The sequence below is a fragment of the Entelurus aequoreus genome, linkage group LG02 (assembly GCF_033978785.1).
Source record: "Entelurus aequoreus isolate RoL-2023_Sb linkage group LG02, RoL_Eaeq_v1.1, whole genome shotgun sequence".
NCBI classification, from domain to species: Eukaryota; Metazoa; Chordata; class Actinopteri; order Syngnathiformes; family Syngnathidae; genus Entelurus; species Entelurus aequoreus.
In genome coordinates this window covers 54,274,362-54,562,719 of record NC_084732.1, presented here as the reverse complement: position 1 = coordinate 54,562,719, position 288,358 = coordinate 54,274,362, and the positions used below count along the sequence as shown (strand labels likewise).

The 288,358-nt window shown below is 40.4% G+C and overlaps 8 protein-coding genes across 13 annotated transcripts in view; 5 read left to right on the top strand and 3 right to left on the bottom strand.

Annotated features, from left to right (window-relative positions):
- The window catches only part of cops2 (COP9 signalosome subunit 2), a 32,441-nt gene extending 31,325 nt beyond the window's left edge, over positions 1-1,116 (bottom strand). Inside the window, exons 1-3 of the mRNA XM_062068166.1 lie at positions 927-1,116; positions 353-466; positions 197-274 (exon numbers count right to left, since the gene is read on the bottom strand). Of these exons, the coding sequence (XP_061924150.1) occupies positions 197-274; positions 353-466; positions 927-980 (246 nt within the window). The 5' untranslated portion in view covers positions 981-1,116. The remainder of the gene's footprint in view (positions 1-196; positions 275-352; positions 467-926) is intronic.
- A 92,864-nt stretch (positions 1,117-93,980) lies between these two features.
- On the top strand, positions 93,981-103,053 carry fgf7 (fibroblast growth factor 7). The gene is made up of 3 exons (XM_062068153.1): positions 93,981-94,266; positions 101,666-101,772; positions 101,860-103,053. Exons 1-3 carry the CDS (start codon positions 93,981-93,983, stop codon positions 102,073-102,075), a joined length of 609 nt encoding a protein of 202 aa, XP_061924137.1. The 3' UTR covers positions 102,076-103,053.
- Positions 103,054-124,194: 21,141 nt separating this feature from the next.
- Positions 124,195-136,173, top strand: dtwd1 (DTW domain containing 1). 3 transcript variants are annotated; one of them, XM_062029245.1, is made up of 5 exons: positions 124,195-124,228; positions 129,345-129,579; positions 129,732-129,869; positions 133,658-133,934; positions 134,012-136,173. In XM_062029245.1, exons 2-5 carry the CDS (start codon positions 129,379-129,381, stop codon positions 134,260-134,262), a joined length of 867 nt encoding a protein of 288 aa, XP_061885229.1. In that variant the 5' UTR covers positions 124,195-124,228; positions 129,345-129,378; the 3' UTR covers positions 134,263-136,173. The 3 variants fall into 3 exon arrangements, with proteins under 3 accessions (XP_061885229.1, XP_061885220.1, XP_061885237.1); XM_062029236.1 differs by lacking the exon at positions 124,195-124,228 and adding an exon at positions 125,975-126,041; XM_062029253.1 differs by lacking the exon at positions 124,195-124,228 and adding an exon at positions 127,777-127,928 and having other exon boundaries at positions 134,012-136,171.
- On the bottom strand, positions 135,065-191,470 carry LOC133635846 (NAD(P) transhydrogenase, mitochondrial). Its single transcript, XM_062029224.1, has 22 exons — positions 191,319-191,470; positions 190,682-190,838; positions 178,169-178,398; positions 170,631-170,830; positions 170,245-170,332; positions 170,070-170,158; positions 169,812-169,999; positions 168,419-168,552; positions 168,153-168,344; positions 167,588-167,738; positions 157,771-157,932; positions 156,296-156,406; positions 156,041-156,186; positions 155,623-155,818; positions 151,568-151,801; positions 150,810-150,970; positions 146,705-146,884; positions 146,455-146,614; positions 138,080-138,161; positions 137,871-137,989; positions 136,940-137,055; positions 135,065-136,842 (listed from the first exon to the last, which is right to left on the bottom strand). Exons 2-22 carry the CDS (start codon positions 190,809-190,811, stop codon positions 136,696-136,698), a joined length of 3,216 nt encoding a protein of 1,071 aa, XP_061885208.1. The 5' UTR covers positions 190,812-190,838; positions 191,319-191,470; the 3' UTR covers positions 135,065-136,695.
- A 1,013-nt stretch (positions 191,471-192,483) lies between these two features.
- LOC133635828 (ATPase family gene 2 protein homolog B-like) lies at positions 192,484-205,407 on the top strand. The gene is made up of 10 exons (XM_062029166.1): positions 192,484-193,386; positions 193,851-194,036; positions 194,125-194,409; positions 194,472-194,657; positions 194,761-194,919; positions 198,200-198,409; positions 198,485-198,712; positions 198,790-198,924; positions 201,558-201,683; positions 205,215-205,407. Exons 1-10 carry the CDS (start codon positions 192,793-192,795, stop codon positions 205,350-205,352), a joined length of 2,247 nt encoding a protein of 748 aa, XP_061885150.1. The 5' UTR covers positions 192,484-192,792; the 3' UTR covers positions 205,353-205,407.
- Positions 199,126-255,636, bottom strand: LOC133635834 (probable proton-coupled zinc antiporter SLC30A4). 2 transcript variants are annotated; one of them, XM_062029187.1, is made up of 8 exons: positions 255,321-255,636; positions 254,577-255,082; positions 249,398-249,544; positions 230,986-231,139; positions 230,655-230,865; positions 230,012-230,117; positions 229,788-229,922; positions 199,126-200,172 (listed from the first exon to the last, which is right to left on the bottom strand). In XM_062029187.1, the coding sequence occupies exons 2-8, from the start codon at positions 254,983-254,985 to the stop codon at positions 200,120-200,122; spliced, it is 1,215 nt and encodes a 404-aa protein (XP_061885171.1). In that variant the 5' UTR covers positions 254,986-255,082; positions 255,321-255,636; the 3' UTR covers positions 199,126-200,119. The 2 variants fall into 2 exon arrangements, with proteins under 2 accessions (XP_061885171.1, XP_061885163.1); XM_062029179.1 differs by lacking the exon at positions 199,126-200,172 and adding an exon at positions 216,350-217,376 and having other exon boundaries at positions 255,321-255,629.
- Positions 205,548-210,357, top strand: LOC133663569 (normal mucosa of esophagus-specific gene 1 protein-like). Of its 2 annotated transcripts, XM_062068141.1 has the most exons (6): positions 205,548-205,670; positions 205,744-205,803; positions 205,880-205,968; positions 206,050-206,110; positions 206,307-206,379; positions 208,261-210,357. In XM_062068141.1, exons 2-5 carry the CDS (start codon positions 205,765-205,767, stop codon positions 206,373-206,375), a joined length of 258 nt encoding a protein of 85 aa, XP_061924125.1. In that variant the 5' UTR covers positions 205,548-205,670; positions 205,744-205,764; the 3' UTR covers positions 206,376-206,379; positions 208,261-210,357. The 2 variants fall into 2 exon arrangements, with proteins under 2 accessions (XP_061924125.1, XP_061924118.1); XM_062068134.1 differs by lacking the exon at positions 208,261-210,357 and having other exon boundaries at positions 205,562-205,670; positions 206,307-208,241.
- LOC133635840 (biogenesis of lysosome-related organelles complex 1 subunit 6-like) lies at positions 255,439-272,294 on the top strand. 2 transcript variants are annotated; one of them, XM_062029201.1, is made up of 6 exons: positions 255,439-255,597; positions 255,823-255,900; positions 263,472-263,631; positions 270,491-270,578; positions 270,641-270,727; positions 270,936-272,282. In XM_062029201.1, exons 2-6 carry the CDS (start codon positions 255,843-255,845, stop codon positions 271,053-271,055), a joined length of 513 nt encoding a protein of 170 aa, XP_061885185.1. In that variant the 5' UTR covers positions 255,439-255,597; positions 255,823-255,842; the 3' UTR covers positions 271,056-272,282. The 2 variants fall into 2 exon arrangements, with proteins under 2 accessions (XP_061885185.1, XP_061885196.1); XM_062029212.1 differs by lacking the exons at positions 255,439-255,597; positions 255,823-255,900 and adding an exon at positions 265,465-265,595 and having other exon boundaries at positions 263,484-263,631; positions 270,936-272,294.
- The last annotated feature ends 16,064 nt before the right edge of the window (positions 272,295-288,358 follow it).

Sequence of the window (288,358 nt, the reverse complement as noted above, 5' to 3'; positions counted from 1 at the left end):
GTTATTTTTTTATCCATACATAGTGCAACTGTTAGTGCGCAATATGTATTATTACTAATTTTCAGTATTTCATTACATTTAAACTTCTGTTACTGTATGTAAAAACCTGCACTGCAACCATACCATTTTCCTACTATGGGATGAATACATGTCGATCTAGAATCAGTTACATTCTAGTTGGTGAGATGTTGCTTACCAGCTTAAAGTTGATCTTAATCATCTGTTTCAGTGCCTTGAACCCCCATTCACCTTTCTCTCCTTCCAAATCCAGTACCTAAGAAACATAATACGACAATAAAAACATTCTTATTTGAAAAGTGAGTGAGGCTAACTTGATTGAGGAGGACTGCACCTTCTGGAAACTGCTGAGCGCTCCTTTGGGATCATCCTCCTTCAGTGCTTTGGAGTTGTAGTACTGGTTCTCCAGGTCGACATTTGGCTCTGAATTGCTGTCTTCTGAGTATTCCTGGATTTTAGCACATGTGCACCTCAAAACTTTGAAGTCTTATAGTTCAATTTGAAAACTATACACACCTCAATTTCAGGAAAGCACTATACAATGCCCCCGTCTGATATTCTGCTATTACGAGCGCCTGCTAAAGTTAGCAAACGTCTATGCTTGCTAACTAGCCGGCTGCAATGCTTCCTACTGCCGGGTTTCAGACACAGTAGCTGCAGAATGAATAAAGTTTCAATAAACTACCACACACTCTTAATGTTTATAAGTGTTAGTCGGCTGTATGGTCGCAACAACTAGCGTGGAGAGTGTGTAGTCAGCTAGCAAGCTAACGTGAGACTTGTGCTTTCGTATTAGCCCCACAAGCTAACTCCGTGGCTAACGCTAGCTAGCATGCTCTGTCGGCACTTTCCAGTTAGCGCTCAATTGAAAATAAAAGGCACAGTTTGGTAGCTTTGGAAATAAATACCAGGTCGTAGTCTTCTTCGTCGTCACACATGAAATCGTCTTCCATGTCAGACATTGTGACAGTCCTTGTTGTCCTTGTTGAGAGAAAAATAGTTGCCCGGCCTGTGCTGTGTTTTGCGGCGATGGGGAGGTGGTGTGTCGGGCTGGCAAGAGGCGCGAGGAACTAGTGTTCGTCCATAGATGGCGCTGTTGCATCACCTCTCAGTGTTATAATGGGACAGCAACTTATTTATCATTGTTGTGTTGTTCATTTGTTTTGTTTTTTGCAATTTCTTTGTTCGATATCACTATGAAAAAAATATTTGATGATACATATGCATACGTACATATATATGTAATATGATTGGATGGGGATGCCCCAAATCCTATTAAGATCATTGGAGAAGCCAAATGCTCTAGACCAGGGGTTGGGAACCTTTTTGGCTGAGTGAGCCATGAAAGCCAAATATTTTAAAAAGTATTTTCATGAGAACCACAACTACTGAATACAACTAAATGCGTGCATTTTTAAGTAAGACCAACATTTTTACAGTATAATGAGTCTCTTCGGCGTGGCGAAGTTGGTAGAGTGGCCGTGCCAGCAATCGGAGTGTTGCTGGTTACTGGGGTTCAATCCCCACCTTCTACCATCCTAGTCACGTCCGTTGTGTCCTTGGGCAAGACACTTCACCCTTGCTCCTGATGGCTGCTGGTTAGCGCCTTGCATGGCAGCTCCCGCCATCAGTGTGTGAATGTGTGTGTGAATGGATGAATGTGGAAATACTGTCAAAGTGCTTTGAGTACCTTGAAGGTAGAAAAGCGCTATACAAGTATAACCCATTTATCATTATCATTTATTTATTCTTTTTAATAACATTGTTATTCTGAAGCTAACCAATAATAAATAAAATACGGTAGAAAACGGATGGATTGATTAAAATGCATGAAAATGTTTAATGTTTTGAACGTTATTTTTTAACACTGTGATACCAGCGGAATTATTCATTACTTATCGTGTTAAGCAATGTCAGCTAAGATTTATCTGAGAGACAGATGCAGTCATCGAAAGAGACACATCTGGCTCGAGAGCCATAGGTTCCTTACCCCTGCTCTAGATTTAGACTTAGACTTAGACTTAAACAAACTTTAATGATCCACAAGGGAAATTACTACACACAGTAGCTCAGTTACAAAGGATGAAAAGGATAAGGATGGAAAGGGTAATGCACACAAGGGCACACAAAGAGGGCGAAAACAAAAAGTAGACTAAAAATGTACCATAATAGTAGGGGTGTGGGAAAAAATCGATTCAAATTCGAATTGCGATTCTCACGTTGTGCGATTCAGAATCGATTCTCATTTTTTTTAAATCGATTTATTTATTTATTTTTTTATTTAAAAAAATAAATTAAAAAATTTGTTGAATTTTTTAATTTTTTTATTTTTATTAATCAATCCAACAAAACAATACACAGCAATACCATAACAATGCAATCCAATTCCAAAACCAAACCTGACCCAGCAACACTCAGAACTGCAATAAACAGAGCAATTGAGAGGAGACACAAACACGACACAGAACAAACCAAAAGTAGTGAAACAAAAATGAACATTATCAACAACAGTATCAATATTAGTTACAATTTCAACATAGCAGTGATTAAAAATCACTCATTGACATTATCATTAGACATTTATAAAAATAAAAATAAAGAACAATAGTGTCACAGTGGCTTACACTTGCATCGCATCTCATAAGCTTGACAACACACTGTGTCCAATATTTTCACAAAGATGAAATAAGTCATATTTTTGGTTCATTTAATAGTTAAAACAAATTTACATTATTGCAATCAGTTGATAAAACATTGTCCTTTACAATTATAAAAGCTTTTTACAAAAATCTACTACTCTGCTTGCATGTCAGCAGACTGGGGTAGATCCTGCTGAAATCCTATGTATTGAATGAATAGAGAATTGTTTTGAATCGGGAAAAAAATCGTTTTTGAATCGAGAATCGTGTTGAATTGAAAACAAATCATGACCCCAAGAATCGATATTGAATCGAATCGTGAGACACCCAAAGATTCACAGCCCTACATAATAGCAATATAAAATATAACATACATGTAATATTTACCAGTGGTGGGCCTTGCTGGGCCTGACGGCCCACCACTGGTAAATATTACTTTTTGCTGCAAGGCCTTCTCTGCTGGCCTAACATAACCAGAAATCATGGTCATAATTAAAGATAAAAGTGATTTTTAATTGATTTCCCCTAAATATCTAAAAATATTCATGTTCTTTTCATGTCATATGCGCTGTTGTTTTTAGGTTATATAGTTTTTATCCAATCAGAATTCAGCTAGCTTATGTTGCTGTTGCAGGTCGGCTTGGGTACCTGGTTACAGCTTATAGTTATCCTGCAATATGGACACAAGGATCACAGATTGAAACGTGTTGTCGTTTTCACAAAGTCCACAGGATTGTGTTATTTTTATTAAACCACAAAAAAATATATTCTGTCTCTTTCTTTCTTTTGTTTTTTTTCCATTGTCTTTTCAATGTTCATATTTTTGTATCATCACAATAATAAACAATATAACAATAATTCCGTCATTATTCAAATTCACACTACATAACACCATTCTCATTATACATAATCTGTTCTCTTCATTAATATCTCTCCTTTTCAGCATAATACTGTTTCTACAGTGTCCATGTCATTGTAATGTCACTACATTGCTTTGGCAAAGCCCACGTGTGAGTAGCTGCACCACTACAGTGCCCCCAGAAAGTAGACAGTGGCTAATGCAGAACTGGACCATTAAACAAGATAGAAGGTTGTAATACAAAAACGAACTCATATTGTACACATTTAGACTCATTGCACTTGTCACTTTTGCAGAAGTGGTTAGGAAAATAATAATAGAAAAATAAACTGCAGCAGCCCACTTTGCATTACATTACAATGTCCCAAAATGAACACTAAACATCATCATCCTTACATCAAACTGAAGCTCAGTGACTGCACTTTATCACAAAATTATTTGTGTTTCAAATACAGCTGCTTTAAGGTCATTACTAACCTTCAATATGGACACAGGGATCACAGATTGAAACGTGTTGTCGTTTTCACAAAGTCCACAGGATTGTGTTATTTTTATTAAACCACAATAAAATATAACACAATCCTGTGGACACAAGGATCACAGATTGAAACGTGTTGTCGTTTTCACAAAGTCCACAGGATTGTGTTATTTTTATTAAACCACAATAAAATATAACACAATCCTGTGGACTTTGTGAAAACAACAACATGTTTCAATCTGTGATCCTTGTGTCACCATTACCTCTCAGTCACATGAATATCATCAAAAACAAATTATAAAAATACACAATGACAACTTTTTGTGGATGTCACATTGCCATGCTGTGCCAAATTTGCCAGAGGCCTTCAGAATCAACAATGTGGGTGTCCGTGCACTGCCAGTGAACACCCCAAACATTTGACAGACAGTTGGGATAGCCAATCAGATCACGAGTTGTTGTGAGTAAGGCCTTCTAGCTGGCCTAAGGCAAATATATAGTGATATTATGAGCTGGGTAAAATAAGAACTCCATTACCCAGCATGCTACAGTAGTGAAGAGCATGGCAGTAGCCCCGTTTAGGTTGGGGTTTTTTTGTAGACATGCCAGCAGCAGGATATCATTGACGAGCACGCTGTGGAGTAAACTTTAAGAACTCAGCCAACACGCCTCGTCTGCATCTTTTATGATTAGACAAGACAACACATATATTTGCAAGGCCATTTCCAAGAAGGATATTTAAAAATAAACTACATCTTGTGAGACAATGTCGGCCAACCCCGGAAGCTAGCTCAGCTGTCCCGCCGATGAAATGTGAGTTCAGATATTTTATTTCTTTATTTTTTTCACATTTAATGTTTTTTGCCATTTTAATTTTGACAGTACCACATAAGATATGTTTTAATTGCTAAAGCGGGTTTATTGATTTTTAAATGTGCCAGAAAATAACCCATTTTGTACAATGCCCAGTAGTGCGTAAATGTGGTTCTGTATAGTATTTCTCCAGCAATGGTCATGTGGTGACATAAATGATGGTATTTTGAGAGGTGATCATTGAAGTTGGACATCACTGAAGGCCTAGGTGGGAAACGCACGGCCCGCCACTCATATTTACATACAGTATTATATATACAGTATATAATATATAATTATATATTATATTATTATATTATATTAAATTATTATATAATATATACAATATGTAACAAATCCCAATTACCATGTACAATATTCAAGTATATGTACAGCTGCAGCTAAAGACTAGATCCAGCTATAGATCTACCCGCTCTTTTCAACTGTACCAGTCAAAGTTTGGAAACATTTTTGCATTCTAATAGATGACATACTGTGTCTTCAGATTTTTACAAAATTAGAAATGTGTTTGTTTACATGTAAAATCTTCCACTCCTTCTTTGTCTCATTTTGTCCACCAAAAGTTTTATACTGTGCGTGAATGCACAAAGATGAGCTTTATTGATGGAGTGCTAATCAGGCACATTTGGTCAGTGCATGACTGCAAGCTAATCAATGCTAACATGCTATTTAGGCCAGCTGTATGTACTTGTTGCATCATTATGCCTCATTTGTAGCTATATTTGAGCTCATTTAATATCCTTTACCTTTTTCCTCTTTGTATCTAAGTTATATTTGCATGTCTCATGACACATTATCTGTATGTAATATGGGCTGCATTTCTGATAGTTGTTTGTATGCCATGTTGTTCCAGACCACAGCAAACATTACCTAGCTTGCCAACAATTTTAATAAATCTATTAAAAGAAGACAGCCTGCCATTTCCTTTAACTTGGATATACACATCTATACATTTACAGGAGTTATCTCACCTTCTGAGTAGCCTCTGATTTACTTATGGTTTCTAATGTTGTAAAAATGTGTAGAATAAATATTACATTTCAAAATTTCTGTCAACAAAGATTTGTTTCAGCCTGCGACACATAGTAATTTTGATAGTATGCTAATATAGCTAATATAGACACTTACATCATGTGTTGTTTTCATTATAACACTTATATAAGACTTAATAATTTTAATAGTAGGCTATTATAGCTTATGTAGACATTTACATCATGTGTTGTCTTCATTATAACACATATATAAGTCTTTTTAAGTATTATCGATAGTAGGCTAATATAGCTAATATAGACACTTACATCATGTGTTGTCTTCATTATAACACTTATATAAGGCTTTTTAAGTATTATCGATAGTAGGCTAATATAGCTAATATAGACACTTACATCATGTGTTGTCTTCATTACAACACTTATATAAGGCCTTTTAAGTCATTTTGATAGTAGGCTAATACAGCCAATATAGACACTTACATCATGTGTTGTCTTCATTACAACACTTATATAAGGCTTTTTAAGTCATTTTGATAGTAGGCTAATATAGCCAATATAGACACTTACATCATGTGTTGCCTTCATTATATCACCTATATACGGCTTTTTCATTTTTTGCGGCTCCAGACAGATTTTTATTTTTTATTTTTGGTCCAATATGGCTCTTTCAACGTTTTGAGTTGCCGACCCCTGCACCAGACATAGAACACAATTACAGTATGGTTACTCTTCCGAATGGTGAAGTTTCTAAATTACAGATGTATCAACCATGTCTTTGGTTGAATCTACAAACTGCATGTTTTAATTCCAAGTGCTTCTAATTTTGTCAAAGAGCTTTTTTATACGTGTTTACATTTACTAAAGAAAAGCAAAATGCATGCAAACGACTACATTATTGTCGACAAGACGGAAGTAAACAATAAACATACTGTGTATAACAATAAAATATTAGCCTACATACTGTTTAGTTGGCCTGCACTGATTCTTCCCACATTGTTTTATACGGATCAACCTAAGCAACTTTAAATTGAACAAAAATAAATACAAGTCCACACTTTGAATTTAAACTCCTAAAATCTGTTGACTGTGACCTGATTAAATGTCAAACGACAATACGATGTGTACTGCATTTTTAATTCTTCTTTTCTTTATTACACTTTGGCAACATGTCCAAAATATTCATATTTATGCAGCATGGTATACAGCAGAACCTCGATTTTCATATGACTAATTTTTTTAGTTTTTGTAAAATGTTCACAAATGTTAATCCCAGTGTCTGTACACAATCTCATGAATTGAGGTATGAAACACAAACCTGTAGCTACAGGTATATTTTTAGGAATGTTCATTTAAAAGTACAATATTGCGCTTCAAGAGGCCAGAAATATACGTTTATACTACCAAGAAGGGTAGAAGATGATATAATTTACACATTTGTACCATTTCAACCCTAAGGGTACTCGCTGCATTAAAAATGTATTTAGCTAATACACAGTACCTATTAGTAGTAGTATTTTACAGTATATAGGGCATACTAATAGAAGTATAATTATAGTTTATGTATTTATAGCCATTATTACTAATAATATTGAGGATTTTTTTCTTCTTCTATTATTAGCATTTTTTTAATATTACCATCGTACAACCAAGTTTTGTACTGGGTATTGAGTTGACAGTCCAGGCTTTTAGCTCAATAGCTAGCATGCTTGCCTCTCAAGCCAGCAACTCTTGTTCGAGTCCCGGGCGGAACAGAAAAACACAATACAGCTGAGATAAAAAGAGGACCCAACCGCTACACAAGCACACATTTACATCATGTCTTAGTTATTACACTCAGTCTTTTCTTTTCAGTACTGTATGCAAAAATAAGCCACAATAGGGCCAAAGAAAGTTGTGAGTGCCAGCAGTTTGTTAAATAAACTGAAAAACAGTATTCAATTCAGAAAAAAAACTACAATATTTTATTCTGTGAGGGGAGGCTCACTGTGAAAACCTGTAAATTATGCTAGAAGTTACCAAGATATTTTACAACTGTGCAACCGTTTTTCCTCAACACTGTCAGGGAAATGAAATTACGCTTCATCATAATATTTTCAACATATTGCCACTTTCTTGTGTCACCCAACTTAAAAACCGTACACGTACACACGTTCATCAAATAACAATTGACTTTCACTCAAAAGTTGGCCATGCAGGGTTTGAATAGTTTTAGGTATAACTGAGCAAGTCTTACTTACAAAATCAGTCTTTTTTGTTTGTTGCACCTGTCAGAAATGAATTGGTGCTGTTTATTGACCAGCCTTGACTCCCATACAAAACGGGCTTTGATCGAATCACACCTTAATTCCAATTTCTCTGCCACTGCAAAACTCAAGAAATATTTTGAAGATTATGTTGCCATTCTGAAAAATCCAATTTATATAGCATACACTGTATGTTTATTTATTAAGAATGAACGAGTGTGGGTGAAAAATTCAAGTGCATGAAGTGAACTGGGCCATAATATTTACAATATCCAGTCATGAATTATAAACACTTGTGCAAGCGGGAGGAGTGCATCCTCTGATTCTTGTCTGACTTACAACCAAAAAAGCTCTCAAAATGTCCACAGTAATGTAACTTGTACTATGAAAGGGCGCTTAAAATGAAAACCTGTCTCATACTCTGGAAAAATACAGTACAATGTAATATCTCTAAATAATTACCTAAATGATAATTAAATATATCATTAAATATATAATTAAATCATGAAATGTTTAAAGCAGTAATTAACGAAATTATGAAATAAATGACTCAATAGTTCATTAAATCATAAAATAGTTAAATATTATTTTACAATAAATACATTCAAAATACATCATGTATTTAATTCCAATTATGTTAGAAATTAATGACACATTTAAGTAATTATTTAAAATTAATTAATTGAATCATTAAATATATCATTAAACATAAAATAAATCATTAACTTATGAAATAATTAAATCAAAAACTGATTAACTCATGAAATAATTGAATACAATTTCACATTAAATAAATCAATGACACTCATGCTTTGTTTAGTTTGATATTTCTTTAGTTGGTGATTAGTTCTGGTTCAGCACCCTTGTTTGCTTTCTTTGTTGCCATCGGTGCTTATTTTTGTCACCTGCCTCTGATCAGTGGTCGGGATGCTCACCTGCTCCTGGTCACTAGTCAGAGAGCTACTGTATTTATTCATGCCTCGCGCCACACTCTGCCTGGCAGTCTTATTTGCAACACGCGACAGTTACGTTGGTGTTTAATCAGCGGGTCCTTCCACGACGCCGCCATCTTCGTCTTCAGTGGGTCCTTTCACGACACCGCCAGCCATATTCGTCTTCAGCGGGTCTTTCCACGACGCCGCCATCTTCGTCTTCAGCGGGTCCTCCCACGACGCGGCCATCATTGTCTCCAGCAGGTTCTTCCACGACGCCTCCATCATCAGCTCCAGCATCATCGTCGCTCCCGCGACCTCCAGCTTGCCTGCCGCACAAGCGGGCATCAGGCGCCCACACGCGGCCCCCTCGTTGGCCAAGAATGTGGCCAAGAATGTAGCCATTTCATGGACACTCTCCGCTCTATCAGCAACTAGGCCCAGGACCCAGGCATGAACGGTGGCTGCTGCTGGTGCGCTGTGGCCACTCGTGTCCGCCTCCTTGTAGGCCAGCGGTCTACTTGTCGCCGCAATCTGACTCTTCCCCCCTGGTTACGAGGACATAGTCAGGCGGCCCACCGCCTAGTCCTCCCTCCGCCCTCCCGTGACGTTGGACGTTTTTGTTTTTTCTGGGACGTCTGGAATCCGTACCTTGAGGGAGGAGTACTGTCATGATCCATTACCCGGATCATGTTTTGTTTAGTTTGATATTTCTTTAGTTGGTGATTAGTTCTGTTTCAGCACCCTTGTTTGTTTTCTTTGTTGCCATGGGTGCTGATTTTGGTCACCTGCCTCTGATTAGTGGTCGGGACGCTCACCTGCTCCTGGTCACTAATCAGAGAGATTGTTATTCCTGCTTCGCGCCATACTCCGCCTGGCAGTCTTGTTTGCAACACGTGACAGTTACGTTGGTGTTTACTTTTGATCTGAGTTTAGAATGACTAGCTTCGTGCTCCATTTTTGGCTAGTCTTTTTGCTAAGCTTTGCCATAGCTTCTCGTGCCATATGCACGTGTTCCTTTGTTCGTATTCTTGTCCTGCTTATTTTGAATAAATCATCCTTCTTACCTTTACACTGCTTCCGGACGTTTTTCTGCATCTTGGGGAAACGACTACCACAAAATCATGCAACCCCAACGTGACAATTTAATACCACATGAATGTGTAATTAAATGCATCATTAATTTATTTAATGTAAAAAAATGTTTTCAAGAAATACAAAATATATCCAAACATATATTATTTATTTATTAAAGTTAAAAACTAATTCATTTATTTGATGATTAAATATATCATAAAATAGTTATATCAAGAATGAATTAAATCATGATGTAACTAAATGTAATTTTACATTAAATAAATTAATGTCACATTTAATAACACTCATGTATTTCATTGCATTTACAATTAATAAATGACACATTTAAGTAATTATTTAAAATGTAATCATAAATAGATCATGAAATAATTAAATACATATTTGATTAAATCGTGAAATAATTAAATACAATTTTACATGAATAGAACATGGATGGAAGAATGGATAAATGAACGACACATTAAATAACACATTCATCTGTTATTAAATGTATTATAAACTCATTTAGTTAATGATAGTTTGTGCATAATGTTAAATATATCCAAACATTTAATAAAGTTAAACACAAATTAACTATCTATCCACTTTTTACCGCTTGTCCTTCTCGGGGTCATTGGAGCCTATCCCGGCTGCATTTGGGCGGAAGGCGGGGTACACCCTGGACAAGTCGCAGGGCCAACACAGATAGACAGACAACATTCACACTCACATTCACACACGAGGGACAATTTAGTGTTGCCAATCAACCTATCCCCAGGTGCATGTCTTTGGAGGTGGGAGGAAGCCGGAGTACCGGGCCGGTGGGTCTCCACGCAGTTTCTGGGAGAAAATGCAAACGCCACACAGAAAGATTCCAAGCCAGGGGATTGAACCCAGGACCTTCTTATTGTGAGGCACACGCACTAATTCCTGTATCATTCTGCCCCACAAAATGTATTTTTGGCGAAGTTGGTAGAGTGGCCGTGCCAGCAATCGGAGGGTTGCTGGTTACTGGGGTTCAATCCCCACCTTCTACCATCCTAGTCACGTCCGTTGTGTCCTTGGGCAAGACACTTCACCCTTGCTCCTGATGGGTGCTGGTTAGCGCCTTGCATGGCAGCTCCCGCCATCAGTGTGTGAATGTGTGTGTGAATGGGTGAATGTGGAAATACTGTCAAAGCGCTTTGAGTACCTTGAAGGTAGAAAAGCGCTATACAAGTATAACCCATTTATCATTTATTTATTCATTTATTAATTATTATTAATTTGACATCAAATAAGTTAACGACACATTTATTAACACATTCATGTATTTAATTGAAATTACAAATAATTAATGACACATTTAACTAATTATTTAAAATTAAATCATTAAAGGAATTATTAGATCATGAAATAGATACATCAATAATTGATGAAATCATGAAATATTTAAATACAATTTTACAGTAAATCAGGAAATAATTAAATACAATTTTACATGAAATAAATTAATGACACATTTAATAACCCATTCGTTTGTAATTAAATGTATCATTAGTTTATTTCATGTTAAGGTAGGTTTTCGGCAAATACTAAATATATCCAAACATTTAATAAAGTTAAATATAAATGTATCCATTTAATAATTAAATAAATCATGAAATAATTATATAAATAATTAATTAAAACATCATTAAATAATTAAATGTAATTTGATATTAGGTAAATAAATGACACATTTAAATTATTGATTAAATAAATCATTAAATCATGGGATAATAAAATAAATAATTGATTATTTCATTAAATAATTCAATGTAATCTTACAATAAATAAACCAATGCCACGTTTTTATCAGTCTACCCCGGGGCAGCTGTGGCTACAAACATAGCTTACCACCCCCAAAGTGTCAATGTGAGTGCTTTGAGCATCTAGTTGATAGAAAAGCGCTATATAAATCTAATTCATTATTATTATTATTATTATTAATGACACATTTTTAACGAATCCATCTATTTAATTGCACTTGCATTTAATTGATGACACGTTAAAGTGATTTTTATGTATTCATTATGGTGTATTTATTTATTTAATTGTGTCCCATTTGACCCTCCATAGTTCAGACATTATGGTGCACAGTAATGTTGTCATTGCCAGCATTTTACAACTTGCCTAGGCACTACATTTGAAAATAAGCTTTGGAGCTAAACCTGGCTCATGTACAGAAGTATTTATTATTGTGTACTGACCGTCCCTGTTTAAATAAGCAAATAAATGAATTATGTATTGTCAGTGTCTGTATACTGACGCTGTGCAAATGTCTTCTGGTTTACACCACAATGTGTCTCCACATTCTACAGGCGTGCTCTAGTATGTTCACACCCTTTTGTTGCATGTGTGAGATGAGTCATTGCAGCAACAGTACGTGCTTCATGTCTGTCCACAATTCATTATTTGCAATGGTTTTACATCAACAGAAAATAACTAATGAATGGACAGCTCGTTCCCCGTTGACATCAACAATTCCAAAGAAAACTGTGACTTTGAGACAAAAGCTCCATAGCTCCTATACTACACTCTGATTTGTCTGTCACCATAATGCTCACACAAATGCCTGAAAAGAAATGACATTAGGCCGCTCCACATACCTGAAATCTCTTGGTCATACTGATCACACTATAAAGCTCTGAAGAGAGTGGGGTAGAGAGAATATTGTATATCACTTTTGCTTATTTACATAGTCCAATTGTGTCATGATGGTCCTCCTTACAGATGATTTCTGATGATTCATTTCATTGTCGATGCACCAATATTTTTCCGCCGGTAAAAATGTTTACACGGTTTTGTTCGCTGTTTAAATTTGGTCTGCCAAAATTCTGCACCTCTTGACTGCGATGTGAAGATAGTGAAGATGGGATGCTGCGATATTTCATATTTTAACGACCACTTTATTTTATCTTGTGAAGAAATAATTACATAGTGTAGTAGCTTGTAAGTAAAGACTAACTCTCCTCTGAAAACTATGTTATGCCATCGTTGGGTAAATAACAAAAGCTCACAGTGAACATGTCAAAATTGTCAATATTTAGTGTGAGTGTCATTGTTACCTAGCACTTCCTCAGTCTTTTGGGGCATGGAATAGAACCAGAGCTGCACTGGTTGTTACTAGAATCCTCTTCCATGTCTCAATGATGACATCACACAACAATTCAAAGTTGGGGGGTAAATTAGGGCCCTCCTCCCTTACCACTGCTAAAAAAAATCACACTTTTTTATTCATGTAAAGAGATGTTTTTATACATACTGTACAGTACAGGCCAAAAGTTTGGACACACCTTCTCATTTCAATGCGTTTTCTTTAATTTCATGACTATTTACATTGTAGATTATCACTGAAGGCATCAAAACTATGACACCTGTGAAGTGAAAACCATTTCAAGTGACTACCTCTTGAAGCTCATCAAGAGAATGCCAAGAGTGTTCAAAACAGTATTCAGAGCAAAGTGTGGCTATTTTGAAGAATCTAGAATATAAAACATGTTTTCAGTTATTTCACCTTTTATTTGTTAAATACATAACTCCACATGTGTTTTGATGCCTTTTGATCCCTACAATGTAAATAGTCATGAAAATAAAGAAAACGCATTAAATGAGAAGGTGTGTCCAAACTTTTGGCCTGTAGTATATTTATATATATATATATATATATATATATATATATATATATATATATATATATATATATATATATATATATATATATATATATATATATATATATATATATATAATTTACTTCTTTTTTTTCTTCTTTCTATCCTGCTCTGGTCCGGCTGCACCAAACACCAAATACATCCAAACATTTAATAAAGTTAGATACAAATAAGGTAACAAGCGAAGTATCCCACACTTCTCTTTTGTAAAGTAAATCTGTGCAGCATCTACATCGACAACAGCACACATTAGACACATGAGATGACACAAAGTTTAGTGGTAAACAAGTAGTTTATCCATGGCTCAGTATGATGCACTGGAGTTCTATACCAGTGCAAACTACAACCACAGCTGGAACTTGGCATAGACTGTAAACCATTGATTGCACCCAATTGTACACATTTGACCTCGTACATGTTTTTAAGATTCAAGAATAAACTAAGAAAATGTATACAGAATGTTACAAAATTAAATGTGTATTTATGGCCAATGGCTCACACTTTCACAGTTTAACATAGAGTAAAAAACATACAGAGCACTAGCAGAGGTGATAATAAGCATTCTGTTATCTGATGGCATCAATCAATCAAAATTCAATTATATTATCATGTGTGTAAAAGCAGCTCTTATGTTGCTCAACATGAGATTGTTCAGTTTAGTGCGTGATGTTGTGGTGTGAGCCTGACGGTTTAAAGAAACAAAACGACAAGATAACACTCATCAGTGGGTGCAGCTCCACATCTCTCACCAATTAAAAAAGATTGCAGATGTGAAGTCAGGCACATCTGTGTTTTCTGACAACTAAATACCAGAACAATTAGACATAATTATATCACACAGTCATAGAAAGGGGATTCATTGTGGGACTTCATTGTTGCTTCAGAACTCCAACCAGACAAGTCAAAGCAGCACAGAACTTCAGAATGTTTCATACCTGCTGATGCTGTGGGATGGTAGGCCCTGCTGATGCTATGGGATGATAGGCTAACAGCTGTTGTTTTCTTATTGCTGTACTTTTTAAAAGTGATTGTCAGAAACGGTATGCCTCACCTCTTACCTATTTTAATACGACCTGCCAAAACAAGCGTAAATGCACCATTGAATTACTTTTTCCCTCCAGCTATGATCTGCTCACCGTTTATCTGTCTGTTTTATTGTTGTCTTGCCTTTGTTGTGTCATCTGCCCTTAATGCAGCCATCAATAGTGTCATGATACCTCATGAGGCTGTTGGCGAACCCCAGGATGTAGAGACAGGAGGCAATGTGCTGGTAACAGTGTTTGGTTGTCTTCGAAGACGTGATTTCTGTTTTCTACTTGGTTCAAAGTCTTTTCAGTTTTTCATGTTTGCTAAACCAGAAATAAAGGTTAAAAGGTGCAGGAAGAGTTGGAATTTAGTTGAGACTATGTGGAAAGTGTATGACCATAAGGTCATGCACCGCCATAAGGTACAGTAAATGCTATTCCCCATAAAAACAATGTACATTCCCTGACCACGTATTCAAACAGCCAACAGGCCAGTGTGTATTGTGTTTGAAAATTCGCAAAAATGTCTTAGGACTGGGCTTCAGAAGTATGATTACATTTCACTTTTTAGTGCTTTGTTTTTTGGGGGTTGCGATGACCTGCAGAGAGGTCCCAATAACTTTAATAAAGTAATTGAATAAACAAATCCTGAGGTTTACAATCTGTTAAGAGTTAAGAGGCGACGGAGAAGAGAGCTTACAAATGGCTTTGAGCACTTAACCTTCAAGGACGGGAATTCCACTTAGCCTCATCAATCTGGAGATGTTTACCTACAAAATGTGGTCGTATGATGCAGTGTGTATGTGTTAATGTCACTACATCTGTGTTCAAAAGACTTTTAGGTACTGCATTTGGTGTAGGACCCCCTTTATTTGTCGGGTCACGTGATATCTCGGGAATATCCGACAGTAGAAACACATGCTCAAGCATCTGATCTGCTCTGAGCCGCTGCCACCAGTAGTGTATTGCGTACAATCAAGCAAACACACAAACACATTTACCAGGCTTTGAAAATTACATCTTAGCATGCAAGCATTGAACAGATGGGTTTCCTAATGACTGTTGTGTACAGTGCAAGGGGAGTGTGCTGCTTTCCCGTTACACGTCCCCCTTGCAACTCGCTAAACCTCAAAGTGCAAGTCTGGCTTTCATTTGCTTTATGTCTGAACGGGCACCAGCATGCACGAAGCAGGTGGTCAGACGATGAAAAAAAGCTGTATAGTGGTGGTCCGCACTTGCTTTTCATGTCATCAGAATCAGAATCAGAATCAGAATAGTTTTATTGCCATTGTTTGAGAACGGGTTCACAAACTAGGAATTTTTCTTGGTGCAAACGTGCGACATAAAACACATATAACACATATTTGGTATAAAAAGAGCTGTGACTGAGCTATCAGATAGACTTAGAAGGGATTCAAGGAATTCAAGGAGCTGCTGTTAGGAGTTCTTGTTCATTTGCCTGATGGCCGAGGGGAAAAAACTGTTCAGGTGGCGGGAGGTGTGGGTCTGGATGGAGCGTAGTCTCCTGCCTGATGGAGAGGGGAGAATAGTGTGTGTCCAGGGTGAGAAGAGTCAGCTGTGATCCGACCCGCACGCCTCCTGGTCCTGGAGGAGAACAAGTCCTGGAGGGATGGGAGCTTGCAGCCAATCACCTTCTCAGCAGCACGTACGATGCGTTGCAGTCTATTCTTATCCTGGACTGTGGCGCCGGGGAACCACACTGTGATGGAGGAGGTCAGGATGGACTCTATGATGGCTGAGTAAAACTGCACCAGCATCTCGGTCGGCACCTTAAGTTTCCTCAGCTGCCGCAGGAAGTACATCCTCTGCTGGGCCTTCTTGATGAGGGAGCTGATGGTCAGCTCCCACTTGAGGTCCTGGGTGATGGTGGTGCCCAAGAAACGGAAGGAGTCCACAATGGGGACGGGGGTGGGAGAGTCAATCAGGGTGAGGGGGGGATGGTGGGGCTGTGACTTTCCTGAAGTCCATGATCATCTCCACTGTTTTCTGGGCGTTCAGCTCCAGGTTATTGAGGCTGCACCAGGACGTCAGCCGGTCTACCTCTCTCCTGTAGGCGGACTCATCGCCATTCGAGATGAGCCCGATAAGGGTGGTGTCATCCGCAAACTTGAGCAGTTTTACGGATTGGTGACTGGAGGTGCAGCAGTTTGTATACAGGGAGAAGAGCCAGGGGGAGAGTACACAGCCCTGAGGAGTACCAGTGTTTGTGGTTCGACTGTCCGAGACAATCTTCCCCAGCCTTACGTGCTGTCTTCGGTCTGTCAGGAAGTCATTAATCCAACTGCAGAGGGAGTCGGGCACGCTGAGCTGGTAGAGCTTGTCTCGTAGCAGTCCAGGGAGGATGGTGTTGAAGGCAGAGCTGAAGTCCACAAACAGGATCCTAGCGTAGGTCCCCGGGGAGTCCAGATGCTCCAGGATGAAGTGGAGGGCCAGGTTCACTGCATCATCCACAGACCTGTTGGCTCTGTAGGCGAACTGCAGTGGGTCCAGGAGGGGGGCGGTGATGTCCTTGAGGTGGGGCAGGACCAAGCGCTCAAAGGACTTCATGACCACAGACGTCAGCGCGACCGGCCTGTAGTCATTTAGTCCTGTGATCCGTGCTTTCTTGGGGACAGGGACAATGGTAGAGGTCTTAAAGCAGGACGGCACGCGGCGTAGCTCCAGAGAGGTGTTAAAAATGTCAGTGAAGACAGGAGCCAGCTGGTCCGCACAGTGTCTGAGAGTGGAGGGGGAGACACCATCCGGCCCAGGGGCCTTCCGCGTATTCAGCTTCAAGAACTGCCGGCGTACATCCTCTTCTTTAATGGAGAGGGTCTTTACAGTCTTATGGGCTCATCACTTGTCAAGAGAGATCCAGGGATGGTTATTTCGTCAGTTAACTATCATTATCTGCTTGTTTCCCATGTTTGCATACCTGTTTGTTCTCTCCAGCAGAGCATAACATGATGAAAGTATTTTATTGTCAGTGTTGAACTAATAATAATCTCCTTAGAAGATCTTAGATGACATCAGTGAGATAGCGTGAGAGTTAGAGGTAGACTGCCGAGGATCTGTCATGACTGGTGTCAGGGGATGATTACTTTACAACAATCTCATAAAACATATTGCCTTAGTCTCCTGTCATTACATGGCACTAATATGCCTCCTCCTTTTGTAATAATCTTAACACAGCTAATTCACTGAGACAAGACTAAACTGAACATTACAAGAGAGCGGTAGCATCTTCCCATAGTTATGTTCCTGATTCAGAGGAAGACGTTTCATTCTTTATAAACCGCTTAACAGATCGAACTCAACGCCAAGCCACACTGAGGAGGAAACTCCTTCCTACTAGTTGTATCTACAACCTAGTCTTTTCAATCACTACTCAGAGCTTGTGACTATAAGAATGAGTGCGAATGGACCGGTAAATTGTAGGGATGTAACGGCATTGTAGATACCGCAGTGTTGTGGTTTCAAAATCTTCACAATAATGCTGTGACGCGTGATGGTATCAAAAGAAAACTTGATGAGTGTAGTTTTTTTTGGCACTTTTGCTTTGGCGCGTATATAAATAAACTACATCTCCTAAAATCCTCTGCGCAGGGCGGGACGAGTAACGTGTGTGTGGGCGGACGCCGTAAAGGCTAGAAAAAGGAAGCATTCGTAGTAGATAAGAGGATTTTTTTTTTTTTGACATTTAATGAAAATCGGTTCATAACTATTTTAACCAGTGACGTGCGGTCACTAGAGGCAGGTGAGGCCCCGCCTCACCTGCCATCATGGAAAGAAAAAAAATGTAAAAAGAAAAAAAATTAATTAAATTGTTATATGTATTCAGTGATTATACTATAAAGTTATTTTCCATTTAACTTCACCAGTTTTAGATTATTTTTATTCAAAATCGCTGAATTTTCACATTTGCCGTTCAAATACTGAGAAGAGACGGTGCGCCAGTTGAGGCACGTCACTGCATTGTGCCTCAACATGGATTGCGGACTCGGCTAACTGCTGGCCTGCTGTGCAGTGAGACCGTATTGCTATATGAATTATATAATACATTTCCATAGTTTAGTTAGCTGAGGTATATAATGTACAGTGTATTTTGTCAACAACTGTATGTGTGTAAAGTATTTATTGTGCTGAGCAATCATAAAACTGCTGCGAAGACGCACTGTGAGAGGCTCGCAGTAACCCCGCCTCCTTGTGCCGGTTAAAGCACTCCCGCCGTAGAATGCACCCTTGACGGGAGCGCCACACCAAACAAAGCCCACACCCAAACCCTCCACATACAAGATAGAATCCACCCAAAAAAAGTCACTTAACAAGAAGCCAAAAAGTGCAAAAACATCAGGAGCCGTGAACAGGGACACAACATTAGGTACACCTGCAGACTGCAGCATGGATTTCATATTTCATTCATTCACAACTCCTCCAACACGAACACCACTGTTCCCGCACTTATAAGTAAAGGTAAGACCATAATAACGTTTTTTTTTATTAAATGTGTTTTTTTGTGTGCTACAGTTTGTATGTGTAAAGTCAAAGTTAAGTTAAAGTACCAATGATTGTCACACACACACTAGGTGTGGTGAAATTTGTCCTCAGCATTTGACCCATCCCTTGATCACCCCCTGGGAGGTGAGGGGAGCAGTGGGCAGCAGCGGCGCCGCACCCGGGAATAAGTTTTGGTGATTTAACCCCCAATTCCAACCCTTGATGCTGAGTGCCAAGCAGGGAAGAATGCTGGTATGAGCTTTTAAACATAACCCGTTAACTGCTGCCAATCAAATGGTGAATAAGATACTCTTTAGGGTTCATATGTTTGTAAATCTGACTGTGATGAAGTCAGTGCCTCACCAGTCATGAACTTCACCGCACGTCACTGATTTGAACTATGTTGCTAACAAACAGACCAATAAACCCTGGCGAAAACATAACCTCTTTGGCCGAGCCACGTTTGTCTCAAGCATTCCAAACCAAAACAGACTCGCTCACGGCGCACCGCAGCGAGGGAAAGCACCTGCACACTGCACACCAAAGCTACTTGAAGTACCATCACCCTGTCAATATATTTGAAGCCAACAAAGCTAAACATCAATTTGTGAGGTATTTACATGATTAAAAGTTAAAATGTGAGTTAACTTTTCTGAGAAACTGCATTTTCCAAACTGATATAAAAATGTCACACTGCTTCTCATAAAGTAAACGTGTACATTATTGTTTTACACTGGATGTTCACTTTGTCACTTTAAAGACACTCAACTGTATTTGTTTAGTATTGGCTAGAAACAGTGGATGTTCCCACACAATTATTTGCATTGCACTTAAAATATGTGTTTGTAGTAATAAATATGATTAGAACATTTTGGCATTATGTTTGTGCTCAATTACTGTTCATACAGTAAGTGTGTTTATCCTACACATTTTTGACACTTAATTTTACACACTACTATGGCATTTTTGGGGAGGCATACACTGCAGTAATATCATACTGTGGCCTTAATACTGTGATAATATTGTACAGTGACATTTTGATACCGTTATATCCTTAGTAAACCATTTTTCATCTTTTTCTCAACTCCGTCTTCACCATGTAAGTAAAGTAAAGCGACTGCATCGGTAAGGAAACTGCACCAATCCATCATTTACCCATTCATTAACAAAAATCAAAATGTTTTAAGTCCTCCACCTGAGGGAGGAGTTCACCCTACCTGAGATTTGATGTGCACATTCTCATCACGGCAGCTGCACTATCAGGATCTAAGATCCTTTGGCTACTACACTGGACACCACCTTATGAAAGGAACCTATGACAGAGGGCAAATTTAGCAGAGCCTAACTTTCACAGTGAACCTATTTCATTCTCTCCCAGCAATGTGAACCATCAAAAGGCAGATATTTTTTACACCGAATATTTAAACACTGAATTTTTTACACTGAATTTTTACACACTGAATTTTAAAACACAATTTTTTTTTCAATTAAATTGTCAGCCTAATTCGATGTAAAAAAAAATTAAGTCCACAAAATGTTTCAGTTACATAAATTCAGTGTCAAAAAAGCTTTTGTAATAGACACAAATTAACCTCCATAACAAACATAATAAAACACTTACTGTACAAGGTCTGCTGCCATTAGGATGCCGACTGATAGAATCTTGTTATATTTCAGTTTATATGAAGAATGATTTAATATCCTTGCAAAGAAAAGGGAGTTGCAACCAAGTCTCTTTTTGACTGTCAAAGTGTACCAACATGTCAGATTACATTCTACTTTCCAGGTGAGAGGCATGATTTATGATCTAGAATAAAGTTTGACAAGCAATAGAAACACCTTACCACTCGATGATGTGGCACACATGCTCGTGATAAATAGTTTGTTTGCGTTAGTGCTTATAATAACAATATCACAAATACTTGGTTAACATTCAAGTTGCAAAATGTAAATGAAGTATTGTTGGCACTTTTTGGATGGTTTTAATTAGATTTTATGGCTGCTGTAAGCTGACTTTTATTTACGAGTTAGAATGCATTAAAAAAAAATACCCCCGTCGTCATGTCTTTCACAGTGATTGTGAACGATTGGGAACATTCCAAAAACTTACTCAGCGTGAGGGGGCGTGGTGAGAAGTGGTTCATTTGTACCTAACAACTCTGTCGCTCAAAATGAGCTGTTTTGAAAGGGAGAAAAAAAGTGATATGAAAATTGGTCTGTAAAACAACATCTATTCTGATTTTTCACCAAAGAACCACCATTACATGTTATGTAGACCACAAGGAGAATTTTTTAAATGTAGTAAAAAAAAATCATCATATGACCTCTTTAAGCTGTAGGAACTTCTTAAAGATGATCTGTTGAAGCAGGATGTGCCTGAGCCTACTTTTGAGGTTCATGGCAAATGCTGTGAATACTTTGTACATGTGATTTCTTAGTTTTTTATTTTTAATACATTTGCCAAAATTTCTATAAAAAATATTTTTTACATTTTCATAATGGAGTATTGTGTGTAGAATTTTGAGGACAAAAATTAATGTATTCCATTTTGGAATAAGACTGTAACAACATGTTGAAAAAATGAATACTTTCTGGATGCATTGTATAGCCCATATGGCACAGTTCTGTGTGACTTTGAGAGGTGTATTCTTACTCTGTCATGTGTGTTGTCCATATGTAGTGAACATAGTTACGTTGAAATTTGTGCTATAAGTGCACTTTCACAACCATTTATCTTTCAATTTGAATGTATACTATGCAGAATGTTGCAGCCTATGCATCAGCGTTCAGATATATTCGTGGAGACATGTGGTTGTATTGTACTGCTGTGAAACAATTCTACTAATAAAATAGGCCTAGGAACAGAATGGCTTCAAAAACAATGACTTGGTCACAACGACGCCATCTGACTTGTTTCCAACTTTCAGTCTAACAAGCCCATTATTTAGAGCCGAACCATCACTACAAATTAAATAAACCTCTACCAAGTCAAACTCAGATTTACACATCTATTTTTAGTGCTGGCTTCTTTCGGGAGACATCAGTCAGCAGTTTTCTCAATTGTCTAAGTGTGCGAGACCATTCTTTTAGAAGGTTGGATGGGCGTGTATGAAGGAAACAAAGGCAGGAAGTATGTATACAGGACCTTCTATACCTTAATCCTGTGTTGCATGCAGACAAGCATGAGGGTAACTTCAGATGGATAGACGGCCTCTCTGAAGTACATCACATTGTTGAGAAGTCTTTGTTTCTGTGAAACTAAAGACGTCCATGTGAATGGCACATGGGAAGCTGGCTGTAATTGAGATGTCTGCTTGGGAAGGCCTGTTGAACCTCTGTTAGTCTCAATTCTCACCCTCTCGCACGATATCTCTATGTTGACACCTCCCTACCCCTGCACTCCTCTTCAGCATCATCGCTTCGTTGAGTCTTCCTTTGTCAGATTCTTACAATGTGGCTTTAATCTGTGCCAGAGCTGAAAATGGAAATCAAACACAAGTGCACCACCCACTGTTCCTACTTTAGGCTAATTATTGATGTTTTTGCAAGTCATTGTGAGACATTCACACACATCAGTGGCTTCACCAGTGGGGCATCAGTCTGGTTTATCTTTGTAATTGTGTAATATTGTCAATTTGTTGTGACTTCACAATACTCTATAGCCTTAAAAATACAAACCCCGTTTCCATATGAGTTGGGAAATTATGTTAGATGTAAATATAAACGGAATACAATGATTTGCAAATCATTTTCAACCCATATTCAGTTGAATATGCTACAAAAACAACATATTTGATGTTCAAACTGATAAACATATTTTTTTTGCAAATAATCATTAACTTTAGAATTTGATGCCAGCAACACGTGACAAAGAAGTTGGGAAAGGTGGCAATAAATACTGATAAAGTTGAGGAATGCTCATCAAACACTTATTTGGAACATCCTACAGGTGAACAGGCAAATTGGGAACGGGTGGGTGCCATGATTGGGTATAAAAGTAGATTCCATGAAATGCTTAGTCATTCACAAACAAGGATGGGGCGAGGGTCACCAATTTGTCAACAAATGCGTGAGCAAATTGTTGAACAGTTTAAGAAAAACCTTTCTCAACCACCTATTGCAAGGAATTTAGGGATTTCACCATCTACGGTCCGTAATATCATCAAAGGGTTCAGAGAATCTGGAGAAATTACTGCACGTAAGCAGCTAAGCCCGTGACCTTCGATCCCTCAGGCTGTACTGCATCAACAAGCGACATCAGTGTGTAAAGGATATCACCACATGGGCTCAGGAACACTTCAGAAACCCACTGTCAGTAACTACAGTTGGTCGCTACATCTGTAAGTGCAAGTTAAAACTCTCCTATGCAAGGCGAAAACCGTTTATCAACAACACCCAGAAACGCCGTCGGCTTCGCTGGGCCTGAGCTCATCTAAGATGGACTGATACAAAGTGGAAAAGTGTTCTGTGGTCTGAGGAGTCCACATTTCAAATTGTTTTTGGAAACTGGATGTCGTGTCCTCCGGATCAAAGAGGAAAAGAAACATCCGGATTGTTATAGGTGCAAAGTTGAAAAGCCAGCATCTGTGATGGTATGGGGGTGTATCAGTGCCCAAGACATGGGTAACTTACACATCTGTGAAGGCGCCATTAATGCTGAAAGGTACATACAGGTTTTGGAGCAACATATGTTGCCATCCAAGCAACGTTACCATGCTTATTTCAGCAAGAAAATGCCAAGCCACGTGTTACATCAACGTGGCTTCATAGTAAAAGAGTGCGGGTACTAGACTGGCCTGCCTGTAGTCCAGACCTGTCTCCCATTGAAAATGTGTGCCACATTATGAAGCCTAAAATACCACAACGAAGACCCCCGGACTGTTGAACAACTTAAGCTGTACATCAAGCAAGAATGGGAAAGAATTCCACCTGAGAAGCTTAAAAAATGTGTCTCCTCAGTTCCAAAAGGTTTACTGAGTGTTGTTAAAAGGAAAGGCCATGTAACATGCCCTTTCCCAACTACTTTGGCACATGTTGCAGCCATGAAATTCTAAGTTAATTATTATTTCCAAAACAAAAATAAAGTTTATGAGTTTGAACATCAAATATCTTGTCTTTGTAGTGCATTCAATTGAATATGGTTGAAAAGGATTTGCAAATCATTGTATTCCGTTTATATTTACATCTAACACAATTTCCCAACTCATATGGAAACGGGGTTTGTATTATGCGGCTTTAATGTGTAGTTTCTTCTTCCACAGTTAACTTTATTAGACATGTCTTGGATATATTTCTATAAATGCTGTCTGTCTGTGTTGGATGAACAAAATAAATACAGTTTCTCTCTACATCTACAAGTTCTTCATGGATGGTCTTGGTATCAAAGTAAGGGGAAGTTTGAGTGTTACTGTACGGTGAAAATGTACCTATCTATTTCTATCTATCAAAATTGTCTCAGGGTTAAAAAGGTGACCGTGTCCTATGGTTGGTTGCGTGGTTGTTAAAGTTATGTAGTTTGATTATCGTTGACCATACATCACTGTAAATAGAAAATTAATATATAGAGCCCCTGACTCAAGGTCCTGTGAGGTCTTGGTTGTTTGCTTGCTTACGGTCACCAAACATGCACATGTACAGTATTTCTCTCAATTCTAGTGGAATTTTACTGTGTACAAATGGAATTGCTCCAACTGGACTAGCTAGACCAGGGGTGGGCAATTAATTTTTACCGGGGGCCGCATGAGCAACCCGAGCACTACTGGAGGGCCACATCGACAATATTTCACTTAAATTTTGCTCAATATTATTTTTGATATATACCGTAAGATAAATAATAATACTTTCATTTAACCTAACTTAACTTTATACCAAAAGCACTGCTTTGGAAATCATTTGTACCCCTTTCAGAGATCACATTTAGTTCCCCTTAAACATCCTCATGTTGCACAATGAAATGTAAGCATAAGATGAAGTGTGCATTCCTGTAACTTTCTCTAGTAACAGCATTCCATGATTAATATCAATAAATTAACATTAATAATAAATGACAGTAAAATAAGCCCACGTATGACTGATGAGTCATAGTGTAACTTTGTGTGGTGTTTGAGTTGTCCGACTTTTTGTGTGGCAATAAACGCACCAGTGGTTTAGTGGTATGCGTGTTGGTGACAGATGACAAGTTGGTTTTTGGCCTGGTTTGTACGGCAGAAAATTACTAGTTTTTCGAGATAGGAGTGTTTTACTCATGTTTTTGGTGTGGTTATGGCCGAATATAAACAGTTTTGCTCAATAAAGTGATCGATATAATTCCTGGCCTCGAAGCATCTCGATAGACGTTACAATAATTGAATGGTGTTCAATTGAACGGTGTTGACGAACACCGTTAGGGCCGCTTGTTGTCACTGTCACTCAAAGTTGCATTGCAAAATTACACAGAATAAATGTGTTTATTTTGTTTAGAATTCAGATGGGATTTGATTTGGTGCTCAGCATACATTTGCTGTGCGCAGAGGACGCTTGAGCAGTGCGCAATTGTGCAGGCGCGCACCTTAGAGGGAACGTTGCTTGGCAGTCCATGTCTTGTTGAAAACACACCATTCGTCATCAACTTTTCTCTTTTTAGCGTCTCGGGTGTTAACCGTGCATCACTTGTCGCTGTGCACCTTCACTCACAGGTTACACACGGACATACGCCCATAAATAACACTTTTCAAATTAAAAGCAGCACAGTTGTATTGCGCGCACGACATAGATGTTTTTTCAACTTTATTTTGTAATTTGTGATTGCAGCTGTTCACATTCACTCACAAGCGCATACGTCCACACGGAAGTAATACAAATAACTGTGATGGTACCGGGTAGAAGGAGACGGCACTGAGGCTGGGAGAGCGTTTAGCCTGGGGCGTATTTATTCAAAAGGAAAATTCTATATAAATATATATATATTATTATATATATATATAATTTACATAATATATTATATTGTATAATATATTATGATATTATATTACATATTATATATTATATTATATATATCAATATATGTATATATCACATGTGTATGTAACCAAACAGGAAATGGGTGTCAGACTATGTGTAGAATTTAACTGGGGGTTTTACCGTATGTGTTGGAGGTGCGTGTTGAGAGGAGCGGTGCTGTCAGACAAGGGCAAGGCAGGCAGGGTTTGTCCAGGGGCGGAAGCGTGGTCGGGAGGCAGGAGAGAGTCGTCGTAGTCCGGGGGCAAGCGAGGAGTCGAGAACCAGGAAGCACGAGGAAGACAGGGAAGATCCAGGAGCGCAAGACACACAGCGTGACTCTGGGACGCACACAGGGAGCTGCGGGGTGAGGGAGGACACGACAATTAGCGCAGGGAAAAAAACACAGATCAGGATCAAAAAGGCAACTAGGAAGCTGGAGACGAGCTTACGGTACGATGTACAGATTGCTACGTTCTGGCAAAGGATCTCTGGTGGCGGTTGTTTAAGTAGTCGTCCCTCTCATCAGTGCCGGGTGTGTTGATTGAAGATGGAACGCAGCTGCCTGCAGCAGCTTGAGTGACGCGCGCTAGCGCGCTTGGAGGTGCGCTCAGCGCGGCTCCCAAATGATTGCGCACTAGTGTGCGTCTGGGCCGTGACAGTACTCCCCACCTTATGCGAGACTCCAGACGAGCTACGGGGTGCATCCGGGTTGGCATGGTAAAAATCTTCTAGAAGAGAGGGGTCCGCGAGGTAGGAGGCCGGCAGCCAGGATCGGTCCTCCGGTCCATAGCCTTCCCAGTCGACCAGGTAGACCAACCCTCTACCCTGCCGACGAACCCTGAGGATCTCCTTAACTGTCCAAACCCGATCACCGCTATTGAGGACCCTGGGAGGAGGGGGGGCAGAGGTGGGGGGTGAGAGAGGGCTGATAGACACAGGCTTGATTTGGGACACATGAAAACTTGGGTGGATCTTCATGGAAGATGGGAGAGAGAGACGAACGGCAGCAGGGTTGACAATGGCGTTGATGGGGAAAGGTCCCACGTAGCGGGGTCCCAATTTAGAGGACTGTACCTTGAGGTGGAGGTCCTTGGCCCGTAACATCACCTGCTGCCCGGGCTGATAGGAGGGTGCCGGGATGCGGTGCGGCGCATCCTGTCCGATGTCTTCACTAAGGCAGCCCGAGCAGTCCTCCAAATGGTCTGGCAGCGTTTAAGGTGGGCCCGGGTGGAAGGTACCGCTGCCTCGACCTCTTGCTGAAAAAACATGGGTGGTTGGTAGCCTAGAGAGCACTCGACAGGGGACATACCTGTGGCGGAACTGGTCATGGAGTTAAAGGCATACTCCACCCAGGGTATGTATTTGCTCCAGTGAGAGGGTTGGCGAGCGGCGACGCAGCGGAGCATTGTCTCTAACCCCTGGTTGGCTCTCTCTGCTTGTCCGTTACTCTGTGGGTGATATCCAGAGGTGAGGCTGACCGTTGCCCCAATTCCCTTGCAGAATGACTGCCACACACGGGAGGTGAACTGGGGGCCACGGTCAGAAAGGATGTCCTGGGGGATGCCGTGGAGTCTGACCACATGTCGGATGAGTAAATCGGCAGTCTCAGCTGCGGAGGGAAGCTTGGGGAGGGGGACAAAATGTGCAGCCTTGGAGAATCTATCAATTATGGTAAGGATAGTGGTATTACCTTGGGAGGCGGGGAATCCGGTCACAAAATCCAGAGCAATGTGAGACCAGGGTCGACCAGGAATAGGTAGGGAGTGTAAGAGTCCCGCCGGAGGGCTGTGGGAAGCCTTGTTGCGGGCACACGTGGAACAAGCGGCGATGAACTCTCTGGTGTCTGTCTCCATAGATGGCCACTAGAATGAGCGCCGGATAAATGATAGCGAGCGGTGGACCCCCGGGTGGCAAGCGAAGATACTGGAGTGACCCCAGTCCAGTACCTTGGATCGAAGGTCAGGTGGAACAAACAGTCTTTTGGGGGGTCCACCACCCGGTCCCGGGTTCACGAGGAGTGCCGCTTTTACCAGTGCCTCGATCTCCCAGGTGACCATCCCCACCACCCGGGCAGGGGGAAGAATGGGTTCCGCTGAGTGTGTGTTGATGGTCTCTACCGAGAACTGTCTGGAGAGGGCATCAGCCTTTGTATTGCGGGAGCCTGGTCTGAATGAGAGCGTGTAGTCAAATCTACTAAAAAATTGTGTCCATCGTGCCTGACGGTCATTAAGTCTCTTGGCAGAGCGAATATGGATGAGGTTGCGATGATCGGTGAGTACCAGGAACGGATGTTTTGCCCCCTCCAGCCAGTGTCTCCACTCAGTTTGGGCGTCGTGTACTGCCAGCAGTTCCCGATTTCCTGCGTCGTAGTTGCGCTCCGATGGTGTGAGTCTTCTGGAAAAAAATGCACATGGATGCAAGACATTCTCTTGGGCACGCTGGGAGAGTACTGCCCCGATACCCGAATCTGATGCGTCCACCTCGACGATAAATGGACAATAGGATCGGGGTGGACGAGCACAGGTGCGGAGGTGAAGCTCCTCTTCAGCCCCTGGAAGGAGACACTGGCTTCCTTGGTCCATTGAAATGGGATGAGGGTGGAAGTGAGATTATGGAGAGGAGCGGCCACCTTACTGAAGTCCTTTATGAAGCAGCGGTAGAATCCTGCGAAGCCCAGAAAGCGTCTCAACTCCATCCGTGTGGAGGGCTGTGGCCACTCCATTACTGCCTCGACCTTCTTGGGGTCCGCCTTGATGTGTCCCTTTTGTATAATGTGACCAAGAAAGTTAACTGAAGAATTGTGGAACTCACATTTCTCGGCCTTGACGAACAGGCGGTTCTCCAGTAGACGGTGCAGGACCAGTCGGACATGGTGTTCCTGTAGGGTTTTAGAAAATATAAGAATGTCATCAAGGTACACCACCACAAACTGGTCCAACATGTCCCGCAGTACGTCGTTGACCAGGGCCTGGAAAACCGCCGGGGCGTTTGTCAGGCCGAAGGGCATTACCCTGTACTCGAAGTGGCCCAGGTGCGTATTGAAGGCTGTCTTCCATTCGTCCCCCTTCCTGATGCGTACCAGGTGGTACGCGTTGCGGAGATCTAATTTACTGAAAACTGTGGAGAGCGAGGTCAATTAAGGCCCGGTAGGACGTTGGTCGGTCCCGAAGAAGTCCGTCCTTCACTGAGTCACTGAGCCCGCGTCGGTACGCGCTCTGGAGTGCCTTGTCCCCCCACCCGCTGTCAGCTGCGAGGGTGCGAAACTCCAGGGTGTAATCAGTAACGGAGCGGGATCCCTGCTGAATGGAGTGGAGGTGGGAGGCGGCATCCCCCCCGTCCACTGGGTGGTCAAAAACAGCCCGGAACTCGGCGCGGAAGGCTGAGTAGTCAGTACCAAGTCCGTTGCTCTGGTCGATTGCCGCTGTGGCCCATCGCAGCGCTCTGCCTGACAGGAGGGAAAACAGGAAGGCAATCTTGGCCCCATCAGACGAGTAGCGAGAGGGCTGGTACTGAAATATGAGCTCGCACTGGACCAAAAATCCCCGGCAGAGTTCAAAATCTCCCTCAAATGTCTTGGGTGTGACAATCTTGGGTTCCCTGGGGAGGGAGGTGTTCCATGTTGTGGCAGCCGCTGAGGCAGCCGCGGAGGCACCCGTATCCAGCGCAGGTGTAGGGGAGGTTCTTGGCTCAATGGTGTCCAGCCTTGACAGCAGGTTGGCAAAGGCAGCTATAAGCTGGGTCTCCAAGTGATCGAAGCGAGACTGTTGCTGCCGGACAATAGTGTACACGGTGGGAAGATCGGGGTTCGTGGGGGATCGGGGAGAGGAAGTGGAGCGAGCTCTTCCTGTGCCGTCTGGTTCCGACATGGCCAGAACGTACTGTGATGGTACCGGTTAGAAGGAGACGGCACTGAGGCTGGGAGAGCGTTTAGCCTGGGGCGTATTTATTCAAAAGGAAAATTCTATATTTCTATATAAATATATATATATTATTATATATATATAATTTACATAATAATATATTATATTGTATAATATATTATGATATTATATTACATATTATATATTATATTATATATATCAATATATGTATATATCACATGTGTATGTAACCAAACGGGAAATGAGTGTCAGACTATATGTAGAATTTAACTGGGGGTTTTACCGTATGTGTTGGAGGTGCGTGTTGAGAGGAGCGGTGCTGTCAGACAAGGGCAAGGCAGGCAGGGTTTGTCCAGGGGCGGAAGCGTGGTCGGGAGGCAGGAGAGAGTCGTCGTAGTCCGGGGGCAAGCGAGGAGTCGAGAACCAGGAAGCACGAGGAAGACAGGGAAGATCCAGGAGCGCACGACACACAGCATGACTTGGGGACGCACACAGGGAGCTGCGGGGTGAGGGAGGACACGACAATTAGCGCAGGGAAAAAAACACAGAGATCAGGATCAAAAAGGCAACTAGGAAGCTGGAGACGAGCTTACGGTACGATGTACAGATTGCTACGTTCTGGCAAAGGATCTCTGGTGGCGGTTGTTTAAGTAGTCGTCCCTCTCATCAGTGCCGGGTGTGTTGATTGAAGATGGAACGCAGCTGCCTGCAGCAGCTTGAGTGACGCGCGCGCTAGCGCGCTTGGAGGTGCGCTCAGCGCAGCTCCCAGATGATTGCGCACTAGTGTGCGTCTGGGCCGTGACAATAACGCTTTTCAAAACAAAAGCAGCACCGTTGTATTGCACACTCGACATAGATACTTTTTAAAATGTATTTTGTAATTTATGATTGGTCTCATGCGGGCCGGACATGGACGCACAAAGGCCTGCGGGCCGCAGAATGCCCAGGTCTGAGCTAGACTATCGCAGTGGTCCGGTACTGTCCTAGCCCTGTACAAACCTTGATGTCTTGGTTCAAGACATCTGGCTGTGCACCAAATTAAAAACGGAGCTACATTTGCTCAAATGGATTGACTTGAGCTCAGACTCAGCATATACGAAAAACCTTACTTGGTATGAATATGATCAGATAAATATATGTTACAGAATGACACTAGAAAACTAACTAACTTTGCTACAAGTTCATTCATTTTCTACCAGTTATCCTGTGATGAGGTGGCAACTTGTTCAGGGTCAGAGGGTGTGCAGGTCTCTGTATCCCAGGTGACTGTCGGTGATTTCATTTAAAAGTCATTTTATGATGTACATTAACATCATCAATGTTAATGTAACATTACCGGATTGATAAACTGATCCGGAAAGCCGGCCAAACTATTGGCACGCAGTTGGAGGCGTTTGTGTCAGTGAGGGATAGGAGGACACTGGACAAACTGCTCGCCATCATGGACAATCCTGCCCACCCACTCCACCTGACAATTAAGGGACAGCGGAGCTTATACTCCAACAGGCTCCTTCAACTTCCTTCCCGCACTGTGCGATTCAAGAACTCCTTCATTCTGCACTCCATCCAGCTGTATAATCACTCGCCATACAGCAATAGATGACATCTGCCTATTACTTGACACCTGACATGTTAGCTACTTCTCTTTGTTTTTAATGTCTATTTTCTATTTCCTGCTGGATCTACTCTCTATTTTATGCTGCTGCTGTCACATATACTGTATATACTGTAATATTGTACATGGTCATTGGTATATATTGTATATATGTTATAAACATAATATAATATATCTGTATATATATTTTGTACACATATTATGTATATATTCGTATATATGTTAGATTTATACCTGCATTGTCCTTTCCATCCTTACACTTTCCATCATTGTAACTGAGCAACTGTGTTGAACAATTTCCCTTGTGGATCATTAAAGTTAGTCTAAGTCTAATTCTAAGTCTAAGTCTAATAAAGCTGTGGAAAAATCAATATTACGGTTGTTTAAATGTAATTAAGAATGTCTAAGACCGTATACCCACTATCAAAAATGCAAAACGGTTTGTTCTGTTTTTTTTTGTTTGTTTTTTTAACTTATCCTCCCCCAGCGTCTACCTTTTTCATATCTTTTACGGGGCGCCTTGTGGAAACCCATCAGCGTTCTTGTTCTGTAAACCTGTACACTGTTTGTTCGTCTAATCTTGAACGAGTTTGTGCTGAAAAGAACATTTTGTTGTATTTGTGCAATGACAATAAAGATCCATCTATGATAGCATGGAACACTTTACGTCATATAACCTCATCAAAGCTCACATTTAAGCATTCACACACAGCAACAACATTTGAGGTGATAAACGAAAGGTAAATATATAATAAATATACCTTATTTATTTTTTAAACTGGATCATATTAGTACATTCACTTCTTTGCTTAACCGAGGCTATAATTTATTTCCACAAACTGATAAACTGTAGGTTGTAAGTGTTTGTGTAAGCATACAAATGTTTTAAGTTTAGAAATAGAGGCATCACTAGGTTTTAAAGATAGAGGGAGATTTAAACCCCAGAGATGTAGTAAATTAATAATGACATAACCATAATAACAATTATGTATTATTATGATATTGTATTCTTATCAAGTTAGGATTGGGGGGCCCATTAGAAATCTTGCTGTGTGTGCGTGTGTGTGTGTGTGTGTGTGTGTGTGTGTGTGTGTGTGTGCGTGCGTGCGTGTGCGTGTGTGTGAGCGTGTGTGTGTGTGTGTGTGTGTGTGCATGCGTCTCCTTTTAATCTGGTGCAAAACACTTTGTGTTGCCTGTGTGTGAAAAATGCTTTATAAAGTAAAAAGTTTATATTTGATTTGACTGGTAACTAGTCAATTACAGGACACATATAGAAAAACAACCATTCACACTCACATTCACACCGATGAAAAATTTATAGTCACCAAATAACCTAACGTGGATGTTTTGGAGGAAACGGGTGCACAGCACAGGGAAAACATGTAACCTTTACCCAGATATACTGTACATATATTATATTTGATCCCTTTGTATGTGTTCCGTGAGGTTTGGAAACCTAATGGCAGAAGATAGAAACTGCAGTAACTTTTACACTGTATGACAGTGCTATCCAACAGATTGCTCGGGGGCCAAGTCTGCCCCAGGAATGACACTATACTGGCCCCCGAGTATACCGGCCCCCGAGTTCAGTTCAAAACTTTGGAGACCAACATTTTTGCAGCAAATTCTTAAAAACACGAGAGTCCTCCTGTTGTATAAAGTAACTTGAACCACTGTAAACACATGAGCAGATCCTTGCATAGACATTTTATCCTTGTTAGCAAACATAACACACTGGGGTCCAAACTTGTTTTTTACATAAGTGAGGCGTACCCCAAGGCACCCCTTTAAGTCTGCTCTTTTTTGGCAGTTACATAATTTTTTCGTAATGTGATTTATGTAAGAAAGGTGTTGCTGTGGCATGTTTACTTCAGTCATTTGTCTTTATCATTTGTTTAACTGTTTAGTTATACTATTTGTGTTCTTAAAGGCCTACTGAAACCCACTACTACTGACCACGCAGTCTGATAGTTTATATATCAATGATGAAATCTTAACATTGCAACACATGCCAATACGGCCGGGTTAACTTATGAAGTGCAATTTTTAATTTCCCGCTAAACTTCCGTTTGAAAACTTGTATGTATGATGACGTATGCGCGTGATGTCAAACGTTGAAACGGAAGTATGCGGACGCATTGAATCCTATACAAAAAGCTCTGTTTTCATCTCAAAATTCTACAGTATTCTGGACATCTGTGTTGGTGAATCTTTTTCAATTTGTGTAATGAACAATGAAGACTGCAAAGAAGAAAGTTGTAGGTGGGATCGGTGTATTAGCGGCGGACTACAGCAACACAACCAGAAGGACTTTGAGATGGATAGCAGACGCGCTAGCCGCCGAACTCACCTTAACTTCCTCCGTCTCCGGGCCGCCGACCGCATCTGTGATCGGGTGAAGTCCTTCGTCGCACCGTCGATCGCTGGAACGCAGGTGAGCACGGGTGTTGATGAGCAGATGAGGGCTGGCTGGCATAGGTGGATAGCTAATGTTTTTAGCATAGCTCTGTGAGGTCCGGTTGCTAAGTTAGCTTCAATGGCGTCGTTAGCAACAGCATTGTTAAGCTTTGCCAGGCTGGAAAGCATTAACCGTGTATTTACAGGTCCATGGTTTAATAGTATTGTTGTTTTTCTGTCTATCCTTCCAGTCAGGAGTTTATTTAGTCTGTTTCTATATGCAGTTAAGCACGATGCTATCACGTAAGCTCCGTAGCTAAAGAGCTTCGCCGATGTATTGTAGTAGAGATAAAAGTCACTGTGAATGTCCATTTCGCGTTCTCGACTCTCATTTTCAAGAGGATGTAGTATCCGAGGTGGTTTAAAATACAAATACGTGATCCACAATAGAAAAAGGAGAGAGTGTGGAATCCAATGAGCCAGCTTGTACCTAAGTTACGGTCAGAGCGAAAAAAGATATGTCCTGCACTGCACTCTAGTCCTTCACTAACGTTCCTCATCCACAAATCTTTCATCCTGGCTCAAATTAATGGGGTAATCGTCGCTTTCTCGGTCCGAATCGCTCTCGCTGCATTGAAAACAATGGGGAAATGTGAGGAGCCCTTCAACCTTTGACGTCACGCTACTTCCGGTACAGGCAAGGCTTTTTTTATCAGCGACCAAAAGTTGCAACTTTATCATCGATGTTCTCTACTAAATCCTTTCAGCAAAAATATGGCAATATCGCGAAATGATCAAGTATGACACATAGAATGGATCTGCTATCCCCGTTTAAATAAAAACAAATAATTTCAGTAGGCCTTTAAAGGTTCCATTTCAGGTCCTGTCTTTTTCATTATTTGGGCTATTCAACTGGTGGCCTGCGAAGTCAGTTAAAAAAACCCTTTAGAGATTAACATTTAGAGCAGATTCTTAAAAAACAATAGACTGCTGTCATAGAGATGATTTTTGATTGGCTTTTTTGCAGAAGGTCCTTAAAAACAGCAGAGCGCTCCTGCAGATCTGACAAAATGAATAGACCAAAATCTAAGGTCTACTACAGACGATGCTGGTTCAATACAAAATACTGTAAGACTAGTAATGAAGGAGTCCGGCTCCCTGGTCCTGAGCTTTCTGGAAAATTGCCCCCCAAAACAAATGAGTTAAAGATCCTGCTGTACGACTACATTGCTGGTCACTACATGTACAGTATCTGTAGGTCCATTAAGACACACAAGCACAATTCAGTATCAGATGCAACATACCTTGAGGACCTTATAGTGTCCAAAAACAGTATTCCCCATGATTTGACAGGTGTGTCCAATGGTTGAGTTATGGATTGAAGAGAAAGCATAGCCATAATTCTCCTTATCTCACAAAATGTGTTTCAAATATGAATCGACCACAATCCTAAGCATACGAGTACACATTATGCAGAGACATGACTTCATTAGAAAATTAGAAACATTGCCATTCATAATTTTTGTGTAAGACGTTTCTTTTCCTGCTTTGTGAGTGGGCATCACTGTGTGGTATTTAACATTTTTCTACATGAACTCGCTAATCTACCTCAGACAAACAGACTTCTCAAGATTACATTCACTCTTAGCTGCGTAGGTGTGAGTTGTGTATCCCAGTGTGTTGTACAGGTGTTTCTGTGGCCCGTAAATCTGCACAAAGGGGTGGTCTCGTAGCCTGATGCTGCCTTGGCACGACTTGTGTGCCTGAATTGGAAGCAGATGTGTTTGATGTTCATTCCCCGAGTTACTACTGTTCAGTTGTGATTTACTAGAGTGTGTGAGATATGAAAAACTCTCACGCAACTCAAGATATGGGTTGAGTAAAAGCACATTGTGAAACAAGACCCTCGACCCATTTTGGTAAGGGCTAATCGAACTTGGGTACCTCCTCCATCATTTGACAAGACTGTTTATTTCATGTTTCGTCCCTTCAGTCTGCCATCAATTCACAAGAATGTCTGCGAGATAATCAGGCTATCTCTAAAATGACATGACTTGGGATATTGTAATAAATTCATACACTTGATCATTTATTTCTTTTGCAAAATAAGCACCGGACTACAGGCCCTATTTTATTATGATTATCAGACTACACTCCTAATGACCTGTTTATCTAAGATCCAAACACCACACGCTAAACAGCGTGTGCAATCCATGGCCCTGTTTACACTGCACACCAAATCAGATTTTTTTGCCCTCAGGGGACACAGATCAGAATTTTTTTTGCCTGTATAAACGCTCCAAAATGCTTCAAAACTGATCTTTTCGCATCAGATTCAGGCCGCATTATGAGGTAGTCCAAATCTAATTGGAATCTGTCTGATTTTTTCAAATGTGGCTCCAGTCTAAATGGCAATGCAAACTAAATGCATCAGCTTTGGGCAAGCTACGTCATTCGTGTGTGCTGGGCGGGGTAAGCAATCCATTTATGTCGAAATAGCTTGGCTCCAAGTTCCATATTTATAGCGTCAAAATCGCTTTCATCCCCTTCTCTCAGCTTCCGTCTGCTCCAACGTCTCACTCTTCCTTCGTGCTCGCTTCTATAAGCATCAGTATATTTAGCGTCAGAAGTAAAGGGTTGTAAATCCTAATTTGTCCGAAAATAGTCGTCTTTGTTGTCCGTTACAAAGTCTGCCATGATTAGAACCGCATTCGTGTTTGATTCCAGAAGTAGGAACAAATATGTTGCCAGAAGTCAGATGTACGCTGACATGGAAACAGAAATCAATGGGCGAAAAAAATCAGTCCAGGAAATTATTAAAATGACCAAAATACGGTAAATATTGTACATATTACATATTGTTATGAACGTGTCTGTTACTACATTATATATATACTTGCAGTGTGTACTGGTATATAAAACATTGCTGGAGGGTTTTGAAGGCACCAACAGTGACTCTCATTAGCCGCATCTTTCAAGTGTTTTTATCATATTTAAAATTGTAAAATAAAAGACATGTGTTCTTGTCTCTCATAATGATTGTGAACGATAGGCACAATTAAAAAAAAAAGTGCAGTGCCCCTTAAACACATGCACGCGTCTAGCAAATCAGCTCTACATGTGCCATCAAGTTTGCACATGTTTTAGTACATGCAAATCTTTAGTAAATCAGGCCCTGAGAGAATTAATTGTTATGCTCTCCCCCTTTCCTCCTTCAGAAAATAATAAAATATTACATAAAGTGAAGGCCACAGCCAGATGAAAACCAGGAAATTGTGGTTCATGGCCACACATTAGACCCTCATGGTTTTCCTCCTTGGCAGTACATTTAAAAGACTTAAAGGTGCCATGTGCAATAATGTGGCCATAAATGGTACTGCAATCACAGTCAAAACTGTGTAGTCCCCTCCCACTCTCCATGACTGAGGTTGCCAGATACGCAGCCGAATCAGAATCCTACTCTTAGAAACTTCAAATGGCAATCGATGAGTCCTACGCTGTAGGTTCCTCTTGTTTATGCTTCTTGCAAGATGGTTTACTAAGTAATTATGCCACATTTTACTGATGTCGATTAGCCAAATGTATTTGTAAAGTTTTTCATCGGGAGTCGGGAAAGATTGTTGGCATTGCCCTGCTAAAATGTCTAGTTTGACCGCACGTACCACCATTGAAATAATTATATATAATATTATATATCGCCTAGGCCTATTTTGATGGCAAGCCAAGGCCAACAGTAAAATTACCGCCACATTTCGTTCAGCATAACTCCAAGTTGCATCCAACCTGATGCTCTGCATTCTCTTCCATGTACGCACATCACCATCTTTCAGTGCAGAGTGCAATTCTATGAGCCAACCCACGTTACGCAAAAACCACGTTACGCATAAATCATATAGCCTAGCTACCATGTCAATACACAAAGTAGAAAATCATTACATGTAATGCATTATATTGTGCCAAGCAAATACCACCCCATATGTGCCTGATGCACATACTGTACCAGGAACCGCAATTAGCCGTGCTAATGTTGGAACGCTTTTCCTCAGCGTATCTGCATATTGAGAACGAAATAGGCACTGACACTACCCATATCCACGTAGGTTTTATTTGTCGAAAATATATTTTGCCCTGTCAGTTGGATGACACATCGACATATAGGCTAACGGGCATATATTTCCCCCGTTAGCCTATATGTCAATGTGTCATTGACCGGGCTAGCATGCTAAACTACACTAGTGTGATGGTGCTTTGCTGCTAAGCATTCGTTGCACGAACATATTAGTTTTGTTAGACAAGGTCATAGACTGTCTTGGACAATATAGTTTACATACGAAATGTCCATTTCCATTTATTAAAAGTAATAAGAAAATGTAAATGCCTTACTTACCTATCAAAGAGGAAATTAGCAAGTTTGGCGTCAGATGAAAAAGTCTTCTCCGCCTTCAATCGTCTCCATCTTTCAAAGGCATCCCGATACAAATCCTCCTTTAATTTCTGGCTTTGTCGTGAATACATTGAGAATCATAATGACGCCTTTTAGATTTATTAAGGTCTGACATGTTTAGTAACTTTACCAGTGGCAGTAGCTCGACGAAGGTGGTGGTGCGTAACTGGCAACCTGGATGTGACACACTCACAGACTTTCTAATTGGTCAAACGGTGGAGGGCGGGGCATCGAAATTAGAACAATAACAAGATTTCGGGGTTGTAAATTAAATAAAAAATGTTGAAATGAGCCTTTCCCGGCTGAACTACTGTTATCAGTTACAAAGGTATTCAAAAAGAACATGATTTATTAATGCCTTTTGACAAATCAGGGCCATTTAATGATGACTTGACATGAAATTATTACAAAAGGCTCCTTTAAAGAATGTCTAAAAAACGATCATAATTATCTAAATTTGAAATGAAGCAGATAACATCACGCATGGTGAAAGGGCCTTTTGGTTTGTTTTTAATTTTCCCTTCTGTTAATATTGTCATTGTAACAATATAAATATTTATTAAAACAGTCAAAAGCAAATATATGAAGTATTAGTGGTCATGTCTACTAACATTTTTGCGGTCCAATTTTAAATTTTAATGTAATAACTGGAAATTAAAAATATTTATCATCATACGAATCTGTGTGGAGTTTGCATGTTCTCCCCGTGACTGCGTGGGTTCCCTCCGGGTACTCCGGCTTCCTCCCACCTCCAAAGACATGCACCTGGGGATAGGTTGATTGGCAACACTAAAAAAAAAAATTGGCCCTAGTGTGTGAATGTTGTCTGTCTATCTGTGTTGGCCTTGCGATGAGGTGGCGACTTGTCCAGGGTGTACACCGCCTTCCGCCCGAATGCAGCTGAGATAGGCTCCAGCACCCCCCGCTACCCCAAAAGGGACAAGAGGTAGAAAATTGGATGGATGGATCATACGAAAGACAGAATATAATTTTTATGTGATGTAAATTAAGCTCTCACAGTTTATGTGATGTTCAAATTACTTCCACCACACAGGTCGTATTTCTCTTTTTCTTCTGTTTGGCTCTTTCTTTATGGTACACAAAAAGTATGAAAACTTTTTTGTTGTTGTTTTTTTTACATTGCTTGAGTTGTTATAAAACCACTCTAAAATGCAAACTATTGTTTTCATTTGTGCCAAAATACAGAAAGGCAGTCAGGTAAATGTCAAAAATGTTATACATGACTATAATAGCCAGCCACAGATGTCACAGTTAAAGTCCTACTGAAATGAAATTTCAGCAGATCCATTCTATGTGTCATACTTGATCATTTCGCGATATTGCCATATTTTTTCTGAAAGGATTTAGTAGAGAACATCGACGATAAAGTTCGCAACTTTTGGTCGCTGATAAAAAAAGCCTTGCCTGTACCGGAAGTAGCGTGACGTCACAGGTTGAAAGGCTCCTCACATTTCCCCATTGTTTACACCAGCAGCGAGAGCGATTCGGACCGAGAAAGCGACGATTACCCCATTAATTTGAGCCAGGATGAAAGATTCGTGGATGAGGAATGTGAGAGTGAAGGACTAGAGTGCAGTGCAGGACGCATCTTTTTTCGCTCTGACCGTAACTTAGGTACAAGCTGGCTCATTGGATTCCACACTCTCTCCTTTTTCTATTGTGGATCACGGATTTGTATTTTAAACCACGTCGGATACTATATCCTCTTGAAAATGAGAGTCGAGAACGCGAAATGGACCTTCACAGTGACTTTTATCTCCACGACAATACATCGGTGAAGCTCTTTAGCTACGTAGCTAACGTGATAGCATTGTGCTTAAATGCATATAGAAACAGACGAAATAAACCCCTGACTGGAAGGATAGACAGAAAATCACCAATACTATTAAACCATGGACATGTAACTACATGGTTAATGCTTTCCAGCTTGGCGAAGCTTAACAATGCTGTTGCTAACAACACCATTAAAGCTAACTTAGCAACGGGACCTCACTGAGCTATGATAAAAACATTAGCGCTCCACCTACGCCAGCCAGCCCTCATCTGCTCATCAACACCCGTGCTCACCTACGTTCCAGCGATCGACGGAAGGGCGAAGGACTTCACCCGATCATCCGTGCGGTTGGCGGCAAACGTCGGATAGCGCGTCTGCTATCCAAGTCAAAGTCCTCCTGGTTGTGTTGCTACAGCCAGCCGCTAATACACCGATCCCACCTACAACTTTCTTCTTTGCAGTCTTCATTGTTCATTAAACAAATTGCAAAAGATTCACCAACACAGATGTCCAGAATACTGTGGAATTTTGAGATGAAAACAGAGCTTTTTTGTATTGGATTCAATGGTGTCCGAATACTTCCGTTTAACTATTGACGTCACGCGCATACGTCATCATACATAGACGTTTTCAACCGGAAGTTTAGCGGGAAATGTAAAATTGCACTTTATAAGTTAACCCGGCCGTATTGGCATGTGTTGCAATGTTAAGATTTCATCATTGATATATAAACTATCAGACTGCGTGGTCGGTAGAAGTGGGTTTCAGTAGGCCTTTAAACAGAAACAGATGTCTCCTTCAGTCCTGGTGTCATTAACTGGCCTGAAGCTGTTTATTTTATTTTATTTATTTATTTTTACATCAGAGCAGGTAAAAATAAGATGATTAGTAATCAAAACAAAGGCACGTTGACTAAGACGATAAAACAAATAACTGGCATGTTCGTAAAAGTATAAATATGAGACAAGGAAGATGATAGAAACCAAATCCAATCATATTTATTTTCGTCTTGTCGATGGGTGGGACAAATTTAGAATATATCCAATCAAAGCTCTTAAATGGCGTCATTGAAAGAGGGGTCGGGGTTAGGTGTGAGCGAGAGCCAATCAGAGGCTTTTCCTTGATGTATAAGGAAGTCACCGACAAAATCAATATGTGTGGCTTTAACATGTAATATTTGTACACCAGGGAGATAGCGAACAGGACATTTTTCCTCCTATGATGTCATCATTAGGCGAGTCATCGATTCTGACATTGACACAACTTTAAGTCAAATCTATTTTTTGCTGCTGTCAGTGTTGCGCCAAAAACCGATTACCGCTTTCGGGCTTCTTCCGTCCACAAATTAGTAACTACATGTTGGACAAAAACCTAGAGTTGTGGTTATCGTAAGGACATGTGTTTGAAATTATTTAAGCCTTTATTGTGTCCGTAAAATGACAGAGTTGGCCATTTCTATGGTAATAATGAGATTGTAAAGGACTGTATTGATCTGATGTTAATGTGCTAAAACCTCTTTTTTGTTTAGAAGCTACATGCAATATTAACTGATCTTTGTTTATGCACATAGTAAATATTAACCTAGTGTTTATGTATTCATTCAAGAGAGTTAAATATATGATAATGAAGTAAATACTGTACTGTTTACGTGTTGAAATTTAAAAAGCTAAAATCAACCCCAAACGACATCTTCGTGATTCAAAATAATATTTTGATATTGACACACATCACTAAATTGGCCCTAGTGTGTGAATGTGAGTGTGAATGTTGTCTGTCTATCTGTGATGGCCCTGCGATGAGGAGATAGGCTCCAGCGCCCCCCGCGACCCCGAAGGGACAAGCGGTAGAAAATGGATGGATGGATCATCTGTACATTTCCTAAGAGTAGTCAAATAATATGTATATATGAACAGATGAGATGTGTCAATATCAAAATGTTACTTTGCATCACTTTTTGGCAACCAAGAAAACATTGATTTAGTGAATACATCCAAACACTTTATTAATATTTATCATGTGCATGAACAAATAACAGTTAACACTTTATGTAGATTGTAAACAAGAAAGAGGTTTTAGCACATTAACATTGGATCTACAACCGTCCTTTACAATTAATACCATACATATGGCCAACTCTTTATTTTTTGGACAGGATAAAGGCCTAAATAATTTTAAACACATATATAACACAAACAACCATTTGTGGACGGACAAAGGCCAGCACTAAAGTTTTAACAAGTGTGTGCGCTACCGAGGGGCCCCCCTCGAAAAAATGTGATGCCCCCCCTTAAACAGCCAGGTCTGGTCTCTTTTTGGTTCAACTATTTATTTTGTTCAAGCAGACAACTGCAGCTCACTCATCCATCCATCCATTTTCTACCGCTTGGAGCCTACTCGGGATGGCTCGGGAGGAAGGCGGGGTACAAGTCGCCAACTCATCGCAGACAGCACACTCACTTCAATTTAATTTATTTAGGATAGCCCTTTGAGATGCAGCATCTTATTTTCAAGGTGTCCCTCGTATTGACTAAAAACTGTAAAGGAGCATTAGACACGGTGAAAGCTGAAAAAAAAAAGTTGTAACATTACAGACTAAGGTGTAAAGAAATAAGCTCTAATTTGAAATGGAAGTCGCAAGGTTGCAAATTATAATAAATTGTAATTTGAAATTAATAAAGTTGTATCAATTTAGCAGCAAATTAAATGACCTGTTTTTGATTAAAAGTCCAAAAATAGTTGTCATTTAACCACTGAAAAATATTTTAATGAAACGATTTCTGGTTAGTTAAATGAACAAACTCCCCAAAAGTCTTAGTAATACTTTCTCTGGAACATTATGATGTGCCAAAAGACGAGTCAAATTACAACCTGGATTGATTGCTAGTAAATTTCTGGGAATACATATAGCCAGACCTCCACTTACACAGCATCTTACTACAGTATTGCATCACCTATTGACCCGAATATTAGACAATTCTGAATTTAAAACAACAATTTTTTTTCTGTACCATTATAGACAAAAAATGATTCTGACAAAATCCAAGACAAAATAATTCCAAAATATCCATCCATCCATCCATCTTCTTCCGCTTATCCGAGGTCGGGTCGCAGTGGCCTAAGCAGGGAAGCCCAGACTATCCTCTCCCCAGCCACTTCGTCCAGCTCTTCCAGGGGGATCCCGCGGCGATCCCAGGCCAGCCGGGAGACATAGTCTTCCCAACGTGTCCTGGGTCTTCCCCGTGGCCTCCTACCGGTTGGACGTGCCCTAACCAGATGCCCGAACCACCTCATCTGGCTCCTTTCGATGTGGAGGAGCAGCGGCTTTACTTTGAGCTCCCCCCGGATGGCAGAGCTTCTCACCTTATCTCTAAGGGAGAGCCCCGCCACCCGGCGGAGGAAACTCATTTCGGACGCTTGTACCCGTGATCTTGTCCTTTCAGTCATAACCCAAAGCTCATGACCATAGGTGAGGATGGGAACGTAGATCGACCGGTAAATTGAGAGCATTGCCTTCCGGCTCAGCTCCTTCTTCATCACAACGGATCGATACAGTGTCCGCATTACTGAAGACGCCGCACCGATCCGCCTGTCTATCTCCCGATCCACTCTTCTCTCACTCGTGAACAAGACTCCTAGGTACTTGAACTCCTCCACTTGGGGCAGGGTCTCCTCCCCAACCCGAATATGGCACTCCACCCTTTTCCGGGCGAGAACCATTCCAAAATAATCTTTTTTAAAATACCATTCTCAATATCAATGAAATATTAACTGTTAGATTGTAAGTACTATGTCTTATTAGCTGCTTAATAGTTGTTTGAAAACGTTGCTTATTTGATCACCGTTATATTTAAATCATAAATCCTCTGCTGTTTGTTAACTTGCTCATCCTTCGAAACACTTCCCTGTGTCGCAGTTGCATCATTCCAGGCAACTCTTCTTTGTGAGTGACAGGAAGAAAAACTCTGACTTGGAAAGAAGTTGTTTGCCGCCACTAGTTGGTTTGTCTTTAGACCACGAACATAAGACAACTTGACAATTTTTTAAAACATTTTTCTAGGAAGAAAATAATTACTCTCTTATGTTTGGGTTAATACAGCATTTGTCAGAACATACTGTAGATAGATTACCACAAGTGTAACCTGGGAAGATCAAATACAACCCCAATCTTCAAAATGATCCTCTAGCATAATTTTTTACATGGATAATTTATGTAACAGTTTTTTTGTATTTGAAATACATTATTTATTTTCAGAATCATCTATTAACAGTTATCCTTTCCACACAGGCCAACTGGTAAAATCATGGCATTAAAACTTAAAAATAAAGACAAATTCAGATTGTTTTCATTGTCTTACTTTGGCCAAAAATAGAACGAGCACAATCCGAAAATACACATGACACATAATCCTGTGGGCAAAACACATTAAGTTAGTTGAAAATTCTAAAGAAAAAATTGGTGCAGTTTCAAAAACACCATGAAGAACACATAAACTTAGACTTTGTCTCAGTGTATTTACAAAGTATTTTAACTTCAAGCACTTCTTGTTTAGCATTCTCATTTTGGCAGTTCACCATTAAAACATTTGGAAAAGCAATAGAGTTTTTCCTCAAGCTGCCACATTGGTGACCTCCACAACTGCCACAACACATTGATTTATCATCATTCAAATATGACAATTATAATATAAACAAAACCATTATCAAAATTACACCGTAGCCGAAATCCAGGTAGCAGAACTACAAACTTAACCAATGTGAACATGCTAGATTGAAGCATAAAATAAAATGGAACAAACAATGTAGAAACACACATTTTTACAATAGATTTCAGGGTGTGCATCGTGCATTCAACCAATTGCGAGCGCTGCATGGAATTCTAACTAAAAAGATGATGGTCATGCTGGCTTAAGTCTTTGCATCTAACTGTTTTGTTATTTTATCCCTTTAACTAACAATGAAAGAAGGTATTGTGCATCCATACAGCATCAGTCTGCCGCCATCTGCTGCCAGCCACAACAGGAGCCGCTGATTGTTTGCACCTGCGCTGATTGGAATAGTGGCAGCCAATCCAGGGGGCGGTCAAAGCCAGCTTACACGTCATCATTAAACGGTGTCATGTGTGACGTGGGATACACTCAAATTGCTATTGCGACATCCAGTGGACGCATTTAGAACAGCGGTTTCTTTCATAAAAAAATGCAGCTCATTTTTATATTTAGCAAACTGATCTTGCGGGCCGTGGGCCGAATTAAACATGTTCACGTTTAACACCTTTGCTTTACACCCTTTAGGAGGGCTTGGAAATTAAACTAAAAAAATAATTATAACTGATATTTAGAGCTTCTAACCGACGTAAAGCTGCCTCCTGTAGTTATCTTTCGACTAATACACCATCCCCTTAAATCACTACTGGTTGTGTAGTTACACAGAAGCAGCCAGGTGTCGGAAAGCGTGAAGGCTGTCAGAAAACCAGCAGAAGATGAAGAAGTAGTGATGTCACACTGTCCTATATCCACTTTGCTACACAGAAGCATCATGGAGGAAAACTCACTGAGCCAACAGTACGAGAGCAGTTTGTGCCTTCAAAAAAAATTATGTCTCTGTTTTTGGACACACTTTGGCTACAATTAGGATCACGTTGACAAAAAGTACAGTGATACTTTTGAGTGGTATAATCATGCATTAACCAACATCGAGGAGGAAGGTTCATTTAAACTACAGTTTGTAGATTTAAATTTTTGCCATAATCGCATGCACTACTCTTTAATGTACTAAACTAAACCAGGTTACAAAAGTAACCTTCTCTGACCAATGGATCTGTGTACGCCCTAACTAACACATGTACACAATGGACAACAGCCTTTTTCTCCTACTTAACACCTGCTATCCGCACGAACTCATCCATTTGTTTGTCTCCCTTCCACGTCTGGCTTCTTTGTTGGTGGAGGAGTTCCATAACAACGACTGGGGAGAGATGAAAGTGGAGAGAGAAAAACATGGTTAAGATTACATGCAAGACAACTCATAGGGGTGGTATAGAACGCAACAAGACCCATAAGCCAAACAAAAGAAAAAGCTGTTGATAAGTTCGTAACTGATGGGAGTTCATTGGAAGAATGTCAGTTCTTCCTCTTCGGCCCAGCTAGGCTACTCCCCACCATTAAAAAGCCATCCATCCTTAAAAGACTAAGAAGGAGGCACGACAGTGATTAATGTTATCTATACTCCACACACAGCAATGCCTTACTTCTAAAGATAAAACCAAATAAAAAACATCCCCTGGACACAAACATACGTTTATGCATTCATAAAGTTAAAAAGTTATGCTGGTGTGCCCGTGCATTTGCAGTTGAGTGAATCCAGGAACAGTGCTGGTTAATTAGCTTTTAGAATATGGTAGCTCAACTTATGAGCACATTGCATTCCATGACCGAGCTTGCAACTAAAAACCTCTAAAATCAGCCCCGCTCATTGACATGAATTAAAATACATTTTAACATTGACCATGCCTTTCAACATGAAAAAAAAAAGCTTTTAAATAAGAAATATTATTGAAAAAAACCTTACATAAGCATGTGCTACGAACAACTACAGTAGTTTTATGAAATAATGTACTAATATTGATTAGCATTGTTTTTGGGGAGCATACTTTTTTAGGTGTCTCCTAAGGGGCTGATTCTGCGTCATGTAACAATAAGAACTAGGAAATCGTAGTTTATGTTGCACACTGACGTATTTGAGTGTCGGACCAGAAAGGCCAGAGTTTTTCGGACTATAGGGCGCACAGGTATATAAGCCGCACGGTTCAAGGCACAAAACTGATGGAAATACTGTGGACGTTCAACCCACAGCGCCTACAGTGAGTAAACTCGTCCAAAAGATGGCGCCATAGCACAAACATATTTTCAGTGTCTCTCTGTGTTTTATGAAAACTATTTGTTGAACACAAAACATTATGGTTGTTAGCGAAGAAAAATAAAGCATAGGAAAAAAGTTACGGCTTTTGGTCGGAAAAAAAAACTTATGTCTGTGTACCAAAGGTAAGATCAGGACTAGACCGAACAAACTGAAACACATCAAACACTGCAGCTTCACAATATTTTTATGGATACACTTTAGTGTGTGAGGCTGGCTGCAGCTTGTGTGATGTGGACTGGCAATGTTGCATTGGGGCTGATTCGCAAGGTAGGCTGCTAACAGGTGGTTTTAATGATTTGTTTCTCTGATTTGATCTCTTGAACTTTCTCAATTGGAGGGCAGGATTGTGTCGATCTCTGGATATGTTCACACTGAGGGTCAATTCAGATTTGTTTACCCAAATATAAATGTGTCTGATTTTGTCATGTCATTGTGTACTTAGACTTAGACTTCCTTTTATTGTCATTCAAATTTGAACTTTACAGTACAATTAAGAACAACATTGTGTTGCATTAGCTTGTTGTAGTGCAGGATAAAAGAGAAATTGTCACATCGTGGTGAGGGATGTCCTGTTTTGGGGTTGTCTGGCAAACTTCCTGTTTTATTTTGAAAATTCTAATCCTCCTCTCGTTTCAGGCCACTTGCCCTTCCTCCTGTGTCACTGGTCTGATGTCTCTCCTGATTGCCTGATTGTGCCCACCTGTGTCACCCTCCCTCATGTGTATATAGTCCTTGTCTTCCCCTGTCTTGTTGCCAGAGTATATCGTCTCGCTACGTACCTCCAGCCTTGTCCACAGCCTTGTCCACAGCCATGAACCAAGTTTGATAAGTATTGTCTCGCTTTATTTATTGATTCCTTTGTTCCCTCTGAGAGAGTGATTTTCTTTTGCTAAAGTTTTTTGGTCAAGTCTTTTTGTATCAATTTTCATAGTGCCTTGTCTTCCTTTTTTTCCTCCTTCTGGAGCGCTTTTAGTTTTCAGGCTTCTCAACACTTTATACATACTTTCTGTTTATAGCGTCTCGATTTCTTAGCATGAGTGAATTACCTTTTTGTAGATTATTATAGATTGTTGTTTTTTTTTGTATTCGACTCATATAGAACTTTTTGGCTATTGCCTTTTCCTCCTTATGGAGTGATTTTCTGTTTGCCTTATGTCCTATGCTAATATCCTATAGTTGCTCGAATATATCATAGATAGATTTTGTAGCCACTTTCTTTAATCACTCTGTCCTAGAGATAGCAAGGAATTATCTAAATAAAAGTCTGAGTCAATTGTCACTCTTCTGCATCTGAGTCCTCATTTACGCCTAGACATAACAGTATACTCTGACCAGTATGGACTCAGCAGAGGCTAAACAACTGACGGAAATCCTGCACACCCAGGAATCACGGCTCGCCCGACAGGAGGAGTTTCAGACGGTGATGGCAGCAAACATGGGTCACCTTTCCTCCCAGCTACAAGGACTACTTGAGCAGCTTGCTCGACCGATTCCGGGGACCCAGCCCCCCACGCCACCCGCTGCTCCCACTGTGTCTTCACCTCCTCCCGGAGCCGGCTGCAAGCTGGCCCCTCCGGCGCCATATGCTGGCGCTCCTGGTTTGTGCAAAACGTTTTTGATAGACTGTGCTATTCATTTTGAACTGATGCCCCATGCATTCCCCACTGAACGTTCCAAGATTGCTTTCATGATTTCTCATCTTACGGATAGAGCTAAGGCGTGGGCTTCTGCCGAATGGGGGCGGAACTCGTCACTCTGCCACTATTTCACAGACTTTCAAGCTGCGCTAACCAGGACTTTTGACCCGGTGACCTTTAACAGAGAAAAGGCACAAGAACTAAGCAGTTTAAAGCAGGGCACCGGGTCCGTGTGACTACGCCATTCGCTTCCGCACGCTGGCAGCAGAAAGCGGGTGGGACGACACGGCTCTTTACGATGTCTTTTTGAAATGGCTCAGTGCTTACATACAGGACCTCCTCGTTCCTCTGGACCTACCCGACAATCTAGATGCCCTCATCGCGCTCGCCATCAGGACGGACAATCGACGGGCCCAGCTCAAACGACAGCGAGGTGGAGGATCGGAAGCTGCAGAAAGAACCACCCATCCTTTAGCACCTAACTGGTCGACGACTCGGCGCTCACCCCTGGAGCTACATCCTCACTTACGCACCAACCAGGAGGAGGAGCCCATGCAGCTGGGGAGAGCCCGACTGACGCCAGAGGAGCGACGCAAGCGGCTGATGGAGGGGAGATGTTTTTACTGTGGAGAGGGTGGCCATCTTGTTGTTTCATGTCCAACCAAGAGATCCCAGGCGGTGAGTCACATTCCGGCTGTTCCTCAGAGGCCACGCACTCATACCAAGATCACGTTAACTAATCACACAGTCACAATGCTAGAGGCGTTAATAGACTCTGGGGCAGATGAGAGTCTGATGGACTGGGGTTTAGCTAGGAGACTAGGACTCAAGTCAGAACCACTAGTTAAACCCATTAGGGCCAGGTATCTGAATGGTAAGGAGCTTTTCACCATCACACACATCTGTGAACCTGTCCAAATGAACATTGACGGCCATCAGGAACAAATTTGTCCATATTTGATTAATTCTCCTTCTCATCCGTTGATCTTGGGGTATCCATGGCTGTACCAGCATAACCCTCGTGTGGACTGGAAGACAGGGAAGATCAGTGAATGGGGAAGGGAATGTACCCAGAACTGTATTTTTTCTACTATCCAGAAAGAAAGTGTCAAAGAAATTTATCTTTTTTCTGCTAAACCTGTCACAGACTCAGAATTTCCGGACCTGAATTCTGTCCCCCCCTGTTATCACCATCTACGACAAGTCTTCAGCAAGACCAAGGCCCTGTCACTGCCACCCCACCGTTCCTACGATTGTGCCATTGATCTACTCCCCGGGGCCACAATTCCCAAGGAGCGTCTGTACTCCGTCTCTGGTCCAGAAAAAGCTGCTATGAACGACTACATCTCGGCATCACTGGAAACCGGCTTGATTCGCCCGTCATCATCGCCAGCAGGAGCAGGGTTCTTCTTTGTGAAGAAGAAAGACGGGTCGTTAAGGCCCTGCATCGATTACAGCCCCCTGAATGACATTACCATCAAGAACAGTTACCCTCTTCCCCTCATGTCTTCTGTCTTCGACCAACTCCAACATGCTAAAATATTCACCAAGCTGGACCTACGCAACGCTTACCATCTGGTCCGAATAAGAGAGGGAGACGAGTGGAAGACCGGATTCAACACACCCAATGGTCACTATGAATACAGGGTCATGCCTTTTGGTCTCACCAATGCCCCGGCCGTGTTCCAAGCCATGATCAACGAAGTACTAAGAGACTTTCTGGACCATTTTGTCTATGTTTATCTTGATGATATATTGATTTATTCACCTGACAGTGACACTCACCAAGACCATGTAAATCAGGTTTTAAAGAGACTCCTAGACAATGATCTATATGTTAAAGCTGAAAAGAGTGTTTTTCATGCCGACACTGTTTCCTTCCTGGGCTTCATTGTAGCCCCTGGAAGAGTGCAGATGGATCCGGCTAAAGTTAGCGCTTTGGCCGACACCTGACAGCCGCAAGAAAGTTCAGCAATTCTTGGGATTTGCTAACTTTTACAGGCGGTTTGTCAAACTTCAGCGCAATAGCTGCTCCTCTCCATGCTCTTACCTCCACCCAGGTGCGGTTCCACTGGTCTCCAGAGGCAGAGAGGGCATTCCAGACGCTCAAGCACCGCTTCACCTCAGCACCCATCCTCACCATTCCGGACCCACAGCGCCAGTTCGTCGTGGAGGTGGACGCTTCTAATGAAGGAGTTGGAGCAGTGCTGTCTCAACGCTCTCAGCAGGACGGGAAGATGCATCCCTGTGCCTTTCTGTCGCGGCGGCTGTCCAAAGCTGAAAGAAACTATGATGTCGGCAATCGGGAGTTGCTGGCGGTGAAGCTCGCCATGGAGGCATTGGCTCGAAGGGGCCGAACACCCATTCATCGTCTGGACAGATCACAAGAACCTGGAATACATAAAGAAGGCTAAGAGACTCAACTCTCGCCAGGCCAGGTAGGTGCTTTTTTTTAATCACTTTTCTTTCTCGCTCTCCTACAGGCCGGGGTCCCGCAACGTCAAGCCAGACGCCTTGTCACGATTATTCGACCCCGAGCTTGAGGCCAAGCAACCTGAGACCATCCTTCCACTGAACTGTGTGGTAGGAGCGGTAACTTGGCCAATAGAAACTGAGGTAAAGCAAGCTAACGGTGTGGCCCCGCCACCTAGGGTTGTCCTGTTAATCGATTGTTTGTCCCCACTGAGTGGGGACAAACCACACCTCGCTGCTTTCGTGTCATCCGGGAGTTAAAAGAACCATGTTTGTGATCTCCCGGCGGTTCTGGTGGCCAGCCATGGAGACGGAGGTCCGGGAGTATGTAGAGGCCTGTTCGGTCTGTGCCAGGAACAAGACGTCTTCCAGGTCTCGCATGGGACTTCTCCAGCCGCTCCCCATCCCCTCCAGACCGTGGTCAGACGTCTCGATGGACTTCGTTACAGGCCTCCCGGTCTCACAAGGTAACACCACCGTCCTCACTGTGGTCGACAGATTCTCCAAAATGGTCAGATTCATCGCTATGCCTAAATTACCATCCGCCAAGGAGACGGCAGAGACTATGATGACTAATGTATTCCGAGTTCATGGATTTCCCAAAGACATTGTTACAGACCGGGGACCTCAGGTTGCATCACGGTTCTGGAGGGAGTTCTGCCGACTCATTGGAGCCAAGGCCAGCCTGACATCAGGATATCATCCGGAAGCCAACGGCCAGACCGAACGACTTAACCAGCAGCTGGAAACCGGCCTCCGGTGCTTGGTCTGCCAGAACCCCTCCACATGGAGCAAACACCTGGTCTGGGTAGAGTATGCGCACAATTCGCTGCCTACATCAGCCACCGGCCTCTCTCCCTTTCACAGTGCCTTAGGGTACCAGCCCCCTCTTTCCAGAGAATGAGTCAGAAGTGTCGGTCCCCTCCGCCAATGCCATGGTCCGACGTTGTCACCGCATTTGGGCAGCCGCCCGTCAAGTATTGACCAGACAACAAGATCGGATGAAGAGAGCGGCAGATCGCAAGAGACGACCTGCGCCTGCGTACCAACCCGGTCAGAGAGTCTGGCTTTCAGCCAAGGACCTACATCTCAAGGTCACATCAAAGAAACTGGCACCACGCTTTGTAGGTCCATTCCCAATTACCAAGCTCGTCGGACCTGCAGCAGTTCGGCTTCGTCTGCCCCGATCCCTCCGCGTCTATCCCACCTTCCACGTCAGTCAGGTCAAACCAGTCAAAGAAAGCACCATGGTCCCAGCCACCACGTCCCCTCCACCACCCGAAGTAATTGAAGGTGGACCAGTATACAAAGTTAAACGTTTGTTGGCAGTGCGCAACCGGGGCCGGGACAGACAATTCCTGGTGGATTGGGAAGGATACGGACCTGAAGAGAGACAGTGGGTTCCTTCCCGCCACATTGTCGACCCCACTCTCATCAGGGACTTCTACAGAGACCACCCTAAACAGTCTGGGCCGTCGGGAGTCGGCCATAGAGGGGGGGGGGGGGGGGATGTACTGTCACATCGTGGTGAGGGATGTCCTGTTTTGGGGTTGTCTGGCAAACTTCCTGTTTTATTTTGAAAATTCTAATCCTCTCGTTTCAGGCCACTTGCCCTTCCTCCTGTGTCACTGGTCTGATGTCTCTCCTGATTGCCTGATTGTGCCCAACTGTGTCACCCTCCCTCATGTGTATAGTCCTTGTCTTCCCCTGTCTTGTTGCCAGAGTATATCGTCTCGCTACGTACCTCCAGCCTTGTTTCTCAACACTTTATACATACTTTCTGTTTATAGCGCCTCGACTTCTTAGCATGAGTGAATTACCTTTTTGTAGATTATTATAGATTGTTGTTTTTTTTTGTATTCGACTCATATATAACTTTTTGGCTATTGCCTTTTCCTCCTTATGGAGTGATTTTCTGTTTGCCTTATGTCCTATGCTAATATCCTATAGTTGCTCGAATATATCATAGATTTTGTAGCCACTTTCTTTAATCACTCTGTCCTAGAGATAGCAAGGAATTATCTAAATAAAAGTCTGAGTCAATTGTCACTCTTCTGCATCTGAGTCCTCATTTACACCTAGACATAACAGAAATAAAGTGCAGATATAAATAGATTCCTGTACAGATAAATATATTGTACATTTGCATATGCATCCACGTTTATGGATATAAGTTATATAGTCTATATATTCCAGCGAGTTAATACGTTTTTGGGGGGAATTGAGGGGACTTCCAGTCTGAGGCACTGCAGGCTCAGGGAGATGGCACTGGAGGTGTTGTCACCCACTCTCAGACTGGGGTCTGTCTGTGAGGAAGTCAAGCAGTACACTACGAATACCATTTTTTCAAATCCAACCCCAGCCTCTTTCTTGTAAAGATATTATTCAGCAGACTGAAAATAGACAGTTGCAAAAAGAAATAGTGGATAAATGAGCAGAAAGCAGGCGAAAAGATGTTTTTGAACTCACGTCAATGTCCCATTACTCCTGGCTCGGACTGCTCGCCAACACATTGCCCTCTTCCCTCTTAACTTTCTAGCCAAATAATTCAGTAAAAAAATGTTGACTCCGGTTGAACAAAATCCCAATTTTGACGGCGGAGTGCAATGATTGGTGTTCTTAGCTGTAAATCAGACATCTCAGCTTTGTGTAGCGATTGGGTACTCTCACTCTCAACTGTTTTTCCCAACTGCTCTGAGGAGGGCGCAAACCCAGGTCGTGTTCTGACTAAAAGCACAGGCAATCTCCTACATCGTCAGCACTATTTTTAAAAAAGTTGACTGACTTCTGTTACACTCGCACAGACGTGCGCAAAGGAGAAGTATTCATGAACAAAATTATTTTTAAAATGGATATTTTTTTAATTGTTGCTGTTCTGTTGAGTAAAATCCTGATAATGCGGTTTAGGGGAGGGGTGGCCCTGGACCCATTCGCACATTCTGTTCACATGAATCATACAAAGAAGTCGCACATTTTTTATGTAATGAGAACAATTACACAAAAAGATCGGATTTAACAAAAAATCTGAAAATGGGCATAAACGCGCACGTCAATTGTCTAATCAAAACATGTTTTTATCTTGTGTAAACGAAGCAAGAATCACGTGGGACAATACACTTACCATTTATTGCTCCAACAGTTTTGTTTCTTGTGTAAATAATGCAGCAACACTAATGTGTGACAATATATTAACTCTTAATTGCTCAAACAGCTGTTAAAAATATTACTTAAACTGGGACAAAAAGGCGTTTAACTCAAATTATGCATTACAAAAAGGCAACTGTTTCAACTTCAATGGCTTTAATTGAAATTACAGAAGAAATTACCAATGCAATAGATAGTAAAAAATGTGCGGCAGCGGTTTTTATGGATCTAACTAAAGCATTTGACACAATTAATCACAATATTTTAATCAAAAAACTAGAACGATATGGCATCAGAGGGTTAGTCTTAAACTGGATAAGAAGTTTTCTAACGAACAGGAAACAATACGTGAAGCTAGGCGAACACACGTCTACAACGCTAAATATATCCTGTGGTGTACCTCAGGGATCAATACTAGGACCTAAATTATTCAATCTCTATATAAATGACATTTGTAAAGTTACAAAAGATTTAAAGTTAGTATTATTTGCGGATGATAGAACAGCGTTTTGTTCAGGAGAGAACACACAGGAGATAATACAAATAATAACAGAAGAAATTAACAAATTAAAAAGATGGTTTGACAAAAACAGACTATCGTTGAATCTTAGTAAAACTAAAATAATGCTATTTGGTAACAGTAGAAGAGAAAGTCAAACACAAATACAAATAGACGGAATAGAAATTGAAAGAGTAAATGAAACCAAATTTCTAGGTATAATGATTGATGATAAATTGAACTGGAAATCTCACGTAAAAAATATACAACATAAAGTAGCAAGAAACACGTCAATAATGAATAAAGCAAAGCATGTTCTAGACCAAAAATTCCTTCATATTCTCTACTGCTCACTAGTGTTACCATATCTGAGCTACAAAAGTACACTTCATTCATTAACGGTGTTACAAAAAAGATCAGTTAGAATAATACATAATGTTGGATATAGAGAACATACAAACCCTTTATTTATTGAATCAAAAATACTGAAATTCCACGACATAGTGAATTTGCAAACAGCTAAAATTATGCACAAAGCAAACTATAACCTGCTACCCAAGAATATACAACAATTCTTCTCAAAAAAAGAGGAGAAATATAATCTTAGAGAAAAACGTAATTTAAAACATTTGTTTGCACGTACAACACTTAAGACCTTCAGTATATCAGTATGTGGAATTAAATTATGGAATGGATTAAGCAAAGCAATCAAACAATGTACTAATATGATCCACTTCAAGAAACACTTCAAACTTAAAGTGTTTACAAAGTACAAAGAAGAAGAACCATGACAAACATTCTCAATTTATTTCATCCATCCATTCATTCATTCTTAAAGTAATCTTACTTATCTCATCCTATGAAATATGACTTACTTCAGCAATTATTATTATTAAATTCTTACTATTTATTTATTTATTTTTATTGTGATTACTTATGGAGTTTATTGTGAAAAAATTGTGAACAGGAAGTGAACAAAAAGTTTTGCAACTGTTATGTAAAGAAAAGGGGTAGGATTAAATAAGCTCTGCTTCTTCCTACTCCTTTTCGGACATGTTGAAAAGAGAAACTGGAAATTGTGATGTATCATGTTGTATGCTTGCATGTTCGAAATAAACTCAAACTCAAACTCTGCTACCTGTAAGTTTATTGTAGATCATAATTCATGCCTCTCACCTGAAAAATAGATGGCTGACAATATAATCCGATAAATTGGGAAACTTTGATAGTCGTTTTGGACCTAGAACTGGCGAGGACGACACGAAATGAATGTTTTATTGTGTCGTGTAATGTATGGGCAGTGAGCGATGCCCGTGCGCATGCGCGGGATGTGTTTGTCATAAAAAAATACAATCATGTGTGCTAACGGACTGTATCCCTGCAGACTGTATTGATCTATATTGATATATAATGTAGGAACCAGAAATATTAATAACAGAAAGAAACAACCCTTTTGTGCGAATGAGTGTGAATGAGTGTGAATGGGGGAGGGAGGTTTTTTGGGTTGGTGCACTAATTGTAAGTGTGTCTTGTGTATTTTATGTTGATTTAATAAAAAAATTTAAAAAATAAAAAATTATTACCATATTTTTTGGAGTATAAATTGCTCCGGAGTATAAGTCGCACCGGCCGAAAATGCATAATAAAGAAGGAAAAAACCATATACTGTATAAGTCCCACTGGAGTATAAGTCGCATTTTTGGGGGAAATTTATTTGATAAAACCCAACACCAAGAATAGACATTTGAAAGGCAATTTTAAATAAATAAAGAATAGTGAACAACAGGCTGAATAAGTGTATGTTATATGACGCATAAATAACCAACTGAGAACGTGCCTGGTATGTTAACGTAACATATTATGGTAAGAGTCATTCAAATAACTATAACATATAGAACATGCTATACGTTTACCAAGCAATCTGTCACTCCTAATCGCTAAATCCAATGAAATCTTATACGTCTAGTCTCTTACGTGAATGAGCTAAATAATATTATTTGATATTTTATGGTAATGTGTTAATAATTTCACACATAAGTCACTCCTGAGTATAAGTCCCTAACTATGAGAAAAAACTGTGACTTATAGTCCAAAAAATACGGTATTATTAGTATTATATATTTTTTTAAATTCTTGTGCGGCCCGGTACCAATCGATCCACGGACCGGTACCGCAGCCTGGTGGTTGGGGACCACTGTTCTAGGACATAGTGTACTTCGATTAGGCTACATAAAGTACAAGCGTACACAACATGCTGTCAGAATTCGCTGACCTCTTCTCCGGGATGTATACACATACTGAAAACAATTAAATGGAGATTTTCTTGAAGGTTTGAGCAAAGTTTTTGAAGAAACCGACAGGACAGGTCATGTGAAAGAGGTAACAAACAAGGATTCCTTGTTTTCGATAAATCCACCAGACTCAATCTTAAAAGTCCAGAATACCAAGTTAACTCGCTTGTCTATACCATGGGAGATATGGCAGACGATGGGCTGAACACGCTAGCTTTATCAGAGGAGGACAGAAAAACGTACTCTAAGGTAACAGAAGTTTTTGAAGGACATTTAAGCACAACATGATATATGAGCGAGCTAAGTTCAACAAACGCTGTCAGGAGGCAGGAGAAACAGTTGAATCGTTCATTACAGCGGTGCAGAAGCTTGCCGAGCAATGTCAGTATGGGGTGCTGAAAAACGAGATGGTACGAGATTGCCTGGTAGTGGGCATTAGGGATCACGGTCTCTCCGAGAAGCTACAGCCAAACTCAGAGCTAACTCTCAGCAAAGAAATGACAGAAATTTGACAAAGCGAGGAAGTAAAAAAACAGCATTCCACCCTATGGCAAACGAGCACTGAAAACTGTGACGCAAACATGGATGCACTAAATTTCAAAGGAAACACAAATATGTGCCAAACGAGCCTGCAAGAAAGGGGAATGCATCGTTTGGCAGTATGGAAAGCAATGGGTGTTGTAGGTGCGGAAAAACTCACGCGGACACTTCCGGGGCTTGTTCTGCGCGTAACTCTCAGTTTGTAAATCTAAGCTAAGGGTGGAGGAAATTCAACAAAACAAACTTGTTGACAGTGTAGAAACATTGTTCCTGGGCTCAGTAAATTCCTCAAATACAAGCCCATGATGGCAAAAGTCAATTTCTGTCAATGGGCAACCAATCTAATTTAAGCTTGATACAGGAGCTGCCGTCACTGCTGTCCCAGTCAGCATGTACTCTCAAAAACTACACAGAGAGTTGTCACCTGCTTTCAAAATGCTGTGCGGGCCAAGTAATTTTCCACTAGTGGTAAATGGATTCTTCACAGCAGAGATGACTCACAAGGGGAGAAGTGTGAAACAGCAAGTGTATGTACAGCAGTGCCAGGTCTTGTAACTCCACTGCTGGGTTTACCTGCAATCCAGAACCTCAAGTTGCTTTCCCAAATTGAAGCCATCAACACAGCAGAGACAAACTACACAACACAGTACCCCAAAGCCTTCACAGGGTTGGGCAAGCTAGAGGGGGATTACAAAATTAAGCTAAAAGAACATGGCATGCCCTTCACTTTGGCTGTACCACGTAGGGTGCCAATGCCATTAATGGGTAAAGTGCGAGACAAGTTTAACAGGATGGAACAGATGGGGGTTATCTCATTCCATTCAAGAGGCAACTGAATCGTGCACAGGAATGGTCGTGATACCCAAGCCCAATGAAAAAATTTGGATATGTGTAGATCTGACTATTCTAAATGAAAATGTTTGTAGGGAAATACACATCCTTCCAGCTGACGATGAGACATTCGCAAAATTAACAGGAGCTACAATTTTTACAAAGCTAGATGCCACTGCATGTTTTTTGAAAAATCAACTCAATGCAGAGTCAGCCACCCTCACCACCTTCATCACCCCATTCGGCCATTACTGCTTCAATCGACTTCCCTTTGGGACATCTTCAGCTCCCGAGCACTTTCAGAAGAGGTTGACGGAGATGCTCGACGGCCTTGAGGGCACAGTCTGTCATGCTGACGACATACTTGTATTTGGGGCCACAATGAAAGAACATGACCAACGGTTGCACAAGGTGCTGCATCGGCTGGAAAAATGTGGCCTGACTTAACGAAAAGTGTCAATTTGCAGTGAGTGAGGTCAAGTTCCTTAGGATAGGATAGGATAGGACTTTATTGTCATTGCACAAGTACAACGAAACTATGTTTTCAGCACAAACCCATTCAAGATTAGACAAACAAACGGTGTACAGGGTTACAGAACAGGAACGCTGATGGGTCGCCAAAGGCGCCCCGTAAAAGATAAGAAAAGGATAAAACGCTGGGAAAGAAGATGAGTAAAAAAATACAATCTAGACTGGGCTCCTAAGGGGGCCTAGTCTGAAGTGGGAAAAAACCGCCATGCAATGCACACATAAACACGTTACATTTAATCACGACAACTCGCAACAGAGGGGCGGGGAGTTGGGGCCCTGGAGGGAGACTGCTGCTATGAAGCGCTGCCAGCCGACCATCACCCCGAGGGGAAAAAAGCGGTGGTGAAGGCGTGGGGTGGTCGAAGGGGGGTGTATGTGCCCATTGTCTTGGGTGTGATGATGTAATGTCCATAGACTGAGGCCGATCTGCATGCAAGCAAAAGTTTGACTCCAGGTGTCGTTGAGGAGGGAGGGAGTTCAAAAGCGTCTGTCATTGAGGTGTCCTTGGGGGTGTTTTCAGAACAGCCTGTTCCTGTTGTTCACAGCGCCAAGGCCATTCGAGGGAGTCAAATCGTAGATTAGGATGTTTATTTTCCGCGAGCAGACAATACAATGACTTGTCTGTTCTATTTGTCCATGCTGGCTGCTCTCATATTAAATTTTCCTTTTCAGCAAGCTTCTCTATGATGTGATCCATCTTGCGATTCAGTTCAGAAATCGCCACAGTCTGTGATCCCACAGCCCGGCCCAAACCTTCCATTGCGACGAACAGCCTTTGGGCTCCTTGAGTGGCTGCCATCGTCTTACGAATTTGACGATACACCAGAGCAATGCCCAGCCCAATCAGCAGGTGCACCGCAATCACGGTTCCAAATAGGTAGATGTCTTCCACGATCTCGATGGAAAGGACTGAGAGGCACATGATTCTCCATTCATCCCAGGAATCTCTCACGTGCCCCGCAGGAATGGTTCCATCAGGGCAGCCAGGCTCCCCTGAACCTCTTATCCTCGTCGAAAGATTTTGTCAATTGCGTCGAGAGTACAGCTGATTATTTACATGTCTGATGTTTAGATTTGAGGACAGCACAAATAAAGAGGCTTCAAAAAAGTTCAGACAAGACAAAACAAAGAGAGCAAGCTGGGAGAAGAAGGGAGCGGAAAAAAATGAGACCGCCCTCACCAGAGGCAAGACAGAAAGATCAAGTTCCTTGGGCACATAGTCAGCGCAGATGGGATGCAAGTTGACCCTGACAAGATTAGGGCAATCAAAGATATGCCACCCCCCAGTGATGTCACAGGAGTGAAAATATTCATGGGAATGGTGAATGATGTGGGGAATTTCTCTGCAAGAATTGCAGAGCTCACAGGACCAATCCTTAAAGTTGACAATATGTGGACATGGGGTGTAGTACAGCAAAATGCCTTTAAGAGAGCAAGGATAGAACTCAGTTCGTCGACTGTACTAGCCCAGTACTGTCCAGAAAAAGTAACCAGAGTGTCAGCAGATGCGTCTTCTTATGGATTAGGAAGAGGCTTGTCACAACTTCAACCCTCTGGCGACTGGAAGCCAGTTGCCTTAATCTCCCGCAGCATGTCTGATACTGAGCGTAGATATGCTCAAATCGAGAAGGAAGCCTTGGCTGTCACATGGGCATGTGAACGACTTCAGACTTACAGTATCTTCTGGGCCTACACTGACCATAAACCACTGGTCAGCCTCCCGAGCTCAAGGGCACTGGTTGATGTTCCACCTCGGGTGTTGCTATTCAGACTGAGGCTCCTACGTTTCTCATACACAATAGTGCACATGCTAGGGAAAAATCTGATTACAGCAGATGCCCTGTCTAGACCACCACTCCAAGAGACAACAACAAACCAGGACAGCACACTCCAGAATGAGGTCAGAGCTCAGGTCAATGAGGTGGTGCAGAACCTCATGTCTGTGCTCCATGTCTGGAGCACACGCTTGCAGTCAGTGCCAGCATCTTCCATGGGCACATCTTCAGCACGCTAAAAAAAATGGGTTCAATTTTAGATCACACTGCAGACTGCTTCTAAAATGCCCATAAAAAGTGGTACATGTCTGCTGCATGTTTCAAAACAGCAAAACGTCACAGGTATGGGGAGCAAGATGACATGAATGTGTAGTAAAAGAGTGTATTGATGGTGAAAGCCGCGAGGAATATGCAAAAACCCCATTTAAATGAGGCAGCCTACACCAGTTAACTGTACAATTATTCAATCATTCAATCAATGTTTATTTATATAGCCCTAAATCACAAGTGTCTCAAAGGGCTGTACAAGCCACAACGACATCCTCGGTACAGAGCCCACATACGGGCAAGGAAAACTCACCCCAGTGGGACGTCAATGTGAATGACTATGAGAAACCTTGGAGAGGACCGCATATGTGGGTAACCCCCCCCCCCCCCCCCCCCTCTAGGGGAGACCGAAAGTAATGGATGTCGAGTGGGTCTGACATAATATTGTGAAAGTCCAACACATCAGCGAAAGTCCAGTCCATAGTGGGGCCAGCAGGAACCATCCCGAGCGGAGACGGGTCAGCAGCGTAGAGATGTCCCCATCCGATGGACAGGCTAGCGGTCCACCCCGGGTTGGGAGCAGAGTAGAAAAGAAAAGAAAAGAAACGGCAGATCAACTGGTCTAAAAAGGGAGTCTATTTAAAGGCTAGAGTATACAAATGAGTTTTAAGATGAGACTTAAATGCTTCTACTGAGGTAGCATCTCTAACTTTTACCGGGAGGGCATTCCATAGTATTGGAGCCCGAATAGAAAACGCTCTATAGCCCGCAGACTTTTTTTGGGCTCTGGGAATCACTAATAAGCCGGAGTTCTTTGAACGCAGATTTCTTGCCGGGACATATGGTACAATACAATCGGCAAGATAGGCAGGAGCTTGACCATGTAGTATTTTATACGTAAGTAGTAAAACCTTAAAGTCGCATCTTAGGTGCACAGGAAGCCAGTGCAAGTGAGCCAGTATAGGCGTAATATGATCAAACTTTCTTGTTTTTGTCAAAAGTCTAACAGCCGCATTTTGTACCATCTGTAATCTTTTAATGCTAGACATAGGGAGGCCCGAAAATAAAACGTTAAAGTAATCGAGACGAGATGTAACGAACGCATGGATAATGATCTCAGCATCGCTTGTGGACAAAATGGAACAAATTTTAGCGATATTACGGAGATGAAAGAAGGCCGTTTTAGTAACACTCTTAATGTGTGACTCAAACGAGAGAGTTGGGTCGAAGGTAATACCCAGATTCTTTACCGAGTCGCCTTGTTTAATTGTTTGGTTGTCAAATGTTAAGGTGGTATAATTAAATAGATGTCGGTGTTGAGCAGGACCGATAATCAGCATTTCCGTTTTCTTAGCGTTGAGTTGCAAAAAGTTAGCGGACATCCATTGTTTAATTTCATTAAGACACGCCTCCAGCTGACTACAATCCAGCGTGTTGGTCAGCTTTAGGAGCATGTAGAGTTGAGTGTCATCAGCATAACAGTGAAAGCTAACACCGTATTTGCGTATGATGTCACGTAGCGGCAGCATGTAAATACTAAAGAGTGCAGGGCCAAGAACTGAACCCTGGGGAACTTCGCACGTTACCTTAACATAGTCCGAGGTCACATTGTTATGGGAGACACACTGCATCCTGTCAGTAAGATAAGAGTTAAACCAAGACTAGGCTAAGTCTGTCATCCCAATACGCGTTTTGATACGCTCTAATAAAATATTATGATCAACAGTATCGAAAGCGGCGCTAAGATCAAGAAGCAGCAACATAGATGAAGCATCAGAATCCATCGTTAGCAATAGATCATTAGTCATTTTTGCGAGGGCTGTCTCCGTAGAGTGATTTGCCCTGAAACCGGATTGAAAAGGTTCACAGAGATTGTTAGACGCTAAGTGTTCATTTAGCTGCTGTGCGACAATTTTTTCGAGGATTTTCGAGATAAACGGTAGTTTACCAAGAGATCAGGATCGAGGTTAGGTCTTTTGAGTAGAGGATGAATAACCGCTTTTTTTGAATGGTAGGGGAACAGTGCCAGAGGAAAGTGATAAGTTTATAATATTTAACACTGATGGACCTAATAATACAAAAAGCTCCTTGATAAGTTTCCCAGGAATTGGGTCAAGTAAGCATGTTGTTTGTTTTGTCCCATTTACACATTTTGACAATTCCTCCAATGTTATTTCATCAAAGAGAGAGAAACTATTTTGGAGGGCGGTATCCGTCGTATATGCAGTCGTATTTGTGTTAATAGAACCCAGTTGTAGCTGAGATGCATTGTCTTTAATCTCTTTTCTAATGACTTCAATTTTCTTATTAAAGAAATTCATAAAGTCATCTGCTGAGTGGGTGGGGCTACTGGGAGGAGTCCCTTGTTGGGTTAGCGATGCTACTGTACTAAACAAAAATTTAGGATCATTTTTGTTGAGGTGGATGAGATTTGGGTAATATTTAGCTTTAGCTGAGGTAAGCATGCGTTTATCACACCATGCTTGATGGAAAACCTCAAGTTTAGTCGCACGCCATTTGCGTTCCAACTTTCTACATGATAATTTCTGGGCTTCAGTTTCTTCTGTAAACCATGGTGTACGCCTTTTGGGGGCCCTTTTTAGCTTTAGCGGTGCTACACTATCAATGGTGTCGCGCAGGGCGTTGTTAAAGTTGTTAGTGAGGTTATCAATAGAGCCCACATAATTTGGGAATGGTGCCATTACCGAAGGCAGTAGGTCAGTAAGAGTCGTCGTTGTGGCAGCATTAATGTTGCGGCTGCTATAGTAGTTATTATTATTATTATTAGTTTGTTGACAATGAGTCAGAACTTCGAATTTTATAAGGTAATGATCGGACATTACTTTAGTGTACGGGAGTATCGTAACTTTAGAGGTGGTGACACCCCTGACAAGCACTAGATCTATCGTATTACCGTTGCGATGCGTGGGTTCATTTATTATTTGTGTAAGATCACAGCTATCAATTATAGTCTGGAGCGCCACGCATGGAGGGTCCGATGGGGTATTCATATGGATATTAAAGTCCCCCATTATGATTATATTGTCGGCGTGCGTCACTAGATCAGCAACAAACTCTGAGAATTCACTGATGAAGTCCGAATAGGGCCCAGGGGGGTGGTAGATAACAGCCAGGTGGAGAGGCAGCGGTGTGACAAACCTCAAAGTGAGCACCTCAAACGAGTTATATTTATTATTTAGGTTAGGTGTAAAATTATAGTTTTCATTGTACATTAGTGCGACACCCCCTCCCCTTTTAAGAGGTCGGGCAACATGTGCCTTGGTATAGTTAGGAGGAGATGCCTCATTTAGCGCAAAAAAATCGTCTGGTTTGAGCCAGGTCTCGGCGAGACCAACGACGTCAAGTTTGTTGTCTCTAATGACCTCATTAACTAATAACGTTTTGGAAGATAATGATCTTATGTTTAAAAAGCCCATATTATAGGTAGTGGGCTGTTTTGAGGATTGTTTGTTGAAATTATCCGAAGTAGCAATATTAATAATGTTGCGTTTATTATGCGTAGTGCACTTTAAATAGTTTCGACCATATCTAGGAATTGATACGACGGGAATTGTCCGATTGTTTGCTAGATGTTGCGATAAACTGAACGCATCATAGTTAGCCACCTCAGTAGATTGCATGTCTGCCTCTGACACGGTCACAAAAGAAAAAACATTATGTGAGTTGTGTTTTATTCTAAGATAATTGCTATGTGTGCAGGGATTATCCAGCCTGGCGCCGGCTAGTTCTAGTTTAAATGGCTTCTTACCCGGAGACTCCACGCTTCTTTGGTTAGCTTTTCCCTTTGTTGTTAGCCCCGCTCGGCATCCCCGCTTCTGCTTCCGCTCACACCGCTTACGTCGTCTCCATTGGCGGTCACCGCTAGCACTTGACTCCGCTGCTACAAAGGCCACTCGATGTAGCCCGCGAAGTATTCCCATGCTAGCGAGGAGGTCCACCGTACATGCATCTTTCAGTCTATAACGACCCGATCCATCCACATCCAGAATTGTCTGTCGGTCGTATGTGATCACAGAGTGTTCACGCTTTGAGCCAGCCATGAAATTGACAGAAATGACGGGTGTTTTTTGCCAACTCGCTCTACACTCCCAAGAGCGTTTTCAAGCTGCTGCATAGCAATGCGCCGCCATCTTGTACACAGAGTCTTAGTAGATCACACGCAAGACGGCCCGTAATAGTACACATAATTTTATAGTTTGCACAAGTAGTTTAGCACACGGTATTTGGATCTTAGTAGATCAGGCCCTATATGGCCGCCTGTTTTGAAAATCAAGAGTGAGGGGGAGGCAGGCAGCGAGTTGTTTCCAATAAGCTGCATAAGCCAGCTGACTGAGCAGCACACAACATAGTATAGCTGGAAGATGTTCACAAAACAATAACAGAACTGACAGGGAAATACGGTCACTCAATTTGATATAAATACATTCATCTGGAAGCATTTTGTATCAAAGAGAAAAGTGGTGTAGTGGTACACTACATTAAATAGTCATGACAGAAATATCCACTGGCCTAATCTTGTGTATCAATTTCAGATATTCTCTAATTGAAGTCCTCTTTGAATACACAATTTACGTTAATAGAACAATAATGATTTCAAATGACAAAGTGCCCCGAATATAATTGTGCCTCGTCTATGTCTCGCCACAGACATTCAATTGTGGCGACTGGTCTAGGGTGTACGCTGCATTCCGCCCGAGTGCAGCTGGGATAAGCCCCCCCCCCCATCACAATAATCATGTATTTACGCAGATTAATGACACAATTTTATTTTGACTGACAGCAGGGGTTAGTGCATGTGCCTCACAATTCCAAGGTCCTGGGTTCGATCACCGGGCTCGGGGTCTTTCTGTGTGAAGTTTGCATATTATCCCCGTGACTGCGTGGGTTCCCTCCTGGCACTCCGGCTTCCTCCCACCTCCAAAGACATGCACCTGGTGATAGGTTGATTGGCAACACTAAAATGGCCCTAGTGTGTGAATATGAGTGTGAATGTTGTCTGTCTATCTGTGTTGGCCCTGCGATGAGGTGGCCACTTGTCCAGGGTGTACCCCGCCTTCCGCCCAAATGGAGCTGGGATGAGCTCCAGCACCCCCCGCCACCCCGAAAGGGACAAGTGGTAGAAAATGGATGGATGGATGCTCCTTTATCTTACCAGCGGATGGTTACCTAAAAGGTGGCGCCAATGCACCACGAAAGGATATGAGGTAAAACTGTCACCAAGTTTTGAGCAAATAAATGACTTAAATTCAAGTAAAACATTGAAAAAATATTCTTTTTTGAAAATTTGACAATACAATTGCATTTGTGTCTAAATGTTGGGGTCTTTTTTTAAGTTAATTGAATTAAGCAAGAAAGTAATAACCCTTGATTAATAATGATCATTTAAATTTCAAACATATGATTAATCTGATTTATGAAAATAATCATTTGACAGCACAGAGCATGACAAACATGGTGATGATCAGCTTCTAGTGTGACCGGTTGCCCACCAGCCAATTTGGCCCTAAAAAACGCAGAGTGTTTATGCCAGGAGCCGGCCCTAAACAGTTCATCAGCAATACAGCCACATGAGAATTTGTTTAAAAAATAAAACATTCTGGATCCTCTTTGTCTGCTGCTATTGTATATGTGCCCAGTTTGTGTGTGTTGAATGTGCATTGGGATTGGGGACATCATCTCACAGAGCGTTGTACTAAAATCTGATACAACACTTTTGTATAATACTAGTAATAACTGTTAATACTAATATACTAAAAATGCAGAAATACATACAAAATATTATTTTAACAGAAAAAGTAAATTGTTAATATATGATGTATTTGTCTTATTTTATAAAGTATAATTTAGATGTATTTATATATATATATATACATATATACATATATATATATATATATATATATATATATATATATATATATATATATATATATATATATAGAGAGAGAGAGAGAGAGAGAGAGAGAGAGAGAGAGAGAGAGAGAGAGAGATGTATATATGTATTATTAAATTACTTACTAAAAGTAAATTGTTTATATATGATGTATTTCTCTTATTTTATAAAGTATATTTTAGATTTTAGAAATGATTCCTTAAGATAAGCACATGTATATACATACATATATTTGAATGAATGATGGGTTCTCACTTCTCTGTGAAGCGCTTTGAGTGTCTAGAAAAGCGCTATATAAATCTAATCCATTATTATTATTATATATGCAGTATATATATATATATATATATATATATATATATACAGTATATATATATATATATACTGTATATATTAGGGATGTCAAAGTTAATATCGCGTTAACTGTAAATTTCAATAACGCCGCAAATTTTTTAAAGGGCCCTCGGGCCGTGCCGTAGCGGGGGTGGGACTTGGCTGTAATTCACCTGTTACTAATGAGCCACACGCGAGCAGAAATGGACAAAGGAAAGGCTACCTCATGGAAATATCAGGTTCAAAGGTTGGAGGTTCTCTCGACAAGAAAAAGACAATTTTTCGCCTTGAGAAGAGAAAACATTTCCACAGCAAATGGTTGCTGCGCGCATCGTTCTAGAGGTGGGTGGTGCTTCACTTCCGTGTTCAGATTACAGTTAAGGTGCAGTGATAACGTAACATTTAATATTGTTACTGTGACTGATTTAGTAAGTAAGATGACATAAAAACCTGGTTAAACACAGGATTTTTCTCAGTGCTGAAGAGTGCAGCCAAGTTAGATTTACGGCACCTTTAGAGACTCAGCTGCAGGGGGAGAAATGGCGTTAACATTTGGTGATGATAACAGCGACATCATCATACTGCCTACTGTATAAGAACACGTTAGCTTTGCATTTTAACTTGCAGTAGCTTAACTTGCATAATCAGCTTGGTTCCTCATACTGTACTTTGTAATGTTAATGTAAAGTTTTTGCTTCACTTTAATTTGTAGTTTATTACTTAAACAACATTTTTTATTGCTTTTTATTTTAGTTTTTAACTTAATTGCCTCCATGGACCCCCAGCACATATTTTCAAGATAGAAAAAGAAGGGAGTACATGGAGCCAGGTTTTATTTCGCGCAATACTAAGAAAATAACACTGCAATGTTGCAGTTAAGGGTTTTTATGTTGAAGAAATTTGCAAAACAATTGCAAACATGTTACTAACAAATAATTTGATATTGTTTTGATATATTTGATGATCAATCGATAAAGATAAATAAATATGTTTCATTATTACACAATTTTTTTTTTTTTACCACATTAACACACATAAAAGTATTGAACATTTGTACCATTGATTCCCAGTTACATAGAACCAGTACCGTATTGATTCAATTGTGAACGGTACCCATCCCTATTGATCAGAAATGTTTTGTAATATTATTCTGTTATATTTGGCACATTAAATCGTATTTGTCCATTTTGTGTTGAGGTGTTTAAAAACGCATAATGTTTAAAACACATTTCATTAAAACAAATTAATTGTATGTTCATGGTGTTAAAACTTGAAAATTATCTGTCTAGGGTACACTTATTAATGATGAAAAATTATATATTATCTGCGATTAATCTATTTTAATCGTTTGACAGTTTCATTTTGTTTGACTAATAAATATATATATATATATATATGTATATATATATATATATATATATATATATATATATATATATATATATTCATATATATTATATGTACTAATTTATATATATATATATCTATATATATATATATAAATTAGTACATATAATATATATATTATGTATATATATATATATATATAGAGAGAGAGAGAGAGATGAGAGAGAGAGAGGAGAGAGAGAGAGACAGAGAGAGAGAGGGAGAGAGAGAGAGAGAGGGAGAGGGAGAGAGAGAGAGAGAGAGAGTGAGTACAGGTGAAAAGTTTGGACACACCTTCTCATCCACAACACAACTGACGTTTTAAGTTGTTTCACCTTTTTTTGTTAAGTGCATAACTCCACATGTGTTCATTCATAGTTTTGATGCCTTCAGTGACAATTTATAATCTAGTCATGAAAATAAAGCAAACGCATAAAGCAAACGCATTGAATAAGGAGAAGGTGTGTCCAAACTTTTGGCCATTGTACTGTATCTATATAAATATATTTATATTATCCATCCCATCCATTTTCTACCGCTTGTCCCTTTTGAGGTCGCGGGGGTTGCTGGAGCCTATCTCAGCTGCACATGGGCGGAAGGCGGGGTACACCCTGGACAAGTCGCCACCTCATCACAGGGCCAACACATGTGTGTATATATATATATATATATATATATATATATACAATTTATGTATATATACATACATATACATACACACACACATACATATATGTATACATTTTTTTTTTCGTCTTAGAATTCAGATATCTAGTCGTTCTTGATTTTACTTTTTACAGTGTATAAATACCTCACAGTAAGCCTGTGCAACACTTTATATTTAAACATACATGCCATACATCTCAAACAGTGTCAAAACAGGCCAGGTTCTACAAAGCAACACAATGTGAGCTATTAGGATGGATTAAAAGCCTCATTTGTTTGTGGTCAGAAAGAGAAATGAGAAAAATGACTTTTCTTTCTCAGTCCATTCTGACAACAATAATAAAACATGAACAACTATGTACTGTTTGACATGTCCTCATTGACCAACGGTTTGCTGGTTGTAACATCATGTTGGTTTACATATAAAATCAAATTGATTCAATGGCTACTATAAATATACAACAAGCATAAACAAGACTTGTAACATGTGTTCAAGGGAACAGATGGTACCTGTTCTCTTTGCACACTTGTTTTGAATTATAAATATGAAGTGGAGTTTTTCTCGTAATCTATCCACCGTTCTGACCCAGAAAGTCAACGTCCTTATTTTTAGAAGGACATGCTGCTTTATAGTTGTTACAAGAAAAGCTGTTCTTCTCCTGCTACATTAACTGATACAGTGAGCAGTTAAGACGGTGATCTTTAACAGCTGTTCCTGCATTAGACTGGATCAGCCTATTCCCCCGATATTGAAGCACAACACTGCTTTGCATTCTTTAACAAGTCCAATTACAAGCACCCTAATGCGCCGCAAACAGCCGACAGCCATTTGACATTCACCTTTGAGCAAATCAATACCTCTTCAAGCGTAGAAACGCACTATGTAGTACAAACCCCGTTTCCATATGAGTTGGGAAATTGTGTTAGATGTAAATATAAACGGAATACAATGATTTGCAAATCATTTTCAACCCATATTCAGTTGAATATGCCACAATTCTTCTCAACTAAAGAGGAGAAATATAACCTTAGAGGAAAAAATAATTTAAAACATTTATATGCACGTACAACACTTAAAACGTTTAGCATATCAGTATGTGGAATCAAATTATGGAATGGATTAAGTAAAGAAGTTAAAAATTGTACTGATATGATCCAGTTGAAGAGGTTGTTCAAAATAATAGTGCTTACAAAGTACAAAGAAGAAGAATTATGAGAAATACTTCTAACCTTATTAAAAATAAGATATTCTTCATCTCAGTATGTTAATAATGACTGAATTAATTAACTACATATTATAAAACTGTTGTGTATACTAATTCATAGATGTTATTTTATTATATAAAAAGGTCAGTGAATGATTCTATATCATTGTAAACGCTTTGAAGTGGGAAAGGGGTAGGATTAAATAAGCTTTGCTTCTTCCTACTCCTTTTCGGGCATGATGTAAAATGAAATGATGAAATTGTGTGACGTATTAAGATGTAAGTGTGTTCATGTTCGAAATAAACTAAAGAAAGAAAGAAAGACAACATATTTGATGTTCAAACTGATAAACATTTTTTTTGTTGCAAATAATCATTAACTTTAGAATTTGATGCCAGCAACACGTGACAAAGAAGTTGGGAAAGGTGGCAATAAATACTGATAAAGTTGAGGAATGCTCATCAAACACTTATTTGGAACATCCCACAGGTGAACAGGCAAATTGGGAACAGGTGGGTGCCATGATTGGGTATAAAAGTAGATTCCATGAAATGCTCAGTCATTCACAAACAAGGATGGGGCGAGGGTCACCACTTTGTCAACAAATGCGTGAGCAAATTGTTGAACAGTTTAAGAAAAACCTTTCTCAACCAGCTATTGCAAGGAATTTAGGGATTTCACCATCAACGGTCCATAATATCATCAAAGGGTTCAGAGAATCTTGAGAAATCACTGCACGTAAGCAGCTAAGCCCGTGACCTTCGATCTCTCAGGCTGTACTGCATCAACAAGCGACATCAGTGTGTAAAGGATATCACCACATGGGCTCAGGAACACTTCAAAAACCCACTGTCAGTAACTACAGTTGGTCGCTACATCTGTAAGTGCAAGTTAAAACTCTCCTATGCAAGGCGAAAACCGTTTATCAACAATACCCAGAAACGCCGTCAGCTTCAATGGGCCTGAACTCATCTAAGATGGACTGATACAAAGTGGAAAAGTGTTCTGTGGTCCGACGAGTCCACATTTCAAATTGTTTTTGGAAACTGTGGACGTCGTGTCCTCCGGACCAAAGAGGAAAAGAACCATCCAGATTGTTACAGGCGCAAAGTTGAAAAGCCAGCATCTGTGATGGTATGGGGGTGTATTAGTGCCCAAGACATGGGTAACTTACACATCTGTGAAGGCGGCATTAATGCTGAAAGGTACATACAGGTTTTGGAGCAACATATGTTGCCATCCAAGCAACGTTACCATGGACGCCCCTGCTTATTTCAGCAAGACAATGCCAAGCCACGTGTTACATCAACGTGGCTTTATAGTAAAAGAGTGTGGGTACTAGACTGGCCTGCCTGTAGTCCAGACCTGTCTCCCATTGAAAATTTGTGGCGCATTATGAAGCCTAAATACCACAATGGAGACCCCCGGACTGTTGAACAACTTAAGCTGTACATCAAGCAAGCAAGAATGGGAAATAATTCCACCTGAGAAGCTTAAAAAATGTGTCTCCTCAGTTCCCAAACGTTTACTGAGTGTTGTTAAAAGGAAAGGCCATGTAACACAGTGGTGAACATGCCCTTCCCCAACTACTTTGGCACGTGTTGCAGCCATGAAATTCTAAGTTAATTATTATTTGCAAAAAAAAAATAAAGTTTATGAGTTTGAACATCAAATATCTTGTCTTTGTAGTGCATTCAATTGAATATGGGTTGAGAAGGATTTGCAAATCATTGTATTCCGTTTATATTTACATCTAACACAATTTCCCAACTCATTTGGAGACGGGGTTTGCATGTACAGTAAATTGGCAACATTTCTGTTATCTCTGTCAGCAACTGTGAAATTAGCAGGGAGTTTCACGACCAATATATCATGTCTAACAGTGTCATTCGCTCATAAAAGAAGGTAAAAGGTAAAGTTCATGCCCCAAGACAAGACAGACTCTGCAGGGTCATGCTGAGGTGTAACCATGTGTTATTTTACAGCGCTCACACTCAGGGAGAGGTGCTATAAAGTGTGGTGCTGCACGTACATGTACTGTGTGAATAGCCTGCTGTTATACGCCAACCTGCATTACTACTTTCTACACTATTAAATGTGTTGAGCACGTCTTCTTTCTGTTCAGCACGACTAAATGATTATATTATCAGACAAATAAAACTGAGATTCTCAGCAATTTCGGTATCATTTTTAGGTGACATGTGTCATTTGATGACCATGAACCACACTGGAACCTCTAAATATGAATCACAATTTAATTAAATTTTTTTCAAGTTGCACAATTCTTTATTCAGGTAGCATTTTTAGAAACAAAAATGCCTTTGTATTGGCAAAAATCTCTTGAAACTTTTGGCTTTTTTAAGGTAGTTTTCTGACACAAAACAGAAGGATACTTGTCAAAACAAGGAACAACAAAAATTTACAAACGGAACAAAACAATACAACTGCCTAGTGTCTTGGCTGTTCAGTACAATATGACTAAGTCCACAATTCCATCCATCCATCCATCCATTTTCTACCACTTGTCCCTTTCGGGTCGCGGGAGGCGCTGGAGCCTATCTCAGCTGCATTTGGTCGGGAGGCAGGGTACACCCTGGACAAGTCGCCACCTCATCACAGGGCCAACACAGATAGACAGACAACATTCACACTCACATTCACACACTAGGGACCATTTAGTGTTGCCAATCAACCTATCTCCAGGTGGGAGGAAGCCGGAATACCCGGAGGGAACCCACGCACTCACAGGGAGAACATGCAAACTCCACACAGGAAGATCCCGAGCCCGGAATTTAACTCAGGACCTTCGTATTGTGAGGCACATGCACTAATCCCTGTTCCACCGTGCTGCCCGTCCACAATTCCGCAAATACAATATAAAAGTGTACACTGTAAAATAAGGTCTTGACTTAAATATAGATGTTATCTTTTTTTTTTCCCTTGAAAAATAATCCGTATTTTTCGGATTATAAATCGCTCCGGAGTATACGCCGCACCGGCCGAAAATGCATAATAAAGAAGGAAAAAAACATATATAAGTCGCACTAGAGTATAAGTCGCATTTTTTGGGGAAATTTATTTGATAAAACCCAACACCAAGAATAGACATTTCAAAGGCAATTTAAAATAAATAAAGAATAGTGAACAACAGGCTGAATAAGTGTAAGTTATATGACGCATAAATAACCAACTGAGAACGTGCCTGGTATGTTAACGTAACATATTATGGTAAGAGTCATTCAAATAACTATAACATATAGAACATGCTATACGTTTACCAAACAATCTGTCACTCCTTATCGCTAAATCCCATGAAATCTTCTTCCTCTGTGTCGCTTCTAAACAACTCTGCCAACTCCAAAGGTAGACAATGCTGCGCTTCCTCTTCTATCGGTACGTCGCTTACGTCAGAGTCATCGTCAGTTGCAGTTCCAATTATTCCAGCCTTTCTGAATCCGGACAGGATGGTTGCGGTTGTGACTGAAGCCCATGCTTTGTCGATCCATCCAATGACATCCAGAAAAGTTGCATGGCGCATTCTCCCGGTTGCCGTGAAGCAATATTATTATTGAAATAATATTATTTGATATTTTACGGTAATGTGTTAATAATTTCACACATAAATTGCTCCAGAGTATAAATCGCACCCCCGGCCAAACTATGAAAAAAACTGCGATTTATAATCCGAAAAATACAGTAATTATAATCGAGGTCGAGAGATGTATACATGCAAATCAGAAGAGGATGCCAAATGGCTTCTCCCTAAGCAAGTCAGCAATTTACTTCCTGTCACTGACACACGCGCACGCACGCACGCACGCACGAACGCACACACACACACACACACGTACAAACACACACACACGCACACACACAAGTTATTGTATTTGTTATCATTGTATTTTGACGTGGGGCTTGGCGTACAGTGCGGCATGCGAGTGCGGTGACCCTGAGCAGACCGCCGACCATTTTATCAACATCTGCCCCTTATATGGACCGCTCTCGGAAGCCAACCTCTTCCACCTAGGACCAGAGATGCGGGTATGGCTACGCGACACCGAGTTGGACATCTGACATTACACGAAAGAAGTAGTATTTGTTACTTTCTGGAGACCACCGAAAAATGCCTACCTCTTTAGAACAGGGGTGCTCACACTTTTTCTGCAGGCGAGCTACTTTTCAATTGATCAAGTCGCGGGGATCTACCTCATTCATATATATAATTTATATTTACTTATTTATGAAATATATGTTTTTGTTAACAAGTTAAAGGTGGTTAATGATAATGCAAGCATGTTTAACACATATAGTTAATATTGTTAATAAATTAAAGGTGTTTAATGATAATATAAGAATGTTTAATACATATAGTTAATATTGTTAACAAGTTAAAGGTGTTAAAAGATAATACAAGCTTGTTTAACACATATAGTTAATATTGTTAATAAATTAAAGGTGTTTAATGATAATACAAAAATGTTTAATACAAATAGTTAATATTGTTAACAAGTTAAAGGTGTTTAAAGATAATGCAAGCATGTTTAACACATATAGTTAATATTGTTAACAAGTTAAAGGTATTTAATGATAATACAAGCATGTTTAACACATACAGTTAATATTGTTAATAAGTTAAAGGTGTTTTAAGATAATACAAGCATGTTTAACACATATAGTTAATATTGTTAACAAGTTAAAGGTATTTAATGATAATACAAGCATGTTTAACACATATAGTTAATATTGTTAATAAGTTAAAGGTGTTTTAAGATAATACAAGCATGTTTAACACATATAGTTAATATTGTTAACAAGTTAAAGGTGTTTAAAGATAATACAAGCATGTTTAACGCATACAGTTAATATTGTTAACAAGTTAAAGGTGTTTAAAGATAATGCAAGCATGTTTAACACATATAGATTCCTTTCTTTCATGAAGACAAGAATATAAGTTGGTGTATTACCTGATTCTGATGACTTGCATTGATAGGAATCAGACAGTGGTGCTGATAACGTCCGCATTTTCAAATGGAGGAGAAAAAAAGTCCTCCTTTCTGCCCAATACCACATGAAAGTGGTTGGTTTTTGGCATCTTATTTGTCCAGCTTCCGTACTCCTTTGTATACACTTTACAAGAAATACATTGGCGGCAAACTCAGTAGCTTGCTAGCTTGTGCACGCCAGCTTTCTGAGACTCTTATTTTATTAGTGCAGGCAGGATGAAGCAGCGCTTTTATTGTGCAACTGTGCAGTCGGTCTTTGGAGTTTTGACGACAGGTACGGCGCCAGAGTCTGTTGAAATAAAAAGTGTTTCTCGCCTTCCTGTCGGTAATTTTTTCTTAATAATGAGCTGGCAGCAGCCAGCGTCATCTCAGAAGACCCTCGGGTGCCGTGATTGTCAATCAAGTGACGAAAGTGACGTCATAGTGAAGATTTATGATCGCTCATTTTTAGGACTATTTTTTTAATGCCTGGCTGGCGATCGACTGACACACCCTCCGGGATCGACCGGTAGCTCGCGATTGACGTAATGAGCACCCCTGCTTTAGAACCACCCTTTGTAGATGTATAAAGAGTTGTATCTACAACATTAATAATATATACATACTGTGCAAATATAAAAAAGGTAAGCTTTAAGTTTTTTGTTTGTTTTGAATTGTTTGTTTGTAATTGGTTTTTAATCTTCATTGTTTACTTTAAGTTATTTCAGTATGTCTCTCTATATATATTTATTACATTTTTTGTATTCATTTTGGCCAAAGGGGGTGCATTTAAATTTCGGACACACACTTATTACACATGTTGGCCAGAGGGGGAGCGCTTCAAATTTTTACACACACTTGTTATCTAATATGTTGACCAGAGGGGGAGCACCTTTAAAACCGACACACAGTCAATTTCAAAAATCCCTCCTTTTGGGACCACCCTAATTTTGATAATTTCACCACCAGTGGTGCAAATGAGACATTCTCTATTAGGTGCAATGGTGTTCCGTATTGGGACCATGATTTATGTCCTAACTTGTTCACCGGTCCTCATATGGAAGGTACTTTTCCTTGTCCGTGTCTCAAGAAGGGTAGGAATACAAGAACACACACCCACACCCACACCCAAACACCCAAACACACAGACACACACACACACACACACACACACACACACACACACACACACACACACACACACACACACACACACACACACACACACACACACACACACACACACACACAGAGAGAGAGAGAGAGAGAGAGAGAGAGAGAGAGAGAGAGAGACCTGGAGACAATGTAACAAAGTTGGCAAACAACATAGGAGGAGTTATGATGCTCATTTTAATTCTAACAGAAGCTAAGTCAACTATCACAAAACATTTGTTTTTATTGCAGTCTACCAGTTATTTCATTGATATTAAAAACATGATTTAAATTAACATGTGATTTTTGTGTTAAAACATAACCCATCCATTCATTTTCTACCGCTTGTCCCTTACGGGGTTGAGGGGTGTGCTGGAACCTATCCCAGCTGCACACGGGCGGAAGGCAGGCTACACCCTGGACAAGTCGCTACCTCATCACAGTTAAAATATAACATTATATAATATTTTTTAAATATGATGTCTGAAAAAAGAGGTATTGGCTTATAGTCAAGACAATACAGTAGTACTATTATACACAAGAACACTATTTGAATTTTGTATGACAGTTAAGAACATTACAATGTTACTTAATGGGGTCATATTATGATTTTTTTTCTACATTTTAAAACGCTTCCTTGTGGTCTACATAACATGTAATGGTGGTTCTTGGGTCAAAATTTTGCATAGATTATGTTTTCCAGACCATTTTTATCCATTTTCTACCGCTTATTCCCTTCGGGGTCGCGGGGGGCGCTGGAGCCTATTTTAAGCTGCTTTTGTACTTACGTGTCTCTGCTTCAGCAGTGTCTTCTCGCCACCAGCCATGATGTTGTTTTTAGTGCTGGAGTCTACTGACAGATGTGAGTTTGAACTATACACTACTTTGTATTAGAAATGGCAACAGCAGAGGATGCATGTACGAGCTTGTTTGTCCCACAATAAAAGGTTAGAGAAAAAAAAGAAACTTATTGACGACAATGGCGGACTACAATGGCGGACTCGCACAAAGATATTCAGGTAAATTTCTACAATATAAGGAGATATCCACTGACATCACACTTGCGAAAAACGTCACAAATTGGGCAAAGTCCAAACCGTTTGTTTGGATGAAATTTATTTTTTTATATATATTTCCGCCATGCCTCCATGGTTTGATTTCAAATTTTTGGCACAATTGCAGATTCCAAATACACAAAAACAGGTAACAATAGGTAAGAAAAGTTGGTTTGCATAACAGGTTTCCTTTAAAAAAATTATTATAAAGTTAATGAAGGTTTTATGCATGGACAGGCGTGATGTGGTTACTTTCAAGGCTGCAACGATCCATTGATTGAATCAATTAATCCGATAGAAAATAAGTAAGATTTGTATTTCGTTGCTTTAATCATTTTTTTCATGAGTAAAATTTGTGACAATTGTATCCACAACCTTGCTTCAATAGCGCGCACATGAGAGTGGTGCACCTATAGCTGATGCAGCTTGCGCGTATGTTAATACGTCCCTGGACACAGGAAGACTTTAAGTATGACTAATGTATGATCCTGTAACTACTTAGTATTGGATCGATATCCAAATTTGTAGTATCACCCAAAACTTGTGTAAAGTATCCAAACAGAAGAATAAGTGCTTCTTATTACATTTGAACAGAAGCGTAGGTAGAACATGTTAAAACAGAAAGTCACGAGATATTAACAGTAAATAAGTAGATCATCCATCCATTTTCTACCGATTGTTCCACATTTTTTTGACAAAATAATACAAAAGGGGAATGACACAATATGTTACTGCATATGTCAGCAGCCAAACTTGAAGCCTTTGTTTGCTTACTTAATATTGAAAGAGAAGTTGTCTAGTATGTTCACTATGTTATCAAATTGCCAAGTGTTCTTTGATCGCTATATGAAATGTTTAATGTACCATAAGATTTCTTGTTAAAGCCAATAATGGCATCGCTTTTTTAGTGTTTCCCGTTTTTTTTGTGTAAATTATCGATGTATTTTGTTTCCTGTACATATGGATGGGAGACGAAAACAGTTTTTTTCTCAGACCCGTTTCCACTGTATTAATACCTCGGAATCGCTTGCCATTTTTTCCAAACGATTTCCTTAACAATTCTTGCCGGCGGGAATGACGTCATTACGCAACGTGCATAGGTGACGTCAGAGAGCAACGTGGCGGCACCTGGTCAGAAGAAATGCTCCAAAGTTTGCCGGAATTTTACAAGAAAAAAATTCAACACCGCTAATTGTAATAATTGCAAGGTGCTATTTCATCAAAAGGAGGACATACAAGCAATATGCTGAAACATTTGAAAAGACAGCTGTAAAAGGTCTCTTTGCCGTGAGGGTTCTTCTGAGTCCGAAAGATCCTCTGTGAGCCCGGTAGACAGTTTGAATACAGTCTTTTATTTAAACACAACAGTCTGGAATTGCTTTTCAGCAGTCTCTTTTAGGCGTGTCGCTCTCGCTCGCTCTCCAGCTCCCAACTCCAACCACGTGTCTCAATCCGGCTGCTGCTAATAAAGGCAACAGGTGATTAGATAAAATGGGTTATACTTATATAGCGCTTTTCTACCTTCAAGGTACTCAAAGCGCTTTGACACTATTTCCACATTCACCCATTCACACACACATTCACACACTGATGGCGGGAGCTGCCATGCAAGGCCCTAACCACGACCCATCGCTCTCCAGCTCCCAACTCCAACCACGTGTCTCAATCCGGCTGCTGCTAATAAAGGCAACAGGTGATTAGATAATAAGGCCCATATGGGCCATCTACTCACCTGTCGCTGTCTTCGAGGCCGGTTCTGGCACACCCCGTTCCGCGGCAGGCCCGCAGGCCACGCCCCCTCCACAACAGCATACAATAATTATAAATGACACAGTACATGCTCCTTTGGTAGGTGAATGTTCAATTGTAGTTAAGTTGCATGTTTTCTTGCAACCACATTTTTTACAGTCATAATATTATACAGGTGGAACTTGTTTTGGTTACTACTAAGGGGAGGTGACGGCAAACAGACACCAGAGGGCAGTAAGGTTCACTAATTTATTATATATATAATAAATATATATATATAATAATAAAAATAATAATAATTACAACAATACAACTAAACTATAGAATGAAGTGTGTGACCAAAATACAAGAGTGTGAAGTAATACTATGTGTGTAATTTAACTGAAGTGTGTGTTACCAAAGTGTTGAATGAGATACGAGGAAGTCCAGGGACAGGCAGGTGATCCGGGCGAGAGAGAAGCGTCAGAGAAGAAAGTCCAAGCGAGAGGTCGAGAATCCAAAAGGCAGTCCGGGGGGGGGGGGCAAGGGGAACAACAAGGGATCACAGGGGAACACGGGAAGCGCTGCAGGAAGACAACAAGAACATCAGAACAACGGAAACATGGAAGTCACAGGGAGGAGCGAGTTCGCGGGATGGAAACCAGATACAGGATGCTTACTAGGGTAAAGAAGACTATACTCCGGCGCCGCCTGGCAGGTTGTGAGATCTTATCAAGGCAGGTCCTTCATTACGTGCAGGTGTGCTGAAAGCCGGTGATCGTTTGCAGCTGGCGTCTGCCGCGGGGCAGAGACGCGCACGGCGCGCTCCTGGATGTACGCGCTCCTGGATGTACGCGCTCGTGGGCGTGTCCCGAGGTGCGCTCACTGGAGCGCACAGACAGATGAGAGGCGTTGGCAGGAATCTGAGCCGTAACAGTACCCCCCTCCTTATGGACAGCTTCCAGATGTCCTACTGGCCGTACCACAAACAAAAACACAGGAACAAAAGTCAAGGGTGGGCGGAGGGGTGAACTGGTGGTGGGTCGCCGGCCCAAATGTCCCCGAATCCACCGGGGACGAGTCTGGTGGCGGCGGCGAGTAGAATGCCGCTGAGGCCGGCGAGGCGGGCGACCAAGGTACGGCCACCATCTTGGCCGTCGGAAAGGCGGACGGGAATGGCGCCATGGTGCGTCCCGCCGGAAACGAGGATGAGACGTCATCGGCGGCGTGGAAGCGGCAGACGTCTTCGGCGGCGTGGAAGCGGCAGGCGGCGTGGAAGCGGCAGACGTCTTCGGCGGCGTGGAAGCGGCAGACGTCTTCGGCGGCGTGGAAGCGGCAGACGTCATCGGCGGCGTGGAAGCGGCAGACGTCATCGGCGGCGTAGAAGCGGCAGACATCATCGGCGGCGTGGAAGCGGCAGACATCATCATAGCCGGAGACGAGGAGGGCAGCTGAGGAGCTGGCCGAGGTGCAGAGGTCGGCGCTGCAGGCCGAGGTGCAGAGGTCGGCGCTGCCGGCCGAGGTGCAGAGGTCGGCGCTGCTAGCCGAAGTGCAGTCGTCGGGGCCAGCCTGGGAGCTGGAGGAGACGTGTGGGTCAGCCTGGGAGCTGGTGGAGATGCGGGGGATATCCTGGGGACTGGTGCTAGCTCGGAGGCTAGTCGAGGGACTGGTGCTAGCTCGGAGGCTAGTCGAGGGGCTGGTGCTAGCTTGGGGGCTAGCCAAGGGGCTGGTGCTAGCTCGGGGGCTAGCTGAGGGACTGGTGCTAGCTCAGGGGCTAGCCGAGGGACTGGTGCTGGCTCAGGGGCTAGCTGAGGGACTGGTGCTGGCTCAGGGGCTAGCCGAGGGACTGGTGCTAGCTCAGGGGCTAGCCGAGGGACTGGTGCTAGCTCAGGGGCTAGCCGAGGGACTGGTGCTGGCTCAGGGGATAGCCGAGGGACTGGTGCTAGCTCAGGGGCTAGCCATGGGTCTGGTGCTAGCTCAGGGGCTAGCCAGGAGGCTTGTGGCTGTGGCTGGGAAAAACAAAAAATAGGTGGAATTAGTCTGGCCGGGGGTAGCCCGTCTGGGTGCGGCTGCGCACAGCCACCAGTACTATCCCCCCCCTCCGAAAGCGGATGCCAGACAGTTCTAGCTGGCTGAGGAACAGTCACTAAGGGTGGGAGAAGGGTGGGAGAAGGGTGTCCAGGCGGCGGGTAAATTCTTCCCTGCTGATATCGCTGCTAAACATGCCTTTCCATGACATTTCAGCAGGACACGACAACTCCTCAGGTGTGAAGCGAAAAAAAGAAAAAGCCATGGTGAATGGGGCAAAACGGAGGGGGAAAAAAAATAAAAATGTCACTGGGTTAAAGTAACTGGGGGCTAAAGTAACTGGGGGCGGGACTAATGAACTGTGCCGTCAGGTCCCTAATCAATTGGCCGGAGTATACTGTTATGGTTACTACTAAGGGGAGGTGACGGCAAACAGACACCAGAGGGCAGTAAGGTTCACTAATTTATTATATATATAATAAATATATATATAATAATAATAATAATCATAATAATAATAACAACAATACAACTAAACTATAGAATGAAGTGTGTGACCAAAATACAAGAGTGTGAAGTAATACTATGTGTGTAATTTAACTGAAGTGTGTGTTACCAAAGTGTTGAATGAGATACGAGGAAGTCCAGGGACAGGCAGGTGATCCGGGCGAGAGAGAAGCGTCAGAGAAGAAAATCCAAGCGAGAGGTCGAGAATCCAAAAGGCAGTCCGGGGGGGCCCAGGGGAACAACAAGGGATCACAGGGGAACACGGGAAGCGCTGCGGGAAGACAACAAGAACATCAGAACAACGGAAACATGGAAGTCACAGGGAGGAGCGAGTTCGCGGGATGGAAACCAGATACAGGATGCTTACAAGGGTAAAGAAGACTATACTCCGGCGCCGCCTGGCAGGTTGTGAGAGCTTATCAAGGCAGGTCCTTCATTACGTGCAGGTGTGCTGAAAGCCGGTGATCGTTTGCAGCTGGCGTCTGCCGCGGGGCAGAGACGCGCACGGCGCGCTCCTGGATGTGCGCGCTCGTGGGCGTGTCCCGAGGTGCGCTCACTGGAGCGCACATACAGATGAGAGGCGTTGGCAGGAGTCTGAGCCGTAACAGAACTCATAAAATTAGAATATTGTGTAAAAGACCATTCCTGTCAGCAATTCAACTTCAAATGTGAAACTGTGATATTAACTCATTACATGCAAAGTAACATATTTCAAGCCTTTATGTTGCGGGTGGGTCGCATGTTTGCGTTAGTCATTTCCCCAAAATGCAGAAGGATGTAGGAAGCAGCATGCAGGTAAGATGCTGATTTATTCTCAACAGGGAAAAGACAAAAATCAAACCAGCGTACTGCTGGGAACATACAAGATGATCGAGGTTCGCTTTAATTTAGCGTAGCAATGAAAAGAGTCTTTAGCAAAAATACAAAAACGCAAAAATACAAAAACTTGGGAGTAGCATAAAGCCAAACACAAATTGTCGCGTGTAGTGAACAATATTGCCAGGCTGAGTATATCGTGAGGCAGGTATAAATAGCTCTATTTATTAGAGCTATTAGTGTAAGTGTCCTGACCAATAATCAGAGGCAGGTGCAGGAAATCAGCACCCATGGCAACTAAGACAACTCAAGTGGGTGCTGAAACAGAAATAGACAATAAACGAAGGATAATATTACAAAACTAAACATAAAAACATGACCCAGGCAAAGGGCAATGACAGTACCCCCCCTTAAGGGACGGATTCCAGACGTCCCCCAAAAAAAGAAAAAGGTTTAAAGTCACGGGAGGGTGGAAAGAGGAGTTGGTGGTGGGTCGCCAGGCCAAGTCAGGTGGCGGGGGCGGGTGAACCGCTGCTGCAGCTGGCAAGGCGGGTGTTTATGAATAGACCACACTTGTGGCCCACAAGGAGGCAAACGAGGGCTGAAATGGAGTTGCAGCAGCTGCAGAGCTCCATGCCCAGGTTCTGGGCGTTGCTGCTGATGGCGTTCATGAACTGGCCACATTTGTGGCCAATGAGGTGGCGTACATGATCGTGAATAAATCCATAACAAATAAATCCTCAGCATCCATTTTGGTCCACGCCCCAGTCCAGGACATGGCTGCTGATGGCGCGTAGGGCGTCCATGGACTGGCTGTATTCGTGGCTAACAAGGGGTGCGGGTGCCAGACGAGCGCTTCTGTTGTAGGCGAGCTGGCTGCCGAGCTGGAAGCAAAGCTGAAGCTGGCGGCAAGGCCGGAAGCAAGGCCCAGTTGAGACGAGGATGGTGGCATCGAAGCTGGAGTGAGCTGGGCTTGAGCAAATGTCTCAATAGGTAAAAGACAAAAATTAAACCAGCATACCGCTGGGAACATACAACACGCTCGAGGCCAGCTTTAGCTTAAAATAGCAACGAAAAGTCTTTAGGAAAGCGAAAATACAAAAACTAGGTAGTAGCGTAAAGCCAACCACAAACTGTGTAGCGAACCAGACTGCCAGGCTGAGTGTAGCGTGAGGCATGTATAAATAGCTCTTTGATTAGTAATCAGGAGCACGTGAGCGTCCCGACCACTAATCAGAGGCAGTTGCAGGAAATCAGCACTCATGGCAACTAAGAGGTTGCTGAAACAGAAATAGACAATAAACAAAGGATAGTATAACAAAACTAAACAATAACAACATGACCCGGGCAACGGGCCATGACTTTATTTATTATATTTTTGATGTTCATATCTTACAGTTTTTGAAGACCCCACATTTTCTGAGCTTTTCAATTTATAGTTTTCATAAGCATCCACATTATATCAAAAGCAGGCTTGAATTATCTTGTGTTGCATGTCATATATGCATGATATTATTTTATTTGTTGTTTTTTCACTGATATATTTTCTAGGGAGAGGACAAATATTCTCAAAAGTTTTGAAAAATATATTTTGTTTTGTTAAATTCTACAGAAGAATACTAATTTCTTATATTTGTTTCTTGTTTTTGTATGCTATGTGCCACTTAAGACTAATGGCTTTGTAAGGTCATTTTACTTTTAAACCAGTGGTTCTCAACATTTTTTCACCAGAAAACACTTAGCTCTCAGAGTACCATAAGAATGACCAACATTAAAAATCACTAGCGTAGTAATTTTAGCCACTGTAACATTACACAGTTTCAGTTCAATTCAGTTCAGTTCAGTTTCAGTTTATTTAGAACATGCATACGATACAATGTAATGCATCACTTATTTCCAGTTGTTTCGTTGCAGCACGTCCGAAAAGAAGTGGGAAGAATCAGTGCTTTTTTAAACCTACCCCTATTCATATCATAGCAGTTGTATCCCATTTATTTGTCGTTTGTTTGTAACAGAACAGTGAATAAATACATAATAAATACATAAATAAATATACCACAAGTAAGTAAACAAATATTAAATATATAAATAATCATTGTCTCATTTAAAAAAAAAAACAAGGTTCAAGATGTTCATCATAATTGTTCTTCTTTGTACTTTGTGAACACTTGAACAGCCTCTTAAACTGAATCATATTGGTGCTTTTTTTTTTTATTTCTTTACTTAATCCATTCCAAAATGTAATTCCACATACTGATATGCTAAAGGTTGTAAGTGTTGTAAGTGCATACAAATGTTTTAAATTAGATTTTCCTCTAAGGTTATATGTCTATTCTTTTGTTAAGAAGAATTGTTGTACATTCTTGGGTAGCATGTTATAGTTTTCTTTGTTCATCATTTTAGCTGTTTGCAAATGCACCAAGTCTTTGAATTTCAATATTTCTGATTTAATAAATAAATATTGTCTTTATCCAACATTAAGTATTATTCTAATTGATCTTTTTTGTAACACTGTTGGTGAATGAAGCTCACATGTGTTGTTGTCTTCCCATATGTATACACAATAACTAACATATGGTAACACTAGTGAGCAGTAGAGAAGTAGAGTAGAGTTTGAACAGTAACACCGTGTTTGAATATTTAACTAAGTGATTATTTGGCGTACCACTAGATAGAGCCACAGTTTGAGAATCCCTGCTGTAAACTGAACAAAATTGATGCTATTCCACTTTTTTTTAAAATAAAAATCGATAAGAGAATCGATAAAGATCCAAATCGTTAAGCAGAATACTAAGTGGAATCAGAACCGGAAAACATCTTATCAATTCCCATCCCTCCCGGTATGGTATTGTGACAACACTAATGCAAACACATGTGAAGATATGCTAGCATCTACAGTTTGTATGTTAATGCTATCAAGTAGTTTGTCCAAAAATCAAACATCACTCCACCAATTAATATATTTTCAAATGTGTATGAGTTACATTGTTAAAAGTTTTTTTTTTTTTTTACACAGGTTTTTTTAACTTGTTTTTTTTAGTACAAGTAGTATATAGTGATGTTCCCATGGTAAAAGTGCAATTTCAATGTTATGTGCATTTATAAGAAGAAAAACTAAAGGTCATTAGCAAAACATTTATTTATTTCAACAATTTTTTTCTAAAAGACGCATTGAGACTAGAAAGTGTTTATTTGATTGATTCGACAGATTATTCCATTTTTAAAATAATCGATAGCTGCAGCTCTACTTTTATGTCACAAAAGTCCTTTGTTGGAAACTATTGTGCAAACTGTGTCGCTGTGTGAGAATGTGCGTGTGTCTATCAGTAACGGTTATTTTTAGTGGGAGCTAATGTTGTGAGGCTCCATCCCTAGAGATCCCTAATTATCGTGGAATTTAGAAAGCAAAATCTAAACCCAAACATTGTAAAACGGTGCTAAGAATAGATTGACCTAGACATAATTCACTCTCCCAGCATGCATGCAGCCATATCGCTGCAAGACGGAGTGACGAGCACACACACAGTCAAACAAAGCAAAACTTCTCTCTTCAGGAATGCTTTTAGGGTGTTGAGAGGCAACCCTGTTTGGAGGCAGATGTCCATGCAGTAATAGTGGAAACTCATAAATTGCGGAAGGGATTCTTGACGTGGAAGACAAGGGCGATAATTCATGATTCACATGGGAAACAATGAGTACAACCTGATCAACATCCAACCTTTAAACACTTCAGAGATTTCCTGACATTTACGGGATGAACTAAGACAAATGTTTAAAGAGCCAAGTTGTACCTGTAGTTCAAACCTTGTCCAGTATAATTTGAACTACCTTTTGAATGTGTATGTGGTGCAATGTGTTGGACAAGCCTCTGAGAATGCAATGGGAGGCCAGTCAGAATTTGGAGTTGGAACACAATAGAATTGAGCTCGCGTGATAGCGTGTTGCACTGAAATAATCTAAACCCTCACAGACAGTACTGGCTTCAGCAACAGCATTCAAAATAACACTCAGCAATGGAAACCTATAAAGAGAATTGCAAGATTTACAGCACTGATGTCCAACAACAGAGCACGCGACTCATAAAGAAAATGAAACAAAGTAACAGAACGCACTGCAGAGGACTGGGGCACTGAAATCATATTGAGTAAAAAGGATCATCCATCGGGTTACACACTGAGCTTCCTACTGTGAACTGTGTGGGTCTTTGATCCCTGCAGCAGGCTGACATGTGCCTGTGTGCATGTACAACCATGTGACAAGTGTTTATGTGTGTATGTATGTAGACACAAGAGTGGTAGAAACTTGTAAAACAGTGCATGCAAGAAGGAGTACTGGCTTGGGACCCCCATCTTAATCAGTTAATGTCAAGCCCAACCACTAATTGAGTGTCTTGTTCTTAGCTCGAAGGCACTGACTAGGCTAATTTCCAGATTTGTGCCTTCAGCGGAGCTTAAACCTAAAATTCTCTGGTCCAAATAGAGGTCCTGAGTAACTGTCACCTTAGATCAGAGACCAAAGGATCTCGCCATTTAAGTTTTCGGTTGGTCACATGCCACATTCTGCACCACATGGGGGAAAGGTACTTAACTTTCTAATCAAGATTAATAACATAAAGCAAGCTGCATTCTTTGATTATAATATTAACATTATGAAATTGATTTTCTGGATCTGGTGGTTGTTACCAAGACTTTGGCTGTGGTCCTCCTTCAGGAACAAAATATCTTTCTCCACTGATGGTAAGAGGTTCATGGTCATCCAGAACAGTTCAGGAAGTAATCTAAGGAACTGCAACAATTTATTGATTTGATTGCTTCGACTCTTCTCAAGTCCTGGGTTCCTCCAAATGAAAACAACTCAGACATTTTCATTGCATTTGTACAGGGGTCGGCAACCTTTATCACTCAAAGAGCCATTTTGACGAGTTTCACCAATTAAAAGAAAACAATGGGAGCCGCAAAACTCTTTTGAAATTTAAAATGAAATAACACTGTATACAAAGCTTGTATTTGCTTTGTGCTATGTTTAAACCAGGGGTCTCAGACATGCGCCCCGGCCCACTCCTTAACATGACAATTTAATGTTAGTGCAGCCAGCAAGTTTAACATGAATGGTGCATGACAGCGTCATACTTGCCAACCCTCCCAATTTTTCCAGGAGACACCCGAAATTTAGGCCGTGATGGCACAGCCTCTAGCGCCCTCTACAGCCTGCTCAAGCAGCGTGACTGCTCAGCCACACGTTGAATGCAGCTTCTGCTTGCCAACGTTAGAGACAGCAAGGCATACTTGTTCAACAGCCACACAGTTTACACTGACGGTGACCGTATAAAACAACTTTAACACTGTTACGATACAAATATGCACCACACTGTGAACCCACACCAAAAAAGAATGACAAACACATTTCTGGAGAACATCCGCACCGTAACACAACATAAACACAACAGAACGAATACCCAGAATCCCATGCAGCCCTAACTCTCCGGGTCTACACTATACACCCCCGCTCCGATGCACGGAGGGGAGTGGGGAGGGGGGTTGATGTGTGGGGGGGGGGGGGGGTTTGGTGGTAGGGGGGGGGTGTATAGTGTAGACCGGGAGAGTTAGGGCTGCATGGGATTCTGGGTATTCGTTCTGTTGTGTTTATGTTGTGTTACGGTGCGGATGTTCTCCAGAAATGTGTTTGTCATTCTTTTTTGGTGTGGGTTCACAGTGTGGCGCATATTTGTAAAGTAACAGTGTTAAAGTTGTTTTATATGGCTACCGTCAGTGTAAGCTGTGTGGCTGTTGACCAAGTATGACTTGCTGTCTCCTACGTGAGTAAGTAAAAGCTCCATACAACATGTGGCCAGGCTGTCACGCTGTTTGAATAGGTTATAGAAGATAATAAATGCAGTGCTAACACGGCATGCCCTTAAATTAATTGTTATGGTGAAAATTGGAGTATACTAGCCCCGGAAATTTCTAAGAGAGGTAATGAGAATTGTAAGTGTCCTGGGAAAATCGGAAGGGTCGGCAAGTATGCAGCTTAGCCGCATCAGAGTGGTCAAAGAGCCGCATGCGGCTCCGGAGCCGCGGGTTGCCGACCCCTGCATTTGTAGAATGGTCAAAATGTGGCTTTAATTCTGATGAGATCAGAGGTGAACTTCTTCTTTTTTGGTCTTAATTGCTAAGATTTTTTCAAAAAATATTTTCTCCCTAACTTAAGGACAAGACCACTAGGTCAAGCACAGTTAATATAGTGGTTCTGTTTCCTTTCTAATCAGGAGACTGAAATTCATCCATAATCTCAAATGTCATTTCAATCATTAGCAAGGTCTGCAGCAATTTTAATTTCCAAAAGCTAGAGGTTTGTTGTTTTCAAACTTGGTACAAAGGATTACAAATGGCAAACATTTTTGTGTAAATGTAAGTGTGTAAGAGTGTATATCATCTCGGGCGAGTATGTAATTTACTGCCTTTCAATAAATGTAAGATGGTAAATAAAATGTTGGTCAAAGGTTACATCAATACATGTTAGTTTTTTAGGCACTCTAATGGTCACAATGGTCTGTGAAACTTTCAGTAGTTATATATCGCTTCATGTTAAAGCATAATACCTGATTTTGTTTGCTTGAGGTAGGGAGATTCAGTCCATACACTTCAATATAGTGTTTCATCTTTCTTCTCGTTCCACTTTATATTTGATTTGTTAACAAGGAAGTGACCACTCGTTGTTGACCAGTTAATGGACAGCGATGTCCGACCTACCCAAGTGAACCGTAATTCTGTGACTGGAACCCAAACAAAAGAGTTCTAAATTGCGGGATAGTACAGGTCTATTATTGGGACTTCAATGAAGAGTATACACCATACTGAAACAAGGATTCACAGGTCTGATCCGACTACTTTAACTCTGTAGGTGAGAAAACCTGTCTGAAAACTTCAAGATGGACAGAACACAGCAACAGGAGGATGTCTATGAATGTTGTCATTCATCCAGGTCATTGTAATCTCAGGGTGTTCAATCAATCGCAACTGGACTGTTCGGTTTGTCTTTGAAGGTGTCTCGCCTCTCAGCCGAGTCGGCTTCATCAGTTCATGCTCATAGACTTAAATTGGTCAGATCTAGTCTTAGACTTAGATTGGTCAGATCTAGTCTAGCGGCTGGTGCCAATAGTCTAGTTTAGACTAGATCTGACCAATCTAATTCTAAGACTAGATCTGACCATCCTAGTCTATGAACATCTTCTAGGACAAACCAAACAGTCCAGCTGCAATTGATTGAATGCCTTGAGACAACAACAGGAGGTTATGTATTCATTGAGGTTTTGTCAGTCTGTCAGTCAGTTAGTTATGGGCAGATTTGGATTAAACTTTCAGGAAATGTCAGAAATGGTATAGGAAGCAAGTGATTACATTTTGGGGGTGATCTGGAAAATGTATTAGTTATGTTCAGTTATGTTTACGTTACAAGGCTCAATTGCTCTGTGTGTGTATGCTAGCAACCAAGCCTTTACCCACAGAGACAAAGAGAGTGGATGACAGACAAAAGCGCTTACTGGTTTATTTCATTCCGTGGGATATAGAGCCTGGCGGAGGTCTGCGCTCTCTGAGTACTTTTGTTATTGTTTATTGGATCATTTTAATGGACCTTATATTTAAAGATAATTAGCAATTCCTCCTGTTATTTATGCTTTGTAGAGTGTCCTCGAGTGCTAAGGTAAGGGTCTATAAATAAAAGGCGTTATTTCTTATTATAAAAATTCTACCACATGAGACCCGTTTTCAAAAGTTTTCATTCCAAAATCCTATAGTCAATTATACAGTTTTCCCAATATTATATGTTCATGTGTGAATGGCGTCTTAGTCCATGCTTAAACTCTTGACCATCAAAGTGACACTCAATTAGGCCTGAGCAATATTGCATAAAAATTACATCTCAGTTTTTTTTCACCAAAACTTCAATTTACGTTTATTTACGATTTTTTCTCCCTACTTTTTAAAGAAACTAAAGAATACAAATCGCAAAGATAATTCAAAACAAGTTTTCCTTTTATTCGATCAAAAACTAGTAGTTTGAAATGACACTGCATATACTGCATCTTACTCCGAGCAAAATTCAGATATGTATAATGTTATTTTTTGGCCAAATATAACTTTTACTTTTTATGGAATATTTTTCAAAGAACTACATTTAGAGCTTCCTCTGGGAGGCTTTACTTCTGTCTTGAACAAATCACTTCTGTTAACAAAAATGCAAATAAATAATCATCTCCAACATTGAGATGAATAAAGTGCAAACTTTAAACTTCTTTTGTGGATGATACCGCAGGCTTTTTCATTGTACATGCACCACATCTTGGCGATGCGTAAACCGACTGCTTTCGGGATTGTTCTGTAAATTGTGCTCCTTTTTTATCATACATTGTATCTTACTATTCCACCATAGTAAGATGCTTTAGCGGGTGGCATGTTTCTTCTTGCTGTCTTGTTTGCCTCAAAAACAGTTGCATTTCCTGCACTTGACTAGAGGCGTGTTTCAGATTTTGGAATACGTTTGTTGTTCTGCTGCCTTTTTTAAACAAACTTTGCAGCTTGCAGTCATTTGAACCACGCCTGTTTCCGCAAAACCAAACTACTGACACTTCTTTTCTTTGAAACAAATGTCTCGCTCTTGTTAGTGTTAGCGCCAAAAAAATAAGGAGGAGAGTGAAAGCTATGGAATGCTCCTAAGGGTAAAAAGTATGCCAGATCAAGAGGAAAAAACTTTTTTTTATTTTTTTTTTCAAACCGTGCGCAACAAAAAACTCAAATTTATCAATAAAATCTATATATCGCCCGGCCCTACGCTTAGTCTTACAAATGACCAGAAATTATAGGTAGGTCACATTAAGATCAAGAGACAGGCTGGGTTCAATACAAACAATGAAATGTTATTTCACAAAGATAAGCAATTTTAAAATACTCAGCAAAATAAATGTGCCCCAGACAATTTTTGAATATGACTAAATAAATGTTAAGACCACTGCACTCATTTATTAATTCACTCTTTTAACAAAAAGTGCCAACATGTTCAAATCAAAGAGGATGAACAGTCTTTGAACCATGTGGCCACTCCCATAAGAGCCTCGAGGAATCCAGCAAGGTGCTATCTTCCCAGGACCCTGCAGTGGTAAATGAAAAAGTTAATGAAAACTTCTCATTAACTAACATAAAAAATGCTGTTGGATACACATCACAGTCTATAAATTTGAACGTCCAAGTGTGCAGACCAGACCATGAAAAGTCCCTGAGGTGATTCTAGGGGCAAACAAACCAACCAGAGGGACACCCAATAGATCTTTACAACCATTAGTTAAGAGATGAGAAGGATACTTGCTGCAGCCAGAAGTCCAACTCTCTCAGGCCAGCAGCCCTGACCTCCCCAGGGGAGCGCGTCATTCAGGGCCCATATAAACTTTTGAAGTACGGAGTCCAAGGAATTGCCAGGTATGTAAGGCAATAAACTGTGACTTTAAATACAAACACGAAAAGTGAAGGCGTACACGACCCTTGACACTGAGATGACTACCTCTGAACAGTTATGTCTGTTTTCTCCACTTGGATGGATACCTGCCAGCCATAACGTATTGCTTTCCACTATTCCACTATCCCACACAATAAGAAAGAAAGCTGGTGCTCGTCTTTGAAGCGCTCTTATGTCAGACGGTAAATCCTTTACAGCGATTTGGTACAACAAAGAACAACGACTAATTGTGGTATCTAAAATTATAAGTAAGACATTCCCTAAGGTTTAATCATACTGAAAGTATTTGAACAATTACAGCATGTAAAGCAGTCCCTGTGGCATTTGTAACACACTGTAAAGCGTTTGAAGGGCGAGAGGTTTCGTGGAAAAAGGCAGACGTTGTTGTAGGTCTGCAACAATGTGTGCAAACCAAAACACTTGAGTCCAAAAGTTGAGGACGGAGAGGCTGCTATTAAGAGTTTATAGCTCCCTCTCATGTTTTGAGTGTGAGAGACAGCGAGAACCAAACGGAGGGTGTTACTTCACTGCATCTCAGCCAGGGACAGCTGACTGGTTGGGATCTAATTGCTCTCAAGTGAGGTCGGCGGGAGGCATTTATGTAAGCGACAGTGGAGGATGCACAGAGTCTCTGTGCCAGAAGCAGGCAGACATCCTTGGGAACTGAAGCTCTCTTCTCTTTGGACTTATTTTAAGTGTTTTTATTCAAATTGCTGAAAAACGGAATACATCTCTGGCAAGTACTGCCATCACATGTAAGTCATATTTTGTTTCTTGATTTGAAAGCACATATTTGTGATGACACATGTTGATTCACAACTGTCGATACTGTAAAGCAGTGATGTAATTTATTACACATGTAAGCACATGCCTGTCAAATTACACCCAAATAGTGTGTATTTATAGCCAAGAATTACTCTAAATCTCACACATAAAGCTTTTCAGCTATTTAGCATGTTGTATACACAATCATTATTATTTTGATCAGCTGCTTAGAACAGGCTGAAACAAGTGGTTGTGACAAGTTTGCATAACATTTCCTGACATGCTCCATTGTGCCCTTTGACAGACTGTGGTCTTGAGAAGATGGAGCAGACAGTGTGTAGCCTCACTGAAGACTAGGAAGAGCCATCAGACAAAAACACCGGCAAAAGATTGTAATCAAATCTCAACATCAACACGCTACAGAAGTTTTCCCTCCTCAACCAGCCTGACTCAACGTCCTGCAGGGGCTCCCTGCTGCAAGAGCAGTGACCCAGAGGTTAAACTTGAGTGACGGGGTCCAGTTGGATAACCGCATCAATCTCTTCGTCCATTTCAGTATGTTGTTCATTGATCCCAACTGCATTGTATTATAATGCGCAAATGGATACTGACATGGAACCTTCCAAAAGTTTTCTCGGGACTGTACCTACATGCCATCTTCCTGTTCAGCAGTGTGTGTGTGGTCTACAGTGACTGCACTCCGGTGCAACTTGCTGCCATCATGAACTGTTCAAGACATGAGCGTCACACCAGGAATTATGACTACATGGAGGGAGGAGATGTGCGCATCCGACAGCTGTTTAGCCGCACGCAGTGGTTCCTGACAATTGACGACGAAGGACACATCAATGGGACTCAAGACCCGACCAACTGTTACAGTAAGGAGGACTGTTTTGTTTACTAAAATGTATAGCAAAACATAGCACGCAACAGTTGATAAGCAATTAATGTTAGTGTCGTGGAAGGATATATTGCATGCGGTATCAAATAATCATAGTTGCATGTTACTAACACATGCAAAGTCTCTGGTGTATTACAAAGTATTCAGTAACAAATGTGTCCGCATCATTCAATTTACTACATCATGAGCTTAACTTTATGAATTATTGTGACCACTTGGGTGTTGCCAAAAAACAAATTAACACTGAGAACCATAATAAGTCTGTCATAAAAAACCTACCATTGTTCTCTGAGTCATTTTACTTTTTCAATCCTTTCTAACATTTCATACTACAAAAAGTATGTTTGATCCATGCTGATATTGTATTGGATTAAAATCGGCATCCGACATTACTCAAGGCTCCATATCCGTATACTATAGAAAGTGCAAAAGTTTAAACGGGACACTCCTAAAAACTATATGGTTGGTTCCACTGAAAATCATGCAACATATAGCCATGTTTGTCTAAAGTGTTACTTTTTCTCCCTTAGCCTTTTCTAAGCCTTACTGATTCTGTCTTTGACTTGAGATCATTTAGAGAAAATAATTAATATTGCTCACTTCACTTAATAAGAATTAGACTTAAACTTAGACAAACTTTATTGATCCACAAGGGAAATTTTTCCACACAGTAGGTCAGTTACAAATGATGGAAAGGATAATGCAGGTATAAAGTAGACTAAAAATGTACCATAGTAGCACTATAAAATATAACATATATGTAATATTTACATATTATATATACAGTATATAATATATACTGATATATTATATTATTATGTTTATGATATTATATTATATTGTTATATAATATATATACAATACATAACAAATCCCAATTACCATATGTGCAATATTACAGTATATGTAACAGCTGCAGCAAAAAAAAGGGCAGCATAGAATAGAGAGTAGAGCCAGCAGAAAATATACATTATAAACAAAGAGAGGTAGCTAACATAGAAGCGGTCAGGTAATAGACAGATATCATCTATTGCTGTATGGCGAGTGATTATACAGCTATGTCTATATATCTATACAATCTAATTTGACTGCATTAATGTCATTCCTACACTGCTCACAACCCCGAGTGGGAATATTTGCATGTTATCTTGAGATTGCTTGATATGCTGTGCTGTATTAACCAGCTTTGTAGCCCTCAAATCATTAAAATTTTTGGTCATTTTCCCCATAAAGCATCTCTCAGCATTTGCACTATAATTTCTGTGACAGTTCCAGTGAACCTGGTTCAAGATGAAGGCAAGAGGGAAGTTTAAATTCCTGCAGGCCTACTAGTTATACTGTATCTATTCAAGATTAGTTGTAAAAGTTCTTCAGTCCGTCAAGGTGCTGGCAAAGTGTTGCTGAATAACAGCTTTATTGAGTCGTGTGTCCTTGTTAGTGCAGCCAGAGTGACAGCTTTAAAACAAAGCAGGTAGCTGCGGGGGCCCTTCAAAACCATAACAAGTCTGTAATGAAGTTAACTGAGGGGCTAGTGACAAGCACGTGTGACCTTACACATTTTTCTGTCTTATTTACTCTCCCTCAAAACATATTGAGAATAAAACAAGGAATGGGCACCAAAACTCAACTATGACAACCTCCTGATTATTTTTACGTAGGGAAAGCGGTCTAAAGTGGAACCACGTCGGAAAAAAAGTCCACATTACAAAAATAATGGCCGTCAACACAAGTTAACTGTGGAATGTTCAACGGTGGTTGTAGAACAGAAACAGTGTCATCCAAAATGGGACTTTGCAAAAACAGTCGCTCACATTTATAAATGTTTGCTTTTAGGTGAAGTTTTATGAAAGTTCATTTTTTAAGACGCCACCGGGAATCTCACGCTAAGAATGTTCTAACTGGAATGTTTGGTATAGTATGACAGCAGAAGGCCTCAAAGCGGGTGGGAAAGATGTTTGTCGACGGTTGGCAACAAAAACAGAAACAATGATTCAGTCTTTTGTGGCTAACAATTGCACGCAAAGAGCACACAGACATTTAGCAAACAAGCCTTTAATTTGACCTACAGTGTGTACATTTCTATATCAGTTGTAAGTATAACAAAGGCATTGTTTTGTACGAAACAAAAAAGAACCACAATGTGAAACTGACACTAGAAATTTTTTTGGCTTCTACATTCCAAACTGGAAGCATGGCTACGGAGTGTATTCTGCTTTTTTGTCATTTCAGAGAGCATACACTGTTATCTCCGATAACAACTTGCTTTTCCGACTGTCCCTTTGAGATTCAAGGAAAATAACAAAACGGTGCTGTAGCGATCATTATAAAAAATAATCATTTAAAAAACATTACATGCACTATTACTGTCAGGTATTGCAACAGTTTCTGGGACAATTTGGTTTTTAGTGAGTAATCCAAAAAACAAACAAAGTGGCAGGACAAATGAGATCGCAGCTGGTTTTACTTTAAACTTATAAACAGTAATTGTCAGCACATGAACATTAAAGTTTAACTCCGTGGGCAGTGCTTAATGTGAGTTTGCAGCAAATAGAATCGTGATTGCAATAAAAAGGAGCAGACAAACTTCTGCCAGGTTAATTAAGAACAAAGTAAACCGCAAGAGGACAAATGAAAAACATGAACTTTGTGTTTTATAGTTTGAGGGGGAAAGAGAGGGATTTCTGCAAAATTAGCTTCACATCACGCACAACATAAAAACGTATTTTAGAAATGACTAATGCAGACCTGCAAATAGTAGTGTGTATTTTGAAGCTAAAATAACTCGACAATGGATAAAGGCTTAATGACTTACCATCATTTACAATTTTAACACACAGGACCGGATGTACCAAAGGTTTGGTTTGCATCTCTTCGGTCAGCAAAATAAGGAACATGTGTCTGTCTTCATGAATATGCAAAATATATGCTGATTATCAGAACACACGCTATTTTAGGAGGAAGAGATGTGAATACATTTATTCATCGTGTGCAATATGAATTATCAAGGCTGAAATTGTTCTGGTGGCTCTATTTTACATATTTATTCAGCACGTCTCAAACAAATGTGCAAAATGACACAGTTACACACACAGCTGTGAGAAAAGAGGGCGACCACGCTGCAGAAACAGCTGGACAGAAAATCCCTCTATATAGACTGCCAGAAATAAAGAAATAATCGATATATCGTCTATTCAGCAATATAATTTTATAGCTGCTGTATAACTTAAGGAGCTGATTAAAACAAATTCAATTGATGCGTTTTGGTATTTGCTGGTGTGTTTTTTTTAATATATCTCCTATTTGGAAAAAACGTCTTGCAAATATGCACTTCCTTGCTTTTGGATCATTCCAGTTGCATGAATGTGCTGCACAAAAAATTCCAGTTGCATGAATAGTCTGCACAAAAAATATCAATTGTATACTCAGTCTTAGTAGGTCACACGCAACACGCCCACTTATAGTACACATCATTCTTATTGCACACGGTGTTTAGCTCATTATTTTTGGAACTTATGGCTTAAGCCATATCGTTTCCATATCATTTGCTTAAATTGCACAGAATTAGAGATGTAACGTTCGCGAACGGGTCGAGTCTTTTGAACGGCTTTTTCAAGGAATCCATGAGAACTGATTCGCAGTTGTAATTAGTTTTTTTTGAGAGCTGTTTTTCATGCAAATTGTCCATGCTGCTCCCTCAGGATCAGAATCAGAATCAAAAGCTTTATTGGCTTTATTTATTTAAGGAGTAATGTTTAATCATTACTGGTGCCTTTTAGTAACTGTCTTTGGAATTAGAATGAGATTTTAGCAACTGGAAAAGGAAACAAAATTTTAAAAAGTCAACGAAACGTTGCATTTGGATGCACATACGCGCAATCCGTGGGGGCGGCAAAGTGACGTCACTGTCAAAGAATGGGGATATGGCACCATCTTGTGCAATGATTACAATGGAAATATATATATATATATATATATATATATATATATATATATATATATATATATATATATATATATATATACACTACCGTTCGAAAGTTTGGGGTCACATTGAAATGTCCTTATTTTTGAAGGAAAATCACTGTACTTTTCAATGAAGATAACTTTAAACTAGTCTTAACTTTAAAGAAATACACTCTATACATTGCTAATGTGGTAAATGACTATTCTAGCTGCAAATGTCTGGTTTTTGGTGCAATATCTACATAGGTGTATAGAGGCCCATTTCCAGCAACTATCACTCCAGTGTTCTAATGGTACAATGTGTTTGCTCATTGGCTCAGAAGGCTAATTGATGATTAGAAAACCCTTGTGCAATCATGTTCACACATCTGAAAACAGTTTAGCTCGTTACAGAAGCTAAAAAACTGACCTTCCTTTGAGAAGATTGAGTTTCTGGAGCATCACATTTGTGGGGTCAATTAAACGCTCAAAATAGCCAAAAAAAGAGAACTTTCATCTGAAACTCGACAGTCTATTCTTGTTCTTAGAAATGAAGGCTATTCCACAAAATTGTTTGGGTGACCCCAAACTTTTGAACGGTAGTGTATATATATATATATATATATATATATATATATATATATATATATATATATATATATATATATATATATATATATAAAATCCTTTAATTTTCTCAAAAATCGACAGTGCACCTTATAACCCGATGCGCCTAATGCACATATACATAATATACATGGAGGCAGCTACATGCATTATGGACATAATGTTTACAGTATTTGAGTGTAGTAATATGTTCCATCTTTGCACAGTAGCGACTCTGTCCCGATATAATATTATTGGAACTGCATCTTCTATCTATAAGAGCATGACGCTGTGCTTTCTAACACATACATATACTATATGTATCAAAGCTACCATTACTCAAAGCAATCCAACAGGAAAATTTGCAGTAATTAATGAACAATATCAGTAAATTAAATTAGTAAAAATGTGCAAACGTGCTACAACTGCTTGTGCTTTGGGATTACCTGAACAATAACAAAGCAGGGATGACTAACTCTGAGCATGCTCTAAAGGGGCGGTTGTAGTCAGTCAAAGAGTGGTGCGCATAAACAACATTCCAAGATTGGGAGACTATCATCTGTTTGTGATCTAGCCAGTGAGATCAACACTGCATGCTCAATGTCAGTCTGAAAAAAATTAATAGAGGTCTTCCCTCTTTCTTCCAGCTGTTGGGTCCAAAAATGTCTGCACTTTATTTTCACCAATGAGTATTTGCTTGCTATAATGTGCACAATCTATCACTTTAATAAATGCCCTTTTTTTTAACAAGGGTTGACTAATCCATGGAGTTATAAGATATTTCATTTGAAATACAAAACCCAAAACCATTGAAGTTGGCACGTTGTGTAAATGGTAAATAAAAACAGAATACAATGATTTGCAAATCCTTTTCAACCTATATTCAATTGAATATACTGCAAAGACAAGATATTTAATGTTCGAACTGAGAAACATCATTTTATTTTGTAAATAATCATTAACATAGAATTTAATGGCAGCAACACATTGCAAAAAAGTTGGCACAGGAAAATTTTTACCACTGTGTTACATGGCCTTTCCTTTTAACAACACTCAGTAAACGTTTGAGAACTGAGGAGACACATTTTGAAGCTTTTCAGGTGGAATTATTTCCCATTCTTGCTTGATGTACAGCTTAAGTTGTTCAACAGTCCGGGGTCTCCGTTGTGGTATTTTACGCTTCATAATATGCCACACATTTTCAATGGGAGACAGGTCTGGACTACAGGCAGGCCAGTCTAGTACCCGCACTCTTCTACTACAAAGCCACACTGTTGTAACACGTGCAGAATGTGACTTGGCATTGTCTTGCTGAAATAAGCAGGGGCGTCCATGAAAAAGATGTTGCTTGGATGGCAACATATGTTGCTCCAAAACCTTTATGTACCTTTCAGCATTAATGGTGCCTCCACAGATGTGTAAGTTACCCATGCCTTGGGCACTAATACACCCCCATGCCATAACAGATGCTAGCTTTTGAACTTTGCCCCTTTAACAATCCAGATGGTTCTTTTCCTCTTTAGTCCGGAGGACTCGACGTCCACAGTTTCCAAAAACATTTAGAAATGTGGACTCATCAGACCACAGAACACTTTTACACTTTGCATCAGTCCATCTTAGATGAGCTTGGGCCCAGCGAAGCCGGTGGCGTTTCTGGGTGTTGTTGATCGATTGCTTTGGCTTTGCATAGTAGAGTTTTAACTTGCACTTACAGATGTAGCGACGAGCTGTAGTTACTGACAGTGGTTTTCTGAAGTGTTCCTGAGCCCATGTGGTGATATCCTTTACACACTGATGTCGCTTTTTGATGCAGTACCGCCTGAGGGATCGAAGGTCACGGACATTCTTTGGTTTTCGGACTTGCCTCATACGTGCAGTGATTTCTCCACATTCTCTGAACCTTTTGATGATATTACGGACCGTAGATGGTGAAATCCCTAAATTCCTTGCAATAGCTCGTTGAGAAATGTTGTTCTTAAACTGTTTCGACAATTTGCTCACGCGTTTGTTGACAAAGTGGTGACCCTCGCCCCATCCTTGTTTGTGAATGACTGAGCATTTCATGGAAGCTGCTTTTATACCCAATCATGGCACCCACCTGTTCCCAATCAACCTGTTCACCTGTGGGATGTTCCAAATAAGTGTTTGATGAGCATTCCTCAACTTTCTCAGTCTTTTTTGCCACTTGTGCCAGCTTTTTTTAAACATGTTGCAGGCATCAAATTCCAAATGAGCTTATATTTGCAAAAAATAACAAAGTTTACCAGTTTGAACATTAAGTATCTTGTCTTTTCAGTCTATCCAAATGAATATGGGTTGAAAAGGATTTGTAAATTGTTGTATTCTGTTTTTATTTACGGTTTACACAACGTGCCAACTTCACTGGTTTTGTGTTTTGTACATGTTGCCTCTGCTGCCAACAATGTAACTGTGTGTACTGCATACAAATACACAAAAGTGAACTATTTGTTGCTTGTAATGCATAAATGCGTGTACTCTGACAGTTTTGAAGGGCGGGCCTTGAGTATGGCGTGCATATCTCGTATAACAAGGTTGTTTTCTCAATCCCAGGGGAATTGGCCCTAATCTGTTTCCCATATGTGCAATGGCATATAGCTTGTGGCTTGTGTAAAGGCCAGGCAGGTCAACTAACAAGCTTGAATGAAGCCAGAGAGGCCACTTTCAAATTAACCACAGGAACTCGTGTCTCGTTCTGTTAACGAAGACAAATGATGAGGGTGGAATCACTGGTTTCTGGAGTGAAGGCTGGATGTCAACTGCATTTTAACTAATCTGTTCTATGTCTCCATTTTCACACTGCTTGATAGGCATCCTAGAGATCAGGACAGTGTCTGAAGGGGGCATACTGGCCATCAAAGGCGTAAAGAGTCAGCATTACATCGCCATGAACAAGGCTGGGCAGCTGCAGGCCAAGGTACTTCCTCAAAGTGAAAAAGATACAATGCTTATGGCAACAGCACAAGCCTGAACTTTAAGTTGCCATTCTTGTGACATTTTACAGAGGATCTACAACGACAACTGCAACTTCAAGGAGGTTTTCCTAGAAAACTTCTTCAACGCTTATTCCTCCACAAAGTGGACTAAAAACGGCAAAGAAATGTTCATAGCGCTGTCTCAGAAGGGGCGGCCATTGCGAGGGAAGAAGACGAGGAGGGAGCACGTGGCATCGCACTTCATCCCCATGAAATGCAAGGAGGAGGAGAGAAGGGCAGACTAAGACAGAGGACTCATATTTGTACAACTTCAGTTACCAAATATTTTAATGGACCTTAAAACTTATCACCGGCCACACTACACACTTCTGAAGATGTACAGTATAAGTTATTATATACACAGTATACAGAAGACAATATTGGGAGTTTGGACACAACTCTTAATTGATCAATTAGGGGTTGGATTGGAAACTGAATCCTCATCCAGACATAATAGACATTTGAAGTGCATCTAGAAAGAATTCACTTTAATTTTTCCGCATTTTGTCATGTTCCAGCCTTATTCCAAAATGGAATGAATTCATATACCCCATAATGATAATGTGACAAGTTTGATTTTTTTTTAATTTTGCAAATTTATTAAAAAAATAAATAATCACATTTACTTAAGTATTCACAGCCTTTGCTCAATACTTTGTTGATGCACCTTCGGCAGCAGTTACAGCCTCAAGTCTTTTTGAATATGATGCCACACACTTGGCACACCTATCTTTGGGCAGTTTCTCCACTTTCTCTTTGCAGCACCTCTCAAGCTCCATCAGATTGGATGGGAAGTGTTGGTTTTCATCCATGATGTCTTTGTACATTGGTGGTGACCAAGAAGCCGATGGTCACTCTGTCAGAGCTACAGCAGAGGAGAACCTTCCAGAAGGACAACCATTTCTGCAGCAATACACCAACCAGGCCTGTATGATATAATGGCCAGACGGAAGCCGTTTTTGGTAAAAAGTTTGCCAAAATGCACCCGAAAGATTCTCAGACCATGAGAAACAAAACCCTCTGGTCTGATGAGACAAAGATTGAACTCTGGTGTGTGAATGCCAGGCGTCATGTTTGGAGGAAACCAGGCAGCGCTCATCACCCTGACAATACCATCCCTCCAGTGAAGCATGGCGGTGGCAGCATCATGCTCGGGCAATGTTTTTCAGCGACAGGAACTGTAACTCTAGTCAAGATAGAGGGAAAGATGAGTGCAGCAATGTACAGAGACAACCTAGGTGAAAACCAACGCTTCACATCCAACCTGATGGAGCTTGAGAGTTTCTGCAAAGAGAAATAGGCAAATATGCCAAAAGGTAGGTGTGCCAAGCTTGTGGCATCGTATTTAAAATGACTTCAGGCTGTAATTGCTCCCAAAGGTGCATCAACAAAGTATTAAGCAAAGGCTGTGACTACTTACCGTATATTACCAAATAGTAGCCCGGGCGTTTATTTCACAAAATGGGGTCAGACCCCGGGCGGCTATTAGGACATGGGCGGTTATTTGCACAAGGCTTTTATTTATTTGTGCACCAGCCTGCACCAGGCCATTATTTGGTTACGGTAGAATTGTTACTGTCCAGTATTATTTTTCGTACAAAAAACTTTAAATGTAAAAGCTATTGTAAACATACAAACAAAAAAACAAGAGACCAACATGAGGTAGGCTATCAAAAGACAAGAGATCAACAAGGCCTCAACATGGCAGTAGTGCAACAATTGTCAAATAGAATACCAATACTAAAAATAAATAAACTTTTTAAATAAAGCAGCCTACCGGGAAAAATAAAATTATGGTACCAAGTACTCAAGTATAAAACCCACCATCAAAACAGAACAATAATACTGTCACTTAAATAAAATAAAGGCTACAGTACTCCAAGTTTTAAATAAAGCAGCATACGTGATTATCCACTGACACAAATTAGCATCAAGCTCGTCGCTCACTTTCTTCCTACCTCCACCAGATAAGCGAGCCCGTTTTCCATCGATTGCCGACTGAGATAGTAGTTCTCCCTTTTTTTGTTTCCATTCTCGTACATGTTTTGGGTCAATGTTAAACTGCCTGGCGGCTGCCAAACCAGAATTCTGCTCCGCATACTTCACAACCGCTAGCTTGAACTTTAAGTCAAACTTTCTGTTCTTCTTCCACCTTAAAGTATTCCCGTCCATCAGTTGTGGTGTACCGGTATCCTGTTCATTCAACTCACTGCTACTGTTGCTTGCCATGTTGAAACTTTTCCTCGTGGGTTTGTTGTTGTCGTTGAGTGTGTGTTATGCTATATGCGGTGACCCTTCGCAATATGTTGATTACCCAGAATCCCCACGTAACGTCTGCTGTTACCGTAATTACCAGAATTACTGCACTTTTGCTTTTCCTTTTAGCTTATAAATTGGGCTTAATGAAATCAATATGATTTTAATCTAAATTATGCAAATAACAGCCCATGGACGGCTATTTGGACATGGGCGGTTATTAGGAAGAGGCGGTTAATTCACAAAATGGGGTCAGAGCCCGGGCGGCTATTAGGACATGGGCGGTTATTTGCACAAGGGCGTTTATTTGGTAATATACGGTATGTACATCTGATTCATTTATTTTTATTTTTATTTTGGTAAAATTAGCAAAAATAAAAATAACTTGTCACATTGTCATTATATGGTATTGTATGTAGAATTTTGAGGACAAAAATGAATGTATTTCATTTTGGAGTAAAGCTGTAGTATAACAAAATGTGGAAAATATTGAAGCCCTATGAATACTTTCGGGATGCACCGTATGTGCTTCCAGCTGTTTGAGACAGGCCCTTTCAGTTCCATAAAGACATGGCTGGATGAGTTCGCTGTAGAAGATAAAGACCTCAAACTAATCAAACATCTTTGGGATTAACCAAAACAGAGACAACATTTCCCCTTGCACACTGTTGTAGAAAGTCTTCCCAGAAAAGTGGGAGCTGTCATAGCTGGAAATGCAAATTCCATATTGCACTTCATGTGGTTGTAATGTCCGGGCGTACCAACAAGTGTCCTTATAGTGTATGCATGAGGGAAAACAACATATTGAAATACTACAACATGTCCTCAGATGACACTTCAGGACTACAAGTAAGGAAAGTATAGTTTGACTTGCTCCACAAGTTGTTTTTAACCAAAACACTATTCAATGTTATTGTTATTTTAATTAAATATACTATTTCCTTATATTGAAATTTTTTTTTCCTGTATGGGTTTTCTTATTTTATAAAAGCACCTGTATGACACTGCTTGTCGATGAGTAGGTCTGTCTTGGTAACACTGGATTTGTACGCCTCATTGAACACAAAGTAAAGCCAGAATTAATCAAATTAACTTGGCATTTCTACACAAATGTGGAGTATAAACTGTTTGGTCTATCCCAAAACATGTTTCAAATGTTGCAGTTGCTCACGGACCACCTTCTTCTGGGATTTGGAAATACATTTTCTGCTGCTGTTGAAAGTGAACAATACTTTTACCTGGTTTGTGTAAAAAATCAAGTATACAACAAAGCACTTCTAATCAGACAATTACAGCTAAAGTAGAAATACTCAATAGAAGAAGCAAAGTACATGTGCAAGTGGTTCCCCAGTGATGCATCATGCATGTGGCCTCACCTTCATACAGCATTATCAAGTGAAATACTACATTCTCTTGTATTTAATGGTTGCTACTTGTTATTGGAGATTAATATCTTCCTTACACTGTGCACAGCAACTGTTGAACTTAAAAGCAGTTCTGCAAAATGACCATTAGTTTTCAACCACTAGAGGGCAGAAAAATACTCAATTCTATATTTTACTAACTATCCATCCATCCATCCATCCATTTTCTACTACCGCTTATTCCCTTCGGGGTCGCGGGGGGCGCTGGAGCCTATCTCAGCTACAATCGGGCGGAAGGCGGGGTACACCCTGGACAAGTCGCCACCTCATCGCAGGGCCAACACAGATAGACGGACAACATTCACACACTAGGGCCAATAACTAGACATATATAAATATTTGGTCTAAAAAATTGTCACTCATTTTTGTTTAAGTAAATCTGGTGTTCACACAAGTAAAATAATAACCGTTATTCATACTATTGTACTTGGTGGTATTAGTCCATTGTGTACATTTGTTCTTAATATTGTTTTATCTATGTTTATAATATAAACAATAAATGTAAACCAAGCATAACTTCATGAACTAAATTTTGATGTTTTACTATTTTAATGCATCATTTTTTGCAGTACATGGTAATAATAAAATGGATTCATCATCGCTTGGAAAAAATATTTAAAATTGATCCAAAGCCTTTTTGTGATTAGATTACATTGTATTAAGACACAAGTACATCTAAAGTCCTCTGGAGATATTAAAGAATAAATTGCTCGGATTAAGTGACATACTGTACAAGATAATTAGATCTCTTGATGTCGCCTTTAATATAATACAATTTATTACACTAGCTAAAAAAAAGCATTTGGGAAAACTTTTTGGCCTTAGACTCATGCAGACAGATGACATGTTTCCTCACAGTCTGATAAGGCAGATTGAAATATGATTAGAGGATAAACAAATAATTGTAGGATCCAAATCTGTGAGATACTCTTCTGTTATTTTCATTCCTGCAGAGTTTAGATGACATTGCATCTTGTCAGGGCAGCAAAATAACACAGACATGCTGGCAGAGTTCCCACACTATCCAACGTCATGCATAACATAGTTTTACTTCTATCGCCTGGGTTCACATCTGGCTCAGAGGACCCCTGTCAGATAAAGACAGTCAAATTGAGAGACCAAACCCCTGAAATACATTTGACCCAAACAACATCTGAGCAAGGTGAAGCCGTCTGCCAAGTCACGCAAAGTTAGTCTTAGTAGATAATTAGTAACATACTTAAAATGTAAACACATTTCACATTCAAGGCTGTGTATTCTCAGAGGGCCAAGGAGCGGCTTGAGCCAGCACCGGGGAAAGAGAACTGTCAGGAAAAACAATGCAATATGGCATCATTTACACCTAAACTACATACACAGTGTACCAACACCTGTAATTACCAGACCTGGGATCGCAATGCACTTTTTTAGCACAAATAATAGATCTTAATCATTGTACAATAAACAAATCTAAATCACATTTTCTTTACCAGAGCAATCTTAAGGCCATAGTACAACAGAAAATAGTAGGAAAGACATAACAACAATTGATACAAATCCTTGTTAAGGAATAGCACATGGGTGAGGATCTGGATAAACGTCTGAATACAGGATTTTATTTTCTGCACCATTTGAATCAGTGTGACATAACACAAACTGTCCGTCAATTTGTCAACAATATGGCCTCGACACAGGTCTGCAGGAATGCACGGCAAAAATGAACCAACACTCTTGTGAAAGAAATGAAGGCACCACATCATCAATATAAGCTTGTATTGTACATTAGATTATTGAAAATAATAAGCAGCAATAAAACAGTAACGAGAGTATCAAAAGATGAACTTTTCCTTTGGCTTTTTGTGACAATATTGCGTCATTTAGTCAAAAAGTTCCAGCTTCAACCCAGGGTGTTGATGAAAAAAGAAAGTATATCAACAGAGGAAAAGAGGTGAAAGTCTCTCTCCATGCAGATGACCTACTTCCATATGTCTCGGACAAATCTGTCTCCGTCCCGACTGCCTTTGGTAATCTCCAAGCTTTTGGTCATGTGTCTGGTTACAAATTGAACTTGGGTGAAAGTTTAAAGATTAAGATTAAAGATTAAAGTACCAATGATTGTCACACACACACTAGATGTGGTGAAATTCATCCTCTACATTTGACCCATCCCCTTGGGGAGCAGTGGGCAGCAGCGGCCGCGCCCTTAAAAGATTTCTTATCATTTCTGCTGCTAAGAAACATCTTCTACGCTATTTTCCCTTTAAAATTGCCTCGCAATGTTCACATACTTGGTTGTCCAGGTAACAAATATGCTTGCAGAAATTTATAAAGCCAACTTTGTTCCACTGTTGTCCAGAATCCAGGGAGATTTTGATCGATGGTCTTTACTTAATTTATCTACAGTGGCTCGTGTCAACTCTGTTAAAATCAATGTACCTTTTGTTCGAGTGTATACCACTTTTTTTTCCTCAGTCTTTTTTCAGTAAGTTAGATAGTCAGATTTTAGACTTCTTTTAGAGAGACCTAAATCGTCGGGAGAATTAGCACTACCCAACTTTAGGTTTTACTACTGGGCCACCAACATTACAATTCTTAAATATTGGCTGTAGTATGAAGCATTTGATTCTCCTCTGTTATCAGAATCAGAATCAGAATCAGAATAGCTTTTATTGCCATTGTTTGAGAACGGGTTCACAAACTAGGAATTTTTCTTGGTGCAATCGTGCAACATAAAACACATATAACACAGATTTGATAATAAAAAGAGCTGTAACTGAGCTATCAGATCTTGTTATTGTTCATGTGCCTGATGGCCGAGGGGAAAAAACTGTTCAGGTGGCGGGAGCTGTGGGTCTGGATGGAGCGTAGTCTCCTGCCTGAGGGGAGAGGGGAGAATAGTTTGGGTCCAGGGTGAGAAGAGTCAGCTGTGATCCGACCCAGACACCTCCTAGTCCTGGAGGAGAACAGGTCCTGGAGGGATGGGAGCTTGCAGCCAATCACATCCTCTGCAGCATGTGCGATGCGCTGCAGTCGATGCTTATCCTGGACTGTGGTGCCAGGATGGAGGAGGTGAGGATGGACTCGATGATGGCTGAGTAAAACTACACTAGCATCTCGGTCGGCACCTTAAGTTTCCTCAGCTGCCGCAGGAAGTACATCCTCTGCTGGGGCTTCTTGATGAGGAAGCTGATGGTCGGCTCCCACTTGAGGTCCTGGGTGATGGTGGTGCCCAAGAAACGGAAGGAGACCACATTGGAGACGGGGGTGGGAGAGTCAATCAGGGTGAGGGGGGATGGTGGGGCTCGGACTTTCCTGAAGTCCATGATCATCTCCACTGTTTTCTGGGCGTTCAGCTCCAGGTTGTTGAGGCTGCACCAGGACGCCAGCCGGTCCACCTCTCTCCTGTAGGCGGTCTCATCGCCATCCGAGATGAGCCCGATGAGGGTCGAGTCATCCGCAAACTTGAGCAGCTTTACGGACTGGTGACTGGAGGTGCAGCAGTTTGTATACAGGGAGAAGAGCCAGGGGGAAGTGCACAGCCCTGAGGAGTACCAGTGTTCGTTTTTCGACTGTCCGAGACAATCTTCCCCAGCCGCACGTGCTGTCTTCGGTCTGTCAGGAAGTCATTGATCCAACTGCAGAGGGAGTCGGGCACGCTGAGCTGGTAGAGGTTGTCTCGTAGTAGTCCAGGGAGGATGGTGTTGAAGGCAGAGCTGAAGTCCACAAACAGGATCCTAGCGTAGGTTCCTGGGGAGTCCAGATGCTCCAGGATGAAGTGAAGGGTCAGGTTCACTGCATCATGCACAGACCTGTTGGCTCTGTAGGCGAACTGCAGTGGGTCCAAGAGGGGGGCGGTGATGTCCTTGTGGTGGGGCAGGACCAAGCGCTCAAAGGACTTCATGACCACAGACGTCAGCGCAACCGGCCTGTAGTCATTAAGTCCTGTGATCCGTGCTTTCTTGGGGAAAGGGACAATGGTGGAGGTCTTAAAGCAGGACAGCACGCGGCATAGCTCCAGAGAGGTGTTAAGAATGTCAGTGAAGACAGGAGCCAGCTGATCCGCGCAGTGTCTGAGAGTGGAGGGGGAGACACCATCCGGCCCGGGGGCCTTCCGCGTATTCAGTTTCAAGAATTTCCGGCGTACATCCTCCTCCCGGATGGAGAGGGCCTTTAAAGTCCTGGATGTTCTTGGAGTCCTTTGATGTCCTTGGAGTCCTTTAATGAAGTGCTGCCATTGGTGGGGAGGGTGATGGTGGGGGGAGCAGAGCTTTGATGAGCTGAAGGCCGTTTTTGGTACTTCGCTTCTCTGTAGGTACTTCGGTCCCCGCTTCTCCACGCAGCCTCCTTCTTCTTCCGCAGCTGTCGGAGCTTGGGTGTGAACCAGGGCTTGTCGTTGTTATAACAAGCCCTGGTGCGCGTTGCAATGATGCGCGCCTCATTGAACTGAATGTATTAAGTCACAGTGTCCGTATACTCGTCCAGATTGTCCGTGGCCGCTCCAATTGCCTCCCAGTCTGTCGTCTCCAAACATGCGCGCAGCTCCTCCACAGCCTCAGCGGTGAAACACTTAAATGGTCCTCATAACAGGTTTAGCCAGTTTCAGTCTCTGTCTGTATGAAGGGATTAAGTGCACCATCACGTGATCTGATAGTCCGAGAGCAGCGCGCGGGACTGCATGGTATGCCTTGCTTATTGTAGTGTAACAGTGATCCAAAGTGTTCTCCTCTCTGGTCGGGCATTTAATAAACTGCCTATATTTGGGTAATTCCTGGCTCAAAATTCCTTTGTTAAAGTCACCAAGTACGATAACAAGAGAGTCTGGAAAAGACCGTTCCACATGTAAGATCTGGCCTGCAAGCGTGCGCTGAGCGTCATGCACGTCCGCGCTTGGCGGTATGTAGACAGCCACCAGTATGAATGAAACAATCTCATGCGCTGAGTAAAAGGGCTTACAGTGAATGAAAGGATATTCCAGAGCAGGAGAGCAGTGTTGGGATATCACCTTCACGTCTGTACACCAGCTGTTGTTGATGAAGAAGCAGACTCCTCCGCCTCTTGTTTTTCCGGAGAGCCCCGCGTCTCGGTCCACGCGGAGAAGATGAAAGCCCTCCAGTTGAACCGCGCCGTCCGGGACACTCACGCTCAGCCACGTCTCCGTGAAGCACAAAACACAAGATGAGGAAAAGTCCTTGTTTCTTCTCATCAGCAACGCTAGCTCGTCCATCTTGTTGGCAAGTGAGCGGACGTTGGAGAGAAAGATGGCAGGTAAGGGCGTGCATAATCCCCGTCTGCGGAGACGGACAAGGGCGCCCGCTCGCTTTCCTCTTCGGTGCGGTTTCCCTCTTTTGATCAAAGAATGGACCAAATCCACAGCTGACGCTAAGATGACCGGTAATAAGTCCGTAGGGGTGATGGATCTGATGTTCAGTAGCTCTTTGCGGGTGTAAGAGCATGCGGACACACAATTTACGCTCAAAAACAAACAAAACAGAGCGCACGAGAGCACCGAGGCAGCCGTGATCGGCGCCATGATGATCAAAGATCTGTATGATCTCATGGCTGGTTATGAAGGTAAACTCAACCAAACCAGTTTCTCTTAGGGCTCTGGCTCACTCTCAAAATTTGCTTTTACAAAAGTCCTATTGAAAAAACCTCATTTAGGTTCAGGGGTCAGTTTAAGCGCTATTTTGGCTTGCAGACCATTTCTAGTCTTGCACCCATCACTGCTAACCAGGCTTTCCCTCCCTCTCTAGTCGATAGTGCCTTTTTAAGATGGTGAAGTCTAGGGATTAACAGCATTAAAGATGTATACATTGACAACACTTTCGCCTCTTTCCAGCAACTTTGTGATACATTTTTACTCCCTAATCAACAATTTTTTTTAGATGTCTGCAGATCTGGAGTTTTGTTCGTAATTGTTTCCCTAGATTTAGAGATTTGCCGAATGAAACAGTTTTAGATGTGTTTCTGACACCGCTTCCAACTTTAAAAGGATCAATTACACATATTTATAACCAAATGTTCTTTTACGCCCGGAGTCTCTAAATCCAATTTAGTCACTTTGGGAGGGTGACTTAGGAGTGACACTTCTCAGGAGAGCTGGTCAGAGATTTTAAGTAGAGTTCATAAGTCTTCTATCTGTGCAAGACACATCCTCATCCAATGCAAGCTAATCCATCCTACTTATTATATCAAAGTTCGAATAGCTAAAATGTATGACGGAATATCTGAATTGTGTGATCTGTGCCAAAAGTCACCAGCTAATTTAATACATATGTTTTGGCTTTGCCCATCCCTGTGCAGTTATTGGACTGAAATGTTTAATACTTTGTCTTTGGTAATTGGCAAAAGGATTGAACTGAATACTCTAAGTGGACTATTCTGGGTAGCCTGTCATCTTCTCTCAGCAAAACCAAAAATAATCTGGTGGCATTCACTACTTTGTTAGCTAGAAGACTTATTGTGCTTAAATGGACGGCTGCAATGTCTCCCTACCACACCCACTGGATCAGAAATATTATTTATTCCCTTAAAACGGAGAAAATTAGGCTGATATTGAATGGTTGTTCTGTAAAATTTCAAGAAGTACGGGGTGCTTGCTTAAAATATGTAAAGGAGACCGATCTCCAGTTTGGCCCCGATTGAGATGTGGTTAAATTGTGGATGATTGATGAGCCGTTTGTTTGCTTTTGTGTATTGCTGCACCATGTTGGGGCCATTCGGAAGTGTAATTGTCTATGGTCTTATGTCAGTATTTGCCTGTACTTATTTGACTAATTTATATATATGTACATAATATATCATTATATATATCTATATTTATTTATTTATTTATTTTTTAGGTCAGGGAAAAAAAGAACATTTGATTTAACATTTATGATATAGACCAGAAATATTATTAATGTGTCATCACTAGTTATCAAAGCTGAGGTAGAGAGTTCTGTTGTTTTTACTTCAAACAGTGGTTAACTTTTTTTTACACTTGCGCCATCTAACAAGCTTACAAATGTCATGTGCAATACATGAAGTGCATTTGTGACGCAAATGACTGTTCTTTGCATTTCACCTATCACCATTTTTTAATTAAAAGTTAATACTGTTGTATTGTTATTCATTTGTTTTTGAAAAATGATAATTGATTGTACAGTATAGGTCCGTAACGATTAATCTATTAGAAAAAAGCTTTGGTTTATATTCCGTTGCCTCGATTAACTATTAAATGAGTGTAACTATAAAAATTGAGAAAATTCGGAATGCATGGAGCTTACATAGTTTTCGCACCACCGTTACAATAGAGCGCATATGAGAGCCGAGGTGTGTGGATGTTCTGATGTGTGTGGCAGTGAACTGTTGAGATTTTTTTATTATTTTTTATTAATGAACAAATGTTAAAAGTGCAATTTCAATATTGATGAGTGATGTGTTCATTAGAAAAAAATAAACGTTATGCCAAGCAAAAAATCTTTGTTTATTTTAAATATTTTCCTTAAAATATGTGTTGAGGGTTTGAAGCATTTCCTATCCGATTACTGATTAATTGAACAAAATAATCGATAGATTAAATAGCTCAATTTAAAAAGAAATACAAAAAATATATTTTTCACAGTACAACAAAGTAGAGGAAACATCTTAAGGGGGGGCTGGCTATGAATTTATACACAACATTTGATGAAATGATTAGTGGGTTTTTAATTATGAGTAAATGTGAAATAAATTAATATGTATTATACTGTCAAGTATCAGGTGATTATGTACTGCATTGATGATTAAGAATTGGATTATCTAAGTGATGTGGCAGGTCAATTTATGCTTTTGCTTCTTTTCGGCCATACATCATTTTTCTTCCTTTCTTTTTTACTTTTTTTTAATATTGTACTGTGTCTGTATTTTTGCAGATGAATATTATATTGTCTTGGAGATGCTTGATTGCTTGAATTATGTACAGCAGATCTGTCAAACATTCAGCCCGTGGGCAGTATTAGGCCTGCGGACGGGTTTAATCCGGCCCGCAAGATGAGTTTGAAGTTCCTTGGAGTAGTATTTGGATTCGGCTGCGTATTTGGCAACCTCAGTCATGGAGAGTGGGAGGGGACGACATAATTTTGACCGTGATTGCAGTACCATTTCTGGCCACATTACTATATATGGCACCTTTAAGTCAACTTGACCATTATCTTTGTAGTTAGAGTTCCGAGCAGCACTCACAATTGGTTCACGGCACGATGTGCACACTGAACTCCATTGTGTTTCTACATTTGTTGTTTGTTCCATTTTATTTTATGCTTAAATCTACCATGTTCACATTGGTTAAGTTTTGTAGTTATGTTACCTTTAAATTGGCTATTATTGTGTCATTATTTGACAATTGTTTTGATTATATTCTAATTGTAATATTTTAATAATGATCCATGACTGTGTTGTGGCAGTTGTGGATTTCACCAATGTGGCGGTTTGAGGAAACACCCTATGGCTTTTCCAAACACGTCTTTAATGGTGAACTGCCAATATGACAATGCTGAACAGGAAGTGCTTAAAGTTTAGTGGCTTTGTAAAAACATTGAGCGAAAGTTTAGTTGAAGTTAGAAGTTCATTGTTTCATGGTGTTTTTGAAACCGCACCAATTCTTTCCTCAGAATGTTTAACTAATTTAATGTGTTTTGCCAAGAGGATTATTTGTAATATGTACATTTTAAGAATGTGCTTGCTCTATTTTTGGCAAAAGTAAAACTTTTTTTTTTTTAAGTTGTCTTATTATGTCATGATTTAATCAGTCCGGCCCCTAAGCTAAAAGGAGTTAAACAGCCCTGTTGTAGAGGGATTGTTGTGTTCGAAATAAATTGGTGAATTGAATTTAATTACTTAAGTCGATTACTAAAATATTCGACAGCTGCCGCCCTACTGTACAGTTAAGGTTTTACGTTGCAACAAATAATATATATAATAAATACAAATTTATCAGAGGTTGACCAGGTTCTATTAGTTTAAACGTCCGTCAGTAACTCTGCGACCAAACTTGTGTGTTAATTGCAACAAATCAGCTTGAGAGTTTGTTTGTTGTTTAAAGTACAGTACCTTTGTGATAATAATGCTACCACGGTGACTAAATAAAGATTTCAAATGGTTCACAGTATGATTTTTTGTGTGGCGGAAAGAAGGCACAGAGCCACATGTGGTCCCTATTACCAACTTCCCCTGTGCAGACAAGGGCAGGTCTGACAGTGTGAGGGGCACCTTGGGAAGGGATTCAGGGGGTGCGGGGGGATACAAACATTGAGGCTGGGGGTTGTGGAAGTGCTGGCAAGTGCAAATCAATTTGCAGGGAGGCCACAAAGTCTTGTGCAATGTGAAAAGGTGTTTTTGGAGTAGCAGGGAAATAAACCGCTAAACCAAAGGCCTTCCTTATTAGGTCCTTAATTTCTAAAAATAATCTATTGTTATAAAACATGGGGAATTCTGTATTATATAAAGAGTTGGGAAAGAGGCAGCAACACAACCCCAAAAATCACACTTTGTCCAACAGTGAAAAAAAATAATATATTTTTTACTTTTTTTACAAGGCTATGAGCCTATTATTGGCAAACGCAAAAGTATACTTGAAATACCTGAACTGTGATCAAAACGCTGTAAAGGATAGCTGCTACATTTCATTACCCACTGAAACTGTTTACATGCAACAGCATTTTAGGGCTTGAGAAAATAAACATTTGAGTTTCAAATTTGTATTTTTTTTTAAACGAACACATATCTGGGCAGCATGTCATTTTCTGCCTGTGCTTGAGAATTTTTTTCCCGGGTACTCGGGCTTCCTACCACATCACAAAAACCTTGAATACTAGGGCTGGAAAATCTCCTCTCTGAGCTGCCACCTTATTGTGGTAGAGGAGTTTGCGTGTCCAATGATCCTAGGAGCTATGTTGTCCGGGGGCTTTTATGCCACCCTACCAGGGTCTCCCAAGACAAACAGGTCCTAGATGAGGGATCAGACAAAGAGCAGTTCGAAGACCTCGATGAAAAAGAACAACAAAGGACCCAGATTTAACTCGCCCGGACGTGGGTCACCGGGGCCCCCCTCTGGAGCCTGGCCCAGAGGTAGGGCACGATGGCGGGCGCCTGGTGGCCAATCCTGTCCCCATGGGGCCCGGACGGGCACAGCCCGAAGAGGCAACGTGGGTCCCCCCTCAAATGGGCTCACCACTCATGGAAGGGGCCATAAAGGTCGGGTGCATTGTGAGCTGGGCGGAAGCCGAAAGCAGGGCACTTGGCGGTCTGATCCTCGGCTACATAAGCTAGCTCTTTGGACGTGAAACGTCACCTCGCAGGGGGGAGAAGAAGCCTGAGCTAGTGCGCGATGTGGAGAAGTTACGGCTAGATATAGTCGGACTCACTTCGACGCACAGCAAGGGCTCTGGAACCAGTTTTCTCGAGAGGGGCTGGACTCTCTTCCACTCTGGTGTTGCACGCAGTGATAGGCGACGGGCTGGGATGGAAATTATTGTTTTTCCCCCCGGCTCAAAGCCTGCACGTTGGAGTTCAACCCAGTGGACGAGAGGGTAGCTTCCATCCGCCTTCGGGCGGGGGGCCGGGTCCTGACTGTTGTTTGTGCTTACGTACCAAACAGCAGCTCAGAGTACCCACCCTTTTTTAATTCACTCGAGGGAGTACTGGAGAGTGCTCGCCCAGGTAATTCCCTTGTTCTACTGGGTGACTTCAATGCTATATTGGCAACGACAGAGAAACCTGGAGAGGCGTGATTGGGAAGAACGTCCGCCCAGATCTAAAGCCCGAGTGGTGTTTTGTTATTGGACTTTTTTGCTCGTCACAGATTGTCCATAAAAAAAACAATGTTCAAACATAAGGGTGTCCATATGTGCACTTGGCACCAGGACACCCTATGCCGCAGTTCCATGATCGACTTTGTAGTTGTGTCATCGGATTTGCGGTCTCATGTTTTGGACACTCGGGTGAAGAGAGGGCTTTCTACCGATCACCACCTGGTGGTGAGTTGGCTGCGATGGTGGGGGAGGACGCCGGACAGACCTGGCAGGCCCGAAGACCTCCTCAATCCCACCAACATGTCTTCCTATGAGGAAGCAGTGCCTGGGGAATCTGTGGTGGGCTCTCCTATTTCCGGGGCTGAGGTTGCCGAGGTAGTTAAAAAGCTGTGTGGATGAGATGAGACTTCCTTAAGGCTCTGGATGCTGTGGGGCTGTCTTGGTTGACAAGACTCTGCAACATCACATGGACATCGGGGGCGGTACCTCTGGATTGGCAGACCAATCTGTGTTGGTTCGTCTCTTTAAGAAGGGGAACCGGAGGGTGTGTTCCAACTATCGAGGGATCACACTCCTTAGCCTTCCTGGTAAGGTCTATTCAGTTGTACTGGAGAGGAGGCTACGCCGGATAGTCGAACCTCGGATTCAGGAGGAACAGTGTGGTTTTCGTTCTGGTCGTGGAACTGTGGACCAGCTCTATACTCTTGGCAGGGTCCTTGAGGGTGCATGGGAGTTTGCCCAACCAGTCTACATGTGCTTTGTGGACTTGGAGAAGGCATTTGACCGTGTCCCCCGGGAAGTCCTGTGGGGAGTGCTCAGAGGGTATGGGGTATCGGACTGTCTAATTGTGGCGGTCCGCTCCCTGTATGATTAGTGTCAGAGCTTGGTCCGCATTGCCGGCAGTAAGTCGGACCTGTTTCCAGTGAGGGTTGGACTCCGCCAAGGCTGCCCTTCGTCACTGATGCAGTTATGGACAGAATTTCTAGGCGCAGTCAGGGCGTTGACGGGATCTGGTTTGGTGGCTACAGGATTAGGTCTCTGCCTTTTGCAGATGATGTGGTCCTGATGACTTCATCTGGCCAGGATCTTCAGCTCTCACTGGATCGGTTCTCAGCCGAGTGTGAAGCGACTGGGATGGGAATCAGCATCTCCAAGTCCGAGTCCATGGTTCTCACCCGGAAAAGGGTGGAGAGCCATCTCCGGGTCGGGGAGGAGATCTTGCCCCAAGTGGAGGAGTTCAAGTACCTCGGAGTCTTGTTCACGAGTGAGGGAAGAATGGATCGTGAGATCGACAGGCGGATTGGTGCGGCATCTTCAGTAATGCGGACTCTGTATCGATCCGTTGTGGTGAAGTGAGGATGTTTAGTTCCCCTTAAACATCCTCATGTTGCACAATGAAATGTAAGCATAGGATGAAGTGTGCATTCCTGTAACTTTCTCTAGTAACAGCATTCCATGATGAATATAAATAAATTAACATTAATAATAAATGACAGTAAAATAAGCACACGCATGACTGAGGAGTCATAGTGTAACTTTGTGTGGTGTTTGAGTTGTCCGACTTTTTGTGTGGCCATAAACACACCAGTGGTTTAGTGGTATGCGTGTTGGTGACAGATGACAAGTTGGTTTTAGCCTGGTTTGTACGGCAGAAAATGACTAGTTTTTCGAGATAGAAGTGTTTTACTCATGTTTTTGGTGTGGTTATGGCCGAATATAAACAGTTTTGCTCAATAAAGTGATCGATATAATTCCTGGCCTCGAAGCATCTCGATAGACATTACAATAATTGAACGGTGTTCAATTGAACGATGTTGACGAACACCGTTAGAGCCGCTTGTTGTCACTGTCACTCAAAGTTGCATTGCAAAACTACACAGAATAAATGTGTTTATTTTGTTTAGAATTCAGATGGGATTTGATTCGCGGCATACATTTGCTGTGCGCAGAGAACACTTGAACAGTGCGCAATTGCGCAGGCGCGCACCTTAGAGGGAACGTTGCTTGGCAGTCCATGTCTTGTTGAAAACACGCCATTCGTCATCAACTTTTCTCTTTTTAGCGTCTCATCACTTGTCGCTGTGCACCTTCACTCACACGTTACACACGGACGTACGCCCATAAATAACACTTTTCAAAATAAAAGCAGCACAGTTGTATTGCGCGCACGACATAGATGTTTTTTCAACTTTATTTTGTAATTTGTGATTGCAGCTGTTCACATTCACTCACAATCACGCACGCGCATACGTCCACATGGAAGTAATACAAATAACGCTTTTCAAAACAAAAGCAGCACCGTTGTATTGCACACTCGACATAGATACTTTTTTAAATGTATTTTGTAATTTATGATTGGCCTCACGCAGGCCGGACAGGGACGCACAAAGGGCCGGATGTGGCCCGCGGGCCGCAGAATGCCCAGGTCTGCTCTAACCACTCGGCCACTGAGTAGGTGCAAAAATGCAAAAAATGAGAATGTAATTAGAATCATCATCATCATCATCAGCCATTGTCAGTCCACTGCTGGACGAAAGCCTCAGCATGTTTCTGCCATAGTGAACGATCTCTAGCTGTTCCCTGCCACTGCACTGTTCCCCAATATTTGTCTATCTCATCTCGCCATCTCACTCTTGGTCTTCCTCTATTTCTGCTCCCATCCATGGGTCTCCATGATGTCATTAGGGAAGTCCATCTATTATCTGTTCTACTGATATGTCCAGCCCACTTCCACTTACTGAATTTGATAGTTCTCATAATGTCTTGGATTTGTAATTAGAATGCAAAATTAAAATGAAAAAAATAAGAAATAAATTACAATTTAATTTAAAATTAGAATGCAAAAAAAAACTAAAAACTTTTGTCTTATGCAATTTTTTATTCTTATAGCCAGACCTGTGTATTTATTTCCGTACCTGACGGTTTCGGCTACAACTGTTGCCTTCCTCAGAGGTTGTCACGTGATCAACCTCCGTCAGGTTTGGAAATTAACACACAGGTCTGGCTAAAAGAATAACAAATTGCATAATTATTTGAAGACCTATTGAGTCTATTTGGATTAACCTTTTGTTTTTCATAAGGATTGTGAACATTTTTTGCTAAATTCCAAGAACAGTGCAGTTCCCATTTAAGCCACAAAGGATGCGGCGGACACTACGGAAGTGACAGTGAAGCAAGTTGTTCTTGTATATAGTTGGGACAGGAGACAATAGTGTGTAACTCATTCAGTGGTCTTTATTGCAACTGATGGCCCGGACGTAAACACAACCCACACTTCCTGCTAGCTGCTGGGACATACCATTCTGTTAGGGGTGCAACCCTTACTCGCCTATAACATCTCCCCTTTCTTAGATGAACCTTTCTAAGAACATAAACAACCCGAATATGTATCCCATATTAACACATTACTAAAATAAAACACATTACAGATTCCGTCCCCCTATTTTTTTTTTTTTTTTTTTTTTTTTTTCCAACGTGTGTCAACACAACAATAGTCCAGCCTCAGGCCCAAACCCCAGTCCATAATATCTATAAGTCCAACCTGACCGGCACTCTCACCAGCCTGCCACTGGCCGTCCTCTGCTCCGTCACGGGCGTGGCGTTGCCCGCGGGCTGGTGCACACCACTCCGCCTGAGCGGCCTGGCCCCCTGCCCGTTTGTGTCACTGTCCTCCATATTGCCCGTCGTGCTGTCAGACGGATCGCTGTGTTGCTCCTCAGGCGGGCCGCTGCGCTGCATGCTTTGTTGCTCAGGGTGGCGTCCGATCGCCTCCCCCTCAGCTGGCCGCAGATCCACCCGATTCCGTCGATAGAACGTCCCCTCGACATCCACCAGGTATGATCTGGGGCCCGCCTGTTGCAGGCACACGCCCCTCCTCCACCTGCCCGTCCTGTCGCCAGGTAGTGGCTTCATCCTGATGTCTTGGCCGATACACAGCTCGGGCAAGTCTCTGGCCGACCTGTCATACCAGAACTTGGCTGTCTGGTGTTTCGCCCGCAGCTTCTCCGGGACCCCAGTGACTACGCTCGGCTCCAAGAGCGTGTCGGCGACCGGGAGCGGAGTTTTCAGCCTCCGAGACATCAGTCTTTGTGCTGGGCTGCTGAGCATGCCCTCCGTGGGCGTGTTTCTCCACTGTAAGATGGCTATCCATGGGTCATTGCCTGCGCTGGCTGCTTTCTTGCACAGATTCTTCACTATCTTTACTGCCGACTCAGCCTTTCCATTAGACTTTGGGTGCCTGGGTGAAGACATTACATGGCTAAAGTCCCATTCTTTTGCAAACCTCCTGAATGTCCCGCAGTCAAACTGAGAACCACAGTCTGTAATGACCCGGTCAGGCTGTCCGTGTCGTGCGAATTGAGCCTTGCACCTCAGGACTGTGGTCTCTGCTGACAAGTCTGGGAGCAGCTCTATCTCCCAGAAGTCTGAGTAATGGTCAACGATGATCAGAAGATCCTTGCCTGCTTGCCTGAATAGATCCATGCTGAGAATCTGCCATGGCCGCGTCGGGAGTGCATGTGACATCATTGTTTCTCGCTGTTGGTCATGTGAATATTCGTTACATGCTGAACACTGACTCACATAGTCCTTGACTTCACCTTGCATGTTCGGCCAGTACAGCGTGTCTCTGGCCTGTCTGTAACAGGCATTTCCTCCTACGTGGCTGGCGTGGATGCGTTTCAGCATCTCCGCGCGTAACGACTTTGGAATTATGACCCGCTGGCTTTTGAAGAGCACTCCATCTTGTGCGCTGATCTCGTCACGAATTGACCAGTACTCCCTGATCGCCAGAGGAGTATCCTCACGGAGATCTGGCCATCCCCTGAGCACTGCTGCCTTTAGCATCTGGAGGTTTTCATCCATCTCCGTGTGTTGTCTTATCTGCGCCAGGCGCTGTCTGGTGACATTCAGATAATCAGCCTGATTTATCTGTTCAGTGTCCTCCTGCGCCCTCTGCAGGCTACAAACTGCGTGTTTTGTGTAGCTCGTGTCCGTCCTCTGTAGTGGAGCCGTGGCTCTGCTCAACGTGTCACTGATGTGCATGTCTGGGCCCGGCTTGTACACTACCTTGAGGGTGTAGTTCTGAAGTGTGAGCAGCATGCTTTGGAGCCTCTTGGGTGCCGTGAGGAGAGGCTTGTTGAAAATCGAGATGAGTGGCTTGTGGTCCGTTTCTGCTGTGATCTCTCCACGCCCATACAGGTAATAGTGGAATCGCTGGCACGCAAACACGATGCTCAGACACTCCTTTTCGATTTGTGCATAGTTCTGTTCTGTCTGAGTTAGCGCCCGTGATGCAAACCCGACTGGCTGGCCCTCCTGCATCAGACAGCATCCAAGCCCCTTCTGGCTCGCATCACTCTGGATGGTGACTGGCTTGGTCACGTCGTAGTATCTCAGGAGCGGGGCTGCCGTGACCAGCCGCTTGACCTCCTTGACTGCAGCCTCGTGTTTAGGCAGCCAATGCCACGGGACGTCTTTGTCCAGCAGCCTCCGCAGTGGCTCACAGATGTCGGAGAGTCGTGGCATGAACTTTGCGAGATAGGTGACAAACCCTATGAACCGCTGGACTGCTTTGGCGTCGGTGGGGTGTGGCATGTCCTGGACTGCCCTGATCTTTTCTGGGTCTGCCTTGAGCCCCTCTGCTGACAGAATATGCCCATGAAACTTGACCTCTCTAAGCCTGAACTGCAGCTTCTTTAGACTCAATCTTAGCTTAACTTCTCTGCACCTCTCCATGAGCGCTATCAGTTTTGTGTCATGGTCCTGTATGGCCTCCTCATCTGTCTCCCCACACCCTACCACCAGTATGTCATCTGCGATTGGCTCTACACCAGCAAGCCCTGCCAGCAGCTCATGCTGCTTCCGCTGGTATACCTCTGGCGCTACTGACACACCAAACGGTAGCTTTAACCAGCGCTTCCTGCCCCACGGTGTCCAGAACGTAGTCATGTAACTACTGTCCTCATCTAGCCTACACTGTAAAAAGGCATCACGTGCGTCTAAAAGGGTGAATATGCGCGCTTTAGGCAGCTTGTATAGCACATCCTCTAAGGTCGGCATTAGGTAATGTGACCTCTTCAGAGCTTGATTTAGAAACTTGGGGTCTATGCAGATCCTCACCTTGTCTGGCTGTCTGACTATCACCATGTTGCTAATCCACTCACTTGGCTCTGACACTGAGGCTAGGTGCCCATCTCGCTCATATTTATCTAGCTGAGCCTTGACTGCCTCTCTGAGTGCCACTGGCACATTGCGTGGGGGAGCCTGCACCGGGGCTATATCTTTGTCTAGCTCAAAATGAACCTCCCCTGGGACGTATTCGACTGGACTGTTAAAAACATCATCATATGTCATAACAAGGTGCTGCCTAGTTAGTGGCTCTGACCTGCTCTGCCCCACCATAAGCAGCTCCTGAGGGATGGTGAAGCGCATTAGGCCTAGCCGCTCACTGGTTTCGCCCGACAGCAGGGGTCTCTGCTTGCTTCTCACTATCTCGAACTCAAGCTTGTGTGTTTTGCCCCTCACTACACACTCTGTCCTGAATATCCCTATGGATTGCATCGTTTCGCCTGAATACAGTACCAATCTGGTCTGGCTCGGCCCTAACTCCACACCAGGCGCCAGTCTTCTCTTGTCTTGTATACTCATCACATTACAGGTCGCCCCTGAATCTAGCTGGCACCTCTGAGACCCACCATTCACTCTTATGTTAGCAAACCATTTCCTCCCACCGCCCTGGACTGCACCTATGCTCTCTGTTGTGTAGATGTGGGCCTCTGTGCTGTCCCTGACCATATCCTCCTGGACCTCAGCCTCTGCTATGTTCAATTGTCGGGCTTGTCTCCCCTTCAGGCACACCTTAGCAAAATGATTTGCTGTTCCGCAATTGCGGCAGTTCTTCCCATATGCTGGGCAAAGTTCACGTCCGCGCTTGTGCATGTTGCCACAATATCTACATGCAGCACCCTCACTCTTTGCCTGATTCTGAAACTTGCTAAAGTGTTCCTGCTTAGATGTTGGTCGCGGCCGCCGGCCATCTGTCGCATGCACTGCCTCCAGCGGCCTGTCCTGTGCCATCGTCTTCAACCTGATATCCGTCATTTCAGCAGCCCTGCATATTTCGATGGCTGATGTCAGCGTGAGATCCTTCTCTCTGAGCATGCGACGCCGCACACCCTCATCACTGACACCCAACACCACTCTGTCTCTTATAAGTTCCTCTCCGAGTTGGCCATACTCACAGGAAGCAGCTTTTTCCCTCAGCCTCGTTACAAACGCATCAATGGGCTCCCCTTCATCTTGCTTGCAGTTGCCGAAAACGTATCTCTCGAATATTACATTTCTGGCTGGCTTGAAATACACACCGAGACTCTCGAGGATGACGTCCACGTCCTTCTGCTGGTCCGCCGTGAGTCCCAGGTTATGCTTGTATATGTGGCGGCATTCAGCGCCCATCACTCGTCGCAGGGTTGCTGCCTGCACTTCCTTTGATTTTTCTTTTAGTCCTGATGCCAGAATATAATCCTCAAATTCGGCTCTAAAATTGTCCCAATTACTTGTGATATCGCCACTCAGCTTCATTTCCTCCGGTGGTGGTATGCTGGAAGCCATGGTGAAGCTATCGCTGTTAGCCTAGCTTGTTGCTAACGGCTAAATCTCCCGTCTTCGCCTCCACTGCTTTTTTTTTTTTTTTTTTCGTGTGTGCCGTCAGTGCAGCACGACAACACACAACCCTCAAACTTTGGGTCTAGCCACTTCTGACGCCATGTTCTTGTATATAGTTGGGACAGGAGACAATAGTGTGTAACTCATTCAGTGGTCTTTATTGCAACTGATGGCCCGGACGTAAACACAACCCACACTTCCTGCTAGCTGCTGGGACATACCATTCTGTTAGGGGTGCAACCCTTACTCGCCTATAACACAAGTTTCGCCGACGGACCAACTTCCTTCATTGTTGAAAACAGGTTAATGAACATAGTATATTACAATTATTGAAAAGGTTAAAAAAGTAATTAATGACTGAAAAAGTGGTCACAATTAACTTAATTTTCCAACTTCGTTCATTACACGGTTTTCAACTTTCCGTCCCAGGAACTTGGGGAATCGCTGAAAATTGTCCCGCTGTCACTTTCGTTCCGTCATTATATTGTCATGTTTTGGCTTAAAGTTGTTGTGTTGTGGTTTTATGTTGTTGTGTTGTGGTGTGTGTTTGTTGTGACTTCCTCTGCTATCGTAGAGAGTAGTAGCAGGTCTTTTAACCTTGACAAAATTTGGTGGCACTTAATTTTTAATGTTCATTTATTTTGTATTTGTATTATTTGTTTGTCAAAAATCAACAGTCAAAAGCATTTTTGGTATTAATACTGTATTATTTTTTTGTTAAAAACACCAGCAAAAGTAGCAGGTAAATCTACTGGTAAAATGTTGGTTAATTTACTTTCATTGCCAACTATTGGAATGTTGAAAATGACAGCAGAAAAGGTTTCCTCTTGTCAATTAAACCTAAAGTGTTGGTTGTACTTTATTCAAACAAGATGGGAATTAATTGGCCATTAATTGTGGTTCACATGCTTGTTTGTATCCATAATTCATCTATGCGTAAATCCCTTCCAAAAAAAACAGGAATACACACAAATTTCACCTGCAGTGTCCAGTATCCAGAATTTATTTCACAGTCACACTGGGTGATAAATAGTTTTTTGCTAAAAAGTTACTGAATAGTTTCAAATCACTAAATCGTTTAGGATCGTATTGTTCTAAAAAACGATATTCCTGAATCGTACCACCAACCACAAATCTGCATTTTATCAATATTAAAACAAATTGTTACACCCTCACTTACAAACTACAAAAGTAGAAATATTCACATTTCAGCCAACAATAATTCCACTACCAACTAGAGAAAAAACTTTACGGTAAGTAGTAAATCGAGTTTATGTTTTAGCGAGGCATATCCTAACATTACCTCTGTTATAACGTCATGAGTGACTAAAATGTGCATATTTTGTGGTATTTACTGTAGTAATGTCTCTCTCCCACACACACACACACACATACACACCAACTACAGTTGGAGATGGTCTAAAAATAGCTACGAAATAAATCAGAAAAGTTACTCTTCAGTTATACTGTCATCAAATACTGACTACTGTTTCACTTACTTACTCAAGTAATGTTTGGATGATTAATTTCAGTGGCGGGCCGTGCGTTTCCCACCCAGGCCTTCAGTGATGTCTGACTTCAATGATTACCTCTCAAAATACCATCATTGATGTCACCACATGACCATTGCTGGATAAATACTACTGGGCATTGAATCACCACCAATAGTCTACATAACGGGTTATTTTCTGGCGCATTTAAATATCAATAAACCCCCATCAGCAATTAAAACATATCTTATGTGGTACTGTCAAAATTAAAATAGCCAAAAACATATTAAAAGTGAAAAAATAATTAAATGAAATATCTGAACTCACAATCTGTAGAACCCATTTGAACTTCCGGGGTTGGCTGACATCGTTTCACAAGATGTAGTTTCTGTTATGATCTGTTTGCGTTTTCGATTCACTTGTGTTTTCAGCACCTTTGAGTTTGTGTGTTTCAGTTGCCATGACGGCAGATTACTCTCACCTGCCTCTGGTTAGTGTTCGGGACGCTCACCTGTTTCCTGGGTACTAATCAGAGAGCTATTTAGTCTATGCTCTGGCCTCACTCGGTCTGGTGGTGGTGGCCAGGCCGGAGGTTGCTGCCTGCACTGCAAAAACTGAAATCTGAGTAAGATTAAATATCTCAAATAAGGGTGATATTTGCTTATTTTGGAAATTCTTCTCACTAAGCAGATTTTATGTTAGATTGTTTTACTTGTTTTAAGGGTTTTGGTCCTAAATTATCTCAGTAAAATATTACAGCTTGTTGCTGAGATTTTATGACCTATATTGAGACTAGAATATCAACTGTTGCAAAGCTGTGTCATCAACACTCACAAGTATAAAACTACTTTTTTAAAGTAATAATTTCTTATTTCAAGCATGAAAAAAAAATCATGACTTTGACACAATTGTGTCTCATATTAAAACAGATGACAGCCAAATGGACTTTGCTGTTTTATTTTCAATGAAACAATAGAAAATATGTACTCATAGTAGTACAGTTGTTATTAGTGAGAATATACTTATTTTAAGGTCTTTTGGGGTTCATTGAGGTTAGCTAATTTTACTTGTTTTGGAAAGTCTTGACAAGCCAAATTGTCTTGTTATATTGGCAGATAATTTTGCTTAGTTCAAATAAAATACCCCTAAATTTTGTATTTTGTTTTCTTGTTTTTGAACACTAACTTTTTGCAGTGTGGCTGGGCACAGCTGGTTTATAAAATTAAAAAAATAAAGAAATAAAAAATAAAGAAATAATATAAAGTAGTAGGCCTATGTATCAATCGAAACATGCATTTATTACTGAATACAGACCACAGCAAAACATGAAACATAAACATTATTCATTGTGTGAATGTGGTGTCAATACAAACTATTTACCGTGGGCTTTATTTGCCTAAGGCAGTGTTTTTCAACCTTTTTCGAGCCAAGGCACATTTTCTGCGTTGGAAAAATCTGGAGGCACACCACCGGCAGAAATCACTAAAAAACAAAACTCAGTTGACAGTAAAAAGTCGTTGTCGCAATTGTTGGATATGACTTTAAACCATAACCAAGCATGCATCACTATAGCTCTTGTCTCAAAGTAGGTGTACTGTCACGACCTGTCTCATCACGCCGTGACTTATTTGGAGTTTTTTGCTGTTTTCCTGTGTGTAGTGTTTTAGTTCTTGTCTATTTTGGTGGCTTTTCCTATTTTGTTGGTATTTTCCTGTAGCAGTTACATGTCTTCCTTTGAGCGATATTTCCCGCATCTACTTTGTTTTAGCAATCAAGAATATTTCAGTTGTTTTTATCCTTCTTTGTGGGGACATTGTTGATTGCCATGTCATGTTCGGATGTACATTGTGGACGCCGTCTTTGCTCCGCAGTAAGTCTTTGCTGTCGTCCAGCATTCTGTTTTTGTTTACTTTGTAGCCAGTTCAGTTTTAGTTTCGTTCTGCATAGCCATCCCTAAGCTTCAATTCCTTTTCTTAGGGGCACTCACCTTTTGTTTATTTTTGGTTTAAGCATTGCACTCCTTTTTACCTGCACGCTGCCCCCCTACGCTGTTTCCGACATCTACAAAGCAATTAGCTACCGGCTGCCACCTACTGATATGGAAGAGTATTACACGTTACTCTGCCGAGCTCTAGACAGCACCGGCACTCAACAACAACACATCATTTGCAGACTATAATTACTGGTTTGCAAAAACACATTTTTACCCCAAATAGGTCAATTTAGATAATCTCCCACGGCACACCAGACTGTATCTCACGGCACAGTGGCTGGAAAAACACTGACCTAAGCAACCATATTTTATCTGGCTTTAACAGCTTTTATAAAAACGTACGCGTATATTTCTGTTTTAGCACTTCTCGGGCACCGTAGTTTACCCTGCAGAGGCGCTACTTGCAACCCGGAAGTGCAATGATTTATTTGAAGAAGCCGGACTGTGGAATTCGCCGTTAAACCTTCTTCAGTCTCTTCTTGGTGACGTCTCGTCGCTTCGTGATTTGTTGCGGTACATGTAAGTGGAACACACTTGTGACTCGCGTCAGTGACTGCGTGGTTGTCAACACCAACGCTTCTTGTCCATGCTATCAGCTAACATGCTATCCCATGTGACGTGTGGCTACTTCTGTGATAGGTGAACGTGGAGTAGCGATCGAGGTGTTGCTGAACGTTTATTCTTCAACATAATACAAACATACTCTGCTTATTCACGACTAGCCAGTGCATTTTGTGTTTGCATAAAATCAATCATTCTAATTAGTTAAGCATCCATCCATTTCCTGCCACTTGTCCCTTTCGGGGTCGCTGAAGCCTAAAGCTGCATTCCAAGCATGTTCTCCCTAATTGTTACATTGACGTATGTTTAATATTGGATTGACTATGGGTCAATCTGCTGCCCACATCTCCCCTCACCTGCCAGGGGGTGATCAAGGGGATGGGTCAAATGCAGAGGACAAAATGTCACTACTACTAGTGTGTGTGACAATTATTGGTACTTTAACTTTAACTTAAGGTTTGAAGGTGCGTTTTATCAGTTTTGCTAAATACTTGCTCCAGTGTGTGATAAATCATTAGTCAAGCACCTAAGAAAAGGGTTTTAACTAGGGATTATTGGTATCGGTTTCAAAAAGTAAAATTTATGACTTTTTAAAACGCTGCCGTGTTCACGGACGTAGGGAGAAGTACAGAGTGCCAATAAACCTTGAAGGCACTGCCTTTGCATGCCGGCCCAGTCGCATAATATCTACGGCTTTTGACACACTCACAAGTGAATGCAAGGCATACTTGGTCAACAGCCATACAGGTCACACTGAGGGTAGCCGTATAAACAACTTTAACACTGTTACAAATATGTGCCACACTGTGAACCCACACCAAACATGAATGACAAACACATTTCGGGAGAACATCCGTACCGTAACACAACATAAACACAACAGAACAAATACCCAGAACCCCTTGCAGCACTAACTCTTCCGGGACGCTACAATATACACCCCCCCCCCCCAACCACCACCTCAACCCCGCCCACCTCAACCTCCTAATGCTTTCTCAGGGAGAGCATGTCCCAAATTCCAAGCTGCTGTTTTGACGCATGTTAAAAAAAATAATGCACTTTGTGAGTAAATAATAAATATGGTAGTGCCATGTTGGCACTTTTTTCCATAACTTGAGTTGAAGTTCTCTTATTTTGGAAAACCTTGTTACATTGTTTAATGCATCCAGCGGGACATCACAACAAAATTAGGCATAATAATGTGTTAATTCCACAACTGTATATATCGGTATCGGTAATTAAGAGTTGGACAATATCTGATATCGGCAAAAAAGTCATTATCGGACATATCTAGTTTACACAGTTTACATATTTATTGGTATTGTATACAGGTATGTCTCCCAACTGAAAGCTAAATGTGTCCCTCTTGCACAGCTATACATATTTGGTCCACATTAAAAGAGCAAGCATGAGCAGCCATCCTGCAGACACTCATGAGCTCTCCAAGCAGCCTCTTCAAGGACTGAAATTGGCATCGCATGCAGTGCTGGAGAAAGTGCAGCAGAGGGGCAGGTCAAAGTGTGCTAAATGTGGAGGATCAAGGATGTTCTTCTGCTACACATGCTGCTTATTAGTGGACGTCAATCTGCAAGAAATCCCCACCGTCAAGGTCGGTATAAAAAGTTTTCGTTGTTTGTTCTTTGCAGCCTTTAGCAAAAGTCCTCTTGATGGTTTTAATGTAGTGGAAATGTTATGACTTTTTGCGTGAGTTTTATTAAACGCTGCACTCAGTGAGTTTGAATGACATGAGTTGTCTTTTAGCTTCCAGTGAAGATAGACATCATCAAGCACCCTAACGAGACAGATGGCAAGAGCACTGCTGTTCATGCCAAGATTCTTGCACCGAGCGATGTCACCATATACACCTACCCCTGCATTCCGGAGTTTGATCAAGACAAGGTTGGTTTACACTTGTATAGTAGTACCTCAATTAGTGAGCTTAATTGGTTGTGTGAAAAAGCTATTATTTCAAACCAACGCTGCCTTTACGCCCACTTTTTTCCTTCCCATGATTAAAAATCAAAGTTATGTCGAACTTTACCTATAAGCTAATGACAGCGAGTAAAACCAACTGTTTTGGGCAGATCTTGGGGTTAACTGTGGCATTTGCTACGCCAACTAATGGCATAGATGCTTGTAACTGGAAGTTCTGCTTGCAACTTAAATCATAACAATTTTCAGAGAGACAGCTCTTATCTCGAAACACTTTTAGTTGAGGTACCACCGTATTAGAATTAAGCTGATACCCATTTTTTTGGTACACTGGTCTGTGGTGGATGTTGCAAGCACACCCCTGTTTGTTTTTTTGTTTGAAACCAAAAAAAACATTCTTGTTGACTTGAGGAGGGAGAAGTCTAAATCGATTCAAATGAAATTATTCAAGGAAATTATTTTAGGTGCTGCAAAATACTACAAAATGTTTTTTTAAACAACCATGTTTTCATACGGTATGACATTTCAAGAATATTATACAACATATAAAAATGATATATTTGTCTTTATAGAAGAAAAAAGCGTACTTTTTTTTATGCAGAATATAAGGACGCCAAATATGTCCAGAATTTAAAAAAAAAACTTGCTTGGTTAATTTTTTACAAATTACATTTGTCCTTATTAAATTCTGAACAAATTTCTGGATGTTATGGTAGTGTTGAGTCGTGGTAGCTTTACGCTTTGCTGCGATCCTACTTCTTTATCCAGCAAATAAGTTGAGACTATCTCAACTGTGCCCTTAACTGGTTTCTGCCGGGTAGTCTACCCCATTTCTGCTTTAACCGACTGCCGACTGTACAGTACTCCAGATTACCTGAATTGGCAGACAAAATAACACACATATACCGATTAATCAATTCTATAACCATTCATAATTCCTGTCTTTATGTTATCATAAACCGGGTTTCCGTGGGTCATTAAAAAACATAAAAAGTCATTTAAATAGATTTTGCCAAAATTAAGGTCATAAATAGCATTACAAGTAGGGATGATACTCGAAACCTGTTTTCCCGGTTGTTTGATAAGAAAAGAACCGAGTCCTCGGACTCGAATCCCTTTTTAAGAACCGGTACCCGTTATCGAGACCACTATAGTAAAGGAAAAGAGTTGACTCTTTATTCGAATCCCGTCCCGACCAGAAATGCTCCGTGGGACATCACAATAAATGACGTCACGTAGCTCAGTCATTAGGCGCAGATAGCGAAAGCAGGAAAACAATGGACGGGAAAAAGCGCTCCAAGGTGTAATAAAGTTCAAAACAAAAACTATAATCCATCGAATAACTTTACTGAGAGATTTTAGCAGGGTAAAACACATGACGAACACTTTTACGACCAACCGGAAACATAGCAACGCACCTCCTTTACGGCAGCTGTCGCAACGTTCTTAAAACAACCGCAGCACATACATATATATGCACAACATATCTCCCTTTTTTAACTTTTGTTTTTCTTTCCTTGTAAACAAAACAAAATCACACTGTAGATGTGTTGTCTGTCTAATTATAAATAATGCAGACGAGGCGTGTTGGCTGAGTTCTTGATGTTTACTTTCACAGCGTGGCAACATGCAACTCTTTTCGGGGCTACCGCGCATGCTCGTAACTCCCGTTGCATGCTGGGTATTGTAGTTGTTATATTCTCTAGCTCATAACATTTTTCCCCCATAAAGAAATAATGTTAACTCAAAGTGTATTTCTTTTTTTAGCTTTAACTTTTCATTTATTAGCATTGTAACCACATTTGCAAATAACTTTTCTCTTCATAGAATGTTCTTTCAATAAAGAAATAAAGTGCAAAAATGTCAAAGCATCATAACAAACAGTTATGTCAAATAGCAGCAGAAGTGCACTTTTTGGAGAGCTGTATTATTTTCAGTTTTGTGCCCAAGGGACTGATTTTATTTAACACTATATTATTATTTATACACCTATAGTGATCACAGAGACAGGTTGTTTTTGTGTTACTGTATATATTTGTTTCTCTGAAAAATCCCACTTAATATACTTTGGGTAACAACAGTCAATATTTATTTATTCTATTTTATTTTTTTAGGTGGGTAACAGTCAATATTTATTTATTTATTAGATTTTATTTTTTTATTATATAATAAAAGTGAGCTTTTGTTAAACCAAATATTGTGTGTTTTTTTCCATATACAACAACCTATCTGGACTCGATAAGAGAATCGATAAGGAATCGGTTCGATAAGAGGATTCGATAATAGACTCGAACTCGATAATTCTTTATCAAACATAATCCCTAATTACAAGCATTAAATACGATATCCAGAGGCATTAAAAAATTAATGCAATTGGCAACAAAAAAAGACAAGAAAACAAACCAGCCGACTCAGTTTTTCCAATATGGGAAGAAAAAACTTTTTTTCTAACAAATATTGATTCCATTTTATTTAGATGTTTGTTTTACCTATTTAGGATAATTAAGTTAATGTTAACTTTTCAACTATTTCACATTTTTATTGTTAAATGCTTATAATTTTGTCCAAGCAGACAATTGCATGCTTTTGACTATATAAAATAACAATGTGCAGTAGGATATGGGCATTACATTTGTTTCAAGTTGCATTAAAAAACATTAAATGCCTGCAGAAATCCTGATGAAGTATTTAGTTAATGTGGTTTCTGCACAATTCTGCACTAAGTGGTAATTGAGCCAGAGTCTGTGATCCACCACACATTTCAACGACAATGGATATCAGCAGAAAACGTTTTTAATTTTAATACATTCTGGGCCTGATTTACTAATGTCCAAATACCACATGCTAAACAGCGTGTGCAATGGTAATGTGGTGCAGACCGCCTTATTTAAATGAGGACTGTGTGTGCATACAGGGCTTTTACCACAAAGATGATCATTTTCTGTATGTTCGTGTTATCATGCTCCTATTTGTGTGCGATGTGTAAAACCAGCAGCACACGTCAATAATCTTGTCGCAATCTAGACAAAAAAAAACCATGCACACTGACACTTAATTCTGTGCGTGAGGCTGTGGAGCGCATCACAGCGCATTCATGCATCTGGAATGACTCACGCAAGAAAAGGCACAATAAAAAACGTCTTCATGTTGGAGATATATTAGATTTCCTAAATTAAATAAAAAAAGTCAGCAGACACCAAAACACACCAATTTAATTAATTATAATCAGCCCCATTAGTCATCCAGCAGCTATAAAATTATAAAAAGAAATTGCTGACTAGACATGTCTAATATTTTTTTTATTTCTGACAGTCCAAAATGTTGCCATACACACGTGGGATGGAGGATTCTCGTTTGTACAATGTCTGTCTTTGCAGCGCGAGCACAGATTCCGCAGCCGTGTGCATAACTGTCACTTTGAACATCCTGCTGACATGTGCTAAATAAAACGCGAAATAGTGCTCGCAAAACGGTGATGAGTGTCGCTAAATCACATTGCGCGTGATAAATATTTATATTTGCATTTTCTCCTCCCAGTATTGTGTGCGTTTTGATCATCAGCATATATTTTGCATATTAATGAAGACAGAGACGCAAAATGAATTGCACGCCTTATTCTGCTCACTTAACAGATGCAATCCACTTTGTACACATTTAGTAGATTAGCTTTGTGTGTGCTATTAGGTTTGCACATGTTCTAGTACACGCGAACCTTTAGTAAATAAGGCCCTTTGTATTCTGCATTCTCTCTTTAGGTTGTGTTGGTGTTCCCTGGTCCAGGCGCTGTCACAGTACAGGACATGATGCAATGTTTGCACGAGAGGACATTTGACCCCTCTGGTGAACCTTGGTTAAAGAGGCGGAAAATAGACAACGCAGCAGCTGCCACACACACTGCAGAGGACCCAGAGTCAGGGACCACAGATGAAACAAAAGGCTCGGAATCAAGGGCACTTCCCCTTCAAAGGGTGGTCTTCATCGACAGCACATGGAACCAGACCAACAAAATCAGCACAGATGAGAGGCTACAAGGTACTTAAAGATTACTTTTGTGTGACAGGTAAGTTCATGCGACAGTCTGACGTCAGAGTACTGTTTTTACCTTTCAGACCTGCTACAAGTGGAGCTGAAAACGAGGAAAACATGTTTCTGGCGCTCTCAAAAGGGCAAACCAGACACTTACCTGGCGACCATTGAAGCGATCTACTATTTCCTCAAAGACTTCCATGAGCAATGCCTTGTTCAAGACTACAATGGAGAGTACGACAACCTTCTCTTTTTCTACTCCTACCTGCACTCTGTGGTCAACAAGTCTATGGCTGGAAAGAGGGAAGCTGACAAAAGAAAAGAAAAACTGTAAGAGACTAAGCTTGGACATCCTTTTTTCAAATTTAATGTTTTGTCTGGGACAGTATTTTGAGTTAAATGGACAGTGACACATTTTGATAGTGTTCAATTAAAATGGTTTACAATGACACATAAGCCTGGTTGCTATGTGAAAACAATTATTGACTGTGGAACAAACTTGGATCTAAAAGTAGCATGTGCTATTTTGTTATTCTTATTGATGCATTTCCATAAACCAAAGAAGATCCTGGCTATCAAACTGCAAGCTACAGTAGTTTTCAAAGAAAAGCAAGGCTTGAATTAATTTTAAAAAACAAATACACTTTTTCAAGACTATTTTTTTTACAATATTGCAAATTTAAACTATACCTAAAAGAAACAAAATCACTTCAAGATTATACATATGTCAAATATTTGTTGTACTGTACTGACCTTCTTGTTTTACATTTGTATGTACAGTAGACATTTATAGATACAAACCAACAGTTGCACCAAAGGACTTCTCTTCAAGCAAGTCCAAAAAAAAAAAAAGTGTTACACACACACACACCAGAAACCCACTGGGGTGGGGGGAACATCCCAAATGTTTGGCAATTTAGCAAATCCAGGAAGAATAACTATTTTAAGATTATTATCAATCAAGTATTAAAGTCAAACGACTGTCGAGCAGCCAAGTATCTTTTTTTTATTGCCGTCTACTAGTTTTTTTTAAAGTAATTTATAATGTCGTAAAAAATGAAAACAAGGGGCTGTACCGGCATGTTGAGGTCAATACCATAATCTGAATTTAATAAGCACAACAGGAGTCATACATTTAAATATATTTTATTTACAAACCAGTACACATGACATAATGCTCTACATCCATTCTTTCTTTTGTTAAAGAGGCTGTTTGCAACTTGCTCAAAGTTCCATTTTTCAAACCTAAAAACATAACACTACCAGCTAGCTTATGTTGTCATGATGGTTTAAAGGGGAACTTCACTTTTTGGGGAATTTTGCCTATCATTCACAATCCTTATGTCAGACAAGCACACAAGTTTTTCTTTTTTTCCAATGCATTTTAAGTCGTTAATAAATGCAAACAAAAGTCTGCTTACAATGGTGCCCATGGAAGTCGCTCTATTCTGCCTATAAAGCCCTTAGAATACATCCTAACACCTCCATTAAGGTTTTATATACATGATGTAAGTATATGTGGAATGTAGTAACAGGCACATTCACAATTACGTAATATTTTACGTATTTTGCTTAATTTAAGCATACGGCGGCGCAATTACTTTAAAAATACGTCAGTTTTTTTTCTTCGACATCTCTTGATTTTTACTCACTGCAGACTTCATGAGAGGCAACAAACATAATAAAACATCACTTACTGTACAAGGTCTGCTCTCACTGGGATGCCGCTTGCTAGGATGTTCATATATTCCCGTTAAGATGAAGAATGACTCAGGGGTGGAACCAAGCATCTTTTCTTGTTTTTCTCACCATTTCCGAGTCTAAATTGGATGCCAAAGTTGACCAACTTTTCAGATTATGTCCTCTTCCTTCGATCTCTGTGAGAGACATTATATTATCTCTGGTTTAAAATAAACTTTCACGAGTTCTGAGGTGACAAAAGCAGCTCACTATCCGATGTCAATACAGCAGCACAAGCTAGTTACCTCTCTGTGATCACGTCGCAGCTATAAAGAGTTTGTCTGCATTAGCGCTTATAATAACAAAATCACTAATACTTGGTTAATATTCAGGTCACAAAAATGTAAATGGAGTATTGCTGGGTAGTTATTTAGAGGGCTTTATGGGCGAACTAGAGGACCTCCCATTGATTCCGTTGTAAGTAGACTATTATTTACGAGTTAAAATAAAAAAATACGTCTGTATTCTTGTCTCTCATAATGATTGTGAACAATTGGCCAAAAAAAAAAATGCAGTTCCCCTTTAACAGTAAATATCGATTTAAAAAAAAAAAGTGTCCATACATTTTACAATTACTAATTATACTGAAGGAAATTTCTCATCTGTCTGAATTTGGTTGCACATGTACATGCAGGCAGCATATACACAAAATTAGTACCAGAGAAGCAACTAACAATTTGTACTCATGTTGTTACAGTAGACTATACATTTAATGATAGCTAAAATTGGCTATCCAAATTGCTATCCTTAGACAACAACACACAAAGCTAATCTGCGTGGACGTGTTACGCACATGTCATTACATGCTAAAAGCTGTAAGAGGGCAAGTATAATGCTTAAAACATTGGAAAGTTAGCGCCCTCTAGGTATCTGTAAATATTGGAAACAGCCCCTTTAACTGGAATCTACTTTTGTAGAGCTTAACATTATCCATTGCAATTCATAGACTGATACTTAGGTGCCAAAACTGGGGTTGGAAACAACCATTTAAACTAAGGAGCAACATGTAGTCAGCTGGTGAGGGCACCTAGTAGTAGACCTCTCTAATCTTTGCTTGGAGGCTGTCACATGTCTTCTTAGCATCACCCAGCAACATTGAAGTGTTAGGCTTGTAGAAAATGGGGTTATCTACTGCAGCGTACCCCACACCCAAGGTCCGCTTCATCACAACCACCTAGTGTAACAGGGTGAAAAAAGTGTTGGTTAGGATGTCAAACACAATGCGAAAGTCAAATCATCACATACAATATTTTGTTTGAAACTGGACCAACCTGTTTGGACTTCCACACCTCCAGGACGGGCATACCAGCAATGATCGAGTTTGGATCCTCTTGAGCAGCAGAGTTAACAGTGTCGTTGGCACCGATGACCATTGTCAGGTCCGTCTCTGTGGGCCACATGCATTTACCGTAATTTCCGGACTATAAGCCGCTACTTTTTCCCCTCGTTCTGGTCCCTGCGGCTTATACAAGGGTGCGGCTTATTTACGGCCTGTTCTTCTCCGACACCGACGAAGAGGATTTCGGTGGTTTTAGTACGCAGGAGGAAGACGATGACACAATGATTAAAGACTGACTTTTCATATACCGGTAGGCTGGTTATTTTGATAACGTACAGGCGAGCACTTTGTATTACTTTGCACCGTTGTATTATTTGTACTCTGCACGAATGCTGTTCGCCATGTCAAAGATGTGAAAGTTTGATTGAATGATTGAAAGATTTATTGTTAATAAATGGGACGCTTTGCATTCCAAAACAGTCATCTCTGTCCCGACAATCCCCTCCGTGGTAGCAGGAACCCCTATATACTACGGTAATTACACATCAAAACCCTGCGGCTTATAGTCGGGTGCGGCTTATATATGGAGCAATCTGTATTTTCCCCTAAATTTAGCTGGTGTGGCTTATAGTCAGGTGCGGCTTATAGTCCGGAAATTACGGTACATGACATCACACAAACCCCCACACTCTTAGGAAATTCCAGAGAGCCACTTAGCTCTCTAATAAATACAACCGTGTGTGTCAGAGTGTGCCTGCATGGAAATCCTGATTACTGTCACAACACAACAAGAGGCTGATCCAAGTAAAAATGGAAAAAATGTGGTGGACCTCTACAAAGTGGATGTAATTTTAGTCAACACCTTGCAGCTGAAGAGCATGCTCCTTGTGGAATACTGTACAGTACTGTGGAAAAAAGCTTACCTCGAAAGTCTTCATTGATCTCATCCATCTCTAAAACCACATCATACGGAACACCTGCCTCAGCCAAGAGGACGTTCAGCTGGCCTGGCATACGGCCCGCCACTGGATGGATACCAAACCTAAGTAAAACAGATGCACACAATCATCATTGCAAATGTATTCGTTTATTGCAAACCAATGAAGGAACTCGTCAGAATATATTTTGTCACCTGACAGTCTTGCCTTGTTCCCTTAACATCTTCACCATGTCTGCAATCGGGTACTGAGCTTTTGCTGCACACAACCCCCAACCTAAATACAGAAAAACAATCAAACCTAAAACAGTGCCACAAATTATCGTGAGTATTTGTAACCTTGAAACAAGTGTAGAGTTTGAGCAGGAAATACTATATTGCTGTTCCGTTCTTGGGTGTTCCAGCCATTCAAATAGAGAGATAAGAACGTGTTTTCATAGAGTCCCAAAAGAAGGGGTTCATGAGGTTAAAGATGGGGTGAAAACAAAATGGCGTCAAAGAAAATGGCTCTTAAAAATATTACTTTCATCATCTTGTGGAATACATTAGGGCCATGCTTGTTCCTGCACCGATCCCTTTGTAAAATGTTTGTTTGAACATTTGATTTGTTTGAGAAACTTTTGGTGATGCAATCAAGTTTATTCTCTACTATATTGGTAGTGTTTGAGAGCAGAATTAAACGTAAGAAAAGGACAAGAGATCGCCTTAGTTAGTTTTTTTGTGGTTGCTATGCCTAAATACAACACTTGCTCGTACAAATAAACTGTCATGTTAAGTCCTAGAAATAAATATTGTGATTGTTTGGCCCTCGTGTGTGTATGTGAGTGTGAATGTTGTCTGTCTATATGTGTTGGCCCTGTGATGAGGTGGCGACTTGTCCAGGGTGTAGCCCGCCTTCCGCCCGTGTGCAACTGTGATAGGCTCCAGCAACGCCGTAAGGGACAAGCGGTAGAAAATGGATGGATGTATAGTCCAATATACCGTATTGGACTATCGGGTCGCGCAGGCAGCAGCCTAAGCAAAGAAGCCCAGACTTCCCTCTTCCTGTGGTCGGACGTGCCCTAAACACCTCCCCAGGGAGGCGTCTGGGTGGCATCTTGACCAGATGCTTGAACCATCTCACTTGGCCCCTCTCAATGTGGAGGAGCAGCAGCTTTACTGAGCTCCTCCCGAATGACGAAAGCTTCTTCTCCTATCTCTAAGTGAGAGCCACGCCACCCGGCAGAGGAAACTTATTACGGCCGCTAGTAACCGTGATCTTGTCCTTTCGGTCATAACTCAAAGCTCATGACCATAGGTGAGGATAGGGACGTAGATCCACCTGTAAAATGAAAGCTTTGCCTTCCAGCTCAGCTCCTTCTTCACCACAATGGATTGATACACTGTCCGCATTACTGCAGATGCCGCACCAATCCGCCGGTTGATCTCACGATACACTCTTCCCTCTCTCATGAACAAGACTCCGAGGTACTTGAAATCCTCCACTTGGGGCAAGATCTCCTCCCTAACCCAGTAATGGCACTCCACTCTTTTCAGGGTAAGAACCATAGACTCTGACTTGGAGGTGCTGATTCTCAGCCCAGTCGCTTCACACTCTGCTGCGAACCGATCCAGTGAGAGCTGAAGATACTGGCTAGATGAAGCCATCAGGACCACATCTGTAAAAAGCAGAGACCTAATCCTGCAGCTACCAAAGTGGATGTACTCAATGCCCTGACTGCGCCTAGAAATTCTGTTCATGAAAGTTATTAACAGAATTGTTGACAGGGGGCAGCCCTGGCCGAGTCCAACCCTCACTGAAAACGTGTCCGACTTACTGCCGGCAATGTGGACCAAGCTCTGGCACTGATCATACAGGGAGCGTACCGCCTCAATCAGTCAGTCCGAAACCCAATACTTTGTGAGCACTCCCCACAGGACTTCCCGAGGGACACAAAGGGTACAGAGTTGGTCCACAATTCCACAACCAGGATGAAAACCACACTGCTCCCCCTGAATCCGAGGTTCGACTATCCGACGTAGCCTCCTTTCCAGTACACCTGAATAGACCTTACTGGGAAGGCTGAGGAGTGTGATCCCAAGATTGTTGGAACACACCCTCCGGTTCCCTTTTTTAAAGAGAGGAACCACCACCTCGATCTGCCAATCCAATATTAGTAAATACTAAAAACAAAACTATGGATGAAAGTACCCAGATAAGACATGTAACAGGTAAAACACATCTGTTAAAGATAAAACACAAATTGTAGGAATTTGTGACAAATTCAGTCATTTCACTTGCAATAGTTAACACTAATTGGGCGGTTTGAACGCCGCTAACATTTGGCATCAATCCAAGCAGCTGTGCGCGCGTCTATGTATCTACATGTGCACAACAGGGGATCTGGTTAACGTACGAGAGCAGCGTATAGTATGTCTGTTTGCGAGAATGTCAACGTGTTGACTGAGTGGGCGAGTAAAGAGAGAGAGAGGTAGCGCTTGCACTGCGCAGTAGAGTGATGAACGGGTCTGGTTGTGTCCTGCAAAACTAATATTAATGCAATTGTCACGACTCGGGGGATTCGTCAGTCTGACCAGAACGTAAAGAAGTGTGTTACTCATCGCCACATTTGGCGAGGCATGTTTGAAAGCAGAACTTGCAGCGCGGCGCCTCCCTGTTTAACGCGTCACCTTTACCGTTAGTTTTGAAGCCCAAATATCTCCATATTGCGCTTCACGCACTCCCTTTATGAACCAGTAGAATCGCAGTTTTTTTTGCCATTTTGCCATGCTATTGCTTGTTTGCACTTTGTGTGTGCATTTTGACACACTCAAAGTCACGCGCCTCGGCACAGCAGCATAAATGGTACCAGTATTTTTTAAAGGTGGTGTAGTACTGTTTTCAATTGATTAGTACCGCGGTACTTTCTTAGTACCGGTATACCGTACAACCCTATGACAGACTGATTATAGCAGGTAATCAACTGCAAACAAATGTATAATTTTTCTCATTAGTGTCACGATCACAGCAGCACGGCACTCGTTATGTGACTCAAATGCCTTACTTAGCAATGCACGAATAAATCCAACAAGATTAATGCTTAATTTGTGGACCCCTCAGATGTAAAGACATGCTGTGCCTCCAATCTTTACTTCCCTAACTACCGTAAGTGTCAAATGAAGTGAGGTTTAGCGAGCTGTAACGTCTTGGTGATGATAAATAGTTTAAATCATTAAAACAAATTATTTTCTTAAGAGTGTATAAATCCACTCCATCCCATTTAAAATATTTTTCATGATCGCTTATATATTTGCCTCTAAACCTTTCAAAATACACCCAAATGTGCATTGATTCAGGTAAATAAACAGTAGCCTAATGGGGCTCTAGATCATCGCCTGAAACCCACAAGTGCCTGGATGTGCCTCTCGGTCAAGTGATTTCAATCCAGCTATTGACTTGGTCTTATTATTGGAATCTAATATTGTTGTTGGCTGAACAGCAGCCGGTGGGATGCTTTGTGCTCTTCTACAACTATGCATCTCTAGGTCTTATCAGACAAGATTGCCAAATCTTAAGCTTTCTGGTTCCTCACTGCCATTCTCTGCCAATACAGACTTTGCACAAGTTTGACATTTCACTGTTTTTTTCCCCCTTAAATCAATCCCTTATGTTGGACGCCACATCTGTACATGTTATGGTTTAAAAACCACAAGAGAACAGTTGTATGTAGCCAAGTTATTCTTTGCGGTTGACTAAGTTTGTGTGCTGGAGGCAAGAAAAATAGACATCTGAGTGACATTGACAAAACCAAATTGCAGGGTTAGTAGACTTGACGGTGGTATCTCCTTGGCTGAGCAGAGGCAATTGAAGGCAATTGGTCAAAATTGTCCACAGGAGAACACACAATAATGTAACAGTCTTGCTGTATTGACAAATACATGTTTTGCCTCAAGTATTTGTCCTGTGTTTTATCCTGATTATAATTATGATCACCAAATTAAAGGAATGGCTAAATCAGGCTAGAATTATGGTTTTAGAATGTCCTTCCTAAAATCCTGACTTAAATGTGTGGACAATGCTGAAGAAACAAGTCCATGTCAGAAAACCAACACATTTAGCTGAATTGCACCAATTTTGTCAAGAGGAATGGTCAAAAATTTAACCAGAAGCTTGCCAGAAGATTGTGGATGGCTACCAAAAGTGCCTTACTGCAGCGAAACTTGCCATGGGACATGTAACCAAATATTAACATTGCTGTATGTATACTTTTGACCCAGCAGATTTGGTCACATTTTCAGTAGACCCATAATAAATTCATAAAAGAACCAAACTTCATGATTGTTCTTTGTGACCCAACATGTATGTGCTCCAATCACTCTATCACAAAAAAATAAGAGTTGTAGAAATGATTGGAAACTCAAGACAGCCATGACATTATGTTCTTTACAAGTGTATGTAAACTTTTGATCACGACTGTTTATAGATACCGAAAATATTAGGAAAAATAAATGCATCATCCATGCCCCTCCCCCTTGCTGTGTGACCAACACACCTGCGACATTCACATATCTTAAGTCTTGAATACGCTTGTATTGTATGCTTTGCTGCTCTTTAAGTTTGCATTTTTTAATTTTTGACTTGAGTCTGTGAAAACTGGATAATACCCCTCTGTCGAGGTATCGTTGTACGCTACACAGGCTCGCCATGCACACTTGCTGCGTGATGTGCACCTCCAGCAAACTTTTCGAGCTGACGGCGACAAGGATCGTTTATGCTGACAGTAGTGTTAGGGGAATATTTTCCACCTTAAAGGGGAACCGCACTTTTTGGGGAATTGTTTTTATCATTCACAATCCTTAATTTACGACAAGCACACATATGTTTTTCTTTTTCTAAATATTAAATAATTGCGATCAAAAGTTCGCTTACAATGGAGTCTTTGAGAGTCGCTCTCTTCTGCCTATAAAAACCCTTAAAAAACATCAAAACACATCTCTTAAGGTTTTATATACATGTTGTAAATTTATGTAAGGGCACATTAATAATTAAGTTTTTTTTTTAATCATTTTAAGCATACCCACTGCAGACTTTATGAAAGCCAACAAAAATAAAACTTCACTTACTGTACAATGTCTTCTGTCACTAGGATGCCGAGTGATAGAATCTTATATTCCAATTTTAGATTAAAAATTACTTATAATCCTCACGAAGAAAAAAGGGGTGCAACCAAGCGTTTTTTCGTGTTGTTCTCACCTTTCCCGGGTTTAAATTGGCTGTCAAAGTGTACCAACCTGTCAGATCACATCCTCATGTCTCTATCAGACAGGTGAGAGGCATAATTTATGACAGAATAAATAGAAGTTTGATGAGCAAAGCAAGCGAGGAAACAGGTTACCACTCGAAACATAGGGACACACGGTAATGATCACGGCACCGCTGTAAATAGTTTGTCTGCATTAGCACGTATAATAAAAATATCACTATTAGTTGGTAATATTCAAATCACAAAATGTAAATAAGATTATTGGTGGCGCTTTTTGGATGTTTTTTATTGGGTTTTATGGCAGAATATAGGATCTCCCATTGGCTCTGCTGTAAGCGGACTTTTATTTACGTTTACTTAAGAGTTAAAATACATCCGTCGTCATGTCTTTCATAATGATTGCGAACAATAAGCAACATTTAACAAAAAAAAAGGGCCGTTCCCCCTTAAAGCAGAGTGAAATGCAAAGGGAGTCTCACTCTCTATTCACTTAGCTCTGTTCAAGGACAAAACACAATAGGTACACCCTATGTTTTTGTCTTTGCAAATACACACATAATACTTATTTGTATAGCTTATATGGTTTTGATGGTGTAAAGAGGTGAATTTGTGTTGATATTGTCTGTGTTGACCCTGTGATGAGGTGGCGACTTGTCCAGGTTGTACACTGCCTACCGCCCGAAAGCAGCCGAGATAGGCTCCAGCGACACTGAACGGGACAAGTGGTAGAAAATGGATGCATGGTGTGAAGAGGTGCCAGAAACATGACGATGCGAGAGTGAATGTGTGTGTGTGTGTGTGTGTGTGTGTGTGTGTGTGTGTGTGTGTGTGTGTGTGTGTGTGTGTGTGTGTGTGTGTGTGTGTGTGTGTGTGTAAATCAGATACCGTATTTTTCGGAGTATAAGTCGCACCGGCCAAAAACGCATAATAAAGAAGGAAAAAAACATATAAGTCGCACTGGAGTATAAGTCGCATTTTTTGGGGAAATGTATTTGATAAAACCCAACACCAAGAATAGACATTTGAAAGGCAATTTAAAATAAATAAAGAATAGTGAACAACAGGCTGAATAAGTGTACGTTATATGACGCATAAATAAACAACTGAGAACGTGCCTGGTATGTTAACGTAACATATTATGGTAAGAGTCATTCAAATAACTATAACATATAGAACATGCTATACGTTTACCAAACAATCTGTCACTCCTAATCGCTAAATCCCATGAAATCTTATACGTCTAGTCTCTTACGTGAATGAGCTAAATAATAATATTTGATATTTTACGGTAATGTGTTAATAATTTCACACATAAGTCGCTCCTGAGTATAAGTCGCACCCCTGGCCAAACTATGAAAAAAACTGCGACTTATAGTCCGAAAGATACGGTACTTATGTTAACTTTTGGTTCCATTGGACAACATCCAAGTAACTCCGCCAGGGAGGGGCAGCAAGGTGGACAAAAACATGTGAGCAGAGGGACTATCAAGAGAGAACGCCCCAGACTTTGCAGAGCTTGGTCTTCTTCCCAGCGCTGGTAGTGCTACTGTTTGTACTGACTATTTGTAGAATAAATTGCTAATCTTCAATTCTAGTCACCTCGCCTTGTGCTGTCTTGTAGTTGATGCGTTTTTCTTTGTTTCTTGCATTGAACAAAGAGCACAGTCTACTGAGCCAAATTGTGTGTTAAACATACTTGGCCAATAAATCTGCTTCTGATTCCTATTCAGACAAACCATTAGAACAAAAGAACCTGAGAGGACGATAGCAACAATACAATAGCAACACATTGATCAGTTCCCGCTGCAATAACACTCCTTTTTAATTACCATCTTTCACCTGTGACGGGAAGCAAACAAGCTGAATAGTTTGAGTTGTGATTGCTCACAGCCTAGGGTGTCCAAAGTGTGGCACAAGGGCCATTTGCGTTTTCTGTTTTTATAGCCTATATTGTAGGAATAAAAAAAACTAAATAGAAAAATAAAGCAGAAGGCATAACATGGAGAAAGCTAAAATGTTGATATAAATCGCTAATAGCACAAAGCTTTCTCTTTACATTAGTGCTGTAAAATTATTAAAACATTTAATCGGATTAATCACACTTTTGAATTTGGATTAATCACATGTTATTACTTACTTGCATAAATGAAATTAACTTAAATGAACACAATATTTGGACATAAATGCAATTTTATTGTCAGATTGTCATCGACGATCATTTATGTTTTACTTGAATGCATGTCATTTACATGCACATCACTTATCTAAGTCCAGTCTGGGTGTATTTTGTAGTGAAATTGCTAGTGTGCACACCAGTCAGTCTCCTCATCTTTACTCTGACATAAGCATTGACCTGGTCACTCCACATATAACAACTATATATAACAACATTTTAGGGCATGTACTGTACGGTCATAAAAAATGTTGTGATAAATTTACGTATATACATGATTGATGCAATCCATCTATCCATTTTCTACCGCTTGTCCCTTTTGGGGTCACGGGGGGTGCTGGAGCCTATCTCAGCTGCATTCGGGCGGTAGGCGGGGTACACCCTGGACAAGTCGCCACCTCATCCCAGGACCAACACAGATAGACAGACAACATTCACCATCACATTCACACACTAGGGCCAATTTAGTGTTGCCATGCAATATTCTTTGTAATTAATCACATGAGTTAACTTATTTTTGACAGCCCAAATTTAAATAGGTATTATTTTTTTAAACCTTTCTTCCAAGTTCATAATAACATACAAAAATGGGATGTTTGGGGGGTCTACAATAGATATCAAACCTGTGTCTGCCTGGCTACAGTAGAATATAAAATTCCAATGAAACATCCATCCATCCACCCATTTTCTATCGCTTGTCCCTTACGGGGTCGCGGGCGGTGCTGGAGCCTATCCCAGCTGCACACGGTCGGAAGGCGGAGTACACCCTGGACAAGTCGCCACCTCATCACAGGGCCAACACAGATAGACAGACAACATTCACACTCACATTCACACACTAGGGCCAAATTAGTGTTGCCAATCAGCCTATACCCAGGTGCATGTCTTTGGAGGTGGGAGGAAGCCGGAGTACCTGGATGGAACTCACGCAGTCAAGGGGAGAACATGCAAACTCCACACAGAAAGATTCCAAGGACCTTCGTATTGTGAGGCACACTTACTAACCCCTGTCCCACCGTGATGCCCTCCAATGAGGCAATAAATAATACAAATGCATGTAGACAACCACAATGTAGCCCAGCAAGAATCTTCTAATTCCTAATGACACATGTACCATCAAAGTTATTTCACTCAACAATAAGGGCAGCTGTCACCTGGCGTGATGATGATGTTATTGGCTTCCTTGATTATGTCAATGGTCTGGTCTACATTGACCTCTGTGTGAGTGCCAACAATCTCCATGGGTTTGCCACCTGCTGTGGAGGTGGTGCCAAAACCACCCAGGATCACATTGGGCAGTGAGCGGTTCATTGCCTTGGAAGAGAGGAGGAACGTTGTAATTATGATCTATAGAGAAGCGTGATGGTGGTACTGAGTAAACTAGTGCCATGGGCGTGTACTCACCACACACATGATGTAGGAGAGGATAGCACCAGAGGAACCGATCAAAGCCCCAACGATGGTCATTAGGTTGTTTTCCAACAGGAAACCTTCAGCGCATAGTGCCCAGCCAGAGTAGCTGTTTAAAACAGTGATGACCACTGGCATGTCTGCACCTCCAATGGCTGCTGTCAGGGTTACACCCTACATGGACATGGAATCATATTCAAGCTTCTTATTCTATCTTTGCATGCTTACAAATAGAAATTGTGGTGTTAATAGTCACATTTTTTAATAAAATGTATAGGTGATAAATGAAAATATTGTGCAAACCTTTTCAACCTAACTTCCGGTTCCGGTAGCTGGACTGGCGCTCGCGAATTTTACTCCAAACATTTAAGTTTAATAATGTAAAGAGGAAGATTGCAATTAATCCAACAAGTGAATGTCTGGAGTAACTAGCCGGTGCGCTGTTACAAAGACAAGATGACGCCCAAGGCTGATTATAGCGAACTTAAAAAGTCAATCGACACTCTGATCGAAGAAGTTGTTACGATCAAGGAGCAGCAGAAAACCACCAAGAATTCGGCGGGGGAGGGTCATGGCAGAAGTGCATTGTGGGTCATGGGATGCTAACTGCTATATGCTACTGCCGTAGGTATTAAAATGGATCACATCAACATTGGCGGTAACTTATAAAAACTGAGAAGGGCTGAACTAAAATAGCACCAAAAAGGAAATCATATACTGCAGATTACAAGCTGGACGTAGTGAAATATGCAGCAGAGAACGGCGATCGAGCAGCAGAAAGAAAGGACATACCAGAGGCGACACCGGGGAGGAAGATTTCATCGGATTTAGCGATCGGGAGTGACAGATTGTTTGGTAAACGTGTAGCATGTTCTATATGTTATAGTTATTTGAATGACTCTTACCATAATAATATGTTACGTTAACATACCAGGCACGTTCTCAGTTGTTTATTTGTGCGTCATATAACGTACACTTATTCAGCCTGTTGTTCACTATCCTTTATTTATTTTAAATTGCCTTTCAAATGTCTATTCTTGGTGTTGGATTTTATCAAATATATTTCCCCAAAAAATGCAACTTATGCAGTGCGACGTATATATGTTTTTTTCCTTCTTTATTGTGCATTTTCGGCCGGTGCGACTTATAGTCCGAAAAATAAGGTTTGTATTTGACCAAAAAAATCCCTCCATATTCTCTACTGCTTGCTCGTGTTACCATATCTGAGATATTGTGTGGAAATATGGGGAAATAACTAAAAGTACTCTTCAGTCACTAACCGTGTTACAAAAGCGGTCAGTTAGAATAATACTTAATGTTGGATATAGAGAACGTTCAAAGCCTTTATTTATTAAATTAAACATATTTAAATTGAACTTTTTAGTGAATTTGCAAACAGCCAAAATTATGCACAAAGCAAATTTTTCTCAACCTCAGAGGAAAATGTAACCAAAAACATTTGTATGCACGTACAACACTTAAAATCTTTAGAATATCAGTACCGTATTTTTCGGAGTATAAGTCGCACCGGAGTATAAGTCGCACCGACCAAAAATGCATAATATAGAAGGAAAGAATCATATATAAGTCGCACTGGAGTATAAGTCGCATTTTTTGGGGAAATTTATTTGATAAAACCCAACACCAAGAATAGACATTTGAAAGGCAATTTAAAATAAATAAAGAATAGTGAACAACAGGCTGAATAAGTGTACGTTATATGACACATAAATAACCAACTGAGAACGTTCCTGGTATGTTAACGTAACATATTATGGTAAGAGTCATTCAAATAACTTTAACATATAGAACATGCTATACGTTTACCAAACAATCGCTAAATCCGATGAAATCTTGTACGTCTAGTCTCTTAAGTGAATGAGCTAAATAATATTATTTGATATTTTACGGTAATGTGTTAATTTCACACTTAAGTCGCTCCTGAGTATAAGTCGCACCCCCGGCCAAACTATGAAAAAAACTGTGATTTATAGTCCGAAAAATACGGTATGTGGAATTCAGTGGCGTGCAGTCACTAGAGGCAGGGGAGGCGGGGCATGGAGGATTACATATGTAAAATAAAACAGTTTTCTAAACTGGACTTTCAATCGAAGCAGGAGGTAATAATAAAAGGTAGACCAACGCCGGAGCTAAAATGTTTGCTTTTGACTTCGGGACAGAAGACCCGTTCTTTTCAAACGGCGTGGTACACACGCAAAGGCTGGCTGTGTGGATGTCCAGCAAGAAAGGTAAGACCATAATAATGTTTTTTTTATTAAATGTGCTTTTTTGTGTGCTACAGTTGTGTAAAGAATGCTGGAATGAGCTTTTAAACATAACCCGTTAACTGCTGCCAATCACATGGTGAATAAGATACTATTTATGGTTCATATGTTTGTAAATCTGACTGTGATGATGCAGTGCCTCACCAGACATTAACCTCACCGCACGCCACTGGTGGAATTAATATATGAAATGGACTAAGTAAAGAAATCAAACCGTGTACTAATATGATCTAGCTTGAGAAACTGTTCAAACTCAAAGTGTTTACATAGTAGAAATAAGAAGAATCATTATAAACATTTTGAATTTATTGATAATCTTATTAATCTCACTAATGATTCCTGGGCGCGGCGCCGCTGCTGCCCACTGCTCCTCAAGGGGATGGGACAAATGCAGAGGACAAATTTCACCACATCTAGTGTGTGTGTGACAATCATTGGTACTTTAATATTTAATTAATCTTAATATATGAAATATAACTTATTTAACTATTTATTTTTTTCAGACATGTATTATTTATTAAGTAAATTGAGAACAGAACGTTAAAGTGTTAGCAATTGTTAGGATATGGAAAAGGAGTAGGATTAAAAAAGCTCTGCTTCTTCCTACTGCTTTTCCAACATGTTGAAAAGAGAAACTGGAAAATGTGATGTATCATGTAATTGTATGAGTGTTCAAAAAAAACTTAAACCTTAAACCATAAGCTTGTATCTCAGAATACTCATATCTCAAAGCAGTTAATATACTGTAAAGCATTTACCTTGGGAAGCGGACTAATACACATGTCCCTCACTGATTCTCCGTCCAGCGTTGCCAACTTTGCGTATTACCCCCTTATTATAAGCTACTTGTTTTCATAGAGCTACTGCGTGTTTTTCTCGTCGCATCTGGCAACACTGTCTCTCACGTCTTCCAGAGACGGGCCGAAGAAGTCAATTCTTGGATGAAAACACAAGCGATTAGTTTATCTGTGTACCAAGGCAGTTCGACCACCCAGTTTGTTGAGTCAAGATTTGACACAACAAATTGAAACACAGCTTCTGGAGCTTCTCAATATTTTAATGGATAAATGTTGATGACGCACACTGAATATGCAGTGGGGCTTGATTTGCCGGGTAGACTGCTAACATGTTGGACATATTTTTAATGGTTTCTCTCTGATTTGGTCGTTCGCGTCTCCTCCTTCACACTAACCTTAGTTCTGGTGGTTGGAGAGCATATAATAAGAGACATACTCTCTGATGTTTTGTTTTGCCCTATTATGCAAAACCAATTAGTCCCTGTTGTTGTGTAGTTTGGATCTGCATTGTAGTCCGCAACGCAGTCAATAAGCTCCTTCTAATTCTCTATCCTTTTTTTGTGGGGCATTCATACTGTGCTGTTGCCATTTCTAATATAAAAGTATCTTATAGTCTGAACTTAATCTGTCAGTATAACTCGCTATGGAAATGCTAAAACTACAACAAAAGATGACGGTGTCGAAGTGGAGCCATGCGAATAAGACCGCCCACAAAAATGGCGCATTCTGAGACAATCAGAAAGCGGCTTGAAAACAGTCTGTAAAACATATTCTATGCAACATTTTGAAGAAAAAACACGAATAACTGTTAGACCATAAGGAAGTGTTTTAAATGTAGAAAAAAATCATAATATGACCCCTTTGATGCGCTTTATAATCCGGTACGCTCTATGTTTGAAACTAGACCCGTTCATCGACAAGGCGCCTTATGGTCCACAATACGATACATGCTTTTTTTTCTCCCATTTTTTTTATACAAATGTTTTCTTGCAGTGTTGCATGTTAGTGGATACTCACCATGACAGTTGACAGGCCAGACACTCCCAATAGACATCCCAGTCCAGTGTTGTAGCTCGAGCTGAGCATGAAGGGCACCATGCCGCCAATCGAAGCCGCCATCAGACCGGCATTCAACATGTGACGTCCCGGCAATAGTAAAGGAGCAGAGTTCAGGAGCCCTACAGCACAAAGGCGTATGTATAATTTTTATCAAGAAGGCTACGAACTGATGTTTTTTTTTTCTTTTCTACTGCATATCTAAAAGGAAGAATTGATTGATTGATTGAAACTTTTATTAGTAGATTGCACAGTACAGTACATATTCCATACAATTGACTACTAAATGGTAACACCCGAATAAGTTTTTCAACTTGTTTAAGTCGGGGTCCACGTAAATCAATTCATGGTAGAACATGTTAAGATGCATAATATCTCACTCTTTATTCAGCGTCTCTAAACACGGAGATGTTCCAATCAACTATGCCCACAAATCAGACACAACCTTGCCATGTGTTCCTTTTAAAATCAGTTACACAATAACAAAAAGCTGTGACAGTACAGAGCAGACTCGCAATCCAGCCTGGATTTCCTCAAACATTTTTGGGGGCTTTGGAATGATCAAAGCAGCAATCAAGACCAGACAACGCTGCGACGAGGATTCTGATTGTGTGTCAAAAATCAAAAAGAGTCATCTGACATGTAAAGTAAGCAAAGTTCCTAAAACATGTGATTATATTATCCAAATACCACACACACACACACAAAGAGTTGCATACCTTGTAGCTTGCCGTAGGCCACCAGCGATCCGCTGAAGGTGACGCCCCCGATGTAAGTGCCCAAATACGCCACAGTCTTAAGCACACCAGCAGCCGGGTGAGCGTCGAGGTGGGGGAACTCAATCATGTACTCAGCGACGCAGGTGAGAACCGCCGCCAGCCCCACAAGGCTGTGAAACGCTGCCACCAGCTGTGGCAAGTCTGCGATTTCAATGCGCTTGGCGATGGTTAGACCTGCATGCCGGCACAGTTGAGACTTTTCAGTAAAACTCCAGGAGGTTAACACTCACCTTTGCATTGGCTAATTTGGGGAACATTGAGAAAGTAACATTTAGAAAATACAAAAAATGAAAACAAGGAAAAAGGCCAGTCACCTGTTTAATGTCCCTTTATGTTTAGTAAATAGGGACTGATCTTCTAAAGGCAATGTAAAAGAAAGCATTTTACAGACCAAAAAAAAGTGCGCCTGCCTGTTGTGTTAAACATGGTTTATCATCCACATGTGTTTAATTACCGGTACTCACACGCTCATCTCATTGTGCAGGAACTTGACTGATGTTCTCCTTGGATTTAAATTGTTCTCTTATAGACTGGACCAGAAAAATACAGGACCACACAAAACTTAAACTATAAATACAAAAAAAGATAAAAGAAAATAAAAATCCTGACCGTGATGCATAAACAAGCCTGCTTATTAGGGATGGACAATAAAGTAAATGAACATTTGACTAAAATTTATCAGGAAGGGGGAAATATTTTTTGTTTTTAATGAATGAAAGTATGTTCTGAACGTCTGCTTCAATGCCAGTGGAATAATTTTGACTTTATTGTGTTAACATTAGTCAATAATCAATAGGTTACAACCTAACTAGGGATGATCTGATCAGGGTTTTATGCTGCCAATTTTGATCATCCATGAGTGAAATCGGCCGATACCAATACCGATACAGTGTATTAACTGTATATTTTTCAATTTATTTATGGTGAGCGCTATTGACAGTTTAACACATAGACACAATAGTTAACTAGTTTTTTATTCTATTTTTCATTAGAGTAGAAGCATTTAAGTCCCATCTTAAAACTAATTTGTATACTCTAGCCTTTAAATATACTCATTTTTAGACCAGTTGATCTGATGTCTCTCTTTTCTGCTCTGCCCCCCTCTCCTGTGTGGAGGGGTTATCAGGTGATCACGGATCAGCTTCCACGGAGGGAACTGCACTTTTTGGAATTTTACTGAACGGTAACAATCATGAGGGACAAGAACACACGTCTTATTTGGGGGGGAACTCAAAGATGATAAAAAATTCTTGCAAGATGCGGTTAATGGGAATCACCATTGTAGTGCATTTATTTCCGTTTCCATAGCAGCACACTTCTGACTTCTGGCAACAACTGTGTGTCCTACGTCCGGAAACAAAGGCATGCGTGTCTTCTACTCATGGCAGACTCTGTAACAAACAACAAAGACGACTATTTTTGGACAAATGAGGATTCACAACCTTATCTTTTTGAAGTTCAATATACTGAGAATGAACTACTGCTTCTAGAAGCCAGCATGAAGGAAGAGTGAGACGCTGGAGCAGACAGAAACCAAGAAAGTGAGGTGAAAGGGACTCTGAGCTGCAAAATGTGGAATTTGAAGCAATGCTATTTCGACATCAATGGAGTGCTTACCCAAATAAACCGCAAAAACGTCCCTGGCCAGCTGGACCAAACAGACATTTGTTCATCGAGTGAGTCACACTTTATATTGATCATGATACATGCAGCACATCACCGTACAACTACAGTGCATACGCTGTCTGGCCATCTGTGTATAAACAAATTGAAATGTGGGCATTACTTTACAGATACTGTAGTATGTTTGTTCATGTTCTTCAGTCAGTACAGATTGGTGTCCTATCGCAGTGTTGTGCATTGCAAACTGTTTCATGCTGATGTGGAAGCTAGCTTATCTCTTTCCGTAGCTAGCTTTTAGGGCTAATACCGCAGCACGCCGATGTGTTACTACTCTAGAAAAAAAGTTCCTCAGTGTTCGCTCTTACAATAACAATGTCGCTACAGCTTGGTTATTATCCAGGTTACGGAACATAAATTAATTATTGTTGACGGTTTTTGAATGCATTTTTAAAGTCATAGAATGGATTGCTCCCATTAGCTGCATTGCTAGCCACCAAGAACGAGACAATTTTTACATGTTAGAATGCAAAAAAAATTGTCTTCTTGTCACTCATAATGATTGTGAACGATAGGCAAAATTCCAAAATAAGTGCAGTTCCCCTTTAAGATGTGGATAATGGGTTTCACTATGTCAATTGCTTTGAGTCTCTCAAGAAAAGCGCTAAATAAATATAATTCACAATTTACTTTACTAATGACTGAATTATAAATAATAATTACAGCTGTCGTTTTGCACCACAATCGAACAAAACCATTCTCAGAGTCGTGTATAGAGAGAGTGTGGCCAACTGCACAACAGGCGCCATGACTGCTACCAAGGACGTGTGCGGCTGTGCCCAGATGTATGCAATTGTTGTCATTTTAACATTAGTTTTTCGGACGAAATAAAACATAATAATATGTCTATATATAATTCTAAACGTACTCCAGCTCATAAACTTACAATAAAACATGCTTTTATTTTGTCAGAATATAATTTTGCTTATGATTTTCTAACTGATCGATTTGTGTATAGAATCGATTTGTGTAAGTGTACTTTTGTAGTTATTTACCAATATTTCTGCACAATAACTCAGATATTGTAACATTGGCGAGCAGTGGAGAATATGGAGTGATTTTTGGTCTAGTACATCCATCCACTACCGCTTATTTTTCTTTATTCATTATTGATGTGTTTCTTGCCACTTTATGTTGTATATTTTCATATGAGATTTCCAGTTCATTTTCTAATTGGTTATTATACCCACAATGTGGTTTCTATGACTCATTCAATGTCCGTCTATGTGTATTTGTGTTTAACTTCCTCTTCTGCTGCTACCGAATTGCATTATTTTAGTTTTACTGAGATTCAAAGATAGTCTGTTTTTGTCTAACCATCGCTTTAATTTATAAATTTCTTCTGTTATTATTTGTATTAGCTTCTGTATGTTCGCTCCTGAACAAAACACGTACATTTTGTCGTGTGTTTATCTCGCACAAGACGCTGTAATGGGTGGCTCTCCACTGTTGTTCGCAAACCTTCACTTCCCATACTTGTCTTCTTTCCGGGTTGTGGGAAAAGCAATGTAAAAGCTTTCCACAATTCTCACAGGTGGAGCAACCCCCTGCTGCACAACAGGGCATTTACTATATACACCTCGAACAAAGAAGAAGCGCCACAAACGCATAGCATCAGGTCAAAGTTAGTAGCAGTCATGGCGCCCTGTAGTCACGTGAGTGTCATTGAGGAAATCGCCTGAAAACAGAGTTGGCCATACTCTCTTTATACACAACTCTCACCATTCTTGTCAGGGCATTTCTCTCTGTTGAGGATTAATCCTTTGGATCCTACACCAGGTGCTCAGACCAAGATGCTGTCTTCTTATCATCTACCATGTCAGATGGATGTGCAAATATGTTCAATTTATCTAACTCTGCATTTAAAAGTATTTTTTTAAAAGCTTGACTGTTACTTACTGCAACAAAAGTTACGCAGTTGCGCTGCTCAAACCACACATTTATTCATGACACTATAACACAAAATATTTGTGTTTGGCTGCACTCTTCTTTTTTTGCAAAAAGAGCGAACAACAATTGGGATGGAAACTGGGTAAACAAAAATACTTCTAATTTGTTTTTCAAAGGAGTGGGCATTAGATTGATGCATGTGTGAATTATTACACAATCGACGGAATCGTGCATAAGCTCAGCTTTATAAGGGTTTGTGCATATTTGTCTTTTTAGTAGACATTACTTTAGGCTTAAAACATCTGGTGCCTTTTATATTAAATAAACAACTGGCCATGCTTTTATGAATAATATTATAAAGGGTCATCTGGTGACTGTTTTAAAGAGTTCTTCAGTTAGATAATAAGAAGTAAGAAGTCACTTACCCAGAGTTCCTCCAGTGGCCATGGCTAATGACATCTGTGACAACAGTTCCGGCGAAGGCTTGAGGGCACCTAAGGTGGCGGCGATGCCCCCTGCTACTCCCATCATGCCCAATGAGTTACCCAGGCGACTAGTGCCCTGAGCCGAAAGGCCTGCCAGCGCACCGACACAGCACAGGCCTGAGCCCAAGTACATCATCTGAGGATGACAAATACAAGTTACACTTCTTAAGTCCAAACAAATGAAAGGATTTTAGTTTGCTTTCTACTTAAAAATTATTCATTTCATCACAATAGAATCAATCACTTGTTCGACCTTAGAAAGAAATTATGAAGTGGGTGAATGTTTGGTTGATAAAGCCTCAGAAACCCTACAAAATGATTTCAGGCAATTCAATTAAACACAAACAAAAAGTGTCACCTGTTCAATGTTGTATCCAGCTGCTAGAGAAGCACCATATCCCCCAACAAACGCAGCCCCGGGCAGCAAGTACAGGTAGTTGTACTCAGGGGGGTCAGTGGGACGCTTGAACATGTCCAACATCCGCTGGGTGATCAGAAAACCACCTGAGAATGTACAAATATAGTACGGTATATCAAATGTGGAGATTTGGTTGTATGGGTTAAAAAAACAAATGATTAGTTTCAGTTAAAAATATATTTCAAAATGTCAGACCGGCAATGTTGATGGAGGAAATAAAGGCAGCAGCCAAGGCGAGACTCTCAGGCAAGCTGGAAGGTGTAAGACCTCCTCCCATCAGAACCAGACCTCCTACTGCTGTCAGACCTGTTATGAAGCACAAGAGTAAGACCTAAAGTACACATATGAACACCATTTATTAATATTAGGTGATAAAGCTTAAAGGGAAACTACACGTTTTTGGAATTTTCCCTATCATCCACAATACTTATGTGAGACAGGGACACGTCTTTCTCTTTTCTGTGCCGTCTAAATATTTAAAAACTGTGAACACAAGGCGGCTAACAATGCAGGTCGTGGAATTCATCAATTCAGTCTATAGAGCCATCTGAAAAAACATCTAAAACCACCAACGGTCCAATTACATGCCGTGACTTGCAAGTAACCAAGCTATAGCGACATTGTTATTGTAAGCGCTAAGAGCAGAGCAGCTTTATTTGTCCATTCTTAACATGTACAAGACACATAAGAACTGAAATTACATTTTCGGCACAATCCCGCTAAGAGCAGACATACGTTACAGGGAGACAAGACGGGACCGCCAACGGATCAGCCACTTAGGGCGCTCCTTAAAAAGGTGGGAAAAAGCACAACACAAAACACAAACACAAAGGAACTACTTTTCTGGCGTCATCATGACACATCGCCTTGCTCACACTGCTCCTTTTGACTACCGGTACAAGTGAGTCGGGTACTACTTACTAGCTAGCGTTAGCTGCTAATAAAGTTGGTTGTGACCCACCGTAATATAAAGAAGAAGAAGGATATTGAGCTGCTTCTGCTGTATTGCCTTTGAGTTTAGAAACGTTAATGCTAGGTATAAACTATCATCTCACCTGTATAGTAGAAGGTTGTGGCAACAAGCTGAAAAGTTGGTCAACTTCACAAATCCACACACTACCAACTTGATACTATATGGCTCTCAGCAAATGGAATGCCGCAAAAGACTATTGCAACATCGCTGGGGAGCATTTTTTATGTGAGGAGTGAGGATTATTTAGAATTTAGCATCTCATCAGTCCGCATCCCAGTGAGAGTGGACATTGTAAGCCAATGTTTCATGTTCTTATTTGAAAGGTTTAACGAATCCTACCGCTCAGACATTTCACAGAGCTGTCTGTGAAATCAATGTGCCCAGGAAATAAGTTTCGGTATTGCTTACAATGAGCAAAATATTGTAAATATTACTCCATGTTTAATGAATGTGCAAGTTACTACATTATATACATACTCACAACATGTATATAAAAAGGTGTTGGATGTTTTTAGAGGCAGACTAGATTGTATTCCCATTACCAGCATTGTTAGGCACCTCTTGCTAGCAGTTTTTTCTTATTTATAACACACAGAAAAGAAAAAGACATCGGTGTTCTTGTCTCACATAAGGATTGTGGATGATGGAGGAAATTCAAAAAAACAAGTGCAGTTTATTTTAAAGCTTAAATGGTGACCTGAGATGGCGTTGGTGACGGACATCAAAGGCGAGTGCAAGGCGGGGGTCACGCCCCACACAGTGTGATATCCCACAATCCCAGCCAGGCCAAAGGTTGTCACCATTTGTGTAAAGGCTGCGTTGGGGGAAATGAGCCCAAGAGCCAGACATGTGGATAGACCTGCAAGGGGTAGGAAAGCAGCGTTGAAGCAAAGTTCTTTTTAATCTCTCACACACACACACACTCATTCACACACCCGCGCACACACACAGTAACAAGCAAGTAGCAAGCCGTATCATAACATCAAGTAGAAGTGTAACTTAGGGATGGGCACAATACATTTAATAAGTATGTTTAAAATAAGTCAACTGTGTCTTAAAGGCCTACTGAAACCCACTACTACCAACCACGCAGTCTGATAGTTTATATATCAATGATGAAATCTTAACATTGCAACACATGCCAATACGGCAGGGTTAACTTATAAAGTGCAATTTTAAAATTCCCGCCACACTTCCGGTTGAAAAACTCATTTGGATATGATTTAGGCGCGTGACGTCACAAAAGCAACGGAAGTGGTTGGACCCCATCGGACCCGATAGAAAAGCCTCTTGTTTTCTTCGACAAAATTCCACAGTATTCTGGACATCTGTGTTGGTGAATCTTTTGCAATTTGTTTAATGGACAATGGAGACTGCAAATAAGAAAGTTGTAGGTGCGATCGGTGGAGCGGCGGACTACAGCAACACCAGGAGGTTGTGTTGTGTTTTGAGCAGGATAACAGACGCACTACGGTGAGTCTAGCTTTGGCTTCCAAACATTTGATCGCTTGCCCGTACGTGCGTGTCGATATGTGCATGTGACGTACGTAACTTTGGGGGAATATATGTTTCTTGCCGACTCTGATGGCGGCCGGGGTGTCGTCAAAAGCGTACAACGCCCGCCGCCGCATCTAAGTTAGCTTCTGTTTTTTTAGCTCCGCCAAGCGGAATATTATTAATCGTGTATTTACATGTTCATGGTTTAATAGTATTATTGATCTTCTGTCTATCCATCCAGTCAGGGTTTTTTTTTATTTAGTTTCTATCTGCATTTGAGACTGACGCTATCACGTTGGCTACGCAGCTAGGTTAGCTTCTGTTTTTTTAGCTTCGCCAAGCGGAATATTATTAATCGTGTATTTACATGTTCATGGTTTAATAGTATCATTGATCTTCTGTCTATCCATCCAGTCAGGGTTTTTTTTTTAATTTAGTTTCTATCTGCATTTGAGACTGACGCTATCACGTTGGCTACGCAGCTAGGTTAGCTTCTGTTTTTTTAGCTTCGCCAAGCAGAATATTATTAATCGTGTATTTACATGTTCATGGTTTAATAGGCAAGGCAAGGCAACTTTATTTGTATAGCGCTTTTCATACACAAGGCAGACTCAAAGTGCTTCACAGACAACAAAGTGAAATGAAAGAAAATAAAAGCAAAATTAAAATGCAGACAATAAAAATAAGAACAGTGCAGACGTTAAAAGTTAAAAGATTAAAAGATTTAGCTGAAAGCTAAGGTGAACATAAAAGTCTTCAGTCTAGTTTTAAAAGTAGTGAGAGTTGGGGAGAGTCTGACATCTTCAGGAAGTTTATTCCAGCTATGTGTTGCATAGTGACTGAATGATGATCTCCCTTGATTTGAGTTTACTCTTGGAACCGCTAACAGATTGGTCTCAGAAGATCTTAGTGATCTAAAGGGCGTATATAGTATTATTGATCTTCTGTCTATCCATCCAGTCAGGGTTTTTTTTAATTGAGTTTCTATCTGCATTTGAGACTGATGCTATCACGTTGGCTACGTAGCTAGGTTAGCTTCTGTTTTTTTAGCTTCGCCAAGCGGAATATTATTAATCGTGTATTTACATGTTCATGGTTTAATAGTATTATTGATCTTCTGTCTATCCATCCAGTCAGGTTTTTTTTAAATTTAGTTTCTATCTGCATTTGAGACTGATGCTATCACGTTGGCTACGTAGCTAGGTTAGCTTCTATTTTTTTAGCTTCGCAAAGCTGAATTATTAATCGTGTATTTACATGTTCAGTCACTGTGAATGTCCATTTCGCGTTCTCGACTCTCATTTTCAAGAGGATATAGTATCTGAGATGGTTTAAAATACAAATCTGTGATACACAATAGAAAAAGGAGAGAGTGTGGAATCCAATGAGCCAGCTTGTACCTAAGTTACGGTCAGAGCGAAAAAAGATACGTCCATCACTGCCTCTCAAGTCTTTCACTGTAACGTTCCTCATCTACGAATCTTTCATCCTCGCTCAAATTAATGGGGTAATCGTCACTTTCTCGGTCCGAATCTCTCTCGCTCCATTGTAAACAACGGGGAATTGTGAGCAGCACTACCGCTTGTGACGTCACGCTACTTCCGGTACAGGCAAGGCTTTTTTTAATCAGCGAGCAAAAGTTGCGAACTTTATCGTCGATTTTCTCTACTAAATCCTTTCAGCAAAAATATGGCAATATCGCGAAATGATCAAGTATGACACATAGAATGGATCTGCTATTCCCGTTTAACTAAAACAATTTCATTTCAGTATGCCTTTAAAGCATCCAGTGAAGGGGCTGTTCGCTCAATTTCAACTGCCTTGCATTCTTTAAAAAATTGACAAAAAGACTAAATGACGAATGAAAATTACGAATTAGCAATGACAAATCGAGCAATAATATTCACTGTAACCTCTGCCATGGCACATTTCCTCCAAGCAGCATGCTCAACACTGGCATAGAAATGGGAATTTAAAACTTTCAGATCGAGATTATCCTAGTTAATCAAAAGTAAGAAATAAAATAACTCAAATGCCCACCCCAGGTTTAATCATAATAATTCCCAGTAAATGCAAATATCAATATATAACTTAAACCAGAGGTCTTCAACAGCATCTGTGACCCCCACAGGATCTGCAAAGGTACTGCAGGGGGGCCAAAAAAATGTTGGCAGACTTTTTTCTTTTTTTTTTAATATTAACCCCCGCAATTGTTCCACAAATGTAAATGTCTTTAAATACACATGAACATTAAGCCAACACACTGTCATGCCGTTAAATGTGAATAAATAATAACATGAATAAATAATCATATTATTAAATTCATGTCAGCATTTCAGTAGGCCAGCGATTAGTGAACTAGTTGTCAGCTAAGGATTGGCACGTTAGTTGCCAGGCAGCAATTAGCACACACGTTGTCCTAGCAATTAACGCACTAGTGAGTGATTATTAGGGCGTTAGTTGCCAGCTGGCAATTAGCACACTAGTGGTCACTCGTAATCAACGTGGCAGCAGCTTCCTAGTAATTAATTAGGGCGTTAGTTGTCAGCTAGTGATTAGCACACTAGTTGCCAGCTAGCAATTAGCAAGCTAATTACCAGCTAGCAATTAGCATACCAATTGGCGATTACAGGGTTAGGTGCCAACTACCTATTAGCGGCACAATACTGTTATTTGAATATCTTTACATTGCACAGTAACAAGGTACCTTTAGGACCAATTTAATGTAAATACAATCATAATTTCCTATAAGCTACATAAGTAGCGGGTCCTCGCTCCTTGTCTCCATCAGTTTGGGGGTCCTTGGTCTGAAAAACGTTGAAGACCCCTGACTTAAAGGCCTACTGAAACCCACAACTACCGACCACGCAGTCTGATAGTTTATACATCAATGATGAAATCTTAACATTGCAACACATGCCAATACGGCCGGGTTAACTTAGAAAGTGCAATTTTAAATTTCCTGCTAAACTTCCGGTTGAAAACGTCTTTGGATGATGCCGTATGCGCGTGACGTAACCAGTGAAACAGAAGTATCGGTACCCCATTGAATCCAATACAAAATAGCTCTGTTTTCATCTCATAATTCCACAGTATTCTGGACATCTGTGTTGGTGAATCTTTTGCAATTTGTTTAATGAACAATGAAGACTGCAAAGAAGAAAGTTGTAGGTCGGATCGGTGTATTAGCGGCTGACTACAGCAACACTACCAGAAAGACTTTGACTCAGATAGCAGACGCGCTAGCTGACGCTAGCCACCGACCGCACGGATGATCGTGGTGAAGTCCTTAGTTCTTCCGTCGATTGCTGGAACGCAGGTGAGCACGGGTGTTGATGAGCAGATGAGGGCTGGCTGGCGTAGGTGGAGCGCTAATGTTTTTATCATAGCTCTGTGAGGTCCCGCTACTAAGTTAGCTTCAATGGCGTCGTTAGCAACAGCATTTTTAAGCTTTGCCAAGCTGGAAAGCATTAACCGTGTATTTACATGTTCATGGTTTAATAGTATTGTTGATTTTCTGTCTATCCTTCCAGTCAGGGGTTTATGTATTTTGTTTCTATCTGCATTTGAGCCTGATGCTATCACGTTAGCTCCGTAGCTAAGTTAGCTCCAATGGCGTCGTTAGCAACAGCATTGTTAACCTTCGCCAGGCTGGAAAGCATTAACTGTGTATTTACATGTCCATGGTTTAATAGTATTGTTGATCTTCGGTCTATCCTTCCAGTCAGGGGTTTATTTATTTTGTTTCTATATGCAGATAAGCACGATGCTATCACGTTAGCTCCGTAGCTAAAGTGTTTCGTCGATGTATTGTTGTGGAGATAAAAGTCACTGTGAATGTCCATTTCACGTTCTCGACCTTCATTTTCAAGAGGATATAGTATCCGAGGTGGTTTAAAATACAAATCCGTGATCCACAATAGAAAAAGGAGAGAGTGTGGAATCCAATGAGCCAGCTTGTACCTAAGTTACGGTCAGAGCGAAAAAAGATATGTCTTGCACTGCATTGTAGTCCATCACTCTAACGTTCCTCATCCACGAATCTTTCATCCTCTCTCAAATTAATGGGGTAATCGTCGCTTTCTCGGTCCGAATCGCTCTAGCTGCATTGAAAACAATAGGAAAATATGAGGAGGTGATCAACTGACTACGTCACGCTACTTCCGGTAAGGGCAAGGCTTTTTTTTTATCAGAGATCAAAAGTTGCAAACTTTATCGTCGTTGTTCTATACTAAATCCTTTCAGCAAAAATATGGCAATATCGCAAAATGATCAAGTATGACACATAGAATGGATCTGCTATCCCCGTTTAAATAAAAAAAATCATTTCAGTAGGCCTTTAAATTATCACATGTATAACTTTATTTTGAAATCAGTCAGACTTCAATGCTCATTAAGTGAAATTCACAACCATCATACGGTATCAGGCAGCCTGCATTTTTAAAATCCACCCATTTTTCTACCGCTCGTCCTTCTTGGGGTCGCGGAGGTGCTGGAGCCTATCCCAGCTGCATTTGGGCGGAAGGCGGGGTACACCCTGGACTAGTCACCACCTCATCACAGGGCCAACACAGACAGACAGACAACATTCACACTCATGGGAATATTTAGTGTTGCCAATCAACCTGTCCCCAGGTGCATGTTTTTGGAGGTGGGAAAAAGCCAGAGTAGAGGAGTGAATCCATGCAGTCACAGGGAGAACATATATATATATACATATATATATATATATATATATATATATATATATATATATATATATATATACATACATATATATACACACACACATATACACACACACAATATATATACATACATACAATATATATACATATATATATACATACATACATACAATATATATATATATATATATATATATATATATACATACAATATATATATATATATATATATATATATATATATATATATATATATATATATATATATATATATATATATATATATATATATATATATATATATATATATATATATATATATATGGGCAGCACGGTGGAAGAGGGGTTAGTGCGTCTGCCTCACAATACGAAGGTCCTGAGTAGTCGTGAGTTCAATCCCGGTCTCGGGATCTTTCTGTGTGGAGTTTGCATGTTCTCCCCGTGACTGCGTGGGTTCCCTCCGGGTACTCCGGCTTCCTCCCACCTCCAAAGACATACACCTGGGGATAGGTTGATTGGCAACACTAAATTGGCCCTAGTGTGTGGATGTGAGTGTGAATGTTGTCTGTCTATCTGCGTTGGCCCTGCGATGAGGTGGCGACTTGTCCAGGGTGTACCCCGCCTTCCGCCCGATTGTAGCTGAGATAGGCTCCAGCGCCCCCCGCGACCCCGAAGGGAATAAGCGGTAGAAAATGGATAGATAGATAGATAGATAGATAGATAGATAGATAGATAGATAGATAGATAGATAGATAGATAGATAGATAGATAGATAGATAGATAGATAGATATTTATTATATATATATATATATATACCAGCATGAAGAGTACGCCAAGAGAGATCGTTCACTATGGCAGAAACATGCTGAGGCTTTCGTCCAGCAGTGGACTGACAACGGCTGCTGATGATGATATATATACCGTATTTTTCAGATTATAAGTCGCAGTTTTTTTCAAAGTTTGGCCGTGGGTGCGACATATACTTCGGAGCGACTTATGTGTGAAATTATTAACACATTACCGTAAAATATCAAATAATATTATTTATCTCATTCGCGTAAGAGACGAAGCAAATGGCAGCAATCGTCACACACACGTCAGCAATTGTCACTCACACGTCAACCAATAAGAATTTGGCGGAGGAGGGTCATGGCAGAAGTGCATTGTGGGTCATGGGATGCTAACTGCTATATGCTACTGCCGTAGCTATTAAAATGGATCACATCAACATTGGCGGTAACTTATAAAAATTGAGAAGGGCTGAACTAAAATGGCACCGAAAAGGAAATCATATACTGCAGATTACAAGCTGGACGTAGTGAAATATGCAGCAGAGAACGGCAATCGAGCAGCAGAAAGAAAGGACATACCAGAGGCGACACTGGGGAGGAAGATTTCATCGGATTTAGCGATCAGGAGTGAAAGATTGTTTGGTAAACGTATAGCATGTTCTATATGTTATAGTTATTTGAATGACTCTTGCCATGATGTGTTGCGTTAACATACCAGGCATATTCTCAGTTGGTTATTTATGCGTCATATGGCGTACACTTATTCAGCCTGTTGTTCACTATTCTTTATTTATTTTAAATTGCCTTTCAAATGTCTATTCTTGGTGTTGGATTTTATCAAATACATTTCCCCCAAAAATGTGATTTATACTCCAGTGCGACGTATATACACTACCGTTCAAAAGTTTGGGGTCACCCAAACAATTTTGTGGAATAACCTTCATTTCTAAGAACAAGAATAGACTGTCGAGTTTCAGATGAAAGTTCTCTTTTTCTGGCCATTTTGAGCGTTTAATTGACCCCACAAATGTGATGCTCCAGAAACTCAATCTGCTCAAAGGAAGGTCAGTTTTGTAGCTTCTGTAACGACCTAAACTGTTTTCAGATGTGTGAACATGATTGCACAAAGGTTTTCTAATCATCAATTAGCCTTCTGAGCCAATGAGCAAACACATTGTACCATTAGAACACTGGAGTGATAGTTGTTGGAAATGGGCCTCTATACACCTATGTAGCTATTGCACCAAAAACCAGACATTTGCAGCTAGAATAGTCATTTACCACATTAGCAATGTATAGAGTGTATTTCTTTAAAGTTAAAACTAGTTTAAAGTTATCTTCATTGAAAAGTACAGTGCTTTTCCTTAAAAAATAAGGACATTTCAATGTGACCCCAAACTTTTGAACGGTAGTGTATGTTTTTTTCCTTCTTTATTGTGCATTTTTGGCCGGTGCGACGTAAACTCCGGGCTGGGCGATATGGCCTTTTTTTAATATTGCAATATTTTAAGGCAATATCGCGATACACGATATATATCTCGATATTTTGCCTTAGCCTTGAATGAACACTTGATGCATATAATCACAGCAGTATGATGAATCTATGTGTCTACATTAAAACATTTTTCTTCATACTGCATTAATATATGCTACTTTAAAACTTTCATGCAGAGAAGGAAATCACAACTAAAAAACATCACTATTTTTTTCATACGGTGTTGATTTGGAAATGTTTGCCTCGGCATTTTGATGGTGTGGCACCGAACGGAGATGTTGACATGCGGAGTAAGCACTCTTCATTCTCTAGCAGGAGACTTTTCAAATGATGCTACATATTAGCAGTAAAGCTACTTTTTATAGCAACGCTTTCGCCCCACACTTGACAAATTACGGTTGTCTGTTCGACATATTCCCACTTGAAGCCAAACCACCGCCAGACTATGGACCCCCTGCTGTTTTTTGGGGGAATTAATTATTCCTTCATTTGTTACCAGATTCGCACCTTCTTTCTCTCGTATTACCTCTAGCTTCACAGCTAACGTTAGCCATGCAGCTACCTCTTCGCTCCGCGAGGGCGTATACGTATGTCGTGACAGTATGTGACGTGTGTAGAAGCTGCGCTTGCTGTCTGTGAGAAGGAGAGACAGGAAAAAGCGAGGAGAGCCTGTAGTGTAATGCCAGCAGCTAAAAGCAACTGGGTGAGAACGCATACTCAAATATCACGGCAGGTGAGGCAGGGCCTCACCTGCCTCCCCTGACTGCACGTCACTGATACATACATATTAGGGCTGTGAATCTTTGGGTGTCCCACGATTCGATTCAATATCGATTCTTGGGGTCACGATTCGATTCAAAATCGATTTTTTTTCAATTCCAACATGATTCTCGATTCAAAAACGATTCTCTATTCATTCAATACATAGAATTTCAGCAGCATCTACCCTAGTCTGCTGACATGCAAGCAGAGTAGTAGATTTTTGTAAAAAGCTTTTATAATTGTAAAGGACAATGTTTTATCAACTGATTGCAATAATGTAAATTTGTTTTAACTATTAAATGAACCAAAAATATGACTTATTTTATCTTTGTAAAAATATTGGACAGTGTGTTGTCAAGCTTATGAGATGCGATGCAAGTGTAAGCCACTGTGACACTATTGTTTTTTTTTTTATAAATGTCTAATGATAATGTCAATGAGGGATTTTTAATCACTGCTATGTTGAAATTGTAACTAATATTGATACTGTTGTTGATAATATTCATTTTTGTTTCACTACTTTTGGTTTGTTCTGTGTCGTGTTTGTGTCTCCTTTCAATTGCTCTGTTTATTGCAGTTATGAGTGTTGCTGGGTCGGGTTTGGTTTTGGAATTGGATTGCATTGTTATGGTATTGCTGTGTATTGTTTTGTTGGATTGATTAATTTTAGTTTTTGAGGAGCCCTGATCTAGTGTATGCCACAGCTTAATGTTGCTTTGAGAGCTCCTGCTAGAACTTTTACTTTTCTACCTGGTACCTAATTAAACAACCTTCTGCCTACACGTTACTTGCTTTCTCTGGGTCCCAAAGGCTGCTGTGAGGATTGGTAAATTGATGAAGCCCTGACAAAATCAAATGAATAAATAAATATTTTGATAATTATTTAAATGTATTAAATCATAAAATAATGGAATCGATAATTAATTAATTTATTTAATTAATGCATGTAATTTTACATTAAATACATTAATTACACATTTAATAACACATGTATGTATTTAATAACAATTATACATAATTAATGACACATTTAATTAATTACTTAAAAATGTATCTATTTATTACATTTTGTCCCATTTGGCCATTCATTAACTGCATGAACATTGTTATTTGGCAAAAGGTTGAATTTGTGAAAAATTTCTTTGGACCACTAATACTGTGGCCAATTGATGAGTGAACTTAAGGTTGGAGATTGATATTTAGTAAAGAAAACTAGTGATTTACTCAAATATATTCACAGTATCAAAATGACTGCTTAGAAATGCACGTCCTGTCCTAACCTGTAGTGTAAATGCCAGCAGAAGTCAAGGTGCGTTGGAAAGGAGAAATTGCAGCCCCTTTCTCAGCTTTCAATTGGGCAACCGATTTCTGTTTCACCGGGGGTGGTGGAACAGTCTTGGGGAGGGGAGCCGGGAACATATTCTGGCCATCCTGTGTGTGCACCAGAAAAATGTAATAGTGTGAGAATGGATGACAAAATTAGCACAGCAGTTTTTCGTGAGAGAGAAACATCAATATCAATTTGCATTGTGTACAGTGCTGTAGGTAGATACTGCCTGGAGGGTGAGGATACTTTAAATACTAACATAACAAACAAATGGCAATCAAGAAACACTTAGCAGTGGTTTTGAAAGACAACGTTGAGGTTGCATGCTTTGACTGCCATAAACAATGTGTCAAAGGCATTGTACTTGGAAAAAGTCAGTTATACAGCATACATAACATTCTTGCTGGTGAAATAATGGCAGTGGGATATTGGCAGAGTATGTTAGCATGAGAGCATCTCATGCCAGGAGCCGAGAACGAGCGCCAGCAGAAATGAAGACGATTACAAACTAAACCCACCTTCATCACGAGCGTCCCGCGGATGACGTGATCCATTGTTCCATAGTCAAAATCTTCTTTGGGCTCGTAGTGGAAGTATTCTTTGTCAGGGCTAATGGCTTTCAGCAGCTTCAGTACATTGTTGGAGTAGAGGGTGCTGGCTTGGGTGGCCATGCGGCTGGGCAGGTCCGTGTAGCCGATATGGGTGACGTTCTTATCCAGAAAGGCAATACCAATGCATTGTTAAATACTGATCAAATTAACTCGTCAAGGAGAGAACCTATCACCTTGTGAACGTAAAGCTCTCCAGGATGTGTGGTCTCAATGTTTCCCCCAGCCTCTGCAGCCAGATCCACTACCACAGAACCGTCCTTCATGGACTCCACAAATTCCTTCTTAATCAGAATGGGAGCCCTCTTTCCTAAACACAGGACATAAGAAACTTGGTCAAACAGGAAGTCAGGAAAGGCCTGAACAGATGTTGGTGTCAGTCCTGTCCAGGCTGGTGCCTGTTTTTATTCCCCCTGGCATAAACACATTTGTTTAATGACTACAGGGGGCCACATGATTATGGTGACCGGTCACTTGTCATGTCATGTCATGCTCTGCAGGTGTTTGCTTGTTCTACTTTGATGGACTGAATTGCCTCACAGATAAAATTAAAATTTGTTTGTGCTAAAATTCTATTCACCTTCATCATAGTTGTAGTTTGGTTTAACAGCATCACATTCTCGTCCATTCATAAAAGCCTGTTAGGGTAATGGCTAACATAGCATCGCTTCCAACGCCGTCATCATGACCAATTTAAGGTCATATTTCTAAAATGACCATACTATTTAAGTTTATATCATAGCCAAACCTTTTCCCCAAAGATACAATGTCTAAAAAACATTTTCATCGTTTTTGCCCAATATTGTCTTTTGTCAATTAATGCCAAAGCGGCACAACAGTTTTGAATTGGCTTCACTGTAGTAGGAGGTATCGAACACTTTTCTTCCCCCTTGGACATAACTTGTTTTTTTATCCATTATCCATTTTTATATAAACTTTGGACATTAGCTGGAATTTAAACACTTGACTATTGATCATATTGGATTGAACTGAATTGTAAATATAAATGTAGTCTTTTTGTTTATAGTTTATACGTGATTATTTTAAAGTAGATACAAATGTTTACAAAACTTGTAAAATATTAATAATACATTATTTATTCTAATTATAAACATACTTGAACTGTATTTGTGTTTGTTGTGTCTTTTATGCATACACTCAGGCTCCCATAGCCAAATCTACTTCTGGTCGTAAAGAGTAATACAGTAAACCCTGGTTAATTTTTCTATTTTCCTCAAAGTAGGAATTATTAATTAACATTTTAACGTTAACAAAGCCCTCTAGACATTATTAATACCCACATAGTTAGCTTTACAAGCCACAAACTTCGAAGTGGGATGTGGGAAAAAAAGGGATGACTGTATATTACAACACTCACTAGGCTGCAGTCAGCGCTATAGTTCCTAGCTTGTTGTATGAGTAATATTAAAGACCAAAATGGGGCCACAAACAAAATCTTGTTTAGGGCCACAAAAATACTAGGACGAACCCTGGCTGTAGAACACCTCTTACCCCGAGTCAGCTGGAATGAATCTAAAACAAAATACTGCCGAAATCCGAAAGACTAACCTGGAATTAGGGCAGTGCTGATGAGAATGTCGACGTCTTTGCACTGCTTGGCGAATAGCGCCATCTCCGCCTCAATAAACTCTTTGGACATTTCTTTGGCGTAGCCTCCGACTCCCTCGCCAGACTCTTCGATTTGCACTTCTAAAGGCTCCGCCCCGAAGGACTTGAATTGTTCCAGAGCTGCTGGTCTGAAAGTCATGAAACAGTCAGTTATTTATTTACAAGTACAAACGGTGAGCCAGGCTTAAAAGCTTCTACCGAGTGTCAAATCCTCGCACTATTGCTCCCATGGATTTGGCTGCTCCTGCTGCTGCTAAACCAGCCACACCTCCTCCAATGACAAGGACCTGAAGACAGCAAAAATCCATGTGGACCACATACTTTTAAAATGTTTCACAGTTGAAATGAGACAACAATTGAAAGTCTTGTTTACCTTAGCTGGTGGTACTTTTCCTGCAGCAGTGATCTGACCAGTAAAGAACCGACCAAAGTGGTTGGCAGCCAGAACCACAGCTTTGTACCTACAAACCAAAAGCTCAAATAATCAACAGAACTGATGAACAAACGCGTCTGAATTAAGGTCACAACATTAGGGACACCTACATAATCTAATGAAAGCTGTATAAATAAAATCCTTATTTTGCAATGACTACGAAGGTACAAGTGAAAACCATATCCTGTAAGCAGCAGTGGATTGTTGTTCACAATAATAGATTTAGAATAGTCTGGTCTTTTCAAATGCGCAAAACCCTTCCATTGATCTCATCAGAGTGTGTACCTAATGAAGTGCCAACAAAGTATCTTTTCTCTTCCGCTCACCCAGCGATGTTGGCCATGGAGCTGAGAGCGTCGTAGCCTTGAGCGATGGTGACTCTGGGCACTTGATCCATGGCTAACACTGTGCTTTTCCTCTCCGACAGCTTCTTCAGCAGCTCTGGATTCTGAGCCGGATAGACGAAGCTCACCAGAGTGGACATTGTCTTTAGGAGGTCGACCTCTGTCAAACTGGGGGCCCGGACCTAGAGGAATAGAGATCTCAGTACTTTAATGTGTACACATACAGAGAGGTGTCCAAACTTATTTATTTTTTGTCTGTATTTCTATTACTACAAACATGAAAACAAAGACAAAGAAAAGAAAAAAAAGAAAGAAAGGAACCTTCGACACGAAGGAACTTTTGTGGGGCATATTTGTGCCAAATAAAGCTGATCAGTGAAACTATCTTGCAATGTTTTTACTCAGCCGTAGTTAATAAACTATAATTTTTTATTATGTTTTTAGAACTTCGTTTTGATACACAAAGCTACAAGAAGTGGACATCCATCCATCCATCCATCTTCCTCCGCTTATCCGAGGTCGGGTCGCGGGGGCAGCAGCCTAAGCAGGGAAGCCCAGACTTTCCTCTCCCCAGCCACTCCGTCCAGCTCTTCCCGGGGGATCCCGAGGCGTTACCATGCCAGCCGGGAGACATAGTCTTCCCAACGTGTCCTGGGTCTTCCCCGTGGCCTCCTACCGGTCGGACGTACCCTAAACACCTCCCTAGGGAGGCGTTTGGGTGGCATCCTGACCAGATGCTCGAACCACCTCATCTGGCTCCTCTCGATGTGGAGGAGCAGCGGCTTTACTTTGAGCTCCCCCCGGTTGGCAGAGCTTCTCACCCTATCTCTAAGGGAGAGCCCTGCCACCCGGCGGAGGAAACTCATTTCGGCAGCTTGTACCCATGATCCTGTCCTTTCGGTCATAACCCAAAGCTCATGACCATAGGTGAGGATGGGAACATAGATCAACCGGTAAATTGAGAGCTTTGCCTTCTGGCTCAGCTCCTTCTTCACCACAACGGATCGATACAGCGTCCGCATTACTGAAGACGCCGCACCGATCCGCCTGTCGATCTCACAATCCACTCTTCCCTCACTCGTGAACAAGACTCCCGAGGTACTTGAACTCCTCCACTTGGGGCAGGGTCTCCTCCGCAACCCGGAGATGGCACTCCACCCTTTTCTGGGCGAGAACCATGGACTCTGACTTGGAGGTGCTGATTCTCATTCCAGTCGCTTCACACTCAGCTGCGAACCGATTCAGTGAGAGCTGAAGATCCTGGCCAGATGAAGCCATCAGGACCACATCATCTGCAAAAAGCAGAGACCTAATCCTGCAGCCACCAAACCGGATCCCCTGTCCATAAAAGTTATGAACAGAATCGGTGACAAAGGGCAGCCTTGGCGGAGTCCAACCCTCACTGGAAACGTTTCCGACTTACTGCTGGCAATGCGGACCAAGCTCTGACACTGATCATACAGGTAGCAGACCGCCACAATCAGACAGTCCGATACCCCATACTCTCTAAGCACTCCCCACAGGACTTCCCGAGGGACACGGTCGAATGCCTTCTCCAAGTCCACAAAGCACATGTAGACTGGTTGGGCAAACTCACATGCACCCTTAAGGACCCTGCCGAGAGTATAGAGCTGGTCCACAGTTCCACGACCAGGACGAAAACCACACTGTTCCTCCTGAATCCGAGGTTCGACTATCCGGCGTAGCCTCCTCTCCAGTACACCTGAATAGACCTTACCGGGAAGGCTGAGAAGTGTGATCCCACGATAGTTAGAACACACCCTCTGGTTCCCCTTCTTAAAAGAGAGGAACCACCACTCCGGTCTGCCAATCCAGAGGTACCGCCCCCGATGTCCACGCGATGCTGCAGAGTCTTGTCAACCAAGACAGCCCCACAGCATCCAGAGCCTTAAGGAACTCCGGGCGGATCTCATCTACCCCTGGGGCCTTGCCACCGAGGAGCTTTTTAACTACCTCAGCAACCTTAGCCCCAGAAATAGGAGAGCCCACCACAGACTCCCCAGGCACTGCTTCCTCATAGAAAGACGTGTTGGTGGGATTGAGGAGGTCTTCGAAGTTTTCCATTCACCGATCCACAACATACGCAGTCGAGGTCAGCAGAACACCATCCTCACCATACACGGTGTTGATAGTGCACTGCTTCCCCTTCCTGAGGCGGCGGATGGTGGTCCAGAATCGCTTCAAAGCCGTCCGGAAGTCGTTTTCCATGGCTTCCCCGAACTCCTCCCATGTCCGAGTTTTTGCCTCCGCGACCGCTGAAGCCGCACACCGCTTGGCCTGTTGGTACCTGTCCGCTGCCTCACGAGTCCTGTGAGCCAAAAGAACCCGATTGGACTCCTTCTTCAGCTTGACGGCCTCCCTCACCGCCGGTGTCCACCAACGGGTTCTAGGATTACCGCCATGACAGGCACCAACTACCTTGCGGCCACAGCTCCAATCAGCCGCCTCAACAATAGAGGCGCGGAACATGGTCCACTCGGACTCAATGTCCAGCACCTCCCTCGTGACATGTTCAAAGTTCTTCTGGAGGTGGGAATTGAAACTCTCTCTGACAGGAGACTCTGCCAGACGTTCCCAGCAAACTCTCACAATACGTTTGGGCCTGCCAGGTCTGTCCGGCATCCTCCCCCACCATCGCAGCCAACTCACCACCAGGTGGTGATCGGTAGAAAGCTCCACCCCTCTCTTCACCCGAGTGTCCAAAACATGAGGCCGCAAATCCGATGACACAACTACAAAGTCGATCATGGAACTGCGGCCTAGGGTGTCCTGGTGCCAAGTGCACATATGGACACCCTTATGTTTGAACATGGTGTCCATTATGGACAATCTGTGATGGGCACAAAAGTCCAATAACAAAACACCACTCAGGGTTCAGATCCGGGCGGCCATTCTTCCCAATCACGCCTCTCCAGGTTTCACGGTCGTTGCCAATATGAGCGTTGAAGTCCCCCAGTAGAACGAGATAATCACCCGAGGGAGCACTCTCAAGTACTTCCTCGAGTGTATCCAAAAAGGGTGGGTACTCTGAGCTGCCATTTGGCACGCAAGCGCAAACCACAGTCAGGACCCGTCCCCCCCCCACCCGAAGGCGGAGGGAAAGTACCCTCTCGTCCACTTGGTTGAACTCCAACGTGCAGGCTCTGAGCCGGGGGGGCAACAAGAATTGCCACCCCAGCCCGTCGCCTCTCACTGCTGGCAACGCCAGAGTGGAAGAGAGTCCAGCCCCTCTCGAGAGAAATGGTTCCGGAGCCCTTGCTGTGCGTCCGACTATATCTAGCCGGAACTTCTCCACCTCGCGCACTAGCTCAGGCTCCTTCCCCCCCAGCGAGGTGACGTTCCACGTCCCAAGAGCTAGCTTCTGTAGCCGAGGATCGGACCGCCAAGTGCCCTGCCTTCAGCTTCCGCCCAGCTCACATTGCACCCGACCTCTAGGGCCCCTGCTATGGGTGGTGAGCCCATTGGAGGGGGTACCCACGTTGCCTCTTTGGGCTGTGCCCGGCCGGGCCCCATGAAGACAGTCCCGGCCACCAGGCGCTCGCCATCGTGCCCCACCTCCGGGCCTGGCTCCATAGGGGGGCCCCGGTGACCCGCGTCCGGGCGAGGGAAATCTGGGTCCTTCGTTTTTATTCTTCATGGAGGGCTTCGAGCTGCTCTTTGTCTGATCCCTCACCTAGGACCGGTTTGTCTAGGGAGACCCTACCAGGGGGCATAAAGTCCCCGGACAACATAGCTCCTAGGATCATTGGGACACGCAAACTCCTCTACCACGGTAAGGTGGCAGCTCAGAGACAGACAGATTCTTTTAAACGTTTTTTTTTTTTTTTTACTTTGTTGGACAAATGTGAAATACAGGCGGCAGTACACTAGTGACTCAGCCGTAAATGACATCAAACATTAACTATTTACTTTATTACATGTTGTAAAAGTAGTCAGTGACACTCCATTTTAAGGCTGCAGCTAACGACTATTTTTCTATCGATTAATCTATAGATTATTTTTTCGATTAATCGGTTAATCTATAGATTTTTTTCGATTATCTATAGATTATTTTTCCTTTTACCGATTATTTTTTATTCAAAATGAAGATGAAAAAATAAATGTAGGCCCGTTTTTTCAAAAGGCATGGCTTTTATTTACAAAAAAAAGAAGTATGGCCACTCAGTCAACATTGACAACAACATGACTAAATATTCTGTAACAATGTAAACATTTAAAACTTTTAACATTTAACAAAATTAAAAGTAGCTTATTTGCTTTTTAATGTGCAAATATAAAAGTCAACATCCAGTGCAAAACTTAATATTCTGCAATAGTATAAGCATTTCAAAAGTAAAAGTATTGCTTATTTTGCTTTAAAATGTGCAAAAATAAAGATAAACATCCAATACAAAAAAGTACAAAACGAAATATTCTGTAACAATAGTGTAAACATTTCAACAAAAGTGAAAGTATTGCTTATTTGCTAAAATGTGAAAAAATAAAGATAAACATCCAATACAAAAAAGTGTCAATCTAAATATTCTGGAGCACTGTTAACATTAACTATTGCTTTTAAAATGTGCAAAATAAACATCCAGTCCAACACAGTACACAATAACCAATTCTACTCATTCCAGTGAGTGACTAACAGTTGTAATGAAGAAAGGTTAGCATGTCTACATGCTCTGCTTCTTTTCTTGTTTACAATATTCCCAGCAGCTGAAAATAGGTGCTCAGAAGGGGTCGATGTGGCTGGAACTGAGAGGTAATTAGCCTTCACCTCAAACCAGGACTGCGAGTGAGCTGAGCTGCAGTTTAAGTTTCTAGAAGGTCAACGGGCTCATAGTGATGTTACTAGTAGTTGACTGGGAGGTGTTTATTATCATTTGGGGAGAGTCCGCTGCCTGATGCTCACCTGCTAAACATCTATCTGTAGGGATGTGCGTATCGATCCTGTGGTATCGATATATCGATACTCACACGCTACTCATTTGGCATCACTTTTCTGAAAAAAGTATCGATATAAACCAAAAAACGGCGTGTGGGGGGTGCAAGCATCACTTTCAGATTTTTTTGATGACTTACTTAACTTACTATGTGCTGGGACACCCCTGTACCTGGCAGAGTATAGAGCTGGCCCAGTCACGTGACAGGAGACAGCGAATGAGCGTCACACACAGCCAGCCGACAGCGATGCAGCCAGGCATATCCAGTGTTGTCCAATTGTTGACTTAAAACAGGCATTGTTTTTTTTTTTTTTAGTAATGTTTACTGAATATTTTTGTTTAAATGATTATCCTAAATTCAAATAATTTCCACACAGGGGAATTTACTGTCAGTTAAAAATTGCTTGAGTATTTAGAACAAGATAAGAAAGAGATACAATTTGGAGATTGTTCATCTTTGCATTACAGTTTTATTTTTTTCCAAGAAAATCTTGAATATATGATTGAATGTGATTTTGGTTTTAATCTGTAACATGATTTCTTACATTTCGAAAACATTAGCCTATTTAATATTTCATTAATTGCTAATTATATCACAAACTTTAAAAAAATAACTGCAGCTTCTTGCAATTCGGATTTGACTGTTAATTGGAAAGCCCTAATATTTAATTATTATTATATATAATACATAGTTATTATTATATATAATATTTAATTTATTTTTCATATTTATGTTATTTATTTTAATTTTACTTTTATTATATATTGACCATAATAAATGTGGTATAAATGGTCTGTATTTGTCTTGTGATTTGTCTTAAATAATAACAATAGTAATAATATTTTTGACTGACAAAAAATTGCCAATAAGAAATTATTGGTATCGGTATCGATGAAAATGCAAGAAAAAGTATCGGTATCGTATCGAATCCTAAAAGTGTGGTATCGCCCATCCCTACATATCTGCTCCACGCTGAAGCGCTGACTACATGCGCTCTGAATACACACTGCTGATTGGCTGATAATGCTTCGTGTGTACCAATCAGATGGTTGTGTGGGTGGGACAATGCTGCGTGCTGAGACAGAGGCAGAGGAGCGAAGCAGCTTGTTAAGACTTTAGCAGCTAAAGTTAGCTTTAGCTTAGAAACTCGTTCGGTACACCCCCGTGCCGAACCGAAAGCCCCGTACCGAAACGGTTCAATACAAAACACGTACCGTTACACCCCTAGCAGATACAAATGACACATTCATGTTTTTGTGTAATGATGACAACGTATGCTCGCGGGGACGATTGACTAGTTGATGGTTTTCTTTTCAAATGTTCGTTCATAGCCGTTGTGCTGCTATGATAGGCCATTTCCGCTCGACACAGTGTGCATACAACAACATTATTAGGCCGTTTATTGAAATACTACCACACTTTTGACCACTTTTGGCATGCTTTTCCCCCCTCGCTCGCACCGCTCGCATCGTCTGCTTTGATCGTCTGCTTTGATCGTCTGCTTTGCGGTCCGCCATGACGGTAGTGTGACGTAAATATGCGACGCGTCGACGCACAAAAACGGTGTCGACGTATTTACGTAACCGATGACGTCGACTATGTCGACGCGTCGTTTCAGCCTTACTCCATTTGTGTAGTTATAAGTCTCAACCCGAGTGAACAGAATGCTAATGCTAACAAGCTAACGCTAAACTGACGAGTTTGTGTTGTCTGCGTGGGATAAACACTGACATTTATTATTTATATATTGTTATTTACAGCTGAAATGGACCAAAAGGAACCGCCTGACCCTCATTATTTCATAATTTACCGAGAGGACGACTTTCTGACAGTTGGACATTGCGGACAAAAGCCAGACTTTTTATGAACAATTCGGTACACTTTATTTTTTAAAGCATATTATTTCGTATATTGTTGCTTTATATTTAATTTACTTACTTTTAAGTAAAATTACTGATCTAATATTGTCTGTTTATTTACATGGTATGAGTGTAGATGTATATTAAACCACTCCTCCATACGACATCAGCCTGATTTGTATTAATTACCTTGAACTGTGAAATGCGGTGGAAACACAAGCCACACACTTCTACAAACCTATAGTTCCAGGAACTAAAAGTTCATGAACTTTTGGTGAAAAGGGGCCTTTTGTTTACTTCCCGAGACAACCTTTTATACCACAAAGTTCATTGAGCAGGTTCTGTTTGTGACCGTGTGTGTTGACTTTCTGTGTTGGTTGCAGTATATTTGCTCTGTGAGTGGGAAAGGTTGTTTGGATTGGGTCATATAAAATAATGCTATGCTTTCACCATTTCAAACTTAATTTCATGGGCATTGACCTGATATACCAACATTTTCCACAGGAAGGTGGTAAAAATGCAGCAATTAAACTGTGAAATATTTTAAACTAAACTGGACACACCCCGCGGGCTGCATTCTTTTTTTAAACTCGTGATGTCTCGTGCGGCCCGCCGGCGTCTTCAGTCTAGCCCGCGGCCCGTAGTATGGACACCACTGATATAGAGCTATATTTTGTTAGAATGAAAACTACATGGTGCAGGTCTACGAACCTTGAGGACCAAGTCTGATCCAAGGGCTCCTTTGACATCAGTGATGCTGGCGCCTGCTTCTTTGTACTGCTGGTCAGAGAACTTTGATTCCTCGCCAGCTCCACTCTCAACTTGTACTCTGAAGCCTTGTTTGACCAGCGCTTGGACGCCAGCAGGCGATAACGCTACACGGCGCTCATTCTGAAACGTCTCCTTGGGTACGCCAACCACTAATTCCTTGTAGAGCACACCTTGAACACAGATTTAGAGCATTATTAAAGCTTTCTGCGAGACCACCACAACGTATACCACACGGCATCCTTTAGAGGTGCTGTTGGCAACTTCCTCACAGTAACATTTTTCAAAGCAAATATTACAAACAAAAACACCACTGGCTTTAATGGTTTAACAGAAAACATTTGTTTGACAAATGACTATATTTTTCACAATTAGGAAGTTTATGTACCGGTAATAAAAATTTGTATCGGCCCAAACAAAATGATTGGTGTCTAGAGCTGACACTCACCCTGTTTCGTCAACACGTACACCGCAGGGACCGAGTGCAGACATACAAAAGCAGTAACGAACAATTTGCATTCATGTTGATATCATGATAGAATACACATTCAGTGACCGCAAACGCTAGCTATCCAAATTGCTATTATTAGGTAAAAACACCCAAAGCTAATGCGCATGCTTGTGTTACGTATGTACATAATTACGTCATTACACACGAGAAGCCGTAAGACGGCGGGATATACTGTGTAAAATACATTTGAAAGTTGGCGCCCTTTAGTGTGTAAATTAAGCAATTAGCCCCTTTAATAGTTTACCATGCTGTGTATGTAAATGTTCCATGTTTACCAAAACAAGAACTTCCCTAGTACTCTTATGTAAAATACAAACCCAAAAACTGTGTTCATTATGCAAAAAATATCAACCACAGGTTATGAATCCAATGGATGCCACAGATAGCATATAGTGCAGAGTGGGTTACGTTAAGTCCAAGGAGAAAAACACTTTTTTGGAATTTTGCCTATCATTTACAATCCTTATGTAAGACAAGAACACAAGTGATTCTTTTTTTAATGCATTCTAAATATTAAATAAATGCGATCAAAGGTCTGCTTACAATGGAGCCAATAGGAGTCGCATTAGTCTGCCTATAAACCTCCTAAAAAACATCCAAACACCTACATTAAGGTTTCATAAATGCTGTAAGTATATACAGTATGTAATGCAGTAACTGGCACATATATAATAACATTTAATATTTACGTATTTTACTAATTTTAAGCCGGTCGTCAACTTGGTCCTTTTGAGGAGCATCATTTGGAAGGTGGATGGAATGAAACAAACATCTCTCGACAATCTTAAAGGAGCCATATGTAATAACTTCATGTCAAGTCATCATTAAATGGCCCTGATATGTCAAAAGCCATTAATAAATCATGTTCTTTTTGAATACCTCTATAACTGATAACAGTAGTTCAGCCGGGATATGCTCATTTCAAAATTAGAATTACAGCCCAGAAATCTTGTTATTGTTTTCATTTCGATGTCCCGCTCTCCACTGTTTGACCAAGTAGAAAGTCCATGAGTGTGTCACATCCTGGTTGCCAGTTACGCACCGCCACCTTCGTCTGGCTACTGCCACTGTTAAAGTTACTAAACATGTCGGACCTTAGTAAATCTAAAACGCGTCGTTACGATTCTCAACTTATTCATCACAAAGCCAGGAACAAAACGAGGATTTGTTGATGCCTTTGAAAGATGGAGATGATTGAAGGCGGAGAATATTTTTTCATCTGACGCCAAACTTGCTAATTTCCTTCTTGATAGGCAATTCAGGCATTTACGTTTTCCTATTACTTGTAATAAATGGAAATGGACATTTCGTATGTAAACTATATTGTCCAATACAGTCTATGATCTTGTCTAACAAAGCTAGTATATTCGTGCAACGAATGCTTAGTGTGATGGTGCTTAGCTCTTAGTGTAATGCTTAGCATGCTAGCCCGGTCAATGACACATCGACATATAGGCTAACGGGGGAAATATATGCCTGTTAGCCTGTATGTCGATGTGTATTCAAACTGACAGGGCAAATATATAATTTCGACAAATAAAACCTATGTGGATATGGGTAGTGTCAGTGCCTATTTCGTTCTCAATATGCTGATATTCTGAGGAAATGGGTTCCAACATTAGCACTGCTGTCATCATGGCAAAGTGAAAATGGAGACAGCAACTCACATGATAAAATAATTCCTCATTCGTGTAGCCTATAGGCATACATTGGTAAAATGTCTCCTCTTTAGTTTTGAGCGTACATTAGGCTGCTAAGTATGCTCTACTTATTTTCACCAGGATGACCATTGCTAGCGTTGGTTGTAGTTTGTTTTAGTCTTTGTTTTCTGATAGTACTGACAATAACCATATGATTGCCATTTGTTGTGATATTGTACGCAGGCATGACGTACTTTTTCCTGAAAATAGCCTAATTTCTGTGTAAAATGTTTTGGTTAGAGACTTGTTATTGACAAAACGCTTGTCTATTCAGCTATTATGGTCCCAGCACCTCAACCCCTAGTAAGAGGCTGTGGAAGTTTGAAGTTCCTTGGAGCCGCCCAGTCGATTGAGCTGGATTCGGCTGAGTATCTGGCAACCTCAGTCAGGGAGAGGGGAGCGGACTACAGAATTATGACTGTGATTGCAGTACCATTTTTGGCCACGTTATTACATATGGCTCCTTTAAATCCATTGTCAGAAGAGAGATAGCGGCTTTTATGGAACCATTCGAAAGCATTCTGTCGTCCCATAGCTAGGCCATTGCTAGCCTGGAGCTCGCTGCTAATGCTTGCGCTAACAAGCTAACAGACCTCCGTGCTAACGTCAACAAACTGCCACCGTGTCTCCTCTCTAAAAAAAATGTATGGAATAATAACTGAGTGGTGGGCCTCCCTGAGAGCTCTGAGGGCCCCCGTCTGACTGAGTTTACTGCTCAGTTCTTGCAGGATGTGCTGAAGCTCGACAACAAGCCCATGTTGGGTTGTGCTCACCGGACCCTGCCCGCTAGGCCTAAAATGGCGAACCTTCATCAGCCGCTCTTTGTATGAGTCAATATTTTTCAAGTCCAGAACCAGATTCTACGACGGGCAGGTGAGGCTTCTCCGTTATCCTATACGGGCAAGAGGATTTCAATTTTTCCCGACTTCACTCCGGCCATAGTTTGGAAATGAGCCGCCTTTTTTTCGGTGAAGAAAAAGCTACATTCATGTCCCAATGTGAAGTTTGGACTTCCTGGCGACGTTGCAGATCCAACGCCCAGACTCACAGATTCAAGGACCCAGTAAAATTTTTTGGCAAAAAATATCAAAATGGGAGTTGTACCGGACTCCGTCTAAGAGGCACACTAACATGCTTGCTGATTGCTGCTATCAAGACCTTAAAGACTGCAAATCCCAAGAGCATAATATACCTTATCTGGATACTTGTTGGACTTGTTGTTCCTCACTCAGATAGTGTTCTTACTGGGTTTGCGCTGGACTTGTTTTTGTTAACATGACTACTATTTGACTTTGTGAAAGTCTTGCCTTGCTTATTGATTTTGTTGTGCTTAACTCAGACAGTGTTGTTTCTATGGTTACTCTTTGTTCGTTTTGTCAAAATGACAACGATTCAAGTGAGTACTGTATATAACAGCTCTTTGTTGATAGTAAGCTGTAACTATATGGCATTTTTTCTTTCTTTTTTTAGTTTGAACATTTACAGTGCACTTCACTTGTTACAACATGTCACATTTCCAACGCCCACGGTGCAGTTTGTTTTTTCACCGCTGCTTAGTGTAATGGAGGCGTAATGGAGAGAGGCTACGGGCACCCTGTTCGGAGGGATACTTCGGCATGTGGTTTGGGGTTGGGGTGGGAGTTGTTTGTGTGTTTTCCTTTTGTTTACATCAGTCAAATTTACCTTTTTATTTTCTTATGTTATTATTCTTTTATTTTATTTTGCACAGGGTTTACTGCTGGTGCCTCACAATAAGAAGGTATTGGGTTCACTTCCAAGCTTGGAGTCTTTCTGTGTGGCGTTTGCATGTTCTCCCCGTGACTACATAGGATCCCTTCAGGTACTCCGGCTTCCTCCCACCTCCAAAGACGTGCACCTGGGGATAGGCTGATTGGCAACACTAAATTGACCCTAGTGTGTGAATATGAGTGTGAATGTTGTCTGTCAATCTGTGTTGTCTCTGCGACGAGGTGGCGACTTGTTCAGGGTGTACCCCGCCTTATGCGTTAGAAAATAGATGGATGGATGCTATTATTTTCGAGTTCTACCACAGATTTGCAATCTTGTGTTCTGTGTATTTGATGCTGGCATTTCGCTGTGACATTACCTAACCTAACAACGACATACTGTTGATGTGGCATTAGGTTCACTAGTTTTAACTGTAAGGAATATAATAACCCTATAAAGCCAGGTAAGGTGCAACACCATCTTCGCCATATGGGTGCTAATGTCATCTTTCTGCAGGAAACTTATCTTAAACCTGCTGACCACTTGAAGTTGAGACAGGGTAGGACAGATCTTTCATTCTTCATTTTTGGGTAAATCGAAGGGTGCTACTATTCTGCTGCATAAATATGTTCTTTTTGTACTATCAAACAATATTTCTGACCCCAATGTTGTCATCATTCGTCAAATTTCAAACATTGCAGTAGCCCTCGTAAATGTTTATGCGACAATTATGATGATAACTTTTTCAAACGCCTTTCTCTGAAGCTCCCTGATTTCTCAATATACTATTTAATATTAGGAGGAGACTTTAACTGTTGGCTTGATCCCCAGCTTGATCACTCGTCACCCAAAACTTGTCGACCACCAAGATCGGCTAAGGTAATCCAGTCTTTTCTGTCTCAGATGTCTGGCGCTTTATAAATCCTATTAAAAAGCAATATTCATTATTTTCTCACATCCATCAGACCTTCACCCATGCTGATTACTTTTTAATTGATAAAGTACTTTCATCTATACCGACATGCAATTATGATTCAATTGTTATCTCAGATCAGGCTCCAATTTTAATGGATATACGCTTTAAAAACCTAACAATGCCGTGGTGTCTTAATACACGATTACTCTTATATGAGGACTTTATGCATTTTGTTTCGCGTCAAATAAATTTCTTTATACTCTTGAACAAGACCCCCGGAGTGTCGGCCTCTGTGTTTTGGAAGATGCTGAAGGCGTACATTAAGGGGGTGATAATTTTTTATACGAATGAGAAAAGACTCTGGAAGAATAAATTGACTAAGCTGACTCAACGAATATCCTCGCTAGACAACTCTTACGCTGTCTCTCAAAACCCAGATGTTTACGAGGAAAGGCTCTTTCTAAGGGCAGAACTGATTGTTCTTACATCAGATCGCGCCACAGAACAAATATTCTGCTTAAGACCCCAGTTCTTTGAACATGATGATGAATCATAAGGCCAGCAAATTATGTGTGCATCAATTATGCCAGATATCGGCACCCCATCATATTACGCTGATTCAAACTGATTCAAACTGATTCAGGCGTAACCACTGACCTTGAGATAAATAACATATTTAAGGATTTTTTTACATCCCTATACTCGTCTGCTCAATGTTTTACCCCTGAGCTGGATTATTTTTTTATTAATATGGACATCCCCTCAGTTCATCTGTCCACTGTGATGGAATTGGAGGGACCAGTCACTGTTGCAGAACTGAATGTTTCAGCATTATCATTACAAAACGGTAAATCTTCAGGACCAAGTTTGCTCCTTTATTATTGGATATGTACAATGAATCATTTAAATATGGCCACCTCCCACAATTGTTTAACCAAGGGTCAATTTCTCTCCTTATGAAAAAAGACAAAGATCCATCTTTTTGCACTTCATATCGTCCTATTAGCCTGTTGAATGTGGATTTTAAATTATTGTTTTAACTGCTAGCTTTACATCTTGACACTATTCTTCCTTCTATTATTAATACAGATCAAACTTGGTTCATTTGAAATAGGCACTCTTTTTCTGATCTTTGACGTATTCTCAATATATTGTACAATGTGCCTGCTTCCAACACCCAAGAGGCAGTGATATTACTGGATGCGGAAAAGGCTTTTGACAGGGAGGAGTGGAATTATCTATTTTATGTCCTTGGGTGATTTGGCTTTGGTAATAGTTTTATTTCTGGATTAAGCTTCTCTATTCATGCCCAGTGGTCTCGGTCAGCACATATATTATTCAATCCCAATACTTTCGCCTCTATTGTTCACGTGGCAGGGCTGTCCTATATGCCAATTGTTTTTTGCTCTTGCCATTGAGCCTCAATAGTGTCAATTTTCAAATGTCAATAGCGCTTCGCGCCAATCCGCTTACTTACAGGTGTATGTAGCCACATCTCTACGCAGATGACTTTTTCTTATATGTCGCCAACCTCTTTGTATCAGTCTCGGCTGCCCTAAGTACTCTTCAAGCATTTGGTCATGTGTCTGGTTACAAATTAAACTTGGGTGAAAGTGAAATATTTCCTATAAACTCTGCTGCTAAGAAATATCCTATGCACAATTGTTCCTTTAAAATTGCCTCGCAAAGTTTCAAATACTTGGGTGTCCAGGTTACGTGAACGCTTGCAGAGTTTTATAAAGCTAACATTGCTCCAATGTTGTCCAAAATCCAGGGAGACTTTGAACTCTGGTCTTTACCTAATTTATCTACAGTGGCCCGTGTCAACTCTGTTAAGATGAATGTACGATTTTCCTTTCTGTTCCAATGCATACCACCTGTTTTCCCACTGCCCTTCTTCCTAAATTAGATAGCTAAATTCTAGCTAAATTCTAGTTTTCATTTGGAATAAGAATAATTACAGGTTACGTAAATAGAATTTGCAAAGATCTGGCTCACCCTGCCATTCACTCAAATACTTTTTCTTTCCCAAAAAATATAATCGTAAAAGCCTCATTAAGGATCTGGTTTCAGTTTAAGCGCTATTTTGGTTTACCGACTACTTCAATCAATCAATCAATCAATGTTTATTTATATAGCCCTAAATCACAAGTGTCTCAAAGGGCTGTACAAGCCACAACGACATCCTCGGTACAGAGCCCACATACGGGCAAGGAAAAACTCACCCCAGTGGGACGTCGGTGAATGACTATGAGAAACCTTGGAGAGGACCGCATATGTGGGTAACCCCCCCCCCCCTCTAGGGGAGACCGAAAGCAATGGATGTCGAGTGGATCTGACATAACATTGTGAAAGTCTAGTCCACAGTGGATCCAACACATCAGCGGGAGTCCAGTCCACAGCGGGGCCAACAGGAAACCATCCCGAGCGGAGACGGGTCAGCAGCGCAGAGATGTCCCCAACCGATGCACAGGCTAGTGGTCCACCCGGGGTCCCGACTCTGGACAGCCAGCACTTCATCCATGGCCACCGGACCTATGCAACTCCCCCTCGCAAGGGACAGGGGAGAAGAGGAGAGAAGAAAAGAAACGGCAGATCAACTGGTCTAAAAAAGGGGGGTCTATTTAAAGGCTAGAGTATACAAATGAGTTTTAAGATGGGACTTAAATGCTTCTACTGAGGTAGCATCTCTAACTGTTACCGGGAGGGCATTCCAGAGTACTGGAGCCCGAATAGAAAACGCTCTATAGCCCGCAGACTTTTTTTTGGCTCTGGGAATCACTAATAAGCCGGAGTTCTTTGAACGCAGATTTCTTGTCGGGACATATGGTACAATACAATTGGCGAGATAGGCTGGAGCTAAACCGTGTAGTATTTTATACGTAAGTAGTAAAACCTTAAAGTCGCATCTTAAGTGCACAGGAAGCCAGTGCAGGTGAGCCAGTATAGGCGTAATATGATCAAACTTTCTTGTTTTTGTCAAAAGCCTTGCAGCCGCATTTTGTACCAACTGTAATCTTTTAATGCTAGACATAGGGAGACCCGAAAATAATACGTTACAGTAATCGAGACGAGACTTAACGAACGCATGAATAATGATCTCAGCGTCGCTAGTGGACAAGATGGAACGAATTTTAGCGATATTACGGAGATGAAAGAAGGCCGTTTTAGTAACACTCTTAATGTGTGACTCAAACGAGAGAGTTGGGTCGAAGATAATACCCAGATTCTTTACTGAGTCGCCTTGTGTAATTGGTTGTCAAATGTTAAGGTGGTATTATTAAATAGATGTTGGTGTCTAGCAGGACCGATAATCAGCATTTCCGTTTTCTTAGCGTTGAGTTGCAAAAAGTTAGCGGACATCCATTGTTTAATTTCATTAAGACACGCCTCCAGCTGACTACAATCCGGCGTGTTGGTCAGCTTTAGGGGCATGTAGAGTTGAGTGTCATCAGCATAACAGTGAAAGCTAACACCGTACTTGCGTATGATGTCACCCAGCGGCAGCATGTAAATACTAAAGAGTGCAGGGCCAAGAACCGAACCCTGGGGAACTCCGCACGTTACCTTGACATAGTCCGAGGTCACATTGTTATGGGAGACGCACTGCATCCTGTCAGTAAGATAAGAGTTAAACCAAGACAAGGCTAAGTCTGACATACCAATACGTGTTTTGATACGCTCTAATAAAATATTATGATCGACGGTATCGAAAGCGGCGCTAAGATCAAGAAGCAGCAACATAGATGACGCATCAGAATCCATCGTTAGCAATAGATCATTAGTCATTTTTGCGAGGGCTGTCTCCGTAGAGTGATTTGCCCTGAAACCGGATTGAAAAGGTTCACAGAGATTGTTAGTCACTAAGTGTTCATTTAGCTGCTGTGCAACAATTTTTTCGAGAATTTTGGAAATAAACGGAAGGTGGGAGACCGGTCGGTAGTTTACCATGAGGTCAGGATCGAGGTTAGGTCTTTTGAGCAGAGGATGAATAACCGCTTTTTTGAATGCTAGGGGAACAGTGCCGGAGGAAAGTGATAAGTTTATAATATTTAACACTGATGGACCTAATAATACAAACAGTTCCTTGATAAGTTTCCCAGGAAGTGGGTCAAGTAAACATGTTGTTTGTTTTATCCCACTTACACGCTGTAATAATTCCTCTAATGTTATTTCATCAAAAATAGAGAGACTATTTTGGAGGGCAGTGTCCGTCGTATATACAGTCGTATTTGTGTTAATAGAACCCAGTTGTAGCTGGGATGCGTTGTCTTTAATCTCCTTTCTAATGAGTTCAATTTTCTTATTAAAGAAATTCATAAAATCATCTGCCGAGTGGGTGGAGCTACTGGGAGGAGTCCCTTGTTGGGTTAGCGATGCTACTGTACTAAACAGAAATTTAGGATCGTTTTTGTTGAGGCGGATGAGATTTGAGTAGTATTTAGCTTTAGCTAAGGTAAGCATGCGTTTATAAGTTATTAAACTATCACTCCATGCTTGATGGAAAACCTCAAGTTTAGTCGCGCGCCATTTGCGTTCCAGTTTTCTACATGATAATTTATGAGCTCTAATTTCTTCTGTAAACCATGGGGTGCGCCTTTTAGGGGCCCTTTTTTGCTTTAGCGGTGCTATACTATCAATAATTTCGCGCAAGGCATCGTCAAAGTTGTTAGTGAGGTTATCAATAGAGCCGACATAATTTGGGAATGGTGCCATTACCGAAGGGCGTCTTTAATTTTCCCCGCAAGACGTCATGAGTTCAATAAGGAAACTGACCCGCTGGGTAATTTTCAGATTTAGTTCAAATATTTAGTGAACTCATTGCTGCAACTTTGCCACCATGAATTGGACAACATGAGTAATTCAAGTCAATGAGCAGGAATTGTGCTCTGAGGAGTGCAGGGCACAGGGCCCAATCCAAACAACCTTCCCTTGTCATGGCACAGGAAAAATCCACACACCTGGTCACTGAACTTGGTAGGTAGGTAGGTAGGTAGATAGATAGATACTTTAGATTCAGTCGGCTTTCGGCCCTCGACCAATTTTTTTTAGCCCAATGTGGCTCCGAAGTCAAAAAGTTTGGACACCCCTGCTCTAAGTGGACTATTTGGGGTAGCACCTCAGCCATCTACCCTCAACAAATCCCCCCCAATATCTTGTAACATTCACCACTTTGTTGACTAAAACACTCATTGTGTTCATTTAGAAGGCAACAGCACCTCCTTGCCACACCTTCTGGAATAAAGATGCTCTTTATTTTCTCAAACTGGAAAAGATTAGGCCGACAAAGTTTCAAGTTCTGAGATATGTAGGAGAAATTGATCTCCAAATTAACCCTGTTTGAATCACAATTAAAATGTCGGTCGTGGATGAGCCTTTTGTGTGCTTTTGGGTTGCTATATCTCTCTAAGACCATTCAGGACTGCAGCTGTATGTGGTTTTATGTTGACATCTGTCTGTGGTTTCTTACTTTATTCATTATTACCATTATTATTATTATTGTTTTCACTTGTTGGGGGAATAACAGCATTTGATGTATGTTAGACAACTAATGTCAATTATATGTCTGAAAATCAATGAACAAGAATGCATTAAGAAAATACAGCTGTCGTCTCGTCATGTCTTTCATAATGATTGTTAACAATAGGCAAAATTCCAAAAAAAAGTGCTATTTCCCTTTAAGCCCAGCCTATTTGCAGCCTGCAGCTTTCATTTTGTATTGGCCAACACCACAGTCTACATATACTGACAAGAAAACTTTAAGAAAAGAAGTAAAATGGCATAAAAAAAAACGAGAAAAACAACACTAAATAGAAAAGCACTTGGAGACTGCAGACCTATGCCAGGCCTTACCTACTAATAGGAAATAAAACACCTGAATCAAGACAGGGATCCAGATCACCCCAAAAATCAAATCACTTGTTTCTGATCCTATTTCAGACATTTCCAGAGAATGTACCCATAAGTTTTTGAGCTCTGTTTCTGAAATAAACAGAGTGAACTCATCCACTCTGTTTATATCTGTGGGGAGACACAGGCACATTCGCCTACACATATTTTTGACAGTTAAACTGTTATGTTGAGTAATTAAGTACTGCCATTTCCTATGTGTTGTTAATCTCATTACAGGTTCAGTGTTACCTTTTGATTGCTCAAAGAGCTTTGTACTCAAGCAGAGTTGAAGTACCTCCAACCAATTTTACCACAAGATAGAATGTGGATGTGGCCTGTTTACAAAATTCTAAATATCAAAATGGCCCGCAAAAACATTTTGATACTCCTGCTGTAAGTTATACATACTGTATAGGGCTGCAAAAATGTATCAATTAAATTGATTACAAAAGAGCTTAAATTTATTTTCTGTTGTTTCGATTAATCGTTTAATGAGTGTAATTAATAAAATTGGGAAAATGCGAATCAAGTGGAGTGTCTGGAACTTTAAATATGCACATGAGAGCGGCGGTGTGTGTGTGCCATGATCTGTGTGGTGGTTAGATTTTATTCATTTATTGATTAGGGTTAATGCGCATATGTTAAAAGTGCAATTTCAATGTTGATGATGTGCATTTATTAGTAAAAAGAATAAAGTTCATGGCAAGCAGAAAAAGTGTTGTTTATTTCAATTATTTTGCCTAAAATACATATTGAGTCTTTAAAGTGTGTTTCATCCGATTACTTGAACAAAATAATTGGTAGATTACTTGATTCCTAAAAAATCAATAGCTGTAGCCCTGATAATGTGTGTGTCCTGTGATTGACTGGCAACCAGTCCAGGGTGTAGTCTGTCTTCGCATAAATAGAAAGCAGTAGAAGATCAATGATGGATGGATTGATGACTATTATAGTGATTATGGTCGTCAGGGGTCCCCAGTATTGTACATTGACTGCAGCCCTGCAAATTGGCCAATTTCTGATTATAATGTATATCAATGTTTTTATATGTTTTGGCCATCAGGTTTGGACAATTATATTAATCGGTCTATCACCCCCTCCCCCCACGTAGACATTTAGGTTGTGCATTAATCAACCATACATGTTGATGACATACACAGCACAACCTATAAACAATACACTGTAGTTCTTTGTGTTTCCTTAAGAGCACAGCAATGTCTTTAGTGGCTGAGACCAGTGTCAGGTTAACATTTCTCTCCATAAATGTCACAGTGACCCCCCTGCCATGGCGACACTATTAGCAGGTGGCTGGCTGGGAGCCAGCGTGGCTCAGGCCTACAACATTTTGACACAGACAGCTGAACAACTTTTCAAAAAGTTACTTCGGAAAAACTTGTGTAACTCCCCTGGAAATTTTCTGTGTAGTCTACAGATCACACAGAAAACTAAATCGGGATGAAAATAGAACAGATTGCAAAGTTTTGACAGGTCACCTTTAACTGACCTCTCATGTTAGCAGAGCACGAACAGTCTCTTTCACAATAACAACTCTTGTTTCAAAAACACTCATAATACATGCGGTTTTCCACGCTTTTGGCTTCGGTGTGTGACTTTGTACTTGGGTGAACTATCACTTCTTAAGTCTGATGCAGGAAAAAATCCAAACCTACAAGCAGGCCTCTGTTATGCCATATGTTTGCAGTCCCTACCTTTAGAGATGTTTTGGTCCCATAGCACAGGGAAAGTCCGGAAATTCCTCCTTGCTGGTAACGTCTGACGGACACCTTGTTGGAGCAAAGTGAGAGAAGAGCAAGAGATGCAGTGCAGGAGGGTCGACATGGCCACGCAGCGTCCGCCCTGAGACTCCTTTGATAGATACAAGTAGAGTTAGTACTGATTTGGCTGGTAAATTAACACATTTGAATTAAAATTCTTCATAGCCCGAACACACTATGGCTGTGCGTGTGTGTCCCCCAAGGTCCACAGACAGCAGAGTAACACTTCAGCTGTGCCGGACACCACACACACACTGTGGGCAGGAAGTTAGACAGGCAAATCAAATGGCCTGGCAATCAAACACACACACACACACACACACACACACACACACACACACACACACACACACACACACACACACACACACAATACCCAACAAAGACAAACGTTGCAATCTATGCCGATAATGTATTTCACACTAACAGAACATGAGAAAGAATACATATTAAGTTCAAATATGAGTTGTCTGGGCATAATGTGTCATCACATGTCATACTAAGTTTGCATTGAGTTGTTCTACTTCACCCACACTATTCTACATGGAATATTGATTATTATTAGACTTGCCTTTTAGGGTTTCCACGAAGGAGGACCAGGGTTAAAAGTTCAACTTTCTCTCACTTTCTCTCAAGAGCAGGGTCAGCCGTGCAACTTGCTGCCACACCATTCAGGCACCTGCTTGCACGTACAGTACACGCACACGCACACGTAACGACCTTCCGCTGTCTGAGTCTATGTATAAATAGCAAACCACGTGACATGTGCCATGACCACCCTCCGACGCACACACACACACACACACACACACACACACACACACACACACACACACACACACACACACACACACACACACACACACACACACACACACACACACACACACACACACACACACACACACACACACACACACACCCTGCTTAATACTGCCAGACTACAATCCCTGTTAAAGGTTTACCGTCAGTCTGAATCAGATGAATTAACCGTCCTAATTTAGGTTTCACTGGACATGTATGTAAGGATAGTGTTTGACCACATGGTGGTAGTAATCATAGACAGGTAGTAATAGTCTACAAATGACTAGGAACCAATTATAGTATGTGTCGAGTAGGACTCCTTAGAGGTAAACACACTTTGTACGCACGAGTGTTGAAGAAGCGCTTGTAATTTGTTATCGTTATTAAAAGACAGTTTTTACAAGGCATCCAACGATGTGTTATTTAAAACAATAACATAACAATATAGAGACTTGACATGCTACTCCAGTTGTATACAATGGTGTTTTAAATGTTTGTAATTCAATTCATGGTGACTCGTTGCGGTTCCACTTAAAGCACGCTTGGAGCCGCCAAAGTGACAGCCGTGAAGGAAAAGCGTTGGCCAACCACAACCCAACCATAGATTGAAGTTGAACTCATCCATCAATCCATTTTCTAGTGATTTTTTTTTAACAAAACATAGAACTAAAATGTTATTAACTTTACACATAAAATCGGCGAAATATTTTTGAATAAGAATTTTTACAAATCTAGAAATTGGAAATAAGAAAACTAACGGTGTAAAAACGTATATATTTTTTTATAATCAGACATAATCAATATTTTTATAAAAAATAATTTTATTTCAATATGTGTTTAATTAAATGTGTAGTTCTATGTCATCATTGGGTGTTAAATATGCGAACCGGAAGCAAAAGGACCAATTACTCGAACTCAGGAAATGTTTTGGTCGGCCACCGAGTTGTAGCGCCACATGGACGTTGTAAACATGAGCTGGCGGGTTGCTAACATACTACCTTGTAGTATAAATACATCGTCTATCTTGCATTAAAATAATGCATTATTCATTCGTATGAAGCAAAACAGTAGCTTTTAATATGGACAGTCTGTTGACTGTAACTCACTGACGGCATTTCAGTCGTAGCTATAGACATTTCCTTGTAGCATAGTGAAGCCTATAGTTGACCACCTCAGTAACTGTTTACATCCCTGGATGGTAGCGACGTTTACATGCTTCTCTCGAACGTTAGAAGCGAAATATGTTTCTGAAATTGTTGGCAGTAGATGCATCGGATCGAGGCTCGCAGAGATGCAGACTCGGTCCAGGCTTGTTATCAGCCCTGGGCTTGAGTCTGGGCTCCCCGCTGCTGGTGTCTTTTCCTGGGGGAAACTGTCTGTGTGCCGCCTGGCCTCGGCCTGACCTTGCCGAGGGCTTCCTGCAGGTGGACATGAAGTGCTGTTCTCCAGGTCTGATCCGTCATCCACCTTCACGGCTAACCCTGGACCCCCAGCAGCAGCTCACACATGTACCCTGTCCCAAACTGAAAGGCATGAAATTAAGCGTGGTCGTGCAGTCTGTTGAGTTTAGAAGAAATGCACCTCCCCGACTTGTTCATGAGCTTGTAAAAGACATGCTGAAGGGAGCCTTGGTGCATAGGAATCACGTTGTAAACCTTGAGGATTTTGACACAGACATTAAATATGTTGTCATTGAAAGCATCTATCCGGATACTAACACAGCTGGACTTGTTACCTCCAAAACTGGTATGGAAATCGCTGACATCCAGACTGTCCGGCACTTCACAACGCGTCTTCAGGACCAGGACACAGTGTCTCTGGGGGGACTGGAGGAGGTTTGTGTCTACACACTGGAAGTATATGCTTATTGAATGCACTGATTCTAAAGCTAATGTATGCCTGATATATTACCATCTTGATGAACAGATGCATGATAAAGTCACATGTGTTATGTACAGTACAAGCAAAGTTACAGTGAGGAATTAATTTTAATGACAAGCTACACAGACAGTCCCATTGCAATGTGTTTATGAGTGCGGGAAAACACACCGAATCTTAAAAACGGGGAAAAAAAACATCCCACTTAATTTGCTGAACACAGGTGTACTTAAGATCTCAACAGGGACCAATCAATACATGTTTTTTTGTAAACTAGAAAATGTATGTTGTGTTATAATGGAAAACAAAAATCCAGACGTGATTTGGCGGGATACATTGTGGTCATCTACAACAATGCCTCTCTAATTACCTGATGTTTTCCACCGTATTGCACATACAGTGAGTTTTTAATTTTGCTTAGGTGAGTGCGTTGCTGATGGAGATGCTGCAGCTGCCATTGCTCTATCCAGGCACTCTTGGTTCTATGGGTGTGTCTTGTCCAAGAGGCTTGCTGCTGGTTGGGCCTCCAGGTGTTGGGAAGACCCAGCTGGTGCGCAAAGTGGTGGGAGAAGTGGGAGCAAGCCTGGTCGTGGTAAGAGGGCCAGAGGTGAGGTAAAACAATATTAATGACTGTCAATAATTTAATTGCTTTTCTTTTTGTATGAACTTTCAAAAATTATGATTGTCTGCTCCAGGTGGTGGGGTCCCGACCAGGTGAGAGCGAGGAGAGGTTGCGAGCCATGTTTGTGCAGGCTCGCGCCGCAGCAGAGGAGGGTCCATGCGTGCTGTTCTTAGACGAGTTGGACTCTCTGTGTCCGAGAAGGACTGGGTCGTCAGCACCAGAGAACCGCCTGGTGGCTCAGCTCCTCACACTAATGGACGGGGTGGACCAGTCAGATCGATTCCTGGTTGTCGGTGCCACCAACCGACCGGACAGCTTAGACCCAGCACTGCGCAGGCCTGGAAGATTTGACAGAGAGGTATACAAATGCCAAAACAGTGATTAACGTTGTGCATTTTTGAAATTGTGCCTTTTCTGTAGGTTGTCATCGGGGTTCCCACCTTGCAGCAGAGAGCTGCTATCTTGTCTGTTCTTTGTGAAAAGATGCCAGTTTGTCCCAGTGTGGAGATAGCAGAACTGGCAAAGAGGACCACAGGTTATGTCGGTTCGGACCTCAGCGCCCTCTGCAGAGAGGCCGCCATGCACGCTATACTGGAAAATGCAAAGGTATACCAACGCAGTATTGAAACAAGATGATGCATCATAAGGGGAACATTGTTTTATATCTGTATTCAATGTCATCAACCTGAAGTTGGTTTATTGTAAGTAGGGTTCGGGAGAGCAGGTAGTGGGTATGAAGCATTTCCTGGAGGCTCTGAAGTTGGTGCAGCCCTCCTGCCTGCGTAGCAGCCTGGGAAGGACAGACATCTCTCCAGTAACTTGGGACCAAATCGGAGGCCTTGAGGAGATCAAACTGAAACTAAGACAGGTAAATTATGTAAAAAAATATTTGACAAAAGTAAGATGGTGTGACCTGTGATGAGATGGCGACTTGTCCAGGGTGTATCCCGCCTTCCGCCCGAATGCAGCTGAGATAGGCTCCAGCAACCCCGAAAGGGACAAGCAGTAGAAAATGGATGAATTGAGGATGGTGTGACTGTGATGTAGTGACTATTGCTGTCAAACTATTATTTTTTAAATCAGACTATTTCAGGTAATCACTGTAATTGCTTGATTGCATAATTTAAATTAACTTAAAAACAAAAGACTCCAATATTTTGACACCAAGCAATTTTATTGTCAAAAATTCATACAGGAACATTTTTTAAATGTTTTACTTGAGTGCACGTAATTTTTTTTTTCTCAAAACTTGGTAACAGTTTTATCTAAAGTCCTGTCAGGGTCTATTTTGAAATGAAATTTGTCACAGAGCACACCAGTCAGTCTGCTCACTCATCTTTAAATTGACCTGATCACTGACAGTTAAAAAAAAACTCCCCTTTAAAGGGTAACTGCACTTTTTTGGAATTTAGGCTGTCATTCACAATCCATATGTAAGACAAGAACACATATCTTTCTTTTTTATGCATTCTAATTTGTAAAATATGCCAAATATGAGGTGGCTAACAATGGAGCTAATGGGAGTCCTCTATTTAACTTCCAAAAACCACCAACAATACTCCATTTACATGTTGGGACCTGCCAAGTATTATAGATATTGTTATTATAAGCGCTAACAGGAGAAATATAATCTTAGAGAAAAATGTAATTTAAAACATTTGTACGCACGTACAACACTTAAGACCTTCAGTATATCAATATGTGGAATTAAATTATGGAATGGATTAAGCAAAGCAATCAAACAATGTACTAATATGATCCACTTCAAGAAACTCTTCAAACTTAAAGTGTTTACAAAGTACAAAGAAGAAGAACCATGACAAACATTTTCAATTTATTTCATCCATCCATTCATTCATTCTTAAAGTAATCTTACTTATCTCATCATATGAAATATGACTTTCTTCACCAATTATTATTATTAAATTCTTACTATTATTTATTTATTTATTTTTATTGTGATTACCTATGGAGTTTATTGTGAATAAATTGAGAACAGGAAGTGAATAAAAAAGTTTCAGCAACTGTTATGTAAAGAAAAGGGGTAGGATTAAATAAGCTCTGCTTCTTCCTACTCCTTTTCGAACATGTTGAAAAGAGAAACTGGAAATTGTGATGTATCATGTTGTATGCTTGCATGTTCGAAATAAACTCAAACTCTAACTCTTAACACAGAGGAACTACTTTTAGCAGTGCCGTGATCACAGAGAGGTAACTAGCTTTTGCACCTATTGACATACTGAGCTGGTGGGCTGCTGCATTGCTTCTGAGTTGGTAAAAGTTAATTCTAGATTTTGAATCATGCCTCTAATATAGTAGAAGGTTGTGGTCATAAATCAAGAAGTTGGTCAACTTTGGCATTTAGACCCGAAGATCGCAAGAAAGACTTGGAAAGACGCTTGTTTGTGCCCTCTTTTCTTTTTTTTGTTTCACCAGCATGAGCATTATGACTAATTCCTAATCTAGAAGGAAAGCTTTAAACAACCCATCAGTCGGCATCCCAATGAGAGCAGATATTGTAAGTGATTGTTTTATTATGTCCATAATTTATATTTCTTGTTTAGCATTAAGCAATAGTGCTATTTGACCCCGAAAGGGACAAGCGGTATAAAAATGGATGGAGGAAATAGTGCTACTTGCTGGATCTGCTCATCACTCAGCTTCTAAAACTTTGTAGCTCGTCCTCCTTATATTCAAACTCAAAAATATAAGGTTCTTGATCATATTTTGTCCAAAAGTAGTTGTTGTCTCTCATGAAATCTGCCATGATTAGTAGTAGTAGTTGTTGTTGGTGAAGGAAATAAAGAATGTTGTGATGCGTTCTGTAAAATCAATGTGCCGCCATGATGCTTAAAATGACCCAAATATGTAAATGTTGTGCCTGTTGCTATATTACATATATACTTACAGCGTTTATGTAAATTGTTGATGAAGGTTTTGGGTGATTTTTAAGCGCTTTGTAGGTGGAATAGATTAAATCCCAATACCTCCATTGTTAGCCGACTCTTGCTTGCGATTATTTTTTTGAGTTAAACTTACAATGCATTAAAAGAGAAACACATATGTGTTCTTGTCTCACATAAGGATTGTAAATGATAGACAAAATTCCCAAAAAGTGAATTTCTCCTTTTAGGTAACCATGCATGGTAAAAGTAAAGTAACATGTGCGCTCAAAATACATTTTGTGAATAATCTTTGCTTATATACACGATAAATGTGATAATTGTTTGTTATGAATTGCATGAGTTAATGCATTAATTTTGACAGCCCTATAACAATATCAGTAACAATATTTATTATTGTGTTTGTAGTGGTGTAGAATTGCCATTGTCATATTAAGAGCCGTTTCTAGTAGTTTGGTTAATTACTCTTGTAATGGATGTCAGTCCGCCCGATTGTAGCTGAGATAGGCTCCAGCGCCCCCCGCGACCCCGAAAGGAATAAGCAGTAGAAAATGGATGGATGGATGGATGTCAGGTGTAGTTGCGGGTGTTGCTTATATTTTTGCCAGTGAGTTTATGTAGCCCAGGGCAGGGCTGTTCAACTAAATCTAAGGACTGGTGTAGGGCTACAGCTATCCATTCTTTTAGTAATCAAGTAATCTATCAATTAATTAGGTAATCAAATGAAACCAACTTTATATCCTCAATGCCTATTTTGGGAAAATAGTTGAAATAAATTTTAAAAAATTCTGCTTGCCATAAGCTTTATTCTTTTTTTCGAAGAAAGGCACAACATCAGCATTGAACTTGCACTTCTAATACAAGTGCATTATTAAAAAAAAACAAAAAAACTCTCCAATGACAACCACACACCATCGCTCTCATGTGCGCTCTATTGCAGCAGCACTTCTCCCGACTTAAGTCAACAGGAGGCTACTAGATACATCTGGACATCTAATAGCTCAGTGGTCCCCAACCTTTCTTAACCCAAGGACAGTCTCGTGGTCCTGCAGACCTTTGGCAGCTCGAGGTATGGGGGTTAAGTCTTAACAGTTTATGCGTGTCACAACAATTACTACAGTTGTATTATCACACCAAAATAAATTCACCTTAATGCAGAATCAGTAGGACCGTTCACTAATTGTCCTGTTAATGCTGTTTGATGTCCTCTCTAATGTGCTCCTCCTCTGTGTGTGGTCATTGCAGAGTATTGAGTGGCCGATGATGTACCCCGAGGCTTTTACCCGTCTAGGTCTGTGTAGCCCTCGTGGTGTTCTTCTATATGGCCCTCCAGGATGTTCTAAGACGTCGCTGGTCCGAGCAACAGCCTCCGGCTCCCACTGCACCTTCTTGTCTGTCAGTGGTGCTGACCTCTACTCTCCCTATGTGGGAGACTCAGAGAAGGCTTTGTCACAGGTGCTCGACTGATATTGGTTGCTCTATTTCTGTGTTGTCTGCAAACTTACGTGTACATATGTGCAACATGTGCAGTTGTTTCGCCAGGCACGGGCCTGCGCTCCTTGCATCTTGTTCCTCGACGAGATTGACTCTCTGATTGGCTCGCGGTCCTGCAGTCAGGCACCTAATGGCGTTCAGACTCGACTCTTATCTGTGCTTCTCAATGAGATGGACGGTGTCGGTCTGAAGACGCTGGAAAAGAGAGGAGAGCAGAAGATCCTCCAAGTAGACGGAGAAATGGGAAACCACACTAAGAAGCAGGTTGGTCATTCTGCAAATGTGTGTTTTTATGGATGTCTGATCATTTGACACAATTAAATATGTCTGCTCTTTGACAGTTGGTCTGCCAGGAGGTGTGTAACAAAGATGTGATGGTTGTAGCAGCCACAAACAGACCAGACTGTTTGGACAGTGCTCTACTGAGGCCTGGCAGACTGGACCAAATTATCTACGTACCACCACCAGACCAGCAGGTTAGCTATTTGGCTTCATTAAAAATGTAGCTTGACAAAATCAGTACAATAAAGTGTGTAGGGTAAATAGAAGGAGATAAGATTTTACATAAATCTGCAAAATTTTCTTTTTCTGCCCATATTTATCACTTCTCACGGTATTTAGCACACTTATTGGAAAGGAAATAACTTTATTGTCTTTGCACAAGTACAATGAAATTTCATTTTCAGCCCAAACCCGTTCAAGAGAATACATTCATTGTACAGCGAGACAGAACATGGACGCTGATGGGTCGCCACTTACGGCGCCCCGTAATAGGTGGGGAAAAGGAGAATGCTGGGCGTGGGGTGATGAGTAAAAAAAAAATGCTTCTAGACTGGGCTTCTATGCGAGTTCAGGCTGGGCGCGGGGGAAAAAAACTTGAGAGCCACGATAAGCACACATACATATGTTATGACACAGGAACCATGAGACTTGTGACAGTAAGAGCAGGGGAGGTACTTCCGGAGGCAGAGCTGCTGCCCTTTTGGCGCTGCTCCAGGCGTCCATCGCACCTTAAGGAGTTAAGCTGTGGCAAAGGCGTGGGGTGTGTGTGGGGGTATGTGTGCATATGCTTCCATTATCCATATGTGTGTTATGTCTGTAGGCCTGAAATTCCTCTGCAGGAACAGAGTTCATCTCTCCGGGTGTTGTTGACAGGGAAGAAGGTTGTTGCGTCTATGCTGCACTCACCTCAAGGAGAATCTTGAAAGAACGAACTTGCTACATCTCAGCCAGGGAAAACGATCAAGATTAGAATGCTTGTGTGTGAGCGAACAAAACAAATTTAAACTTTTTACTCTAATTGTCTATTTCTGTGTCCTCAAATTCATCCTGCAGGGCAAACTGCGTCTCCAATGTTATCCATTTTGCGATTTATCCAAAATCACAAAAGTTTTGAGTGTCCAGCGTTCTGCTTGCATCCTCCAATCATTTGTGACAGCTTTGACCTTGAACGGCTGCCAGCATCTTCCAATTTGTCGATACACCAGAGCAACGTTTACCCTAATCAACAGATGTCTGTCAAATGATTCTGAATAGGTAGATATCGTCAACATCCTCAACTGAAAGGTTCGCCAGGCATGCGACCCCCTCCTTTTCTGTCAAGAGTCTGTTGTGTGTCCAGCAACAACTGTTCCGACAAGACAGGCAGGTTCCCCCGAACCGCAGATTTTGTCAATTCTGTTGAGAGGAAAGTTGATCAATTCCATTGGGTAGATTTTGGAGAGCTGTGCAAAAAGAGGCAACAAGAAAGTCAAACAAGACAGGACGAGACAAAGAGGCAAGCAGAGCAGACACGGAAAGGGCAGAGAGTGCGACGGCTTTTGCCTAGAGCCAAGAGAAAAAGGGCCACTACCAGTGATAGCTCACCACCCCTTTCTAAATATCTAGCCACAAAGTTCGGGGATTTTAGATGCAAGCCGATATCATCCAATACCTGTTTTTTTGCTGATATCGGAACCATGTCAATATCAGATTGGGACATCTAATATAAGATACCAACGTTTACTTAAAATGGCTGTATAAAAAAATCTACTCGTTCACGAACGTCACATCTTAAAGCCACGAATGAATGTGTTGCCACAATGGCAAGTGAGTGTGATCTATCTTGTTACCTGGCATTTTCAACATCTAAGTACAGACCGTACCTCATCGTCCTTGATGTAAAGACAGGACAATTAATTGGAAGTTTAATTTTATATTATTATGTTACAATCCCTGCGATGAGGTGGCGACTTGTCCAGGGTGTACCCCGCCTTCCGCCCGATTGTAGCTGAGATAGGCACCAGCGTCCCCCGCGACCCCGAAGGGAATAAGCGGTAGAAAATGGATGGATGGGCAATCCCTACACACATCAAAACCTGTCTGTGTGTTTGTCTGCATGAGGGTGGACTGGGGATTCTCCCTTTAATACTTTGTATATCTGTTAATCATGTTTGTTAAACTTTCCCTTTAAATTTTGTTTGAAATTCATAAGCAGACTGTAATCATAGTGTGTGCAAGTGGGCAACAACAGTGAAGCTCAAATTCAACCCGTTCAAACCAAAGGATCACAACCTTTGACTGGAATAACGTTTATATAGAATTATTACCTATTTATTTATCAATACTCATGTGAAATTTGATTAACATCAGTCAGTGCGAAATAAAAAATGTTTACCCAGAATTATTGGGACATGTTCTGCCATGTGCTATAACCCATGATGCATATGAGTGCACTATATTTCAAGTCCAATAATATAAAATTAAAAAAAAGTTGTAACGCTTTCCTTATGCTAAAATCTACAAGTGTTGAAAATGTCATTGATTTGGAATAAATACAAGAAAAATGCAGAGTTTTGCAGCTTTGGTCTTAAGAGTTCAAAGGCCTCCATGTGTAACACGGTCAGGAGGGATAAGTTATACATTTTTTTGCTATTTAAAAAAAAAAAAGATCTTCTTTTCTTCAAGCGTCTGATAAGATTTGCTCTCTGTCTTTATTTTGCTAAAGTGCATGATAACTGGGGATTGCTATAATATACAATCCTTCATCCATTTTATTTTGGTGTGTTTTGATGCTAATATCTTCCTGCAATACACATGTTTATACATGGGTCTGTTGTTGTGTGATTAGGCCCGTCTCGCCATCCTGAAAGTGTGCACAAAGTCCATGCCTGTGGGTCCTGACGTATGTTTGGAGGAGCTGGCTGCTAAGACTGATCTTTACTCTGGAGCTGACCTGGAAAGTCTTTGTAAAGAGGTAACATAAAGCACATCTTCAACAACGCTTCTGTCACCAAGTTTTACTGTACATATTAACTACATGTTTTAACATCCACTGTCATCCTGCATCTTACTGTGGGTACAGTAGGTGAATACTTTACAATTACAAAATACTGTAATAGGCAAGGCAAGGCAACTTTATTTGTATAGCGCTTTTCATACACAAGGCAGACTCAAAGTGCTTCACAGACAACAAAGTGAAATGAAAGAAAATAAAAGCAAAATTAAAATGCAGACAATAAAAATAAAAACAGTGCAGACGTTAAAAGTTAAAAGATTATAAGATTTAGCTGAAAGCTAAGGTGAACATAAAAGTCTTCAGTCTAGTTTTAAAAGTAGTCAGAGTTGGGGAAAGTCTGACATCTTCAGGAAGTTTATTCCAGCTATTTGTTGCATAGTGACTGAATGATGCTCTCCCTTGATTTGAGATTACTCTGGGAACCGCTAACAGATTGGTCTCAGAAGATCTTAGTGATCTAGAGGGCTTATATAGTGGGAGCATATCAGTGATATACTTGGGCCCTAGACCATGTAGTGATTTATATGTGAGCAGGAGGATTTTGAAATTAATTCTCTGATGTACAGGGAGCCAATGTAAGGATTTAAGAATTGGTGTAATGTGCTCACATTTTTTGGTCTTTGTTAGAACTCTAGCAGCAGCGTTCTGAACAAGCTGTAGCTGCCTGACAGTTTTTTTGGGAAGACCTGCAAGGAGACCATTACAATAGTCTAGCCTACTGGTAATAAAGGCATGTACAAGTTTTTCAAAGTCTTGAGCTGACATGAGCCCTCTAAGTCTTTTTACATTTAATATCTAATAGTATGACTTAGTAAATTTAAAAGATTCAAATGGCAGGATATGAAGGATTACAAAAATACAATTGTTCACAAAATTTTGTAGATGGGAGGACGAATACATGAAATATTTGCACTCCACGTTGTCAAGACAGCAGTGAGTACCAGCCTGAACACCAGACAAATTCTTCGGGCAGACAATATAATTCGTAAATGTGGAAAAATATAGACACTTTAAAAAATATTTACGGTATATTCCGTTAAATCCCTAATAGTAACAAAAGATAGCCGGTGGTGTTCATGTTATATTTTGTGGTTTAAAAAAATGTACCACGATTATGTATTCATTTGTATTTGAATGAGGGAAATAAGTATTTGATCCCCAAACAAACAAAATAAACACTTGTGAAAAGCAGAGGTCAGACATTTCTTACAGTTTCACACATTCCAGCAAAGAAAGAAGTCTAAAGTAGAACGAAGAGAGAAAGTTTATTTTCCTCCATTGTTAAATAAGTTTGCTCAGGCATTCTTTTCCAGAAAAGACAGTTTTCATCACAATTAAAACTTGATGTCGTTACTTACTGTGCTTGGGTCATGCCTGTGAGCGCCATTGTACTCCTCTCAAATAGTCTTTGTTTTTAACTCCACAGCGATTCGCTTCTTCTTTCTACGCTGGTCTGTTGAGTTTTTTAAACCCTTATTGAGTTAGCAAAATGCACGAAACTTGTCAAAAGGCAAAACAACAAATAAAAGGCAAACATGCCGAAGTGTTGAGACGTGACTCTTCCTGTGCAGCAAATGAAGTGGAAGGCCCCTCCTTCCCAACAATGTTTCGCCCTGCATTTGTACACAGAGACATAGTTCGCACACAGGGGCGCTTATTTGGTGCAATTTTAAGGTTCGTAAACCGAAAAAAAATCTCTTTAAATCAAGAATCGTGTTGAATAGACAATTGTTTCTGAACTGAATCGTCACCCCTAATATTTTATAGCCTTTATATTTGTGTGTGTGTGTGTGTGTGTGTATGAGCGTGTGCGTGCTTGTATATATGTGTGTGTGTGTAATATATATATATATCTATATATATATATATAGATATATATATATATGTGTGTAACTGTGTATATATGTATATGTAGGTGTGTATATTTATGTGTATACATTTGTGTGTATATATGTACTGTATGTATACTGTGTATATGTATATGTGTGTACATATTTATATGTGTATATAAGTATGCTTGTCTATATATTTATATTTGTGTGTGTATATATGTATATTTATGTGTATAAATGTATATATGGATATGTTTATAAATGTATATATGGATGTATATGCGTATACATTTATGTTTGTGTGTGTATATATATATATATATATATATATACGCCGGCGTGGCGTAGTGGGTAGAGCAACCGTGCCAGAAACCTGAGGTTTGCAGGTTCGCTCCCCGCCTCTTACCATCCAAAAAAAAAAAAAATCGCTGCCGTTGTGTCCTTGGGCAGGACACTTCACCCTTTGCCCCCGGTGCCGCTCACACCGGTGAAATGAATGATTAATGAATGGTAGGTGGTGGTCGGAGGGGCCGTAGGCGCAAACTGGCAGCCTCGCTTCCGTCAGTCTACCCCAGGGCAGCTGTGGCTACAAATGTAGCTTACCACCACCAGGTGTGAATGAATGATGGGTTCCCACTTCTCTGTGAGCGCTTTGAGTATCTAACAATAGAAAAGCGCGATATAAATCTAATCCATTATTATTATTATTATTATATATATACATACACTACTGTTCAAAAGTTTGGGGTCATATTGAAATGTCCTTATTTTTGAAGGAAAGGCACTGTACTTTTCAATGAAGATAACTTTAAACTAGTCTTAACTTTAAAGAAATACACTCTATACATTGCTAATGTGGTAAATGACTATTCTAGCTGCAAATGTCTGGTTTTTGGTGCAATATCTACATAGGTGTATAGAGGCCCATTTCCAGAAACTATCACTCCAGTGTTCTAATGGTACAATGTGTTTGCTCATTGGCTCAGAAGGCTAATTGATGATTAGAAAACCCTTGTGCAATCTTGTTCACACATCTGAAAACAGTTTAGCTCGTTACAGAAGCTACAAAACTGACCTTCCTTTGAGCAGATTGAGTTTCTGGAGCATCACATTTGTGGGGTCAATTAAACGCTCACAATGGCCAGAAAAAGAGAACTTCCATCTGAAACTCGACAGTCTATTCTTGTTCTTAGAAATGAAGGCTATTCCACAAAATTGTTTGGGTGACACCAAACTTTTGAACGGTAGTGTATATATATTGTTTTTTTTCCCAGTTACAGTAAGATACCACAAAAAGTCTATTTTTTTAGTTAGGGGGTCATCTTACAAAATATCAAATCAAATAGTAATTGTTTCCACTGTGTATGTGGATATCATAAAAATGCTAAATTAACCAATATAATGGTGGCCGTTGCCTAAGTTACGTAACCCATTTAGAACTTTCAATGGCTGACCTGTTTATGAGTGTCATTTAGCATTGTTAAAATTACTACGGTATTGTCTTTTTTCAACAACAAACCCATGCATATACAAATGCCATCAGGTGTAGGTCTCAAGGGTTAATTACTTTTTTGCTTGTCGGACGTTGGAAATTTGCGACTTCCCCGTTTCATTGAACACAATATAATAGATTTATAAAAAACATTGTGTTTTCCAGTCTGCACTGCTGGCGTTGTTCGAAGAAAACATGGAAGCTTCGTCCATCAAGCACACACACTTCCTGCAGTCCCTCAAGAAAATGACACCTTCTCTCACGGCCCAGCAAATCCAAACATACCAAACAGCTGCCAGATAACATTATTAAAAAATGTACACTTACACCAACATTTATTTTTATTAAAAAATATACAACCTGCACTTTAGTGGCTTGTATTTTCTCTTTCACTTCCATCTATGGGCTGCATGGGGGAGCTGTGCACCCATGAAGCTATTCAGCAGCAGCATTACTCGATCAGTTTGACAAATCCTCTAGTGGTGAATATCCGTACAGGAAGCGGAGTGTGTGTACGTGCCTTTCACCTCGTTCTCGCTCTCCTCCAACCTACATGAGCCCAGAGCAGGCGGAAGAGATGCTCCACTAACAGACCAGACAAGACCTACTCTGTGACAAAAGGTGAGCGCTGCCACACACAGGTGACATTTTCTTTACTCCACATAATGTGCAATTATAGCATGTTTCTCTTCAGGTACCTAAGGAGTTTAAAGATATGAGGGGATTTTTTCAAATGTTAAGAAAGAAAAAAGAGGTGTGTCTGATTTTTATGATGATTTTGTGTTTAACTTAATCTAAAATTCTATTCTATTTGATGCACTTGAATTCAGCTGATCCCACTGATCGGTTTCATGACTTTAGCTGCAACAGGAGCCACTACGGCTTCTATCTACTTTCTTCTCACCAAATCTGACGTCATGTAAGTGGCACTTGTTATTTTGTTGAACCATATCTTTGACTTTGAATGTTTTCAGTGATGCAGCATTTTTATTGTTTTCAGTTTAAATAAGACCTCCAATCCAGAACCATGGGAGAGAGTGGATCCAACCACGCCCCAAAAGGTGAAACCATCACAATGTTGTTCAAATAATGCTGAGACAAGGGCAGAATTTTCCAGACAGCTGCTGAGTCACTGTAGAAGAAACATACCAAATGGATATTGATGTGTGTGGCGCTGCACACCAATGAGCTGCTACTTCTGTGCTTCTTAGTACACATAAGTGCCTAAATGTATTTTTATTTTTGAACCCTTTGCAGCTTTTCACCATCAATCAGCAGTGGAAGCCAGTGGAGGAACTGGAGTTGGTGAAGCGTCTCACCAAATAAAAAGGTGCCTGCCAACTTTCCACTCATCAGTCCAACAGAATCCTTTCTGCACAAACTAGGATGCTTTGACACTTAGTGTGCGGAAACGCTTCTGCTGCACTGTTGGGTTTTTTGTCTGCTTAGTAGTTGGTAGTTGCACACCACGAGAGCATCAATCCACCTGCAGAAATGTCTGCACACAGTAAATATGAATGTTCGATAATATCCAAATAATATCCATATAATGTATTAATGAATTATTTATCATCAATGAAATGTTGACTGTCTTCGTTCTTCCTCATCAAAATCCAGTGATCAAACACATTGCACTGACCACAAGGATATGCATACAGGACTGTAATCCAAAAAAATGTATATGGCAGGGGTCCCCAAACTTCTTGACGATGTCACGTTATCGATGGGAAAATGCATTTTTAGACAATATGATTTGCCTGAGCGGCTCTGAGACACCGAGAGTAACAAGCGGTAGAAAATGGATTAGAAAGGACAGATTTTAAAAAATAGTGATTAAAAAGTTTTTGTTTTGTTTTGTTGTTTTTTTAACTTGGGACTTCCCGCGTGCCGGATTTTGGACGCTGGCGGGCCGGATCCGGCACGCGGGCCGTAGTTTGGGGACCTCTGATATAGGTAAAAAAATATAGTTATTTAAAAAATGCAACTTAAAAAACTCTAATAGAGGTTAGAAAAATTGTGTTTGGATTTAACATGTACTATTACTGAGGTAATTCGTTTGCTAATATTTTTTTCTAATAGAACAAAAATTGTTATTTAGATTCTGGTTTCTTTGTATCCTGATTTTCTATGTGACTAATGTGCTCCACCTGTGTAAAAACGCATCATTGTGCTGATGCCTTGTTAGCAGTGAGTAGGGATTGTTACCAAATTCAGTACTTTTATAGGTACTAACCGAATTCCGCTGGTACTATCAAGTACGGATTCACGTAAAATCAAACGGTACCATATTTCGATACCTTTGTTGCCCAGGCACCGGCTCAAGCATTTGGCAGGGAAACAAACAATTAAATACTGAGAGCGGACACAGCTGGACTGTCTTTCAGTAATTTTCCATCCAACAAAGCTACGCTCGAAATTAAATTAAGACTCTACTTTTTAAATATGCACTAACTTGATGCTAATTTACATTGGATATGCCATATACATGCTATCGATTAGCATTAGCGATTTCAATACCTTCAAATTTGGTAATCGCAACTACAACTAAGACACATTACAATCAAAAAGCTGCTGTGTAATAGTTGCAATACTTACAGTATAAACACTTTGTAGGACTCGACAAAAAAACAGACTGGCACATTCAATCTAATAGCACAGACTACTTCCTGACTAAGGCAGCCCAAAGTAGCCTATACACTACCGCCATCTAATGTCTTGGAATTGTAACTGCGTGCAAAGTTTACTAAATAATATTTGCAAATGAAACTCTCCAATGTAAGAAAGCAAGATATAACATCACAGTTATCATAATAAACTCACTGTTAAATGTAAATTTTAAAAATTGAGATTTTTTTTTTTTTAATGTAAATGTATGAACACACACAAAAGTACTGAAAATTGGTACCGTACAGTATGAATTCAAATATTAAAAGGTACCATCCCTAGCAGTGAGTTATCATTAGTTTGTGTGGCTTCATCGCCACTAAAATACACTTATTGTTTCATTCTAAGAGCACTGTTCTGTAAGTTGTAGCTCATAACTTCTGTGAAATAATCAGAAAAAAATGTGTTAAAGTTTTGTAATAGCATCAAAAGTCATGCAATGCGCAATCGCTCAAAATGTTTCTTTGGCCTGCCATTTGGCTTCTTATGTCCGATAACCTTCAGGACCTTTTAAGAAACTGTGTCTTACTGCGTTCGACCATTGCAGCAATGACGTGTTGCAAGAGGCCTCGGTTGTGCAGTTGGACGGTTGGATTACAATCATCCATCAGGAGATCGCGACAGCGTGAACGCCTGGCAAACAAAGACAGATTTTAGCAAATATTTAGACCAGTGATTCTCAAACTGCGGTACTGGTACGCCAAAGAAGTCTGTAAATAGGTACTGTAGATGGAGTGTCATTGTAGATGTTTGTGCATTGTGGGTAAAGTTACAGTGTCCAAAATATTAAATAAGTTGTTAAATAAAACCTCTGCCTTGTTTTTAATACATTCTTAGGCCTACTACGCTACTGTATTATAATGTTGGTCATTATGGTGGTACTTGGCTAGCCAGGTTTTTACTGAGGTGGTACTTGGTGAAAAAAGTTTTAGGGCTTTGGTCTTAAATGTCTGATGAACAATCTGAATTCGAATTCACTTTTCTATCAAATGTTCTATTTTTTTTATCTTATTTATGTATTTATGTAGTTTTCCCATTACGTTAAGTCAATTTAGATGTGTACTGATTATGTTTTTATAGCTAGTGACATTTTGAGGTTTGGAGGGTTCAATTTGATTAGCAACTCAGAAAATGAAACCCTAATGTGTCACAAAAGCCTGCTGGCAATCCACCAGTGCACAATTCATTTGAAGGTTTTTTTCAGGAGTGCGCCACTTTATTAATTGTCAGGATGTGTAGCAGGAACCCAGGTTGAAAGACAGGAAATATTTGTGTTCAAAGAACAATGTCTTTATCAGGTCAAGGCACAGCAGGGAAAATATAATAGTCCAACCAACCCTCAATGCTTAATTGGAAAAAGAAAAAAAAACATGAACTGAAGGCAAAGCAAGATGCTGGAAAATAAGGAGCAAAACAAAAAGCCAGTTAAAAAGTTCACATCAATGAAAACCAAAAACTCAGGTTACTCTTGTATTTATATCACAGGTGTTTGTTCTATAGCGGAATTAAATAAACTGAGTGAATCTATTTGTCAGTCTTCCACTCTCTTTGTCTCTGTGGGTGAAAGGGAGTGCGGGGGCTACTATACACACACAAAGAAGTTGTGCCCTGTAAACAAGGTAACGCCGTAGAAATGATCCATATTACACCCAGAATTGAATCACTTGTTTCTTATCCCATTGTTGACATTTCCTGGAAGTTTCATCTAAATAAGCCCATAACTTTTACAGGCAGACAAACAAATTCTTCCCTCAAAATAACCCAAAAAATTAAAATGTTTAATTTTTTTACGTGAACCACTTAAAAGGCAATAACATAGCATTTAGATAAAAAGGATGAATAATTATAGAATTCATTGATCACCTGTGTGATCCATTATACTACAAAGGCAACATCAGTATGAATTCAATGAGTCAACTACATGAACCACTACAATACCCACGGTTAGAAATAGTAGTTTTTATGTTTTAGTTTTGTGAACCACTACTATACCAAACGTTAGATAATATATTTAGTCTTTATGCGTTAGCTTTGTGAACCATTACAATACCAATGTTTAGATAATATACAGTATATTGTCAAAAGTATTTGGCCACCTGCCTTGACTCACATATGAAGGGGCCCGCTCCAAACTGTTCCCACAAGGTTTGGACCATGGAATTGTCCAGAATGTTTTGGTATCCTGGATCATTCAAAGTTCCTTTCACTGGAACTAAGGGGCCAAGCCCAACTGCTGAAAAACAACCCCACACCATAATTCCTCCTCCACCAAATTTCACACTCGGCATAATGCTGTCCGAAATGTATCGTTCTCCTGGCAACCTCCAAACCCAGACTCGTCCATCAGATTGCCAGATGGAAAAGCGTGATTCATCAGTCCAGAGAACGCGTCTCCACTGCTCTAGAGTCCAGTGGTAACATGCTTTACACCACTGCATCCCACGCTTTGCATTGGACTTGGTGATGTATGGCTTAGATGCAGCTACTCGACCATGGAAACCCATTCCATGAAGCTCTCTGCGTACTGTACGTGGGCTAATTGGAAGGTCACATGAAATTTGGAGCTCTGTAGCAACTGACTGTGCAGAAAGTCGGCGACCTCTTTGCACTATGCGCTTCAGCATCCACTGGCCCTCTTTCTGTCAGTTTACGTGGCCTACCACTCCGTGGCTGAGTTGCTGTTGTTCCCAAACTCTTCCAATTTCTTATAATAAAGCCAACAGTTGACTTCGGAATATTTAGGAGCGAGGAAATTTCACGACTGGATTTGTTGCACAGGTGGCATCCTATGACAGTTCCACGCTGGAAATCACTGAGCTCCTGAGAGCGGCCCATTGTTTCACAAATGTTTGTAGAAACAGTCTCCATGCCTAAGTGCTTGATTTTATACACCTGTGGCCGGGCCAAGTGATTAGGACACCTGATTCTCATCATTTGGATGGGTGGCCAAATACTTTTGGCAATATAGTGTATATGCAGTGTTCTGAAAATTGCTTTTAAGAAGTAATTCATTATAGTTGCTCGTTACTTTACCAAAAAAGTAACTGAATTACTCTTTAATTAATTACTAGGGAAAGTAATTTATACGTTACCTTAAAAAAACTTCAAATATCTGGCATTTGCATTTGAGAGACTTCTGAGTACACCAAACAACACCACAACCACAATGACAACCGCAGCCATCATCCACACAACAACTCCATCCAGCCATTCCACTCACCGCCCCGGCTGCACCTACCTGAGGGTCCCCCACTCCCTTCCCAACAGAGATAGAACCCACCCCACTGCCCCAGCTGTGATCTCAACCAGGCGCAAGACTCCACCCACAGACAGAGCACACCTCACCTTCACACCCTCAGCGAGGTCCCTGCACGGGAATGGCAGGCCACCAGACCCAGACCGGTCGAGGAGGCAATGAGACCCTATGCCCCCCCCCGTGCATCTGTGATGTGGGAGTGTATTCAGCTCCCAGAGTGTCTACTGTGCAGTTAAAATTAGGAGGTCAGCCATCACAGCCGACCTCCAGTCCCTATTGATGTGTGTGTTGTAGTGTGAGGGAGATATGTATGCAGGTAGGGATTAATGATGCCATTAAAATTGGGGGACAAGTTTTATTATTTTTATTTTCCAACGTTCCTCAGATGAGCCATCTGCCTCAGGGGTTATCGGCCATGCTTGTGGGGGCGCTTTTGTGTCAGAATCCTGGTGGCCATGGTCTGATGACCTCCTGGTGCAGATGGCTCCGGTGATAGTGTTTACTCAAATGTCTCCTCTGTATTCAGCCATGCAATCATTTGTCCATATAGATGCGTGTGTGTGTCTGTGCGTACGTATGTGATAATGGGGGTTAGGGGTCACCGGGGTATTGTTTTTAACTTTGTAAAGCACTTTGTGTTGCATTTCTTTTATGTATGAAAAGCGCTTTATAAATAAAGTTTGATTTGATTGATCAGGGTCATGGTGGGTTCATGTCACCTATTTCTATTTGTATGTGTCTCTCATCATTTTGCTGCGCTCTTACTTCATGATTGTGTCACATATGAACATTACATTGCTGTAAACAACGCAATCACTGTCATATAAGTTTGCTGCAGCAGCCAGCTGACTGCACTGCTGTGAGGAGCAGGAAGATGGAAAATAAGCATATTAAAAGGTGCATATTGGCATGCACCTGATCCGAACTTCTGACCAAATGACTTCACACTCACTACGATCATGTTTCTATCATTTAGCTCACAATTAAGACATATTCTTTAGAACCGATCCAAAGCGATTCTGTCAGCGAACTTATATGACAGTGATCACGTTGTTTACAGCAAAGTAATGTTCATATGTGACACAATCATAAAGTAAAAGCACAGCGAAATGATGAAAGACTCACATGAAAAGAAATAGGTGTATTCATGCACACTGCATGCCTCGGCATAAGAATGAATTACAATCATTGTCAAACACAGAAGTGCAGCATCGACGTGTTTAAGAGTGTCTATTTGTTTTGATGCAACGCAACATGTACACTCACACCTTTGGAGCTAACATTTAAAAATAATATGCAACTTTATTGGCACTGTTGGCATTTATCATACAGTACGTCATGTTTCCTTCTTCTGCAGTAATAAAGGTGTAGGAGTGTCTGCACTGAGAGGCAGAGATGTGGGCGCGGCTTTGCGGCTGAGAGGCGTCGGATTGGTGGAATACTGACATTGTATAAATATTTATCTTTACACTTGGCGAGAGATTTAGGGCTTACATTTAGATTTAGGATTGAGATTTCAATTTAAAATTTAGGTTTAGATTTAACATTTAGAGCTCACATTTAGATTTGAGATTTATATTTAACATTTAGGTTTAGATTTCTCATTTAGGTTTAGATTTAACATTTAGCACTTACATATAGATTTATATTTAACATTTAGCGCTCCCATTTAGGTTTAGATTTAAGATTTAGAATTAGATTCAACATCAATCCATTTTCTACTGCTTGTCCCTGTCGGGGTCGCGGCATGTGCTGTAGCCTATCTCAGCTGCATTTGGGGGGGAGGCGGGGTACACCCTGGACAAGTCGCCAACACAGATAGACAGACAACATTCATATGGATTCATATTCAAGATTTAGGTTTAGATTTAACATTTAGCGCTCACATTTACATTTAGCGCTCCCGTTTAAAATTTAACTCTCACATTTAGATTTAAGATTTAGGTTTAGATTTAACATTTAAGTTAAGATTGAACATTTAGGTTTTGATTTAACATGGGTTTGGATTTAGATTTAACATATGGATTTATATTTAAAGATTTAGGTTTAGATTTCTCATTTAGATGTAATATTTAGAGTCAACATTTCATTGAAACTTAAATGTGATGACAATTTTAGGAAATTGAGTAAAATCTGAGAAAAATATCTACTGGAAAAGTGTGACTGAACTTTTACATTCGGCACTCCATAAAAACCTGCAACCTTTGCAAAAAGTGGGATAATGCCGATATTGATCATTTTAATGTTTTAAATATAATTTCCTGCAAAGTTATTTCTACCATCCAAACTAGGACTGTCCAGTGCATGCATGTTGTCAGGTGCACAAGTAGCTCGGCTCTCTAACTGGTGTCTCATAAATGAGTCCCCAAGTATTTTTATTCTTGCACAACCATCAAGCTATATGCTGGTATTTAAAACAACAATGGAGGAAGGATACGGTGTGTGGATCTTTGTGTACGTGACTAAGTCAAGAGTGTCAACACCCACAGACGCATGAGCGGTTAAGACGTGTCAGGCTGTCTGTGTAAACACACACATTATGGTTTTATGATCGCAAGATTGTTGCCTGGAAACCGAGACAATCCCTGTTCAAACCCTGTCAGGTACAAAGAGTGTTCATTAACACAAAACCGGTTATGTGTACTGAGACAAAATGTATTTATCATTTAAAATGTTATGTTGAAGAGGTTCATTTAGCCTACTAATGTGTATTTATAAATGGTGGATTTATAAACTAGCCTATATAAATCAACCATTTATAAATACATTTAAAATGTTGTTTACATAAATACAATCCAAATGTTCATCATGTCTGCTCCATCCACGTACTGTAATTGTATGACATTGGAGGGGATGATCAGAGAAGTGAAGGCCAAACTCTAATTATCAAATGCATTCTATCTAATCATAGTGATCCTGAAGCTACATGAAAGTGCACCATCTAGTGGTGAGAAGGAACACTACCACGACACAACACCCAGTAATATTGGAAGCCTGATGTAGAAATCTAAACACACCTTTTAGCTCATATATCTTGATTTAGCTCACCTTCACACATGTAGATAACTTTTCTCACCTTTACCACATTTGTGTCAAATTTGAGATAGAAATTAAATGGTAATCGAAACATTAAATCTAAGTTTAAATTTAAATGTTGAATCTAAATGCAAAATTTAAAATCTGATATCTAATGTCTCGCCACGTGTAAAGTTAATTTAGAAAATATATGATATGAATTAAACATATGGATTTAACTTTTAGATTGAGCATTTAGATGTATATTTATCATTTAGTTCAAACATTTAAATGCAGCATTTAGATTAAACATGTATATTTATATTTAGCAATTAAACATTTAAATGTGACATTTAGAATAAACGTGTATATTTAGATTAAGCATTTAGATGTATTACATTAAACAATTAGATTTTAATTTGGATTTATATTTGGCATCTAGATTTACCATTTAAATGTGGTATTTAGATTCAACATTTAGATTTATATTCAGCATTTAGTTTTAATTTGATAAAAAATAGAGTTAACATTAGATTAAATGTTTAAAAGTATATTTAGCATCTAGATTTAACATATAAATGTGGCATTTATATTGATATTCACTTTTTAGGTTTAATGATTAAATGGGGCGGAAGCACGGTGAAACAGGGGTTAGTATGTGTGCCTCACAATACGAAAGTCCTGGGTTCGATGCTGGGCTCGGTTCTCCCCGTGACTGCATGGGTTCCCTCCGGGTACTCCGGCTTCCTCCCACCTCCAAAGACATGCACCTGGGGATAGGTTGATTGGCAACACTAAATGGTCCCTAGTGTGTGAATGTTGTCTCTCTATCTGTGTTGGCCCTGTGATGAGATGGCAACTTGTCCAGGGTGTACCCCGCCTTCCGCCCAAATGCAGCTAGGATAGGCTCCAGCAATCTGGAGAAATCACTGCACGTAAGCAGCTAATAAGCCAGTGACCTTGGATCCCTCAGGCTGTACTGCATCAACAAGCGACATCAGTGTGTAAAGGATATCACCACATGGGCTCAGGAACACTTCAGAAACCCACTGTCAGTAACTACAGTTGGTCGCTACATCTGTAAGTGCAAGTTAAAACTCTCCTATGCAAGGCGAAAACCGTTTATCAACAACACCCAGAAACGCCGTCGGCTTCGCTGGGCCTGAGCTCATCTAAGATGGACTGATACAAAGTGGAAAAGTGTTCTGTGGTCTGACGAGTCCACATTTCAAATTGTTTTTGGAAACTGTGGATGTCGTGTCCTCCGGACCAAAGAGGAAAAGAACCATCCGGATTGTTATAGGCGCAAAGTTGAAAAGCCAGCATCTGTGATGGTATGGGGGTGTATTAGTGCCCAACACATGCGTAACTTACACATCTGTGAAGGCGCCATTTATGCTGAAAGGTACATACAGGTTTTGGAGCAACATATGTTGCCATCCAAGCAACGTTACCATGGACGCCCCTGCTTATTTCAGCAAGATAATGCCAAGCCACGTGTTGCATCAACGTGGCTTCATAGTAAAAGAGTGCGGGTACTAGACTGGCCTGCCTGTAGTCCAGACCTGTCTCCCATTGAAATTGTGTGGCGCATTATGAAGCCTAAATACCACAACGGAGACCCCCGGACTGTTGAACAACTTAAGCTGTACATCAAGCAAGAATGGGAAAGAATTCCACCTGAGAAGCTTAAAAAATGTGTCTCCTCAGTTCCCGAACGTTTACTGAGTGTTGTTAAAAGGAAAGGCCATGTAACACAGTGGTGAACATTCCCTTTCCCAACTACTTTGGCACGTGTTGCAGCCATGGAATTCTAAGTTAATTACTTGCCAAAAAAAAATTTAAGTTTATGAGTTTGAACATCAAGTATCTTGTCTTTGTAGTGCATTCAACTGAATATGGGTTGAAAAGGATTTGCAAATCATTGTATTCCGTTTATATTTACATCTAACACAATTTCCCAACTTATATGGAAACGGGGAGTGTGAAGTGAATTATATTTATATAGCGCTTTATTTTCTCTCGAGACTCAAAGCACTTTACAAAGTGACAACCAATTATCTACATTTCAACCAGTGTGGGTGGCACTGGGAGCAGGTGGGCAAAGTGTCTTGCCCAAGGACACAACGGCAGTGACTAGGATGGCGGAAGCAGGAATCGAACATGGAATCCTCAAGTTTTTGGCACGGCCCCTCTACCCCAATCAAAGTGTGCCAATCAAAACCGAGCTCTTGCATTTAATCAGATTGTATTGTGCATGTGTGCCTAATGAAGTGACTAGTGAGTGCATGTCCTGTGCAGGGTCACACAGGGTGATCATAATAGCAATACATCATTAACACACCTACAGCACTGGACATGAAACAACAAATTAAATACTTTATTACAAAAAAATTCAGTAATTTAGATTTATATAATCAATACAACTCTCATCAAAAGTGTCATACCAGCATAATTTGCAAATATGGAAATACTGTAGGAGAGTCCAGCCAGGACTACAATACTGTCAGTCATCACTGAGGTGCAGCAGCCATGTATCCTGTCATCACTCTGGCATTGTTGTGGGAGGCGTTTTGATACGCTCTTAAACATCTGTCCATATGTAGATGATTGAGATGCACCAACAAAAACATGACTATTTTCTTATTTAAAACCTGAACTGATAATGTGAGGCTGCTGAAAAACAAAAGGTCACTTGGGTGCCATGCAGAATGGTACCAGTCTCAACTCTTGAGTCAGTATCAAACGTTTAAGCATAAATTATTTAAAATTATCGTGTGGGTTAGTCTCATCAAATCTACTTTTACAGATTGACTGATAGAAAAGTGACTTTGGTTAGAGGCTAAAAACAGAAGTACATTAGAGTGATTCAGTGAGTGTTACATTCCTGGTAAAAACTACTAAAAGCAACAAACACAAAAAATAAAAGTTGCATATAATGAGGCCGAGCCGATCATCATAAAAAAAGTGTAAAATACAAATAGAATAGGCCTTAATGGTGAATTAAGAGAATGTTTCCACATTCCTTAGAAGATTGCAGTGTAGCCGTGAATTTAGTCTGCAAAGGTTACAGTAATCCTTAGATTAAGTTACTGCTATTAATTGGCTCTTGAGGTTACTTTTAGCACCCTGCCAGTGAACTGAGAGAGGTGCAACAGCCCCCTTTTGACTCCCAAACGCCATGTAGCTCTATGGCAATGTATAAAGAGGAAGTGAATGTACAGAAGGAGAGTGTCTTTAAGCGCTAGACTGCTGACATTGTGAGCAGGTGCGCACTGGGGTCTGTCTGTGTGTCTGGACCTGCACTGTGCATCTGGTCACGCCGTACGTGTGAAGCAGTAGGTGGCGTGCCTTTGCTTGGACGTCTTCCCAGTTGCTGGCACTTGAGGGCACTAAGAAAAAGAAAAAAATGTCACGTGACATTGGGGCAATGAAGGATCCCCTTACTTTTCCATATGGGTCTAGTTTGTGAACATTCACATTTGAAAATAAGCGAGAAATATTATCCGTCATGGGGGTGGACACACCCGACTGCTTTTTGTTGGGGGGTCTACCAGAAAGAAGGGTAAAATACGTAATGTATTAAAATCCATTGGAATTGTTTTAAAATTTGATTTAATTATTACAAGCATTTAGTTGCAGAGTCCAAAGGTCAAAGTCCAAAACCAGCTTCAGTGTGATAAAAATCTCAGTTTACCATTCTGACATGACATTGACACTTTGTGTGGTTATGCTAAAAGAGAAAGAACATGTTTGGTGCAGATAAAAAAAGAACAACCGTTCAAACTCAAAGTGTTTAGAAAGTACAAAGAAGAAGAATCTTGAAAAACATTTATTGATAATCTTATTTATCAACTTACTTCCCTAATTATCTTTTTTTTTGTTTTATGTTATTACTTATTGAGTATATTGTGAATAAATTGAGAACAGGATTAAATAAACTGTGCTTCTTCCTACTCCTTTTGAAACATGTTGAAAAGAGAAACCGAAAATTGTGATGTATCATGTAATGTTTCCATGTTCGAAATAAACTCAAACTCAACTCAACCAACATCAGTGTCACATTTCACTCACTAACCATGTTGCACAGTATCACATTTTAATTAAAGGGTGTCTAGATCAGATATTTATATCGGATATCGGTCCAAAAAAACAAGTACCAGATGATACAGACTTGCAAGTGTCCCTAATTAAACATGTCCATGAATGTTCTCATTCATCCAGGTCATTGTAATCTCAGGGCATTCAATCGATCACAACGGGACTGTTCGGTTTGTCTTAGAAGACGTTCTGCCTCTCTTGCGAGCAGGCTTCATCAGTTCATGCTCATAGACTTAGATTGGTCAGATCTAGTCCAGCCTACTGAGGTATTGGCATCAGCCGTGTTAAGTGTTATACTGTTGTACGCCCTTACCCATTGTGTCCATTAGAGGGCAGTGTTTACCTCTGTGTTACCTGACACCTATACTTCCTGTTCCGGGTTCATATGTCATGAGTCATTCTGGTTGTTAGAGCGGCAGCAAGTTACGTTACTGCCGCTACAATAAATATACCTACAAGGCCAAAGGTAAACTGTGTCTAATGAGAGTTTGATTACATCTCCACCGCAACCGCACGAAGCTCATCAGGTTATGGCATACTTGCCAACCTTGAGACCTCCGATTCCGGGAGGTGGGGGATGGGGGGTGGGGTGGGGCGTGGTTAAGAGGGGAGGAGTATATTTACAGCTAGAATTCACCAACTCAAGTATTTCATATATTATATATATATATATATATATATATATATATATATATATATATATATATATATATATATATATATATATATATATATATATATGAAATACTTGACTTTCAGTGAATTCTAGCTATATATATATATATGAAATAAATACTTGAATTTCAGTGTACCGGAGGCTATCCAGTAGATGGCAGTATTAGCCTGTTTAAGAGTGTCACAACATTGCTGTTTACGGCAGACGAACTGCTTTACGGTAGACGAAAACGTGACTGCTGCTGTTGTGTGTTGTTACCGCGCTAGGAGGACGTTAATGAAACTGCCTAACAATAAACCCACATAAGAAACCAAGAACTCGCCCTCGATCCTTCTACAGTTATAACGTGATTGGGCAGGCACGCTGTTTATATCGTGGGAAAGCGGACGTGAAAACAGACTGTCGCCGCTGTCCCCACTCAGGTCTGCATTGAGCTGGAGGGGGCGTGGCCTCCAGCCCAGCTCCGGCTGAATTCCGGGAGTTTATCGGGAGAAAATTTCTTCCGGGAGGTTATCGGGAGAGGCGCGGAATTCCAGGAGTCTCCCGGTAAAACCGGGAGGGTTGGCAAGTATGGGTTATGGGCACAGTCACGCAAGTCTAGAGCAACAACAAGGTAACAGAAGTAAGACGAACTTTTAGCCAAGAGAAGCTACTAGACGAGCTAGAATAAAGAAGGCGCAGAGAGAACCCCGCAAAAATTAAGGACTCTACAAGCCACAGCCTGAGCAACGTCTTGGAGATTGCAAACTATAAAAAACAATAAAAGCGAAAATGGCCGGAGCAGGAACCTACAACAGCAGATTGTCTTCGATGGAACAGAAGATAAGTTTGATCTATGGGAAATGCGATTCCTTAGCTGTTTACACATTCTGAAGCTAAAAGACACAATTTTGAGAGAGCCTGTTGGCGAGGCTGCCATAGCTGCAGATCCATTGAAGAATGCAGATTGTTATGCTCAACTAGTAAATGCACTAGATGATAAAAGCCTATCATTGATAAGACATGACACCGCCGATGATGGAAGGAAAGCCTTGAAATTATTAAGAGAACATTATTCTGGAAAGAGCAAGCCCAGGATTCTAAACATGTACACTTCATTGACCACCATAAAAATGGAAGGGAATGAGACTGTGACTGATTATATGATAAGGGCTGAGAATATAGTTTCAGCTCTTCGTGATGCAGGAGAGAACATGAGTGACGAGCTGCTTGTGGCCACCATTTTGAATGGACTGCCAGACTCATTCAGATCACTGGCTGTCCACGTTACACAAAATGAGGACAACGTGACATTTAAGGACTTCAAGAGAAGACTGAGGGTTTATGAAGAATCTGAGAAGATGAGGACAACCGGACCTGCACAGTGTGATGAAGACCATGATGAAGACTAGCACAAAGCAAAGCAAACAAGGCACCAAGACACACTGGAAGGAAGGGAAAGCTACTCCGACATGTTACAAATGTGGAGAAAAAGGACGTATCAGAACCAGGTTTACCAAGAAGGTGTGGTGCAGTCACTGCAAGAGTAACACACACACAGAGTCTCTATGCAGGAAAAAGGGAAAAGACGGAGCCAGAAAAGTTGCAGAAGAAGAGGAGGACATCGACGACGAGGATCAATGTTTCATGGCCAAGCATGCAACAGACGAAAGGCCATCTGTCAACATGAAGAAGAAAGGGATAATGATGGACGCCGGAGCGACATCTCATATTGTTAACGACATCGCCAAGTTCAAGAGCTTTGACAACACATTCTAACCCGACACCCATTCTATCTAGCTGGCGGATGGGACCAAGTGCAGTGGGACGGCGCAACGCAGAAGGACGGCGCTGATCTATCTGCTAGACAACGAGGGACAACAACAAAGAGCACAGCTACAGGAGGCGTTGTATATACCAACCTATCCACATGACATCTTCTCAGTGGCAAGGGCAACAAACGGTGGAGCGACAGTGACATTCAAGAAGAGAGACGGCCACATGATCACCAAGAAAGGGGACAGGTTTGACTTCCATGAGAGTGGTAATCTGTTTTACTTACCAACTGTTCAGAAAAATGTTGATAAATGCAATATGTGCCACGACATGCAAACCTGGCATGAAATATTGGGTCACTGCAATTATGAGGATGTACAAAAATTAATGGGTGTGGTAAAGGTATGAAAATCAGAGGCAGTGCAACCAGACCAGTACAGCTGTGTGAAATATGTGCAAGGGGTAAATTCACACAGACAAGAAATAGGGAGCCAGACAGAAAGGCTACAGAGCCCTTACAACTGGTCCATACTGATTTAGCCGGTCCTATGAGAACCCCAAGCTTAGAAGGTCACAAATATGCAGTCCTTTACGGACGACTATTCAGGTGCTATGACTGTATATTTTCTCAAATACAAAAGTGATGCTGTACACGCCACAGAGAGGTTCTTAGCAGACTCCGCCCCTTTTGGGGAAGTTAAATGTCTAAGCTCGGATAATTCTACTGAATTTACGAGCAAGGAATTCAAAGCACTGTTAAACCAAAAATAAGATTAAGCACGAGACATCTGCACCCTATTCGCCTCACCAAAATGGCACGGCAGAGAGAAGTTGGAGAACCCTCTATGAGATGGGCAGGTGTATGATTTTTGACAGTAAACTACCAGACAAAATGTGGAATTATGCTGTACAGACAGCTGCCTATGTGCGAAACAGATGTTACAGTAAACGCACAAGGAAAACACCTCATGAGATGCTCACAGGCAAGAAGCCAGACATGTCCAAACTTCAGAAATTCGGATCTGTGTGCTTTGCATACATACAAGAGAAAGGGAAGTTAGATCCTAGATGTGAGCACGGTCGTTTTATCGGGTACGACAAGAACAGCCCAGCTTATCTTGTGTATTATCAAGACACAGAAATGGTCCAAAAACACAGGCTAGTGAAATTCACAAGCAAGACAGTCAACAAAAAAGAAACACAAACACATGGACCACACACTGAGTATCAGGACAGAGAGGTACACCCTAGGGTCCTTGACAATGAGGAAAATTATGATGAAAAAATGGGAAATGCATCAGGTCAAAGTGTTAAAGATGATGTTTCTGTTTCTGAGATTGAAGGTGAACAGTCTAGCGCTGGGGGTCAGGGAAGAAAAAACCCACCTAGAGTTAGGAGAAGGCCTGTGCGCCTACAGGAATATGACATGGAAGACACAGCAGACAGGCTGGTAACTAGTGTAGACTCATGTTATAGAGCAGTTTGCGACATACCACAAAATTACCAGGGTGCCATACGATCAACCAGGTCACGGCAGTGGATAAGTGCAATGAATGACGAAATGCAGTCACTAAAAGAGAATGATACATTCAAAATCACCCAGTTACCACCAGGCAAAAAGGCAGTGTGGGGTAGGTGGGTGTATACACTCAAGAGTAATACAGATGGGTCAGATAAGTGTAAAGCAAGATTTGTTGCAAAAGGTTATAGCCAAAAACAAGGCATCGATTATGAGGAAACATTCTCACCTACTGCTGACATGACAACTGTCAGAGTAAATCATGCAAAAAGCAGTGCAGGAAGATCTGGTTTTACATCAAATGGATGTGAAAACCGCATACCTACACGCACCAATTGACTGTGAGATCTATCTCGAACAACCTGAAGGTTATGAGAAAAAGTCAAAAACAGGAGAGAAGCTAGTATGCAAATTAGAGAAGTCCTTATATGGTCTCAAGCAGTCAGGTCAAAACTGGAATTCTCTGTTGCATGTATATCTCACTGAAAACGGTTTTGATCAAAATCTTGCTGATAACTGCCAATACACAAGGGAAAAAGAAAATGAAAAAGTGATTTTGATTGTGTGGGTTGATGATCTGATAATTGCTGCTAACAATGAGAAGGTTGTGAAAAATTTCAAAGTGATGCTCACTGAGAGATTTAAAATGAAAGACCTGGGGAAATTAAACAGTTTTCTAGGGATAGATTTTAAACAGTCAGAGGACCAAGTCACAATGTCACAAAACAGGTACGTGAACAAAATCCTCTCCAGATTTGGGATGCAGGATTGTAAGGCCAGAGAGACCCCATGCGAGTCAAAACTCGAATACACAGAAAATGCTGTAAAAATGGAAGAACCAAGGATCTATCGAGAAGCAGTGGGAAGTTTAATCTATTTGGCTACTTGCACTAGACCAGATTTAAGTTATGTGGTCAGTAAACTTTCCCAGCATTTTGCTGAGCCAAATGAGGAGCATTGGAACACTGTAAAGCACGTTTTCAGGTATCTTAAAAGGTACAACAGACCGTGGGTTATGTTTTAAAAAGGATGACACAGGTGAACTTGGTCTAATAGTCTACAGTGATGCTGACTGGGCATCTGAGGTCACAGACAGACGTAGCACTACAGGGTACTGTGCCAGTTTAAGTGAGAGAAGTACACTCATTTCATGGAAGAGTCGAAAGCAACCGACAGTTGCACTGTCTACCTGCGAGGCAGAATACATGGCCTTAGCGTCAGCCATACAGGAGTGTATGTATTTGCAACAGTTACTCAAAGGTATTGATAAGTGTCAGTATGCACAAACCAAGGTTTACGATGACAACAAGGGAGCTATTGCACTAGCTAGAAATCCAGTAAACCGACAAAGGTGCAAACATATTGATACCAAATATCATTTCATACGTGAAACTGTGAATAGTGGGAGAATATGTTTGGATTATTGTCCTACTGACAAGATGATTGCTGACTTGATGACAAAACCAGCCACTAAGCTACAACTGAAGAAGTTTGCTCAGTATTTGTTTGGCACTTAGAGTGCAAGAAAAGCATTACGTGTGCCAAAATGTGTTTTTGTTGTTTTATTTTCTATGAAAATGATGTACCACAATAAGCTAAGAGCGAGTGGGGGTGTTAAAGGCCTACTGAAACCCACTACTACCGACCACGCAGTCTGATAGTTTATATATCAATGATGAAATCTTAACATTGCAACACATGCCAATACAGCCGGGTTAACTTATAAAGTGCAATTTTAAATTTCCCGCTAAACTTCCGGTTGGAAACGTTTATGTATGATGACGTATGCGCGTGACGTCACGACGGCAACGGAAGTATTCGTACCCAATGTGTCACCAATACAAACTGCTCTGTTTTCATCGAACAATTCCACAGTATTTGGACATCTGTGTTGGTGAATCTTTTGCAATTTGTTTAATGGACAACAACACAATCAGGAGGTTGTGTTGTGTTTGAGCTGGATAGCAGACGCACTACCGTGAGTACAGCTTTGGCTTCCAAACATTTGATCGCTTGCCCGTACGTGCGTGTCGCTATGTGCATGTCACGTACGTAACTTTGGGGAAATATATGTTTCTTGCCGACTCTGATGGCGGCCGGGGTGTCGTCGACAGCTACAACGCCCGCCGCCGCCGCCGCTCCGTAGTTAGCTTCAATTGTTAAGCTTCGCCAAGCTGGTAATTATTAACCGTGTATTTACATGTTCATGGTTTAATAGTATTGTTGATCTTCTGTTTATCCTTCCAGTCAGGGTTTTTTTAAATTTTGTTTCTATCTGCATTTGAGCCCGATGCTGTCACGTTAGCTCCGTAGCTAAAGTGCGTCAACGACGTATTGCCGTGGAGATAAAAGTCACTGTGAATGTCCATTTCGCGTTCTCGACTCTCATTTTCAAGAGGATATAGTATCCGAGGTGGTTTAAAATACAAATCCGTGATCCACAATAGAAAAAGGAGAGTGTGTGGAATCCAATGAGACCTTGTACCTAAGTTACGGTCAGAGCGAAAAAAGATACACCCTGCACTGCCTCTCTAGTCCTTCACTCTAACGTTCCTCATCCACGAATCTTTCATCCTCGCTCAAATTAATGGGGTAATCGTCGCTTTCTCGGTCCGAATCTCTCTCGGTCCGAATCTCTCTCGCTCCATTGTAAACAACGGGGAATTGTGAGGAATCCTTCCTCCTGTGACGTCACGTTACTTCCGGTATAGGCAAGGCTTTTTTTTATCAGCGACCAAAAGTTGCGAACTTTATCGTCGTTGTTCTATACTAAATCCTTTCAGCAAAAATATGGCAATATCGCGAAATGATCAAGTATGACACATAGAATGGATCTGCTATCCCCGTTTAAATTTAAAAAATTCATTTCAGTAGGCCTTTAAGTGTTATACTGTTGTACGCCCTTACCCATTGTGTCCATTAGAGGGCAGTGTTTACCTCTGTGTTACCTGACACCTATACTTCCTGTTCCGGGTTCATATGTCATGAGTCGTTCTGATTGTTAGAGCGGCAGCAAGTTACGTTACTGCCGCTACAATAAATATACCTACAAGGCCAAAGGTAAAATGTGTCTAATGAGAGTTTGATTATATCTCCACCGCAACGCACGAAGCTCATCAAGCCGCTAGACTAGATCTGACCAATTTAAGTCTATGAGCATGAACTGATAACGCCTACTCGGATAGAGGCGAAATGTCTTCTCAGATAAACCAAACAGTCTAGTTGTGATCAATTGAATACCCTGAGATCCTTAATTTAACAAAATTGCAGTTTAAAGGCTGCAATATACTTTCGCGTCGCGTAGCTTGCGTCTCCCGGCGGCGTCTTGTTTGATTTATAGTTCTTCTGTGGGGGTTAGTGCCAGACTTGTAATTCTCTTCCAAAACACTAAGGGGCAGTGTCTCCAGAAGGAACAACTGCAGCTGGTGTTGATTAGATACTGTATTTTCTTCCTATGAAGTGATGACATCAACATCTGTGTCTACACTGGAATTAATCATTTACAATCATCAGATTTCTTTTAATGGACGTTTTACCTATACACCACAGGGAAAATACATTCGTAAAGATGGACCGTGCAACTTCTGAACAAGTCGCGGCAGAGACATTGAACGCTATTCGCCTTTCGGGACATGGGACTCGAGAGCTATCGTGTAAATACAACTGTTAAAAACTATTTTTAGTAAACGATATGCTGGTGTTAATCTGTATGGTCATGTTCAGAGTTCACAAATGTTTGTAAATATACCGAGCCTGAAAGATTATTGACGGAGAATGAGAAGTGTGTGTAAGAGAAAAAGATGTGTGGTCATGAGAGATAATATGTGTTGGAATTGAACCTGTTGTTAGCACAAGATTGACTACATCACAGCTCTCTCTTTTCCCTTCTCCCTAACGGCGAATAGCGTTGCGAATAATGATAGCGTCCTCTGCCACGAATTGTTCAGAAATTGCACGGTCTATATTTACAAATGTATTTTCCTCTGGTTTATAGATAAAACGTCCATTTAAAGTAAACTGATGATTGTGAACGATTAGTTCCAGTGTACACGATGTTGTCACTTTACAGGAAAGAAAATACAGTATCTCGTTAACAACAGCTGCAGTTATTTCTGGAGACACTACCTTTTAGTGTTTTGGAAGAGAATTACAAGTCTGGCGCCACCCCGCACAGAAGAATTATAAATCAAACAAGACTCTGTCAGGGGGATGCTAGCTATGCAACACGAGAGATTTGTCAATATAAAGAATGATGAAATAATTATAGTTGCAGACCACTAACAAATGCAAAGTCTCCAGGGCAGGAACTTATTAGAAAGTATCCAGTAGAAAATATGCCTGGCTAATTTATTTTTTTATTTAATTAATTATTGTGACCACTAAGTGTCACCAAAACAAACAAATGACTACGGTAGTCCACTTCAAACCCCTACATCTGCCATAAGGTGTGTGTGTTTTTCATACCTAACATTATTCTTTGAGTAATTTCACTTGACAAAGCCTTTTCTAACATTCTGCACTACAAAATAAGTATGTACTATGACTTGTGCGGATATCGCATCACACTCAAGGCTCCAATATCAGTATTCATTGGAAGTGTATTGTGACACCCCTATTAGGCCAAATCCAAATAAACCCTTGGTTTTGCGCGTTCACGTCAATCAATCGGTGTATACATTTCTCCGTCAGGTAAGGAGGGAAGGCCATATGTTAGGGCGGCCCAGCCCTCAAAACAAAATGAGCTCGAATACCTCCATAGATATCAAGTGCAATACAGCAAACAAATGAATCACTAGAGTGCAAAATAGTGGATTTCATAAAACTGAGCCAAAATTGACGTATAATGATTTCCCTCAATGAAACATTTTACATACCATAAGCTGATGCATCAGCATTTGCCTATAAATATTGTCTTTTCAACTGTCTTCTTAGTTTAGTTTAGTTTAGTCTTTATTTGAAGGGACAATGTACAGAAACATTAAGCTCAAAGACAGATATGTTCTGTACCAGATTATAGCTAAATAGCTATTTCCATCTGCAGTCCCTGGCCACCTAAATTAAAGGGATACAAAAATCATGCAATAAAATTATGACAATAAAATCATACACAAGTATTAAGAAAAAAGTCATAAAATGCCCTTTCATGGACACATACTTAATATACAATACAACCACACCTCATTTACATCATCACACAAAGACAATACATGCTTTTGTTCACATCTGTCATCATTTGTAAAAACAACCATGATTTTAACAGACACACCTCACAATTTACAATAAAAATGCTCTCTTGGATATAATACACATTAGGTTGATGTGTCAAACATATATTTTGATTGCTCCAAAGCCACTTTTTAACTTCAATTGTGAATGAAGAGTAATCTGTTAGACTTTTCAAGTTTGTTGTGAGGACGTTCCATTCCTTTATGGCTTTATATGAAAAGGCTGATTGTGCAAAAGAGGTTTTACATCTGGGTACGCTACACTGCCCCCTGGTGGAGGCTCGTGTGTTTCTAGTTGACACAGCAGATGTAAACTGGACAAAGTGCTTAAGTGGCGCTGGTGCAGTGTTATTTAAGATTCGATGGGCCATTCGTATTGATGCTAATCTTTGAATGTTAGCTAAATTTAACAAACTATATTTTTGGAGAACTAAACAATGATGGTGGTGTTGTGGTTTTCGGTCAAGGATTTTGAGGGATTGTTTGTGCAAATTTTCCAATGGCCCCAGTGTCATTTTGCTTGCCTGCGACCAACATGTTATACAATAATAAAAACGAGACATAATCATTGCATTAAAATAAGTTTGAGCTGCCTCCAGTGTTAATGAATTCCTGATACATTTGAACGTTTTCATGTTGTATTTAAGACTCTGGCACATCTGTTTGATATGTTTTTTAAAGCCAAGTGTTGGCTCTAAAATGACACCCAGGTAACGATATTCACTAACATTTTGTATTATTTCCTTATTAACCGTTATATTTGGAAAGGATGACATTTTATATTTGTTTACAAAATACATTGTTGCAGTTTTCTTAATGTTTAATGTAAGACAAGAGTCATGTAGCCATCTTGCCACCTTCTCCATGGCTGCTGTAAGTTTTCTGGCAACCGTTTCAGCGTCCTTTCCCCAAGTATAAATAACCGTGTCATCTGCATACATCTGGATATTTACATCCTCACATACAGATGGCAGGTCGTTTATATACATGGAGAAAAGAAGAGGGCCGATATTAGAGCCTTGTGGCAGGCCAATATCAGTAGCAGTGAGACTGGATGTTGTGTTATCAATACGGACACATTGGGTCCGACCAGATAGATATGACATAATCCAGGCCAAAGTATCTGTCGACAGTTTAAAATATGTTAATTTTGTAAGTAACGTGGGGTGACTGACTGTATCGAATGCCTTGCGGAGGTCTAAGAATATTGCTCCAACTACACCTCCATTATCAAGGTTTTGTTTGATTGTTTCTAGTAGAAGGCAACATGCAGTTTCGGTCGAGTGATTTGCCCGAAACCCAAACTGCATGGGATGTAGGAGGTCTTCATAGTCCAAATGTTCTGTGAGTTGCTCAACGATCACTTTTTCTATTGCTTTGGATATAACGGGGAGAAGGCTAATTGGTCTGTAATTGTTGATGTCTTGTTTATTTCCTGCTTTATGGATTGGGATGATATTGGCAGTTTTCAACGTGGTAGGGAAAGTGTTTTCTGTTATTGATTTATTTATCAATGTTGTTATAGGAGCAGTAAGACTATCTTTATAAGTTTTTAGAAAGAAAGTGTCCAGACCGTATATATCTCTAGATCGTAAGTTTGATAATGCAGAGAGGATTTTGTTTACCTTTGTTTCATTTGTTAATTCTAAACTTAGTCCATCCTGAATAAATGGCAATTCTTTGCACTGATTTTGAGGGAATTTTTTATTCAGGGTTTGTACAGACTGGATGAAATGTTCATTAAAATGATTGCTTATGTCCAGACTGTCTGTGATAGTAGTGCCATTGATATTTAATGTTATAGTGTTGTTTCTTGTTTGCTCTCTTCCAGTGAGTTTGTCAATGGTTTTCCATAACTGTCTAATGTTCCCTTTTGCAGCTTTGATTAATTCTAAGTGAAAGTCAGCCCTACACTTCCGCATAAGCATTGTAACTTTGTTCCTCAAACTTTTAAAAATCATACGATCCGTATTTAGACCTGTTTTAATTGCTCTTTTGAGAGCTGAGTCCCGATTTTTCATAAGAATCCAAATTGTTTCATTAATCCAAGGTATTTTTATTTTAGCACTTTTCTTTCTGGGTTTTGTTTTAGTGTATTTACTGTATTTTCTTCTTGATGTAGACAGGCGAAATACATTAAAAAGAGCCCCATGATGCAAAGCTGAACATTGCATCCGACGGCATCTTGAAAGTAAACAAACATTTGTCCCATCTGCGTTACGTCACTGCCAGCAGACAGTGAGGGTTAATGACATAGCGAGACTTGAGCAACATCCGAATTCTTAGGGCCGTATTTTCAACAGTTCGCCATGGCACTAGATTCTTAGGGCCAAGGGGGAGGTTTAAAACGAAAGGGGAAAGAGGGAGAATTCGGATTGAGCCTTAATGTAGATGTTCAGAGAACCTTAATAAACACACAATAAAGTATGTTATGTAGAAGACTTAACTGCTGCACATGTAACAAGATATATAATCAGATCGTGATATTACAATATAAATACATGCATATTGTGTTTAAGCGACTCACATAGTTGAAGATGAACAAGTGCTGAAGTATTATCAGTAGTCAGCGCCCAAACATTCAACTCATCCACAGACTGGACGTCCTCCAGCTTCAGAAGATCCTCTTTAATCTGCACAGTATCTAGATGTCTGGGGACGCCTACATCCCAACAGAAGTGAAAAAAAATATGTCAATCCTTTTGCAAGAACACAGGGTCGTTCATTTTGCTTGGAAAAAAGGGTACTTGCCCTCCAGCACTATGATTGTTGTGTCGCGTAAGATGCGCACTGTGGTGAGGAGAACCAGCACAGAGAAGATATATGTACAGATGGGGTCTGCCAGCTTGTACTCAGGCTGTGAAGAAAGTACACTTCATAGTGAGCACAACTATAGATAACTGAGCTTTGGTTTGAGCAGTAAATCTACTTTGGAAATGAAACTTTAGAGAAGTCCATGTACAGTTTGAGTAGCAATATTGGTTTACTATCCACTGAAAATATTTCCACCCACAGCCATTATTGTTGAAACAGCTGTCAACACAATGGGTAGCAAGATAATTGTGTCTTGTACATTCAAGCATTGCAATAATATCAATAACAGCCATTAGTGCTGCAAACCCTGGGTGTGCTTCGGTTCAGTGAGAGAAACCTGAATTTCAACACGAATGTGACTGTGTGTGTGACATGTACTCACACGTGTGCCCATCTATTTACACAATACACAATGTTGACTTATTTTTCAGAAGTACAGTAAATATTTACTGCTGTACAAGTTGCAGTATAACCCCATGAGAAGATGTAATGTAGTAGCTGAATTGTGATCACTTATGTGTGATACTGTACATGAGACAGAAGTGTGCGAGACATAAGCTGTAGTTCCTAGACAAAGCACCTTGAAGCGGACAACATAGGCCGCTATGAGAACACCAACACTCTGGAAGAGGTCGCCCAAAGCGTGGATGAAGGCGGCTCGGACAGCCAGGCTACCGTGTGGCCTTTGGTTCTGTCCGGACCCTGCGGACCGCGACACAACTGCTTGGCCATGGGAGTGACCGTGGCCGTGAGCGTGAAGGTGACCACCTTGGTTTAATAAGAAGCCCATTCTAAATAGAAAAGACATGTTAAAACATCTCACAGCTGCAGTAAGAAATGAACACGCAAAGAGAATCAATTTAGTTGATTTCATGGTGAACCCACACAGCACTTTGGACATTTAAACTCACATGAGGTTGACAGCCACACCCACAGCCGCCGTGATGAGCATAACGTCGCCGTCAATATTGAAGTCTTGGTGTACCGTTCTCTCGACCGCCTCAAAGAGCAATACGGCCGTCAGGATGTAGATGAGTGCCACACTGAGGACTGCTGATACCACCTCTGCACAACAAAAAGACAGTAAGCACTTATTTAGAAGCACTCGGACTGCCTAAATCACAGATGTAATTGAAGAAAACCTCTAGTTGGAACCAAAATGCAAGCGCTTCTAATTTGGATCGCCATTAAATTGTAAATTTTCATAGATAGATACACACCTGATGCTGTTTGCCATTATGAGTTGAATAATATCCTACTGATTCGAAAATAACACGATCCATCTTTTTCAAAGCATGTTTTTGGGAAGTACTTTCATGACTAAATTAAAGACAAGAAATTGAGCTTTTTTTATCATGTTAAAAGCAGTGAAATACATGGTAGATTTTCATAGCTACTTGAAAATTGTTTGATGACTCTGCTTCACTTATCACAATTAACTTGAAATTAGCGTCGTAACTAGAGCTTTGAGGGGAACTGCACTTTTTGGGGAATTTTGCCTATCGTTCACAATCATTATGAAAGACATGACGACGGATGGAGTTGTTTTTTAATGGATTCTAAATATTAAATAAAAGTAAATACAAGTCTGTTTACAGCGGAACCAATGGGAGTTCCTCTATTTTGCCCGTAAAATCCAATAAATAACCATTCAAAAACCACCAACAATACTCCATTTACATTTTGTGACTTGAATATTAACCAAGTATTAGTGATATTGTTATTATAAGCACTAACGCAGACAAACAATTTATAGCGGTACCGTGATCACTACCGTCTGTCCCTATTTTAACATTGAGTTGTTTGCTGCTTTCTCACTACCTTGCTCCCTGTAAGTTTATTCTTGATCATGAATCATGCATCTCACAGGACAAAAGTCTGAGTTGGTAATCCGACTAGTTGGAACACTTTGACAGCCAATTTAGGACCCGGAAGTGGCTGTTATGAGGCATTATTCAACTAAATGAGAATATATGAACATCCCAGCAGTCCGCATCCTAATGACAGCAGACCTTGCACAGTAAGTGAGGTTTTATTATGCTTGATGACTCTCATGAAGTCTGCAGTGAGTAATCAATGATGAAGAAAAAAAAAGCCAACGTTGTGATGCATTTTTTTAAATTAATGTGCCACGTATGCTTAAAATGATCAAAATATGTAAATATTATCTGTTACTATAAATGTGCCCCTTGTTTTTTTAAGGGCTGTATAGGCGGAATTGCGCGGCTCCCATACGTGCCATTGTAAGCAAATTTTGATCGCATTTATTTAATATTTAGAATGCAAAAAAATAAAATCCATTGTCATGTCGCTCATAATGATTATGAACGATAGGCAAAAAACATAAATAAAGTGTAGTTCCCCTTTAAATTGATTATTCGCTTAGAAAACAAATCATATTCTGTTGCTTTGATTAATCATTAAATAAGTGTAACTAATAATTTATATATCAGGACTACATGGAGCATCAAGAACATTTAATATGCGGACATAGTTTCCGCATCGGCACTGCAATAGAGCGCACATTAGAGCAGTAGTATGTGGGAGCTGTGAACTGTTTGGCAGCAAATAATGAAGGTTTGCATTTTTATGATTAAAAAAAATTATGAATGCACACATGTTAAAAGTGCAATCAATTAAATTTTTAAAGATGTGCATTTATTAGAAAGAAAAAAATTATGGTTATGGCAAGCAGAATTTTTTAAATTTATTTTCATTATTTTTGCTAGCTCTGACTTGCTTGAGAAGTCCTTTGATGGGGACAGCGTGGCGCAGTTGGGAGAGTGGCCGTGCCAGCAACCTGAGAGTTCCTGGTTCACCTTATACCCGGGGTCGGCAACCCGCGGCTCTTTGATCACTCTGATGCGGCTCAGCTGTTGAAAATAATTAATGAGTATTTAATTAAAATATTTGATTTTAGTTAATTCATTTTCAAAATGTAATTCTATTAAGATTATTATGGCGATCTTATAAAATGTGTTAACATATTTTTAAATCACCGTCAGTTTCGTTCGTTACTGGACGAGCTGGAAAGCACATATTCTGATCTCCTGTTGCACAACAAAGTCCGGTGGCAGTCCATAGGCGAGGTGCTGAAACGCTTTGCCGTGTGTCTGGAAGAGGTGAAAACCTTTCTGGGCAGCTAAGGGCTCACATATCCTGTGTTGGAACAGCCAGAGTGGCTGGAAAAGCTACAATCCATGGTAGACATGACAGCGCACCTGAACACGCTAAACACAGCTCCTCAGGGGAAAGGACACACAGCCCTGCACGTTGGAGGAGATTTTGGCATTCGAGCGCAAGTTGACAGTGCTTGCCAGAGATTTACAGAAAGGTACACTGTCACACTTCCCCAGTTTGAGTGAGTTCAAAAAAGCTCACTGATAATTCAATGACGACAACCTTCTTCTTTGTATACGTATACTTTACTGAGTTTAAATTCAGGGAACACAATAACAAACCGGCCACTGCCGTTCACATAACCGACTAGCAACCGGAGCCCGCGCATAGAGCAATGTATGCTCGGAGTTACCGTAAATACACTAAAAGAGTGTACCATAATAATGCGCAATGCAAAAACAGAACATTTACAATCTCCCACTTTTTCTTTTTGTTTTTTTTTAACACAAAAAATCACAGTCTATTATTAATGTCCATAAGTATGAAAATGTAAGAACATGGTGACCAACAAAAAAACTGTCCACAAAAGAATAGTCTCTATTCCAGTTTCCACTCTCCAACACTGAGTGCCTTTAGGAGCTGAAGTGCGGATGCACCTTGTTTTGTCAAACAGTCAGCTAGCTGGATTCTTTTTCTGAAGAAGTTCTTTGATGCCACTTATTTCAAGGTGGAGCCTTTTCTCTGTCACTGACTTAGTAGACTTAATGGCGTCTGCAAGGGAGTGGTTATCAGTGACACACACTATTGGTAAGACATGTTGTGATACATTCCCTGTGGTAAGTTCTGCATGAAGGTCAGATAAAGAAATGGCACTGTCAACAGCATCTGCAAGGGCAAGAGTTTCTCCAGCAAGAGTGCTACGTACGACTCTCCTGATCTTTTTTGACTGCCAATACACAGGTGAGAATCTTCCTTCCTCACCCATCAGCAGAATGAGATGTCCCCCTTGAGTGCCTCCATCTGTAAGGTTTCCCAGCGAGGCGTCGCAGAACACTACTAGCTTTAGAGTTTTTATTGAATTGATTGAAACTTTTATTAGTAGGTTGCACAGTGAAGTACATATTCCGTACAATTGACCACTAAATGGTAACACCCGAATAAGTTTGAGAACTGTCTTTTCCCAGGTTCTGAAACTTCAGTGTCACTTGTTCTGATTTAAATTTTCTCACCACCTTGTTTGTGTCATGTAAAGTCTGCACAGTAGCATGTTTTATGTTAGCTGCAAGGACACATGTATCAAACATAATATCTGGTCTACTTTGTCTGGCAACCCACAGAAGTTTACCTATTTTTGATCTCAGGTCATCAATTTCACTTTCAGTCAAAAGAGCATTCTGTCTCATGGCTCTGGAGATGTCTATGTGAATTGGCTGGAGATTATGTATGTAATTGTCTTGATGCATACATGTTACTCCATTTGCAGTGACGTACTCCATGCCTACATAGCGAAAGATGTCATGTTCTTCTCTGCCCACTTGAAAGGCAGATTGCAGGTGAGGGATTACGGTTGTTGTGAAAATCTGTGAACCACCCCAGATGAAACCATCAACATGACAAGCAAGCACCCCAGACACATTACAATCTTTATCCAACCAATAAAATATAGCAGGGTCAATTTGTGACATCTTTCCTCCAGTTTGCAACATTGTTTCTTTAACCCTATTGTACCAGTACAGTGATACATAATTTAGTCCATAAACAGATTTGTTTAGCTTCCATAGAGTTCCCTCACTCTTAGCTTCAGGTGGTGGACGAACATAGATGTCTTGGGATAACTCATTTCCTTTAAGGAATGCTGACTTAATGTCCATAGAGTGGGGTGTCCATCGGCTTTGACATATCTCAGACATGAGTAGTCTAAGAGACTCTGAGGCACATGTTGGCGAGTCTTTTGGGAGATCTTTTGTGTTTAGCTCTTCAAATCCTCTCGCCACTAGCCTTGCTTTTGGAACTATGCCGTCTGGTGTGTCTTTGAGTGTACACACCCATCTTGTGGAAATGCATTTTTGTGTGTCTCCCAGTTACTGATTTCAGTAAGTTTAGCTGATTCAAATGACACATCCTTTGTAACAAGTACATCCTCGTGATCAGATGGCTGTTCCACCCTGTCCGATGACTGAATCTGCAGTGTGTCAACCTGTGAAAGGTCAGCTGACCTTGTTGTGCCAGTGAGGTTAACTGGCTCAGTGTACTCCAGATTGTACCAGTCTGTGTTGTCCAGTTGCCTTTCCCGCTCGACCTAGCACTTTTGCTGTGTGTGAAATTCCAGTGTCTCTTTCCACATACTTAATGAATTGTCCTGCCTTTAGATTCATACTACGGTCTGTTTTTATGATAGGAGGTTGTCTGTCGGATGGATCATTATCATGCTCATTGCTGTCTCTGTCATTATTGGAGCTCCCTGGCGCATTCTCTGTGTCAGGCACACTGTCTACATCACTAGATACAGTAACGGGTAGATCTTCAACATGTTCAATGCCACATTCTGCTGCATTAAGTTCTGTCTGGCTTTCTTGGCTGTCACGAGACGTGTCAGTGTAGTGATCTGTGGCCTTGCGCAGTCTACAGCGATGCACCCGGACATAGGAGCCTCCATGTCTAACAAATATTACCACCCCGTCTCGTCCAATTACCACCCCAGGGCCTTTCCATTCATTGCAGTCCATTCTTTTGTAGTACACTTTATCTCCAGTTTCGTAGTATTAATCTGTGCTGCGAAGCTGTGTGCGCAGAGCTCTCCTGATTCTCTCAGAGCACTCTGCCTCAGTAAACGCTGTCCTTGCTTCATGTAATGCTGAAATGTGCTGTCCTACCCATTTACTCATGGTAGTGCCCTCCAGGGCAGGCGGTTTATCAACCAGCACAGAAGGTAGGTTCGGGTTTTGTCCAAACACCAGCTGGTATGGACTAAATCCATGCACATTGTGCATTGTATTCTTTGCCATCAAGGCCCAATCTAGGGCTGTTTTCCAGTCACAAACACTGCTTTTCTTCACTTTTAACAGGATCTCTGTAAGGGTCTGGTTATGTCTTTCCATCAATCCATTACTCCATCAGCAGCAGTAGTTTTCACTTCAATATTAAAGTTCTCAGCCACGTCTCTCATTTCCTCATTATTGAATTCACCTCCATTGTCACAAAAAATCTTAGATGGGGCTCCATGAACACTCACCCAGGAATGAATAAAGTGCCTCACAATTTCACTGGATTTTTTGTGGTAACAATGCTACCAGCACTGAACCTGGTGAAGTGATCAATCATGTGGAAGTACCACACATTTGGTTCTAGCTCGTGTAGATCTAATGCCACAGTTTCATTGTATGTTGAAGCCATTGGTAGACCAACTGATGGCTTTGGTTTGGGCTTGTTGTACTTGAGACATGTTTCACAGCTGCTTACGATGTCCTTCAGAATAGTAACACTCTCATCATCATTACTTCCAGCACTAATTAGTAATTTTTTGAGTTTATCAACTGAGGCATGTCCAAACTGCTCGTGAAGTTTCACCAATACTTTGTGTTTTTCATCTTTACTCATGCCATCTCTTATGGCCAGAACCTCATCAGTTTGGGGTTCATTCTCACGGGTGGCTGTGCAATCTCTGTCCACTATGTTTACACAGTAGTGTCCTGAGGATGTAATCTCAAGAGGCACTGGTTTCTGAAACATTGTGGCTTTATCATTCTCAATGTCAAGCACTGCTTTTGCCCTCTTAAGTGACTTTTTACTTAGTAATAAAGGAATGTTCACTGAGACCACCTCAGTCTCAATGTGGCACCTGGTTTGTCCTATTTTAGTTGGGACTTTTACTTTTTTTACGGAATGAACAACTTGTCCATCACCAAACTTAAAAGCTCTTCTACTCTGTGTATTTTCCTTTTTTTTCTTGTCACTTTCCTTCAGTGTATGAATGTAATTCTCCAGCCATTTTTCACCACAGACTGTTCTGGTGCATGCAGCGTCAATTACAGCTGAACCTAAGGCTTCTACCATGAATATTTCAGCATCAGAAACTGACTCTTTAGAAAGCAATGTTACATTGCACTCTTCAATTGCTTCTGTCTCTGCATTTTCCTCTGTCATTTTTACATGTTCAGCCTTATTTGGGCAGTCCTTAGCCCAGTGAAATGTACTCTGGCAAATAGCACACTTAGACCTCCTGCCTAACCTATCTAGTGGGTTTGAGTCTTGTCAACGGCGCCCTCTTTTGGTCGGATTGGGAACGAAATTTCTTTCCGTCTCTTTTTCTTTGATCCAAATAAAAGGCAACATCTTCACGCACGTGAATTCCCCCGCTGCCTGTGGGAGGCTGCATATTGTCTCCAAAAATCCTTTTTAAAGCTGACTTCATGCTTGCAAATGTAAGTGTTGAACAAGCTGTAAGCGCAAGCTGTTTATTTTTAACATCGAGACTGGCTGTATCTAACAACTTGAATGCCAAAACAGCGTCAGGAAGAACCATGTCAAATTTGCGCATTTTGTCGTACCTCTGCTCGAACTGAACGATGTAATCCGCCATGGAAACCTCGTTTTCTCTTCGAATCTTGTATGCATCATAAGCTCTGTCCTTTTCTTCTTTTAAGAATACATTATCTAATGCAGGGGTGACCAACCTTTTTGAAACCAAGGGCTACTTCTTGGGTACTGATTAATGCGAAGGGCTACCAGTTAGATACACACTTAAATAAATTGCCAGAAGTAGCCAATTTGCTCAATTTACCTTTAACTCTGTTATTATTAATAATTAATGATATTTATCTTTGTGGAAACACTGATCATCTTAATGATTTCTCACAATAAATATATATAGAAACAGATAAATATCAATATGCAACACTTTATTTTTATATTTTCTCTAAGTGCACATTTTTCAAATTGAACATTTTCAAATGATCACTTCTAAGACAGTCTTGTGAAATCACAATATCCCATTTTAACTAGCTAGCCACTAACATTTTTTAACAAATCATGAATTACTTTGCACCATGTTTGTACAAATAGTAACTCATGTAAAATACAAAAGTAAACTCTCAAATTTTTAAATCATGTCACACTTTGAACTTGACACCAAATCTGTTATCTGTTTCTTTGTCAGTTAGTGGGAAGCCTGGCATTGCATGCTGTTAACTAGTGTGTTGTACTCTGGTGTGTAACTTGACACTGCAACTCTGAGTGAGTCTTGCAGATGTGCATCAGTGAGGCGTGTTCTGTGTTTGTTCTTGATGAAGTTCATGTCAGAAAAGGCTGATTCACAAAGATAAGATTTTTCCTCATTGTTTGCGGAACCTTCTTAATCTTTTGGACATATTTTCACAGCAATCTGGCCTTAAGCTTAATTATGATAAATGTAAAATGTTAAGGATCGGAAATCTAAAGGGAACGTCCTTTCGAATGGAATGCAAAGTGCCTGTTTTGTGGACAGATGGACCAGTTAACATACTTGGTGTTGTTGTCCCAGAAAATCTGGAAGATCTAGGCTCAGTAAATTATGATAATCGACTAAGAAACCTGGACAAAATTATGCAATTATGGAAAGGGAAATCCCTAACCTTGTATGGTAAAATGTCTATGGCCAACTTGTTTATTATTCCTCAATTTATTTATTTGTTTTTGTCATTACCAGCTCCATCACAAAACTTTTTTAAGATTTATGAGCGGAGGGTCTTCGATTTTGTCTGGAACGGCAAACCAGAAAAGATTAAAAGAAAGGTTTTGTACAAAGAGTATGAATATGGGGGCCTGAAACTTCTCAACCTTGAAGCTATGTGTCTGTCTTAAAAGCATCAATTGTTCCAAAGATGTATTTAAACATTGAGTGGTACACAAATGTCCTGTTGGACAAAAAACATGTACTGTATCAAAATAAATTGTATCCTTTTTTTATAAGTGATCCCCTCCCAGAGAGTCTGCTGGGAAACATGGCGGGGTTCATAAAGGAAACAATCCACTCATAGTGGTGTTTTCAATTTTATGTGCCAGAAAAAAGAGACGATATTTTGCAGCAGTTAATATGGATGAACTCTAATATTGTAGTAGATGGAAAGCCTTTCTTTTGGAAAAATATGTTTGAAAGAGGAATCATTTTTGTCAATGATATTATCAATGAGAATGGTAAAATTATGAAGTATGATGAATTTAGAGCTATGTATGGTGATGCTTGCTCAAGCTTTTCATTTTATCAACTAACTGGAGTAATTGGGAAAAGATGGAAACAAATAATTAATTATGGAACTACTAAATTATTAGTTTGTAAACCTCTAATAAGAAATTCTAGTTGGCAAAAAAGAACTAAAATAAATAGAAAAATATATAATTTTTATTTAATAAAGAAATCTTTGAAGGCTGCCTCATACAACACAAATGGAAAATGGGAGGACTTTTTTGACTGCCCGTTGCCATGGGATGCCATATTCAAACTAATCTATAAAACCACTATCGATGTGCAAAATCGTTATTTTCAAATTAAAATTATGTATAACTTCTTACCCACAGGGAAAATGTTAAAATTATGGAATATGACAGAGTCAGATGATTGCCGATTTTGTTGTCAGGAGCCTGAATCCACCCTGCATTTGTTTTGGTATTGTCATATTGTGTCTTTGTTTTGGGTGGAAGTTGAAAAAATGTGTTTAAGGATTGGTTTGTTTATGAAGCTTAATGTGGTTTCTGTTATTTTAGGAGAGTTCATTGACAATCATGATTTAGTCCATTTAATTATAGTACTCGGTAAAATGTTTATTTTTAAGGCCAAAAAAGAGACGATATTTTGCAGCAGTTAATATGGATGAACTCTAATATTGTAGTAGATGGAAAGCCTTTCTTTTGGAAAAATATGTTTGAAAGAGGAATCATTTTTGTCAATGATATTATCAATGAGAATGGTAAAATTATGAAGTATGATGAATTTAGAGCTATGTATGGTGATGCTTGCCCAAGCTTTTCATTTTATCAACTAACTGGAGTAATTGGGAAAAGATGGAAACAAATAATTAATTATGGAACTACTAAATTATTAGTTTGTAAACCTCTAATAAGAAATTCTAGTTGGCAAAAAATAACTAAAATAAATAGAAAAATATATAATTTTTATTTAATAAAGAAATCTTTGAAGGCTGCCTCATACAACACAAATGGAAAATGGGAGGACTTTTTTGACTGCCCGTTGCCATGGGATGCCATATTCAAACTAATCTATAAAACCACTATCGATGTGCAAAATCGTTATTTTCAAATTAAAATTATGTATAACTTCTTACCCACAGGGAAAATGTTAAAATTATGGAATATGACAGAGTCAGATGATTGCCGATTTTGTTGTCAGGAGCCTGAATCCACCCTGCATTTGTTTTGGTATTGTCATATTGTGTCTTTGTTTTGGGTGGAAGTTGAAAAAATGTGTTTAAGGATTGGTTTGTTTATGAAGCTTAATGTGGTTTCTGTTATTTTAGGAGAGTTCATTGACAATCATGATTTAGTCAATTTAATTATAGTACTCGGTAAAATGTTTATTTTTAAGGCCAAAAACAGATATTCACTTAGTATTACTTTCTTTAAAACATTTATTCAGTATTTTCTAACTTTAGAAAGTTACATGGTTGAAAAACATTAAAAAAAAGATGAGAAGTCCTCAAAGGCTTATTTTGAAAGTATAATTATGTTTATAGATTATATGATATCTGTTGTTGTGTTCCCTAATTTGAGTGACCTGGACATAATCTGGACTGTACATAAATGCTTATTTTGAAAATGTAATTTTGTTTATTATATTGTATGCAATCTGTTGTGTTCCGTAATTTTTTTCTGTGTACATGAATGAAGGTGTGTGTTGCTGAGTCTGACTTGGACATTATCTGGACTGGGCCTGGTTTAAAAAACCCTTTAAACAAATCTAATTTCATTGACAACCTGGTCTGTTGAAGATAAGGCCCTTTTTTAAAATAAATAAAAAACATTTTCTTGGATAAAAAAGAAAGTAAAACAATATAAAAATAATTACATAAAAAATAGTAATTAAGGAAAATGTTAGTGGACCAGCAGCCTATACAATCATGTGTGCTTCAGGGACTGTGTCCCTTGCAGATGTGTTGTCTATGTTGTGGGAACCAGAATATTGGTAGCAGAAAGAAATAACCCCTTTTGTGTGAGTGGGTGTGGATGAGTGTGCATGGGGGAGGTTGTTTGGGTTGATGCACTGATTGAAAGTGTATCTTGTGTTTTTTCTATGTCACTGACTTAGTAGACTTAATGACTTAATGACTTAATTAATTTTTTTTTTTTTTTTTTTTTTAAGAACAGGCCCGCGGGCGACTCATCTGGTCCTTACGGGCGACCTGGTGCCCGCGGGCACCGCGTTGGTGACCCCTGATCTAATGCCTTTACAAGGGTCTTCATCCCATCATCTTTGTTCAAATCATCCGCAAGTATTTCCAAAGCTGTATCTCTAGCTCTCCCCCTCAGTGATAGAGCAACAGCTAATGCTTGTTTCTCCTTATCCAGATCGGTAACACGTATCCACATTTCAACCTCATTTTTCCAGCTCTCATATGACTTCTTTTCTTCAAACGCAGGAGGGACTCTGTAGTTAGCGTTGTTAGACATCCTCTGCTACCATTGATAATTCAGTGACGACAACCTTCTTCTTTGTATACGTATACTTTACTGAGTTTAAGTTCAGGGAACACAATAACAAACTGGCCACTGCCGTTCACATAACCGACTAGCAACCGGAGCCCGCGCATAGAGCAATGCATGGTGGGAGTTACCGTAAATACACAAAGAGTGTACCATAATAATGCGCAATGCAAAAACAGAACATTTACACTCACATTGTGAATTTAGAGTATTTACATTCTGCAGTCATTGCAATGCCAACATCGTTTGGGAAACGATTCAGTGAGTTCAGAGAGGAAAAAAACACATTATCCTTCCCCGTCACTCCCCTCAGCCTCAATCCATCCCTGTTGAATATGACAGCATTTCCAGGTGTGAGTCCACCTGATCTTGAGATGGAACTGGCTGACATAGCCGACAAAGACATGTGGGTGTCCAAGTTAAAGCGCATGACAGCGGACCTTGAAGATGTTTCACGCCAGAAGGCCGTTCTTGCTCAGAATCCCAAATGGGGTGATATTGAAAACCTCCCCAAAACTTGACAAACTTGTGTTCGAAACATGGAACGCTATCCCCGACTTTTATGTGAACATGAAAAGGTATGCACTTGGAGTCCTGTCGATCTTTGGATCCGCATATGTATGTGAGCAGGTGTTCTCCAACATGAACTTTATTAAAAACAAACATAGCACATGCCTCACAGATGAGCGTTTACAATCCTGTGTGAAGATAAAGGTGACGTCATACAGCCCTGATGTGGAGACGCTGTGCGTTGCGGATCAGGAGCAGAAATCACATTGACCAAGTATGATAAATATTTTAATTTCCTATAATTTTGCATATATTCACATTTTTCAATTGTTCAGTGAAATATACATTTTATTATTCAGGTTGGCAGCTGACTGCACGGCGCCAGTAAAAGGATGACGGCACAGAGAGAGGGGACGGCATTTTTGGTTCTCTGCCAGTGGATAATTTAAGTTCGGCGTTTTGTTTTTTCATTACTAGAAGGAGGACTTAAATAGACATTAAAGGCCTACTGAAATGAATTTTTTTTATTTAAACGGGGATAGCAGATCTATTCTATGTGTCATACTTGATCATTTCGCGATATTGCCATATTTTTGCTGAAAGGATTTAGTATAGAACAACGACGATAAAGATTGCAACTTTTGGTATCTGATAAAAAAAAAGGCTTGCCCCTACCGGAAGTAGCGTGACGTAGTCAGTTGAACATATACGCAAAGTTCCCTATTGTTTACAATGATGGCCGCATGAAGTGAGAGAGATTCGGACCGAGAAAGCGACAATTTCCCCATTAATTTGAGCGAGGATGAAAGATTTGTGGATGAGTAAAGTGCAAGTGAAGGACTAGTGGGGAGTTGAAGCTATTCAGATAGGGAAGATGCTGTGAGAGCCGGGGGTGACCTGATATTCAGCTGGGAATGACTACAACAGTAAATAAACACAAGACATATCAATACTCTATTAGCCACAACACAACCAGGCTTATATTTAATATGCCACAAATTAATCCTGCATAAAAACACCTGCGTGTTTGTTATGCTAGCTCCTAGCTCCTCTGCTAGCTCCTAGCTCCATAGAACACGCCAATACAATTCAAACACCTGATCAACACACACAATCACTCAGCCCAAAAGACCGTTCACCTAACCCAAGGTTCATAAAGGTTATATATTTTTAAAAAGTTACGTACGTGACGCGCACATACGGTCAAGCTATCAAATGTTTAGCAGCCAAGGCTGCATACTCACGGTACCTGATATTCAGCTGGGAATGACTACAACAGTAAATAAACACAAGACATATATATACTCTATTAGCCACAACACAACCAGGCTTATATTTAATATGCCACAAATTAATCCTGCATAAAAACACCTGCGTGTTTGTTATGCTAGCTCCTAGCTCCTATGCTAGCTCCTAGCTCCATAGAACACTCCAATACAATTCAAACACCTGATCAACACACACAATCACTCAGCCCAAAAGACCGTTCACCTAACCCAAGGTTCATAAAGCTTATATATTTTTTTAAAGTTACGTACATGACGCGCACGTACGGTCAAGCTATCTAATGTTTAGCAGCCAAGGCTGCATACTCACGGTACCTGGTATTCAGCTGGGAATGACTAAAACAGTAAATAAACACAAGACATATATTTACTCTATTAGCCACAACACAACCAGGCTTATATTTAATATGCCACAAATTAATCCTGCATAAAAACACCTGTGTGTTTGTTATGCTAGCTCCTAGCTCCTATGCTAGCTCCTAGCTCCATAGAACACGCCAATACAATTCAAACACCTGATCAACACACACAATCACTCAGCCCAAAAGACCGTTCACCTAACCCAACGTTCATAAAGCTTATATATTTTAAAAAAGTTACGTACATACGCAAAAAAAAGTTGCGCACATACGGTCAAGCGATCAAATGTTTAGAAGCCAAAGCTGCATACTCACAGTAGCACGTCTGCGTCTTTGTCATCCAAATCAAAGTAATCCTGGTAAGAGTCTGTGTTGTCCCAGTTCTCTACAGGCGTCTGTGTATCGAAGTCAAAAGTCCTCCTGGTTAGAGTCTCTGTTATCCGAGTTCTTCCATCTTGACTGCATCTTTCGGGAATGTAAACAAAGAAGCGCCGGCTGTGTACTGTTGTTGCTGACTACGTTCGAAAAATACGTCCATTTCGCACCGACAACTTTCTTCTTTGCTTGCTCAGCTTCCTTCTCCATAATGCAATGAACATGATTGCAACAGATTCACGAACACAGATGTCCAGAATACTGTGGAATTATGAAATGAAAACAGAGCTTTTTCGTATTGGCTTCAATGTGGAAGGCATACCCGTGTTCCCCGGTCTACGTCACGCGCATACGTCATCCGCAGAGGCGTTTCGAACCGGAAGTTTAGCGGCAAATTTAAAATGTCACTTTATAAGTTAACCCGGCCGTATTGGCATGTGTAATAATGTTAAGATTTCATCATTGATAAATAAACTATCAGACTGCGTGGTCGGTAGTAGTGGGTTTCAGTAGGCCTTTAAGTATTTTACTTAACCTTCAACCCGACGTCTTTTTCGGAGTTAAAAACGTTTTGTTGCATGCAGAAATTGTATTTCATTTTCTCTGCAGTCGTTCATTGATTTCATAAATGTAACCTATAATAGTTTGTTTATACATAGCACAAAGCAAAAAAAACTTTATATGCAGTGTTATTTCATTTTAAATTTCAAAAGAGTTTTGTGGCTCCCATTGTTTTCTTTAATTTGTGAAACGGGTCAAAATGGCTCTTTGAGTGGTAAAGGTTGCCAACCCCTGCCTTATACCAACCGAGTCACGTCTGTTGTGTCCTTGAGCAAGACACATCACCCTTGAACCTGATGGGTCGTGGTTAGCGCCTTGCATGGCAGCCCCCGCCATCAGTGTGTGAATGTGTGTGTGTGAATGGGTGAATGTGGAAATAGTGTCAAAACGCTTTGAGTACCTTGAAGGTAGAAAAGCGCTATACAAGTATAACCCATTTACTATTTGGCGCCTCCTGCTGGTTTGCATGTTTAATAAACCTCAAAACTCAGAATATAAGACAACCCCATTTTTTTTCTATGGAAAAAAATACTTATATTTGGCTCGATACGATATTCTCTGATAAACTAAAGAAATGTCAAATGTCAGAAATTACCTTTTTTCTTTAAACAAAAGCCAGTACCTGAACGGATTTTATAGAAATGTTGGCAAATCTACCAATGTGAAGAAGAAATATATTTTTTGATTCCTTAATATGAATTTCTACATGTAATCCTTATGAAGAAGGAGCAAGGTGAAAACAGAACATCCTAGGTGGAGGAAATACATCACACACTATAATTTATTTCCCATAACAATCATTTCAGTTCCCCTTTCTCCGAGTTGTACTGTAAAATGAATGGAAATATGTGTTGAGTTAAATCATCCTTGCAGATACAAAACATGTCCTATGTGTATGCTCCTTTCATGGAAACATACCGTATTTTTCGGAGTATAAGTCGCACCGGAGTATAAGTCGCACCTGCCGAAAATGCATAATAAAGAAGGAAAAAAACATATTTAAGTCGCACTGGAGTATAAGTCGCATTTTTGGGGGAAATGTATTTGATAAAACCCAACACCAAGAATAGACATTTGAAAGGCAATTTAAAATAAATAAAGAATAGTGAACAACAGGCTGAATAAGTGTACGTTATATGACGCATAAATAACCAACTGAGAACGTGCCTGGTATGTTAACGTAACATAATATGGTAAGAGTCATTCAAATAACTTTAACATATAGAACATGCTATACGTCTACCAAACAATCTGTCACTCCTAATCGCTAAATCCGATGAAATCTTATACGTCTAATCTCTTACGTGAATGAGCTAAATAATATAATTGATATTTTACGGTAATGTGTTAATAATTTCACACATAAGTCGCTCCTGAGTATAAGTTGCACCCCCGGCCAAACTATGAAAAAAACTGCAACTTATAGTCCGAAAAATACGGTACTTCTCTTGATTGATAACTGTTGCAGTGATGGTGCCACTTTACTTACCAGTCCAGGTCTTGTGCAAATGTTATGCATTTTTGTGATGGCCTGCTGACTATGTAATATGGTAATAATGATAACCGCGACAAAACTAGTATTACCCTTTTAAATGAACATGATCAGAGATTGATATTTGCACTTTGATAAACTCACAGACCGAGTGGCACCAGCTTGCGATCTTAAATGCGAACATGAAAAAAGGAGACATTAAAGTCTTTCCCAATTACGAAATAACATACCCCAATCTGTGTTTAAATAAACCCATAGCTGTCTGAACAACTAAGATATTAAATTATGTACATTGAACGTACAAGCTGTGCTTGCTTAGAACAGAGTGATTATTCTATACATCAACACCCGTCAGAATGAATAAATATTAGGTTCTATTTGTTAGAAACTTTTAAGTTAAATAAATGTTGAAGTTCTACAGTAAAAAACAATATTTAAAACAATAAAAGCTTAGCCATTAAAACAGATAAAATACTGACACTAGAACACTATTAGTGAAGCACAAGAAACACAAAACATGCAAAATAGTGAGTTGTTTTTTTACAGTGTGTTTATTTTATTATTACTTTTTAAATAACATTGTCAAAAGATTTCAGTGTGTTTGTTAATACGTTTTGAGCACATTTAACAATACCGGGATAATAATGATAATCATGATATTTTTGGTCACAATACCCGTGGTAGGAAATTTTCATATTGCAACATCCCTATAATGTAGTCCTAAAGGTGAGTTTCAGCAATCACTCTGCTAATAAATAAGCATACATTCATATCTACACCAGACATCAGACTTTTTCTTAAAATGATTGTCTAAGACTTTTCCAGGATATTTTGAGCCACTAGATCAGGGGTGGGCAATTAATTTTCACCGGGGGCCGCATAAGCAACCCGAGCACTGCTGGAGGGCCACACGACAATATTTCAATTAGATTTTGCTCAATATTATTTTTGATATACCGTAAGATAAATAATAATGATGATAATAATAATAATAATTTAATTTAACCTAACTTAACTTTATACAAAAGCAGATTGCTTTTGATGGTCACTTTATCCTGCATTATCCAACATTTTTCCCCATCAGATTTGGACAACCATCTGTTGTTAAAAATAGTTTTTAATCATATTTATTTTATATTGTTTTTATATTGGTTTTATATGTAATTGTTTTTTCTTTTTATTCAGTCATTGGTGGAGCTAAGGATAATATTTGAATATTGTTTTTAATATTGTTGTGCAGCACTTTGGAAACATTTTGTTGTTTAAATGTGCTATATAAATAAAGTGGATTGGATTGTCACACCTGCCAGCTTGTCCCAACACGCATTTACCTCTGTGAGCAAGTCATTACCTGTGGTTGTCTCTTTAATTGACTGCATCAGAGCTCTCATCCAAAGTTAGCGAAAAACAGTCCATGTCTCCGGGCATTATCAGCGCAACAAAGTCCAATAAGCACTCCTTAATAAACTCTCCGTCAGAAAACGCCTTACTTTTTCTGGCGCTTTTGTGAGAAATGACGAAACTTGTCCTGACGGCTGCATCTCTGGGGGTGTGAAATATGGCAAAAAGTCCTTGTTGGGTTTGCAGTTTTACCATCAACGCATCGGCCTCCCTTGCGCGAGCTTCATCAGACACATTCCGGTATTTTCCATCGTGTTTCTTCGTGTAGTGGCGATTAAAATGATATTTAAACACAGCAACCTGTGTACCACACATTAAGCACACGGCTTTACCATTAATTTATGTAAAGAAATACTTGGCAGTCCATGTCTTGTTGGAAACACGCCATTCCTCATCAACTTTTCTTTTTTTTAGCGTCTCATCACTTGTCTCTATGCACCTTCACTCACAGGTTCCCCCCGGACATACGGCATAAATAACACATTTCAAAATAAAAGCAGCACAGTTGTATTGCGTGCACGACATAGATGTTTTTTAAACTTTATTTTGTAATTTGTAATTGCGCCGTTCAATTCACTCACAATCGCACACGCGCATACGTCCACACGGAAGTTATACAAATAACGCTTTTCAAAACAAAAGCAGCACCGTTGTATTGCACACTCGACATAGATACTTTTTGAAATGTATTTTGTAATTTATGATTGCCCTCACGCGGGCCGGACAGGGATGCGCAAAGGGCCGGATGCGGCCCGCGGGCCGTACAATGCCCAGGTCTGCACTAGATACTAGTTAACACATCATACACTAATACATTCTCCTGTCCCCCTCATTCTTAGGAAGTGTTATTTTCTACAGTTTACCAAGATTGTGTCAATCATTATTACTCTGTGACATTATATGGAGTCTTTGGCAATAATTTATCTATGAAAAACAATTATGACATCTGTCTGTATAATAGAATATTGCAAACCCTACCGCAGGATAGCACTTCATTACCAGTCCAATCTAGAGTTGCAACGCACAACTGGGCAATTCGAGATCAACTTTGTCTTTTTCCAGAATGACTTTAGACAAAATACATTCAACTTTTTTTTTTCCATTTTCCATCCTTTTCAGTGCACGTGAACCCTGATGTGGTAAATGATGAATCGATTTTACTTCAATAGCGCTTTTCTACCTTCTAAGGTACTTAAAACGCTTTGACACTACGACCACATTTACCTACTGATGACGCAGCATCAGGAGCAACTAACTGGGGGTTCAGTATCTTGCTCAAGGATACTTTGACATGGTTACAGGAGGACTGAGGATCAAACCCACAACCTTCAGGTTGGGAGACAACCACTCGACCACATGAGCCATGCTGTCCCATATTCACTTTCATATTCAAATAATTAATCAAATTAATGGTAGTATAAATGTATGTGTTATGAGTCCACATTGATTCTCGACAGTCTATTCTTGATCTTTTCTTTATACTAAATCAGTTTGCTTTGTGCAAAGAGTTCTAAAATGACAGCCTTACCAAGGCGATGCAGTCCAAAGGTGAATCGCTTGGTGGGCGGTTTGGTTGAGAGCCACAAAGCCAGCAGAGAGAACAGGATGCCCACCACATCTGCTAGCATGTGCACAGCATCAGTCATAATGGCTAAGCTGTTTGACACATAGCCACCTGTAAATGAAAGCATACACACTTATTGATTACACATGCCAGTCATCTCATGTGATCCAATACAAAAATATATATCAAAAGAATGAGCCAGTTTAAACCGCTTTAACATGTTCTGTCAAGTGGACTTGGAAGATATTGCACAACCCTGCAAACAGACAAGAAATAGCTGCAGCTTAAGGAGTTAACCTGCATGAGAAGGGCAATTATATTGAGGCTTTTTCCCCCCAAATAAAATGCTGTGCTTGCAAAGGAGGGGGAGTCATATTGCTGATTGTACACTGGCCACAAAATACAAAAGTTGCCTTTGTTACACAGAGTTTTAACAATAAGTTTATCAATGATTTATTTTATGTGGTGGTGGAAACCTAACTAAGAGGTCTAACATTTTGGGTACCTTAATTAGCAACATGAATGGAACAAAATACCTTTAAAAAGTCATGAAATCAAATTTTATCTGAAGCCACGCAAAATGTTTAGCTCAAACTAAAATAATGCATGACTTCACACAAGCCTACATTCTACGAATAGACTCTGGTCATGCTCTTCGCTTTTTCTTTTTTCTTGTCATTCATTGTTATTAAAGGTGATGGTAAGTGTCTGATTGTTTTTACCTCTTACAGTGGTTAAATTGTAGTCTTAATATAAGCAGCAAATAACTGACTTTTACACACATACGTAAGACAGTTTAAAATGTTACTGAAAACATTGTCGAGTCAGCTAATATGATGACAAGTTTGACACTGATATAAATTATTTACATTTTCGTTATTTGCAAAGGAAAGTATTGGTTCCGAATTTGAACAAATCCAATTGACCCACAAACCAGAAACTGTCTGAATTTATTAGAATAACTTCTCAATAATGCAGGGACTTTTGTACACTGCTACAAAAGTAGCAACATATTAATAAACACTCCCCTCCTGAGAGTGAGACAATTATCTTTGTAAAAATGTAGCAAGAATTCTTGTATTGTGCAGTGTTTATATAATGTTGTGGCCAGTTTAGGCTCGTCTGAGGACGACCTAGAGAGAGTGAGTACAAACAGTGTCACTCTTATCTTGTCATTACCTCGAGTTGGGAGGTTATGCTTTAACAAGCAGTTGTTACATAAGACTAGGGCTGCAACTAACAACTAATTTGATAATCGATTAATCTGTCAATTATTACTTCGAATAATAATCGGATAAAAGAGGCAAACTACATTTCTATTCTTTCCAGTATTTTATTGAGAAAAAAACCCAGCATACTGGCACCACACTTAGTTTGATTATCGTTTCTCAACTGTTTGTAAATGTTGCAGTTTATAAATAAAGGTTTATAAAAAATATAAAATAAAAAAACTAAAAAAAAAGTAGCCTCTGCGCATAGCATAGATCCAACGAATCGATGACTAAATTAATCGCCAACTATTTTTATAAACGATTTTAATCGATTAGTTGTTGCATCCCTACATAAGACTGTCAAACAACTACCAAGATGACTACAAAACAGGGCAGCAGGGTGCAGGAAGACCTTCTTTTGACATTACGATCATTATTAACATGTATCCATCCATTTTCTATACCGCATGCCCTCATTAGGGTGAGCTGGACCTCTTCCAGTTGAACTTGGGCAACAGGCAGGGTAGACTTATAAAATAATATTCACACTCACATTGGACACATGTACAAATGTATACTTGGCTTTATGTATGCAGGGTCGGCCCTAACCATTATCACTGCATGCGGTTGTTTAAGGCCACAATCACTAGAGAGATCACATGATTATTGTGACCATTCACTTGAGTACCGTATTTTCCGGACCATAGGGCGCACCGGATTATAAGGCGCACTGCCGATGAGCAGGTCTATTTTCATAAAAAGGCGCACCAGATTATAGGGTGCATTAAAGGGGTCATATTATTAATTTTTTTCTAAACTGAAAAAACTTCCTTGTGGTCTACATAACAAGTAATTGTGGTTCTTTGGTCAAAATGTTGCATAGATTATGTTTTACAGATCATCTTCAGGCCGCTTCATGACACTCGCTTCAGGATGCGCCGTTTTGTGGGCGGTCTTATTTACGTGGCTCACCTTCGGCAGCGTCTTTTCTCCGTCATCTTTGTTGTAGCGGTGTAGCGTGCAAGGATGGGAGTGGAAGAAGAGTCAAAAGATGGCGCTAACGGTTTTAATGACATTCAGACTTTACTTAAATCAATAACGGAGCAGCATCTCCTCATCCGTGGCTCACTAGTGCAATAACAACGCCGGAAATGTGTCCCGTGAAAAAACATCCGACCGGAACTCTCTACTAACTAAAGTTCCTTGGGTGAATAATGTAAACTCACTACACCGGTATGTTTTGGCGCTTTCATGGCGAGTTTACTGACCGATATAAGTAAGAACTTTACGCTACTTTAAATGAGAAATTACAACAGCGGAGGATGAATGTCCCATAACAAGAAGATATAGAAAAAGAAGAAGCTTATCGACTACGGCGTCATCACGGGCTACAAAGGCGGACGCGCGCAAATTTTCAGGACTTATGCAGATCCCAAATACAGATCAGCAGGTACCAGAAAGTAAGAAAAGTTGCTTTTGCATAATATTGGGAAACAAAACGCCAGATAATATGTCTTATCTTATACACACACACACCATGATAATACTCGTATGTTGAAGAACAGTACAATCCTTCAAGCGGTGCGGCTTCATAGCTTACCAAAGTCGTACTAAAACATTTTGATAGATTTTTGAGCGCTGTGTGTAATGTTCTATATTTTCAATGGATCATATACAATTTTGGTGTTGTTTACTTGAGTCATATTGCAGTCTACACTATGTCTTATGTGTGACTGCCATCCTATTGCAGTCTACATGTATCTCTCATGTGTCACTGCCATCTACTGGTCACACTTATCATTTCACCATTTACCAAATAAAATAGCTTCAAGGTCGGTAAGCACAACCAAAATTATTCCGTACATTAGGCTCACCGGGTTATAAGGCGCACTGTCGAGTTTTGAGAAAATGAAAGGATTTTAAGTGCGCTTTATAGTCCAAAAAATACGGTAGCTGATCACAGTGGTTGTCGTGCCCAGCGGATTTGTTTGTTGTAATTTGATGGAATAAATTGCTTCATAGATACAATTATACTTTGTTTCTGCTAAACTTCTATTTAGCTGTGAGTCAACCTGTCCTTTGTAATAGTTTATGCAGCATCGAGGCCGCCTCTATTCAAAAGCCCATGGAGATAATCGCTAAATTAGCATCGCTTTGAATGTCGTCATCATGAGGTCGTATTTCTAAAACAACCGTACTATCGAAGTTTGTACTGTAGCCAAACATTTACCCTTAAAATACAGTGTCTAAAAAAAATGTTTTCATATTTTTTGGGCCATTTATTGTGTTTTGTTCAGTTTTTCAAATAATGCCCAAGCGGCAATAGCAGTTTTGAATTGGCTTCACTGCAGTAGGACATATCCAACACTTTTCTTTTGCATTGGACATAACAACTTATATTTTTATCCCTTGTTTATATAAACTTTAGAGATTATCTGGAATTTATACATGACTATGGAACATATGTAATTAAACTGAATTGTAGTTGTCAATGTAATTTTTTTACATTATTATTTAAAGTAAACACAAATCTTATAACTTGTAAAATATCAACAGCACATTATTTCCGATAATCTAATTATAAACATACTTGAACTGCAATTTTGTTGGTTGTGTTTTTTATGCGCACACCATTGAAATCTACTTCTGGTCACCAAGAGTTATACAGTAAACTCTTTTTCTATCACTGTTTTTTTGGTTCTGGAATCAACCAAAGTATAATTGGCCATGGTAGGAATTAGGAATTATAAATTGAATATTTTCATAGCTGGAGCATAAAAAAAACCTGTTTTCGACTTTTAAAATAACATTAAGAAAGCCTACTAGACATTAGGACTGCAACAACTAATCAATTAAATTGATTAAAATGTATTATTGAAATAGTTGCCGATTAATTTAGTCATCGATTCGTTGGATCTATGCTATGCGCAGAGTTTTTTTGTTTTTTTTATATATATATATATATTTTTAATAAACCTTTATTTATAAACGGCAACATTTACAAACAGCTGAGGAACAATAATCAAAATAAGTATGGTGCCAGTATGCTGTTTTTTTTCAATAAAATACTGGATAGGATAAAAATGTAGTTTGTCTCTTTTATCCGATTATTAATCGATTAATCGAAGTAATAATCGACAGATTAATTGATTATCAAATTAATCGTTAGTTACAGCCCTACTAGACATGTGTGATGTGGCGAGAGATGACTATATTACAATACTGACTATGATACAGTATGATCTACTCCATAGCGTTTTACACAAGTAATATTAAAGACTGAAATGGGGCCACAAAACACCCTCCATCCATCCATTTTCCAACGCTCGTCCCGTACAGGGTCGCGGGGGGTGCTGGAGCCTATCTCAGCTGCACACGGGCGGAAAGCGGGGTACACCCTTGACAAGTCGCCACCTCATCGCAGGGCCAACACAGATAGACAGACAACATTCACACACTAGGGCCAATTTAGTGTTGCCAATCAACCTATCCCCAGGTGTATGTCTTTGGAGGTTAGAGGAAGCCGGAGTACCCGGAGGGAACCCACACAGTCACAGGGAGAACATGCAAACTCCACACAGAAAGATCCCGAGCCCGGGATTGAACCACAAAACACCTAGGGCAGTAGTTCTCAAAGTGTGGTACACGGGCTCCATCTAGTGGTACGTCAAAGCCATCTGTAAATATGTACTGTATTACGGAGTGTCATAGTTGATGACGTTTGTGCATTGTGGGTAAGGTTACAGTGGCCAACAATATTAATTGTACCTTTTGAAATAAACCTCTGACTTGTTTAAATGAATACTTGGGCCTACTGTGCTACTGTATTTTAATCTTGGTCATTATGGTGGTACTTGGAGAGCCAAATGTTTTGGTGAAAAAAGTTTGAAAATCACTGGCCTAAAGTGTGTGTGTATGTAATCTCTGGTTACCTATTATTTCAGCCACCATGAAGAGAAAATAGAGCACAGCCGCAATGGCCAGCCTCTTCATCACTCTTCTCTGTTTGATATTCTCCCTCTTCTTAGTGCAGCTGTCACATGAGTCCATGTTCAAACCGGGGCTGCCCAAGCTGGAGGAAGAGTCCAACAGGGAGTCGTCATCATCGTCATGCCGATGTCCGGCCGCCACCACCACGGTGCTCACCGCCACCCCGCCGGACGCGGGCCCTGCAGCGTAATCAGACATCTCACCGGAGACCACCACCTTCAGCTTATTGAATTTGGGCGTTTCATCCTCCACTAACTCGTCGGAGAAGTCGAAGGGAGCAGTGTCACTCATGTCGCCTCGCTCTCTCCTGAAGGCAGAGCGCACCTTGCTCAGCAGTTTCCCTCCTGACATCTTTAAAAGAAATCCAGGTGTGTCCAGGTGAGAGCTGCACTGTCCTCTGGGCTAATCATTCACATTTCCTTGGTGTGCATTTTTACTCCGTTGGCAGCTGAAAGTGACGACAAAAACACAGAATAGTTCAATCACTATGTATTTGTATTACTATAAGAGTATATTACGAATTAGAAGTGTTTTTTTTTTAAAAAAGATACATAACAATTTAAAAGAAGCCATAGCTAAACAGTATCAGGCTAGCTCGTAAAGATGAGCAACTACCCTAAGTCTTGTCAGCAGCTGCCAGAAATGTTAATCAGGAAGCGTATTATGTCGACAAAATTCAATCTCACCTCTCGATATTGTTGTTTTGGAACATTTTATGCCAATATCGTCGTTTCGCCTGGGACACTGTCTGGCGCAGTCCCACCAGCATGATCTCCGGGAGGGGGAAGTCAACTAGCAAGTTTAGTGTAGCCATCCGCGATCACGTGACCAACGAGTCACGTGATGTTTGTCCTCCTCAGCAGTCACAATAATGTCAACCCCGCCGGTATTCCGTTTGCTTCTGCCCAACTAAACCCCGATTTACGTACGACTGGAGTCATTATTGAGGAGACATTTAATCAGGTAATGCTTTGAACTGAAATACTAGTTTGTTGGACGTGTGGTCGGCAACAAGGCGTGTTGGCCACACGACGAAGAAGCTAACTTGTTAGCTGGCTAGCTGGCGACACACTTTACCTCTAAACGCTCTACTTTGCGGCAACATGTGACCCACGTGACGCGTCACGCGGTTGTGTCAAAGTCTGTCAACTGATGTCAAAAAAAGTGATTTTACTGCGTCTTTTACAGATTGTTGAGGCTGGCTGAGTATGGAAGGAATGGAGGATGAAAGACCGTCGTCTCATGAGGAACTTCCACACATAGACGGTGGGTGTTATACTTTAATAACAAATATACATCAACACCAGAAAATGAGACTGTCCATAGGTATTTATCACCAGAAGCCATTTTAAGAAGTAGCGGTATGACCACCATTATTTGGCGAAAGAGTCATACACTCACATGACAAATGTTTAAAAAAAAAATCACATCTATTTACATGATTAAAAAATATATACACATAAAATCCATCCATCCAGTTTCTACCGCTTATCCCTTTTGGGGTGGCGGGGGGGGGGGGGGGTTGCTGGAGCCTATCTCAGCTGCATTCGGGTGGAAGGCTGAGTACACCTCATCGCAGGGCCAACACAGATAGACAGACAACATTCACACTCACATTCACACACTAGGGCCAATTTAGTGTTGCCAATCAACCTATCCCCAGGTGCATGTCTTTGGAGGTGGGAGGAAGCCGGAGTACCCGGAGGGAACCCACGCAGTCCCGGGGAGAACATGCAAACTCCACACAGAAAGATCCCGAGCGCAGGATCGAACCCAAGACTACTCAAGACCTTCATGTCAGAATCAGAATCAGAATAGTTTTATTGCCATTGTTTGAGAACGGGTTCACAAACTAGGAATTTTTCTTGGTGCAAACGAGCGACATAAAACACATATAACACATATTTGGTAATAAAAAGAGCTGTGACTGAGCTATCAGATAGACTTAGAAGGGATTCAAGGAATTCAAGGAGCTGCTGTTAGGAGTTATTGTTCATTTGCCTGATGGCCGAGGGGAAAAAACTGTTCAGGTGGCGGGAGGTGTGGGTCTGGATGGAGCGTAGTCTCCTGCCTGAGGGGAGAGGGGAGAATAGTGTGTCCAGGGTGAGAAGAGTCAGCTGTGATTCGACCCACACGCCTCCTGGTCCTGGAGGAGAACAAGTCCTGGAGGGATGGGAGCTTGGAGCCAATCACCTTCTCAGCAGCACGTACGATGCGCTGCAGTCTATTCTTATCCTGGACTGTGGCGCCGGGGAACCACACTGTGATGGAGGAGGTCAGGATGGACTCTTATGATGACGGAGTAAAACTGCACCAGCATCTCGGTCGGCACCTTAAGTTTCCTCAGCTGCCGCAGGAAGTACATCCTCTGCTGGGCCTTCTTGATGAGTGAGGCACATGCACTAACCCCTGTGTCACCGTGCTGCCCACACATAAAATATGTGAAATAAAAAAATAACCTTTCTTTTGATATGGCCGATTGGCTACTTGCTGCAAATTACTCTGTTTGCTAGCAGCATCCCTGCTTAAGTTATCACACAAGACACTATTATAGGCAGTGGGTCATAGTTAATTGCCATTTGGAAGGATTTCCCCTTAAAGTGAATTATACTTAAACTTAAATTAACTTAAAAATAAGGGATTTTTCGTGAAAACAAATTACAGTAATATAACTCATTGTAGCCTCCAAACAAAGTCATATGCTATTTTTAACTTTTGTTGCCAATAGTATGTTAACCACCGGCCCAATTCCAACAGTATTTCTTTCCGTGCACACAAGTAGGCCTGGGCCGCTAACAAATTTTGCTGGATGATATATTGACCTACAAATTATTGTCGATTATTGCCATAATTTTTTGGGGAACAAGTTAACCACTGATAATGATAATGCATGTATTTATCCTTTTGAAATGCAATAAACTTGTATTTCTTGTATATTTTAACATTGTAATTGGAATGTAAACTTTTAAATCTCTGTAAAAAAACAAACAAATAACAATAAATTATACTTCGTCTGATTGCAAAATTTTGCACTTGAATAAAAATCACAACCAAATGCCATAAAATAGGTTAGAAAATGGTTAGGGGCCCTCAAAAATACACATCCCAAACAGTAAATAAAATGGCTAAATAAAGTATTGACAAACAAAGTTCCACTTCAATATTGGCAGAGGTAGATTTGTACATTACTTACATACTTAAAATCAAGTTACAATATTTTTAAACAAAAGGAAATAGTAAAAATATACACACTACAATATAAGGAGATGTATTAACAGGTCATATGCAAATAAAACCTAAGTCTGGCAGATTCTGAGTGCAGAAACACCTACATGACATAAGATGACAAATGTCTGTCAAACCTATGCAGCGTTTTTAGAAAAGCGAGTTTTTCAACAGTTTTAAAAGGCAGCATGTATTTGGTGATGTAGTGATTTGACCCACACTATTTTGCACTGTTTAATTTCCACTGAACTGGTTCACCAAACGCAAAGTGAGTGTGGACTGTTGGTTGGTTGTTTTTGAAGTGGGCGTGTAGGTTTGTCGTAGTCACACACATTCTGCAAACTGTCTCCTTGGTGTTGATAGGCTCATCTTGTTCCAAAGATTTTATCTGAAATATACGCACACTGGTGCGGTGGAATTTGGTTTGATCTTGTGATCATTTTGTCCATGTTCGCTACTACATGTGTTGGTCACGGGCTAAATTGTTGCACTGTGTGATGTGAGCGGGCCAGCGAACTCGCCTCACTGCACAACAAGTCAAAGACTCCTAATGGACGACAGAAGGATTAATCTCCTTCTTTTCATTTCCCTATGGCACAAACGTGCACGGCTGCTGAAACCGATGAAAAGCGTGAATGCTCTTGAAACCCATAAATACGCTGGAAAACTTACCGACCTAATTTAAATTTATCGTTTGGTTAATTGAGTTATTAAATATCGGTCCAGGTCTACACACACATCGGTCTCCCTGCTTCCACAGACACATAACAACACTTCCTTATTCTCTGCCATGTGTATCAGTGCTTCCCCAAACACACAACACTTCCTCATTCTCTGCCAAACCCCTCTCAGGCACGGACGGTGAGTTTGCGATCATGGGAACAATGAACATAAAACCAAAACCACAAAAACATTAAACCTTACGACCAGCAGGTTTTACAGTATGAATGAATATATATAGCCTATTATTTGTGCACTATTGACTAGTGATGCACTGAAAATTTGGCCCCCGAAAAAAGACTGAGCACCTGAAGAGCGCTGCCGAAAGAGGATGTTGTGATGATGTAAGCAATACGCACGGAATTTCATGCAGTGGATGTCTGCGATGTGGACATATTTCATTATATCCGCAGAGAGCAATTTACAAAACCAGTGAAGTTGGCATGTGTAAATCGTAAATAAAAACAGAATACAATGATTTGCAAATCCTTTTCAACTTACACTACCGTTCAAACATTTGGGGTCACATTGAAAGGTCCTTATTTTTGAAGGAAAAGCACTGTACTTTTCAATGAAGATAACTTTAAACTAGTCTTAACTTTAAAGAAGTACACTCTATACATTGCTAATGTGGTAAATGACTATTCTAGCTGCAAATGTCTGGTTTTTGGTGCAATATCTACAAAGGTGTATAGAGGCCCGTTTCCAGCAACTATCACTCCAGTGTTCTAATGGTACAATGTGTTTGCTCATTGGCTCAGAAGGCTAATTGATGATTAGAAAACCCTTGTGCAATCATGTTCACACATCTGAAAACAGTTTAGCTCGTTACAGAAGCTACAAAACGGACCTTCCTTTGAGCAGATTGAGTTTCTGGACCATCACATTTGTGGGGTCAATTAAACGCTCAAAATGGCCAGAAAAAGAGAACTTTCATCTGAAACTCAACAGTCTATTCTTGTTCTTAGAAATAAAGGCTATTCCACAAAATTGTTTGGGCGCCCCCAAACTTTTGAACGGTAGTGTATATTCAATTGAATAGACTGACTCCAAAGACAAGATACTTAATGTTCGAACTGGAAAACTTAATTTTTTGCAAATATTAGCTCATTTAAAATTTGATGCCTGCAACATGTTTAAAAAAAGTTGGCACAAGTAGCAAAAAAGACTGAGAAAGTTGAAGAATGCTCATCAAACACTTATTTGGAACATCCCACAGGTGGACAGGCTAATTGTGAACAGGTGGGTGCCATGATTGGGTCTGAATGCAGCTTTCATGAAATGGTCAGTCATTCACAAACAAGGATTGGGCGAGAGTCACCACTTTGTGAACAAATGCGTGAGCAAATTGTCGAACAGTTTAAGAACAACATTTCTCAACCAGCTATTGCAAGGAATTTAGGGATTTCACCATCTACGGTCCGAATATCATCAAACGGTTCAGAGAATCTGGAGAAATCACTGCACGTAAGCAATGATATTACGGACCTTCATTACCTCAGGCAGTACTGCATCAAAAAGCGACATCAGCGTGTAAAGGAGATCACCACATGGGCTCAGGAACACTTCAAAAAACCACTGCCAGTAACTACAGTTGGTTGCTACATCTGTAAATGTAAGTTTATACAAAGCGAATGCCATTTATCAACAACACCCAGAAACGCCGCCAGCTTTGCACTGATCACTTCACGTAAGCGGCATAGCCGGAAACCAACAGTGAATGACCGTGACCTTCCATCCCTCAGACAGCACTGTATCAAAAACCGACATCAATCTCTAAAGGATATCACCACATAGGCTCAGGAACAGTTCAGAAAAACACTGTCACTAAATACAGTTGGTCGCTACATCTGTAAGTGCAAGTTAAAGCTCTACTATGCAAAGCGAAAGCCATTTATCAACAACATCCAGAAACGCCGCCGGCTTCTCTGGGCCCGAGATCATCTAAGATGGACTCATGCAAAGTAGAAAAGTGTTCTGTGGTCTGACGAGTCCACATTTCAAATTGTTTTTGGAAACTATGGACGTCGTGTCCTCTGGACCAAAGAGGAAAAGAACCACCCGGATTGTTATAGGCGCAAACTTCAAAAGCCAGCATCTGTGATGGTATGGGGGTGTATTAGTGCCCAACGCATGGGTAACTTACACATCTGTGAAGGCACCATTACTGCTGAAAGGTACATACAGGTTTTAGAGCAACATATGTTGCTATCCAAACAAAGTTATCATGGACACCCCTGCTTATTTCAGCAAGACAATGCCAAGCCACGTGTTACAACAGCAAGGCGCTGCTACTCACTGCTCATGGGGATGGGTCAAATCAGAGGACAAATTTCACCACACCGTTGGGACTTTAAAAAGTGGCGAAGCTACTGCCATCTACTGGGACATGTAGTTAAGCTGCGTAGCTGGTGGTGGCACTGCGGGTGGCACAATCAGGCTCCATATTTGCTTGTGAGTTGTTGTTGTGGTTCAGTGCAGTGGGGGGGAGACGACAAGCACCGCTTGGAAGGGGAAAGGGGAGGTGTTTAATAGCCCACAGAGTATTGCGGGGGAGAACAAGGAACACAACAAATAAGTGGCATTTGGTCATTTTAACGTAAAAAAAACTACAAACCCCGTTTCCATATGAGTTGGGAAATTGTGTTAGATGTAAATATAAACGGAATACAATGATTTGCAAATCATTTTCAACCCATTTTCAGTTGAATATGCTACAAAGACAACATATTTGATGTTCAAACTGATAAACATTTTTTTTTTGCAAATAATTAATTAACTTTAGAATTTGATGCCATCAACACGTGACAAAGAAGTTGGGAAAGGTGGCAATAAATACTGATAAAGTTGAGGAATGCTCATCAAACACTTATTTGGAACATCCCACAGGTGTGCAGGCTAATTGGGAACAGGTGGGTGCCATGATTGGGTATAAAAACAGCTTCCCAAAAAATGCTCAGTCTTTCACAAGAAAGGATGGGGCTAGGTACACCCCTTTGTCCACAACTGCGTGAGCAAATAGTCAAACAGTTTAAGAACAATGTTTCTCAAAGTGCAATTGCAAGAAATTTAGAGATTTCAACATCTACGGTCCATAATATCATCAAAAGGTTCAGAGAATCTGGAGAAATCACTTCACGTAAGCGGCATAGCCGGAAACCAACAGTGAATGACCGTGACCTTCGATCCCTCAGACAGCACTGTATCAAAAACCGACATCAATCTCTAAAGGATATCACCACATAGGCTCAGGAACAGTTCAGAAAACCACTGTCACTAAATACAGTTGGTCGCTACATCTGTAAGTGCAAGTTAAAGCTCTACTATGCAAAGCGAAAGCCATTTATCAACAACATCCAGAAACGCCGCCGGCTTCTCTGGGCCCGAGATCATCTAAGATGGACTCATGAAAAGTACAAAAGTGTTCTGTGGTCTGACGAGTCCACATTTCAAATTGTTTTTGGAAATATTCGACATAGTGTCATCCGGACCAAAGGGGGAGCGAACCATCCAGACTGTTATTGACGCAAAGTTCAAAAGCCAGCATCTGTGATGGTATGGGGGTGCATTAGTGCCCAAGACATGGGTAACTTACACATCTGTGAAGGCACCATTAATGCTGAAAGGTACATACAGGTTTTGGAACAACATATGCTGCCATCTAAGCGCCGTCTTTTTCATGGACGCCCCTGCTTATTTCAGCAAGACAATGCCAAGCCACATTCAGCACGTTACAACAGCGTGGCTTCGTAAAAAAAGAGTGCGGGTACTTTCCTGGCCCGTCTGCAGTCCAGACATGTCTCCCAACGAAAATGTGTGGCGCATTATGAAGCGTAAAATACGACAGCGGAGACCCCGGACTGTTGGACAACTGAAGCTCTACATAAAACAAGAATGGGAAAAAATTCCACTTTCAAAGCTTCAACAATTAGTTTCCTCAGTTCCCAATTGTTTATTGAGTGTTGTTAAAAGAAAAGGTGATGTAACGCAGTGGTGAACATGCCCTTTCCCAACTACTTTGGCACGTGTTGCAGCCCTGAAATTCTAAGTTAATTATTATTTGCAAAAAAAAATAAAGTTTATGAGTTTGAACATCAAATATCTTGTCTTTGTAGTGCATTCAACTGAATATGGGTTGAAAAGGATTTGCAAATCATTGTATTCCGTTTATATTTACATCTAACACAATTTCCCAACTAATATGGAAACGGGGTTTGTATATTGATATTACGATATTTTCTTAATTCATATCGTGTTTAAAAATATATCGATATACAGTATCTTACAAACTCGATATATCGCCCAGCCCTAGTATGTATATATTTATATATGTATGTATATGTATACATAAATAGAATTGTGTGTGTGTATATATATAAAATAATATTAATTAAATTTAGAATATAAAATAACATATGATATATTAACAATATACAATATAATGATATACAATATTATAATTATAGTTGTATCAATAATCGATTTATAATTGAATTGTAGCCTCTGAATTGTGCTTGCAATCGAATTGTGAGGTGCCCAAAGATTCCCACCTCTAAGTTCCAACTTCCGAGTTGTATCAATTTAGATTTTACTTTTTGCTCTGTGATTGAGTTAGTATCAATAAAAACTGAGCATTTTTGTTTGCGTGAATGCTGATTTTAAAAGGTAAAGCACACGTCAACTTGAAGAGAGGACTATTTCTGGCCAGCTTTTTTTATTTATTTATTTTATTTCTCAATTGAATGCCTTATTTGCTTCCTCATGTTGTGCACTGTCTAAAGTATCTTCTGCATTTTGTTCAGATTAAACAAAGATGAATGTGTCTTTTAAGAGAGATAAATGTGTTGGACTAGAAATGTAAATTAAAAAAAACATTTTACTTCAACCCTCAGATGAGCAGCTGTCAGTGCAGGAGCAAGCATGTATGAAGAGCTGCGCCCCTCTAGGAGATGTGTGTATAGATAAGAATGCTGTGTACAAACTCACAGACGGCTTACTCTCCCACTACCTGCCTAGTCTGCAGAACTCTAAACGTACGCTCCAAGAACTCACGTGAGTACTTCATGTTATGCATGCTTTAAACACCACTATTGTCATGTGATCAGAGCTATTTACTGGTGATGTTACAGTCCACTTGAAGATCTTATTTGATTTTGGTTTAAGTGTTTAGTTCAGTAACACCATTTGCTGTGGTTATGGTGTCTAAATACAAAGTTACACTGCCATTGTATACACTGCTGAATATGATTTTGGAAGATTATGAGAGGGACAAGCGGTAAAAATGGATGGATGGATTTTGATTACATGCACTGTCTTTACTTAGTATTGTTTGAACAGTTTTAAAATGTTCAGCAAATCAGTCTGTATTTAAATACCAAAATCTTAATGGAGAACTGCACCTTTTTGGGAATTTTGCCTATCGTTCACAATCATTATGATGGCGACGAATGTATTTTTCTTTTTAATGAAATATTTTTACCAATGCAATAGATAGTAAACGGTGTGCAGCGGCAATATTTATGGGTCTAAGTAAAGCATTTGCACAATTAATCATATTATCTTAATCAACAAATTAGAACAGTTTGGAATCAGAGGGTTGGTGTTGAACTGGATTAGAAGCTACTTAACCAACAGAAAGCAATACGTTAAGCTTGGCGAAAATACGTCATCAGAGTTAGAAATATCTTGCAGCGTACCCCAGGGAACTAGGACCAAAATTGTTTAACCTCTATACAAACATTTGTAATTTTACAAAAAACGTACAATTAGTACTATTTGCGGATGACACGACTGCGTTTTGTTCAGGAGAGAACACACAAAAGCAAATTCAAATAATAACAGAATAAATGAACAAATTAAAGAGCTGGTTTGACAGAAACAGACTTTCCTTGAATCTCAGTAAAACTAAAATAATGGTATTCGGTAACAGTAGAAGAGAAAGTCAAACACAAATACACATAGGCGTAGTGGATATTGACAGAATAAAATAAATCAAATTTGTAGGTGTTGGGTGAGAAAATTAACTTAATATAAGATGGCAATAAATATTTCTACAATGAATAAAGCAAAATATGTACTTGACCAAAAATCACTTCATAATCTCTACTGCTCTGAGTTATTGTGTAGAAATATGGTAAAATAACTACAAAAGTACAATTCATTCACTAATCATTTAGAATTATACATAATGTTGGATATTGCTGGGTTATATCCGTTTTTCTTCTTTCTTCGCGGCTTAATTCACATGATGGTCAAGCAGCTAGAGCGTATAGCAAGTGAGAGTGATTATACAGTTTGAGCAGAAAATGCTATATTGCTGTTCTGTTCTATGGTGTTCCAGCCGTTCAAATAGATAGGAAAGAGCTTTCATATAGTCCCAAAATAAGTGGTTCATAAAGGTAATACATTCAGGGAAAAAACTAAAGTTGTAAACATGTTGTAAAGAAAAATGTAAATATGTCAACTGTATAATGTATCACTTGTAATTGCATACATGTTGGAAATAAATTTAAACCAAACCAATTCGTAATTAAATACAAGTCCGCTTACAATGGAGCCAATAGGAGGTCCTCTATTCCTCCATTAGACCCAATAAATAAACATCCAGAAAGCGACAACAATTGCTTGTATTTCGACAAGTGATTTCTTCCCGGAAGTGAAAACCAGTGGTAGTCAACCAAGCTAAGATGGCTGTTGTACAGCACGCACACTATCTGAGTACACAAGGGGCATATAAATTCCTGCAAGAAGCAGATATGAGCAAAAAATCCAACTATGCAATGGAATAGGTCCCTATATTTTATCAAAAAAATAAGAATTTGTCGAGTGATAAAGGATTATTCTTCAGTGGCGTTCCCAGACATATCGAACTATCGTGTGCTCCAGATGCAATTCTGCCCGACAAAACAGATGAAAACTTGGAAAAGCATGGAGGTCTACAACTTCTTTGTGTGTGACTGGGTCAAGGACATTGGGATCAAGACTCTCCCAGATAAATATGCATCGTTTTTGCTCGGGTAAGGTTGCATTTCATGATTTAACTTTGTGTCTACTGCCATGTTTTTTGCCTGCCTTTGCCATTGCACGCGCCGTTTACTAGTGTGCGTGTTTTTCCCTGTGTTTATCAAAATATAACTATAGATGTCAACATTGTGTATGTGCTGAACGCTTCATTTAGGATTGTTGCCTTTGGTAAAAGCTTAACTCTTATAGGTTTTGCTCACATTTGATTTCTTTGATTTAGACTCGCCAAGTTGGTGCTTTACGGCACTGGTCGCCAACCACTGGGCCGCAGCCCAGTACCGGTTCGTGGATCGGTTGGTACCGGGCCGCACAAGAATTTTTTAAAAATAGCAACTTTTAAAAAATTTTTTATTAAATCAACATAAAAAACACAAGATACACTTACAATTAGTGCACCAACCAAAAAAACCTCCCTCCCCCATTCACACTCATTCGCACAAAAGGGTTGTTTCTTTCTGTTATTAATATTTCTGGTTCCTACATTATATATCAAGATAGATCAATACAGTCTGCAGGGATACAGTCGTCGTCGTCGTGTCCCCCCTCGTAGCAAAAATGTGTCTTAAGAAATACAAATAGTATCAAGATAATATTATAGCATAATTTATAGCAGCCCCGTGATCCCTAACGTGTGTGGCTATGTTTAGACCATCGAGTGGTAACCTGCTTCCTCACCTCCTCATGAAAGTTTATTCTAAATCATAAATCATGCCTCTCACCCTGATAGGACTATAATTTAAGTTGGTGATGCATTTTTTTAAATTAATGTGCCAAGTATGTTTTAAAATGAGCAAAATATGTAAATATGACATGTCATTATAAATGTGCCCGTTACTACATTGTATATATACGTATATTTACATCATGTATATAAAACCTTAACAGAGGGGTTTGGATGTTTTTTTAAGGGCTTTATAGGCAACATATAAAGACTTCCATAGGCTCTATTGTAAGCAGACATTTGATGTCATTTATTGATCAGGGCGGTATAGCTCGGTTGGTAGAGCGGCCGTGCCAGCAACCTGAGGGTTTCAGGTTCGATCCCCGCTTCCGCCATCCTAGTCACTGCCGTTGTGTCCTTGGGCAAGACACTTTACCCACCTGCTCTCAGTGCCACCCACACTGGCTTAAATGTAACTTAGACATTGGGTTTCACTATGTAAAGCGCTTTGAGTCACTAGAGAAAAGCGCTATATAAAATATAATTGATTGATTGATTGACTGATTGATTTAATATTTAGAATGCATAAAAAAAGAAAAATGTGTGCTTGTCTTACATAATGATTGTGAATAATAGGAACAATTCCCAAAAAAAGTGCAGTTCCTCTAATTTGCAGAGGATATCAAAAGTCACAGATGTTTTCTCACTACGCATTGTGGTGGTAAATCTCTGGTTGCTTGTATTTCTTCAAACTGTTCAATCTGCAAGCTTTAAATAGTCTAAAGTAGCAGTCTGCAACCTGCGGCGTTTCAGCCATTTTGTTGTGACCCTCTTTGCTTATTTTCAAAACTGGTGTGCTGGAAATGTGCATCTTTTCATAATATTTGATGGCTGCAAGGATGTGAAAGCTCAGTTTTGATGACGTAGGGATTGGATGAGCACAAGGAAGGGAAGCAAAAGTGAGGGGAAGTAGGTGTCTTGCGGTGACTGAGACATGAGAGATAGTTGGCTTCTTGGACCCTCGCAGTTATTGAACTATGAATGAATGAAATCCCCAAAATAAAACATCTCAGTAGAAAATAGATTTGAATTATGCATTGACAGATTGTTTTGCCTTCACTGCCAATGACAAAAAACATAACGTAAAATAAATTTTCAAAACAAGTACTTAGCATTTTCTTAAAAGTAATTATTTATTTTAAAGTAGTGCCTATATTATGCATTTACTTCCGCAATTTTTAAAAACGGGAATTAATTGATTATCTTTAAAAAAAAAAAAAAAAGATTAGCATTTTAGGTTTATTGACACAAGGATAACTTTTTTCCTTTTCTTTTGTGTTTATTTTTTGGTTATATTTTGTACAAATAATTTGTACATTTTTGTCAGAGCTTGAACTTTTCTGTACACAATTTCAGGGCTGCAACGATTAAGTGATTAAATCAATTGATTGATTTGAAGTTTTGATTTATATTCTGTGGCTTCGATTAATCGTTTAATGACTGTAGCTATTAAAATTGATCAAACACCAACTGCTTAAAATGCCTGGCAGACATAGTTTAAGCACATCCGCTGCAATAGAGAGTGGTGATGTGTGGGTGCCAAATGTTGTGGCGGTGAAAACTGTTTCTTTGTTTTGTTTTATGCACACATGTTAAAAATGCAATTTTAATGTTAATGATCGATGTATTTATTATATAAATATAGGGTTATGGCAGGCAGAAAAATCTTAGTTTTTTTCAACTATTTTCCCTAATATGCTATTTGTATTTGTATTTTTTTTAATCTAATTACTTAACTAATTGAACAAAATCAGAAGGTACATAATTACTAAACAAATTGATAGCTGCAGCCCTAAACAATGATTATGTTATGGCTATTGTCTAATCATTACATTAGCATAATCAGTGCATGAAATTAATGTGGAACTGTTGTTTTATTTTGAATGTGGTATTCTTGTCATGTATGTGTGTATTCCCTTTTGCTTTAAAGGCCTACTGAAACCCACTACTACCGACCACGCAGTCTGATAGTTTATATATCAATGATGAAATCTTAACATTATAACACATGCCAATACGGCCGGGTTAACTTATAAAGTGACATTTTAAATTTGCCGCTAAACTTCCGGTTCGAAACGCCTCTGAGGATGACGTATGCGCGTGACGTAGCCCGGCGAACACGGGTATGCCTTCCACATTGAAGCCAATACGAAAAAGCTCTGTTTTCATTTCATAATTCCACAGTATTCTGGACATCTGTGTTCGTGAATCTGTTGCAATCATGTTCATTGCATTATGGAGAAGGAAGCTGAGCAAGCAAAGAAGAAAGTTGTCGGTGCGAAATGGACGTATTTTTCGAACGTAGTCAGCAACAACAGTACACAGCCGGCGCTTCTTTGTTTACATTCCCGGAAGATGCAGTCAAGATGGAAGAACTCGGATAACAGAGACTCTAACCAGGAGGACTTTTGACTTCGATACACAGACGCCTGTAGAGAACTGGGACAACACAGACTCTTACCAGGATTACTTTGATTTGGATGACAAAGACGCAGACGTGCTACTGTGAGTATGCAGCTTTGGCTTCTAAACATTTGATCGCTTGACCGTATGTGCGCAACTTTTTTTTGCGTATGTACGTAACTTTTTTAAAATATATAAGCTTTATGAACCTTGGGTTAGGTGAACGGTCTTTTGGGCTGAGTGATTGTGTGTGTTGATCAGGTGTTTGAATTGTATTGGCGTGTTCTATGGAGCTAGGAGCTAGCATAGGAGCTAGGAGTTAGCATAACAAACACGTATGTGTTTTTATGCAGGATTAATTTGTGGCATATTAAATATAAGCCTGGTTGTGTTGTGGCTAATAGAGTATATATATGTCTTGTGTTTATTTACTGTTGTAGTCATTCCCAGCTGAATATCAGGTACCGTGAGTATGCAGCCTTGGCTGCTAAACATTTAAAAGCTTGACCGTATGTGCGCGTCACGTACGTAACTTTTTAAAAATATATAAGCTTTATGAACCTTGGGTTAGGTGAACGGTCTTTTGGGCTGAGTGATTGTGTGTGTTGATCAGGTGTTTGAATTGTATTGGCATGTTCTATGGAGCTAGGAGCTAGCATAGGAGCTAGGAGCTAGCGTAACAAACACGCAGGTGTTTTTATGCAGGATTAATTTGTGGCATATTAAATATAAGCCTGGTTGTGTTGTGGCTAATAGAGTATATATATGTCTTGTGTTTATTTACTGTTGTAGTCATTCCCAGCTGAATATCAGGTCACCCCCGGCTCTCACAGCATCTTCCCTATCTGAATAGCTTCAACTCCCCACTAGTCCTTCACTTGCACTTTACTCGTCCACAAATCTCTCATCCTCGCTCAAATTAATGGGGAAATTGTCGCTTTCTCGGTCCGAATCTCTCTCACTTCATGCGGCCATCATTGTAAACAATAGGGAACTTTGCGTATATGTTCAACTGACTACGTCACGCTACTTCCGGTAGGGGCAAGCCTTTTTTTTATCAGATACCAAAAGTTGCAATCTTTATCGTCGTTGTTCTATACTAAATCCTTTCAGCAAAAATATGGCAATATCGCGAAATGATCAAGTATGACACATAGAATAGATCTGCTATCCCCGTTTAAATAAGAAAAATTCATTTCAGTAGGCCTTTAATGTTGTACATGTATACAAGCATTTTTTGACATTTTAGACCCTAGGCAGAGAAGCTACTGCTATTTCAGCAGCCGATAGCCATCTTAATAAACAAACAATCATGTGTCACAGTAGTCACCTAGCGCAGTCCAGCCTTTCACATGCCAGCCTCGAACCAGCAAGCACATATTCCTACTAATCGAGAATGAAGCAGCGCTAGACATTGACCTGAAAGAAATGGCTGGCCCCGCTGTGTAGAGCTCTTCTTGACAGCCACACTAGGCATGTGTTACACATTTTGCACACTGAACTTCTGTTTGTTGTAACGGGTAAAACTTTTAAAAAGATTAAAGCTCATAAAAAGTTTATGAGCTGTGTTATGCAGCTACAGACCATTTGTCTCCATTATAAGATGAGGTAAAATGTTTTGACCATAAAGGTTTTCGACCCCTGACATTCCCCCAAGCTTGGTTGTTATTGTTTACTTTGGCATTGTTAAACTATCAACACTCTGCCAAGTTTTGTCCAATGTTGACACACATATTAACATTTCTTTTGTGCTCCTTGCTGCAGACAAAATCAGCTCATATTGTTAGACACACTGGACCAAGAAGTCACAAAGTTCCGAGAATGCAATGCCTTACTTGACCTAAATTCATTGGTATGTTTGAGCACTTGCACTAGATCCTCATCCTCCTACATCATCCACTTTGTCCACTTCAGTTTACAGAGGCCAAAATTTACCACAACAAACTGGTCAACATCAGGAAAGAGATGATTTTACTCCATGAAAGGACAACAAAACTAAAGGTAACTTGTCTGTTTTTCGCTGGACTATGGCAAAAACTAATTGAACTTAGCTTTTTATCTATCATCTCATTTTGCTTCTTTAAGACCTGTTTTTTCTCTTGACTGCATGGATGTGAAATGACATCTTATTGCGCATATCCGTTTTGATGCTTCCCCTTTGGGGTTTTACATTGGCTTATCTCTCTGACTATGTTCTATTGCATTTCAGAAAAGAGCTTTGAAGCTGCAGCAACAGAAGCAGAAGGAGGCACTAGAGAAGGAGCACCAACGTGAGAAAGAGCTAGAGAGAGAGCGACAACTCACTGCCAAACCTGCCAAAAGAACCTGAGATCCTGCTGCTTTGTGCTCTTGAGTATGTCAGGCTGTTTTCTATAATCAAGAATCATTTGCATTCCTGTCAGTATTTATAAGCGTTTTGAAACATAAAGAGTCATTAAAGAAAATGACACATTACCACGAGGAATAATCGTATTACTCAGTACTGACACCATTTTTAATTCAAGAGTTTTAGATATACAAGTGCACCAGGAACATTTCCTTTTTTAAATCCGTGTCCCGCCAATGGTTTTCATCTGAGAAATAATGGGTTAATGTCCACTTGTCAAGATAGCACTTAAAAATTGCAATGAAGGAGTGGAGAATATTTGTTATTAACTTGGTATTAAAACTGCACTACTTGGAGCTAAAACAAATCCTGATTGGAACGGCACAAGTACTTTTATGGTCTAATGCAGTGGTTCTCAAACTTTTTTCACCAAGTACCACCTCAGAAAACATTTGGCTCTCCATGTATCACCATAATGACCAACATTAAAATACAGTAGCGTAGTAGACCCACGTATTCATTATAAACAAAGCAGAGGTTTTTTTTAACAAGTATATTTATTATTTTTGGCTAATGTAACATTAAACACAGTTTGAACAGTAACAATGTGTTTGAATATAGGAAAATAAAACACTGTAATTTAAAGTGATTATTTGGCGCACCACTAGATGGAACCTGCATACCACTAGTGATACATGTACCACAGTTTGAGAATCACTGGTCTAATAGGATCCAATTCAAAAGCTGTATTAAACATTCTGCTTTTACTGCTTTTTGTTTTGTTTGACACTGTTATAGCGTTATTCATTTAATATGTTTGGTATTTTTATTCTTTGGTATGCAGCAATTGTATTGTTTTTGCCATCCTGGAGTGTTTTCCCAAAACAACACTGCACCTGTGAATAACTAAAGTGGTACAATACTGTACGTGTGTTTCAGTCACTATGTATTCACTAGTTAAAGCCAAAGATGATACTTTTAACAAATGATGGTACTTCCAACTGTCATTCTCTGAACACCTCATTCCTTCGGGTACAACTAACCTGTTTGTTATTGTTCAAATCAAGTGTTAACATAATTTACTACTGGGCGTTGATACCCTCAAGTGTTTGAAATGTTATAAAATTTGCTTTAAAAATGATTAATGTGTGTCATTATTTTAACCATGTGGGTTGGTCAAGTTTGAAAAGGAGTTGGAAGAAGCAAAGCTATAGGCCTGTTTATCAAATTACCTTAAACATTTTATAAATGCCCTATATGTAAAAATAAAAGACCAAAAAACATTGCAGTGCACAGTATCCTTTTAATGTCGATATGTCTGCAAAAATGACCCATGGCAGGTGGCGGAAAACGAAAGTGTGAAAAAAAGAAGAATGCAAAAGTGACCTTGTACACAACTTGAGATTTAGAGAGCATTTTATTTAAATAAATTTACTATAGTTCCCAAATTACAATTCTGCTTGGGAATGGAGCCCCGATTCAGCCAGTAGTAGCCCTGGGTGTAGCTGTTGTGTGTTGCAGTGACTATGTCCCACAGCCTTGTCTTTTAAATAGTGAATCAGCTGTGCTCAGCAGCTGCTTTACGCGAGAGCATAAATGATTGTACTAAGTAGAAGACTTTAGAAATGAAGATACAATTACTTTAGAAATGAAGATACAATTATGGTTTCACGCAACTTCTCTCTTTTTTGGTCAACAAGCACAACACTAGTGCGGTTTATGGCAGTTTATGACTGTCATTTTACTCTCAACTGAGTTACCCTGTGCACAACTTGAGATTTATGGAGTATTATTAAGATAAACTTACTATGGTTCCCAAAATGAAATTCTGCTTGGGACCCCAATTTAGCCAGGAGCAGCTCTGGGTGTCGCTGTTGTGTTTGCAGTCATTATGTCCTACCACCAGATGGCAGCATTGTTTAAAAAAAAATATCAGCTGTCTTGCAGGCGCTTTCTCCTAATACATGGACTGAGAATACTTCTTAAGAAAACAAGATACAATTGTGGCTACACACAACTTTACTCTCTTTTATATCCATCAGCAGGGTCTTATGGAGATCTTGTGCGTAGGGCCCTGCGACAAGTTGGTGAGGAAATGCATGTAAAATGTCAGTTGATAAATGGCAGGGGGCTTCATGTAAAATGTTAATATTCTTAGCCACTTCCTGCTGTGTCACTGATAAGAATATAATAGCAAATTTCCAAACATAGTCCCATTGGCTCCCGTGGTGCACAGTGTTAGTGCTTGATGTTATTTTGCACTTATTGATAAAAAGCTTATTGAAAAATGTATTTCCCATGAATTTGTTTTAGCAGGACTACTAAACATGCATCAATTGTAATCAAAATTTGAAATAAAAAAAATATATAGATTGTTTCACATACCTTTAAAAAAAAAAAAAAAACATTTTTGTAATGGGGTGGGGGGTGTCCTCCAAATAAAATTCTGCCAATAGGCCACAATGTAGCTAGGGGCAGCCATGTCCATCACACAGAAATATAATTTGCTTCCGAGCAAAACAGACTTGAAAAAATTATGATGCAAAATATAGTTTAAATCATGTAAACAAGTTAAAACAAAATATTTATTCACATAAAAATACTTTTTAAAAAAACAAAATTTTAACAACTATCCATCGACTCTTTCACTTTTCTGTATGCAGGCGTAGGTGAAAAAAGTCTTAGTTTGTTAAATTTTAAAGCATCCTGATAAAATACCAACCTTTTTATTTGTTTAACATTTTAAATAAAGAAACATTTTTTTTTATAGCTTTTACAACCTTTATACTATCTCTCACATCATAATGTATATATATATATATATATATATATATATATATATATATATATATATATATATATATATATATATATATATATATATATATGTGTGTGTTGCTGCCATTAAATTCAAAGTTAATGATTATTTGCAAAAAAAAATTACGTTTCTCAGTTCGCACATTAAAATATCTTGTCTTTGCAGTCTATTCAATTGAATATAAGTTGACAAGGATTTGCAAATCAGTGTATTCTGTTTTTATTTAGGAATTACACAACGTGCCATTTTCACTGGTTTTGGGTTTTGTAGCAGTTGTTGAGTCACAGGAACATAACAACTAATGTTCTCCATGCGTACAAAGTTATATAGGCCGTGGCAGAGGGGAATGAAGGAAAGTAACCTCATCCATTGTCCGTCTGGTCAAGAACACCACTAAGTATGTTTTCCAGAGCAATAATGGGTAAAACTCCAACACATGACAAACAACACCGTGCACAAACACGCCACACCAACCAAACGGTAAAAACCCGGTGGAAATAATGACACCATGCAGCCGTCATCAGTGTGGGTCTGAGTACCATATCCTGTTATGGTGAGTCTATAGGGAGAGGCTTGGTGCTGCCGGTCTGCAGCAGACCACACTGTTTACTTAGACAAGAAGAAGGTCTACAACATCATCATCTCCTCCTGCTCCGTGTCTCTTGACTGCATTGCGGCTTTGGAAAAAGGGGAAACTTTTTTTTTTTTTTTAACTTTCTAAAAGCAGAGACGAGTTAAACCCAAATGCTTGGAGGAGCAGAACCCAGCCTGTCTACTCACTTATCGACTAATTAATTCCAGTGGTGTTTTTATAGGAACACTTGTATAGTGCACATACCAGTCCAACCTCGACTCTGTCTGTTTGCAACCACAGTACACACTCTAAATCAGGGGTCACCAACGCGGTGCCCGCGGGCACCAGGTCGCCCGTAAGGACCAGATGAGTCGCCCGCGGGCCTGTTCTAAAAAAAAAAAAAAATTAAAATTAAAAAAAATTAAAATTAAAAAAATTTTTTTTTATTTTTTTAAATAAATCTACGTAGAAAAAACACAAGATACACTTTCAATCAGTGCATCAACCCAAACAACCTCCCCCATGCACACTCATCCACACCCACTCACACAAAAGGGGTTATTTCTTTCTGCTACCAATATTCTGGTTCCCACAACATAGACAACACATCTGCAAGGGACACAGTCCCTGAAGCACACATGATTGTATAGGCTGCTGGTCCACTAACATTTTCATTAATTACTATTTTTTATGTAATTATTTTTATATTGTTTTACTTTCTTTTTTATCCAAGAAAATGTTTTTTATTTATTTATCTTATTTTATTTTATTTTTTAAAAAAGGGCCTTATCTTCAACAGACCAGGTTGTCAATGAAATTAGATTTGTTTAAAGGGTTTTTTAAACCAGGCCCAGTCCAGATAATGTCCAAGTCGGACTCAGCAACACACACCTTCATTCATGTACACAGAAAAAAATTAGGGAACACAACAGATTGCATATAATTTATAAACAAAATTACATTTTCAAATTAAGCATTTATGTACAGTCCAGATTATGTCCAGGTCACTCAAATTAGGGAACACAACAACAGATATCATATAATCTATAAACATAATTATACTTTCAAAATAAGCCTTTGATGACTTCTCATCTTTTTTTTAATGTTTTTTGGCATCATTATCGTTTTCAACCATGTAACTTTCTAAAGTTAGAAAATACTGAATAAATGTTTTAAAGAGAGTAATACTAAGTGAATATCTGTTTTTGGCCTTAAAAATAAACATTTTACCGAGTACTATAATTAAATTGACTAAATCATGATTGTCAATGAACTCTCCTAAAATAACAGAAACCACATTAAGCTTCATAAACAAACCAATCCTTAAACACATTTTTTCAACTTCCACCCAAAACAAAGACACAATATGACAATACCAAAACAAATGCAGGGTGGATTCAGGCTCCTGACAACAAAATCGGCAATCATCTGACTCTGTCATATTCCATAATTTTAACATTTTCCCTGTGGGTAAGAAGTTATAAATAATTTTAATTTGAAAATAACGATTTTGCACATCGATAGTGGTTTTATAGATTAGTTTGAATATGGCATCCCATGGCAACGGGCAGTCAAAAAAGTCCTCCCATTTTCCATTTGTGTTGTATGAGGCAGCCTCCAAAGATTTCTTTATTACATAAAAATTACATATTTTTCTATTTATTTTAGTTCCTTTTTGCCAACTAGAATTTCTTATTAGAGGTTTACAAACTAATAATTTAGTAGTTCCATAATTAATTATTTGTTTCCATCTTTTCCCAATTACTCCAGTTAGTTGATAAAATGAAAAGCTTGAGCAAGCATCACCATACATAGCTCTAAATTCATCATACTTCATAATTTTACCATTCTCATTGATAATATCATTGACAAAAAGGATTCCTCTTTCAAACATATTTTTCCAAAAGAAAGGCTTTACAATATTAGAGTTCATCCATATTAACTGCTGCAAAATATCGTCTCTTTTTTCTGGCACATAAAATTGAAAACACCACTATGAGTGGATTGTTTCCTTTATGAGCCCCGCCATGTTTCCCAGCAGACTCTCTGGGAGGGGATCACTTGTAAAAAAGGATACAATTTATTTTGATACAGTACATGTTTTTTGTCCAACAGGACATTTGTGTACCACTCAATGTTTAAATACATCTTTGGAACAATTGATGCTTTTAAAGACAGACACATAGCTTCAAGGTTGAGAAGTTTCAGGCCCCCATATTCATACTCTTTGTACAAAACCTTTCTTTTAATCTTTTCTGGTTTGCCGTTCCAGACAAAATCGAAGACCCTCCGCTCATAAATCTTAAAAAAGTTTTGTGATGGAGCTGGTAATGACAAAAACAAATAAATAAATTGAGGAATAATTAACGAGTTGGCAATAGACATTTTACCATACAAGGTTAGGGATTTCCCTTTCCATAATTGCATAATTTTGTCCAGCTTTCTTGGTCGATTATCATAATTTACTGAGCCTAGATCTTCCAGATTTTCTGGGACAACAACACCAAGTATGTTAACTGGTCCATCTGTCCACAAAACAGGCACTTTGCATTCCATTCGAAAGGACGTTCCCTTTAGATTTCCGATCCTTAACATTTGACATTTATCATAATTAAGCTTAAGGCCAGATTGCTGTGAAAATATGTCCAAAAGATTAAGAAGGTTCCGCAAACAATGAGGAAAAATCTTATCTTTGTGAATCAGCCTTTTCTGACATGAACTTCATCAAGAACAAACACAGAACACGCCTCACTGATGCACATCTGCAAGACTCACTCAGAGTTGCAGTGTCAAGTTACACACCAGAGTACAACACACTAGTTAACAGCATGCAATGCCAGGCTTCCCACTAACTGACAAAGAAACAGATAACAGATTTGGTGTCCAGTTCAAAGTGTGACATGATTTAAAAATTTGAGAGTTTACTTTTGTATTTTACATGAGTTATTATTTGTACAAACATGGTGCAAAGTAATTCATGATTTGTTAAAAAAATGTTAGTGGCTAGCTAGTTAAAATGGGATATTGTGATTTCACAAGACTGTCTTAGAAGTGATCATTTGAAAATGTTCAATTTGAAAAATGTGCACTTAGAGAAAATATAAAAATAAAGTGTTGCATATTGATATTTATCTGTTTCTATATATATTTATTGTGAGAAATCATTAAGATGATCAGTGTTTCCACAAAGATAAATATCATTAATTATTAATAATAACGGAGTCAAAGGTAAATTGAGCAAATTGGCTACTTCTGGCAATTTATTTAAGTGTGTATCTAACTGGTAGCCCTTCGCAGTAATCAGTACCCAAGAAGTAGCCCTTGGTTTCAAAAAGGTTGGTGACCCCTGCTCTAAATTGTCTATATGATTGACAGGTGATCAGTCCACAGTCATCCGGCATAGGCTCCAGCTCATCTGTGATCCTGAACCTTGATTGGTAGAAAGTGAACGTGTTTCCTGGTCATGGTGTCACATTTGTGCAGCAACATGTTGCTTGGCAGGATTTGTGTGCCCAGAAACACTCACACTTAAAAAAAACATCAAGTGTCTGCAGAGGCAGAACATCTATTCCAAAAAGAGCACTATTGGGAGAAGTATTGTTATTTAAAAGCACAATGTTAAGTGAAAATGCTGACATGATGATACTAATAACTAATAATAACTAGGGATGTGCCGATCGCTCGGCTACTGCTTAGTCTTGGACGAATTTCGTGAAAAAGTTTAATTAATGTGTTTTAATGCCAATAACAAACGCTGATCCCCTCTGGCTGACACTGTATTTATTTTTAGTCCCCAGTCTAACAAGTGGCTAGCAGCTAATAACGTGTCACCATTTACAGTGTGGAGCTGCTCTCCTAAGTTAATAATAACTACCTCCATTACGGCAAATAAACTACAATTCTTAATATCTTACAATCAGTATAAAGCAGTGGTTCTTAACCTGGTTGGAGGTACCGAACCCCACCAGTTTCATATGTGCATCCACCGAACCCTTCTTTAGTGAAAAATATATATATGCTCAAAACAATTAAAGGAACACTTTGAAAACACATCAGATTTCAATGGTGAAAAAAAAAATGTCGGATATCTATACTGATATGGACAGTTTAATGTCTCAGGAACAAAAGGATGCCACATCTTTTGATGGAAATAAAAGTTTTCAGCCTACAGTGGGCTCAGTATATAGACACCCCAAAAATCAAAGTAAAAAAATTACGTGGCAGGCTCGTCCATTTTGCCTAAATTCAATTTCTGCAACTCAAAATTCTTTTCAATATCTTGTGTGGCCCCCACGTGCTTGTATGCATGCTTGACAACGTCGCGGCATGCTCCTAATGAGACGACGGATGGTGTCTTGTGGGATGTCCTCCCAGATCTGTCTAAGGACATCAGTGAGCTCCTGTAAAGTCTGAGGAGCAACCTGGCGGCGTCTGATGGACGAAACATTATGTCCCAGAGGTGTTCTATCGGGTTTAGATCAGGTGATTGGGAGGGCCATTCAATTGTGTCAATTCCTTCATCCTCCAGATACTGTCTGCATACTCTTGCCACATGAGGCCGGGCATTGTCGTGGACCAGGAGGAACCCAGGACCTACTGCACCAGCGTACAGTCTGACCATGGGTGCAAGGATTTCATCCCGATACCTAATGGCAGTCAGACTGCCGTTCTCTAGCCTGTAGAGGTCTGTTCGTCCCTCCATGGAAATGCCTCCCCAGACCATCACTGACCCACCACCGAACGAGTCATGCTGAATGATGTTGCAGGCAGCATAGCGGTCTCCTTGGCTTCTCCAGACCCTTTCACGTCTATCACAGGTGCTCAGGGTAAACCTGCTCTCATCTGTGAAAAGCACAGGGCGCCAGTGGCAGACTTGCCAATTCTGGTGTTCTATGGCAAATGCCAATCGAGCTCCACGATTCTGAGCAGTGAGCACAGGGCACACTACAGGACGTCGTGCCCTGAGGCCACCCTCGTGAAGTCTGTTTCTGACTGTTTGGGCAGAGACATTCACACCAGTAGCCTGCTGGAGGTCATTTTGTAGGGCTCGGGCAGTGCTCAACCTGTTCCTCCTTGCACAAAGCAGCAGACATCGGTCCTGCTGCTGGGATGAGGACCGTCTATGGCCCTGTCCAGCTCTCCTAGAGTAACTGCCTGTCTCCTGGAATCTCCTCCATGCTCTGGAGATTGTACTGGGAGACACATCAAATCTTCTTGCAACAGCACGCATGGATGTGCCATCCTGGAGGAGTAGGACAATCTGCACAACTTCAGGAGGGTTAAGAAATCGCCTCATGCTCCCAGTCGTGATAATGACTCTAGCTAAAGCCAACACTTGTGGAAAAACAGTTAAAAAAGATCAAGAGGGAGGAACTTGAAATGGCCTCCACCTGCAAAACCAGTCCTGTTTTGGGGGCCATCTCGTTGTTGCCCCTCTAGTGCACCTGTTGTTAATTCCATCAACACCAATGCAGCTGAAACTGATTAACAACCCCCTCTGCCACGTAGCTGACCAAAACTTATCAGAAAAGTGCAATTAAATTCATGCCATACCCTGATAAAAAACTGTTCCTTTAATTTTTTTGAGCAGTGTATATATATATTTTTTCAAATTCAAAACAAAGTTACATGTTTTTTTAGTGGTGCACAAAATGAACCGTGCATGAACATCACCTTGTTCAAAGAACAAAACCAACACAGTGCAGGAACTCACAACAAATTACACACCTGCAAATCAGATGAAAAATTAGAGAGAACATTCTTTGGGGGTATCCATAATACGGCGATAGAGAGAAGTTTTTATTTACACGATGAGTCGGGTGTGTCTTGACCTCCGCGGCGGGAGCTCCGCCGAACCCCTGGGTCCGACTCACCGAACCCCTAGGGTTCGATCGAACCCAGGTTAAGAACCACTGGGTTACAGTAATCAAGACAAGAGGTAAGGAACGCATGAATAATGATCTCAGCGTCGGTGGTGGACAAAATGGGACGAATTTTAGCCATATTACGGAGATGAAAGAAGGCTATTTTAGTAACACTCTTAATGTGTGACTCAAACGAGAGAGTAGGGTTTGAAAATAATACAGAGATTCTTCACCAACTCACTTGGTACGATTGTTTTATTATCGGATTTCAATGTGGTAGCCTTGAACAAGTGCTTGAGTCTAGCAGGACCGATAATAACATTTCTGTTGTTTTAGCGTTAAGTTGCAAAAAGTTGCTGGACATCCATCGTTTAATTTCATTTAGACACGCCTCCAGCTGACTACAATCTGGCATGTTGGTCAGCTTTAGGGGCATGTAGAGTTGGGTGTCATGAGCATAACAGTGAAAGCTAACACCGTATTTACGTATGATGTCACCTAGGGGCAGCATGTAGATGCTGAAGAGTGCAGGGCCAACAATCAAACCCTGTGGAACTCCACACGTTACCTCAACATACTCCGAGGTCACATTGTTATGGGAGACACACTGCATCCTTTCAATAAGATAGGAGTTAAACCAAGAAAAAGCTAAGTCTGATACATATTCTAAACAAATGATATGATCAACGGCATCGAAAGCAGCACTAAGATCAAGTAGCAACAAGACAGATGGCACAGTAGGAGCCATAGTTAGTAACAAATCAGTCACTTTTTGCGAGGGCCGTCTCAGTAAAGTGATTGCACGGAACCCCAACTGGAAGGGTTCACAAAGATTGTTAGACACTAAGTATTTATTTAGCTGTTGTGCAACAATTTTTATACGGATTTTTGAGATAAAGGGGAGGTGCGACACCAGCCGGTAGTTTAGCAAGAGAACAGAATTTAATCTTTTAAGCAGAGGATGAATAACCACTGTTTTGAATGCTAAGCTAACAGTACCGCAGGAGAGTGATGTATGTAATAAAAGAGAGTAAGGACCAATTAAACATAGTGTGTTGATATTGTTACAATGACAATAACACTAACCATAAATAAATTGAAAAATGTACAGGTAATACATTTGATCGGAATCGTTATTGGTATCAGCTAATCTAACTCACTCATGGATGATCAGTATCAGAATCGGCAACATAAAAATCTGATGGGAACATCTCTATTGATAACACAAAGCTTTGTCTTTCTAGTTTACAGTATAATGACAAAATTTTACTCACAATGTTTCATCTTTTGTAACTGTATCGTTATCCCAGTAGACGCAGACCTCCACCAAGGACAAAATTGTTAATAAAAGTGAATAAAAACAGCTTTTAAAGTTTGTTTTCAGACTACTTCCTAAAACCATTGTACTGTTGCAATGATGGAAGGTTCTGTATCTTATCCACATCTTTACTACATCTTAATAGGATCCAACTGTTGCTGACTTGTGCCAGCATTCTACAAAGGTTTGTATTTTTGGACGTATAACTAACTGTGTCCTACTTTTAACAATATTCAATAAAGGTTACTGTAGTTAGCGGTGCAAAAAGGGTACAAAAACTGCCAACAACGTGTGACCTGCATAGTAACCAAGCTATAGTGACATTGTGATTGTAGGCGCTAACACAGAGGAACTACTTTTCTGCCATGATGACAAATCGCCTTGCTCACACTGCTCCTCCAATTACTAACGACTATCCAGATACTAATTACTAGCCAGCTTGAGCTGCTAATGATATTTGTTGTGATCTGCCATAAAATAAGGAAGATGGAGACTGACCTGCTCCTGCTATATTGCCTTTGAGTTTGGAAAAGTTCATTCTAGGTTATAAATCATGACTCTCACCTGTAAAGTAGAAGGTTGTGGAATCTAGCTGGAGAGTTGGTCAACTTTGGAGTGGAACGCAGCGGTAGGGAGCATTTGTTCTTATCTGAGGAATGAGGATTATTCTGAATTTAGCATCTCAAGAAAGATAAAACATGCCATGAGTCATCATTCGAGTGAGAGCGGACATTGTAAGTGAATGTTTCATGTCCTTTTTGAAACGTTCAGAAATATAGATTTAACAAAGGGAAATCAGTATGCCACGGAAAAAAGTTCCACCGTAATGCTTAAAATGAGGAGAATTCCTCTAAAAAATACAAGTTATCATGAACGTGCATATTCCTACAATACATATACAGTATACTTACAGCATGTATATGAAACTGTGTTTTAGGTTTTAGAGGGCTTCATAGGCGGAATAGATCGTATCCCCCTTTATCTGCATTGTTAGCTGCCTCTTACTAGCAGTTTTTACTATTTAAATGCAAAGAAAAGAGAAAGACGATTTACGATTGTAGATGGGCAACAAAAAAAGTGCAGTTCTCCTTTAACTTAGACTGACCATACGTCCTCTTTTCCCCGGACATGTCCTCTTTTGCGGGGCTGTCCGGGCGGAGTTTCTTAAATGCCTCAAATGTCCAGCATTTTGAGTCAGGGTTGCGTGTATTTTCAATGTACGTCCAGGGTTAAGAAGGGGTTAAAAACAAAACAAATTGTGAAGGTGTGCGCACGCAGCAACATTCGTGAGGGAGGGGCAGAGATAGAGAGAGCGAGGGAGTGGATTGATTGGCATACTTAACAACCGTCCCGATTTTCCCGGGAGACTCCTGAATTTCAGTGCCCCTCCCGAGAATCTCCCGGGGCAACCATTCTCCCGGTTTCCACTCAGACATCAGTATTGAGGGCGTGCCTTAAAGGCACTGCCTTTGCGTGCCGGCCCAGTCGCATTATATCTACGACTTTTCACACACACAAGTGATCAACAGCCATACAGGTCACACTGAGGGTGACCGTATAAACAACTTTAACACTGTTACAAATATGCGCCACACTGTGAACGCACACCAAACAAGAATGACAAACACATTTCGGGAGAACATCCGCACTGTAACACAACATAAACACAACAGAACAAATATCCAGAACCCCTTGCAGCACTGACTCTTCCGGGACGCTACAGAATACACCCCCGCTACCCCCTAAAACACTTTTTACACTTTTATACTGAAATAAATACACCTACAACTTATTAAATAAAAACATTAAAAAAAACTACCAGCAGCGGCAAAGTTTAGATCCATGAAGGAAAGAAGAAAGTGAATGAATGTTTAAAACTGAATTCATTTACATATGCATACAAATGTCTTTTTTAAAATTATTTTTTTTAATGAATTAAGTAACGTTTATGACAACCTTTTTTCAAATCACAACATAGAATGTGAGATGTATCAGGACAATGCCTACGTTTATCATTTGTTTTCAAAACGCTTACGAAAAAGTGGGACCCCAAAAATTTACTGTGGGACCCCATTTTTATGACTTGATGGGGTCCATGGAACCCCATTTTGAGAATTCCTAGCGCCAACACTGCTGTCGACAGAGGAGAAAAAATGCTTTATTTAAATAAATATATTATTTATAAAGCAAGTTCAAGTATCACTGGCAAATTTTCACCTAGTCCCGTGTGCTGCCCGCCTTGGCACGCATACAGTATGTGTCCTCTTTTTGGGATTTCCGAATATGGTCAGCCTAACTCAAAATTAAGACCCAATGTTTACAAGTGTGACGTCTGAACAAACGCTGAATATGGCTCAATATTTCTTTTTAAGTCATTAACATTTATTTAATTCTTCCTTGGATTGTGACCTAGCCCTCCACAAAGATTTGTGGAACTTGGTTATTTATTTAGTTTTGGGGTAATTTTCTACGTAATGATGGGGGTAAAAATTTAGGCTTGCCCCAGAATTCTGGAAGGACTTTGACATTACTTCTGTTACAATACAGTGGTTTCCTAAAAGCAAAACAGCACAGCATTAGACTGTCCATGGTCCCAGCAAGTTAAGTATAGTTGGTGCTATTGCTGCTTTGAGTGAAGTTAAAGGGCTGCTCTCAGCTGCACAACATACTTGCATGTCTGACCCCATGTGGAGAGTCTGGTTGTGTCTGTATTGTGGACTATTTTCTCCCCAAAGGAGAGTAAATGGAGTGTAAACACAGACACTACTGGTCAACCACAGGAGGTGAGAAGTTGTATTCCCAGTCCCACCACAGGTGCACAGCTGGTGTCCAAAGCGCTGCTGACTTTCATTGGTCGTGTTCTAAAAACAAGCCCTTTGCGACAACCCTCGTCTCAAGTTTTTATTGTACAAATGACTAGTTGTGTGTGTTCCTCGTAGACTCTAGTAAAATATATAAATATGGAGGCCACTCGCTAAATAACTTAAACAGGCTGTGAGGAGCAAAATGTTGTGGATGCATACCGAATTTGTTCCTTTTATAGACATCGATACACTCAAGCAGCACTCAGCCAGACTGCTACTAGGCAATGTTGCAATGTTTAATTCCAACAAAGTAAGTATGCCTGATAGAAAATGGAAAATAAAACTCCACTTTTCAAAAAAATGCGCTAGCTTAATGCTGATTGACATTGGATTTGCCAAAGACATGCTGCTGATTGGGTTAGTGCATGTGCCTCACAATACGAAGGTCCTGAGTAGTCCTGAGTTCAATCCCGGGTTCGGGATCTTTCTGTGTGGAGTTTGCATGTTCTACCCGTGACTGCGTGGGTTCCCTCCGTGTAATGAAGTTAAAAAAAACAAAAGGATATATCCAATGAATAACTTTACTCAGATTATAGCAGGGTCCAAACATGTGATGAACACTTTTATGACTCACCGCAAAAACATAACAACCACGCTAGCAACACACCACCTTTACGGCAGCTGTCGCAACGTCCTTAAAGCAACAGCAGCACATACATATATATACAACATATATGACATCTCCCTTTTTTTTACTTTTGTTTTTCTTTCCAATGTTTTCGAAAACAAGATCACCTAGCATCAATAATCAATCAATACAATAATCAAGCAATGTTCAATCTGCTCAGAACAACAAAATAACAGCAGCATCAAAGCACAACATTTAACGTATCTGTATCACATCCTTTTATTTTTTTTTTTATTATTATTTTTTTTTTAAGTCTCAATTTCACAGAGGCAGTTTGACCACAGGTTTTATCAGTCTGCCTGAGCTTGTGTACAGTCCATCTTTTGCAGGAGGTGGACGGGCATTGAGTGTTGGTGAAACAGTGTCAGTAGTAATGACAGGGGAAGGCTGCTGTGTAGCAGTGTCATGTAGCTGTCCACCTGGAGGTAGAGTTGCTGTGTCTCCAGTTGGCTCAGGAACATGTTGCAGGTGACAACGGTTGCGCCTCAATGTCGCCCCCTGTTGAGTCTCGATGATGTATGATCTTGGCGTTGCGCAGTCAGCGGTGATGACAGTGGGTGTTCCCCAGGCGTGCTGATTGTCCAGTTTGACGCGGACAGGATCACCAGGTCTCAGCGACGGCAGGGGCTTTGCTCCATGTCGGAGGTTGAAGTAGAACGCGTGTTTCTCCTTCTCCTCTGCATCTTTGCTCCTGACGGTTTTCAGGTTAGGCCATCTAGGAAGTAGGTTTTTCTCAAGTGTTGGAAGTGTTGTTTTTATCTTCCTGCCCATAAGCAGTTCAGCTGGGCTTGCACCAGTGGAGGTGCAGGGTGTAGAGCGGTAGCACATGAGAGCGAGTAGAGGATCTTTTTGTTTTAGAATAGTCTTTGCAATTTGGACTCCTCTCTCAGCATGTCCGTTTCCTTTTGGATGATGGGGACTTGAGGTAATGTGCTCAAAGTCATACTCTCTAGCGAACTCTCGGAACTCCTCACATGTTAACTGGGGCCCATTATCACTAATTACTTGGTCTGGGCAACCGAATCTGGCAAATACTGCTTTTAGCTTCAACACCACCTGTGAGGCAGTGGTTGTAGGCATGTGGAGTATCTCGAGGAACCTGGAAAAGTAGTCTGACACGACGAGGTAAGTATGTTTGTTATGATCACATAAGTCAATAGCAATTCTCTTCCAGGGCCGGTCAGGTAGAGGGGTCGAGATGAGGGGCTCTTTGCGCTGTGTGGGTCTCATCTCATGACAAACCTGACAGGTCTGGATTTTCTGCTTGATTTCAGCTGAGATGCCAGGCCACCACACTGAAGTGTTAGCCCACTCTCTGCATTTTGACAGTCCTTGAAGTCCATCATGGATTCGATCCAGGACATCTGCTCTTAGAGAGCTTGGGATTATCATGCGACATCCTCTTGTGATGATTCCGTTGTACTCCGACAGTTCACTCCTTATAGGGCAGGGGTCGGCAACCCAAAATGTTGAAAGAGCCATATTGGACCAAAAATACAAAAACAAATCTGTCTGGAGCCGCAAAAATTAAGCCATATTACATGTGTCATGAGATATAAATTGAATTAAGAGGACTTAAAGGAAACTAAATGACCTCAAATGTAGCTACAAATGAGGCATAATGATGCAATATGTACATGTCGCTAGCCTAAATAGCATGTTAGCATCGATTAGCTTGCAGTCATGCAGTGACCAAACATGTCTGATTAGCACTCCACACAAGTCAATAACATCAACAAAACTCACCTTTGTGCACTCACGCACAACGTTGGAAGTGTGGCGGACAAAATGAGACAGAAAAAGTGGCATAAAACACGTCCTAGAAAGTCGGAGAAAGTTAAACATGTAAACAAACTATACGGTGAGTTCAAGGACCGCCAAAATAAGTAGGACAAAGCGGCGCTCGCAAAATACTCGAATGAGTGAAGCATATTTAATATAAACAGTGTGCTTTATAACAATTAGGGAGGTTTGTGTCATGTTTGTCCTCATACAGAAACCATACTAAAACAAAAAAATAGATTTTTTTTCCCCTCATCTTTTTCCATTCTTCATACATTTTTGAAAAATCTCCAGAGAGCCACTAGGGCGGCGCTAAAGAGCCGCATGCGGCTCTAGAGCCGCGGGTTGCCGACCCCCGTTATAGGGTAATAGTCTCTGATGGCTCGTGCAACATCAGCCACATAGTCCGGCCATCCTGACTTGACACATTTAAGCACCATCTGCAAGTTGCTGTTAGCTGCTGTGGCTGCTCTTATGGTCCCAAGCTTTTGTGGTGTAGCTGGCATGTTGTCAACAACGGCTGCAATATAACATTCCACATCTGAGTGAGTGTCGGTCTCCTCTGTCACGTTCTGTAGTGGACTACGCGACAGGGTGTCCGCTACAGTCAAAGTCTTTCCTGGTGCATATTCGGCGGTTGGCTTGAATCTCATTAGTCTCATTAACAGTCTCTGGCACCGTATCGGAACATTATCCAAATCTTTCTTGTTCATTAGCGGCACCAAGGGCTTGTGATCAGTGACTAGCCTAAAGTTCTCAAGGCCCACAAGGTACTTCTCAAACCTTTCACATGCCCAGACGCTTGCCAGGCACTCCTTTTCGATCTGGGCGTATCTGGTTTCCGCCTCAGACAGACGACGTGAGCAATAAGCGACTGGCTTCCAGTCTCCATCGTGTAATTGCAGCAGCACTCCGCCGATGCCGTAGCTACTAGCATCAGCCGACACTGTTGTAGGTCGATTCACGTCGTAGAACTTTAGAACTGGAGAAGTAGACAGGATGTCCCTGATGCGCTGGAACGCCTCCTGCTGTGCATGGTCCCACGTCCATTCGGTTTGGGATCTCAACAGTTCATAAAGTGGCTGGCCCACTGTTGACAGATTTGGGATATATTTTCCCAGGAACGTGAACATTCCAAGGACACGTCTGAGTTCCTGTACGTTCTGTGGTGGTGGTAGCTCTCTGATTGCTTTGACTTTATTGGGATCCGGTTTCACACCTGTTTTGTCAATCACCTAGCCAAGGAAGTTAAGTTGCTTCTGCCTGAACACACACTTGTCTCTGTTTAGCTTAAGGCCAGCTGACTTGACTCTCTCCAGCACCTTTGTTAGATGCTGGTTGTGCTGTTCTGGAGTGTTTCCATACACCAGGATGTCATCCATGTAAACAGCTACTCCATCCAAGCCATTCAGAGTCTCCGCCATTTTCCGTTGGAAGATTTCTGGAGCACTTGTGATG

Bases quoted from the DNA above. Each gene is read 5' to 3' on its own strand.
- fgf7 (XM_062068153.1), top strand. From the start codon at position 93,981: ATGCGCAAATGGATACTGACATGGAACCTTCCAAAAGTTTTCTCGGGA. The intron at 94,267-101,665 runs GTAAGGAGGACT...ACTGCTTGATAG, and splicing joins AGACCCGACCAACTGTTACA to GCATCCTAGAGATCAGGACA. The intron at 101,773-101,859 runs GTACTTCCTCAA...GACATTTTACAG, and splicing joins CTGGGCAGCTGCAGGCCAAG to AGGATCTACAACGACAACTG.
- dtwd1 (XM_062029245.1), top strand. From the start codon at position 129,379: ATGAGCAGCCATCCTGCAGACACTCATGAGCTCTCCAAGCAGCCTCTT. The intron at 129,580-129,731 runs GTCGGTATAAAA...GTTGTCTTTTAG, and splicing joins AAGAAATCCCCACCGTCAAG to CTTCCAGTGAAGATAGACAT. The intron at 129,870-133,657 runs GTTGGTTTACAC...TTCTCTCTTTAG, and splicing joins CGGAGTTTGATCAAGACAAG to GTTGTGTTGGTGTTCCCTGG.
- LOC133635846 (XM_062029224.1), bottom strand. From the start codon at position 190,811: ATGTCGACCCTCCTGCACTGCATCTCTTGCTCTTCTCTCACTTTGCTC. The intron at 155,819-156,040 runs GTGACACTTTTT...TGTCATCCTCAG, and splicing joins CTGGATACAACATTGAACAG to ATGATGTACTTGGGCTCAGG. The intron at 150,971-151,567 runs GTATGCAACTCT...TTTGTGCTGTAG, and splicing joins GGCCTACGGCAAGCTACAAG to GGCTCCTGAACTCTGCTCCT.
- LOC133635828 (XM_062029166.1), top strand. From the start codon at position 192,793: ATGTTTCTGAAATTGTTGGCAGTAGATGCATCGGATCGAGGCTCGCAG. The intron at 194,037-194,124 runs GTGAGGTAAAAC...TGTCTGCTCCAG, and splicing joins TCGTGGTAAGAGGGCCAGAG to GTGGTGGGGTCCCGACCAGG. The intron at 198,410-198,484 runs GTGCTCGACTGA...CAACATGTGCAG, and splicing joins CAGAGAAGGCTTTGTCACAG to TTGTTTCGCCAGGCACGGGC.
- LOC133663569 (XM_062068141.1), top strand. From the start codon at position 205,765: ATGAGGGGATTTTTTCAAATGTTAAGAAAGAAAAAAGAG. The intron at 205,804-205,879 runs GTGTGTCTGATT...ACTTGAATTCAG, and splicing joins TGTTAAGAAAGAAAAAAGAG to CTGATCCCACTGATCGGTTT. The intron at 205,969-206,049 runs GTAAGTGGCACT...TATTGTTTTCAG, and splicing joins CTCACCAAATCTGACGTCAT to TTTAAATAAGACCTCCAATC.
- LOC133635834 (XM_062029179.1), bottom strand. From the start codon at position 254,985: ATGTCAGGAGGGAAACTGCTGAGCAAGGTGCGCTCTGCCTTCAGGAGA. The intron at 229,923-230,011 runs GCAAGTACCCTT...GTTGGGATGTAG, and splicing joins AACAATCATAGTGCTGGAGG to GCGTCCCCAGACATCTAGAT. The intron at 217,377-229,787 runs GTGAGTCGCTTA...TCTTTTTCTTAG, and splicing joins ACTTGTTCATCTTCAACTAT to TGCCCTCAAGTGCCAGCAAC.
- LOC133635840 (XM_062029201.1), top strand. From the start codon at position 255,843: ATGGAAGGAATGGAGGATGAAAGACCGTCGTCTCATGAGGAACTTCCA. The intron at 255,901-263,471 runs GTGGGTGTTATA...TTCAACCCTCAG, and splicing joins GGAACTTCCACACATAGACG to ATGAGCAGCTGTCAGTGCAG. The intron at 270,728-270,935 runs GTAACTTGTCTG...ATTGCATTTCAG, and splicing joins AAAGGACAACAAAACTAAAG to AAAAGAGCTTTGAAGCTGCA.